At 40.7% G+C, this 288358-nt stretch overlaps 1 protein-coding gene and 1 long non-coding RNA gene across 6 annotated transcripts; both read right to left on the bottom strand.

The window, feature by feature from the left end:
* Positions 1-103675: 103675 nt before the first annotated feature.
* On the bottom strand, positions 103676-148163 carry MAP3K7 (mitogen-activated protein kinase kinase kinase 7). 2 transcript variants are annotated; one of them, XM_072141943.1, is made up of 17 exons: positions 147753-148163; positions 134450-134560; positions 131854-131919; positions 130737-130782; positions 129703-129841; positions 128030-128154; positions 127033-127161; positions 126012-126142; positions 124207-124288; positions 122464-122591; positions 121491-121650; positions 117796-117876; positions 113938-114005; positions 111144-111252; positions 105799-105860; positions 105543-105658; positions 103676-104987 (listed from the first exon to the last, which is right to left on the bottom strand). In XM_072141943.1, exons 1-17 carry the CDS (start codon positions 147837-147839, stop codon positions 104807-104809), a joined length of 1821 nt encoding a protein of 606 aa, XP_071998044.1. In that variant the 5' UTR covers positions 147840-148163; the 3' UTR covers positions 103676-104806. The 2 variants fall into 2 exon arrangements, with proteins under 2 accessions (XP_071998044.1, XP_071998046.1); XM_072141945.1 differs by lacking the exon at positions 117796-117876.
* Positions 148164-153242: 5079 nt separating this feature from the next.
* On the bottom strand, positions 153243-247742 carry LOC140120546 (uncharacterized). Of its 4 annotated transcripts, none has more exons than XR_011853860.1 (5): positions 247681-247742; positions 225188-225242; positions 177093-177180; positions 176429-176529; positions 153243-153360 (listed from the first exon to the last, which is right to left on the bottom strand). It is a non-coding gene; the product is annotated as an uncharacterized lncRNA (long non-coding RNA). The 4 variants fall into 4 exon arrangements; XR_011853859.1 differs by lacking the exons at positions 225188-225242; positions 247681-247742 and adding exons at positions 196863-197021; positions 198927-198979; XR_011853862.1 differs by lacking the exon at positions 225188-225242.
* Positions 247743-288358: the final 40616 nt, after the last annotated feature.

Genomic DNA, 288358 nt, shown 5'->3' with positions numbered 1-288358 from the left:
TAATAACTGATGCTGTGAATAGCAACAAAATCAGTGGCTGATGTTTTATATATTAAGGATCCCATTTCCAAGCTATACCTTCTCCCGAAAATCACAAAAATTTGACTAATCCATCTGGAAGACCAATTATTTGTAGACAAGGTAATTGTACTGACAATATTTGCAAATTTATTAATGTTCTGTTACAACCTTTGGTTAAAAGATCTCCCATCTTATTTACTGGACTCCAACGACCTGTTGCGGAAGATGGAGGGGATTCATTTAGAGCACGACCATCTTCTTGTGATATGTGATGTGGAGTCCCTGTATACTTCCATTTGACATGACGATGGGCTCCAAGCAGTCTCATACTTTTTTAACATGTCCAAATATGATGATATGAGGGAGAAAAATATTTTATTCTGTTTGCATTAAAACCTAATTTATTTTACTTTCAATGGGTCCTTCTGCCTATAGCTCCAGGGCACAGCTATAGGGGCAGCTTGCACCCCCTTATATGCTAATTTGTTCCTGGGGCTGTGGGAGAGGGACCTCTTCCTGTCGGATGGTGGGGTCTCAATGTGCTGCATTCTCTTTTGGGTGTGGTGCATTGATGACATGTTCATCATCCAGCAGGGAGATCAAACAGAACTCAAAACTTTTTTTGATAAACTAAATAAGAGTCAGTCAAACATCAAACTGACTTGAAATTATAATTCTAATTTCAAAAATGTATTAGATGTATGGGTCACCAAGGATCATCTTGGTTATCTCCAGACAGATGTGTTTCATGAAGAAACATCAAATACTCTACTTCACGTGACATCTGCACATGTGCTACGAATCATTAATGCAGTTCCTGTAGGTCAGTTCCTATGTATGAAAAGAATCTGTTCTTCCATGGAAGAATTTGAAAAACAAGCTTTAAAACAAAGATTTAAAGAATAGATTCTTAGACCATGGATATAGCCATCGCTGCATCAACAAAGCATATAACAGAGCACGTGCAACTAACAGTAATTCTCTACTGTACCCAAAGAAGTCTCGTAAGAATTTACAGCCTCCGAGATTTATCACTACATACCAAAGTAGATGAAGCAAAATGCAGCAGATTTTACAATACTGACTACTGATCCATTTTTAACAAAATTTTAACTCCTAATCCATCTATTGTGTCTCATAGAGCACACAACTAGAGATATACTCAAGTACATAGTTATTTTGTTCCAGACGAGAATTTTTGGAGCTCAACCACCAGCATGCGGTTCCAACCCCTGTGGTAGCTGCATAGCATATCCCAATGTGAATAAATCAACCCATTTTGTCAACTCGACTGTTCCAAACAGTTTAAGATCACATGGTCTATCAACTGTAGTTTACTAACTCCAAGGAAGGAAGCAGCACTCCATGATAAATAGTGAAGGTTTATTCCACCAGTGGTAAGAGCTACGTTTCGGCCGACTCTATGCAGCCATTCTCAAGCATAGTGAAACAGTGATATGCTTGAGAATGGCTGCATAGAGCTCTTACCACTGGTGAAATAAACATTCACTATTTATCTTGATGTGCTGCTTCCTTCCTTGGAGTTTGTATGCATATGGGATCCTGAGTCAGTTCCTTGAAGCCTGCACCTACAATGGATTTAATCCGGTTATCCACAGTGCTGCTCCTTCTACCTATTTAACATGTCCATTCAATGAAATTTATATTTGGATGACAAAAAGATGAAGATAAGAGTACAAGATGTCACAACATGTCACAGGAATTTTAGCTGTTTCTGATGTCACCTTTGAAGACAACATCCTTAAGCTCCAGTCTATACCTCATCATTTTTGACACATTCATGGTTCAGACCCAAAAGGCATTGAACATATCAACTAATTGCCAATAATCTCCTCCTGTTGTCTATTTCATTTTCACAACAGCATGCGAAATTGATTGTCAATCAGTGTTGATTCCTAAGTGGATAGTTTGATTTCACAGACATTTGATTTATTTGGAGTTATATTGTGTAGTTTAAGTGTTCCATTTATTTTTTGAGCAGTGTAAATACCTTATTCAAAGGTACGATTGGAAAGCATTGCCTAATATGAAAAGCATATCCCTAAATGGTTCCTTTCCATGGGTGCAATGTTAAAAATCTGAGTCTGTATACTTGCAACTCGCCTGAGGTAATTCCAATCATTGTTAGTGAGTCCTACACATTCATTGTTCCCTCCACTGCCCTGCGTTCCTGTTCCTTATCGATATTTCTCACTGCTACCACCATGCTGCTGTACAGAACTAGTACTTAGGGACCGTTGGCCAATATTCTACTACAGACATATACAGATTCCTTTACTTTCCCCTGCCCACTCCTGTGAAGCTGAAGAGAATTCCTCAGGATGGGGAGAGAAGCAGGTGAAAAAGAAACCGTGGCTGTGCTACATTATTAACCACTCCTTCCAACCTTGCTCCTCACCTATCCCTTCAGATTTGTCTTCAGTCAGGCAGTGTCAGTGTCACTGTCAGTGAGGCTGGGTAACTTGACAGTATACTGCAGCTCACTGCATCCAGAACAGATGACATCAGTAAAATAACTTTTTAGAAGAGATAGTGGCTCTAAGTAAAGGCATCAGTGGAACATGTATAAAGACATTTAAAAGGCACTGGGGCACATTTAATAAGGACCTTGTGCCAGTTTTCTGGCTTTGCAAATTCTTTATATGCAAACTGCTTGCACATGTATTTAAGAAGTGTCAAAGCCACATATGGGTCACATTCAACTCATTTGTGTTGTGGCTGTACTATACATTAAGGGGCGTTCTTGTGCACAGTTGGAGCGTGTGCCACATTTATCATGCAGAGTCCGACAGAGTGTGTTCACTCCCTATGTTAAAGGTGCACCAAAAAAAAAGTTGGTGCACTCAGTCAGAGCAGTGCAGGGAGTGCAAGATTCTTGCGCCACAAATGCAGGGAGTGCCAGAATGGAGCACCATAAATCCTGAATCTGGTGCACCCTGCACACTACACAAGAAAACTGCACATAGAGCAGCTTTACTGTTTTAGATAAATGTGCCCCACTGTAAGTGGTTTGTAGGGGTGTTGCTGGAAACATGTTCTCTTTCAGATGGTTCATCCTGGAGAAAATCGAAAGGGAAGATGCTGTCACTATTAAGACTATTACAAAGAGAGGTATATGTGATTACCGTGCTGGAGACTATGGGGATCATTTATCTTATCTCTGTTTCTCCTTGTGTTAAATGTTTTTTTTTCTAGATCTCTTTTTGAGTCATTTGTGACAATTGTCTCAAATATGTTGCACAAATTCCTCAAGTAATTTATTTCCATTTTCAAGTTTGCCTTAATATGGTTTCGTCTGAAGTTTTTTTGTGCCAAAAATGTAGCAAATTTGAGACAATGTTAAATGACATTTGCAACATTTAGCACATCTGGAATAGAAGATAAATGTGTCTTACTGAGGATAAACAAATGTCCGGCAGACATTTAAAAATGTCCCCAATAAGGCGCAAAAATTGAAATGCCAAAAGTTTAAAAAAAATACAGAAATGGGTCCAGTGGGATTAAATGAACAACAAACAATGTAACTTTAAAAATGTCTTTCTTGAATTATTGTTTTTTAAATAAGTTAGGATAACTTAACTTTGCGCTAATGTTTTCGTACTACTATTGACTCAATTTGACTATGGAAGTAGTTGGGGAAATCCCCAGTTCTGACTTATCCAAGAGTTTCCTTATATGTTGGTCAAGGTGCCAACTGCGCATGACTGAGGAAAGAGTAGCTACCTCCGAAATGTAGCAGTTGTGCATCTGTCGGCTTGGTAAACCCACTACATGTGTGTACAGTGTGGACTTTGTTTACTATTGTGGACAAGATTGTTGGACTCGTAAAGTGCCATCTATATCTTCTACTTACATGCATTATAATTTATTGTGTATTTATCAAGAAAAGAAATAATATAAAGAAGTCTATTGTGCATCTACACTGTCACAGGCCTGGAAACCAATTAGAGGGGGTCATTGATTGGTAGAAGTGTAGATGCGCCAATGCTGTGTAGGTGCTGTGTAGGACAGATCATGGTTTTGTCATAAATTATGGATTGGAATGCCCTCAATCTGCCAGTCATGTCTTGAGGGGAAATCAACTTGCCCTTATGACATAATATAACTAGTACCTGGTCAGTAGACTAACTGCCCCCCCCCCCTCTGTGATTCCCCTGTCCCTTAGAAAAGTTAATTGGTTTCCCGTGTCCCTTGAATGGAATTTTTAATTGGTACAGTCTTGGTGTCTCCAAGCCCCTCATGGTTGGTCATGTGTCTTAAAATGGCTACGCTCACCCAGGTCTATGGTCTTTTGCAAGCACAGGGAAACAGGCCCTTTGGTAAAACTTTCGAATGCTGGAAGAGTGATATCCCTGACCTGTCTGATGATGACTGGAGGGTGGTCGAACTCTCTTACTTTGATTCTGTGGTGAGTGCGAGGGACTTCAAAATACAGTCCAAATTTCTGCATCGGGTTTATTTCACCCCTGCAAGATTGTTTTGCATGGGGGTTATGCCTAATGACTTATACTTCTGTTGCCAGGCTGACACTGGGTCCTTCCTGCATTGTGTCTGGGCCTGCTCAAGGGTTGCTGCTTCCTGGTCAGATGTCAATAGGAAATGCCTATGGTCCAGATGGTGCGACAATCCTTATACTGCTCTATAGATATTCTTTAAACCTTGATATGACTAAAACAAGGTGGAATTTTTGTTATTTACACATTCCACATTTGTGATACATTTTTCGGATTTTAGCAGTTTTGGCAAAGGATTTAATTGTTTGGTGTGGTGTTTCTATAGATATTCTGCCAGTGGGTCGATTTCATAATGTAGGAGATTGCATATGGTGGTATGGTTGTATGTTTGTTTGAATGTCTTGTGTCAATGTAGTTTCTCTTCTTAATGTTAAGACTGATTACAATTACTCCGGCCCTTGTCCATACTATTTTACGAGGGTGGTTTAATAAGTACCCGTTTTAGAAATTAAGACACCATTTTTTCCACCATTTTTTTCATTCAACACAGTCCCATTAAAAAAAGATACGCTTCTCCCAACCTTCCTGCCATTTTTTAACCCTTCCAAAAAATAGGATTTGTCGAACTCTCTAGACGATGACCCCTCTGTCTCATTTGAGCTAAAAATGTTTCCCGCGAGCCATTTCTTCATTTTCAGGGATCTAGAAAAATTCGCAGGGAGCCAGATCAAGTGAATACAGGTGTGCGGCAGCAATTCATAATGCAATTCATGCAGTTTGGCAGCGACAACTCCGGGTGAATGTGCTGGCGCGTAAACGTGTTAAAACAGGACCTTCTTTTTCGCCAAATGCGGCCGTGTCTCCTTCAATTTTTTTGTCAAAGTGGTCCAATAACTCACTGTAGTAGTGTCCAGTAATCGTTCTTGCTTTTTTAAAAAAAAGTACATGAAGATGACGCCGTTTGTATCCCATAAAATCGTCGCCATGATCTTTCCGGCCGATGGTACTGTCTTTGCCTTCTTTGGAGCAGATTCCTTGGGAGAAATCCATTGTTTTGATTGCTGTTTAGTTTCTGGTGTAAACGGTGACATCAACGGTGATAACTCTACACAAAAACTCCTTCAGATCTCGATTAAATTGCTCCAAACACTGCTTAGAAGTTAACAGCCGCATCCGCTTGTTGTCCTCCGTGAGCAATTGCAGCACCCATTGGGCCAACAATTTTTTCATTGCCAACTTATCATGTAAAATTGCCGTTTCGGTTGACACACCTACTGCCTCTACTACTTTGTGCATTTCGTTCGTCGATCAGCGAGTATAATGTCATGAACTTTTTGAATGATTTCCTCAGTAACCACGTCTGCCGGGCATCCTGGTCGCTTCTCATCAAAAACGGATGTTCGCCCACATTTAAATTCGTTGAACCAATATCTAACTGTGGTCATAGATGGCAAACTGTCCCCTAAACATCATCCAACTTTGCTTTTATCTCCTCACATTTTTTCCCATCCAAAAACAAAAAGCAAATAACCGAACGATACTGCTTTTTCCATCTTAGCGAAAATCACGAAATACATCTTACTCAAATGGCTGCCAAATCCAAACTAACCTATCAATCAGTCTGCAATTTGTTTTGCCATTGTTTGATAGATGGCAGCACATGATGATAACTTGACACCATGACACCAACTTCCCTCAGGAACGCCCTCTGTCGTCAAACACAGGTATTTATTGAACCGCCCTGATATATGTCAATTATCTATATTGTCAATATACTGTATCTATTGATATGTACTTATGATTATTCATATCACTGTGCATGTTTGGAGAATAACATACTGTGCTCAGCTGTCCTTTCAACTTAAAAATGCATAAATAAAAACTTAAAAAAAAAAGAACATAACAAAATTATCCTTCAAAGAAAACCTGGTCATAAATCGAATATTTCAATTTCTGGTCAACAAATCTGTGATCTGCATCATCTGCTTATCCTGGTCGAGCTACAAGGATTTTGGAGTTGGGGAGCCAAGAAAATAGCTATTACGCAATTGGGCCAACCTTTCATAATGGTGTTTGATATTGTTGGATTTGTTAATTCATTCTGGGAAATGTGGTGGGCAGATCTTCTTCTCATTAGGACCGCTCCCCAATAGCTATACAATCCAAACAAAACAAGAAAAAGGTGGGATGTGTACACAAGGCTAGACAGAAATAACAAAAAATGCTTATTGGATAAGTAATCAAGACACAATCAAGACGGGACAACAATAAATATAAAAACAGTTAAAAAGTACACCAGAGGGGTGTTCAAAGCTGCCAAGGGCCAAGTTGCCCTAGAAACCCCCTACTACAGTCTGCGAATAGAAGAACTACAGTAACCATAAGGACCAGAATATGAATAACCATATAGAGCTAAAGTACAAAAAATGATGCATGAAAAGTGCAATTGAACAATGTAACAAAACTCTGATGCATTGAACCCTACATGCCCAACATATACAATACCATGTTGTCATAGAATGAGACAATAAAGCAAGGCAGGCAGGTGTAGGCAGAGAGAGGGGGGGGGGGTAGGCAGACCCAGATCTTCTTCTCAGGAGACGCATGAAGGAAGATATGATATATTTGTGAAATATATCCTCAACTTTCCAGGTTGATTCAGGTGTTGCCACTCCCGTCTAACATGACCAAGGGGGCGGATTAGGTGGTAAATTAAAAGTAACATGCCACCATTCAATTCTTGTTAGTCTATGGAGATGCATTAAGCTTGCAGGACTTTCCAGGGTTTTTAAGGTTTCTCCACCGCGGATCCAATTAGTAAGAGGTCTGTCTTTGCTTTATTTTATCCCTTTTTATTTTACTGTTTGCTTTTATGTATGTCTGTTACTTCACCATTTTTGTAACTATTTTTGTAACAATTTTTTGTAAATTAGGCATTGTAAATTTTGTAAATTAGATATTCCTTTAACCCCTTAAGGACGCAAGGTTTTTCGGCTCATTTCTCGCTCTCCAACTTCAAAAATCCATAACTTTTTCATTTTTATGTGTACAGACCTGTGTGAGGGCTTATTTTGTGCATAACAAATTTTACTTTCCCGTAATGTTATTTATTTTAACATGCCGTGTACTGCGAAGCTGAAAAAAAATTCCAAATAAGGAAAAATTCTTGTGGGCTCAGTTTTTACGACTTTTACTCTTTGCTCCAAATAACACACCTACTTTATTCTTTGGTTCGGTGCAATCGCGGTGATACCAAGTTTATATAGGTTTTATTGTGTTTTAATACATTTTCAAAAATTAAACGAATGTGTACAAAAAAGAAAAAATTTTTTTTGCCATCTTCTGATGCTAATAACTTTTTCATACTTTGGCGCACGGAGATGTGTGAGGGGTCATTTTTTGCGAAATGAGGCAACGTTTTCATTGCTACCATTTTGAGGTCTGTGCGACATTTTGATCATTTTTATTTAATTTTTTATGTTATGTAAAAAGGTGTAAAAGTCGCATTTCGGACATTTGGGCGCCATTTCCCGCCTCGGAGGTCACCGCCGCACGTAACAGTTTTTATATTTTGATAGATTGGCCATTTTGGGACACGGCGATACCTAATATGTTTGTGATTTTTACTGTTTATTATGTTTTATATCCGTTCTAGGGAAAGGGGGGTGATTTGAACTTTTAATATTTTATTAATTTTTTTTCTTTTTTTTCACTATTTTTTAGACCATCTAGGGTACATTAACCCTAGATGGTCAGATCGCTCCTACCATATACTGCAATACTACAGTATTGCAATATATGGAACTTTTGCACACTATACATTACAATGAGCCACAGTGTAGTGTATGCCAGTCACGGAGCACCAGTGTATGATAAATTACCCTCATTCACTCTGGTAATGTGACATTCTCTCTATATATAGTAAGAAGGTGCAATAAGGAGATATCAGCTCACCAGTCCTCAGGACAAGTTGGGGCATCTCTAGAGGGAAAAGAAAGGCTGGCCGAGTCATCAGGTTGATATATCTGAGGCAAAAATCTCCAGCACCCACTATTTCTTCCGAAAATCCAAAAATGTACATAAATGGTATATAAACAGGTGCATAAAGCCCCATTACCAAAGCATTTTAGACAGAAAACATCATAACAGTCTGTAATTATGGCTAGGAAACACTAGAAAACGTGCCATGTAAAAACAGAAAATGGTGCATAAAACTCCCTGACCAACACCTTTTGGACAAAAAACATCACATCCGTTTTTAATTATGGCTGGGAAATAATAGAAAATAACCAACATAAAAATATGTTGATAGAAAAAATTCATGTTGCATATTTCTTGATAAAGGACTCATATCCAAAATGTCGAAATGTGCATGGCTTGGTGGACCACTTTTTGTTCTGTCTACGTGTTCGAACATATTCACCCTTCCAGCAAAGCTGTGGGTTTTGTCCAGTGGGCTGTTAATGACCATATCATGTCTGTTACCAAAGGTTCTACCTACTCCATCGGTGCTATACAATTTTTACCCAGTTGGCGGCTCAAGTACCTCAAAGGGGAAGGAGGATAGAATGTTGGTAGGGTAACATGCTATCTCTTTATTAATATTCCATGTTCTCTTGATGACAAGCTGAAGGAGCCAATTCTCTTTCTGTGATGTGGCTCTGCCTTGTGCATCAAAAGTTAGGTCTTGAGCTTCTATCACAGATTACAGAAGCAACTCTGGAGAGCAATATCCCTTGGCTTACCAGTTTGCTTACCACCCTCTTGCCCCTCATTCCCAGCATCATTCATGTCCATGATTGAGTCAACCCATTGATGAAATGGTACTATTATTATTTACAGGGCTAATTCTAGCCTTTTTGCTGCTTGAGACGAAAACTGAAATAGACAGGCGTGGAGAAGCTTTGCTTACACCTTTGGACGCTTCTCCTAAGAACCCTAGGTGCTGGCGTTTCCCGGACGCTGGACCACCTCGGGAGGTGGTACTAGTCGACACCTGGGTCGGCATCTAAGTGGCACCTGCTCTTCACCAGAGCCGCAAAGTGGGATGGTCTTGCTGTGGCGGCAGTGGTGTACCGATCGCGGTCGGGGGGTCGCGACTGAGACCGGGCCCATTGCCAGTCAGAGGCCCGCACCTGACCCCTGCGCAGTGCTGATAACTCGGCGCAGCACAGCAGGCAGATGTTTTAAATTGTGACAGCCACGTTTCTACAGCGCATGGACTGTTCTGCATCTGGTCCATGCCAATTAATGTCTGGGACATTAATTATGGCTACTGGTGGGGGGGGACATTAATTATGGCTACTGGTGGGGGGACATTAATTATGGATACTGGGGGGGCATTAATTATGGCTACTGGTGGTGAGAGGGGACATTAATTATGGCTACTGGTAAGGGGGGACATTAATTATGGCTACTGTTGGAAGGGACATTAATTATGGCTACTGCTGGGAGGGACGTTAATTATAGCTACTGGTATGGGGGCGTTAATTATGGCTACTGGTGGTGGGAGGGGACATTAATTATGGCTACTGCTGGGAGGGACATTAATTATGGCTATTGGTGGGGGGGACATTAATTATGGCTACTAGTGGTGAGAGGGGACATTAATTATGGCTACTGGTGAGGAGGGGGGACATTAATTATGGCTACTGGTGAGGGGGGGCATTAATTATGGCTACTGGTGAGGGGGGACATTAATTATGGCTACTGGTGAGGGGGGACATCAATTATGGCTACTGGTGGATGGTGTTCAATGTTTTTATGCATACCGGGGGGGAGGAGTAGTTCCTCTCTGCAGCAGAAAAGGTACTTGAGAAGAAACCACAGGTGAGCGTTTGCCTCTGGGCCCTTTCGTGGTGCTCCTACACAGGAACCGTCAGCCTCCAGCTGGAACAGTTTATCCGTATCAGCCACATGAGAACAGGAGCAGAGGCAAGGGCAGACTTCAACTTAGAAAATGCTTCTTCAGCCACCGGAGGCCAGAACTTAGGATCAGCATTTTTCTTTGTTAACGCCACAATAGGTGATACAAGAGAGGAGAAATTCTTGAAGCACATCAGATGCATTGCAGAGTCCAAAGGGCATGACCAGATGCTCAAAAAGCCCATCTTGAGTGTTAAAGGTAGTCTTCCATTCATCACCTTCACGGATGCGGATGAGGTTATATCCCCCCCAACTTAGCTCAATTGAGGAGGTCAAAGAGTTCTGTGATCAAGGGTAGTGGGTAGCAGTTCTTTACGGTAACTTTATTAAGCGCACGATAGTTTATGCAAGGGCGGAGAGAGAACCATCATTCCTGGCCACAAAAAATAATCCAGCACCGGCAGGAGACGAAGACTTGCAGGTGAATCCTTTCTGTAGATTCTTCTTGATATAGGCTAACATGGTTACGGGTATGGACGATGGATATACCCAATTTTCAACAGATAGAGGGCACTCCGTGAATGAGCGGTGCTCCAGGTACGGCCAATGCCACAGAAAAGGCAAGGACACTAGGGAACACATTTTGGCTCGTATCACAAGCCTTCATCAACCATGTTACACAGCTTCAATATACACATATAAATACAAAGTAACAATGTAAGTCCTGCCCACTAGCATCACATCCTACCGGAATCCTGCCTCCCGTGGTGTGATGTAGTGCCCTCAGGTTTTTTCCTCATTTTGACTTTGTTTCTAGGGAAAAATAGAGAAAGAAATTCAACACAAAATACTCTGAAAAAATGGTAATAAAGTAAAAAGTGTAGCATAATACAATACGAGTACAATATCAAAAATTTAAGTTGGGCAATAGTATGTTTTCTCTCATGAAAGTGATAGGGGATGGGTAATTATCGGTTATTGCATCTATTGATTTATGTTTATTTATTTGCGTTTTTACTGGTTGTATCATCTCACCAATATATAAGTATCCACATGGACATTTGATCGAATAGATTACATTGCACAAATTTTAAGAAAATTAAGGTTTTATAAAATAATGTTTTTTAGAATTTATTTTAAAGAGTGTTACGAATAGAAGATAAATACACCATTCACCAGACCCATCCCCTTTTCCCAACAGAACCCCAAACAGTACAATACAAGTAATAAGTACATATGCAACCTTCAGTCAGAAGGGTAGATAGCAACGAATCTTAACCAAAATACCAAGCACTGTAGCCAGTTGTGCATCCCTGATCCTATGCCAGCATGAGTACCAGAAAAACACCAAAGGCCAGGAGTGCCGGTCTAACCACCTGACGAAGATAGTGTTTGAAAGTGTTCAGGATATGATTTCTCCAGGGCCAACAAAAAAATGCAACTGTCCCAGCACTGCCAATCAGAGGGTAGCCGGATACAGCATGCCATAGGGTACGTATCTGTATATGACGCAGCAAGGTATGCACCATGTTAACATCCCCTTCAGACCCCATAGCAGAAACCGCAGCCGAGAGCCTGAGGAAGGCTCCCATTGTTTAGGGAGGCACTGCAACATCTGGTGCAAGGGCACAAGGATTAGATGACATAAATTCACACTACCCACTGGGTAATAGTACAGTACACTGAGAGGGTATTGTAACTGTGTTGTCACAGCAGGCAGCCCCTTGGTACTTAGTATAGAAAGAATAGCACCAGTCCCATATTAAATAGAAGGCTCTAAGGACCAGCAACAGGCTAGATGGTTTGGAGGCCTGATTATTAGCATTGAAATGTCTCTGACTCACCAGGAGTCAGAAGGAGCATCTGTGGACTGCAATCTTGGGTACAGCAGGCTGCTGCCCAACACCTGGATGCCAGGGCATGTCTCGTTTGGCTGATGCCTGCAGGTCTAAACTGGTGACCGTACACAAACAGCTTGAAAAGCCGAAGTGGACCAGGCAATGTAGGAGTTTGCGGTTGCTGTAACCACCCATCTAGATTGGAGGCAAAGCTGAAGTGGACTGGAGGAGAAAATAATAGTTTATGTCCTTCAGAAACACAAACAAGATAGTAAGTTCTAATACTGACTCTCCCATGAGCCCTACCCGCTAACTCAATCGACCCTAAATAGTGAGCAGTAACTAGGCATCAGTTCCTCGCTACGTCAAAGTGCAAAACACAAACACACGGACAAAAAGTTACAAATAATCAACAGAGCCAGGTCACAACAGATAGGGCTATGCAGTACCAGTTCATTAGTCAGGAGAGAGGTCAGGAAAACAAACACACAAATATCAAAGCAGGAATGAGGCTGATAAGTACTTTAACCAACAGAGAATAAAGGGTAAGTAAGACTGATATGTGCTCTCACAACCCTGGTCTACATGGATATTGGGCCTGAGCTCCGAGTTGCATGCTATGGACCATGGATGTCAGTGACACAGATGTTACACTGGAACTGAAATTTATAAGTGCATGCTTTAAAATCTGTACCTTACCAATTGCTGCTATGGGTTTAGTTCACTATGAATAAGATTTATGTATGTAATAATGATGTAACTTTTTTCCATTCCCAAAGTAGTTGTATTGTTCAAACAGGTTCTAAACACAGGAAACATGCTCCTTATGATACTGCTGAAATTGAGTTACACATTGTTAAAAATACTTTTATTTTATTTTTATGATGTCAGAATTTTTATAGTTGAATAATACTATACAGTATGTATTAAGTGAAAATAACAGCATCTTAATGCAGCAAAATATATGTTTGTTTAGCCTATGTATGTATATGTAGTGTACTGTGTTTCTTATTCATTCTCCCTGTTCCATTCAATCGTTCCTTTGCATAGATGTTCTTTCTTTTATTTTTATTCCAGAACATAAAAACTGAATTCCCAACAGTGGTTTCAGAAACCTGTCCAAAAAACAGCACAACCACAACCAGACTTGGCACAAGCTGTCAGACTGGGTTATCAGTGGTGAACTCACCCTATGATGTCCCTGCAGGCTACCATACTGCCTAAAGCAGATAAGCCATCCTGATAAAAGTAAACCTGCTATAAGGAACCTAACTAACGGACCCTGAGAGACCAAGCAAGGTGACAGGGAAAACTTACTTTGTCTGGCAGCTGCTGGATGGTGGACCAGTCAAGAGAAGAGAAGACAAGAAATCAGAGATAGACCAGTATTCACACCAGGACACAGAGGGATAAACAACAGATATAGACAAACAAACTAAGTCATACACAACTGGGTCAAAACCAAGATGGCGGCGAAGGCACAGAATCGTATAACTAGATAGATGTTGAGTAAACATAGCAGAGGCCGGATACACAAAATAGTAAGTAACATGAGATCATAGGGAACAGTCATAAGGAGACTAATAGAACCAGCAAGGTTCTGGATGCCCTCCACAGCAGCTGACTGGATCAGCCGACTGTCACTCTAGTAACCCTTGCTGCAACACAGCAACAACCTTGGCCACAGTTCACATGCACAAAGCACTTTCTATGAACAGAAGATGATGTTGGCACAGATGTTAAAAAGTGGCTTGTACTGTCTGATAACGGATTGTTGCCTATGATGCATTTTCAACAGGGGCATTTTTTTCATATCTCCGAAACACCACATTGTTATCACAGGAATGTATATATAACAATAGCCGTGTTAAAGCAGCTTGATGATAGTTACACACATTCATTCTGTATGTATTACAGTAATTTTGCTTTATTTGTGTGCTCAAACTAAAGCTTTCCATAAGTATGTTCATGGTACATTATGTCTATTCATTGGAGCAACAAAAGGAAACTACCGGTAGATAGTAAATGACTTGCATCTCAAGATCATAAAAAATACAGTCATAAATTAAACACGCTTCTAAAAAGAAAATATGAACATTACCAGAAGATCAGTGTTACTAGGTCATTGATTTGATGGGGAATTCCAGGAAGATAAGTTGACCAGTTTTCTTTATCATGATGCTTATCAGACCTTAATTTGGTGCCAGCAAAGACAAGTACTAAATCATTTAGGATCAAGAACCGAAGTACATCCTTCATATCAGTCTATCGTCTTACCTATGCTCTTCAGTCTTCTAATATCTTCTATACTCTGAGCCTTGTATTCCTGTCTTCAGTACTACTCCTGAGCTGCGCCAATTCTCTAGAATTACCTGTGCAATATTGATTTATATGTATTTTGCATCATTTCAAAATTGCCCTAAAACACATCCTATCACAGGCTTATCACATTCTCTACCCTTATCTCACATATAAGGGCACATTTACTTACCCGTCCCGTTGACACTGCTGATCTGGAATGTCCGATGAGGATTCGGAGCTGTCACGATTTACATAGATCGTGCGTCCAATTTCCTGCATGTGTTGCTTCCTTGCTGAGGTCCGCCGGAGTTCACCATCTTCTTCCCGTTGCAGGTAAGTGATGATCTTGCGACACAATTTTGAAAGTTAAATTCTCCGGTTTGTCCAAATCCGTCAGGTTGTCCGACGGCCCACCCAACGATTTTCGCTGCATGCAAGCCAGCGCCGATGCGCCACAATCCAATCGCCTGTGGCAAAAACCCGGGGCAATCCAGGGCAAATCGGAAAAATTAGCGAAACCCAACGGAAATGCGTCCGATGGACCCTTAGTAAATGTGCCCCACAGTTTTTTAAAACTAACCTTTACATTTACCCCTCCCCCATATACCACTGTTTTCATATTTCGCAAGTTACCTTACATACCCATGAATTTTAAATTATATATCCAACATCCATTGTACACTTTTGCATGTTGTGTCACCCCTTTTTCCTCACAGTCTGAACTAAATTTTATACTACTATATAATGTCCAATTACATCTTACTCCATGATTAGCAAAGTACTGTAACTGTATGATAAGGTTTATTATTAGAAGTTTTAAAATTGATTTTATAATTTACTAAATAAATAAAAGAATCAAAATAGCTTAGTGAAAAATACAACCGTTAAAGGGAACCTACCACCCGTTCTAACTTTATAGGTAGAATCGTGGTGGTAGGCTCCTTTTAAAGGTAAAATATCTTTGAAACAAAACCTACTCTATATACTGTAATATTATGACTTCAGAACCCTCTCACATTACACAATCTGTTTAGGGTGAAATGGTAATACTCTATTGTTATCCAGTTTTATAAGAAGAACTGCTCCAGAATAGATAAATCTCAGAAAACAAGGGTTTACAGATAACTCAAGGGTGATGGTATGTCCTAACTGATCTAAGAGAACACTGTGAATAGACAATCGAGTCTAAAACATTATTCTTTGGCTAATGCCACATTTGTATAGCATAATAAGATTGACAAGACAATATTAACATTAATATAATGGGAAAAGATATCAAAGTCCTCATGTGATGTCATATGTAATGAAATGCTCATTAAGCACTTAATTCCTGTGTGAAATATGGATATACATTGGACTTTGTAGTAAACTGTATTTTAATACACAAACCTGTGCAATGTAATATGGGTGCATAACACAACAGTTCTAATCATATTTACCAGATAGGTTTTTTTTTCTTTGTTACCATAGGCACAGCTGTGGATGTTTCTGGAAGTCCCACGCTTACTTACTGAAAAAAAGAAATCAGCTGTCAAGCTCACATCAATTTTCACATAATGCACATTTCTAAAAGTACTAAAAGTATTATTGATATTTTTAGCTGAATATGAGTAATTATAGGCCTCTCATTATGCATGCAGGATGCACATTTCTCATGTTCAAGCATTTGTAGTTGTATTTAATAACAGGGGATGGAAGCAACAATCAGAAAAATGTGTTAAGTTACATTCAAAATAAAAGTGATAAAAGTTAACTCTTAAATAAAAAAACTACAGTATGACTGCGTTAAAGTGTTTAAAGGAGCCTGCACACAACTGTCTTGTCCCCGGGTTACGAAAAAGATATGTTCTGCAAGTTTGTTCTTAAGTCGAATTTGTATGCAGGTTGAAACTGTATATTTTATAATTGTAACCCCAGCCAAAAATTTTTTGGTCTCTGTGACAACTGAATTTTAAAATTTTTGGGTTGTCATAAAAACCAGGATTAACAGTAAATCTTAATTGCAGACACCTTTGATAACTGTTACAGCTGATCACTGTAGCCTGGGACTAAAATAAAGTACATTACAAAAATCCAGAGGGCTGTTTGTAACTAGGGGTCATCTGTAAGTCTGGTGTTCTTAAGTAGGGGACCGCCTGTAGTTAGGTTTGTAACTAATTTGTACCGACAACGTTAAATTATTCAGATTTGGGAACAAATTACCATTTAATAACACTCATATCATAATTTTTACCCTAGCAGTGAAATAGTAGCTGCTCAAAATGTATTTAATCATCACAAACTATGACAATCTCTGCAGAGCTACAAGTGTCCACAAACCTTTAATAGTTGTCTGCTAAATGCTTGTTTGGTCAAAGAAATTGCTACTGACCTCCCCATTCACAAATATGTGGAGTAGTATGTTGGCAGTCAACTCTGCGGGTAATTTCTTAAAAGAACAAAGGTATAGGATAGAATTTAACATGTCTAGTCCTCTATCTATATGCACAAAACAGTTCCACTGAAATTTTCTCTTATTTGTATAAGTCATTTAAAGGGAACCTGTCATCAGAGACATCATTGCCACTAAAGGCAGGTTGCAGAAGCCTCCGCCTTTTTGATCCTGTAAAGCTCCTCTCTTCTGCACGACCACACAGAGTGACAGAGCTCACAGTGTGGTGAACTGACATTAGTAGGGGAGTGAGAAGTTGTATAGGAGCAGAGAGGTGGGGGCTGAGAGCTGAGGAGTTATTGAGCAGCACAGACAAGTCACATGTTTTTATTTTAAATGGAGCCACACAAAAGAAAATCTGGGACTCAGAACATGATTCTGTCCGGGTGCAAGGTAAGTTAAAACAATGGAATTTTCCGTCCATCACAGGTAGTGCAAATGTTCTACTTAAAGTCATGTAAAACTAAAATCCAATACAAACTATATTCCTAGAATTCAAAAGGCAGTTAACTTCTAGATGAAGTGAACATCTATTAAAAATGACAACATTAAGGACTAAACTTGCTTTTAAGGGTATATAAACATTGTACAGCTTTGATGCAAACGTTTCTAAAGTTGGTATCAGTTATTTTGGCTGCAAGTGATGTATTTCACATGAATGGGACAGTTAGAAAAAATTCTGCAACAAATCTGCTGGGTGCGAAATCTGACCCCTAAACTTCAGCAGTTTTACACTGCGTTGCTTGATCAGTGTGGTCTGAGGACAAGTCACACCAGGAAAACTGTTAACTTCACCAATGTGCTGAATAAGAGGCTTCATCAGACTATAAACCTCAACTGCCTTTCAGTAATATAGTGTTCTGGTAAATGTGCTAGGAATTTTTCAGTTAATGAGAGAATGGAAAAAAAATCATCAGTAAAATAAAATAAACTATAAATCCTTCCAAAGTTGAAGAAAGCATGCACTGGTCAAAGAATTAGATTACTGCATCGATGATGATTCAGGCTGAAACTATACAGTGTTTGTGGTTTAAAGAGCTAGTGCCAGTGAATGACTCAGACTTGGCTCAAACTCTGAAAAGAGCATTACTAAGTCTGTAAAAATGAGTGAGTATGCAAGAAACGCTTTTGTTTTTCAAGGTGAAAGCTTCCCAATTGTTAACATGGTTAAAACATTTTTTGTGGAACATTGCACTAAGACTTACAATTAAGGCATATTTTACATATTTTACTTTTAAGGGTAGCTGTTATTAAGTTATTTATACTTCTTTAGCTCAATGACATTGAAGACCAAGACCTGATTGCAGAATGGAAATAATGACATAACATTGACACTTGTATCATAGTTTACACGATTGAAAAAAGACACATATCCATCAAGTTCAACCAAGGAAGGGAAGGGATTAGATGAGGAAGGGATTTAGGGAAAACAATTCTATGTAGCATAACCATCAATGTTATTTAGGTGTAAAAAGGCATCTAGACCCTTCTTGAAGCTCTCCGCTGTCCCTGCTGTGACCAGCACCTAAGGCAGGCTATTCCACAGATTGACAGTTCATAGTAAAAAAAAACCTTTTCGCCTGTAATGATTAAACCTTGATTTCTCCAGACGGAGAGACAGTGTCCCCTCATCTTTTAATTTGATTTAATCTGAAACAACCTACCACCATATTTTTTGTATGGACCATTCATATATTTATATAAATTAATCATGTCCCCTCGTCGTCATCTCTTTTCCAGACTAAATATATCTAGTTGTTTTAATCTTTCCTCATAACTGAGACCCTCCATACCCCTTATCATTTTTGTGGCTCTACGTTGAACCCTCTCCCAGAACTGGACAGCATATTCCAGGTGAGGCCGAACCAATGCCTTGTACAGATCCTCCTGGCTTTTGAGGCAGCTGTTTGACATTGCATGCTGTTACTCAATTTACGATCTACTAGTACACCCAGGTCCTTTTTAACAAGGGACTCTCCCAGATCTACCCCCCCATAGGACATATTTTGCCTTTGGATTATTAGCCCCCAGGTGCATAACCTTACACTTATCCACATTAAACCTCATTTGCCAAGTAGCCGACCAAACACTCAGTTTGTCCAAGTCACCCTGCAGCCTATGAACATCCGCCATAGACCGTATTACACTACACAGCTTGGTGTCATCTGCAAAAATAGACACAGTGCTATTAATACCTACCTCTGTATCATGAATAAATATATTAACTAGTAGTGGGCCAAGCACAGTACCCTGGGGTACACCACTCATGACTGGTGACCATTCCAAGTAGGAATCATTGACCACAACTCTCTGGATATGATCCTTCAGGCAGTTTTCAATCCAATTGCAAATGATTCCTGCCAAACCAATAGACATTATTTTACCCATCAGGCGTTTATGAGGGACACTTGTGTATAAACTTTGAATATGATTAGTTCAGTGGTCACATGTACAGTGTACATAACAATATTGACTTAACAATATTGACAATATTGACTTCTGGGGCAATGCTTTTTTCATATTGCAAAATGTAGAATTGTCTATACTTTAATGACAAGAACACATGATGAGGGGATGAATATCAGAAATATTCAGGAATTACTTATTTAGCAATTACTTACCGTACTTATTCTATTTACAATATTAATATATTTGTGGCTGCTAGATAAGGTCATACATACAAATAATGCAGCAACCCTCCTGCTGTTATGATAGAGGAACATTTGTAGCCTAAGCCTCAAGGAGTTTACCACTTATCAATAAATCTGTTCCATTGGACAGGTCTCTGCATGTATATGTACCTGTGTCTTTACCTCTTTTAAGAGTTCCCACCTTTTCCTGTTCTCACCATGCTGCCCACTGCATATATACCAGGCTTCCTGTTTCTCACTCCTTCAGTCCCTCTAGTGGCAGCCTTCACTTTGTCTTTTTTCTCTCACAGTCCATCTCACTGACAAACACAGAGAGAGAGGAGCAGGATGAGTCATCATCTGCTGCTGCAGGTTCCTCCTATGTATAAGTGAAAAGACATGTAACAAAGATCCACAGAGTTTTCAGAAAGCACAAATGTAAGTACCAGGAATGCTGAATCACTTGATGAACATTAAGGGATTACTATTAGGGTTGTTAAGGCAACTTATATAAAAGAGTGGTCAATCTCTTTAAGACTTATGTAGAAACAAAAATATTACAGATTTGCTGAACAATCCTTTGGTTTACAGGGCCAAAATAAAAGTTTTTATGTACAGCAAAAGGGTGCAAGAGTGACATGCTCCATGGGGTTAAGCTGGGGTTAAGCAACAAAAACATTCAGCAGAGTTTACTGAAGCATGTTTGATAAATACTGTAGCAATCACATCTAGTTCTGGCTCTATGTTGTTACTTTGATACTTTGAGAGGATTTCGAACATACCCTTACAAATAAGCACCACCCTGCATATACAGTGGGCTACGTCATCTTCCTCCCCTTCCCCGCTGAAAGCGGGAGGAAGAGTGAACGTCAGCATAAGTCATTGGCTACTGTTGATATTCAGGGTGTTACCTCCAGTGATGTCACTGTACACTTAGCAGAGGGCAGGGGTGGGACACAATACAATACATCCGTCCCCCATTGCCCTCAATGGTCTCCCTCATTGTATACATTGCTTGGTAGGAGGAAGCAGACTGAAAAAACTCTTGCCACGTGTGTCTTTACATTGCGTGTTTTCCACAGTATATGGTATACAGTGCTGGCATTAGGGGGTGGCACACTGGGCATTTGCCTATGGCCCGTTGTCCTAAAGGGGTCCTAAAGGATGTATTGCTACTTAAATACACTTTGGTTGAATACCCGGGTGTTGATACTTATCATCTCTCTCCTGCCTGTCTGTATATCTTTGATCTGTCTAGATATCTATCTTCTACAATTTCTATATTTCCTATCTACACTCACCGGCCACTTTATTAGGTACACCAAGCTAGTAACGGGTTGGACCCCCTTTTGCCTTCAGAACTGCCTCAATTCTTCATGGCATAGATTCAATAAGGTGCTGGAAGCATTCCTCAGAGATTTTGGTCCATATTGACATGATGGCATCACACAGTTGCCGCAGATTTGTCGGCTGCACATCCATGATGCGAATCTCCCGTTCCACCACATCCCAAAGATGCTCTATTGGATTGAGATCTGGTGACTGTGGAGGCCATTTGAGTACAGTGAACTCATTGTCATGTTCAAGAAACCAGTCTGAGATGATTCCAGCTTTATGACATGGCGCATTATCCTGCTGAAAGTAGCCATCAGATGTTGGGTACATTGTGGTCATAAAGGAATGGACATGGTCAGCAACAATACTCAGGTAGGCTGCGGCGTTGCAATGATGCTCAATTGGTACCAAGGGGCCCAAAGATTGCCAAGAAAATATTCCTCACACCATGACACCACAACCACCAGCCTGAACCGTTGATACAAGGCAGGATGGATCCATGCTTTCATGTTGTTGACGCCAAATTCTGACCCTACCATCCGAATGTCGCAGCAGAAATCGAGACTCATCAGACCATGCAACGTTTTTCCAATCTTCTACTTTCCAATTTCGATGAGCTTGTGCAAATTGTAGCCTCAGTTTCCTGTTCTTAGCTGAAAGGAGTGGCACCCGGTGTGGTCTTCTGCTGCTGTAGCCCATCTGCCTCAAAGTTTGACGTACTGTGCATTCAGAGATGCTCTTCTGCCTATCTTGGTTGTAACAGCTGGCGATTTGAGTCACTGTTGCCTTTCTATCAGCTCGAACCAGTCTGCCCATTCTCCTCTGACCTCTGGCATCAACAAGGCATTTCTGCCCACAGAACTGCCGCTCACTGGATGTTTTTTTCTTTTTCGGACCATTCTCTGTAAACCCTAGAGATGGTTGTGCGTGAAAATCCCAGTAAATCAGCAGTTTCTGAAATACTCAGAGCAGCCCTTCTGGCACCAACAACCATGCCACGTTCAAAGGCACTCAAATCACCTTTCTTCCCCATACTGATGCTCGGTTTGAACTGCAGGAGATTGTCTTGACCATGTCTACATGCCTAAATGCACTGAGTTGCCGCCATGTGATTGGCTGATTAGAAATTAAGTGTTAATGAGCAGTTGGACAGGTGTACCTAACAAAGTGGCCGGTGAGTGTATATATCTGTCTATCCATTTATCTTTCTAGCTTTTTGTATATCTAAATATCTATCTATTTTTTATCTACAGTTTATATAATCTACTTTATATTTATGCATCTATAAATCTATCTATCATCTGTCTATAAATCTATATCATCTACCTATCATCTGTCTATCTCCTATAAAATTATTGTGCAGGGCTAAAGGAGCCTCTTATTGAATGTAAGTGTTCATAGAATAGTTTTATTTTCGGGCCCCACTTTATCTAAAACAGGTCCTGATTATGTACTGTATATATGCAGACAGAGACAAAAAGGATCAGTAAAAGTTTCTAAATATTCAATAGTTTTTTTTTACATTCCAGGAAATAATCATTACCAGAATTTACCAGGAAATTACCAGAAAAAAAACAAACCTCAGTTTGAGAAAGATTCAAATCTGATACTTTCCAAATTGATATCTGTCAGTATACAACATATCAGAGTAACCTTCTTAATCATAGTACAAATTATACATATGAATGCTTAGGAGGTGCCGCAATGGTCACATAATTTTTTATAATAATACCCTTTCATGAACTTACTATTAATAATCCTTTGCAGTAAAAACCTTGATCTTTTCTCATGCTTCAAAATTAGTGTCTTTGTGTGATAGTAATCTCTAGACTTGACAATCTTAACCTGTGGTTTGCACATTTCAGGTTGTACAGGCAATGTTTTTAGGAAGAGAGAGATGGATATTTCTACTGTTCTCCAGCCTTGCTTTCATTGTCCAGCAAAAGTTTTCATCAAAGCTTTAGAGAAGTAAATCTGATTGTAGATTCCTCCTGTCCTGCCTAACTCTGCCATAATCTGTAATATAATAATCCTGGAACCTAACCTAACTTGTTATTTTTTAAGTAATATGCAAATTAACTGCAGAGGCTACTGGGGTGTGGAGTAGCCTTAGCTGCCAGTGCCAGGCCAGGCTAGTACACGCCTCAGTAGCCTCTACAGTTAATTAACATGTTACTAAAATAATGTTCTTCACAAATTAGGATTAGGATTATTATACATATTAGGGCAGAGGCAAGAAGGAGGTATCTACCATCAGACATACTTCTGATGGTAGATTCCTTATGGTAGTTTCCTGATTAACAGAATGATCGGAGTCCAGCACTCAGGACCATTAAAATTAGTTGATTTCAGCACTTGTATAACAACAGAGAACAGAACAGATGTTCCACTCAAGACTGTGTTGTAACCTGCTCCTTGACCTGCACTGTAGAACTCAGAACTAACTGCTACTAAGTTGTTGTTATATATATTGTGTTGGGGGTTGCTGGAGTTAGCTGATTGGTTTGGTTCTCAAATGTTGTACCCCCACTTATCTGATAATCCTAACCTATTCCATGGATAGGTCATTAGTATTGTGAACATAACAACCATACACATTAAACCTGTAGTGTTTGTACAACATGGTTGTAGATGTAACTCTGGCGACGGGTTCCGCCTCTAGTTGTAATTACTGTTGCAGACTTAGCTTCAGCCGCTGTGTCCGACTATGCTCTAGCTGCCTTAGGGTGCGGCCGACGTCTCGCTCCTTCTTAAAGTAGCAGGGTTTTCCCAACTAGACTGTCCCAGCCTATCAGCAAGCACCTCGACCCATATATCCCAGCATGCCCTGTATTGCTATTCGGTTTCTGTCTGCCACCCTTGTGTGGCCCCCTGCTTGTTCCTGACTCTGATGTGATCTGTGCTCCCTGGTATACGATCCCGGCTTGTTTCTTGAACTTGAGCTGTCTACCACAAACTTCTGCCTGTCCATGAATTCTGATTGAACACTGCCTGCCTTGTGTACGGTCTAACATTGACTACCCACTATGCCCCTGACCATTTGGTTCCACGGTTCTAGTGTCTCTTTGCCTACTGGGCCAGCTACTATCTATATTTAGGACCACAAGATGCAGTGGCCTTGCGATCTCTCCGCAGCGAAGTCCAGATACCAGTATAGGGGTAAAAGGGTGAATACCGGAGAGGTCCAGGAATAACGCCCTTAGTGTGTGGTCCAATTTAAACCACTTAGATAGCACAGTGGGTTCACAACTAGCTGCTTGTTACAGTATAGTTTTTAACATACACCAATGCAGATTAACATACAAACACTATTGTTTCAGATGTAATGGTCCTGAAATCCAAAGTGTTATCTCTTTGCACCTATGTGTACTTTATCTCATTTTTATCAGTTTTATCATATTTCATAAAGTAACTGAAGGTTGGATGTACCCAAGAAGCGGAATACATCTAAATCACATTTAATAAAAATCTTTATGCCGCTACACACACACCAAGCGGGATGTGTAGGGCTGCTGTCAAGATCACTTACAGAAGCTGTTGTAAGCTTTCATTGCCAGTAGTGAGATCACCTCTGTCAAAGTAAGAAAAGATGGGTTTAAAATATGCTGAGACAAATACAGGAAACCATGCTCTCATTTGCCAGAAGGTTAAAGGTGGTTCTGTAGTAGCAGCTAAACATAGATAACAAGAATGAGGTCAATAGACATTTATCGGATGATGACACTGAATACTTTATACTTGTCATTCTTCAAATAAGTAATAGGTATAATTTAATATCTTTTTCTAATGAATACACAATTATGTTCTGTCACAGATTTTTGCTTCATAGAACAAGTACATTTTTCTGCGATACAACTTAGCAATGTGTAATGGGTATATGCTAAAATGTTCTACCTATAATTGATTTTTTTTACATCATTTTGTATGTATAAGATTAATGATGATAAAAATAATAGTAATAGTTTTGGTTCCTAATCAAGATCCGGTTCAAACAAGCCTGGGTTGATGTGGTTTACATACTTTACGTAATACCAAACCGAAACTTTGTCTTGCAATAGTCTATACGTATATGGCATCCTACTTCATACATTCTCGGACCAGGAGAATGGTGCTGATTCACAGTTCTTACATTCTCCATACACTTTAATGGAGAAGTGACACATTTGCATATCAGCTTTTCCATGGAAGTTTGTGTTTGTACTTTTTGAATGAACTATGCAAAAACACTCATCTCATTCTATACCTCTAATAAGGTTTAATTGAATGCTGTTTTATTGATATATATGGGTCAAAAAGGTGGGTTCCCTGTGGAAATGACATAAATGCCTTACAAGGCAATACCACACCAAGGTGGTGCTGTAAAAATGAGATAGCTCTTATGTCAGTACATTATGAGTGCCCCTGATGATGAATGACGATATTCAGAAATGTGTTGGGCAATGTTTTTGAGGATAGAGTGGATCTATGAAATAAATGAAGGTTTAGAGGGAGTAGTCGTGTTTCACAGGCTTACTGATCCTGTGAATATATAGGCAGTATAAGGCTGAGTTTTAGGCTGCCCCTACCCTCACTGATCAGTGCAGCATCTGCCCTGGCAATCCTTTTCACCAATCATAGGAGACAAATTTATAAGTTCTATTTTATGGGTTACAAAAAGTGGTGCTTGTAAATACAATTTTATCGAAGGCTGAATAAAAGTTATATTTTAGTTCTCTGGATACTTATTCTTTAAGTAAGAGAATCAGTTTAACCCCTTCCTGCTAATGGATATTTTCCATTTCAATGTTTTATGTTTATGACCTTCAAAAGTCCTGTCAGGAAATTGGACTTTCTAGTTGACTGCAATTTATGTTCCATGCCATGCACTGGAAGCTAGAAAAAAATGTGATGAAATTGCCAAAAAATATGCATTTATACTATTTTCTGATGAGCTTTGTTTTTACAGCTTTTACCGTTGGTATCAAATAACACTTCCACCTTATTCTTTGGCTCGGTATCACAAGGATACAAAATTTACTATACTACATGAAAATCAACAGTGCTACTGCATACCACTGTCTTTGTGATGCACAAGCTGTGCAAAAATCTGAGATATAGGGGCAGATTTACTTACCCGGTCCGTTCGCGATCCAGCGGCGCGTTCTCTGCGCTGGATTCGGGTCCGGCCAGGATTCATCAAGGTAGTTCCTCCGCCGTCCACCAGGTGGCGCTGCTGCGCTGAAAAGCATCTGAACGCACTCAAGTTCACCGGGCCGGACCAAGTGAAGGTAAGGGCGTCCCAAGCGACACTTTTATTGTTTTAAATGCAGCGTTTTTTCTGAAGCCGTCGCGTTTTCGCTCGGCCACGCCCCCCGATTTCCGTCGCGTGCATGCCGGCGCCGATGCGACACAATCCGATCGCATGCGCCAAAATCCCGGGGCAATACAGGGAAAATCGGCGCAAATTGGAAATATTCGGGTAACACGTTGGGAAAACGCGAATCAGGCCCTTAGTAAATGACCCCCATTGCCTCAACTGTGCATGGGTGCTCACTTTCTAGACTCCAGAACATGCACAATGTCAATAGAAGATAAAAAATCATCCAGCGTTATTATTCAATCCATTAAAATTGTATAAACATCACAAACCGCATGTTTGGCTAACGCATTTTGAACCCCAAAATAGCTCTTAGTCAGAGCAATATCACAGCATCTGAATACAAAGAGATGTTTACAAGACATGCTTAAGACTATGCTTACTTCTAATAAAATATACATCTTTATTCCATGCAGAATTTTACAGAACAAAATCACTAAGATTAATTTAAAACATAACTGTAAAGTTACTTGACAAAAAATAGTTTTAGCATAGCTGGAAAGAGCCTTTAACAACAATTCCAACAATATCTATATTCTACTTCTGGCTTCTTCCTATCCTGAGATATAGGGCTAATTGATATATGAGGCTATCTGTAAAACAATCTCAGCTTTTCATGAAGCGGACAGGACTTCCTGGATGTGACATCAGCTCTGGGCAATGATGCCTATATCAATGATGCACAAACCGCTCAGCCAATCAGCGCACAGAATCCGTGCTACTGCTTTTACAGAGATCTAGTGCAGGGCAAAGCAGGGGAGACAGAGCAGTGGGTCCATGCATCATACAGTAATCTACTACATCACAAAGAAAAATATATATTAAAACATGCTCATTTACGCCATAGAGCAGGAATAGAGTAAAGAGATTATGCATTCTAGCCGGAGCTCCCAATTCTTATGCTGTTAAGTTTTCTCCAGTATACGACATTAAATAAGCAGATCCTTCTGATAAAAATATGTCTCTGTTCAGACCACGCTATCACCACGCTAATCACTAGACTTCCTCTATCATCCTTATAGAAGAATATTGCTAGAAGGAATATATAGGCACATGGTGTAGTATGTTCAAAAATATGTAAAATTTATTGCACTCATCATACTCACAAAAATACTTTAAAAATGCATATATCTCAAACAATTGCGGAACGCTAGCTCACAGATTCGCCCGACCCAGGGTTTCGCTGTCCAGGCTTCTTCCGGGGCGTTGCTCAGAGTGCTCCGGCTAGCGTGAATAATCTCTTTTCTCTATTCCTGGACTTATACTAAGACGTTGTGGACTAGTCTTGTACCGTGAGTAGTTCCATGTGCACCACCCATAATTGATTTCTACACCATAAAGCACCTACATAAGAATAAGAAGATGAACACATGGCAGCATCACAGTATGTGTACATATATTCACACACATACACTGTGACGACGCATTCACACGTGGGAGTAGCCCATGAATACACACATCAGAACCACTGAGAAGAGGAGATTTGCATGATTACAGAGCTGTTAACATTGTGTTTACAAAAACATGCCATATCACAATTTTAACATATATGTTAACATAATGTTAACAAACACATGCTTGTGCTAACATTGCATTAAAGCATTCGTTTTGTACAAGGGAATGGAAGCATAATGTTAACGCATGTGTTTTGCAAGTGCAATGTGTGATGTTAATTCATGTGTTAACTTGTTGTTAATAAACAAATAGCACTAACAAACACATGTGTTAACATTGTGTTACCGCATGTGTTAACATCGTGTTCACATTGTGTTGACACATGCGTTATGTAAATGCAATGTTAACAAATATAACAAGCAAATCTCTTCTCAGCAGTTTTGATGCGTATGAAAACACATGCGTTACTGCTATGAATTAACCCTGAAACCTCTCCAGAAGAGCACCTCTTTGAGAGGACCCTCTCCCTAAAAGACTGTTGTTTTATTCAATCTTTGATTTTTTGAAAAAAAATTATACTCTATGGAAGCTGCCTCCTATCTTCAGCCACCATTCATTTTCCTGTGCACAAAGATCTGCGCATAAAGATTGCACTGTATCTACACTTTGCTGTGCAGGATCTGATAGGCATTCATTAGAACTGATGGGGAGCCTGAGCTCTGTCTTTATTTGTGCATTCACACCTTCAAACTTTGAAGCAAAAACATCTCTGCACCAATCGCAGGTGTTAACCTCTTCCCTGCCACCAGGAAAGTCGCCGGCGGCACTGAAAACATGACGGCGCATGGGTGCCGCCATCTTTCTTCAGATTGTCGCTCCCCAGTATGTCATCCGGGGGACGGGGATGGGTTGGCATGACAGCCTCGGGCCTTTGCCACAACTGAGGCTGCATGGTTACTGCAGATTCATTACAATGAGCCAGTGGCTCAATCATAAGCAAAAATGTCATATATTGCAATACAGTTGTATATACTGCAATACACGTAAGTATTGTTTTGGACAAAATATAATCTAAAAAACTTTTAGTGTTAAAGGTAACAGAAATTTTATATAATAGATGTCTATTTTTGTTAACCACGTTTCACCTAGTTTAACAAAAGCAATTCATGTTGAGTTTTTATTTACTTTTGAAACTTTTACTTTTTATTTATTTTTATTTAAACTTACTTTTATTGTCTGTTAAGCATGTGACCAGCAGAAACAACCTGCCATTACCTGTATTCTCCCCTCTTCAATCCACTTCTGACGTCCGGCCAGCATCCTCCACAACCATTTACAGCAGGGGACATAACAGTCGGTTGCCTATTTACTTGTATACCATAAATTTAACCAAGCACAGTCTTCTATACAGAAGCCGGTTAAGTACTTTGATAATCCTGTTGGTAAGGCATAAGATAAATGATGTTCTCCAAACATGTGAAGAATATGAAACATATGTGCATGTGTGGCTCTAATAAGCCTGAGTACTCTGTTTGCAAATATAATGCATGTATACTAACCAAGATAACCAGAATCCCTTTTATATTCAAATTGTTACTTATAAACCTAGCTAAATAACTAGTTAAATGTAACACAATTAGGGCTGGAGAAAGAGAAATGCTCTTCTATGTTCCCAATCAAATAGAAACCAATTTCGATCTCTCCACCTTCAAAAATCCATAACTTTTTTCATTTTTCTGTGTACAGAGTTGTGTGAGGGCTTATTTTCTGTGTAACAAATTTTACTTTTCAGTGATGTTATTGTTTATTCCATGCCGTGTAATGGGAAGATGGAAAAAAATTGGTGAATGTGGTGAAATTGGCATAAAAACTTTTTCGTCATTTCCTTGTGGGCTCAGTTTTTACGAATTTCACTGTGTGCTCCAAATAACACCTCTGCTTTATTCTTTGGTTCTGTATAATCGCTGTGATACCAAATTTATGTAAGTTTAGCTGTGTTTTAATACATTTTCAAAAATGAAACAAATGTTTCAAATTTTTTTTTTCGTCAACTTCTGACACTAACAACTTTTTCATACTTTGGTGTTGGTGTTCTAGTATGTCAGGGCCTCTGCAAATGCAACACATGAAAACTTGCACATCAAAATATATGCTCCAATAGCCCACTGGTGCTCTTTTTCTTACAAGCCACACTCAGTTTCCCTATAGCAGTTTCCTGCACCACATGGGGGGACATGTATTATCGTATCTGCACCCAAAAAATCCTGGGATTTTTTTTGGGCGCAGAATTGTTGCGGATCATTTATAATGAGTTTGCGCCAGAAAGAACAGATGTTTCCGACTATCCGGACACCTCCCTTTTATTTTGGCGCTAGTGGGCATGGCCTAACTTTTCCACATTATCCGTCACATTTATGTTTATTTTGCCGGCATTTTTAGGCGCAAATTTAGGCGCACAATAGACTAGGAAAAAATTGATCAGAGAGCAAAATTAAGGCGCAGTGCATGTAAGATTTGGGCGCACACTTCATTACTATCGCCATTTTTCTGGCACTTTAATACATCGGGCTGTGCTTTACGGAGACTGATCTCCGATGCCGACAGTCGTCCTTGGAGAGATGTGTAACAGCCTGTGGGTGCATTTTCTCCATTAAATAAATATTTGGGGTCCAAAGTGACTTTTCTTTTATCTAAATTGAGCCATTGTAAATACATTTGATAAACCTTTTGGTGTGGTTTAAAAAATAGGGACACTATTTGGGATGTTTGGTTTGGTACGTCAGGCGCTATGCATATATGCATATATGAAAACATTTCCATCATTTCCATATTCATGGGAAACTGCACAAGAAAAATTGATATGTATTTTCTCCAAATTCTCTCAAAGTGCAAAAAGTACAGTTAATTTCTTGTAATCTAAAGTTATTGTCAGATTTGAAAAATAGGCAGGGAACCAGTGTATAAGGGTGCCCTTACCTACGTGCATATATTTATGTAAATACATATGAAATGCTCACACCTGCGCCAAAAGGTTGCATATAGAATAAGGAACCCTTAGGTATTCACTTAATTTTGTTTTGAAATGCTACAGCTTTCTTTTCTATAAATCTGATATTATGAAGTTCATGTCACTATCTTACATAAAATCATACTAAAACTTTCTCGTTTTAGGTTAATCAGCATTACTATAATTATATATATTTGCCAAATGCCAGAATATTGAGAAAAAGGGACATTTTTTAAAAGACATTTTTATAACTTTCTGTAAAAGTTTACATACACTAAGATTACATTTCCTTTAAACTATTTTGGACAGCCCATATAATGATGTAATGTCTTGTATGGAAGCCCCCCTTCCCCTATGTATTACAAGACCAGCTCAGGCACAGGCACTTCCTGCCGACAAGCAGCATCATGCAGAGGTTTACTCTACAAGCTACAGACAAATAAGGTCTTTTTCCAGGAAAGAACCATGGCAGAGCTGACTGGGTGTTTTACTGATTAGATGAGGAAGCAAATGATTGATTATGTGAGTTAGCAGAGCTAACAGTGTCATTGTGTTTTATATCCATCTCATGGATTTCCTCATCTCACATCTCTCTTTTTCTGTGTGTCAGATGCTAGTAGAATGTTCAGAAGCTAAATACAAGTGTAGATAAATCCCTCCTCCACTGGAATTTTACCTTCACTGACTTACAGGAGCTAAAACAGCAATAAAAATGAGTGAAATTGTAAATTAAGGGGGTTAAAATGATATTTATTGTGTAAACATTAGAGATGAGCGAACACTAAAATGCTCGGGTACTCGTTATTCGAGACGAACTTTTCCCGATGCTCGAGTGCTCGTCTCGAATAACGAACCCCATTGAAGTCAATGGGAGACTCGAGCATTTTTCAAGGGGACCAAGGCTCTGCACAGGGAAGCTTGGCCAAACACCTGGGAACCTCAGAAAAGGATGGAAACACCACGGAAATGGACAGGAAACAGCAGGGGCAGCATGCATGGATGCCTCTGAGGCTGCTTAATCGCACCATTATGCCGAAATTATGGGCAACAGCATGGCCATGACAGAGTGACAGAATGAAGCTAGATAGCATGTAAAACATCCAATAATTGACCCTGACACTATAGGGGACGGCATGCAGAGGCAGAGGCAGCGGCAGCAGGCTAGAGAGTGGCATGGCGACATACCCTAATTGGACTCAGGCTTCAAACCAATGGGTGTCAGAGAGGAACCAAAGGAGGTGAGCAAGAAGCGCTCAAATAATATCGGTACATGATAAAAGTTTGCCAGTATATTTTGTGGATTACACAGCAGGGTGGCGACAAAGTTAACATGGAAGCCATGAAAACAACCCAAAATTCTGCCTGACACAGCTCGTTTGATAAGGGGACCATGTATGCTTACAGTTCATGCCAGTCGCTGCACTGGCTGCCAGTCTCCTTTCGAATACAGTTTAAAATAATAATAACCCTCATCCATAAAGCTCTGTATAATGCTGCACCCCCCTACCTCTCCTCTCTTATCTCAGTCTATCGCCCAACCCGTGCTCTTAGATCCGCCAGTGATCTTAGATTAACCTCTACCCTAGTGCGGACCTCCCACTCGCGTCTCCAAGACTTCTCTAGAGCTGCACCAATTCTATGGAATGCTCTGCCCTGGACTATCAGACTAATACCTAACCTCCAAAGTTTCAAACGTGCTCTTAAAACCCATTTCTTTAGGCAAGCCTATAACACTCATTAACTGCATGAAGTTTTAACTCTTCTACTAACCCGTCCTGTGTCGTCCTCCCATCTGTTATCCAGCAACCAACAGGCACCAGACTTCTCTGCAGTCCCATTCACCCTGGACCTGGTATATAAGATGACGGCTGAGTGGTTCAAGCGACAGCAATTCCATTTATTATATTTTGTTCTATTCCCTAAGAAGAATGGCTTGACCGTTAAATATTCTTTTACCTCGTGTTACCCCATCATCTTCATAAACCGTAAGCTCTGGCGAGCAGGGACCTCACTCCTGTTGTTCCATACAAATGTTGTGCTCTGTTACAATACATTTGTATTTGTTTCCTATGATTTGTAAAGCGCTACGGAATATGATGGCGCTATATAAATAAAGATTATTATTATTATTATTATGGAGGCAGTGAACTAGTAGTAGATTAAAGGTGCTGCAACTATGTTAGTTGGATCTTGGGATGGAGCTGGCGCTCTGCAGCCAGGCGAGCTTTTGCCAATCCAAGCCCCTGTCTCTAGGCTACTCCCCAAACAGCACTTCTAAGAACCTTTTGTATAAGATCAAGTGTAGTAGCGTTCTTATAAGTTTAGGATATGGCGGGTGAGGGGAATGTAAACAGATGCGCAAGAAGCGCTGAAATAATATCCCTAAATGGTAAAAGTTTGCAAGTATATTTTGTGGATTACACAGCAGGGTGGCGACAAAGTTAACAACTTTGATGTGGAATGCCCTGTAATAGCTCTTGGGCGGTGTGCCTTTTATCGCCTAGGCTCAGCAGTTTCAGCACCGCCTGCTGTCGCTTAGCGACGGCACTGCTGCTGTGCCTAGAGCTACCGACTGATGGCGCCATGCCCACGGATGGTAATTCGGAGGAGGAGGAGGTGGAGGAGGGGTGGGAGGAGGTATAGTAGGCCTTTGAGACCTGGACCGAGGTAGGCCCCGCAATTCTCTGCGTCGGCAGTATATGACCAGCCCCAGGGTCAGACTCGGTCCCAGCCTGCACCAAGTTAAGTGTAGTAGCGTTCTTATAAGTTTGGGATATGGCGGGTGAGGGGAATGTAAACAGATGCGCAAGAAGCGCATGATGCGCATGGAGCTGGCGCTCCGCTGCCAGGCGAGCTTTCGCCAATTCAAGCCCCTGTCTCTAGGCTACTCCCCAAACAGCACTTCTAAGAACCTTTTGTATAAGATCAAGTGTAGTAGCGTTCTTATAAGTTTAGGATATGCCGGGTGAGGGGAATGTAAACAGATGCGCAAGAAGCGCTGAAATAATATCCCTAAATGGTAAAAGTTTGCCAGTATATTTTGTGGATAACACAGCAGGGTGGCGACAAAGTTAACAACTTTGATGTGGAATCCATGAAAACAACCCAAATTTCTGCCTGACACACCTCGTTTGATAAAGGGACGATGTATGGAGGCAGCTATATGGACGACTTTTGGAGGTAGCAATGGAGACAACGTGTGGAGGCTGCTATGGAGACAATTTAATTTGGATAGTGCCTGTATGTGGCAGTCCCAAACATTTTTCAAACCAGAGGAGCAGGTAGGTGGCCCTCCAGTAAAATGGAATAGATTGAGTGCCTGTATGTGGCAGTCCCAAAAATGTTTCAAACCAGAGGAGCAGGTAGGTGGCCCTGCAGTAAAATGGAATAGATTGAGTGCCTGTATGTGGCAGTCCCAAAAATTTTTCAAACCAGAGGAGCAGGTAGGTGGCCCTCCAGTAAAATGGAATAGATTGAGTGCCTGTATGTGGCAGTCCCAAAAATGTTTCAAACCAGAGGAGCAGGTAGGTGGCCCTGCAGTAAAATGGAATAGATTGCGTGCCTGTATGTGGCAGTCCCAAAAATGTTTCAAACCAGAGGAGCAGGTAGGTGGACCTGCAGTAAAATGGAATAGATTGAGTGCCTGTATGTGGCAGTCCCAAAAATTTTTCAAACCAGAGGAGCAGGTAGGTGGCCCTCCAGTAAAATGGAATAGATTGAGTGCCTGTATGTGGCAGTCCCAAAAATGTTTCAAACCAGAGGAGCAGGTAGGTGGCCCTGCAGTAAAATGGAATAGATTGAGTGCCTGTATGTGGCAGTCCCAAAAATTTTTCAAACCAGAGGAGCAGGTAGGTGGCCCTCCAGTAAAATGGAATAGATTGAGTGCCTGTATGTGGCAGTCCCAAAAATGTTTCAAACCAGAGGAGCAGGTAGGTGGCCCTGCAGTAAAATGGAATAGATTGAGTGCCTGTATGTGGCACTCACAAAAATTGTTTCAAACAGAGGACCGGGTAGGTGGCCCTCCAGAAAAATTAAATGCATGAAGTACTATAGCAAGAGCCAGTGGGCCCTGTCAAAAAATAGCCATTTTCCTCTGCTTTACTGTACAAAGAGGAGGAGAAGGAGGAAAATGAGGAGGAGGAGGAGTGGATCAATTATTCAGGTTGAGCTTCCTTCACCTGGTGGAGATTGGAAATTCTGAGAAATCCAGCCTTTATTCATTTTAATAAGCGTCAGCCTGTCAGCGCTGTCAGTCGACAGGCGTGTACGCTTATCGGTGATGATGCCACCAGCTGCACTGAAAACCCGCTCGGACAAGACGCTAGCGGCAGGGCAGGCAAGAACCTCCAAGGCGTACAGCGCCAGTTCGTGCCACATGTCCAGCTTTGAAACCCAGTAGTTGTAGGGAGCTGTGTGATCATTTAGGACGATGGTATGGTCAGCTACGTACTCCCTCACCATCTTTCTGTAAAGATCAGCCCTACTCTGCCGAGACTGGGGACAGGTGACAGTGTCTTGCTGGGGTGACATAAAGCTGGCAAAAGCCTTGTAAAGCGTACCCTTGCCAGTGCTGGACAAGCTGCCTGCTCGCCTACTCTCCCTCGCTACTTGTCCCGCAGAACTACGCACTCTGCCGCTAGCGCTGTCAGAAGGGAAATACTGTTTCATCTTGTGCACCAGGGCCTGCTGGTATTCATGCATTCTCACACTCCTTTCCTCTGCAGGGATGAGAGTGGAAAGATTTTGCTTGTACCGTGGGTCCAGGAGAGTGAACACCCAGTAATCGGTGCTGGAATAAATTCTTTGAACGCGAGGGTCACGGGATAGGCAGCCTAGCATGAAATCTGCCATATGCGCCAGAGTACCAACGCGTAAGAATTCACTCCCCTCACTGGCCTGACTGTCCATTTCCTCCTCCTCCAACTCCTCCAACTCCTCTTCTTCTGCCCATACACGCTGAACAGTAAAGGACTCAACAATGGTCCCCTCTTGTGTCTCACCAACATTCTCCTCCTCTTCCTCCTCATCCTCCTCCACCTCCACCTCCTCCGATATGCGCTGAGAAACAGACCTGAGGGTGCTTTGGCTATCAACAAGGGAATATTCTTCCCCTGTCTCTTGTGACGAGCGCAAAGCTTCCGACTTCATGCTGACCAGAGAGTTTTTCAACAGGCCAAGCAGCGGGATGGTGAGGCTGATGATGGCGGCATCGCCACTGACCATCTGTGTTGACTCCTCAAAGTTACTCAGCAGCTGACAGATATCAGACATCCACGTCCACTCCTCATTGTAGACTTGAGGAAGCTGACTGACCTGACTACCAGTTCTGGTGGAAGTTGACATCTGGCAGTCTACAATCGCTCTGCGCTGCTGGTAAACTCTGGATAACATGGTCAGTGTTGAATTCCACCTCGTGGGCACGTCGCACAACAGTCGGTGAGCGGGCAGTTGGAGGCGGCGCTGCGCTGCCCTGAGAGTGGCAGCATCTGGGCTGGACTTCCTGAAATGCGCACAGATGCGGCGCACCTTCGTGAGCAAATCAGACAGATTGGGGTATGTCTTGAGGAAACGCTGAACTATCAGATTTAACACATGGGCCAGGCATGGCACATGTGTCAGTCTGCCGAGTTGCAGAGCCGCCACCAGGTTACGGCCGTTGTCACACACAACCATTCCCGGCTTGAGGTTCAGCGGTGCCAGCCACAGATCAGTCTGCGCCGTGATGCCCTGTAATAGCTCTTGGGCGGTGTGCCTTTTGTCGCCTAGGCTCAGCAGTTTGAGCACCGCCTGCTGTCGCTTAGCGACGGCACTGCTGCTGTGCCTAGAGCTACCGACTGATGGCGCCGTGCCCACGGATGGTAGTTCGGAGGAGGAGGTGGAGGAGGGGTGGGAGGAGGAGGAGGCATAGTAGGCCTGAAACACCTGGACCGAGGTAGGCCCCGCAATCCTCGGCGTCGGCAGTATATGAGCAGCCCCAGTGTCAGACTCGGTCCCAGCCTCCACCAAGTTAACCCAATGTGCCGTCAGCGATATATAGTGGCCCTGCCCGGCAGCACTCGTCCACGTGTCCGTGGTCAGGTGGACCTTGTCAGAAACGGCGTTGGTCAGGGCACGGATGATGTTGTCTGACACGTGCTGGTGCAGGGCTGGGACGGCACATCGGGAAAAGTAGTGGCGGCTGGGGACCGAATACCGAGGGGCGGCCGCCGCCATGAGGTTGCGAAAGGCCTCGGTCTCTACTAGCCTATAGGGCAGCATCTCCAGGCTAAGCAATCTGGAGATGTGCACATTAAGGGCTTGGGCGTGCGGGTGGGTTGCACTATATTTGCGTTTCCGCTCCAGCGTCTGGGGTATGGAGAGCTGAACGCTGGTGGATGCTGTGGAGGATCGTGGAGGCGACGATGGGGTTTTTGTGGCAGGGTCCTGGGCAGGGGGCTGACTAGCAGCTGACACAGGGGAAGGAGCAGTGGTGTGCACGGCCGGAGGTGAACGGGCTTGTTGCCACTGAGTGGGGTGTTTAGCATTCATATGCCTGCGCATACTGGTGGTAGTTAAGCTAGTAGTGGTGGAACCCCTGCTGAGCCTGGTTTGGCAAATGTTGCACACCACAGTCCGTCGGTCATCCGGTGTTTCCTTAAAGAACCTCCAGACTTCTGAAGATCTAGCCCTCGCCGCAGGAGCCCTCGCCACGGGAGCTTCACTAGTTGACACATTTGGCGCTGATGCACCAGCTCTGGCCCTGCCTCTCCGTCTGGCCCCACCACTGCCTCTTCCAACCTGTTCTGGTCGAGGACTCTCCTCCGTCTCAGAAGCACTGTGTTCACCCGGCCTCTCAACCCAGCTTGGGTCTGTCACCTCATCATCCTCCGATCCCTCAGTCTGCTCCCCCCTCGGACTTCCTGCCCTGACAACAACTTCCCCACTGTCTGACAACCGTGTCTCCTCATCGTCGGACACCTCTTTACACACTTCCACTACGTCAAGAAGGTCATCATCACCCACAGACTGTGACTGTTGGAAAACCTGGGCATCGGAAAATTGCTCAGCAGCAACCGGACAAGTGGTTTGTGACTGTGGGAAGGGTCCAGAAAACAGTTCCTCAGAGTATGCCGGTTCAAATGCCAAATTTTCCTGGGAGGGGGCAGACTGGGGGGGAGGAGGCTGAGGTGCAGGAGCTGGAGGAGTGGCGATTTCGGTGACATGGGTGGACTGCGTGGAAGACTGACTGGTGGTGGACAAATTGCTCGAAGCATTGTCAGCAATCCACGACATCACCTGTTCGCACTGTTCTGGCCTCAACAGTGCTCTACCACGAGTCCCAGTAACTTCAGACATGAACCTAGGGAGTGTAGCTCTGCGGCGTTCCCCTGCTCCCTCATCAGCAGGTGGTGTCTCACCCCGCCCAGGACCACGGCCTCTGACCCCTGCAGTAGTTGGACGCCCACGTCCCCGCCCTCGTCCTCTACCCCTAGCCCTCGGGTTAAACATTTTTAAAATGAGAGTTATAACTTTATTTTTTTTTTTACTTTTTTTTGTTTTTTTTTGTGTTTTTTTTTTTTTTTTGTGTTTTTTGTTTTTTTTTGAGTTTTTAAAACCAAACAATGCTATCCTATTGCTATGGCTATTTTCTAGCCAAGTATCAAAGCACACTACTATGCCAGATGAGATGACACTGAGTTAGTGCCTAATTGAAATCCAACCCCTACTAAATTTTCCCACTTCGGTCTTTGCTATGGATATGTGCGTCACTAAGCGCAGAACACAGCGGTCGCAAGTCTCACTACAAATTGCTCAGAATTGGCTAGTACATGCACTGCAGAAAGTACAGCCACCAGCAGATCAACCAGAAATCAAATATATAGAACGCTACTGTATGCGTAAGTAAGCTCTTTGTATTCTCCTATGGCTATTTTCTAGCCAAGTATCAAAGCACACTACTATGCCAGATGAGATGACACTGAGTTAGTGCCTAATTGAAATCCAACCCCTACTAAATTTTCCCACTTCGGTCTTTGCTATGGATATGTGCGTCACTAAGCGCAGAACACAGCGGTCGCAAGTCTCACTACAAATTGCTCAGAATTGGCTAGTACATGCACTGCAGAAAGTACAGCCACCAGCAGATCAACCAGAAATCAAATATATAGAACGCTACTGTATGCGTAAGTAAGCTCTTTGTATTCTCCTATGGCTATTTTCTAGCCAAGTATCAAAGCACACTACTATGCCAGATGAGATGACACTGAGTTAGTGCCTAATTGAAATCCAACCCCTACTAAATTTTCCCACTTCGGTCTTTGCTATGGATATGTGCGTCACTAAGCGCAGAACACAGCGGTCGCAAGTCTCACTACAAATTGCTCAGAATTGGCTAGTACATGCACTGCAGAAAGTACAGCCACCAGCAGATCAACCAGAAATCAAATATATAGAACGCTACTGTATGCGTAAGTAAGCTCTTTGTATTCTCCTATGGCTATTTTCTAGCCAAGTATCAAAGCACACTACTATGCCAGATGAGATGACACTGAGTTAGTGCCTAATTGAAATCCAACCCCTACTAAATTTTCCCACTTCGGTCTTTGCTATGGATATGTGCGTCACTAAGCGCAGAACACAGCGGTCGCAAGTCTCACTACAAATTGCTCAGAATTGGCTAGTACATGCACTGCAGAAAGTACAGCCACCAGCAGATCAACCAGAAATCAAATATATAGAACGCTACTGTATGCGTAAGTAAGCTCTTTGTATTCTCCTATGGCTATTTTCTAGCCAAGTATCAAAGCACACTACTATGCCAGATGAGATGACACTGAGTTAGTGCCTAATTGAAATCCAACCCCTACTAAATTTTCCCACTTCGGTCTTTGCTATGGATATGTGCGTCACTAAGCGCAGAACACAGCGGTCGCAAGTCTCACTACAAATTGCTCAGAATTGGCTAGTACATGCACTGCAGAAAGTACAGCCACCAGCAGATCAACCAGAAATCAAATATATAGAACCCTACTGTATGCGTAAGTAAGCTCTTTGTATTCTCCTATGGCTATTTTCTAGCCAAGTATCAAAGCACACTACTATGCCAGATGAGATGACACTGAGTTAGTGCCTAATTGAAATCCAACCCCTACTAAATTTTCCCACTTCAGTCTTTGCTATGGATATGTGCGTCACTAAGCGCAGAACACAGCGGTCGCAAGTCTCACTACAAATTGCTCAGAATTGGCTAGTACATGCACTGCAGAAAGTACAGCCACCAGCAGATCAACCAGAAATCAAATATATAGAACGCTACTGTATGCGTAAGTAAGCTCTTTGTATTCTCCTATGGCTATTTTCTAGCCAAGTATCAAAGCACACTACTATGCCAGATGAGATGACACTGAGTTAGTGCCTAATTGAAATCCAACCCCTACTAAATTTTCCCACTTCGGTCTTTGCTATGGATATGTGCGTCACTAAGCGCAGAACACAGCGGTCGCAAGTCTCACTACAAATTGCTCAGAATTGGCTAGTACATGCACTGCAGAAAGTACAGCCACCAGCAGATCAACCAGAAATCAAATATATAGAACGCTACTGTATGCGTAAGTAAGCTCTTTGTATTCTCCTATGGCTATTTTCTAGCCAAGTATCAAAGCACACTACTATGCCAGATGAGATGACACTGAGTTAGTGCCTAATTGAAATCCAACCCCTACTAAATTTTCCCACTTCGGTCTTTGCTATGGATATGTGTGCCACTAAGAGCTAAACACAACGGTAGCAAGTCCCCCTGCTAATTCCTCACAAAATGGTACTAGATGCAAATTAAAATAAAAAAAGTAGAACGTTATTGTAGCCCTAAGAAGGGCTGTTGGGTTCTTTGAGAATCACTCCTGCCTAACAGTAAGCTAATAGAACACCCTAACGCTTTCCCTGACCAGCAGCAGCTCTCTCCCTAGCGGCATCCAGACACAGAATGATCCGAGCAGCGCGGGCAGCGGCTAGTCTATCCCAGGGTCACCTGATCTGGCCAGCCAACCACTGCTATCGATGTGTAAGGGTACCACGTCATGCTGGGTGGAGTGCAGAGTCTCCTGGCTTGTGATTGGCTCTGTTTCTGGCCGCCAAAAAGCAAAACGGCGGGAGCTGCCATTTTCTCGAGCGGGCGAAGTATTCGTCCGAGCAACGAGCAGTTTCGAGTACCCTAATGCTCGACCGAGCATCAAGCTCGGACGAGCATGTTCGCTCATCTCTAGTAAACATCACTAGGGGATTAAAATTTGAGAACATTCTTTCATGGGCAAACCCCTTTAATAAAACCTTTCGATCTATTTGAAGGCACATCTGAAACACACTGCTTCTTTGTGTTATATAATTTGAAAGTCCAAAGAAATCCATCAAGATATTAGAAAGAAAATTGTGGACATGCACAAGACTGGTTCATCCTTTGGTGAAATTTTCATAAACCTGAAGGTGTCTTGTCCATCTGAACAAACAATTATATGCTAGTAGGAACAAGATGGTAATATCATCATACTGCTCTGGGCTCTGTGTCCCAGAGATGAACGTGCTTATATCAACCCAAGAACAAAAGCTAAAGATCTTGTGAAGATGCTGGCTGAAGCTTGTAAGAAGGTGTGATTCTCCAAAGTGAAATGAGTACTGAATCGACATGGGCTGAAAGGAAACTCTGCCATGGAGAAGACATTACTCCAAAAAAAGATTAATGTTTGCAATTGCAAATTAGGGGAAGGATATCCAAAATGTTTGATCCAAGTCATACAGTTTAAGGGCTCATTCACAAGTCCGTCGGGGGAACATATGAACACATGTCCCCCATAGACGGCTATGGCGCATGTGCTCGGTACAGTGAATGCAACAAGCCTGCAATAGAGCCTGCTCCACCCCTGGAGGCATCTATAGCCGTGAGGCTACTATTTTCGATGGAGAGGGGTGGGGGCGAGCAGCGCTCACCAAACTATGGCACTGCGGGCTCATGTTAGTGTGAATGTAGGCTAAAGGAAATCTACCATCAAAATCAAGCATGGATAAACCTGAAAGATTTACTCATAGATCCAGGCCTCCTTTCTTCTGAAATAAAAATAATAACGACATGTATGTAAATCTTTGACTTTGTAAAGCATAATAAAAGTGCCCTAAAAATGATTTCTCTCATTACTCTGGCATTTGGCAAATCTTAAAAGCTAGGCATTTTTAATGGTGTGAATGGTTTCAAACTAAACGATGTCTTAAAGGTTCCAGAGTCTGCAATAATATGGGTAGGATATTATTTCTCATTATTCAATAACATTTTCTCACAAAAAGAATAGAAAGCATTTCCTTTATATCCATAATAAATGTGATATATCAGCATGATGCAAACCCAGATAACATAACAAGATACATTTAAAGCTACTGGAGTCCGATAGCAGTGGTATTTAGAGTAGTGGTTGCTAAGTTGCCTGGCATATCCATGTCGTAGTCAAGACTTAACTCCTTAGTTACTGTAGTAATAGCTTCCACTAGAGAATGAAGAAAACACAGCTTTACCCTCCTTAAGATTTAACTGAAAATAGAAAATAAATACACTGGGTGTTTCTACAGTTAAAGTAGATCTACCACAGGAATGCAGTATTGTATACCAAGCACACTTACACGCCGGTGTATGTGTCCTGAAACATGATCTGTTCTTCCTTTATCTTCTAATAGCCTATTTTTGGACAAAAATATTTATGGAGCCTTTTATGCAAATGAGCCATAGAGGGTCCTATCTAGGTCACAGAAGCCCCGTATGGCTCCGTCTTTAGGTTATTATCTGTTACACATGGTCACGGTGCTGTGAGCACACTGAGCCACATTTATCTCTAGTGATGCAAACTGATTATGTGCTGAGTGCCCCAGATTATTGAGTACTGGCGCACAGTCTTCTATATTCTGGCGCACCTTGCATGCATCACTCGTACTTTTACTGAGTGCAACAGGTTTTTTTTGGTGCACTCAGTTTAATGGGCATGTGCCACATTTCTGTGACGCATGGTCTGACTCTGCACCCGAAGACCCCTTTATGTGCAGAATTTTGTGGTGTGGCAGACACAGTATTTTTGGCCTAAGTTGCAGCTCGACCGCTTAGCTTCATATGAAAAGGGCTTAGAAGCACTCAACCTACCCCACCTTCTCCCCCTGGCCGTGTGCTTTGCCTCGGTTCTGGCCTGGGTGAAGCACACATTCTTGTGCATGAGGCCTTAGAATAGATCTCTGAATATAGATAAACATGTTGAAACAGAGAAAAGAAATCACCCAAACTTGATAATGTTACTAAAATTTTCCAGCCATATGGACTATTTTAGTTATTCTTAATGATATTGAGCTCCATAGGCTCATTACTACAACCGATTTACAATAAAGCTCAGGTCCCTGCCAATGTGAAGCATTGATAGCTATATTTTTAAGCTATAAGCATAAAACAGAGAAGTTTCAACATACAGGTCTACCCATTTAGCAGAATTATTCTAAAAGGTTTTCATGCTATTATATTTATAGCTGAAAATGTATCAGAATTGGGTTCTGAAAAATATATATGTATGAATTCATTTATATTTTATTATATGAAGGAAAAGCTTGATTGAACAGTTTCATGACTGCAACCTCATGATAGGTTGTTTCATGACATGAATGAAGTCATATGTTAGGAGCAGTCTATTTTAAGACCAGCTTGTATTTTCTTCACGGTTTGATAGATGTTGCTGAAACTACTGTTTGAACAGTGTTGCCTAGCAACAGACACTATACATCAACATCTAGGAGAAATCTTGCACAAGTACCTCCATTGTCAGCATTTTTCTATTGATACTGTTAGCAGATTTTTGTATAAAAACTATAAAAAAAAAAACTATTGACACCTTCTATAGCAGTAAGTTGGCTGATTAAAAATAATGTGCTATAAGATTTTATTACTACCGTATATGACAGTCCCGCCACCTGCATTATGCAGACAAACTCCTTCCAATTATTGTAATGTTTGCTTTAAGATTTTAATCAGTCTCTGACAGGTCACCAGGGAAATGCAATGTGACCTTAAACGGATATGAAACTATTAATTGCAGTGCAAAAAAACTAGTTTTCAATAGGTCTTTAGGTAAATTGAATCTACCAGTCATTTTGATTGGTATCAAACATTCAGTCTGCTGCATAGCTCCCAGCTGCATGAATACAGCATTATGTTTATCAGGAGCACTGCACCTCTACTTCAGCTAAAACATGTACTTTTAACTTTATGCATATGAAGCACACGGGATAGATACAAATATACCCTCCTATACACTCCTGCTTATTTCTAGTGTGTTGTCTGTTGAGTTTACAATCTCTTATTTCTGTGACTACTTCTTCACTTCTGGTTCTTGCCTTCTAGGGACATGTTAGTTCACCAATGGCTAAAGTGTTTGTCAAGGGTGGTCGCGGGCTCACCCGTGCCCCGCTCTCCCCGCCAGCGCTTCGCACGTGCAACTCACGGGTCCCGCTCCCGCTCCGTCCTCTTCGGCCATGCGCGTTCCCGACTCCTAGGGTGCGCGCGTCGCCTTTACACCAAACTTGAGAAGTGCCAATTCTATCAGCGGAGTATTCCATTCCTCGGCTATATCATCTCCGACAGAGGTCTCAGGATGGATTCTGCCAAGCTGTCTGTGGCTCTTCAGTGGCCCCGTCGTGTAGGACTACGCCCTATACAGCGGTTTTTGGGCTCCGCGAATTACTACCGGCAGTTCATCCCGCATTCTTCTACTCTCTGGTGTATCGTATTGTGGCGCTCACCGAGAAGGGTTCCAACCCCCGACTCTGGCCTTCAGCAGCTGAGGAGGCCTTCACGAACTTAAAGTCTATGTTTGCTTCAGCTCCTGGTGCGTCTTGACACAGAGAAGCCTCTCCATCTGGAAGTGGATGCCTCCTCAGTAGGGGCCAGTGCAGTGCTCACGCAGAAACTTCCCAAAGGCCGAACCCTCACCTGTGGATTATTCTCCAAGACTTTCTCCTCCGCAGAGAGGAATTATGCTATAGGAGATTGAGAACTGCTTGCTGGCAGTCAGCATTTATATGGACCACAAGAACCTCCTCTATCTCCAGACTGCTCAGTGACTCAATCCGCGTCAAGCTCGCTGGTCACTCTTCTTCGTTCGATTTCCTCATTCATTTCCATCCGGCTGAGAATAACATCAAGGCTGACGCCCTTTCTTGTGCTTTGGATGTCATTGGGAGAAAACCGGCTCCTCAGCATGTCATCCCTCCTGACCGACTGGTGCTGTCCGCGCCTGTGGATCTTCGTCAACTACCTCCTGGTAAGATCTACGTATGATCTGCTCTACGGAGGAAGATTCTGACTTGGGGACATTGCTCACGTGTCGCTGGGCATCCTGGGGTGCAGCACTCTGTTGCCCTCATTTCCTAATTCTACTAGTCGCTAGATCTGGCCAAGGATGTTCAGGTTCATGTGCTTCCTGTGAGCGATTTCCTCATTCATTTCCGTCCAGCTGAGAAGAACATTAAGGCTGACACCCTTTCTCGTGCCTTGGATGTCATTAGGGAAGAACTGGCGCTTCGGCATGTCATCCCTCCTGACCGACTGTTACTGGCCATGTCTGTGGATCTTTGTCAACTACCTCCTGGTAAGACCCACGTACAACCTGTTCTACGGAGAAAGATTCTGACTTGGGGACATTGCTCACGTGTGGCTGGGCATCCTAGGGTGGGCTGTGCTTCCTGTGCCCGGTATAAGCCATCATGTCTCAAGCCTGCTGGTCTTCTTCTGCCGTTGCTGATAACCAGCTGTCCGTGGACTCATGTGGCCATAGACTTCATCATGGACCAGCAGCCTTCATCAGGCAATACCGTCATCTGGGTGGTGACTGACCGTTTTTTGAAGATGTCCCATTTTGTTCCTCTGCCAGGTTTGTCATCTGCTCCACATCTTGCCAGCCAGTTCTTCTGTCACATCTTCCGACTCTTCAGTTTGTCTCTAAACAAACCAACTTCAAGTGAAATTGGACTTCTCTTCCTCCTATCATCCCCAGTCTAATGGGCAGGTGGAAAGAGTTCATCTGAACCTGGACTGCTATCTACGTCATTTTGTTTTTGCCTGTCAGGACGATTGGTCAACTCTGTTGCTATTGGTTTTCTTACATTTCCTTGGACTCTGCATCCGCGGGCTTCGCCCCATTTTTTGTCCTCCAGGCCTCCTCCTGTCTTCGCTCCTGGTGACAAAGTCTGGATGTCCTCCAAGTATGTCCGACTTAAGATCCCTGGCTACAAGCTTGGTCCTCGTTTCCTTGGTCCCTTCGAGGTGCTGAGTCGCATCAATCCGGTCTCCTACAAGCTGCGCCTTTCTCCCACCATGCGCATCCTGAACTCCTTCCATGTCTCCCTGCTCAAGCCTGTCATTCTGAACCGCTTCTCCTGGCAAGTGTCTCCTCCTGCTCCTGGATGTAAGGAATAACTGTAAAAAGAGCTGTATCATTGGATAGGGCTGGTTTAAGTTTTGGTCAATGAAGGGTGATGTTTTTAATACCAAGAATGGGAACTATGTAATTGCTCAGGCTATAGAAAGGTGATACAGGATTAAATGAATTGCCTATAGATTTTAAATGTATGGAATAGATATTTTCAACAGCTATCCTCAATTATATACTCTATGCTCTAAAAACATTACTTTGCTAAAGTGGAGGAGATGTTAAAATGACTTTACTTTCTGTTGATTCAAATGTACAATTTCCAAAAGGGGTAGTAGTGACAATATATAGTATTTATGTTGCCTCATCTCTACATACATCTTAACACCATTTATACATGGTACATAACAATTTTACTGACTTTAATGCTATATTTCAGTATAAAAAAAATCGATTTATAGCTCTTCCAAAAAGGATATCTATATGTTATAATTCCCCACAATCTTTGCGTGCTCTGATATGTTTCCTAACAATTATATTTTGCACAGAGCAAAAATTAACCTTTAAAATACATCTTCAATGAATATTTCAAGCACTTGCTCCCAGAGCTTCAGTTTTAATGCTCATTCATCTTTATGGCACTGACAGTCTGAAAAGTGGCTGGAATGCCTCTGGCGGTTCATGTATTTATAGAAAAGAAGCATCAATGGAAAAACTGATTTGCTACTCTACTGAATGGTTTAAAAGCAGACGAAAATATGTTTTAATTTCTTTTTTTAGAGTTTGACACTTTATAAGAACAGGGCATCTATATGGTATAGAAGCATTAATGGACTTATATGGGTGTTTTAGGTGGTTGTCAAGAGTCAAATAGAGCCTTACTGTAGGAGGTCCATGGCTAGCAATACTACCCACCATGTTTATTACTTCTCTGTAGAAATTATAAAAAGAGTAGCCTCCAGTCCTGTACTCTAAGGCATACTCTCAACACACATGTATATAATAGCCCTTCCATGATATTTACAGATTCCCCAAATGTCATTTAGCTGCATAACTGAAGCCCCCACTTCTTTCCCAAGAAGCTTGATTCTGATGCCATATCCAGGCACTATGCGGGGAATGTGTCTCAGGTTCCCCCAGTTTCTATCTAGAAAACATTATTCTTTTGCTGTTCCAGATTTCTCAGCGTGATGATACATATGGTGCCATATAAGACTGTCAGTTCCTACTGTAGCACTAGTATAATCTGGGTCTGGGAATACACTGTGAGTGAGGAGACTCGACTTATATACAAAAAATAAGTTGAAAGCGCTCCTCCACCTCAAATTAAATTTTATTGCTAAAGCAAGTTTAATCAAATAAAAAGTGGGTTAACTAAATATATATATATATATATATATATATATATATATATATATACACTCACCGGCCACTTTATTAGGTACACCTGTCCAACTGCTCGTTAACACTTAATTTCTAATCAGCCAATCACATGGCGGCAACTCAGTGCATTTAGGCATGTAGACATGGTCAAGACAATCTCCTGCAGTTCAAACCGAGCATCAGTATGGGGAAGAAAGGTGATTTGAGTGCCTTTGAACGTGGCATGGTTGTTGGTGCCAGAAGGGCTGGTCTGAGTATTTCAGAAACTGCTGATCTACTGGGATTTTCCCGCACAACCATCTCTAGGGTTTACAGAGAATGGTCCGAAAAAGAAAAAACATCCAGTGAGCGGCAGTTCTGTGGGCGGAAATGCCTTGTTGATGCCAGAGGTCAGAGGAGAATGGGCAGACTGGTTCGAGCTGATAGAAAGGCAACAGTTACTCAAATCGCCACCCGTTAGTACCAAGGTAGGCAGAAGAGCATCTCTGAATGCACAGTACGTCGAACTTTGAGGCAGATGGGCTACAGCAGCAGAAGACCACACCGGGTGCCACTCCTTTCAGCTAAGAACAGGAAACTGAGGCTACAATTTGCACAAGCTCATCGAAATTGAACAGTAGATGATTGGAAAAACGTTGCCTGGTCTGATGAGTCTCGATTTCTGCTGCGACATTTGGATGGTAGGGTCAGAATTTGGCGTCAACAACATGAAAGCATGGATCCATCCTGCCTTGTATCAACGGTTCAGGCTGGTGATGGTGGTGTCATGGTGTGGGGAATATTTTCTTGCCACTCTTTGGGCCCCTTGGTACCAATTGAGCATCGTTGCAACACCACAGCCTACCTGAGTATTGTTGCTGACCATGTCCATCCCTTTATGACCACAATGTACCCAACATCTGATGGCTACTTTCAGCAGGATAATGCGCCATGTCATAAAGCTGGAATCATCTCAGACTGGTTTCTTGAACATGACAATGAGTTCACTGTACTCAAATGGCCTCCACAGTAACCGGATCTCAATCCAATAGAGCATCTTTGGGATGTGGTGGAACGGGAGATTCGCATCATGGATGTGCAGCCAACAAATCTGCGGCAACTGTGTGATGCCATCATGTTAATATGGACCAAAATCTCTGAGGAATGCTTCCAGCACCTTGTTGAATCTATGCCACGAAGAATTGAGGCAGTTCTGAAGGCAAAAGGGGGTCCAACCCGTTACTAGCATGGTGTACCTAATAAAGTGACCGGTGAGTGTATATATATATATATATATATATATATATATAACCCATGTTAAAATTGACAGTATACAGATGCATTTTGAGCCACTAACATGCTTGTCATTAGTCATCATCGGTCGTGGCATGAAACCCATGTGCCCTATGGTACTTTGCAGCAATTACTGCATATTCTTTAAAACTTGAAAGTTGCAAGTACAGGCGGTCCCCTACTTAAGAACACTCGACTTACATAAGACCCATAGTTACAAACGGACCTCTGAATATTGGTAATTTATTGTACTTTAGTCCTAGGCTACAATGATCAGTTATAACAGTTATCACAGGTGTCTGTAATGAAGCTTTAGTGTTAATCCTGGTTCTTATGACAACCCAACATTTTTAAAATCCAATTGTCACAGAGACCAAAAAAGTTCTGGGTGTGATTACAATGATAAAATATACAGTTCTGACTTACATACAAACTCAACTTAAGAACAAACCTACAGACCCTATCTTGTATGTAACCTGGGGACTGCCTGTATAGACATTCTGTATATAACAGAATAGACTGGACTTTCCACCTGTACCATTAATAGATGGTTGAAAGGAGATCTAAAGAATTTGTAAACTTGTCTTCTTCCCACTGTGCATCATGGTGCTAGATCTATCCAGGTAGGTGACACACATTTGTGCTATATTCTTACTTTTATTGTGTACTGTAGGGCTAAAAGTAGACTTTGCATTTTGCTTTTCTTAAAAAATGTGTACAAAATTGGATTGGTTTACATGAAAGTGTTATTTAAATTAGTATTTAAACATAAGGACATTACACAAAAAATAATGTTATATATTGTATAGAACTTGTAAAAACAACAATGTCATACCACCTTGCAATATGAATTATTAAAACAATTCTTAGGGCCTACCTAGAAACAAAGATTACAAGTAAAATGTAAATCAACATCAGGATCTGCAGAATCTAATTCAGATTACATTTGTGGATGTCATGCTTGTAATACATGTAAATCCAACACAGACACGTAGCCGTCATAGTTATTTTAAAGCTATTGTAATTCACAGAAATTTACAAATCTAGGCATAAAATATGCCTCACCCCGTGTATAGAGGCTCTTAATGTAGAGCCATTGGGGGTCATTTATCATACGCCAGCACGTACGAGGCTTCGGCCTTTTGATGTATCCAGCGGGGTCCTGCACAGCGTTCATCTCTACGACAGGCTCTCATATGTGAAAATTCGCTGGCTGCAGCGAGTGCGCAGGCACAAGAACGCCCTGCGTCACCCCACCTTCCGTCGGCCACACCCACTAGCTGGCCACACCCCCTTCATGCCCCTTCATGTACCCCTGACATGAAGGTGGCAGATGCAGGAAAATATTCACCAGTGCTAGTTATAATCTAGTATTTGCGATTATTTCAGGGCTTCTACAACACTGACATGGCACAGAAGACCTGATAAATATCCCCCATTATGTCTTTGAAACTGTGGTAAATGTGTTGTGATTTAAGACCTTAAAAGGCTTCCATGTATCTACTATACTCTTAACTCTCTGTCACAACATGTTGAACTGTTTCGCACATTGCTAACCTTCAAATGTGACCAGAAAACTCAACTCTGCTCCCACACCTTTCCATCTACCATCCCACATAGATTATGTGAATTTTACTTTGACTTGGTGGTGTTGTTTAATCCCAATAATGTTTAATAGATTATGTTCATTATTGAATATCATTATATGGAAAAATTAAGGGATGATGACATATCCATTTATAAATGATTAGTCAGGTGAATTATAATTTGATTAAAACACAATGACAACATGGTGATATGGAGATATAAAATATTCATGAGCACTGGTAAAATGAAAGCTGAGCTGTGATTGATTGCCATGGGCAACTAGAAATATTCTGACTTTCAGACAGCTTGATAAATCTGCCCCATCATGTAAACTTCATTGTAGACAGTGGGGGATATTTATCAGGACCTCTGCGCACCGCCAGTGGCGCAGGGGCCCTGAAATAATTGCAAATGCTAGCTTTTGCGATTATTTTCCCCAATCCGCCACCTTCACACCTTTGCAGCGGCGGGGATATCATACGCTGGCGCACGAGCGCCAGTGTATGATAAATATCCCCCAATATATTTTGTAGATAACAGTAAATCCATCTATGGGATAGCTCAAAAAGGAAATGAGTGACCACGATAAAGATTATGGGGTTGGGGGGAAGTGAAGCTTTAAAAGTGAATGTGCATGCAATAAATAATTGCAAACCCCACAGTTCCTGCCAAAGGAACTTGGTAAACATTTTGATGTCAAAGAAAATTAGTTTCTATGGAAGGAAATTAAATGTTTTGGAATTTTTTTGTTCAAGTTTGCCAATGATTTTTCTTTTATCTTTATATACTGTCTGGATGGTTTATTTGTACAGTTTTATATAATTAAATTAGGTATAATATGACCATATATAGAGATTTAACATTAGAGTCAACTATAATATTCATGACATTAAGCCCACATCTGTGGGTGGAATTATTTTTACTCCGTTTTAGTCACAAACCCACAGTGGGAGTTAAAACAAATAGACTGCATGAATATTCGCACCTTGAATATTGGTTTCTTGTACTTTAGAAAGTCTAATGAACGTTAGCTACAGTATGACATGTACATGTGTATTATTAGTATTTGGTAACTTGTAAGTAAATGTTACAGAACTTATCATCTCAGATGTTACGCAGAATACCCTTTTAGTGTGGGGACAGACTTCTTGTTCCACACATCAGATTTCCTGTAAATAATCCCAGCTGATGGAAACAGTAACCAAGCTCTTCTAGCCTAGGTTGGAAACAAATGCCTAAAACAGCCAAAATAGCTGATAGTTATGACTGCATTGTAGTTATAAACTCAAGTTAAACCATTTCAGCTTCTTTTAGGACATTTTTTGTGTATAACCATTCATGAAACAGTTTTAAAAGAGTTTGTTCACAAAATATACTTATCTCAGCCATTGTTTACTTTTGCTCCCCATCAAACATTAAGGATAGGAAATCCACCAAACAATAAAGAGAAGGGGTAAAAGAGCCTTAAAGCTTTGGGGGGAGAAACCCACAAAGAGACCTATTGGATGAGATGGCTAATGAGATGGCTAATGAGACAATACCCTCAGAGTTTGGCCCCATCAAAGTCAATGTCCCCCCAGTCGTATTGTCTACAGCATTATGTCCTCTTTAACTGAGTAGTAATTGACCAAATTAGATGATGTCCAAAGGTTTATTGGGGTCTGCAGATATAGCCTTGAATGCCTTGGGTGCCTTATCTATTTCAATATGAGTTTCTTTCAAACACTTAAGTAGCATGTTGAATATGTCCGTCAGTGCTGGAAGCAGATGAGGTATATGGGTAGCCTCATGGAGACCCTTAAACCTGCTATTATTTCTTGTATTTCTATTTTCTAATTATGGAATTGGCTCAAAATAAGATTGTGGGCAAGAACAGCATTAGAGGAGACAGACTGCTGTGAGAGATATCCTAGTTCTCTCCAGACGCCATCTTGTTCACCCAGACACCATCTTGTTTATCCAGACGCCATATTGTACCCTGTCAGCCATCTCATGAAATACTTTGTCCTCACTGTTGTTTTCCTTGTCATTTTCTGCAGCTCCTTTGCTTTAAGGTCATGTATTGACGAGTGGGAGCCTTTACAAGTACATTTAGTGATAAGACCTTGTTTCCCTCAAATCTAGTGTTTTTCCAGAAAAACAATACATAAAGTTAATTCGGGAAAATAGCTTAAATGGGAGGTTCTGGTATATTCAAGCTAACCAATAGCATTTCAGTATTTTATCACCTATTCACACCCACTGCAAAGCATTTTTTGCTCTTTATATACACGACTGCCTGGTTGGAATAAAGGGTGATTTGAGTGCAGCTTATGACCAGGTGTCTCTGTCTATTCTGTGCTATGTATCACAGCTCTGGGAAGAAAGACCTATTAATTTGGCAATCAACTTAAAACTTAAGTAAGGTTTTGTTGGAGCCCTGGATAAAAATCTCTAACACTGGAGATCCAGGGGAATATAAGAAACCGAGTTCTTGAGCAATTCCAATTCTGTCACCCTATCTTGAAGGTCAGAGTCCTCTTTTGTTACTTGTTTGAGATCCTATAATCAAGCACTTTTAAGGTTTATAGACAAGACATCCATGTCTTACTTGCATCTCTTATGGAGGAGGTATGTCTGTTGGAGAGTCAAATTGATGGTCTGATTTATGAGAAGACAATTAGTGGAAGCAATTCGAATTCTTTGTAGGAGGAGAAAACCCTAACTCATCTGAAGAAGAGTATGGTGAGGCACCCTGTTCCTGAGAGGTGCGGGTTGCAGGGGTAGATGGAAGAGGGATCTTTTGGAGAGAGGGCTGGCGCCCCCAACAGAATCAGTTTCAGGGCCTTTGTCTGGAGATTGTCTCAGAGATTGTCTTTTAAGGACTGCTGTCCTCCACTTAGAGGGGGTTCCTGGTTTTCTGTCGCATTCATGAATAAAGGCTTTGATAACTGATATTGACGAAGTAAGAGCATGTGGACATGACACCCTTCTTCTCCTTCCCCGAAGGAGTCTGTGATGGGAGCAGAAAAGCTGCAATATCTTCATCCAGCATCGGTGGTAGCAAAGAAGACTGTTGTGAGACATAAAAATTAAAAGAAGTTGCCTCAGGGATATCTTTGTGGGATGGATGTTGTTGAAGGAGGCTTTGCTCACTATCAGAGAACTGTATTAGGTCTTGGAGTGCCTGAAAGAAGTTCTGAATAGTCAAAACTGAGGCTGAAGTCTTTCTAGGATTTCTAGTGGATTTTTTGTGGTTATATTTACCCCTGTGAGCAGCGTGGAACCCAGTGAGAGAGCAGAGGCCATTGCGGAACACTTGCTACATGTGACCAGTTAGCAGAGTGCTCCAAGATAAAAGGGTGCAAGCGGCCACAATCCTGGGGTGCAGAGGGTAGGAGTACTTCCAGGTCCCATGGGCTCATTGACCTGATTTGTTGTATCAGCAGCCCAGATGAAAAGCACTGGGAGATTTCAGAAAACAGCTGGCCCAAGGTAAGGCTGCATTCACACACATGTATGGGGGACGTATATAGGGCCGGAGTATGTGTGGCCAATATACACCCCCCATACACTTCTATGGGCTCACGGCACCGTACAGGAGCAGTAGGGAGCAGCACACGTGCGGCACCATACCGCTCCGTAGCCTGGGAAAAGATAGTACATGTCCTATCTTTTCCTGTGTTACGGCGCTGTGCGCAATATGTTTTTATGAAGAGGGGCGGGGGTGTAGACATAACAGAGCACCAAGGGACACACCTATGTAACGGTAAGTCCAAGGTAATGGAGGTGGAGATGATGCCGCATACTCTCAAGGTTCCCTTTACAGCAGAAAATAAGGCTAATGTCATTGTAGCGATTGGCTATATGAAACCCAAGATTGGGGAGAGTGACTGCAGGCTCCAAAAGCAGGGGAATATGAGGTTAAAGGAACAATAGCATCTACAGACATGATCCAGACCAGGGTCGATTGTAGCTTTTTTGCTGCCTGAGGCAAAAACTGAAAGGCTGCCCCCCCCCCCCCCGGCAAAAAAAAGCCTAGCCCTGATCTCCTCCTGTATTCAGCCCAATGGAGCTAATGGAGATCAGTGAGCGCGGTGCACAGCAATTTCCATCAGCTCCATAGAGATTAATGGAGCAAAATGGATAAGCGGCCGTCAGCTCCATTACTCTGACGGAGCGACGAGGGGTTCGCGATCTGCGGGATCTCAGCACTGAGATCCCATTGATCAGCAAGTTAGGCCCTATCCCGTGGATAGGGACTAACCTGTCTTTGTGGGAAAACCACTTTAATTATATACACTATCCTTTAACAGCCCTCCCCTTTTATTTAAAATTTGACTCCCATATACAATCCACCCCAGTAAAGCTATATACAGCAACCCATCAGCCCAACCCTATTTACATTAATATTCATCCCCCATAAAAAGTCCCCTCCACCCCAGTTTAGTTATATATAGTACTCATTTTACCATAGTGAATCATCCCTTCCCTTCCCCCAGGTTTTATCTCCTTCTCTACGCTGCTGCCCTGTACTGCGCAGTTGCCCTTTTCTCCGTGTCTATAGACAGGATAGAGATATTGATTTTGTAGTATGGACTGTCAGCGGCAGGTCCATACTGCTAGTAGGTGATTCGGACGAGCGCCCAAATCACCACAGCTGTTCTCGCCGCTTCTTTCAGGGCTCCGCATCCACCGCCTGAGGCGGAATTTTCATCCTGCCTCATGGCATATGTGGCCCTGATCCAGACTGCTGTTCGTCTCAGTGGGGATAGCAGGCAGAGTAGAAGGTAAGAGCCAGGTACTTCTGAGATAGTACAGGGCTGGCGGCTTGGTAATGGATGCTGTTATTAAACCAATGCTGGTGTCTTTTTATTAGTGGTTGATTAGTGGTTAGCCACACCCCTAAACCACAATTTTGCTATGGAGCCCAGCCTTTGCTAGTTACTCCCCTGGAAAGCAACAGTTTCTGATAAAAATGAAATTTGTGTCGGAGAACATCCTAAACATCTCTAATAATGTACTATGGTAAGTGAGATAATGGAAATATTCCTTGTTGTACAAAATGCACTATTTGTATGATAAATAAGAGATAGGCCGTTCTTTAGTTTCTGGGGTTAAGTAGTTTGATAAAAAAAATTTTTTGCTGATAAGAAAGTGAGAAAATACTTGCGCTTATTTACTAAGGGTCCCGCGGCCGTATTTTCGTCAGGTTTCCCAACTTTTCGGGGATTGCACCAGGGATTGTGCCGCACGTGATCGTATTGTGTCGCAATTGCGCCGGCTTTCACGTGACACAAATTGGGGTGCGGGACGCCGGATGTTCCGACGGATTCGGACTTCACGCGGGATTTAACAATTCAATTTGTGTCGCAAGCCACGCACTTACATACACCGGGAGGAAGATGGTGAACTCTGGGGGACCTGATCAGGGAAGCGACACATGCAGGAAATCGGGCACACGATCTTCATGAATTGCGGCAGATGGGCATTCCAGTGGACATTCCAGATCAGGGATCGCGCAGGGACCGGGTAAGTAAATGTGCCCCACTATGTGGCTCTAATCCATGTTAGACTAAAATTAAATAACTTACTTAAAATATCAGAACTAAAAGTAAAACTTAGTAAAACTCAACTTAGTAACAAATGTGCATTTGTGTATTTTTTGATTCATATAAGATTATACTGCCACTGTGTGGACAAAATGGGTTTAACAAGGATATAGGCACCAGATAACTATGGTTACACGTGGCCTGATTGTTATTAAGAGATGCAGCACTTGTCAATGAGCTGCCTACTACAACCTATAATACACCCGGCTGCATGAGAAGTGCAGTGTATTATACTACCAATTAAATGATGATTGCATGTTTAAGTCTCCATATGTTACTAATTAAACTTGAAAAAAGTTACATTTTCAAGTTAAAAAATGATTTTTTTTTTTTAAACAAAATGATTCATAGTGGGAATGATCATTTCTGTTAAAAATGACCATATATTAGGTGCCAGGATCCCTTAACACTGTTTTCATTTGCCTTTGTACTTGATAATTTCCAGAACTGGTTTATATACATTACTTTTCTGTGACAAATGCATTGTAACTAGAGATGTGGCCCGATTCGGCAAATTTTTTGACGAATCACGTTAAAAAACAGGTATTTCCTGGCTGCAGAGAGCCTGTAGGGTGTTGTAGAATGTTGTGCCTTGCTTAAATATGTATAGGGAGCGTGGTTTGGTCTTCAAACAATGCTGTGTTTTAGTAACGAGGTAACTTCTGTGCCAGCTCGACAGGACTGAGCTGAGGGCCAACATCCTACTATAGCATCAAAGAGATCACTCTTTACACTGACATCAGATGATGCCATAAATTACGACAGAACCTGGTCTGTTAAACACCGATACATGTAGAAACCCCCCAAAAGAGTGCAGAGGGTGTCTGCAGTAATTCTGCCTTAACGTCACTGATCATTTTGGCCTTCATTTCAACCGTCAGTGTCCGCTTTCAATCGGTTAATAATCCATCATCAACATTGCTAAAGCCGAAAACAAACAGGAGTGAGTCCAAAACAGAGATGACCAGTAAATGGGATATTTGCATGTCCTCTGTGTTCTGTATCCACTCATGCTTTTGGTTATCAATCCTGCGGCTTTTCATTCCTTCTGACAGATGAAATGAAGGTGAAAACTAAACATAGTGGCAACATCACAGAGCGGTGGAGGGTGAAATAAGCATTATGGAAATCACAGGGTATTCCAGGGAGACAGCGGTCAGTTGGCAGCAGCATGAGTAGGCTTCACAGTGGCACAATGACAAATTGTGTAGGTGGCGAAAACATGGTAGACCACAGAGTGGCACAATGACAGAGTGTGGAGGTGGCGGCAACCTGGTAAGCCACAGAGTGGCACAAGGATAGAGTGTGGAGGCAGCCTCAGCAGCAAGAGCTCACAGGTGGCAGCAACATGGAAAGCCACAGAGTGGCACAATGATAGAGCGTAGAGGTGGCGTCAGCAGCAGCAGCAGGAACCCACAGAGTGGCACAATGATAGAGTGTGGAGGTGGCGCCGGCAGCAGAAGCAGCAGCAGCAGGAGCCCACAGAGTGGCACAATGATAGATTGTGGAGGTGGCGGCAGCAAAAACAGCATCCGGAGCCCACAGGTGGCAGCAACATGGAAAGCCAAAGAGTGGCAAAATGATAGAGTGTAGAGGTGGCGTCAGCAGCAGCAGCAGGAGCCCACAGAGTGGCACAATGATAGAGTGTGGAGGTGGCATCGGCAGCAGAAGCAGCAGCAGCAGGAGCCCACAGAGTGGCACAATGACAGAGTGTGGAAGCATCCTGAGCAGCAGGAGCCGACAGGTGGCAGCAATATGGAAAGCCACAGAGTGGCACAATGATAGAGCATAGAGGTGGTGTCAGCAGGAGCCCACAGAGTGGTACAATGATAGAGTGTGGAGGTGGCGGCAGCAGAAGCAGCAGCAGGAGCGCACAGGTGGCAGCAACATGGAAAGCCACAGAGTGGCACAATGATAGAGTGTGGAGGTGGCGGCAGCAGCAGGAGGCTTCTGCTGCTGCCACCTCCACACTCTATCGTTGTGCCACTCAGTGGGCTCCTGCTGCTGCTGCTGCCAACACCTCCACACTCTATCATTGTCTATATCACTGAGCCCAGATCATCTATATCACTGAGCCCTAGTAGTTCTCTGGCTGAGGGAACAGGACAGAGGCTGGTTGAGGACAGGTGACCGCTGACCTGCTCCTGGGCCTTGCCAATTAAGGGTTGTAGCTGATGAACCCACAGATTCTTGGCTGGGGTAGTCAGATGTAATTTGGGAGGAAGTGGATAACCTACTCAACCAATCAAGTACCTTTGGGTTGTTAATCAACACACTGCCGCTAGATGACACCGGCAGTTCTGGACTTTGAGAAAAAATCACTCCAGCAACTATGTGGTATGAACTTGATATCTACTTTATCAACAAAAAACACTTGAAATTTGGAGAATACAGAACCCCAAAAACGGACACCCTGGACTTTGAGCCCAACTATGTGGATATGTCACGGATTTCTTGCTATCAACTTTAGCAACAAAAAGTATTGAAATTTGGGGTATACAGATCCCCCAAAATGGACACACTGGACTTTGAGCAAAAATCATTCCACCAACTATGTGGATTTGACACAGATTTCTTACTACACAACTTTAGCAACAAAAAAGTATTGAAATTTGGGTTATACAAATCCCCCAAAACGGATACCCTGGACTTTGAACAAAAATCACAGTACAAGCAGCTAGACGCTAGAGACAGCACATGCAGTGTGAAATGACTGAATTGGAAATGGCCGTCTGTTTTTATAGGGCTGTAACATCACATAAGCCTGCCAGTGGCTGATTGGCTAATATGCCTACACAAGGGTGTTCCTTCCTTCTTCCCAGAATTTTCTGCCCCATGTAACATGTTGTGCTTATGGCCATTTTGCTAATAAAGAGGAAAAAAAAGTTTCACTGAAATTTGGAACGAATTCATATTCGTTAGAATCGATTTACCCATCTCTAACAATAACCTTTATTTGCTGAAATGGGAAAACTCCTTTACCTCTCTGCCTTCATGAGTTTATACAACCATTTTACATCCCACTTCAAAGTTGATTTTATGGATGATGTCATCATAATGGGTCATGAAATAAACCTGATCTGGAAAGTGTTAATCTGCTTGAAAACATATTGAAAGTGGTTTATTAGGTCACTTTCTGCTGACAGGTCTCCTTTAAAGTTAACTTGTCACATGAAAAATGAAGTCTAATCTGCAGGCAGCATATTATAGAGCAAGACGTTTAGTTTTATCCTTCCTCTTATTCTGTTAAGTAATTAAAAGACTCCTCCAAATGACTGCTTACAATATGTGCCAGAACTCTGGCATAATTTGAGCCCCCCAAAAATCCTGCATCCTTTACAACACATTTTCTAACTATTATAGATAATTTTAAAGCACTTTATTGCCTTGCAGCTTGACTTTGCATAATTTCCTTTCTTTCTAACTTTTAGACAATTTTAGTTTATCTCCCCCTATTTTGTAGATCAGCTGACTTCCGCTGCCGGGCCATGTCGCAAAACCAGGCTGTGGAACACCTGGTCCCGGGCCGCGGTCCAGCAGTTGAAGACCCCTGATATATGGACACTTGGAAAAAAAATTAATCGACACTCACCTACTGTGCTCCTTTTCAACTACGACCCTGGCTTCTTCTCATCTCAGATTCCTGGGAATCTGAGGAGAGATGAAGTTGTAGCCGTGGGGTGAAGAGGAGTGCTATAGGTGAGTGTTTTCTTTATTATTTTCATTGGGCTTCTGCTGTGGACATTTCATCAGTGGGGAGGGGGGCAGTTAATTGGAGAAGGACTGCTGGGGGCATTTCATTGGGGGGAGCATTGCTGGGGCCATTTCATTGGGAGAGCATTTCTGGGAACATTTCATTCGCGGGAGCCCTACTGGAGGCATTTAATTGGGGGAGCACTGTTGTGAACATTTCATTGGGCGACTCTGCTGCAGACATTTAATTAATGGTGGGGAAGTTGCTGCGTTATTATTAAAGGTGGGCTGCTGCTGTACATGGTATTAGTCAGGGGAGGCCGCTGATATTATTAGTGAGGGGAGCCACTGCTGGAACATGTTATTATTGAGGGGAGGCCCCTTATGGACATGTTATTACTGAGGAGAGGCCGCTGCTGGACAAGTCATTAGTAAGGGGAGGCCGCTGCTGGACATGTTATTAGTGAGGGGGGCCACTGCTGGACATGTTATTAGTGAGGGGAAGCCACTGCTGGACATGTTACTAGTGAGTGGGGGCAGCTGCTGGACATGTTATTAGTGAGGGGGGCCACTGCTGGACATGTTATTAATGAGGGGTGGGCTGCTGCTGGACATATTATTAGTGAGGGGGGCTGCTGTTGGACATGTTATAAGTGGGGGGCTCCTGCTGGACATCTTATAACTGAGGAAGGCTCCTGCTGGACATGTTGTTAGTGGGGGAGGCTGCTGCTATACATTTTATTAGTGCGGGGAGGCTGCTGGACATTTTATTAAAGAGTAGCAGCTGCATTTCCCAACTTAGGCCTATACTCCAGGCAAAGCTTTTCCCTATTTTGGTGGTAAAATTAGTTACCTCAGTTTACACTCAGGTTGGCCTTTTTCCTCACATTGAAAAGCCCAAAGACAAGGGGACAGTGTGGGGGTTGCTATAGAAAAGTGTGTATTATAATGTCCCTTTTTCTGTAATCATTTTATTATTAAAGGGGTTGTCCGAGTTTTGCAAAAAAACTATAGGTGGCCGGGAGCGGGCTGCTTAAAACAATAAAGATGTACTTACCTTCCGGTGCCCTCCGGTATCCAGCGCTGCTGTCGCATTCATCTTCCGGCTGGACCCGACAACCTTCCGGCCTCCAAACACAATGCTGTGTATAGGGACGGATAGGCGTACCTGGCCACGGCCCGCCGGAAGCTGAATGCAGCGCTGCTCCGGCGGCCATGTTTGTTTACAGCGCTGGATACCGGAGGGCACCGGAAGGTAAGTACATCTTTATTGTTTTAAGCAGCCCGCTCCTGGCCACCTATAGTTTTTTTTCGGAACTCTCGGACAACCCCTTTAAGACATTAAAGGGGGCTACAGAATAAGGGGCACTATAGAGTGAGGGCTACAAAAAAAAGGGCAGCTTCAGGAAAAGGGGCATTTTAGAACATGGGCTGCAGGAAATGGCACATTATTTGGGTTGGGGCTAGATATTGTCTATTTGTGGAGCACACAATTTTACTTTCCAGGGACCATGGTAAAAGGGTTACCTGGCCCGGTCCCTGGTAAAGAAAATTGAGGTGTGGCCGGTCACCTGATACAAAAAGGTTTGGGGAACACTGGTGTAGATCATGTTAACACATAGTGGGGCTCATTTACTAAGGGTGCGTGGACCGCACAAACGTCGGATATTCCGCCGATTACCATTTTGCATTTAGAAGGGAATTGTGGCGCACGGGATCGGATTTTGGCGCACCGGGGCCGGCTTTCACACAATACAAATCAGGGGGCGGGCCGACGGACGATCCGATGTTTTCGGACTGAGCGTGGGATTTAACATTTAAATTGTGTCGCAAGACAATGCACTTTCATACACTGGGAAGAAGAAGGTAAACTCAGGCGGACCTCAGTGGGGAAGCGACACATGCAGGAAATCGGGTTCACGATCTCTGTGAATCGCGGCGGACTTCATCTTCGTCGGACCGTCCAGATCGGGGATCGCGACAGGACCCGGTAAGTAAATGTGCCCCATTGCCTTACTGCACAACTGACTGACATCAAAAGAAAATTAAATTGAAAGTCAGCAGGTCTTTCTGTTTTCCAGTTAGCGCCTCCTAGCCTGAGATTCAGTAGCTGTTTACAGATAATCATCAACTAAACAGTGTGGTAAATAACATATCACATGCATAGACTGCATTCTCATCGCTAGGAAGCTATATTTTAACAAGGAATATTCTGCCATCTAGTGGCCTTTTTTGAGACGGCCTTACAAATTTTGTAAAGGCAGAAGAACTTTCATAAATAAACAATGGGGAAAATCTATTGTTGTAGTTTCATCACTTTTCTGTCTCAATTGACAACTTGCACTAGTTTTTTTTTTGGACATTTTCCAACCTACACTTTTTTACTTTAGTTTGCTTATTGTAGCACGGATATACTTGCGCAAATATAAGTTGTAGACACGCGTCATGACTTGCTTGTTTATACAAACAGAAGCTGCTAGTGACATCCATCGCCACTGCTGAACCACATTGGGGAGAGAGGTAAGCATAAATATATAACACAAGCAATTTTAACAATGAAGAACAGTCAGTCCGAAAAAAGTGTGGCGCAAAAGGGCGATAGACGCGCCCATTGGTCAGCAATGTATACAAAAAGAGCAAGAGATGTGTCATCTGACAATATACAAAATCACTTTATTGAAGTATTGAAGCCCTGTTCACTCCACATAATTTGGGATCCTTATAGTCCCCCTACTGCTTTTTCATTCTCTGCTTTTTTGATCACTTACTTTTTTCTTCCCCTCTCCCATACAGCACCATTTATTATACTACCTCCCTGACCCATATTTACGTTATTTGATATATTTAAATGCTAAAATCGATAATTTAGTCCACAGATAGGACAGTTCACAAGAAAATCTTACATAACTGACCTCCTTTGCGATCTCCAGCAATTTTCCCAGCACCGCCGATCTGTGCATCTGCCAGAATGAATAGAAGAATATACCATACTTGGACCCATATGGAACTTATATGCGGGAATGTGATGTCTCCCCAATCCACATCTACCATGTTCCCGCCGCTCTCTTGCTAACCTCAGGATGTACATATACATCCAGTCTTTATTTATTGTACCTTTAAATAAGTGCCGCATTGTATATAGTACAATGAATTAAAAGGTCGACCATGATTTGATATATCCGGCGCTTAGTAATAATATTGAATTGGGATTCGCTACCGTTCTAGCGCCGCACTATTTACAGTGTATTTAATTGTAAGGACAACTTGTCTCTGATGTACCTAGCTCCTAGCAACATTGTATAGAGGGATTCTGATACCTTCTTGTATATTCGGCGCCTAGCAACCAATCGTGATATCTGATCAGTTCCCAGACCGGAGCACGTCACTTCCGGTTTCGGCACTTCCGGTTTTGGCGCACGAACGACTGCCTCGCTGATTGGGCACATAACTTATTCATAGGTACGATGGGGGGTATTTATGGGAGCCGAGCTCTGCAGTGGGCACTTCTACCCCCGAGGAAGTACCACATTTAGGGGACGGAACGCGTGGGAAGCCCTCGACCTCCTTCACACCAATCATAGCACCCTAAGTCTATCTGACATGGGATGCCGACTGAGACTTCCCTGACGTACACTTGGACATGTAAAGTATTGAGACCAGTTCACACTTAGGACTTATCTCTGTTGACCTTAATTTTTTTTTTACATCAGGTTCTGTGTATTGTTCAGGTTTCGCCTCTGATTACTAGGGATTATGGGTGCTTTTGGAGTACTGCTATAGTGCAGGAGGTTTTTTGCCAGTTATCCTCAGAGGGAATTCTGGCCAATGAGTTTACTAATGTACTTGGTACAATTTTAATTGTTTTTAATCTGTCTTTCTTGTCTATGTCGGGATACAAATAAATTTCATGTATGCCTTTTTGTTACTTCAATAAAGGGATTTTGTATATTGTCAGATGAAACATCTTGCTCTTTTTGTATGTATTGATTCTAGTTTTGATGTGTAGACAGATACCGCTTGTGACAGAATTTGATATGTAACTGGTGGTTGTGCACGGTCCATTTTTTGAATTTCATACATTGGTCAGCAATGATCGCTTCTGTGTGTCCTCAATTTATTATTAATTTTTTTTAATCAGAACTTTTTATTGAACATTTTTAACAGTTTTTACAGACATTTCCCTCCAACCCCCCCCCCCCCCCCCTTTGGACCATCCGGACAGTATGCTAATCAGACATTACCCCTCCAGGATTTAGTACATATACAGGTACCGCTTATACATGTCAGATCTGCTGGAAGGGACACCGCGTCTGCTGGTCCTTCTACCTTCCATGCTTCTCCGCGCTGGCTCCGCCCCCGGTCCGCAGCGAGTTAATCCTGCTGCACGCGCAGGGCAGCGGGCATCCAGGACGCGTGCTCTTTAAGGAAATTAAAGCTGTCTGTCTTCTGAATCAGCCTGGATTCCTGCTCCTATGGGATTCTGGGGGTGGATCTCAGGCTGCATAAATTGGATCTGGATCTTCCACCTGTGCCAGTGTTTGTCCTTCTGGAACTTACAGCCTAGCGGGATTCCTGGTCTCCTGTAGCATTGTTTGCTTCACCCTGGTATTGTATTCACCAGTTAGGTTACGCTCCCTTGTCTAGTGGTTTGACCTTGACGTACCCTCTGGTGTGACCCGGCGGTTTTGCTTACCTTTCTATGTTCAGTGTCTGTACATCTTTAGTTCTCTTTCCTCATGTCTGCTTTGGTTTCTTATGCTGTCCTGAACCCTGCTTGTTTCATCCTTGTTCGTCCTGTTTTTTTCCCTGTCTGAATACTGTCCTAATGCCCACACTGCAGCTTTTCTGTCTGTATCACCTCACTGCAGCTGACAGGCCTATTTGGGTTCCTCTCACCACCCAGGGCCTTGCAGGGTAGTTAGGAGGTTCCTGTGGCAGAGGCTCCCTACCTTCAAGGGGGTTTCTGCCTTGGTAGGGTCTAGTTGGTAGATCAGCGCAGGGTTAGTTCACTCTCTTGCTCTGTTCTGTCAGCCTGCACTCAGACTGTGTGGTAGTTTTATGTACAGTATTCTAGACGTAAGTTTTCCTAGCAAACACTGGCCCATAACTGGTCTGCATCTTGGATTCGACCAGCGACTTTTACTCCTCCTATGGAGCCTTTGTCTCCCAGGTTCAGACCTTGACTCAGCTGGTGCAGGATCTGGCTGCCCGGCTCCAGGTACAGGAATCTAAACGGGCTTAGGCCCCGGTTCCTGCACCTGCGGTTTCGTCTCCGGTTTTAGAGCCTAAGGTTCCCCTTCCTGAGTTTTTTTCCGGTGACCGTAAAAAATTCTTTTCATGTCGGGAGGGGTGTAAACTTTATTTTTCTTTACGGCCTCACTCCTCTGGCACTGAGACACAGAGGGTGGGTGTAGTCATTTCTCTTCTGCGTGATAACCCGCAAACTTGGGCTTTTTCTTTACTTTCTGACTCTCCTTTTCGCTCATCTGTTGACACTTTTATTTATGCTCTTGGACAGATCTATGACGAACCAGACTCTCGCGCTCTTGCTGTCTCTAGTATCAGTTTTTGACTGGTGTCTCTGGCCGTGTTAGCGACCTGTTTCTAGCCCATGCAGAACTAGGGACTCTGAATGAGGCTATGACTCTTGTCGTTAGGGCTAACCGATGTTTAAGGTTCAGACGATCACCACAACGTTCTCCAATCCGACCATCGACCCCCAGACTATCCTCTAGTCCAACCACGCCGGAACCCATGGAGGTCGACAATGTCGCTGCAGGTCAGAGGAGGACGCAACCTTGGGGGCTATGACTATGTTTCTATTGCGGCAGTTCCGAACATCTGCTTAACGCTTTTCCGAAGAAGCCACAGCAGGAAAACTTCCGCTCCTAGGCTGTGATCGGGAAAACAGCCTAGGAGCTCAGGTACTCCCTGTAAAATCTAGATTGCTATTGCTTTGTATAGTTAAGTCCCAAGTGGCTGCAGTTCTTCGTCAGGCCCTTTTGGATTGTGGTTCTGCTGCAAACTTCATTGATTTTGATTTTGTGTCTCAACTGTTTCCTTCTTTGCTTCCGTTTTCTGTTCCTATACAGGTGTCTGGTGTGGATTTGACCCCCCTACAAACGGGACTGGTCAAATTCCGCACTCCGCAGCTCAAACTATTAATTGGTACTATTCATGAAGAAATGTGTTAATTTTTTGTAACTGTAAACGTGGTTCTGGGTTTGCCCTGGTTACAGACTCACAACCCAGAAATAAACTGGGAAACATTAGAATTGGTCAGATGTCCCCGGTATAAGGACCATTTGACTAAAGTTAAATTACAGTCTGTGGAGACAAAGAGCCCTAAACTCCCAGACTTTTTCTCTGATTTCTCTGATGTATTCTCCAAACCCCTGTCACAGGTTCTCCTTCCTCACATGGACTTTGATCGTAAGATTGACCTTCTCCCTGATGCTAAGTTGCCTAAGGGACGAATTTATAACCTGTCTGTACCTGAGCGTGAGTCTTTGAAAAACTACATTGATGAGAGTCTAGCCATTGGCCATATCCGTCCTTCTGAGTCACCCACTGGAGCTGGTTTCTTTTTTGTAGAAAAGAAAGATGGCCTTGTATAGACTACCGGGAGTTAAACAAGATAACGGTGAAAAACTCTGGACCCCTTCCCCTGATTCCTGATCTACTCAATCAGATCTCTGGGGCTCAGGTCTTTTCCAAGTAAGATCTCCGGGGAGCTTACAATTTGGTCCGAATCCGGGAGGGGGACGAGTAGAAAACCACTTTTAATACACCCTTAGGGCATTTTGACCTGGTCATCCCTTTTGGTCTGAGTAATGCCCCAGCGGTTTTTCAAGGGTTTATGAATTCTATTTTTTATGACTTGATTGGTGTTTTCATGGTGGTGTATCTTGATGATATATTTTTTTTTTTCTCAGATCTGGCCGCACAACAGGAGCACCTTCGTCTGGTACTGTCCCGCTTACGTAAAAATAACCTTTTTGCTAAGTTGGAAAAATGTATTTTTTGTGCGCAAAGAGTTTCCTTTCTGGGCTATGTGGTTACTCCCTCAGATGTTCAGATGGATCCAAATAAGGTTCAGGCACTCACGGATTGGGTTCGACCCACCAACCTTAAGGCCCTACAACAGTTCCTAGGTTTTGCTAATTATTATAGGAACTTTATTAAAGACTTTTCCGTGATTGCCAAACCGTTGACGGATCTTACTCGTAAGGGGGCTGACCCAAGTGATTGGTCACCCGCAGCCTACTCTGCATTTGAAAGGCTAAAGGAAGCTTTCTCTACAGATCCGGTCTTAGTGCAACCAGACCTTACTCAACCCTTTATTGTAGAAGTAGATGCCTCTGAGGTTGGCGTGGGAGCAGTATTGTCTCAAGGACCTGCTACCCTCACCACACTCCGACCTTGTGCGTTCTTCTCCAGGAAGTTCTCCTCCTGTGAGAGAAATGATGATATTGGCAACTGTGAGCTACTTGCCATAAAGTGGGCATTTGAAGCTTGGCGACACTTTCTGGAGGGAGCCCGTAATCCAATCACCGTGGTCACGGACTATAAAAACCTGGTCTATCTTGACACAGCGAAATGCCTGAATGCTCGTCGGCCAGATGGGCCCTTTTCTTCTCACGTTTTGATTTTGTGGTCTCCTACCGGCCTGGGTCTAAAAATGTGAAGGCAGATGCCTTGTCCCATAGTTTTGGTACCCCCGGGCCCCCTGAGCCCAGGACTGAAAACATCCTTCCACCAGGGATTGTATTGGCAGCTGTCTCCTCCCACCTCTCCTCCCAAATTCTTGCTGGTCAAAATTCTGCTCCTGAAGACCTTCTGGAAGGAAAATTATTTGTACCACTTACCTGTCGATTGAGAGTGTTGGAGGAGATGCACTGCTCTGTGCTGGCAGGACATTCTGGTATTCGGGGTACACAGGAGCTTCTTAAGAGGAGTTACTGGTGGCATCGGATGTCCGATGACATTAAAGCATTTGTTCAAGCCTGCCAGGTCTGTGCGCTGGGAAAGACTCCCAGGAGACGTCCTGAGGGTCCTCTTCTCCCGCTCCCAGTGCCAACTAGACCATGGACTAATATCTCAATGGATTTTATTACGGATTTACCAGCCTCTCAGGAAAATACTGTCATTTGGGTGGTGGTAGACTGTTTTTCTAAAATGGGACATTTTATCGCGTTGAAAAAGTTGCCTACAGAAGAGGGGTTAGCTGAACTCTTCATCCAAAATATTGTATGTCTTCATTGTATGCCCGAGGACATTGCAGGGGCGTACAATTTGTATCCAAATTCTGGTAAGCTTTTTGTGCCAGGTTAAAGGTAAACTTGTCTTTTTCCTCAGCTTTTCACCCTGAGACTAACAGGCAGTCCGAGAGAATGAATCAAGAGTTAATTCAATATCTTCAACTCTTCGTCTCGGACTGCCAGGCCAAGTGGGTGGAATTCCTTCCTTTAGCTGAGTTCGCTTTTAATAACCACTCTAGTTCCTCTACTCATGTGTCTCCTTTCTATTGTAATTATGGTTTTCATCCTCGGTTTTCTTTTTCCTCTGTCCTGGCATCTGATGTACCCCGTGCTGAGTCATCTAGTTTGCGCAAGCTATAGTTACAGGTCCAGCAGTGTTTACTAAGGGCACAAACTCAGATGGTCAACCAGACCAGGTCTTACTTTCTACAAGAAACCTAAAACTGAAAGTTCCTTCTTTAAAATTTGCTCCCAGGTTTGTTGGCCCTTTCGTTGTTTCTCGGGTCATTAATCCAGTTTCTTTTAAGATTTCTCTTTCTACAGGGTGGCGGGTACACAACACATTTCACAAAAGCCTTCTTAAACGTTATTTTGAGACAATTATACCTCTTCCCGATCCTCCTTCTCCGTTGGTTGTGGACGGTAACCAGGAGTTTGAAGTAGAAAGGATCGTCAATTCCAGATTTGCTGGTAATTCCCTGCAGTATCTGGTACATTGGAAGGGTTTTGGTCGGGAGGATAGGTCCTGGGTTTCAGCTAAAGATGTGCATGCTCCTCGGTTGGTCAGAATGTTTCAACAGACCTATCCTCAGGAACCGTATTTTCGTTCTAGGGGTCCGAAGGCCCCCCGTCAGGGGGGGTACTGTCAGATCCGCTGGAAGGGACACCGTGTCTGCTGGTCCTTCTACCCTCCATGCTGACAATGCCAGCGGTCCTCCCCGAGTTTCTACACGTCTCCGCGCTGGCTCCGCCCCCGGTCCGCAGCGAGTTAATCCTGCTGCACGTGCAGAGCAGCGGGCATCCAGGGCGCGTGCGCTTTAAGGAAATTAAAGCTGTTTGTCTTCTGAATCAGCCTGGATTCCTTCTCCTATGGTATTATGGGGGTGGATCTCGGGCTGCATAAATTGGATCTGGATCTTCCACCTGTGCCAGTGTTTGTCCTTCTGGAACTTACAGCCTAACGGGATTCCTGGTCTCCTGTAGCATTGCTTGCTTCACCCTGGTATTGTATTCACCAGTTAGGTTACGCTCCCTTGTCTAGTGGTTTGACCTTGACGTACCCTCTGGTGTGACCCGGCGGTTTTGCTTACCTTTCTATGTTCAGTGTCTGTACATCTTTAGTTCTCTTTCCTCGTGTCTGCTTTGGTTTCTTATGCTGTCCTGAACCCTGCTTGTTTCATCTTTGTTCATCCTGTTTTTTTCCCTCTGTCTGAATACTGTCCTAACGCCCACACTGCAGCTTTTCTGTCTGTCTGTATCACCTCACTGCAGCTGACAGGCCTATTTGGGTTCCTCTCACCTCCCAGGGACTTGCAGGGTACTTAGGAGTTTCCTGCAACAAAGGCTCCCTACCAGGGTCAGACTGGGGTGCAAGGGCCCACCAGTGAAATTATTTCTGGGGGCCCACCAGCTGCTTCATGGATACATGCGAGCCACCCCCTTGTATATTTTCATTGGAAATTCAAGGTGTGAATGCCGCCTGTGGCCATGTTTACACATTGCACTTTTTGTTGCATATTCAACGCTTTGGAAAGACGATCTGTTCATCTTCCATTTGAATTCATGTCTTTTTGCCATTCAGCAGACAAACTTTAAGTTTCTGCAACAAAAAAAACGTAATGTGTGAACGCAGCCTCAGGCTTTCTGCACATTACACTTTTACAGTTCTTGGTATGCAAACAATGGTCCCATGGGTTGCTTGTCATCAGGATGCAAGTACATAATAATAGCCTGAACCACAAACATGGTTAGGACCTGCTCTGTCATTTGCAGCTCAGGCAGTCGGCTCACAAACAGGGCTGTAAAATTCACAGCCATGTGCAGGAGCCCATAGAAGTGAATGAGGACGTGTACAACAATCCTGCAGAAAACAAGCCTCACGCCGTGGTCACACCTACTGCTAGGCGTCCGTTCATAACGCGATGCTAGGGCAGAGGGGGCGGTCCTCAGCCCGAACGCACATGCGTTTTACAGAGAAACGCCTGCGATCGGCTTCCCCCTGTGCGCTAGCGTCGCATTATGAAGCAGTACGCGTGACCACGGCCTCAGGCCCCATGCACACTTTTTGTTTTTTGATGAGTTTTAACTGCATTGGAAACCACAAAAGGGAAGGGCTTTGTCAGAAACACATATGTCTTTCTACTGAAACACTTTTGTTCTGGAATGAGCCCCTCGCTGTTGCATTTTTAAAACAGATCAAGAACTGCAACGTGTAAATGGGGCCTGATGCTTGTTATCTGCCTGTGGATAGGGCCTAACTTGTCTTCGTGGGAAAACCCCTTTAAGACATTTTTTTTTTGTACCAAAGATTTTCATTTTTCATATATAAAAACTGAATAAAAGCTTTATGAATTTGGTGTCCTCGTGATCACACTTACCCAAGGAATTAAGGGGAGGTATGATTTGGGGCACACAGTGAAAGCCGTACATACGTAGCCCACAAGAAAATGGCAGAAGTACGTTTTTTTTTTTGGCAATTTTACATCATTGGGATTTTTTTCCCGCTTTCCAGTACACAATATAGAATATTAAATACCATCACTAGGAAGTACAATTTGTTATGCAGAAAACAAGCCTCATACAGCTCTGTACGTGGAAATAACACAGTTATGGATTTATAAAGACGGGGAGGTAAGAATGGAAAATAAAAGATGAAAATGGTCTGGCCTTTAACCCTTTAAGGGCGCGTTCACACGTTGCGTTTTGGTTGCATTTTCATTGCGTTTGAAACGCATATACAACAGCTGATGTGAGGTAATTTGCCTAATTACATTACCGTTTACGTTTGTAAACGCAATATTAACGCATGCATTAACAAAATGCATGTGTTAACGCTTTGTTAACGCATGCGTTACCATTGCGTTTACGATGCGTTTTGTAAACGGAAACGTTAACAATGATGTAATTAGGCAAATCACCTCTCCTCAGCTGTTGGATATGCGTTTCAAACGCAATGAAAATGCAGGTCAAAACGCAACGCGCCCTCAGGGTTAATATTCTGTGCAGTGCACTAGGATGCTGGAGAAAAATTCCAAATGTGGTATAAATGACAAAATAAGTTCCATTATTTTTATTACAGGCTCGGTTTTACAACTTTCACACACCTCTTACTTTTTGAAACTTTGATGTACAGAGCTGGAGAAGCTGACGTTTTTAGTGATTTCCGTTTGTGAAGTGAAGAAGTTTTTTCATCACTTTTTATTCAAATGTTTGTGCATTGAAATGGTGATGAATCTGCAATTTGGACACCATGACGGGGGGGGGGGGGGGGGGTAATACTGAGGCTGCGGTCACACGTAACGTGGGGTATACTGGTAATACTGAGGGCGCTGTCCCACGGTGCGTTTGCAAACGCAGACGCAGACCAAACCACGCCCACCGGGGCGGTCCGCGGTCCGATCGCATCGGCGTTTTCCATAGAAACATAGAGAAACGCCGATGCGATCGGACAGCGGACCGCCCCGGTGGGCGTGGTTTGGTCTGCGTCTGCAAACGCAACGTGTGACCGCGCCCTGAGGCTGCGGTCACATGTAACGCAGGGTATACTGGTAATACTGAGGCTGCGGTCACACGTAATGCGGGGTATGCTGGTAATACTGAGTCTGCAGTCACATGGTATTACTTCATGATACAAAGTTTAAAAACATTTAAAAAGCACAATCAAGTGCATTTTACACAACAATGGCCCCAGAAGCATTAAGGATATCTTCTCTTTCTAATTACTTTATTTGTGATTTAAAGTAGACGTAGAATAGAGTATATACATGAATGTGAAAAAATGGAGCTATGCTTACATCTAAATGAAACATCATGAGATAGGTATTTCTTGAATAAAACGTTACCGTAGGGCAGTGATGGCAAACCTTTTAGAGACCGAGTGCCCAAACTTCAACAAAGACCCACTTATTTATCGCAAAGTGCCAACACAAAAATGTAATTTGTGATTTATACTTCCTTCTCTGTCATAGTTTTCATTGATACAAGCACCTGAGGACACCAATAAAGCAGAAAATAGTCCCAGGTAGCACTGTCACTTTAAAATACCTCTTTGCACAGCAAGTCCTGGGCTGTCTGGGACTGCAGGAAGATACCTGGAGTCATCTCTAATGATGGCCTGGGTGCCCACAGAAAGGGCTCCGAGTGCCACCTCTGGCACCAGTGCCATAGGTTAGCCATCACTGCCGTAGGGCATTGTGACTAATAGGCCACACGGTCAAAGAAATATGTATATGAGCAAGTAATGCTGCTGTGATAAATGAAGTAGGGTAATGTTGAACTCCCTGGGACAAGGGAGGCTGTCCCTACTATACCCTAGATGATATAGTTCCTGTTGGACCCTGTGTGCCTCACCTCACAGCCCTAATTAGCTGCCACCCTGACAGGAACCTATCCCTGCATAAAAATCACCCCATTAGAGACCTAACCTGGTCTTTGGCGGTTTGAAACACACAGACCTGGATACTGAGCAAGCACTGCTGTACTGGATCTGGGTCCATGTTTGAGAAAAGGCCCACTCAACACTATAAGACACCACTAACTTAGCCTTACTTGAGAATGGATTGTGTAGGAAGCAGCACTTTGGACTTTCTATCTGACTCTCTACACTCTGCTCTCTACACTCCAGTCCCCACTATTGCATTACAGGATGAGTGCACACAGGGACTTCCTACCGGCAAGCAACACATTGTGAGGAGAGTAAAGCTAAAAGCTAAAGGCAGATAAGGTCTTTATCCAGGGGATGGTGAGGGATCACTGATCTCTTTCTATGTGTCAGATACTAGTGAATGTTCAGAGGCTAAATTAACCTGGACAACAAAAACCCCTATATTTTATCGTACATCACGTACAGCCCTTGAATAGCAATCTACTCATAAACCAAAAGAAAGGAGCTGCATAATTATATATGCTTTATTCCAGTATCAATACATCAATATGTACAACATTTATCATTCAAAAAATTACCAAAAAGGAGGGGAAAAACAAGTGGCCCCAGGAGGAAAATGGGCAACTACAGAGTACAAAAGCCACCCTCCTCCGAAAGCCCAGTGACCAGTAGTATCCAATGACTCAAAATCCAGAGTGCAAATAAAAAAAGTACAAAAATCACCTAAGCAATATACCTAAAATGAAGACCAGAGGTACCTTCTGGCTTTAACAGGTCCATGTAAACAAAGTACACTCACCCATAAGCATTGTTATGTTCAGTCAGCGGGTGATCCTAGGAGGGGGGCCAATAGCTTACACCCTGACGCACGTTTCGCTGAAGCTTCGTCAGGAGGTGAATTGTCTGTGTCGCGTCCACTGCTAAAACTCACTGACGGCAATCCCACTTGAAAACGCGCCCACCACTTCCAATTTTGTAGGGACACTCAAGATTTCAAGGAGGGTAATATCTTCAATTTCACCAACCCCACCAATATTGAGGCCGAATCGGAATTAGAACCCTCGTCCTCAGACTGTGAGAACTCAGATAGTGATTCACAACGAAAAACTACACTACCCCCTAGCAAACAATATAATCAGCAAGCTAAAGGGGGATCTGAGTATACGTCCCACAGGGGGGGACATAGAGGCAGAGGCTACACCCCTAAAAAAACGGGAAGAAGGGGTGGTTTTTTAGCCAGAGATCCACCGATCTCAGACTACATGGTCAGACGAAAACCACCAAAACAGTGATTACTGACAAATCTAGGGATACCAAGCATCCATCTCTGGGGAGCAACAAATTACAGGTCATCAATCTCTCTAAGAGAGTACTCACTGAGATGGATGAAAAAGTCTTAGGCCTTGGTTTATCTTTTATTCCCACACCGAGATTTGATATGTTTAATTGGGTGAAGGATGTCCAACTTTTCATCAGGAAGCTTAAATGGAAAAAGTTTTTTGCCCAGCATAGTAGAAGGCAATGCCAGGAGCTGGGTCTGGAAGAAAGTGACCTGGAATGTCTAGACACAATGACAGCCCTGGCAAATGAAAATGAACGGGGCATAGGTGAAGGTCCTTTTACCAACCTCAAAAGACCTTCTAAGAAATTCCCCCCGGTCAACAATGATTCACCCTTGGATGTCTTTCTGAATCTGGTAACTGATGAGCTGAGAATTTTGAATCAGGCAGATTGTGGAAGCCATCAGAATATCAGTAAAGAAGAGAATGACAGTATCCGGGGCTTGATGAACGATGATTCTATCGTCATCAAGCCCTCGGACAAAGGGGGAAACGTGGTCATCCTCGACCGTGCGCAATACATTAAAATGTGTAAAAACATCCTAGGAGATGGGGAGTGTTATAGAGTACTAGACGCAAACCCCATGAACACCTTTAAGGACGCTTTGATAAACATCTTGGAGAGAGGGAGAGATAAGAATCTGATTAGTGAAGCGGAGCTGGGGTTTTTGAAGCCAACTTACCCCAAAATAGCCACATTTTATGGGCTCCCCAAGATCCACAAGGGGTGTAATCCCCTCAAGGGTCGCCCTATTGTATCGGGCATAGACAGTGTGACCCAAAACGCGAGTCTTTATGTGGATCAGATTCTAAGGCCCTACGTTTTAACATTACCATCCTATGTGAGAGACACAATGGATGTTCTCAAGCGCATTGAGGGGATACATGTGGATACAGAGACCCATCTAGCAAGCTTGGATGTGGAAGCTCTGTATAATTCGATCCCACATGAAGCAGGATATCATGCCGTGGGTACCTTTCTTAGATCTAGAGGTACCCAATATAATGACCACAATGAATTTACCTTACAACTACTCAAATTTGTGCTTGAGCATAATTTTTTCACCTACGATGGCAAGTTCTACCACCAGCTCAGGGGGGTTGCAATGGGGAGCCCTTGTGCTCCCACATATGCAAACCTCTTCCTGGGCTGGTGGGAGAAAGAACATGTCTTTAAAGAGGACCTGGAAATCTACACGTCACATATCTTGCTTTGGATAAGATTTATAGACGATGTCTTGATTTTATGGAAGGGACCACAAGAGTTATTTAAGGAATTTGTGACCATCCTTAACTCTAACCAGATTGGCCTCTTCTTGACATCTGAGATTCATCAAGATACAATCTCTTTCTTGGACCTGACAATTACTAAATCTGACTCAGGAAGATTGACCAGTAAGATATATAGAAAAACAACAGCTACTAACTCTCTACTTATGTGGAAAAGCTGGCATCCAAAGTCCCTCAAGAAAGGGATACCTAAGGGGCAATATCTCCGGGCTAGGAGAAATTGCTCGGATATGGCAGAATATCTGTCGGCAGCATCTGAATTGAGGTCGAGGTTCCACGATAGAGGCTATCCCGATACTATTCTGAAAACAGCGCATCATCATGCGATAGAGAGTAACAGGGATACCCTCCTGACCCCCAAACCGAAAGTGGAGTCAGAAACCCAAACACGTATTATAGGGACCTACGACTCCCACTTCAAACAAGTCAGGGACATTCTGGCAGCACACTGGAAAATTTTGAAGTTGGACCCGGATGTGGGTGATCAGATTGGTGATTTCCCGCAAATCACATATAGAAGAGGTCAGAATATCCGAGACAAACTGATTCATAGCCATCTACTACCACGCAAGCAGGAAACCTGGCTCCCAAAACCCCCACTGGGCACGCATAAATGTGGATTCTGTAAAGCATGTAATTTCATCACCTTAAGTGCTTCAGTAACAAGCTCTGTGACTCACCAGACATTTAGAAATCGTCAATTTATTAACTGTAGGAGCACGGGAGTCATATATCTGATGACATGCAAATGTGGAACCCAATATGTGGGAAAAACATACAGGGAGTTTCGGGTACGGATCAGAGAACATGTCAGGGATATAAAAAATGGAAATGATACTACCATCGCCCGTCATGTCTGGGAAGAACATGAGGGAGACCTGCAAAGTATTAAATTTCAAGGAGTGGAATTGGTGACACCACCTATACGTGGAGGGGATTTTGATCGTATCCTCCTCCAACGGGAGGCCAGATGGATTTGTATTCTTTCCACAGAAAAACCTCTGGGTCTTAATGATCAGATCATCTATTCGTGCTTTTTATAAAGCACATTTCCAGTGACCCCTACACATTCGCCATTCCACCCACCATTCCAATGAAGGGAAGATTGTTTTTATTCAATTTTCATTGACTACCTACATATACCAGCCCAACTAAATTGTGCATGCCTCTGTATCACATCTAGATGAGCATCGTCCTATATCTTACAACTTTTCCTATCCTATATTACATCTTATATTGTACATTAAAGAATACTTGACTGTATCTAAAGTATGTAATTTCCTTCCATTCTGGCCTCTGGCCTGAATCTGACTATGTATGTGTCCATACCAGATGGTTAATGCCGCAATACGATCCCCCACATACATTTTATTTATTTTTGAATAACTAACGGGAGAGATAATACGATGTCACGGACCACTTGATCGGATACTTGATATGTACCTTATGTGGGAGATGACACTGTCCTGTTTTATGGTTATTCTCGCTGACATGCTGAAGTACTCGCAGCCTGTCGCCGATTTTGGGCCCATGTGATTGGTTGCCCAGATCCAGCCCTAGACAGCGTGATTGGCTGCTAAGGACGAGCCCTCTTATGAAGGGAACGCCCACTGCCCTCTGATTGGTGGACCATCGAATGGGACCGCCCAATACAGGAGAGGGGGTGGAACGGTCCCTTTATATACCGCGCGTACTTTCGCGCGCGCACAATTTTTAAAGACATATGACTCATTAAATTAGTTTTTAAGACATTACTTTAGCAGGCCCAATATTAAATCAGCATAACCAACAGAATGTGTGTATTGTCAGTTCTACCCACCCAGGATCCCAAAGAAGTTGCATTGTCTTTTTTTATGTATTACTATATTGTATATAGTCTGCAACATGTAATAATGAAGGATTTATTAAAACTTTAAAAATTATTTTTTATTTTTATCAAACCTCATAAGCAATGGAAACACATCCTTTAATTTTCCTCTATTTCTAAAGTGAGTTCAGATACAGTTCAGTTCCAATACAAAATTCATGCTAAAACTCACCATAGTAGGTAGGAACACTTTGTTTTGTCATGATCTAAAACGCCTTTGAGGATTGATTATTATCTATTCCCGTACTGCTAGGTCCTGTAGGCATTGTATGTAGACCATTACAGATATAGTTATTAGTCTCTAAACTAATGTGAAGAGACATTAAAATGCACTTACTATAAATTGACTGTGCTGTAAATAAGGTTTGTAGAATATTACATAGTACACCAACAAAAGAGTAAATGTAATCTCCCACTGTAATGTGTAGCATTTTACTCCCATTGCAAAAATAAAGTGATTTTATAAGATTTTTTTTTTAGCAATAATCTTCCGCAAATATGCTGATTAGTCCCTGTTATATTGCTTATAACTCATAATGCATTCTGGTTAATTATTGTCTTTACATATGCTTATCCAATAATAACATACATATAGCAAGAGATTAGACAGTGCTTAGACAAAAAGCACTCAGAGGGAATGGGTCATGTTTGGTCAGTATGTCCAACTCCAGGGTAGTGTTCTTTTTATATGTCCGAGATCTACCAGTAATGCAATAGCTCAGTTTTATGCTAGAAACATATACAGTAAAATTAAAGGCCCCCCCAGTATATTCATTTACCTATAATTTCTGCTCAACATATGGAATACTTAGGGAGTAATAAGAATTATGGAGGTACCTTTCATGAACTTCTTAAAGTTCTGTTTTTACACTGTTGCTATAGAAACTTTTTACACATGGACCAATGAATATTGTGCAGTGCAGTGTATCACATATATATTGTGATTCCACAATTCTTGTCCTCCTAAACATTCAATGATTAGCCCACTGTGGAATCGGGAAATTTATTAATGTGCTTAAATTTGCATCTGTTTGCTCAGTATGAGACTGAAATACAGTGCTTAAAATTAATTAGGTAATGTAAAGTTTATTCCCTCTGAGTGCTAATGTTCAAAGAGAGATGTTAAAAACCTCAACCACTGCTGCTTCTTAATAGAGTAATTGTTTTAGTGAACTTGGTGCAGAGAATAAATTGGGTGGATAAATTAAAGGATCCCTTTCAATATCTGCACACACTGTCACCCGATGTGACACAAAATTCTGCACTGAAATGGGCATTCCAGTGCTCAGACCGCATGCCATATTTATTACCGTAATCAATGATTCATGAAGAAGGTGAATGTATATATGGGCACAGTACTACTACTTCTATTCTGTATATATGGGTACAGGACAGTACTACTACTCCTATCCTGTATATATGAGCACAGCACAATACTACAACTCCTATCCTGTATATATGGGCACAGCACAGTACTACTACTCATATCCTGTATATATGGGCACAGCACAGTATTACTACTCCTATCCTGTATATATTGTCACACCACACTAATACTCCAATCCTTTATATATTGGCACAGCACAGTAGTGCTACTCCTATCCTGTATATGTGGGCACAGCACAGTAATACTACTCATAACGCGATCAGATTTTGGCGGGGGGAGGTGGGGAGGCGGGCCGTCTGATGATCCGACTGATTCAGACTGAGTGCGGGATTTAACAATTGTCACAAGATCAAGCTCTTACATACACGGGGAAGAAGATGGTGAACTCTGGCGGACCTGAGCAGGGGAGCCTCACATGCAGGATATTGGGTGCACGATCTTAGTGAATTGTGGCACAGTGCATTCCGGTTGGGCAATGCACTTCGGGTGAACTCGGCAGGGTAGGTTAATGTGCCCCACAATGTCAATGTCCGTGCAACTATCTCTGTTACATCAGAGATAGTACTCGCGTGCCCGATTATGGCAACATCAAGTACCAATGCGCTCAATGGCAGGGGCCTCAAATGAGGATCCATTGGTCTTCTGGTGAGCAAGTCCAAAAATGTGTAAAACTATTTCTCGCGAGTGTAGAAGTACCCCACATGTGTATAAAATGTTGTATGGGTGCACAGTAGAAGGAAAGAGGGATGTTTGCCTTTTAGAAGCCAGATTTGAAAAAATCTGGTATAAAACAGAGGAGAACCCGAAAAGTGACCCTAATTTTTGAACGACCCCCCCCCCCCCCGCAGAATTTAGCAAGGTGTATTAGGTAACTTTTACCTCTAATTTTTATAAGCCACAAGGGATAAAAGATTAAATAACCCCCAAACTAAAACTATTTCTCCTGAGTGTGGCAGTACCCCAAAGGTGTATATAAAAATCTGTATGGGCGCACAGTGGAGGGAAAGAGGGGCATTGGCCAAATTTGACAGAAATCCATTACATGTGTCAGGATTCATTTGGAAAGCCCTACTGGTATAAAACAGAGGAGAACCCGAATTTAGCATGGTGTAATATGTGTTGGAGTGCAATACAAGTGATGAAGTTGGAAATTGCAATTATTTCTGGAAAGTTCGGTGCTCATTATGTGATGCCCAGTTTGTGCAACTGTGAAATGTCAGCTCTCTGTGATCACCGTGTCTATAGACATGGTGATTGATATTACTGATAACAAAAGTAAAATCGCTGCCATTGGCTGGTATGCATTGTCCAGCCAATAGTAGCAATCATGAACTGGGGCGGGGGGGGGGGGGGGGTCGCACGAAACCTCTCTGGTTCAAGTGGCAAGATGGATGACCATCAGAAACCGCTGTCATCACTGTGTCTGAAACGTGCTAGCAAGTCACTTCCTGCCGCACCGTTCTATTATGGCACGCGTCGGGAAGGGGTTTATAGGCTAAACAATCTTTAGTTTTAGTGGGTTTTTGGTTATTGATGTTATTTTGATAACTCTTTACTGTGTGGAATAAATTAAATCATCAATTCTTGTTTTGGATTTTTAGCATTTTTTTTTTTACGGTATCATAAAAATAATATTATGGTGATATTATATACATTTATATAGTTTTATTTCTATTTGTCTAATTATATTGAAGAAAAACTAGAATAGAAAAAATTGCATTTGTTTTAGTATTGCCATTTTTGCAGTGGCATAACTTAAGTATTTTTTTGACAGCTGGTTGTGGGCTTATTTTTTTTTAAGTTGTTCTTTTCAGCAATATTTTGGCAAGCTTTTCGTTTTTTGTTTTTTTTAACAGCGTTCACCGAGCAGGTCCAATCATAATAATGTTTTATTGTACAGATTGTTACGGACGTGGCAATACCAAACATGTCAGGTTTTTTTAGTGATTTTTTTTTTTCTTTTTTTTACAGGCAGTTTGTTCTTAAAGTTTGTTCTTAAGTTGAATTTGTATGTAAGGCCGATCTGTATATTTCATAATTGTAACTCCAGACAAATTTTTTTTTAAATGTAGGGTTGTCATAAGAACCAGGATTAACATTAAAGCTTAATTGCAGGCAGCTTTGATAACTGTTATAGCTGTTTATTGCAGCCTAGGGCTGAAATACAATAAATTTCCAATTTCCAGAGGTCCGTTTGTAACTAGGGGTTGTCTGTAAGTTGGGTGTTTTTAAGTAGGAGACTGCTTGCAGTTTTTTAGATGTGTATAGTGAATGGTCGTGTTTGGGGACTTTTACTTTATTTCATTATGTATTTTATTTTTACAAACTTTATTTATGGTTTTAAAACCATAAAGTCATTTTAATGACAGTTTGGCTTGAAGAAGTGAGTATTGCACAGCCCAGTAGCACTGGGCAGACCAGCGGCTGCTAGCGGAACATCGGACCTCCCCAGTAAGTGCCGCGGTGAGAAGGGGATGTCTGATCCACATCAGAGAAGAATCTCCAGTCGCAGGTGTTACAGCAATATGCAGCTGACACCCAGTCTGTATGGTGTTCCAGATGTGAGTTGGCACCTACCTCGTACTGTGATAGTACGCTGTGCGTTGTTAATTACCTTCCCGATGCGCTCTGTAAAGCGGGTTAAAGTGAAGACCATCATGAAGACCAAGGAACACACCAGGCAAGTCTGTGATACTATTGTGAGAAGTTTAAAGCCGGATTTGGATACAAACAGATTTTTCAAACTTTAAACATCCCAAGAAGCACTGTGCAGGTGAATATCTTGAAGTAGGAGTATCACTGAAAATCTACCAATACCTTCTAAACTTTCTTCTTAAACAAGGAGAAGACTGATCACAGATACAGCCAAGATGATGCAGATATGTACAGCTGAGGTGGGAGAGTCTGTCTATAGGACAACAATCAGTCCTACACTGCACAAATCGTGGCCATTTCTCAAAGATGTCCATAAAAGGTCTTGTGTAAAGTTTGCCACAGGCCACCTGGGAGACACCAAACATGTGGAAGAAGGTGCTCTGGTCAGATGAAACCAAAATTGAACTTTTTGGCCACAATGCCAAATGATATGTTTGGCGTAAAATCAACACTGCTCATCACCCTGAACAGACCATCCCGACTGTCAAAAATGGTGGCAGCATCATGGCTTGGGCCTGAAGAAAACCTGTTGGAGTCTGCAGAAGACCTGAGATTGGGACGGAAATTTATCTTACAACAAGACAATGATCTCAATTATAAAGCAAAATCTACAATGGAATGGTTCACAAATAAACGTATCCATGTGTTAGAATGGCCAAGTCAACATCCAGACCTGAATCCAATTGAGAATCTGTGGAAAGAGCTGAAAACTGCTGTTCACAAATGCTCTCCATCCTACCTCAGAGAACTCAAGCTGTTTTCCAAGGAAAATGGGCAAGAATTGTGCAAAACTGCTAGAGACATACCCCAAGCAACTTGCAGCTGTAATGGCAGCAAAAGGTGCTACTACAAAGTATTAACTTAAGGCAGCCGAATAATATTGCACATCCACTTTTTAGTTTATTATTTTATACAAAAGTTTAAAAGAAACAATAAATTTTGTTCCACTTCACAATTGTGTCCCACTTGTTGTTGATTCTTCACCCCAAAAAAATTATAACTTTATATTTTTATGTTTGAAGTCTGAAATGTGGCAAAAGGTAGAAACATTCAAGCAGGGTGAATACAAGGCACTGTATACTAGAAATTACAAAACTAAGCCTTTTTTCCACTTTTAACCCCAAATAAAACTAAAAATAAATGTAATTTATTTTTATTATGCTTAACTAACCCTATGGGGTTTATTTACTAAGGGTCCGTGGATCGTATTCCCATCGGATTTCCCAAAGTTTTCAGGATTTGCGCTGCTGGGACAGGTATTTAGAAGGGGATTGTGTCACATGGGATCGGATTTTGGCTCAGCGGCTCTGGCTTTCATGCAACAGAAATAGGCGGGGGGGGGGGGGGGGGAGCAAGCCGACGAACGATCCGACTGATTTAGACTGAGCAAGGGATTTAAGATTAATATTGTGTCGCTACCAATGCACTTACATACACCGGGAAGAAGATGGTGAACTCCTGTCACTCTGGACCTGATCGTGGAAGCGACACATAGAGGATGTTAGTGAATTCGGTCGGGCAATGCACATCAGGGAACGCGCCAGAGATGGTTAAGTAAATGTGCCCCTATGAGTCTTGAAAAAAAATGGCCAACATTTTTTTTAAAGTAGTACGCAAGAAAAGAAGTTACACCCCTTTAACCTCATGTTTGAATATTCTCTAAAAATGCCCCAATCTTTAAAGCCTTTTCAGGCTGCATCAATAAAGGGTTAAGTACTTATTTCACAAACTGAAAATGCATATATATGTAGTATATATTTTTCCCAGCATAATAATACTCTATTGATAAGTGGTGATGGCCTTAGCTTCTCTCCTACTTCCTGATAAATACTTGTGCACAGGCTACAGTGTACTCTCAGAACACTTTATAGTAAGTCTTCAATTTTCTAAATCAATTAGGTTAAAGGAAAGAAAAACTTGCTGTTAATCAGATCATAGCATTAAGCATTACTAGAAAATAGAGAGAAAAATAGACTCCTAATGAGCACAAACCTGGTGAACCACGTAGAACAAAGTAATTAACATGACATAGGAAACCATGATGTAGTTATATTAAAATCAACATGACCTTTTTAGTTAATTCTTTTTCCTGTCCGCAATTTTTAACAAAATAACTGCATATATTAAAAAAACCCAATATAATTCTTGTAATGTCAAATGAGAACTAAATGTTATCATAACAACTAAGTGAATTGATGCTGAGTGCTTTATTACAGTATTTTCAAATCCTTCTCTACAGTTATCAGAAGTGTGTGTGTGTGGCAGTCCTACAGCCTGGCAGGTCTCCAGCAGGGTGGTGTTGGCAAGAAATGATGAGGGAGAGGCTGCTATAGCGGTTCTCCCTGGGGCAACCCTTTGGTGTCTGGAGTATGAGTCTCTGTGTGGTGGATAGGGTGCCGGTGATGGTGACAGCCATAGTAGCAGGGACCAGACGGAGGCAGACTTTGAACAAAAATAACTTACAGTTCTTTAGTGGAACGTAGCAACATGCCTTGACAAATGGTAGAATGCTGGAGATGCAGTTGGAGGGAGCCACAGGAAATCACCAGCCTGGATGCAATGGCAGGCTGGGGAGATAGCTGTGTCCTAGCAGGATGCTTCAGCTTGTCCTGGGTTGCTTCAGATATCACCCTTAAAGGTAGGATGATACCCCTTTCCTTTCACTAACTAACTCACTCCACTCAGGCAGGGAGCGGAGCTCTAATGCTCTGGTCTGTATTCCTGTCTAACTAGACTAGACTGCTCTCTAGTACTTTCCTGACCAGGGGTTTTATTACTCCCACTGGTCAGGTGGTGGTTACTCCTCCAATTGCATCCCAGCTTACAGATACAAGGTATAACACATGTGATTGGCTTACACATATTACCTCACATTCTACACTTAACTCCTGCCTTACCAGGCAGACTCTACCGCTGCAGTGTTCCCCTGTGCTATGTAGTGACCTGCTGTGAGGTTGATCAGACCCTACACAGGCTGCAAGGTACATGGTGGGACGTATTCGCAACAACCCCTCTGCCTTGCATCGGCAGGGGTGTTGCACATGATCATGTTGATATGCAGATGAATCAGATCTCAGTAATATAAAGAAATGGCTGGTGCATGATAAATGGTGGTAGGTCTCATTGAAGTAAGGGCAAAGTTTATTTTTCTTTCATTTCAGTTCCAGGCAAATCAGCCAGTAAGAACAAGGCATTCATTGCTTAGTGCCAGGAAGAAAAAACATCCACAAATGATAATCTGTATTTGTGTCTTCAAAATTGTGCTCCTAGTATAGGATGTTTACAAGAGCACAGCACCTTTCAAAGGAGTCGACACCACCAACCCTGCTAAACCAACTTCATGGCCACATCACTGAACATTCAGGCTTATTGTCTCTACTCGATCCACTCAAGAGCCTTCTCTTTCAATAGTGTAGGGGTTCTGGAGGGATGCTGTCTTGAAGATTTATCAGAATGTCTCTAAACGGCCAAGTGGATGTGCAGAGGAGACAAAAGACAAAAAAGAGACAGGTGTGCTGACCTCGTGAGGTAGTCTTACTAGCGTGCTGTAATAATAAAGAAGGTGAACTGCTCACCTTAAAGCATGAGTATATGCGCATATAAGGTAAAAAGATGTGTACACTGGCAGCCGATGGTCCCTTGGGGTCTGCAGGTCCGTTGCAGTCAACAGGGTTGCAGAGGTACAATGGAGGCACCCAACATGTAGGATAAGGGATATTCCGGTGCACAGTAGATCCTCGAGAACACTACACTTGTGTAGTATGAATCAAAGGATTTTTATTGGAAGTATAAAACATGTACGTTTCGGCTCGGTACATGAGCCTTCATCAGGCATATTGTTACATGGCTAACATCCTACTTATATACAGGTGTAATGGTATACAAAACAGGATTAACCCGGGAAGAACAACTTAATTATGTCACATTGGGAATACATTGAAACTATATTTCTGTTTAGAATTGACTAAGAACATATAAGGCAGAATGTACAGAATACAGTAATATAATTAAGGTTTAAAAATGTAAAAAATACATAATAAACCGTTATTTGGTGACCATTGTTTATGAAATGAAAGCGTATTTTGGTGTATCTGAGCGACGGGTCGGTAGGTGACCACCAAGGTGTTACGCGAGGCTGCGGAATTAAGGAAGCCTGGTAGAGAGAAAATACTATTCAGGGCGGGGCTGATGCAGTGCAGAGATAAAATGTCATAATACTAGCTGTTAGATGATTTTAAGTATGTACTTGCAGGAAATATGGCGATAGAGAAGAAAAATAAATGAATGTAAATGATGGATACATGGTTTTAGTGGAAAAATCCCACTAAGGACCACGGGATAGGAGCGTCTCTTAGTGTATCCAGCTAACGGGTTGCTAGATGACCAGTGGAGCATCATGTGAGTTTACAGGGCTACACAAGCCAGGAGGAAGCAAAATACTGTTCTGGGCGAAGCTGATGCAATAAGGAGACGGACTGTCCTAATGTTAGCTGTGTATTGATGCTGTACACCGGGGCTAGGTGATGAAGGTAAGATAAATACTTGTGTATTTAAGTGAGAGAAACTACTCCAGAAACTACTGGGTTAGCATGAAAACCAATCAAATCCACCTGAGAATGTCTCACAGACGAGACAAATGACTGATTTATTGTTAAATTTTGAGGATTCATCTAAGAAGGAATTACTCCATGGGCTAGATGTAATGTTTTTAGAATTGTATATGAAAAAAGATTTTATTCCTAAAGGTCTGTCCCTTAGAATCCTCTCAGCATTTCCAGAAGATGGGCAATACACTGAGGAGTGGGACCACTTCCTACATGATTGTTCTCTAGGTCTCATGACAAGAAATATAAATAAACGATCTGCGTAATGTGACAAATTAACATGCCGCATTAATAACATCAGAGAGATTATTTGCATTCAAAGACCACCATGATTTTGTAACGATTAATGAGAATATCCACGTGTGACTCAAAGAGTCTATTGCCTCTAAAAAAAAAAGTCAATACGTTCACATCAAGCTACCCCTCTACCAAAAAGCAGTCTGTAAGTTTAGGAAATCCCTCTCAACCACAGAAGAAGGACCCCAGACAAAATATAAACACTCATCACATCAATTGAGCTACAAAACCTTATTTACATAACACCCCTCGCTCATAGAAAAAATTACTGAAAGGGGAATACAGGAAACAATCATAATGGACGGGTAATACACAATTCCAAATTTAAAAAGGGTGGGTCCACACTGAAAACAATCTTTCTCCAATAGAACCACCAAAGGACTTCTGAACCAGATAAGCAACCCCCACCTAACAATACAAAAGCCTGTGATCGCCCAATTGATATACCAGCTCTGATGTGCACTCCCATCCATTGTAGGGGCACACCAGTTCTTACTGTCCCAGCTGTGACACCTCAAGCCCGGTCACTCAGCCTTATCCAATCGACATCACTCAGTCCTAATGCCACATGGCTAACGACGCATGACACCTTTTTCCCATAGCCAAGACAGTCATAGCCCAAAACCCGACCCTCCTAAATACTATATCTGGGTCATGCCCATCCCTGAATATAGCTAACAACTCGACCGAGACACTACCACTTATATTGCCAGCTAGTATCTTTTTTAGAGATTGGCCTTACACGGCCCCCCACACCAGCACAGAGTCCACTCACACGGAAAGAATATACACACAAAGCGAAAACAAGGTTCCTGGAATACTTCCTACCACCCAACACACCACAATCAGAGAGAAAAAGAAAAAAAGAATCAGAGGAAATACTAGAAAACATACAACAAAGGGGAAACAAGATCAGAAGATTCTAAACCCACAAATACCACCAGTTCAGTTAAAATTTTCAACTTATCTAAACATACTCTCAACCCAGAAGAGGAATCTTTGCTATAAAAGGGCATAACGTCTGTCCTAGCAAGGTTACAGACGATTTTCAACTATTCATAGACGTTAACCTCTTCACCAAAAAACTCACACAGCAGAGATATTTCAAATTGCAAAACAACAAAACAAATACTGCAATACTTGAACTTAATCCCGAACCAGATATAGTGACCCACCAGGATGTCAAATCTAAATTGTCCTATCAACCATAGAGGCCACTACCTTGAGACTTTCCAGGCAATGGTCACTCAACATGTAAAAATTTAAATAACACTGAACTTACTGCGCTCAAGAACCTGAAAGATAACAAGTCTATAGTAATAAGGGCAGCGGACAAGGGAGGGGGTGTTGTCATCCAGGAATGGACGGATTATCTAAAGGAAGCATTTAAGATTTTGGGAGACAAAGAGTACTATGCCAAACTAACTGATAACCCAATAAAAACACATCTTGATTGCTATAATGTCCTCATCAAAGAGGCATACAAGAACCTCACTGATCCACCTGGCCGCCCTATCATATCTGGCATTGACGCATTAACTTGCAATCTGTCTCACTTTGTAGATTTGTACCTACAGCCCATCTTTACTAAATTACAGTCCAATCTACAGGAATTGTCCACATTCATTAAAGACCTATACAGGTTCCAATGGAAAGAAAACCTATAATTCCTTACCATGGACATAACGTCCCTACACTCCAATATTCAGCATACCATGGGGCTTGAAGCAACACACTGGTACCTAAATAATTATGTGTCACTCCCCAACAAGCAAATCTCCTTTTAAGTTGAAAGCTTGAAATTCATCCTTGAACACAACTTGTTCACATTTGAAGACTCCTTTTACATCCAAAAAAAAGTCGAATCCCTGTTCATTTATGCACAGCACAACTGGTCTCCGAACATTTTATACTATAAAAGATACATAGATGACCTGTTCCTCTTATGGGGTGGACAGGAACAGGATGCCCATGATTTTTTTAGCCACCTTAATTATAACAACTGGGGCATTAAATTCACTATGAATCTTGATAAAAAAATAAATTGTGTTTCTAGACCTTTTACTTTCACACGATACTTGCGACCAAATAACCACCAGACACATTTCAAATTCCTAGACAGCAACAGCTTCTTGGAATTTCACTGTGCCCAAGTGGCTAAAAAACATCCCCTTCAGCCAGTTTTACCGTATAAGAAGAAAATTGCACTTATACTAATGATTATAAAGAAACCTATCCTAAAGAAACGTTTCCATGATAAAAAAAATACACGAAAGCCCTAATTGAGGAAGCGTGTATGAGAAATCTGGGGCTCCAGCAAGAAGATTGCCTAAAGGAGAAAAAAGTGGAGACTTGTGAGAGATCGTCCTCCAAAAAGACCTTTACCCTCAGCTTTATTGCCACCTTTGACAAAGGTAATAGAGAAATTCGAAGAATCCTTAATAAACACTTGAAGGATATTATTCCAAGCAAACCCAGAATTATCTTTCGAAAAGCTATCACTCTTAAAAATATACTAACCCCTAGCAAGCTTAGATCAATTGTTCCTAAGAAAAATAGGCTCCCAAAAAGGTGTAAAAGAATGTGGCCACAAGAAGAGCTTTTGCTGTGAAATGATAAATTCTGGGTTCAGTTCTTTTAATTCTCTATGCACAGGGGAAGTCTTTCAGATCAAGCAAGAACTCTCTAGTGCCTCTGACTTTGTCATCTATGTCATTAATTGTACATGTGGCCTACAATATATAGGTTGCACGATTCAGACTCTGCAAGTAAGATTGAACAGCCATAGGCATAAAGCCAAAATAGGGTACCTAAAACAGAGTCTTTCAAAACATCTAGCATCAGAAAATGATTGCTCTTTTGGAAACCTCACTTTAACTCCTATTGAACTAATACCAGAAGATTGCAAGAACAGAATAAAAACCCTGAACACACGAGAGCCCTATTGGATCTATAAATTGGGCACTTTACATCCAAATGACCTCAATGCTGTAATCAAATCCATATAAATATCCTGCTCGACTCCCTATTCTCTTCCCTTGAGCCCCCCACAAATTCCTTGTTGCCAATTCATCCATTGTTTACATCCATTTACCTAATTTCTGGGAAAACCCCTTTTAGTCTTAAAGGCGATGGAGTTCATGGTGTCATCATCATATCTGCTGGCTCTCTCCCTCATGCAGGGCCGCCGATAGGGCAGTACAACTGGTACTGCCCTATGGGGCCCGGACTCTAAGACACTAGGGGGGGGCCCGCAGGGCCGCATCTGCCATGAGCAGAGCCGGATCATCATTGGCGCTATTGGAGCGCTAGCGCCGGGCCCCCGGATCCGGATTTATTGGTTGGGGGCCCCCGTCCTGGCGCTCCAATAGCGCCGATATTCATGCTCCTGCTGGGGCCCCGGCAGGCCCCGACACTCTCCACGGTAGACGGGCAGGGACCTCCGTCCGTCCGGACCGGAAGCTCCTGCCCGTCACTGTATAGTGCTCGATGCGGCCGGAAACGGCCGCTCGACCACTATTACTGGAGCGATGTGCGCCGGGGTTGTCTTCCGGCCACATCGCTCCATGAATTAGGATGCGCGGCCGCGCGATGACGTCATCACGCGGCCGCGCACCCTTTCCTGCCTGGCCGCGGGCTGAAGAAAGAAGATGTGGGAGCCTGAGGTGAGTACGAGTTTTTTTTTTTTTAAATCAAATAGCAGTAAAAACATGGTGGGGGCTTATTAAAATATGGGGGCAGAACATTATATAATTCATGGTGGGGGAGGAGGCAGCATATTAAATAATTCAGTGTGGAGGGGCAGCACATCATTTAATTCCTTGTGGGGGGGCAGCACATCATTTATTCCATTGTGGGGGGGCAGCACATCATTTTATTCCATTGGGGGGGGGGGCAGCATATCATTTATTCTATTGTGGGGGGGGGGCAGCATATCATTTATTCCATTGTGGGGGGGCAGCATATCATTTAATTCATTGTGGGGGGGGCAGCATATCATTTAATCCATTGTGGGGGGGGGCAGCATATCATTTAATCCATTGTGGGGGGCGGCATATCATTTAATTCATTGTGGGGGGGCAGCATATCATTTAATCCATTGTGGGGGGGGCAGCATATCATTTAATTCATTGTGGGGGGGGCAGCATATCATTTAATTCATTGTGGGGGGGGGCAGCATATCATTTAATTCATTGTGGGGGGCAGCATATCATTTAATCCATTGTGGGGGGGGGCAGCATATTATTTAATCCATTGTGGGGGGGGGCAGCATATTATTTAATCCATTGTGGGGGGGGGGCGGCATATCATTTATTCCATTGTGGGGGGGCAGCACATCATTTAATCCATTGTGGGGGGCAGCATATTATTTAATCCATTGTGGGGGGGGGCAGCATATTATTTAATCCATTGTGGGGGGGGGCGGCATATCATTTAATTCATTGTGGGGGGCAGCATATTTATTCCATTGTGGGGGGGCAGCATATCATTTATTCCATTGTGGGGGGGCAGCATATCATTTAATCCATTGTGGGGGGGGGACGGCATATCAATTAATTCATTGTGGGGGGTGGCATATCATTTAATTTATTGTGGGGGGCGGCATATCATTTCATTCCTTGTGGGGGAGGGGGCGGCATATCATTTTATTCATTGTGGGGGGGCAGCATATCATTTCATTCCTTGTGGGGGGCAGCATATCAAATAAATCATTGTGGGGGGGGGGGGCAGCATATCAATAATGAGGGGATGTGTTCTATGTGGGGTAGCGTGCGGTCACTTGTGTTGTGAGGGTTATTTAGGAGCGCAGTGTTGTTATCCAGGAGACTTTATACTGTAAGTGACTGTGGTATTTTTAGGGACGCCGGGTGGAGATGCTGCACGGAGCTGAAGATATCCAGCTGTGAATTCACCTGTGATACGTCATGGATTGGAGAACCCGGAATAAAGTCCTCCTGATGGAAGAGATTGTCATCTATAAGGTACTAGATGCCACTAATGACTCCCAGATCCTGTAGTCAGTCACACAGTGTCAGGGAGCTGTCTGTAGGGATGTTAATTGTTAGTAAAGTTTTCAGCATTTTCTGAACAGGTAGCGGAATTTGATAAAAGATTTTGCAAATCTGAAAGTAAGAAGACTGATTGCTCCGTGAATCTGAATTTGCGGTTACTTTGCCAAGATCTAGCTGATGTGGCTTCAGGCCAGAGTATAGTTTGTAGAACATGGTCCTTGCTGACCGCGTCACAAGGACTGCACCCTAAGCCAGTTATAATGCAAGGAATTCCACAGTGCTTGGAGTGGCAGTGCACTGTAAAGACAAACGATGTCATTACAGTTCACTGCAGCTCCAAGTGCTCAGAGCTCCCTGCATCATATATGGGTTATGATGTGAGAAGTGCAGTCCTTGTGATGCAGTCAGCACAAGGACCATGTTGCACCAACTGTACACTTTTTTGGAGCTGCTGGGACCAACTGTTTGTTGCAATAGAGGCTCAAAGTGATTTGAGTTGGTTTAATTTTTTGTTTACACCTATGGTGAAGTTTACATATATTTATAAACATTGTTGCATTTACTTTATCCATTGAATGCTGATGCTTATTTATTGGCATTCTTGTGACTACACACTTATAGATGCATGCATCTAATAAAGTTATTTTTATAGTGTGGTACATGAGTATTTTGTCTTTATATATATCCCTTGTTTAAAGGGAATCGAGCACCAGGTGCACAGCATAGTACCTGAAGGTATCATGCTATGCACCTGATGACCCTGACTTCAGCACTGTAAGTTCCATCAAAATGGCCTCTATGGTTATCCTTTAATGCTTTTATAAAGAATTATGTTAATTACCAGCTTAGGAGCAGTGGGAGTGCTCCAGTGCACCTAAGGGCTCCTTATGTCACCCAGCGGCCAGTCCTGCGGACTGCGGTGATCCGAAATCCCGATACCTGTGCCTGCTCAGCAGCCTCTGTGAATCAGTGTGCAGGTGCAGGGACTTTAGGTTTCCTTGGGGCATGCAATGAACGCTCCTTCTTTTCCTTCCCATTGGTTCTGAGGAAATATGAAGTCCTGACCCTTATGCAGTGATTCACAGAGGTTGCTGAGCAGGCACAGGTACCAGGACTTCAGATTACCTCAGGACTGGTGGCAGGGTGACGTAAAGAGCCCTTAGGTGCACTGGAGCACCCCCACTGGTAATTAACACAATTCTTTATTAAAACATTAAAAGATAGTGGCGGCCCTAGCAATTGCACTTTATAATGTTATATTTGTTATATGTTGTCTGTTAAACACTTTTATATGTTTACTGTTCACCATGCTTTAGTTTTTGATGCCATATTTGCACTATAATAAATATACTTGACCAAAAGTATGACTCCTATTGGCAATCTACCAGAAGAGTGTGCCTTGTCGTAGCAACAGGCCTCAAACCCTGTTTGTGAAAGGTCACTGCGGGGGGCAGGAGGCTTGTTCGGTTTTGGGGTGTGTTGGGGCCCAGACACTTTTGCTGTATGGGGCCCCGAATTTCCTGATGGCTGCCCTGCCCTCATGCAACCATGATCTAAAAGGGTCAACTTAAGGTTGCAGGGAGGAGGGGAGGGAGGAGGAAGGTGAGAGCTAGCAGAGCAGAGATGATGATGTAAGAGGCAAATTTGTGACTCAACGCAGTTTGCTCGAAGGAAGCCAGGTAAACTTTCAACTTTTAAACTTTAGTTTTAAACTATAATTAATGTTAATTATAAAAGCAGATTGAGAATTCATATTAAAAAGGCTTAAAACTTGTGTTCTGATAACAGGTTCCCTTTAAGAAAGAGTATTCAGGGCTCTTTCACACTTTTAACATCCACACTTCTGTGACTTTCACTGATGCCTTAATGAACCATACTTTTATGTGTTCTTTTCAGTGATACATGGAAAAAATGTAGAGCCCATCCAATTTTTTTTTACTTAATGGGTCAGAAAAAAAAGCTGACTTTTTGTGTTCACATTCACTATTTTGGATGCTGTGGAACCAGGTGCCTTCTAACCAACTGTCACGGAAAGCAAAGTATTCTTTTTTTCACATCTGTAGTTTTCATTGCTCCATTTTTTCATGTCCGTAAAAAATACTGACCACAGATCAATTGTTTTTGCTGACCCATAAACTACTATTGTTGCTCGGCTCCTGCGACCCCTGCCTCGGGTCACAGGCACACCGGTGTTCCTCTCTGTGCCCCTCCACACCAGCAGCTGCCCAGCTTACCTTCCCTGGCTTCAGTGGTGGCCCCCTCGCTCTGGCACGCATGTCCCCTGCCTCCTGAGGCACATGCCGGCTTTCTGAGATTTAAAGGGCCAGCGCGCTGGTGATTGGCATTGGCTGGCCACCTTAAATAATTAAATACCCCATTAAATACCCGGCCCTTCCTGTGTCCCCTGACGTTTTTTGTGCTTCGTGCCTTAGTGAAAAGCTGTATTTGATTCCGTGTGAGTTTATCATAATTTCCCGTTGTGGCCCCAGTTCCATTCCTGACTACGTTTCTCCACTGCCAGCCCTGACCTTCTGCTCTGCCATTGACTTCGATCCCATGCTGCCTCTCCTGACATCCTGGCCACCTTGGTCACCACTTTAAGCAAAGTCACCCCTGTGAAGCGACCTGGTAGTATCCCACTGCAGTAAGTCCAACCCAGTTTGCGGCGGGCTCTGGTCGAAACCAGTTGCCACTTAGACTCCGCTACCAGGTGTTGGCTTACGTCATCGCTTGCAGTGATACAGTGGGTCCACTACCCCTGAATCCTGACAGTAAGATCCGGCCATGGATCCTGCCAAGGTTCTGCTACCTGAGTTTGCTGATCTCTCCATCATTCTGGCCCAGCAGTCCCAGCAGAGTGCCACAGAGGATCAGCACTTTGGACAGGCCACTGCCATGTTGCAGCAATTGTTGGCTACTCAGCAGCCTCAAGTTCCTTCGGCACCACCTGCTGCTCCGGTTAATCTACCATTTGCAGAACCTAGGCGGAGACTATCCGTGGCTTCCAAGTATGATGGGGATGCAAAGTTAGGCAGGGGTTTTATTAACCAGTGCTCCTTGTACTCGGCCACTCGGTTCAACATCCGGTTCTCTGAGCATTTTGAGGAGCAGCACCTTGAACAACCACAAGTCACGACCCGATGACTGCCCCACTTGGCTCCTGTCTTCCAAAGACCACCTCTGCCGCCCCCCCTGTCTGCTGCAGAGGAGCCTATGCAGGTGGATAGAGCTATTCTGTCACCTCAAGAACGTTCCAGATGAAGACAATTGGATCTCTGCCTCTATTGTGCCAGCCCGGAGCACTTTCTTGAGACTTGTCCAGTCTGTTCTCAGTGTTCGGGAAGTTCATGCATTGGGAGAAGCATTCCTAGGTGAGAACAAAGCTTCTCCACGCCTAAATATCACAGTTCTGCTCAGCTTTGGAACAAGTGGTCAGGTTCAAGCTTCAGCTTTCCTGAATTCCAGCCCTGCAGGGAACTTTGTGGAAGCTGCCCTGGTCTCCCAGCATCATTTTCCTCTGGTTCGTCTAGAGAAGCTGCTGTTCATTTCTTCTGTCAGTGAGCAGATCCTCTATGATTCGGTCCAGTACCACACCAAACCCCTGTGCCTGCAAGTTGGAGCTTTATACACAAGTTCTCCTCCCCTGCCAGTGTTGGGTTCTTCTTCTTGGTCAAAAAGGTTGGCACTCTTCATCCATTCATTGTCAGCGGTACTTCAATGGCCTTGCCCAGTAGGACTTTGTGCCATCCAGACATTCCTGGGCTTTATTAATTACTACCGGCAGTTCATACCGCACTTCTCCTCCCTCACATCTCACATTGTGGCTCTGACCAAGAAGAATGCCAATTCTAAACTCTGCCTCCACTCCCGTTCTCACCTGGCCTGATGTTCAGAAACCGTTCCTGTTAAAGGTTGATGCTTTCTCGTTGCTGGAGCCGTTCTCACCCAGAAAGGGACTAATGGTCAAACTCTCACACGTGGCTTTTTCTCTAAAACCTTTTCAGCGAGGAACTACTCTACATTTCAGTCCTGCAGAGAAGAATGTTAAGGCCATTGCCCTCTCTCGTGCCTTAGATTTCATTAGATAAGAACCTGCTCCTTAACATATTGTACTGCATGAACGCCTGGTACAGTGGGTCCACTACCCCTGAATCATGGCCAACAGGTCAGAGGTCATATCAGAAGTCAGGAAGGCTGGTTTAGCCTCAATACCGCTGGAGAGCAATATTATGGATATAGCTCCTTTCTGTAGATTGGGTTTAAGTAGCCATTTCTCTAGCCATGAGGGATCATGGATGAGAGTGTGTTGGGAAAAAGACCTAGGGATCAATATTACGGAAAAGCAGATCAAGGCTATTCATAATAACTTACATAGATTTTCTAGATGCGTAAAGATTCAAGAAAATTCATATAAAATTGTAACTAGATGGCACAACACCCCAGTAGCTATGAAAGAGAAAGGGCTCAGCAAGACACTTGTTGGAGATGTCAATCCTCAAAAGCCTCACTTGCACACATATATTGGTCCTGCCCAACATTGAAGCCATTTTGGAGAGAAGTGGAAAATACTATATATAAAATATCCAAAGAGCGTATATCCCTAACACCAGAATCAGTTCTACTATTCTACTACAATTTTTACCATTTTGGGGTTGGTATCCCCTATTGTTGAAAATTTAGGAATATTTTTTTCTAACATTGTTATTTTTTTTGGCTACAGAGCTGGTTGATGGCATGTTTTTTGTGGGACATGTTGTACTTTGCAACAGTATCATTCTGGAGTACATATGTTTTTTTTATCACTTTTTATTGCTTTTTTTTGTGGGATTCAATAGGTAAAAATCATAATTTTTGGCGGGTTCAATAATTATTTACTTTTATTCTACGGGTTGTTACAGACGCGGTGATGCTATGTAGGAGGAGTTTGTATTATGATTTAGACTTTTTTTTAGCGTTATATGTCTCTTTATACACTCACCGGCCACTTTATTAGGTACACCTGTCCAACTGCTCGTTAACACTTAATTTCTAATCAGCCAATCACATGGCAGCAACTCAGTGCATTTAGGCATGTAGACATGGTCAAGACAATCTCCTGCAGTTCAAACCGAGCATCAGTATGGGGAAGAAAGGTGATTTGAGTGCCTTTGAACGTGGCATGGTTGTTAGTGCCAGAAGGGCTGGTCTGAGTATTTCAGAAACTGCTGATCTACTGGGATTTTCACGCACAACCATCTCTAGGATTTACAGAGAATGGTCCGAAAAAGAAAAAACATCCAGTGAGCAGCAGTTCTGTGGGCGGAAATGCCTTGTTGATGCCAGAGGTCAGAGGAGAATGGACAGACTGGTTCGAGCTGATAGAAAGGCAACAGTGACTCAAATAGCAAATCGTTACAAACAAGGTAGGCAGAAGAGCATCTCTGAACGCACAGTACATCTAACTTTGAAGTAGATGGGCTACAGCAGCAGAAGACCACACCAGGTGCCACTCCTTTCAGCTAAGAACAGGAAACTGAGGCTACAATTTGCACAAGCTCATCGAAATTGGACAGTAGAAGATTGGAAAAACGTTGCCTGGTCTGATGAGTCTCGATTTCTGCTGCGACATTCGGATGGTAGGGTCAGAATTTGGCGTCAACAACATGAAAGCATGGATCCATCCTGCCTTGTATCAACGGTTCAGGCTGGTGGTGGTGGTGTCACGGTGTGGGGAATATTTTCTTGGCACTCTTTGGGCCCCTTGGTACCAATTGAGCATCATTTCAACGCCACAGCCTACCTGAGTATTGTTGCTGACCATGTCCATCCCTTTATGACCACAATGTACCCAACATCTGATCTTTCAGCAGGATAATGCGCCATGTCATAAAGCTGGAATCATCTCAGACTGGTTTCTTGAACATGACAATGAGTTCACTGTATTCAAATGGCCTCCACAGTCACCAGATCTCAATCCAATAGAGCATCTTTGGGATGTGGTGGAACGGGAGATTTGCATCATGGAAGATCGACAAAACACAGCAACTCTAGCTTTTGCGTTTTTAACAATAAAGTTTTACTTTACTTTGCAATGCAGTGGATGGCAAAGTAAATCTTTGCCTTTATTCTACATTTTACTACGACAGTAGTGATAAATACAAATAAGAATCTTTTTAATGTTTTACAACATTTGGACACAACTATTTTTTTAAATGATTTTGTGACACTACTATATAAGGGCTAACACTAGTTAGGTCTATTGGTATGCATGAACATCAAATGCATCCCAAACAAACATGCATGTGTGAACTGGACTCAGTAGTATGCATGTTGACATTTTGTACCTAATAGGGCAAAGTACATCGGAGGAATATGATGTACTAATGTGTGTTTGGATTTATTGTGCAGTTAAATGAGTATGTGAGTCTATACATCTAAAGGGAGCCATACTCTCTAGTGGAAGACATCTATAACTGGAATAACTCATTAGGTTCCCACGACATTAAGAAAAAGAACCGTGGGGATCCTATAAGTGTTTACATGTGCATTGATGCTCTGCTACTAAATTCCTAGAGAGACGAGTGTTGTGTCGGCATCTAGACGCCACTACGTCTCCTTAGTGACCTGCTGTGTATGAGTTACGTATGGGTTGATGGGATATGACTGACATCTAGTGGTGATACAGGGAATCGAGCTGATGTATTCATCCAGTGTTGGTTGTGTAACCAGACAAGACTAACATTATAGTTGACACTCCCAACCAAGTACTCACCAGCATCGGGGCTGAATATGTGCACATTGTTTATGTTCTTTGCCTAACCAAACACATTCCTAGGAGCAGTGGTTGGCTTTATCATCAACTCTGTTATATTGAAAATAAAGGTGTTGTCTCTACACTGTTCTACACCTAGCGTGGATTCCACTAACTCTGTAGAGCCAGGTCAAGAGAATTATGTGACTTTGGCTGAATTTTAAATTGGTTTTGTCCCTTCCAATTTTGTTTTAGACGCCACAATAAAAGTTAAGTTTTATTCATATAACCCATTTTGCTCAGTGAAAAATTGTTCTAAACGGCATTTGACATCGGTTTATTCTGTGACATATATAAGGGCTACAACTTAGCCAAGACTTGTTATCTATATCCTAACTTTTGAGGGGATGATACATTAAACTGACTTTGTTTAGAGGCTGAATAGGTACCGGGCTATTTTTCTCTTGATTGTCATTTTATACATTACCTAGTATTGTGTCATTTAATATGGGAGTCTGTTGGATTTTTTGTACATGACATTCGGTGCATTTTTTTAATTGATTTTAGCTTCTATTGTGTTTAATAAAGTATTTAGTTACCTCATATAGATCCCGTCTTGTGGTTCTATTTGGGTGCCATTTATTGTAATGGTGTTGAATTTCCTAAGGCATCTGGTTTACCAGACTTCCTCTAGGGGACACATTGGGGCAGATTTACTTACCCGGTCCATTCGCGATCCAGCGTGGGTTCTCTGCAGTGGATTCGGGTCTGGCCGGGATTCACTAAGGCAGTTCCTTCGATGTCCACCAGGTGTGAAGACCATCAGAATGCACTGAAGCTCACCGTCCTATCGTGGGTGAAGGTAAGCGCGTTTTGAGCAACACATTTTTTTTTAAATACGGCGTTTTTTTCCAAATCCGTCAAGGTTTTTTTTACGGCCACGCCCCCTGATTTCCGTAGCGTGCATGCCAGCGTCGATGCGCCACAATCCAATCGCGTGTGCCAAAATCCAGGGGCGATTCAGGAAAAATCGGCGCTAATGAGAAATATTAGGGTAACACGTTGGGAAAACGCGAATCGGGCCCTTAGTAAATGACCCCTAGTGTATCCCAAATAACCTTGTTGAGCTAGTTCTTTTCTCTACTGTTTAAGCCTCCTCCTCAACAGACAACTGTGTAGAACAATATACTTGCCATCATTGTTTCGTAAAATATTTTTAATATTTGGGTGGAGATTTGGAATGGCCTCAGCTTCTTCAACAAGCGCCACTTGGTCATCGCCTTGCGACATACCCAGTTGATATTGGTCCTCCATTCAAAATTGTCTATAATGTACAACCCCAGCTACTTGTAGGTGTTGACCCGATCTATTTCTCACCCGTTGATCCTAACTGGTACTGCGGCTGTTTTTTTCCGCTTCGATAACCATCTCCTTTGTTTTTCCGACATTGATCACTAGATTTTTGCTTTCACTCCACTTAACAAAGTCGGCGAGGGTACTACTCATTGTTGCCCACGTTGACGCAACTGACAATTACAATTAAATTTTTTGCAGGTGGCAGAATTTTATCTGAAGTGTAGTGGGTTAAGAAAAAGGGGGGCAGAACCGTCCCTTGTGGTGCTCCGCTGTTGCTGATCACTGTATTGGAGTGGATGTTTCCTATTTGGACCTACTGTGGTCTGTTCCTCAGGTAGTCATAGGTCAAGTTGGTTAGGGTGGTGTCCATTCACAGTGCCCTCATTTCTTCTCTCAGGCCATGCGGCTCAATTGTACTGAAGGCAGGGCTGGGACGAGGGGTAGGCGATCACCTAGGGCGCTACTATCGCCTCCCATACTGAGGCGCCGTGCTGGCCCTCAGTAGGTTTCAACAATATGTGTATCTTTAAGATACACATATCGCTGGTTGCTGTGCGCACCAGGGGGGTGGGGGGTGGGAGGGGTTTGCTCAGGATGCCTATGTATGTGTTTACGTGGGTTTCCTCCCACACTGCAAAACATACTTTTTAGTGAACCCATGGGGGCAAGGACTGATTTGGTGAGCTCTGTGTAGCACTGTGTGTGCTATATAAATACATTATTATTATATACTATGGAACCAGGATGGACCAGGCCAACACAAACAGAAATAAACAGCTGCAGCCTAGCAGATGTCTGTGCCCGAGTGCAGATGTGCCGGTATATAAGTGCTGGATTTTATTATGTGATGTTTATTCATTGCTGGTAATTACTTATACTCTGTGTGTGTGCGCGACCTTGTCATTGGTATTTATGTGTTTGGTATATTCATTCCTGGAATATATTTATGTGTTGGCTACACTCTTGGCAGGTTTATATTTTTGGCAAAAGCATTGCAGATATTTTCACTGGAGGGACACATTTTACGCTATATTTACGACTGGAGATAGATTATGTTTAATGGGGGGGGGGGGGGTATGGGGAGATATGCAGCAAACAACCACATTGTATGGAGAGGGAAGACACCCGCAGCCGACATGTGGCGTACCATTACGTTACATGTCGGTAAGGGGTTAAGAGTTCCGACTCCTATAGACCAGTTACATACTTAATTACTCAGTCAACATGGGCAAGACCAATGAGCTTTCTAAGGTGTCAGGACCAAGATCATAGATCTGCACGCGGCTGGAATGGGCTATAAAACCATAATAGAGATGTTAGGTGAGGAGACAACTGTTGAAGCAATAGTAAGAAAATGGAAGAAATACAAAATGACTGTCAAATCGACATTGATCTGGTGCACCATGAAATATCTCACCATGTGGGGTATCCTTGATCATGAGGAAGATGAGAGTTGAGCTTAAAACTACACAGAGATAACTTGTTAACTGATCTCTAGGCAGTTTGGACAACAGTAATGAAAGGAAAATGATTGGTAACACATTACGCCGTAATGGCTTAAAATCCTGCAATGTCTGCAAGGTCCCCCCCTGCTCAAGAAGGCACATGTGCAGGACCGTCTGAGGTGACAATAGACACCCGAATGATTCTGTGAGTGATTGGGAGAAGGTTTATGTGGTCAGATGAGACAAAAATTTAGCTCTTTGGCATTAACCTGCCGTGTTTGAAGGAAGAGAAATTCTGCCTATGACCTAAAGGACACCATCCCCACTTGCCAATATGGAGGTGGGAATTTAAGAAGTGTCCACGCCACATATTTGTTGCACGCAACTCATTTGTGTCATGGCTACACTATATCCGACAAGACACAAATTTCTGCACATAAAGGGTGGTTTCAGGGGCGTAACTACAGTGGTAGCAGCCATAGCGGTACCAAACATCCGAACTGATAATAAAGAATGGAGGAGGTATATATACATACACATATTTATACAGTACAGACCAAAAGTTTGGACACACCTTCTCATTCAAACTGTTCTTTTTTTTTTTTAGGACTACAAAAATTGTAGATTCACACTGAATGCATCAAAACTATGAATTAACACATTTGGAATTACTGTATATACAAAAAAAAAGTTTGAAACAACTGAAAATATGTCTTATATTCTAGGTTCTTCAAAGTAGCAACTTCTTGCTTTTATTACTGCTTTGCACACTCTTGGCATTCTCTTGATGAGTTTCAAGAGGTCGTCACCTGAAAAGGTTTTCACATAACATTAAAGTTGGATTTCTTGCCTTAGACCCCTTCCACACTAGTGGGATGCGCTGAACTCGCTTCACATTCACAGCGAGTGCTGCCTGGATCGCGCTGCCCGAACGTTGCAAACCAGAACAGAACTCAAGAAGTCATTTCAGTTCCAGTTTGCAGCGTTCGGGCCGGGCGATCCAGGCAGCACTCGCTGCAAGTGTGATGCGAGTTCAGCAAATCACACTCGCAAGTGTGGAAGGGGCCTTATAAATGGGGTTGGGAACATCAGTTGTGTTGTGCAGAAGTCAGGTGGATACACAGCTGATAGTCCTACTGAATAGACTGTAAGAATTTGTATTATGGCTAGAAAAAAAGCAGCTAGTAAAGAAAAATGAATGAAATGAAAGTGAAGTTGCAAAAACCATCAAGCACTACAAAGGAACTGGCACTCATGAGGACCACATCAGGAAAGGAAGACAAAGAGTCACCTATGTTGCAGAGGATAAGTTCATCTGAGTCACCAGCCTCAGAAATTGGAGGTTAACAGCACCTCAGATTAGAGACCAGGTCACTGCCACACAGAGTTCTAGCAGCAGACACATCCCTACAACAACTGTTTAGAGGAGACTATGTGCAGCAGCCTTCATGGTAAAATAGCTGCTAGGACACCACTGCCAAAGATAGACAACAAGCAGAAGAGACTAGTTTGTGCTAAAGAACAAAAGGAATGGACATTGCACCAGTGGAAAGCTTTGGTCCGAGGAGTCCAAATTTGAGATCTTTGATTCCAACCACCGTGTATTTATGTGATGCAGAAAAGGTGGACATTGCTGGTTCCCACCGTGAAGCATGGAGGAGAAGATATGATGGTGTGGGGGGTGCTTTGCTGGTGACACTGTTGGGGATTTATTCAGAATTGAAGGTATACTGAACCAGCATGGTTACCACAGCATCTTGCAGCAGCATGCTATTCCATTCGGTTTGTGTTTAGTAAGACCATCATTTATTTTTCAACAGGACAATGACTCAAACACACCGCTAGGCTGTGTAAGGGCCATTTGACCAAGAAGAGTGAGGAGGTGCTACGCCAGATGACCTGGCCTCCACAGTCACCAGACCAGAACCCAATGGAGATGGTGTGGGGTGAGCTGGACTGCAGAGTAAAGGTAAAACGGCCAACAAGTGCTAAACATCTCTGGGAACTATTTCAAGACTGTTGGAAGATCATTTCAGGTGACTACCTCTTGAAGCTCATCACAAGAATGCTAAGAGCGTGAAAAGCAATAATCAAAGCATTTTCAGTTGTTTCACACATTTTTGTTAAGTATACAATTCCACATGTGTTAATTGATAGTTTTGATACCTTCAGCACATTGTACAGCATAATATGTATATAAAATATGTGATCTATATATGCTGTACGTGTGTATGTATATGCTTTATGTGTGTGTAAGAGTGAAGACATGCATGTTTATGTATAGAAATGTGTGTGCATATAGGAGTGTAATATGTATATTTTAAGTGGGATAAGGGACCCCATTCAGAAGTTTGCTATAGGGCCCTGCCCCTCCAAGTTACGCCCCTGGGGCGTTCCAATACACAGTCAGACCACGCACCACATTTATCATGCAGAGTCTGACAGAAATGTGTTGCACGCCTCTTGTTAAAGGTGCACAAAAAAAAAAGTAGCAATTCCTGAACCGGGTGCACCCTGCACACTTCACAGGCAAACTGCAGTTTGCACTGTTTTTGATAAATGTGGGAAACTATGTTTTGGAGATGTTTCGCTGCTAAGGGCACAGGATTACTTCACCGCATCAATGGGAGAATGGATGGAGCCATGTATTGTAAAAATCCTGTGTGACAACCCTTCCCTCAGCCAGGACATTGAAAATGGGTTGTGGCCGGGTCCTCCATCAAGACAATGACCGAAAACATACAGCCAAGGCAACAAATGAGTGGCTCAAAAAGCAGCACATAAAAAGTCATGGAGTGGCCTAGCCAGACCTTAATCCCATAGAAAACTTACTAGTTGAAGATGCCAAGCTTCAGCCTCAAAATCTTAGTGATTTAGAGATGAACTGCAATGAGGAGTGGAGCAAAATTCCTCCTTCCTCCTCATCAACTACAAGAAATGTCTGACTGCTGTGTTTACCAACAAGGGTTTTGCCACCAAGTATTAAGTCTGGTTTGCGCTCAGTAAAATGCAAAGAAAATCACAGAAATTACATAATGTGATTTTCTGGATTTTATTATTGATGTATGTTTAAAAGAACCTACCCCTAACTTATAGACTGTTCATGTCTTTGTCAGTGGGCAACCTTACATAATCAGCCAGGGATCAAATAATTATTTCCTTCACTGTATATGTAAAGTAGGGGAAAAAAAGTATTTGACCCCAAGTCTTCCTACATACAAAAGAATGGTGAGGTCTGTCATTTTTATTTAAGGTACACTTCAACTGAGAGACAGAATCTAAAAAAAAAAAAATCCAGAAAATCACATTGTGATTTTTTAAATGATTAGCATTGCATGTAATAAATATTTGATACCATAAAAAAAACAGAAGGTAATATTTGATACAGAAACAAAATACAGGTCAGATGCTTCCTGTATTTCTTGATCAAGTTTGCATTTTGGCCTCCATCTCTTTCGGTTTTAGAGGCAGTCTTTGAGTTTCAGCACCTTCCAAAGATTTCTGATTGTGTTCAGGTCTGGAGACTGGTTGGACCACGAGTTGACGTGAGCTTTCAAGTCATTGTCAAGTCATGGAATACCCAACTACGACCCATCTTCAATGCTTTTACTGAGAGAAGGCGTGTTTTTTTGTCCAAAATCTTGTGATACGTGGCTCTATCTTTCCTTCAGTACGGTGCAGTCGCCTTGCCTCCTTTGCAGAAAACCCCCTCTTTCTTAAAAAGAAATAGGCCATAGATAACAAATATAAGAAGATTACCACAATCATTCCCATCTTGTTGGATCATGACCATCTTAATAGCATGATGTTCTTTTACCTTTTCCAGGTTGCTGGGAAACCTTGAAAAGTCATTCTCATTCAATGTGTATGCAGCTTTTTTCTTAAACAAACCTGGTTTTATTTCATTGTTCATCAACCCCACATTGCTCTTCTCTGCACACCAATAGTAAAACATAAATTACTGAACTACAGGAATACAATGAGACTTATGTGAAACGGCCTGAAAGGGTCAACGGGTGGAATTGAAAATCGTATTAGCCAGCAGACTAAAATGCATTTTGTTACCAAAAAATAAATCTTTGAAAAGCAGGATCTTTGTCATTCTTTAAGAAGCAAAGTTCAGCATTACATATAAAAGATTAATCAAACTATTCATATATATAACGTATTAGGACCTTCCACAGGCATGAAACATGCATACACCAATAGTTCACATCAATCCCTTAATGGCTGTATTTTATGCAGCAGCTTTATGTGCTGATCCAATGAATATATCCATTTCATGCTGAAAGTAAAGGAAAGTTTGTAAAATTGTCTTTAATTGCACATTAGCGAGAGGTCATCTGGTAACGGATCTAAATCAGGACGTTCCTTGCCGTTTCTGTTGCTGGCTTCTTATGACATCCAGCTGTTTTTTACATTGCTGATAGTACGTTGAAAGACTTTTGTTTTCATCTAAAAGCTTTTTATGCTCCTGTACCAGACGAGATGTATTTTGTTGGTCTTTTTCATCCTGGTCAAGCTCTGCAATCAGTTCTTGCCTACAAAAATAAAATAAATAAAAATGATACATTTTGTATACGACTCCAATGACAATACAAAAAATTAAGCATCAGCTCACCAATTGTTTTCTACCTAGAGTGAACACAAAAATGAGCATAACTAAAAGGCATCCCCAAATTTAACAGGAAATAGGGGAATAGATATTTATAGCTATTAAAACTTCCAATCAAATGGAGGAGGTGTTAATATCACTAAAAGTGGTCGTCATCCAAAGATTGTTCATCACTAATAGGGACATTAACCTCATAATGATTGGTATGAGGATGGAGGGGGGACTCGCATGTCCGCTGTCACCTTCACCTACTGTTTGATCACTTGTTTGACTGGAGCTAGGATGTACAATTAAAGGTGGAAGTGACAGATTTTGACACTACCCTGCAATTCTACCACATTTACATTCTCATCTGCTAGTGGTCAGACAATTTACTTACCTTGTCACAATTCTGGAATCTACACAATATCATATGAAAGAAATCTGGCACTCACACCACTATATGCCTTTCCCTTTCTGGAAACCAGACACATGCACTTACTTGCGCTGTAGTAATAATGCAATCTCTGTTTGAACTTTCATATATTCCTGTGCCATTTTGCAGTGCTGCTCAAACACAGCCATAGATTCTTTGGAGTTTGGACATGGCGCCAGAGGCTAAAAGTAAAAAGAGGGATTGAATTTCAATTGGCATTAAAGATCAGATCAGAAATTTCAGAATATGTACTTATATAATCTGTGTGTATAAAGATACACGTGTTTTAGATGATATATAAACCAAGAAGTAATATACAAACTTGTAACTGATGATCCAGGGTAAGGTATGCCATTGGTATGGAGTTATCGGAACCATTGGTATCTGAAACACAAAAGTGAATCATATGGTTTACTTAATCATTTACTTAAATCAAAATACCAATAATTCAGAGGAGCTGCAGTGTAATGCCAACTGTTGCAGCATAGACTTCAGTTACACCTTTACAAGTGTATGGTGATCTAAAACATGGTGTAATTATCCAGCAATACTTTTATATCTATATCCCTCCAATGTAAGAGCATCAGGTAAAGTTTTTAATTTTCCACCATTTTAAATTACCATCATCAATTTCCCTTCTCCACTAGCCAGTCAAATTATTTAGCAAGGTAGATCATTCCAAAAAGGGGGTCAATGGATAGACGCGCTACATCCAAATAGGGGTAATAAGGGTTTTTTAATTAGTATTATGACAACGCGTTTCGACACTGTAAAGGTGTCTTCATCAGGTCTAAAGACTGTATAGGTAGGTTACAAAAAGACAAAAGCTCCTTCTCCTTTGAAGACAACATCTACCACCAGATCAAAGGCTCCGCCATGGGCACGAGGTTCGCACCCTCCTACGTGAATCTGTACATGGGCAACTTCGAAAAAGAATACATCCTTGGCCCCAATCCCTTCCAGAATAACATCATTTTCTTCCGTCGCTACATAGATGACCTGTTCTTCATCTGGGAGGGCAACAAAAACACTGCCACTGAATTCATCGCCCATTTCAACAACAACAGGATGGGCCTGAGTTTCACCTATAACTATTCCACTACACAAATTGACTTCTTGGACCTCTCAATTCATATCAATAATACAGGGACCTTCTCCACCAGCACACATTTCAAATCCGTAGAGGTCAACAGTTACTTGGACTTCCGCAGCGCACACCACACTCCATGGCTCCGCAATATCCCGTATGGTCAATTCAAACAAATCAGAAAGAACTGCTTAGACACCACCACCTTCATCACTCAAGCCAAGGTCCTGAAACAAAACTTCAAAGACAAACTCTACCCGAAAAAAACTGGTTCAAGACGCTTTCACCAAAACACTATCCCTCACCCAGAACCAATGCCTCCAACCAAGTAAACCAACATCGCAACAATAAAAAAAAAACCCCACTCAACTTCATAACTACATACAATACCAGCCATAGCAACATAAAACAAATCATGACAAAACACTGGCCTATTCTACTAAGTGACCCTCACTTCAAACTTTCCCTGCCCAACCGACCATCCGTCACCTTCAGGAGAGCCAGAACCCTCCGCAACATACTTGCCCCCAGCAAACTTAAAACCACACACAGATCTCAACCATCCACTTTTCTAACCCTGAAGGGATCTTTCAAATGCGGCTCCACTAGATGCCTCTGTTGTGTAAACATCCAACATAGAAGAAAATCCTTCAGCTCAACTACTACCGGCGAGAATTTCGAGATTCTCTCCTTCCTCAACTGCCATTCATCTTTCACCATCTATCTTTTAGAATGCCCGCGCAACCTCCAATACATAGGCAGAACAACCCAAGAACTCCACATTAGAATGAACAACCATAGATCCAACATTACCAACGGCTTTCTCAAACACAGTGCCTCGAGCCATTTTGCACTAAAACATGATAAAGACTTCAGTAACATCAGGATCACCCCGATCGAACAAATACCCACCACTACCAACAACAGGTTCCAGAAACTACTCCAACGAGAGTCCTATTGGATTTACAAACTGGACACCCTTTCACCTGCAGGATTGAACGAGACATCATTTTAACTTCTACCCTCAACCCCCCGACTACAGTGGGAACCCACCCCATTTTCCGGGCGGCAGACCCTGCGACTTTGTACATCATTTGTATATTTTGGTACAGGCATATGGTCCATTTCTAATTTTATATTTATTTTATTTCGTATGTTTTATTCCATATGTTGACACACTATCTCTGCATGCTATGTCGTTAGCCCACACACGATCCATTTCATGATCATCCAACCAATTAATTTATTATTTTTTACTTCATTCATTTTATACTTCATTTTATATTTCATTTCACTCCATTTCATTCAATAAAAATAAAGATTCTTTTACTCCATCCATTCATTCTCTAATCCCTGATCAGATATGCATATTAAGCCACATCCTGCTCAATTTATCTTGCCATCCCATTGCCACCAACCCCCAACATACACACCAATACCCAAACGGTCCGTCCGTTCCATTGGATTTTGCCGTCCCATTCTATCCCACTACCACAAATCATAACCCTAATATTCCAATACTACACCATACCACCACCTATCCTGCTCTTTCTACCATTCTCCCATTTATTTTTCCCCCTCTTCCAATCCCCCTTGCATCCATCCCTCCAACCACATTAAATTCATTTACACATTTATATCATCATTTATTCTCCATCTCTTCCCTCTCCCCTCTACATAATGAACCTGTCATGTACCCACGTTTTTAATGCATCATCCTGCTTTATCCACCTAGCAATATTATGTCACAGCATCTCCCATGTACTGTTGTTGAGGCCAGTGCCTGTGCACTGCCTCCTACACATCCTACTGTCAATAAATACCGCGTGTCTCCCTGGCGCGCGCTCTGTCCTCCCGCACCTATGTCAGCATGCAACTCTTCATCTCACACGCGCCTCTACCCTCCCGAGCCTGGGTTACCACACAGCGCTCCCGATCTGCGGCACCTGGACGTCACAGTAAGTTACCCCCCGTTCCTACATGCTACTTCGTCCCTCTCATCATCCCCTTTACATTCCTAGATCTTTTCTATTTTTATTTTCCCCAGGCTGGACAATAGGCAGCATAGCTCTGCCACTTACCCAGAGCCCCCCCCCCCCTCCCCTGCAGGTAATCCCCAATTACATAATATGACAATATAGATTATACCATAGCACCTCCCCATTAACAATCTCTCTATATACAGTCTATTCAATCATGCAATTTATTTACTTAAATAATTTAAAGAATCAATGAGATTACATGATTATCTACCTATCTATTCACTTTGTCATCCATCTATTTGTGCCCTCAGTCCTACTCATATATGTTTATTCATTTTATTTATTTATTATATTACAACTATATCTATGTATACATTTGTGCACTCTGTAAATACTATGCATCCTATAATAATAAGCAACACGCAGAAGAGAGTAACGGCACTCACCCACTTGTTAGAAAAGTGTAATGTCCTTTATTCAGGTGAAGAAGCGTAAAATCACATGCAGGGAGAAGCAAGCCTTGGCAACGGGGCCGTTTCACGCTCAGTGCCGCTTTCTCAATAATGTTATTATTTTGTAAATACTATGCATCATATATTATATTTTTAGATTATATTCCTTATATTTTAGTCATTTTATTTAATCTATCCATACTAATCATACTAACCAAGCCATTCATACTAATTTTGTTATGTTATGCTTTTGTCTTTTGTTTTAGTCTTCGTAACCTACCTATACAGTCTTTAGACCTGATGAAGACACCGTTACAGTGTCGAAACGCGTTGTCATAATACTAATTAAAAAAACCCTTCTTACCCCTATTTGGATGTAGCGCGTCTATCCATTGACCCGTTTTTTTTCTTTCCCTGACCTCCATATCTCATCTGGACCACGGTTCAGCTCCGGGGCCTGACGCTGCAACTCCACCCCAATACTTTCAAAAAGACACCCTTTCCCTACCTGTGCACACACTCTTTTGGCACCTGGCTCAAGATAATCCCCTAACTTTTACCCTAAATTCACGTTGAACTCCAAAGGATATAAAAGGTGGGAGGGTTTCAAACAATTACCATATTTTTAGGACCAAGATGCAAAAAGGCGCCTGCGTCTTATAGTCCAAAGGTCAGGAGGATCCAGCACTGCCAGACCCTCCTGACTACTGTAATAGAGATCGGGTGAAGTGCTGATAAAGCATTTCAGACGATTTCCATGAGAGAAGTGCCTCTGCACTTTTCTCTCCTTACCTTCCCGACTTGTAAGTCATCGAATAAGCAATCGGGTCACGCGACTCAAGTCACATGACCTTGAAGCAGGTCTAGTTCTTTGCTCTGCAGCTACAGATCAAGTAGCTGGTAGGGTGCAGGAGAAGTTGAGGCCAGTGTTTGAAGGGGATTTAAAAAAAGGAAAAAAAAGGAGTAAGTGGAGTTCTTAAGTAGGGGACCGCCTGTATAGCAACAACTCTCAAACCCCTATATTTAATAAGACACGACTTGCATAAGACCCCTAGTTACAAACTGACCTCTGGATGTTGGTAATTTAATGTACTTTTGCCTTGGGCTACAATAAACAGCTGTAAGGGTTCCTCTAAGGCTATATTCACACTGCCGTTGCCCGCCTGTACCGTACCATAGCGGGCAACGGCAGTGTACGGGGAGAGGAGGAGGAGGTGAGCGTAGCTCACCCTCAACCCTCTCCATAGCAACCTATGGCGCACGGCGCCGTATTACGGGAAAAGATAGGACAGGTCCTATCTTTTTCCCGGGTACCGCTCCCGTAGGGTGCCGTGCGCCCATTGCTGCCTATGGGGGACGTATATCGGCCGTATAGGAGTCCCCCATACGTTAGTGTGAATGTAGCCTAACAGTTATCGAAGCCGTCTGCAATTAAGCTTTATTGTTAATTCTGGTTCTTATGACAATCCAACCGTTTTAAAATCCAATAGTTACAGAGACCAGAAAAAATTTGTCTGGGGCTAGAATTATAAAATATACAGTTCCGACTTGCATACAAATTCAACTTAAGAACAAACCTACAGAACATATCTTGTATGTAACCCGGGGACTACCTGTACATGTGTGTGCGTTTGATTGGGTAGGTGTGGGGTAAACTAAGGGTATGTGGAGCTGAGGGTATGTAGAGGGTATAGTAATTATAAGTGGATGAGAGCTAATAGTATGTGTGGGGTATTAATAAAACTTGAATTCTTTGGACCATAAAACTCTGTGTGCTTTTGGTTTTGATAGTATGTGTGGGGGTAGGGAGTTTTAATGTAGCAGAGATGTGAGCACACAAAGCTTTGCAGATATAACAGAGCCATCTGTGTGCATGATACAGAGAAGTTTGTGTGGGAACTATTGCAGAGGTGTATGTGATAAATCAGAAAATTTAAATTGGTGGGACATATGATTATTTAATTGATGTCTAAATCTGGGGTGCCTAATAGTCCAAAAAATACGGTACTCCAATGTAATTTCTAATTTCAGAGATTTCTCATTTTGAACTGTAATTTCTAACAACATTAGTGAATATTCTGTTCGGTTTATTCCCTTAGATAAATAGTTAAAGAAAATACAATTCAAATTATGGCTTTGTTTTTACCTGAATCATCAGGGACCCATGGGATACCACGTGATGGCTTATCGGTTGGTCCTGAGGTAGTAATCATCCTCACACTAGGACTTGAGGATCTGCTGCTACTTCTACTTTCCTGAAAGGTTTTACGAAATAAAGGAACATAGTCACCAAACTAAAAAAAAATTTTTCTTTCCATTAAGACTTGCATTTTATATCTTCACCTGTTGTATGCAGGAATCATATTGGGCTATTCAGGCATTTATGTTTGGTGCCAAAAACTGAAATTCACTGCTGGAAGAAGCTACAGTGCTATATAAAAGTGGCCTTAATTGGCAGTCTCTGTAAGGAGGACTCTTACTTCCCGACAGTGCTATATACACACAATGGTGATCAAAACTATCAGAGCACTTGATCATTTTCAGAAATACAGTAATCTCCATTAATCCACATTTGAATGATTTTTTGTAAGGGGTACAACATGCCACTAGGTTAATGTTTTACAAAATAACCTTTTTTTCCCCTAAAAAATAGGCGATGATCCTTAGTTTGAGGGAAACATACAGTAGTTATTATGGTTACAGTGGGGTATGGGAAATGTAAAATTATATACTGTACATACTCGGGTATAGGCCAATTCACCCAATTTTACACCCCAAAACTGGTAAAACATTGACTCGAGTATAAGCCTCCCCCACTAATAAAACGCTCCAATGCTGCTTCGCCCAATAACAAATTGCCCAAATGCAGTTTCTCCCAGGAATAAAATGCCCCATAACAAAAAAACAAAACAAAAAACACCTTATATATACTTACCCTCCGCCGCTCATCTTTACTCATTCTTTATAATGCAGGGACTCCCATCCACAGCATAGTGGTCAAGATGCAGCCCAATTCCATGGGCTTCACATCTTCGCGTGCATTAGCAAGAAACAGTGGGGAAAAGAGGAGCTGCGTGGAGCCCCGGTGGGAAAGCATACAAGTTTATTTTTTTTCATACATTAGTGTATGAGGGTCAGTGTAAATTGGCTTTTTCAGCACAAAAATTGACATATGAGATAGGATTGAAACTTCTCACATCTTTGCATAAAGAGTCTGGATTTTTATCTGAAATTTTCAAACAAAGGAATTGTTTTAATCTTATACTAAATTTGCTTCTAATGACTATTGAAAAATTGCATGAGGTGGTTGTATGCATTAAAGGAAACCTACCACTTCTGAAGGTAGGTATGAGATACAAACACCGGGCACCAGCTCAGGGTGAGCTGGTGCCGGTGCTTAGTCTCGTTAGTGTTAAAACCGCGGTATCGCGGTTTTAACACTTTTGAAACTTTCTAGCAGGCACTGCTTCGGCGCTTCGTGCACACGATCGTGCGCGCGCCTACATTGGAAACGCCACAGGCGTTGCGCGCGCACGGTCGCGCGCAGCGCCGAAGCAGTTTCTGCTAGAAAGTTTCAAAAGTGTTAAAACCGCGATACCGCGGTTTTAACACTAACGAGACTAAGCACCGGCACCAGCTCACCCTGAGCTGGTGCCCGGTGTTTGTATCTCATACCTACCTTCAGAAGTGGTAGGTTTCCTTTAATGATTTTCTATTTTTCTTAATTTCTATACCATGTAGGATGTGCTACCTAAAAAAAATACGGATAGCAGCCTTTTATGTTGAGCGATAATCTTTTTTTTCCCACATATTGTACTTGTGGATTGAAACTAATTGTTCCATGTAATTTTTTATACATTAAAAATGGAAACAGTTGCAGACGTTGAGGATCATAAGATATATAAACCTATGCTAGTGTGATAATTTTAGTTCCGGTTGTATTAAAGTTGCGTGATGGTGCCTAGGTCTATAAACTGCGGAGTGGAATTTTGCCAATTTGATATGTGCCCATTTTAAGAAAATATCGGTTAAGTGGGGTGTAGAAAGATTCTTTATTGGTTCGTCAAAAATGTAAAAATTGCTGTCTACTGAATGTGCAAAATGTCCATCAGATATGTTTACTGCCCTGGCACTGTGTTACATACACAAGTTGTGTATCCTTGAACTCAAAAGGAATTAATGTATTAAAACGCTGGTGCTTTTTCTCACTAACTTGCAGATTCTATGCTATCGTTTTACATAAACCCAAAACAAAGTGGGAAAAAAGCCATTTACATTTTTGTGGTATGTTTTATATTTAATGTCTATTTGTGAGGTATGCAATTTTTTTGCTTTGTATGGGGATTGTAAAGACAATGTGGCAATGTCTAAAGGTTTATAGCATAACTGCCACTTGAAAATAGAATTTCACTACCCAGGCAGGTAAGATGCAAAATTTGGATATCCTCTTGATCTGGTCATTCATGTACCAGTCACGAAAGGGTTAAAGTTCTGAAGACCTAGTAGCCTAACTCTTCATATGGTCCAAGAACAGGAATCGCTGCTCTCTATGGTTGCAGTATTTTGCATGAGTAGTTTTATTCTAAAACAAATAGTAATACACAATTCAATATTTGTAACTCATCTGTGTTTTGAACAGATTTTTGGTTTACAAAAAAGTACACACAATACAGTACTGTAAAAAAAATATTACAGAGGTCTAGGAAAGAGACAAACTAACAATTTCATACATCCTCTAGATTCAGTACCAAGTGTTATACTACCTAAAATCATTTCCCCCAAGCAAATACTATGGTTTCTACAAACCAAATAAACAACAACAACATGGAAAAGAGTTTAGATTTTTTTCTGTTACAGCAAAGCTTTGAAGATCTTTAGATATGCCAAGACTTTACTAGCAGTGTGGCAAGTAACAAATCCCCCAATCGGAGGCTCCTTACCTGATTAGATTCTGTTCCAACAATACTGAGGTCCTGAACAGATCTGCGCCTCGGCTGCCCATTTCCTGCTGAATATCAAGCAAGAATAAATTTATCAATCGCTGCTTCTATGAGTAACTGAAGGGACGACAAGTGTGGAAGCCTGGTATTTGTTCATAGGAAGAAAGGAAGGGGTCCACACAAAGAATGAGAGACAGCTGCAATATTTTAACTCGAGAAGCTCTGGCCAGCAGAAAGTATATACAAAGACAATGACCACTCCTATGACACAAATAGCAGTTCTTGTCCACCACCATCTTCTCCAACTTTTTTAATAAGCTTGCCTCCAACACCGATGACAGCATCTATTTCCAGGGCCTTACATAATACAATTTCTACAGCAGAAATGCTGACCCAATAAGTCAGCTGGGAACTTCAGCACCTTTATTATGCTTTCCAATGCCAATCTCACTGGATACATGACAAATGCAGCTCTCATTTCTTTTCTTTCATTCTCAGATCTCCAAAATAAAAGCCAGGAATTTATTCAGCGGCAAAAAAAAAAAAAAATTAAAAATTAAAAACAGCTCTCTGCAGCTTCCGCATTTAAATCCCCATGTTCCAGCTCTGCCATCAATATTTTACAGAGAACATTGCAATAACGCTCTTCTGCCCAACACATACCTGCTAGTAGATGGTTACCAAGGTCACTTACAATACATAATGTTTGTATTTGCCAAATAACAAAAGTGATGGGATAACCACAGGGAAACCCTGAGATGGCCTGAAGCAAAGCTGAGAAAATGCTTGACATCCCATGTTTGCCATATTAAATTACACCATTAGGGAACTGTTGCTTCAAGGTCTAAGCCACTATGCTAGCAGTTGTAAGCCACCACATTTGTCCCATATGACAAAAAGCAACGCCTAATAGAAAAACTAGACCTATGTAACCAAAATAAAGGAAAAAGTACAAATTACATGGAAAAAAACGTTTTCCCTTTCTCCACACCCAACATCTATTGACTACCTTAACTCCCTGTGATTTGCGCTGTTTTAGGTACTAGTTTAGACTACATTAAGAAATCAGCAGTATGATGAAAAGATGTAGAATACAAAAACAATTAAGCACTAATATCCACCACCACACCAGTGTGATAAAGCCCAAAAGTTTACAAACCATCATGCGGTAAAACAACTTTGTGGAGCAGGCCAACAAAGTGAGCTCGCTTTCTGTCAGAGTATGGATCACTAAACAGGTTGTGATCCCCAAAAACTAAACCTTAGATGGTTAAACCTGGCAAAGGATTATCTAAACCTCTAAAGTGAGCAAGTCAGTATGAAAAGGCAGTGAGATCTACAGGCAGCATGTTATAGAGCAAGAGAAGCTCAGCAGCTATGGAACACTGTTACATAGCCATGTAGGAATTCCAAGATTTATGTTCTTAATTCTTAATCAGTGGGTAGGAGACTTGATATTATCTCTGTATGCACACTTATGCAGGATGGAATGTTAACCAGCAATAAATACCACGCACTGGACTCCAAAAGACCAAAATGTGCAGACCTTTTCAGTAATCTTTTACCACAACTTATCATTCTGATCAATTCTCCAAGCATAATTTATGATAACATTTTTTATTTATGTTATTTCTATCTCTTGGCCATCAAAATATTGGCTTGTTGTGGCCAGTTTACATCAAATGCCTATCCATACTGTTCATCCTGTTTCCAACACCTGCATTGTGCAAATAGTATGTATGTGAGTACGTGTGTGCGTGCGTGATCTTTCTATCCATGGGATTCCTGGAATGCTGAAGTAAATTCATTTTACAATAGATTAATCTAACGTCCACCGTTCCATTTTACTAGCATGTAAGGATGTTGTCATTCTAGATAACTGCTGCAATTAAACCATCATGGCTACTACGTATTTAGCAAATACACCTCATTCTACAACAAGACGGCTGCTAAGATTAGCAAGGATTAAGTATGATGGCAGAAATATCTTTCATTCCTGCATCAATACAGCAGCACTTGTGCACATGCTGGAATGGCATAAGAAATGAGGTAATGGGATGGGGTAAAAGAAAAACATGACAACATGAAGAGCAGACCATGGAAGAGGAGGCGAGGACAATTCATTAGCAGTGTTAGTGGAGGGTGGTTATTTTAGAACCCGGCATGCATGTTATTTTATACACTCCTAAATTCCACTAATGGTAGAAGCTTAAAGAATCAACTTCAAATGCTTGTCACTCCAATTATGTTCCCGTCCTAAATGAAATAAAGTCATAACTACACTAATGTCTTTATGTTATTGCAAGGCAATTTAAAATTTTACATATGAATGTATCAGGGGGTGTAGATTACTCCATTTTTTTCATTTAGCTCTCGAAACTCTTTCTGGTAGTGGATTTCTATCTACAAGGAAGGGGTGTTCATAATGTGTCACTCGAAGAAAAACATCAATGATCAACACAAAACAACAAAATGTTTCCCATACTGCTTCAAGACCAATACTAAATAGGAAGGTACCCTTACTCCCACAACACAAGATATTCCAACCCATACACATTGGCAAAGTATGCATGTTTATGGGATAGGGATTAGGTGAAATGGCTATAAGCCATAAAGGGGAGACCAGTTTAGGGAATGTGGTGCAACTCTTCCTGTACTAACTACTGTCCTCGCAGACTAAGGAATTCGATTTACAGCCTCCTTTCATAAACATAGCAAATTGGCCTGTGGGTATCATGGTAACTGTTACAGCCATGACTGCCAAGGATCTCCTCCCCCAAGATCTGAAACGGGAGGAAAAAGTAGTACTGTATTTACAATATAATATATATATTATAGGGGCTGCTCACCCCTCCTCTCTCCATAGAAAATACAGCCATACAGCCGTTCTTACAGCCATGGCTCGGGATAGTGAGCAATCTTAGTACTTACTATACTCAGTCCGAGTGGCATAGCGGTCTATGGGGGACGTATATATCTGGCCGCAAATTTGGAGCTGGAAATACGTTGCTCGATGGCACTGTGAATAGGGCCATAGACAAATAAGACTCTTGTGCAGTTTACTGTTCCCTTTTCTATTGTACATGCTAATAAAGCATTACTCACACAGTACAACAGTCACTTTTGTACAAAATGGAAACAGATTTGCTTATCAGTAAGATTTATTATACTATTTCTGTGAACACTTCTTGATAATGATAACAAAATGTTCTAAAAAAAAAAAAAAAAAAAAAAAAAAAAAAGGATTCCGGTCACTAGAGTTAAACTGCTGAGGTTTAGCAGTCTATAAAAAAGGCCCTGATCATTTTCTGGTAATTTGTACCATTATAAAATTCTTTTTAAAAACAAATGGCAAAAAAAGTTTCAAAAGGCTAATCCCCAGTAGTATGGCAACATATCTATAATGCCCTATTATGTAATGATATGTGCAGGAAAACACACAAGATGGCTGTGTGTGCTACTGGTTTGCCATAGCAACCCATGAATGGCCCTGGACAATAAAAATTAATACAATCATTGGAGAAGATTTATCAGAAGTGTAGGAGAACAAAAAAAAAAATCCAAAGATGAGATTTGATTGGTTGTAATAAGCAACAAGAACAGTTGCACTCAGGATGGTGGTTAATAAAATAAATAAGGGTACTAGGGCCTAATATAGTGGACAATTGTTTTTAAGTAAAAAGCAACAAAGTAAAAAGCAAAGATTTCTATTAATCTGTAGTCTATTAGTTGCGGGCATAGATTGAATTCTGTGAAATGGAGTTGTTAAAAATTGACAAACAAATTGGAGCAAGAAGCATTCATCTGATTTGACCTTATTGAATTTAACCCCACAAAGTAATCCTTAGCCTGTAGTACCTGTTATGATGATCTCAGGGACATCCAGAATATTGCCAAATGAAGCAGTTTTACGGTGGCCTCGTTTAGGCTTGGTATAGGCTGCAAAAACACATACACAATACACATGCAAACGACTAAAAGTGGTACAGGGCACAATTCACAAAGCATGAAAGTGTATAGCACAATGTTACACAATGGAACTGCATGCAGAAAAACAACCATACATGCTAGGTACATGTGAAATGAACAGGCAAGCGAAAAATAAACATGCAAAAACAAAGACTATGACAACGGTAATCAAGTGTAGCTAAAGGCGAGAAGAGTTTTCCAAACCACTTACTGTCTACTTGGAAGGGTTAACTGGTTACCAACTACTGTAAATGCATGCTATTATTTAACAGTGTAGGTTTACGAGTGGACTGCCTTTATAACTATATCAATCCTCCTAAAGACGCTATGATAAGGAAGAAATATTTGCTTTGGTAGAAATGGGTATTAAAGTTCCAGTAATGACTGTTCATGTTCAAGATGGACAAAGATGTATAACAACTTTTTTTTTTTTTTAATGATGGCACAGTAACTGAGAAGTTATGGATGGAGACAATGATTATGAGTTGACAGATTTGCTAACATGCCTGTTTAAAGGGAGTCTTTCACCTCCCAACTTACCAAAAGGTAAATATAGCATCGTAGAGAGCACTTTAACAGCTTCTAAATGTACCTCCTGTTTTCCAGTGATCTAATATATTCTACAAAAATTCTATTTTTGACAGTGCAAAGGAGTTGCACTAAGGGCAAGAACATCCACCCGTTTTCTTCTTTTTAGGCTTCCCAGCACTAACTCTTTGCATAATGACTTGCATCTTTCAGAAAGAATGTGTAGAAAGGATGAAACAGGTGGACATCAGACCTTGGCATATTTTAGCGCACTTATCACCAGGAATGACTTTTTAGCTGTGATCCGTTCCAATAACCTATGCTATTCTGATTTCACAAATGCCTTTGTCACCATTCTGAATCATTTCAGCACTTTATAAAATTTGACATTTAACATTACCTGGCTCCCTGCCAGCAGTGTGTGGCGAGTCCCAGCAGCAGCTGCAGCCTGTGTGTGCCCGTGTCAGTCTCCTCTTCTCCTCAACCATTAACCTCCCTCCCACTTCCTGTCATTTGCATTGAGCAGGCAGGGCAGGGCGGGGCGGGGGATGGTGTGGAGGAGAGGAAGAATTCATGAGAAAACACAGGCTGCCCTTCCCCCAGGACTCCCCACATATTGTGGACAGGGAGCCAGGCAATGTAAAATAGACTATTCTTAGTTATTATCTAAAATATATATTAGTTCTTATATAAATTCAGTATTATACAAGTACTGACATAATTCATAAAATCAGCGTAGCATAGGTTATTGGAACCTGTCTCCAGCGAAAAATCATATTCCTGGTGACAGGTGCGCTTTAAGATATTATTTTCTCAAAAATGAAAGATTGCTGTGAAACAGGAAAGCTTATAATGTGCACTACTCAATGCTGGTTTTACTGGTCACTAAATAAAATTCTGGGGTCCCTTTTCTAAGAACTTTGCTTTTGATGCAAATATCTTTGGATATCCAATATCTTTGGATATTTTTCCTTGAAGAAGATGAATAAATTATCAACGGGGAGTTAATATTTTGTCAATGTCTAGTCACTGCTCAGTGCAAGATTGTATAGAGAAATAGATACCATATATACTCAAGTATAAGCCTAGTTTTTCAGCACAAAAGAATGTGCCGAAACCCCAAATTCGGCTTATACTCGAGTAAAATAAATATAGGTTTTGCCAGGATTTTGTGGTAAAATTAGGGGCCTCGGTTTATACTTAGGTCGGCTTATGCTCGAGTATATACGGTAATTAAAAAGAAGCATTCCCAGGAAACACACATATGTAATGGATATGACATTAATGTATGATAGATGCAGGTTCTAACCATAGGCCTTTGTTGTAACTCACTGTTCTAGGTGTTTTCTATAACTCCCACTTGTATGGGAATAACAGCTACAGTGCAACTCACATGGAGTGATTTGTTTTAAAAAACCTTACTACTGCTGATGCTTGGCAAGTAAGGGTGGATGAGGTAGAATGCTAGAGGCCAGACAGAACCTAGAGGAGTCATTTAAAAAACAGAAAACTGCAGCATTCCAGTTGAATCTATATCTATAAAGCAAAGTTCCAAGAAAAGGTAATCCAACTTGTTATTTAAAGGGAACCTGTCCCCAGGAATATGATTTTTTTCATCTGGTGACAAGTTCCAATAGCCTATGCCAATTTAAGAAATGTCAGCATGCAGAATAATTTCAGTAGCTTATATAAAATTAATTCACATTAAATGGCTCCCTGCCATGTGGAGAGTTCCTGGGCAGGGGTAGCTGCAGCCTATGTCAGTCTCCTCTTCTCCACACTTATGCATTTAGCAGGCAAAGTAGGGTGAGGGATGGTGTGGAGGAGAGGAAGAAGGCATAGGCAGATAAAGACACACATAAGTTGCAGCTACTCCCCGGGACTCCCCACACACTGCTGGCAGGGAGCCAAGTAATGTAAATCAAACAATTATAAACTACTGAAATGATTCAGAATGCTGACCAGTGCATTATTAAAATAAGCATAGCTTAGACTATTGGAACCCGACACCAGATAAATATCACATTCTTGGTGACAGGTCCACTTCAAAGCAGGCTACCAGTACTTTGTAAAACAGACAAGTCAGAAGGGGTTACAGGTCCTCTTAAAAAAAAAAACCAACTCAATGGGAACATTTACATAACAGCAGTGAAATAGTGTCAGACAGATCAACACATCAGCTTCTTGTGTGAAAACTGCACAGCCTTATGGATTTGGTTGCTGTGAACATGCATTTAGCACATATATAATCAAGAATGTATATGCATGATCTGTAATGTAAGAAATACAGAACTATAACAAGTACAATTGCTTCTATTTAGCATTTTGTTGAAAAATGCATGAAAATTTTGTACAATGCTTATAAAAAAAAAAAAAAAAAAAAAGAATATAAAATCGGTCCTCAGAAAAACTCACAAAAATGTGGCAGCAGAAGAAAGTACTTCCTATTTTAAGCATTATTACACTGTTGCCTTTTTCACCTTTCATTGAACTTTGTAGAATTTATATCATAATATTATGCTTCTATTATACTCAGTGATTCTCTCTGTGGGTTTATCTTTTATGGCAAATTAATGGCACTTAAGTGGTGGTTGTTTGCTAGAATAGCTCTTCAGTATTCTTCTATTATGGGATCTATATGTGTTTTCATTAGATGGGTGTATGTGCTAAACTATGTTTGGTCTCCCACTCCCCTCCTGCCTCAATAGAGACAGTTCCTAAGGGTATATTATGCTTAAATGTTTTTGGAATATGAAGCAAATATGAATGATAAAAATTAATAGCTTAGTAAAGTTAATTACCAGTAATAAAATAATAAGCACTGGGTGCACAAAAGTGCAGCAACCTAAAACCTCCAGGAAAATTATTCTGTGACCATCGAAATCCCAATATGACTAATAAGCGATCACTGATCCATACACCTCTCCTGACTATTGCTATACTATAGTGGTTTGACTAAGACTTCTGTATCAAACGATAACACCATGTGTTCCCTGCCTTGTGTTAAAATTCACTGGGACCAGCAATATTCATATTTTGGCCTTTATCCTCTTTACCTGTACTTGCAGATATCCTCGCCTCCAATTCAGACATGTCTGCACTCATTCGCTTGTTCTCAGATGTGCCCAGTATTGAAGAAGGCTTCCCCCTCGTATCAGACAGGCTTTCTACACTGCTACCTCGAGATGGTGGCAAACTCAAACGGCCTGGTTCACCCTGTGTTAAAAGATTTCATAATCACAGAACTGAATCATCAAGGTAGATATGCTTAGGTATGGAAAGAGTCAATCGGTAGTCTCTTTGTCTGAAGTGGATGGACCTCAGATGTAGACTGCTCAATAAAGGAGAAAGCAGCAGTAAGCATTATCAGAGAAGTGGTTTTATTTAATTAACGAAGTATAATACAAAGTTTACCATGTTCACCATTCTCTGCTGATAAAGTGCATAGTGAATATTCTTAACAGCTAGACTGATCACCTGTACTGCTCTGCTCACATAACAAAAAAATTACACTCATACAACGAACACCACAGATTAAAAAAGTTCTGTCAATTTCTGTAATTTTCATAATCTTAATGAATCTAACAGGGAAGCTTCTAATCTCCTTTAAATCTAGAGTTGTAATTGATAATTCTTTGTTCACATCTTTAAACTGTTTACTGTAAGTTACAGTAAGAAGATGCAAAAACACTTTTTTTGGAAAAAGAAATGTTTGTTTTTTTTCACTTTAAACCATGAAAGGGATTTTAACCCTACCTACAAGATAGATTTGTGGGGTCTGAAATCATTCATCTGAATGTAGCAGGCAATACGCCTTCTCCACCTTTCCCATTGACAGTGAATGGAGAGGACACACAGGTCCTTGTTCTTATGGCTGGTTAAGTCCCTACAGTAAGAAGTTTTCTAAACTTATACTGGAAAATACCTTCAGAGATCAAGCAAAAACATTTCTTTGGTCTGCTTCCTGAACACGGATATTACACATAAAACAGCATATTTCTTACAGAAAGAGCCACCACATCTACTTACTCCCTGCTTGGACTGATTTTTCAGATGTGCGAATTGGGACTCTATTCGTTTAATTGTATCGTCGGCACTGGCTTGAACATCATCACTCTTGTTACTTGTATTTGTAGAAGTAATGTCAATGCAGGACCCTGTAGGAGATACCACAATTAGACCTGAGTGAAGTTGGCCCCCCACCTTGTTCAAATCAAACAAAATTGGTGTTAAACTTTTGTGCTACATTTGTGCAGCAGAAATTTTCATTTGTGCCACTATTAATGATAGTTTCCAGAGGTCATTAGAGATCAACCAGACCCTCCCCCACTGCCCAAACCAAACCAAACTGGTGCCGAACAATTCTGCTACGTTTTTGCTGGTTTGTGCTGCTCAAATTTTTGTTTGTGCTGCTTTGGTTTTGAATAAATGAACAAAAAAAATTAAAGGTCAAAAAGTTAAACCAGCCCCCCCACATTAATCTGGTGTCAAACGTTAGTGCTACGTTTGTGCTGCTATCATTTTTAAGGTATGTTCAGGTGTCTACATAGGCTAAAGGAGTTTAGGATGAACTGGTAAAAAACACCAGGGGGAGCAAGCAGACACATTGTACTTTGGAAGAAATGAACTCTGATGACCTCTGTGCCACTATGATTTTTAATATATTCATACTTTTTTCCAAACGAAAATTTTAGCTGCACAAGCCAGCACAAACGTAGCACTAACGTTTGACACCAGTTTTGTGTGGTTCGGTTAATGTGGGGGGAGCTGCTTGAACTTTTGACCTTTAATTTTATGTTCATATATTCAAAACAAAAGCAGCGCAAACAAAAATTTGAGCAGCACAAACCAGCACAAACATAGCAGAATTATTCGGCACCAGTTTTGTTTGATTTGAACAAGGTGGGTGGGGAAAACTTCACTCTGGTCACAAATAGAGATAATCAGGTATAGCAAATAAAACCTTTATCAACATAGAATAGCAAAATATTCCTGTATGAGAGATTTTAGTGATACAAAGGGTTCTGATCGCAAGTGAGATGCGGATTCACTGGTCTCACTTGTTGCCTTTCATATTTTAGGTCAATCCAATTTACATCCAGAGAGCCAAGTTGCAGCCATTTCCAACCCTGAACATTTAAGAGTTTCTGCCGGTTCCCTTCAAAACTTAAGCCTACAGGCTCAAATTGATAAAATGTGATCAGGCACCGCCAGTGAATTCACGATGGACATCTATATTTATTATGTATGAACATCAATCTATAAAAACATTAAAACCGGCAACATGTTATTGTATAATCAAAGGCTGTTTGACCGAGGGCTCCGCATACCATGTGACGCTTCGGATGTCTGAGAAGAGACGCGTGACCTCCGAAACGTCACACGGTACGCGGGGAGCCCTCTGTGAAACAGCCTGCAGTGTGTCTGGAATGGCGCTTTAACACCAATGGACTTATGGACCAAGATGAGTACCCTAAAGTTTTTGCCATGTTGTGCTGATCGCATAATGAAAATGTTTTATGGAAAGTTTTTTGTGCAAAATTAAAGTATTTACCCTGCGTGAAGCATTGAGTCAGTGGTACTAACCCCTTTTTATACAGCCTCAGTACCTCTGCAGCGTGAAGTACATCCACATATATTAATTATATTCCTATAGAGTCTGCATGCTTATATGTATTGGACAATGTAAATGAATATTAAAAGGAGAGCAGAGTACCGACTATATTGGCGATCACTATTTGTGGAGCATACTCCGATTTAAGAATTACAAACCTGTACTTGTGGCAGAATTGCTTTGTCCTCCATCAGAGTATTGGCATGGATACTGTAACGCTTCATCAGCTCCAGGGAAATACTGCAAAAAAAAAAAATAAAATAAAAAATATTAGGTGAATAAATACAGTACTCTGAAGAAGGGATAAGACCGGCTTTAATGCAACGATGACAGGTAATCAGGTCATTTATTATTAACTTAATTAAAAAGGCATTTTCACAAGTGCATAAAATTGATACTACGGTAATAATGACATCCTAAAACCATGAAGATAAGTTTATCCTAGACATTAGAAACAAGTACAGGCAGGCCCCATGTTACGTTCAGGATAAGTTCTTTTGGTTTGTTCTTAAGTCAAATTTCTAGGCAAGTTGGAACTGGTATATTTTATAATAGTAACTCCAGGCAAAAAAAATAAAAAAATTCAAAGTGACAATTGGATTTTCAGAATTTTGTGCTGTCATGGAAGCAGGGATTAGCAATAAAATTTCATTACAGACACCTTACAGATGATCATTGCAGCTGGGGACTACAGTAAAGCATCCAGAAAACTGCACCAGAGGTCGCAGGGGGCAGAGGCATCCATCTGTAGCTAGGGGTTGCCTGTAAGTTGGGTGACCTTAAAAGGGGTGTTCCTGTTTGAGCAAATTAATGTTATTGTTTGTATGATAAAAAGTTATACCATTTTCCACTATCCCTTCTGTATCAATTCCTCACAGATTTCTATATCTCCGCTTGCTGTCAATCTATAGAAAGCTTCCTTTTACTTCCAGTGGATAGAATCTGACCATGGTCACACAGGTGTGCGGCTCGTTACATCACAGAGAGTAATCAGAGCTGTGTGATATAACGAGCCATGCACCTGTGTGACCATGGTCATAATCTATCCACTGGAAGTAACCAAAGAAGATTTCTATGGGATGACAGCAAGCGGAGATCTTGCAAACCGTGAGGAATTGATACAGAAAGTATATCGGAAACATTACTATTAAACATAAGCATAAAAACATTACTATTAAATTGCTGAAATGGGAATACCCCTTTAAGGAGAACCCGTCAGGCAAATTAACCCCCTAAACTAAATATATTTTCATAAACTTCCACTAGAAAGCATTGCCTCTATCCCTTAATTGTCCCTCTACATGCCTGTAAACTTAAGCAATGAGGTCCTAATGCTGCATGCAAATGACCCGTGAGAGTCATTTGAGTCATCATACTCAGCTGTACAACTTATTCATGAGTGGGAGGTATAGCCAGACCCCCAGTGCTTGACTGACATCCTGTATAATGATGTGAGGTATAATGGTGTAATGGCTCCTCCATGTGCTTCCTGGTGATGGGGGCCACACACCCCTGCAGCCTGTGTGTGTATAGGAGAGATACAACAGCTCCAGGCAGCCATATGTACAGCAGAGCATGTCAGGTACATGTGTAGCTGATGTCTGTGTCTCACAGGGTGCAGCATGCCAGCAGATAAAGCACAGACACTAGCAATGCTTTACTATACTTGCACACAGATATGAGCAGGGGGAGGGGTAACAGGTGTGACACCACTTCCTCTGACATGTGACCAGCCTTATTTACATAAGAAAAGAGGATTTTATAATGATTAATGTATGAATGGACTAGATAAAGGCTGGGATGGGATCCTTGTGAGCTGCTCCAACAGGTAGAGGTGACATAAATAGTGACAGAGACCTGATGACAGGCGTCCTTTAAGTTGGGGACTGCCTTTATACAAATAAGAAACCACATTCCCATGCAGCATAATAAGCAATTTACAAGAAGGTAAAGAACACCTTGCCTGCATAAGATGCGTCATTATCTTGACAATCTCCTCCATTGAAGGTCGTTGAGATGGATCTTTTGACCAGCAGCGAGTCATTAAGCTTTCAATAGGCTTAGGTAAATTTTTAATTAGAGGTGGCCGAGTGCCTGGGAATTCATAAGAGAAGGTAATTAAGTGGATGAATTAAACAATTAGTGAACACAACACTATTAAACATTTTAAGAAAGCAGAAAAAGTAGTATTACTTTTATCAGAATGAATTATGCAGAACTGTAAAACAAATTAAGAACAAAAAAAATAAAAAAAAAGATCCAGATGAAGACCTTCGAGAGCTCAACATAAGGAACGGGACCTTTACAGTCATCAATTCTGATTACATATGAAAGTGTATATCAGTAATTGTTGTTTTATAAAAAGTTTACTAGAAAAAAATTAACTTGCTTAAAAGTACGCATTTATATGTAAAGCCAAACGAAGGATTATTTTAATAAGAAAATTTGACACATCCAAAGGATATGCCACAAATATCAAAATGGCGTTTTATATTATATACATTATAATAGTAGTGGAGAGCCTATGGCACGGGGGCACCTGGGCCACACCAAAGAGGACACAAGGTATCTTCATGGATACGCTGACAGCCCAGGACTTGCTCTTCTCAGTGCCCTCTTAAAGTGACAGTACTGCTTGAGACTACAGGAGGAAAGTGTGGGCAGATCTGGATTATCAATGTAGCTTCAGTTTCAGGCCCTGAAAATTTTTCCTATTCAGGGTAACCCGAATTTGTCACTCTCTCCTTCTACTGTATTGGTATTCTTAGGATACTGATACGATTGAAAGCTATGAGAGAGAAGGAAGCAAGAAGCTACTACTTAAAATTCACTTAAATGTTAGCACTTTGCAATAAGTGGGTTTTGGTTGAAGTTTGGGTGCTCAGTCTCGAAAAGGTTTGCCATCTCTGCATTATACAAGAAAGAAAAATGGTTATTGCTGGGCCATAAGTGTCCCGTACACAAAGAATGTGATATTCACTCACCATTATGGACAGCCCACATTATCCGAAAAGCAGGACCCCCAATTTCATCAAATGGTTTCCGCCTGGTAATTACTTCCCAAAGAATGATACCCCAACTAAAGACGTCACATTTTTCACTGTAGTTGCTACCTGTAAAAGCAAAAATAAAATGATACTTATTTGCTCAGGTTAGAAGATACTCATGAGTAATGAACCGTGTTGGCAGCATACAGGAGCTCAGGTAATGGAGAACCATTGGGGATTCTGTGGACAAAAACTGTGTCTAATTGAGACTCAGGCTTGTCCTTAAGCATGATTTTTAAGAGTTCTTCGGTCAGCATAGTTACAGATAAGTAGAAATGCAATTTTTGAATGAATGACCTCTTGAGCCATCAGTAGTCACTTTACGTACATCAGCTTAGCTTTAACGGATGATGCCTTTTCTCCTTTATCTAATTTTGTTGTTTTGCCCTCACTTTTGCCACTCAACATTATTTTTTCATTGCATATATCCAGTATGTGTAGGTTTTTATTTTGGTCCATACCAAACAATTAAATTGTATTAGCATATGATTAGGTCATTATAAGGAAATATGTGTGCCTTAATCACAAGCTTCAATGATCAACAAGGAAGCAATGAAAAAAGTGAGTTTCTTTATTCCACCATTAGTATGCAACTTGATTGGAGTGCTGCTTCATCGTTGATCATTGAAGTTCACTGTGGTTTTAGTTGGACCCTTTTTGAAGGCCTGCAACCGTCATTGTTTCCTCACAGTGCCGCTCCACATTCTTCCTTCTTGTTGTTTAACCACAGGCTTAGTGTATGGGTGGCCTGTACAAGAGTTCACAAGGCCTTGACCATACCCAACAACCAAAAATATAACCTCGCATTGTGCAATTGTGACTTCAGGAGCTGGTGCTGGACGGTTAGACATTTAATATGCCCGATAACAAATGTATCTACCATTAAGTATACTATGTATTCATCATTCTACTTTACACATTAAAAAATATTTACCTTCAAACACTTCAGGAGCCATCCAAGCAGCGCTCCCTTTGTTGTTTGTCATATGAGTCTGAATATCACAGGCTGTACCAAAGTCACATATCTTCAGAACTGTGCCTCCAGCTACTAAAAGCAGGCTGCAAATCAAAGGGTTTGTATGAATTGTATGCCGAGATATCTGCATTGTATACTTTCTGTCTACAAGACAAACACACACTAGATGCCATGCAATGCTATACTCTAGCTAAAAGGCTTCTAAGCAAGATTTGGAGCAGGTATAGAAAATATAAGGGAATTAATGATTATATTGTAAATGATGCAAGAGATGATACAACAAGGCAGTAGCTTACAATTTTAACTCCTCTCTGCTCGCACCCTGACTTTAGATGTCAGCGGGTGCAGGTCTGGAGTCTACAGTCTTTAGACGTTGCCTCAGTTTTCTACTGCTGAAGACCGGGTCTCCGGGTGTCAGACACCAGTAGACCCTAGGGAGATGCGCTTTATTACCTCTTCTCCCTTTTCCGCTCCTCACAGCATCGCCCTAAAGTAGCGCAATGTATAGTGGAGCAGAGTCGGCGGCGCTACTTGTGGATGAGTACCCACCAGGTCTAAAGGGGTTAACCAGAGCTGCCGGATGTAATCAGACCCAGTACAGCTCTAATCAGCATCAACAGTCACAGGTGGTCGTTTCCACCTGTAACTGGGGAAAACTTGTAAAAAAGAAAAAAAGCGTAAAAGTGAAAATGTCCTTTCACCTTAAGGGGGAAATACAAAGTAAAACACACGCACAAAATATTGATAAATATTCATAAAAATATATTTGCATTTCCCCATATACCGTAATTAAAAAAAAAATAATTATCAAATGACCAACAGAAAATGGGGAATTCATTAATAATGGTAATTTTTTCAACTTTTAACCCCAAATAAAACTAAAAAAAAATCTTTACAAATTTTATTACATTTTAACAAGCTCTGTGTCCCACAAAAAAAAAAAAAACACACTACCAAAAATTTCAAGGCAGCACACAAAAAATCGTGTTGTACAAAAATTTGCTAAAAATGCCCTTTCACCAGAGCTTTCTCAGGCACACATCATTAAAGGGTTAAGTGAAATCTCTATTGTCACCCCAGGTCAGTAAAGATAGGATACTGAGAAACATGAAGATAACTGATCTTCAATTCCATACCATATAAAACAATAGCTCTAGTCTGCTCATGCAGATTATATATACAAATACTGTATGAAAGTAGTGGTCTCTCATTCCAAATTAAATGTGTGATGCCCTTATCTATAAGTCGATGGAGGTGGCAATTATCGGGATGGACTTTCTTAGGAAAGGATCACTCCCCACTTTACATGCAACATTCATTGCTGTGAAATGGGAATATAGGCACTAATCAAGTTTGTCAGTGGCATATACTGCCATTATGGTTAAAAAAGTGAGCAATGGTGGTAGGTTAACCAATACCTGGCAACTTTAATTACCCCAGTGAAAGTTTTATAAACAGGATGAGTACAAGCGTTTGTCGTGGGGGAAAAACATTGACTAGTGGGACTGTAAATGTTACTGTGAGTATCGTTGCCTAGCCCCAGGCTGAAGTGCAGATCTAATCCACCCAGCTGATGTTATTTATCTGAACTAAAATATTTACAGAGCAAGCAACACAGAATATCAACTTACTTTGGAGGTTTAAGGTCCCTGTGAATAAGAGCCTTTGGTTTCATGCTGTGCAAATATGCTACCCCTTGGGAACATTGTAAACACCAACTCATTGCATGAGCAGCTGTGTAGTAAGGCAGGGGCTCAGCACCATGCAGTACTGCAAAATAAAAAGGACACTTATAGAAACTTAACATAATGATTTACATCCAGGCCGTATTGCTTGTGCACTTTGAAATCTTTATTTGCTGTATTGGAACAAGGTTTACTGCAATGGGATTTCCCCTGGCTACACCAGGTACATTGAGTGCAGTCTTATATACAGGTTTTTAGAGCAACAAGTCAGTCTCAAGCTGCTTGTACAAAGATGACCAAAGTATATGGGACATCAAACAATCCCTGAACAACAAGATTCAATATGAACTGTAACTGCTGACAGGCAATGTCATTGAATAGTCTTCTCACTTTGTTGGCTGTCTAAAATGTTTCCCCTTGTAAGTGTTAGCATGAAAGCTGCTTATCTCAGCTTGAGCAGTACTAAAGACCCATCACTCAGTCATGAAGTCTGCACCGACTACTGATAACTGGGTGCGAACATTCACTTTCCCTCTGTTATCTCACAATATATCACCTCTACCCTGTTCTGTTGACAGCTAGTACTTTTTGATTCCGTAATTTATGTTTTTACAGATCAATAAAATATGCTGTGAAGGCACTTGGTGTAATGCTACCTTCCCTTATATAAAAGTTATATTATTATTACTACAATATTATATGATTTTCCTTATATAAGGCCATATGATGGAAGAAACTTCTTCAAGAGGATAATATCCAATAGTATCTTATCAAGTCTTATTTTGGGTCTGATTTATATGGAAGAAAATTCTTTGAAAAGTACCTTCCGAATGTTCTTTTCAAATGAAGACTACATAAACTTATGATTTCCATAAATACATCAGTGAACAAAACAAAGTTGTGGTTAAACTTGTGTAACACATAGGACCCACAAACAATAAGATAAAGATACATATCACAGTGATTTTTTTTTTTATTACCATTATACAAGGAGCCTCCTTCAGCATATTCCATAACCAGACATACCTAAAAAAATTAAAATGATCACATTTAAATTAAGGTTTTTTTTATGCGGAAGTGTTCAGTAGGGTAGGAACAAAATGTTAAGGTAATTGAAATATTTTGATGTCTGTGATGCTATAAGTAAGGAAATTAAAAAAAAAAAATTGTTTTTTGGACTTGTATAGGAAGTCCTTTATAAAACATATAGGCTGTGAGGGTGTATCTTCTGCTTAACAAATTTCACCGTGTTCTTCAAATAACACCTCTGCTGTATTCTTTGGTTCGGTACGACCACGGTGATAACAAATTTATATAGGTTTTAATACATTCTCAAAAATGAAATAAATGTGTATGGGAAAAAATGTTTTCACCATTTTCTGACGCTAATAACTTTTTCATACTTCGGTGTAAAAGAGCTGTGAGGTGTAATTTTTTGCTAAATGAGCTGGCGTTCACATTGCTACCATTTTGAGGACTGCAAATTTTGATCACGTTTTTATTACATTTTTTAGGGGATGTAAAATGGTGTAAAAGTAGCATTTCGGACATTTGGATGCCATTTTCCGTTATGCAGTTCACCGTCCACCATGGGTATTAGCAATAGGTGTTTGTATGAAGAGAGCTTAACCCATAAGCCCTCTTCATACAAACTCCACCTCACATGAAAGAGTTAAACAGTGAGCTACCTGAAAACTTCAGCAGAAAAGATTTGAGGGCATTGGTGGATGGTAAACTTAATTTTAGTTATCATTGTCAGGCAGCTGCTAAAAGGCATTATATATATAAATATATATAGATAGTTTTATATACATACATGTATATTATATCCGAATAGTAGAATTAGATTAGCTACCACAAAACAGCGGCTAACCAACAGCGATTTACAATTTCTTAGTGGAATTTCCATTCTTGTCCACATGCTTCATTAAAGCAATTGGTTCTATAAAGTTTGAATCGGACCCTGGTGTTGCCCATTGCTCCAATGGTTTCATCTAGTGGGGCATAATACAATAACAATACTCTGTTCTGTTGAAAGGTGGAGGGGAAGAGCCCTGTTAATCATTTTGTTATCAATTAAATGCAGTTCAGTCTTACCGGATTTAGGCAAGCTCCATATAGCTTTACAATATTTGGGTGATTCACACGTGACAACTGGCGAAGCTGTAAAAAATGAAATAAAAAGACAATGAAAAGAAAGAATAACCATTTAATATGACATTTTGCTACAATACAGGTTTGTGCTCAAGTTGAATTCATACGGAAGTCGGAACTGTATATTTTATAATTGTAGCTCCAGACAAAAATTTTTTTCTTTTTCCCAGTGACAAATGAATTTTCAAAATGTTGTGCTGTTCTGGGAAGGATTATTAATAAAATAATAATACTACAGACAACTTACAGGCGATCATTGCCAGATGGGACTAAAGAGTTTCACCAGTGGCCACAGTGGGCAGAGAGGTCTGTCTGCAAGTCAGTGTCCTTAAGTTGGTGACCAACTGTTTTCATGTGAAACATAGCCTTACTGGGCAGACAGATTCATGCTTCAATTTTGCATGACTTACAGGACAGCAATACTTTTTTTCTGCACATTATGTATACCAGTACATATACAGGTAGTCCCTGGGTTATGTACAAGATAGGTTCCTTAGGTTTGTTCTCACGTTGAATTTGTATACAAGTTGTAGCGTATTAAGCGGTTCTTTATAGTGACGTTATTGAATATTCTGGGAAGCAAGGGAAAAAATTCCAAATGTGTATAAACAGAGGGAGGGCTCAGTTTATATGGCTTTTATTGTGCACTCCAAATGAAAACTTTTCAAATGAAGAAGAAAAAAAAAAAAAAAAAAGTCCTTGTTTTGCCATATTCTGATGCAAATAACTTTTTTTATACTCTGGCGTACAGAGATGCGTAAGGTATCATTTTTTGTGGGACATGATGTTTAACATTTATTGATCACTTTTAATTTTAATCTTGAGGAGAAAGAGTGGCGATTGGGACATTCCAGCACTATCTTCTGTTATGTAGTTCACCGCTGGGAATAACTGGTTTTATATTTTGATAGACTAACTTTTGGAATGCAGAGATGCCTAACATTCCTATGATACTTTGTTTTAAATCAGTTCTAGGGAAAGGGTTGTGATAAGAATTTATTTATACATTTTTTTTTTTACTGTATTTGCAGACCCCCTAGGGCAGTGATGGATAACCTTTTAGAGCCGGAGTGTCCAAACTTCAACTAAAAGCCACTTACTTATTGCAAAGTGCCAGCACAGCAATTTAAGCAGTAATTTATTTCTCCTTTTTCTTTGACAATTTTCAATCATTCAGCTTCCTAAAGACACCAACGCAGTTGAAAGGAGGAAAGCAAATTTGTCTAATATTGTAGGAAGATTCTTCAGGAAGATTCTTCGAGTCCTGTCTGGTGAACTTCATTCTGGGGTGATGGCCTGGGTGCCCACAGAGAGGGCTCCGAGTGCCGCCTCTGGCACTAGTGCCATAGGTTCGCCACCACTGCCCTAGGGTACTTTAACCGAATGGGTTCCGATTGTTCCTACCATTTTCCACAATACAGCTGTATTCCAGTATAAGGCGATTTTGCTGAAGAACTGTTAAAAAGTGCGTAACAGATCTTCAAAAATGATAAAGCACGGAGTCTTGTACAAACTCCAGGTTGTCATGTAGATGGATTGCCGCTCCCTGATGACATGACAGAAGTAACAAGAGAGAGGAAGAGTGCGTGTGTACTTTTGCAAAGTGTCTTCTGCACGTCTGTCTGCATCCTGCCTTAGCCCACAGGCTGGAGGGGGGCCAACTTCAAACAGTTATATTGAAACAATTCTGATGTCCTACTAAACAATAGATATCCATTGTAAAAGTCAGTCGGGAATCAAGTTCTGTATTTAAAAATCAATTTTTTTTTTTGTTTAACAGGGGATATCTCTGGTTCTGTTTCATCAAGAAATACAACCCTCATTTATATTACAGGGGGATTCTCCCCTTTGACATGACACCAAATATGTGTTTCTAGGTGCTATGGTTCAGGAAATATGACTGTTGAAAGTTTGACATGGTCATGACGTTTATATACGTGCCAACTGCCCGGGCAATTGCATGTAGGACATATACAGCCTTATGGCAGTTGTGAATGGGTTAATGTCATTGTGATGTACTAGTGCTAGTGGCCATATTAACTATAATATAGCAGAGAATGCTGTTGAAATCTCTCCCAGGCAGACCCCTGGGTCCTCTAAGTTAATTGGAGAAAATTATGACATGTCATGCCAGTCTTATTAATTCCCTCACTGTCTCCTGTTTACATGAAATCCCTTTGTGGCAAGTGCCCCCTATAGCCTATCACAGGCCTCTGATCATCTCCAGAGCTCACCTGTCTATTAGGTCACATAAACAAAAGACTAGCAGGTTCACTGGAAATAGAGGAACCAGAAGCAGTGAGAACAACTCGCCCCGCCCCTTTCTGCAGCGAAAAGAATCTTCTAAGAACAACGTTAGACAACTCCTTTCATTTTATTATGTTACAACACTGAAATAAATGCTGGAAGCCACGACTACTCAGGGTCTGCACTAGCAAACAAATGCCTGGATATTCTGCTATGGCTCTAGAGCAGAAGTGGACCAATAACAAAGACGCTTCACAATGCATATGATAGTAATGTTAGGAATGATTGATACCTCGACAATAAAGGCTTTCCTCTCAGATTCACTTTCAATTTGTTTGATGGCCACATCTTTTCCACGCCATTTCGCTTTACAGACAACACCAAAGGTGCCTCTTCCAACAACCTGTTGAGAAAGAAGAAGTATTAATTTCATTTTTAGAATGTAGAAAAAGAAAAAGTGCAACACTGTGCAGTAAACCTGCCCATACTGACTGCAGAAGTTACAGGAATGTGCCTGCAAAGGCCTGTTAGTACCTAACCAGTCACAAAAAGCAATAACAGTGTCCTCATCCCTTTCAGTCTGACGGGGACCCTCAGCATTGTGGCTAAAGCTCCTTTATTAAGTTAGAGGTTTTCATTTTGTGTTTAAAGCAAAGACGCACATCTCCAGGACTTCTCCAGAGCTTCACCAATTCTCTGGAATGCCCTACCCCGGTCTATCAGACTAATACCCAACCCCAACGCTTTAAAAGTTCTCTTAAAACTCATTTATTTAGGTAGGCTAACTGCCTGCTAACTCTTTATTAACCAATTCTGGGTACTCTCCTCTCTGTTATTCAGAAAATGCTTCTCTGCGGTCCCACTGACTATGGACTTTGCATGTAAGATGGTATTGATGGCTGGTTCAAGTAGCATTATTTTATTTATTAAATGATTTTTATTCCATCCCCTTATAAAAATGGCTGGACCATTATAAAGCTTACACTTCTTTTGTCAACCCCTCATCATCATAGACTGTAAGCTCTTGCTTACTGTTGTTACTCAGGTCATACCTTATTTGTATGTTCCCCAGAATCTGTAAGGCACTATGGAATTTAATGGCTCTATACAGATAAAGATTATTATTTATAAAGTTTTCCTACAGCTGGAATAGCTGAAAACGGACACTTTTCCAACATTCATTATCCTATTGCAGCTGTTTCTCTGCGAATTCTTAGTTTACGTCCTCCCTTGTCTCTATCTTTTGCCAAGAAATTTTTTGTTGCTAAGGACTGTCCATAAAGTGAAATTCTATGAACTGGAGGGTCAGTAAAGAGTGAGGGGTGGAGCTATGCACTGTGCTCCACTGTCTCAGCTTAGTGATTACAGGAAGCTGCTCCATCATGTCTGCTCTGTGTACACTCTGCTCTTATTCCCACATAGTGTACCCTCCTTCCACTAGCATCTGCTCAGTTTAACGGGAACGTGACATAACAGGGCTCTTTTTAAAAGGGTACAGCTTACAATAGAAAGAGTAAACAGTACTTAGCAAACATGTTTTTAAATATTCCATACATTACTTGGTTAAAAAAATATAGTATGTTAAAATTTACTTGGCTCCCTGCCCGTTCGCACACTGAAGTCCCGGGGGTTGTGCTTTTCAAAAGGGCAATATCTGCCTGCTAATTATTATTCCCCCAAAATTACCTCCCACATCCTCCTTCTACAGGATGAAGACTATTTACTTCTGTGTGCTTTGTCTCCTCCATTCACTGTATACCCCATCCCCCACTGTCCCAGGATGAGGGAGAGAGAATCTACCGAACAGCCTGGCTGATACATCCATCTTGGCAGGCAGGTTTCCAGTACACAGATTATTAAATGGTGCTACAATGGGTCCCACAGATAAAGGGCTCATAAATCTCTAAACAGAATTAAAAAAAAAAAAAAAAAGTTAAAAAGAGCACTTGTCACCAGATTTTGATCACCCTGACTTACAATGCCTGATGATAAAGGGTTACAAGTCCTCCACTTATCCACCTTAGCTGCCAGTGAGGCTCTGTACCTTAAATACATAAGTTTTTCTGATATGCAAATTAGCTTTTCTGACTCATGTCTGGTATCTTTGAATATTCTCTCTCCCAGGCTGCCAGTAAACCATACCCCATTATTTTGACTGACAGCTTTGTCTCTTCAAATCACTGCCCTGCCTCCTTGTACTTGGGGACTGTGCTTATATACAACTACAGACATATAAAGCTCTTTGTACAAATAGGAAATGGTGTCATTTTTTTTTTTTTTTTTTAAACGTGCATTGTGTTACATTCATGGCATGTGACCAGAGTGATATCACAGGTTTTTTAGGTTTCTAACAATAGCAAACTGAACATCATGTTCGTGATTACCATATATACTCGTTTATAAGCCGAGAGTTTCAGCTTGGCATATACACGAGTCAGTCTTCATATTGGCAGCTGTCTTTGCTGTCGAAAAACACACTTATAACTAGGCAAAGATCAGACAGATCTGACGGGCTGCTGCCCATACATACCATCAGCAGCCCCGGTCAGAGACGTGGTGCCAGGCACCACAGCACTAACCCGGCACACAATATATGCGCTTCGCAGTGCATTTTAACTCTGACCTGGGCCCCTGGGTGTACAGGAGAAGAATGGAGGGAATGTTCTGCGGCTGCATACTGTAGGGAGAAAGTATGCAGCCGCGGCTCCTGGATGGGAGAGAGGTTCAGGAGCTGTCAGTCCCGTGGCTGCATACTGTAGGTATGCTCCGCGGGCTGGGAGGAGGTGGAGACTATGGCGCTTCCTTAATCACACGGCTGCATACTTTAATGTCCTGCTTCTGCATCACTCTGCATAGTAAATATAATCCCCTTTCTCATGTAATAGATCAGCTTTCCTAGACTGTCCCAGACAGAAGTAGGACATTGGCCCACTGCCGCTGCCATAAAAAACCTCCACCAGACACCAGTAGCTGGACATTTCCCACCCTCGGTCAATACGTTTTCCTCGTTTTTTGTGGTAAAAGTGGGTACCTCGGCTTATATTTGGGTCGGCATATACTCCAGTTTATATGGTCCATAAAATCACAGTAGCCTCCACGGAGGATGGAGAGGAGTAGAAGTCCATGGAGGCTGCTGTGACTTCAAGTGGTCAGATACATGCATGGGGTACCAGTAAGGAGGCATAAGGCATAGGGAGGATTAAATGGGAGGGGCCATATGAGCAGAACACGCCCCCTCTGATTCCAGGAAATATAAAAGGTGATTTATGTGGATGTGAGGGAAACAATTTTTAGCTAAAAGAGTGTATTTTAGTTATTAGGGCTCTATAGGAACCTGCCACTGGCAGTATATGTGCAAATGTAGTGACAGGTTCCCTTTAAGGAATGAGGGGAGGAAAAAAAAAATAAAATCTGATGAAACTGTATCCCGAATTCTAATACTTTTGAATCTCTATAAAAAAAACTGAAAAACCTAACCACATCATCACTCCATAAAGAGAAACATCAAAATCAATCATGATAAACCAGGGAAACTAACTTATAGATCCGGGCACAGTGACTGTGGCTGCATATCGGTCCCCATTGAGGTCTATGGCGTCTGGTCACTGTGCAGTGAGCACACATTGGGACAGAATTCTGTCATAGTTTGCACTAAAACTGTCTGCATCACCTATATAAGGGGGTTTTGACAATTTCCTGGCTCTCCTACGATTAGCCTGACAAAAAAGGGGCAAGGCCTGTGAAAAGGGGATGTGGCCTCACGGGAAACAGGTCAGAGAGCCAGAAATACAGCTGACCTGACAGAATTATGTCCTAATTTTTTGGCGTTAAGTAAGCAAACTAACAGGACAGTCTTGCACTGCACCAAATTTATCCCCCAACAACAGACACTTACATGAATCTGGTACAGAATAAGATGGTTTAGTGTAAGGCCCGTTCCACACTTGTGAGTGTGATACGATGAACTCACATCACACTCCCAACGTGTGCTGCCTTCATCTCCCAGCCCGAACGCTGCAAACCAGAACTGAACTGGTTTGCAGCGTTCGTGCCGGAAGATGCAGGCAGTACGAGTGGCGAGCATGATGCGAGTCTATCGCATCACACTCACAAGTGTGGAAGGGGCCTAACTTTGCACTGTCTAACCTTAGGACACTTTATAAGCTGCCCCATTGTCTTACCACACTATGAGTGCACAGCGAAATAGCATAGAATAAAACTTTATTGGTCCCGTTGGGAAATTGTGCATCATTACTCTAAGCAAGGCATGACCAGCGTTTCACATAATAAACAACACAAATAAAATTACAGTTACTACCTTAATTTTGGGGGGCGGGGGAATGAGGGTGTGACTTAAGGTGATATAGGACACTCGTTTCACTATAGAGAGGTAGGGTGGGGCATCCTATTGTCCGGGCAACAATACGTTGTGTGAATGTGCCCCAAGAGGAAGTATCCCTGGTTTATTGTGCTTGATAGATTTCCTTACAATAATATGCATGTATTTACCCCCTAATGACGTGGCCTTTTTTCGTTTTTGCGTTTTCATTTTTCACTCCCCACCTTCAAAAATCGAACTTTTTTGTGATTGCTTATTTTCTGCATAACATACTGCACTTCATAGTGATGGTATTTATTATTCCATGTTGTGTACTGGGAAGCAGGAAAAAAAATTCTGAATGCAGGGAAAATGATGATAAAACGCATTTGTGCCATATTCTTGTGGGCTTGGATTTTACACCTTTCACTGAGCATCCCAAATCACATTTCTACTTTATTCTTTGGATCAGTAAGATCACGAGGACACCAAAATTTGTATACCATATATTCCGGCGTATAAGACGACCTGGTGTATAAGACGACCCCCCTACTTTCCTGTTTAAAATATAGAGCTTAAGATATATTCGCCGTATAAGACTATCCCTTTTCCAACGCATACAAAACACCGGTAAAAATTTAAAAAAAACAGATTTGAATTTAACATGGTCCTTTTTTTAATGTAAATTCTTATGACATGCAGGTATATAGCAGGAACACTGTCGCTCATAAACATAAGGCATACAACAACAACAACATTACCATTACAGCACAGCCCCCAGCAGTATACAGCACAGCCCCCAGCAGTATACAGCACAGCCCCCAGCAGTATGCAATATGCAGCAAAGACTTACCGGCTATGGAGAGGGCTCAGCCCGTGAGCCCTCTCCATGCACCGGGACCCGACGGGCGGGATTACCGGCGTATAAGACGACCCCAGACTAGACAGAAGATTTTTCTGTCTTCAAAAGTCGTCTTATACGCCAGTATATACGGTAGGTTTTATAATATTTTCATACATTTAAAAAAATTAAAACCTTCTGTACAAAAAAAAGATCATCTTCATTTGCCATGTTCTGGCACTAATAACTTTTTCATACTTCAGTGCACGGACCTGTGGGTGGTGTAATTTTTGCGACTTTTGATGACGCTTTTAATGCTATCGTTTTGAGGAATGTACGGCCTTTTGATCACATTTAATAGAATTTTTTATATTTTTCAAAATGACAATAAAATACCATTTTACGTTACGTGGTTAAACGCTGGGAAAAAAAAAATCACTATTATACTTACTGTCTATTTGCTTTAATATGTGATCTAGGGAAAGGGGGGCGATTTAAACTTTTTTTTTTACTATTTTTTTACCATTACTTCAGATCCTCCAAGGTTATTTAACCCTGCAGAGTCTGATTGCTAATACTATATACTGCAATACTAACAACTGTATTCCAGTATATAGCTATTTTACTATGATTTCTAATAGCCTGCCATCTGCTGGCTATTAGAGATCATTACACCTGGCTAGCCTACAAGTCTTATTGAGACTGTAGGCTGCCAATGGCAACCAATCGTGTACCATGTAAAGGTAAGTTAGGTGATGCGGTCGACCACGGCAATTAACAGGTTAACTGCCGCAATCGGTACCAGCACTGACCACGGCAGTTATAGACGGGCTGCAGCTGTATTATACCCGCTGTGTATGGAGAGAGTGTATGGAGATTTTAAAGGGAACTTGTCATCATCATGAGTGCCACTGATACCGCTAATGTCAATAGAAAATGACTTCGAAAACTGAAAAGAAGTGTAGATTAGGATTTATAGTCTGTGGTGTGGGCAGTCAGCTCACCCATGGGCATGAGCACTACAAAAAGTAATGGGGTCTAGCATCTAGCACATGGCTCCATTACTCGTTCATGTGCTCGAGCCCTAATGAGGTATTGGCTACATCAATCTGCTGAGTATGACAATTAATAACTATATATCTGCTTACAGCTGGATTATGAGTTTACCTCCAAAGAACTTGTAAATAAACTGCAGACATATATAGGACACTCAAAATAACTCATGGCACATGAGTCCCAGTAGAAATGACAATGTAAAATTAAAATGAATGATTTTTTTTTTGGGGCCAAAAATGCCCGTGATGTTTTTTTACATGATGTTCCACTGAGACTGGAAACGGCTAGCTGCAATGTAGGATATACTACTACATTCCTAATAGCTATCCGTCCAATGTCCACAATTTGTCTTCAACCTGATTGTTCTAGGATTCAGTCCCTAGGTGCAAAGTCTGTTGCCAGTACAGACAATGTTCTGGAATGTAAATAAGGCATATTTGTCCTATCTCCCCAATGAACTGCCCTGGTAACCCTGTCATAGATATCTACCATTTTCTGACATGATCACTCCACGGGGACCTCCCGATGCCTTGTTTTATGTAGATTACAGGTTACAAGATAATAGATGATTCCCTCCCCGAACTGCATTTCCATTAGTTCATTACTAATTTATAGGTCTTGAATCCGTATAAAGAACACATTGGTCATTTACCAAACGGAATAACAAGCAGACAAGACAGAGAACCAGGGAATCAAAGAAGAAGACAGAACTAGGTGATAATACAGTTGTCACAGGCCCAGTGGAGTGATAGGACAGTGGAGGCAAACCTATGGCACGGGTGCCAGAGGTGGCACTCAGAGCCCTTTCTGTGGGCACCCAGGTCTTCACCCCAACACAGAGTTTTCCAGTTAGGACTCAAGGCTTTCTCCTGTGATCCAATACAGCCCAGGACGCACCAAAGTTAGAGCTATTTTAAAGCAACATCCTTGGCTGCCAGGACTACAGGAGGAGAGTGGGAAGGGCTGGATAGAGATGGATTGTCATTTGAGCTCCTGCTCTGGGTCCCCGATTCTTCCTCTTCAGGGGACCCTGGAGGGAAGCTACAATTCAAATTTCTCCATCTTTCTATTGTATTTGTAAACTCAGGACACCAATAAGATTAAAACCTGTGGTACAGTAGGGATCAATAAGATACTATTTAAATTGTCATGTTGGCACTTTGCGACTTACAAGTAGATTTTTGTTATAGCTTGGGCACTCTGTGTCCAAAAGCTTCGCCATCACTGTGATAGGACATAGAAAACTGGACACTTATGACATGTTTATGTCTTGTAACTCCAGCCTTCTGCAATTTGTATATTTTTTTTTCTTGGGAGGCAGTGCCTATGAAAATCCGAGGACAGCTGGATCCTGCAACTTAAACCAGTACCGGCCAAGAGCTGCAGCTTTAAAGAGAAGTCAACATACACAGATCTCACTAGTAGGCACACAGTCCAGCTGCAAGAATTGTCTGTCTGCAAGACAAAAGTTACAGAACCATGATATCACCAAGCCCATTCCCAGGATGCCCACAAAAACGCAGATGCCAGACCCAACAATCAGAACAGGAAGTCCCTTTTGGTGCCTTCTCAGTTTCTATGCTTGAATGATGAAGTTTGACAGCATCACTAAGACCATACCCGATGGAGGCACTGTAACACGCCTGATAGTAAAAGCACAAATAAAGCACAGCAGGAACTGCTACTTTGTTATGTACAGGAAAGCTCTGGGACTTCTAGGGAAAGCACTGCTATGGTACCTTTGAAACCGAATTCCCAATATTTTACACCAAGCAGTGTGAGGGGGGCAGCAACAACTTCTAAAACATATAGGTTTGCCCTAATAAGGTCATAATACATACTAAACAAAGTAATAAAAAGTTCCATGTAAAGATCTGTTCACAGTGTAGGTGTCATGGTTTTGTTTAACACTGCCATCTTTGACACTCAAAGAACCCATTGATTTACAAGGGTCCTGACTGCAATCCATACAGGGGGGCCTGTTGCAATAACAAGACTGACAATACAGATCCAGTTCTTTGTGCCAGGACAAGCATCATCATTTTAACTCAATGAAGAGTTTCTACCAACTATAAAATGCAATGCCTAGATATGGCCTAGTTATAACAAATCTCGTGTTCTCTTGTGCTGTTAGAGTCAGCAGCAAACTATTTTATCTATTAGGTCTGGGTCATTCATGTTAGCTTATTGTCTCCACTCCCCTCAATCTACCTTCTGTATGCAGACGGATCAGAAACAGCTAAAGGCACAGATCATGCAGCTGCTTATTGCCCTCCTGGACTGCAGATAAGCCATAGTACAGGAGCAGATCATGTCCATTTCTCCATGCACGGCCGCATGCTGTAGTTCATCATGTGAGCAGGCATAGGGTGCAGCCTCTTGTCCCAGTACTTGAAGACTACAATAAAGTGCTGACTGATTCCTCTGCCCTCCTCACCTCCAAACTTCTTGTTATCATGAGGATGTGTCCATCCATTCTTAGATTGGATGCCAAAATCAGAACCAGGAGAGGTCACTTGAGCAGTTAACTAATCAGAACTAAGGTAATGTGTCTTTCATGTAATGTACATGCTCCAACTTAGATTTTTACCTTAAAGACCCTTTTAAATGAAGGAATTTTGCACTACCTACAACATTACGCCACTTCCTATCAGCCCATTATGAGTGTAGCTCGCACACGAATAATAAAAAGAATAAAAGAAGAGTTTCATTACACAAATAATGGGTAAGTTCTACAACTTGACTGCCTCTTACATGGGTAGAAATCCTGAAGTGCCCTGAACTGGAAGCCTAATAAACAAATGACAATCTAGTGATCTGCCTCCACCCTTGGTGCAGTGTCCCTTAACTAATACCTTGTCTATGTCTAAGCCTGTTAGAAATCTTGGTAATCCTGACATACAGAACACACGCCAATCCGCTTAGGACTAAACAAATTCAAATTTGCCAAGCCATGAACAGGGGAGAATGAAGTCAGGATGGCATGGCTGCAGCCGAGTCATTTCATCAATGACACTTTGTGGTGCCGATAGGCTGCCACAACATACAACTCGGAAGCGCAGTATATTGACTTTTGGCTGAATCCTCAGTGCTCCTGAGGAGTCATATTTTCATACAACAAAGTAAAACATAATAGAATAGGTATAATATTGAGGCTTGGTGGGGGCTCAAGCAAAGGCAGAGAAAGCTGAAGGAAAACTAATGGATATGCTGCAGGTATTAATCACAGCGCTCAGTTAAGATATGGGTCACTCAGACATACCTGCTACCAGTCTCATGTGTCCCCAACCTAACAGCCTGTCCAAAGCAGACACGGTTTGTAAATTTGGCGCAGTAATGATGGCACCCAGTTTTTTTGTAGGGATTTGTCCACTTTCTAAAACCCTTACAACGGCTTCCAGCTGTGTTGCCTGTTATAACATCTCTGAAAAGGTATGTTCTGTCACCATGTTATGTATTACTCCAAATACTGCACATAATCTAGATTATAGTCCATTATTCCGTAACTATAGATTCTATACAAACAGGGATCATGCAGTTATAAGATATTCTGGCTGCAAACAAACTTCATGCTTACACTTTAGAAACATCCAGCATAGGGTTGTACGATGTATTGAAATCTCAATACTTGTATGATACGGTTCAATACCAGGTTTCTGTAGCTTGTGGCACTGAAATACTTCTACTGTTCTAAAGACTCCTTGTATCTGTCTGCAGGGGATTCCCATAGAGCAAACATCCGGCAGGGAATCCTTTTAATAGTTGTGTTGGGTTAGTGGCAGAGTAGGGTCCAGGTCATCAGGGAAATATCACCATCTGTCCATATATGGATCTCTACATCTCCCAGGGCTTCCTCAGACAAAAGGTTCTAAATTATGCAATTAAGTAATGTTTTGCCCAGCCAGGATTTGAACCCTAAAATCTCCACACTCCACCTGCCATAGATACAGGACAGAGCCTCTATCCACTATCCATCATCACATTATTTTTGCGATTCTTTTTTTTGTATAAGCATATAATTCAGTAAAATGAGATCAATAAAAATGAATAAGGCAAAAAAATAAGGGCTCACTTGTGTGTGTCTGTTGTGCATCTGCAAAAAAGGTGGACGTGAAGCCTGTGTTTTTATCCGTTTTTTTTCACATCCATACCGCATCAGGTTTTTTTTTCCGCATATGCATTAAAAAAAAATAAATAAATAAATTCTGGTTTTCTAATTTTCGACTTTTTGCCCTGCCCAGTTGGTTGCCGAGCAATATTTGAGTAAAAACAGTCTGCATACGGATGTCATGCATGTGCCATCCATTTTTTTTCGGATCCATTGACTTATGGATATACATACAGGACAAAATAATGCATGCTGCATTTTTTTTTTCACTATCTGCACATTTGTGAAAAAATGTGCCATAGGAAACAATGGGTTCGTTTGCCATCCGCAAAAAAAAAAAGAATAGCACACAGACATCAAAAACGCCTGTCTAAATTAGTCCTTAATTATACTATTTAGTATACTATTTTATATTAACATTACAGGCAGTCCGAGTTACGTACGAGATAGGGACTATAGGTTTGTACTTAAGTTGATTTTGTATGCAAGTCGGAACTATATATCCTGTAAATGTACAGTAACTTCAGACATTTTTTGTTTTGTATGGCTACTGTGGACAGCGTATAGATAGAGAGTAACACTGTGCTAGTTAGATCGCGCACGCGTCCTTGAATACCTGGGATCGCACATAGCAGCGGCTTTCACGAGCATAATGAAGATGCTGCAATGATTAATAGAGGCAGCGTCTTGCAGAGGAATACTGAAGCTTCTGCACTTTAACAAAGAAGTGACATTACTGAGGGGCAATCTTTACAGCTTTTCTTCCATTAGCACAGACAGTGGCTCTTCCTGCAAGCGATTGCGGGTATCCATCATGTATACCCGTGATCGCGTATATCAGCGGCTTGCAGGAGGATACAGTGCTGAAGCCACTGCCTGCGCTACAAGAAAGAAAAGCTATAAAGATTTTGTGGGTACCTTGGATACCTGCAATCTTCCCAGGCAGCCACTTGTAGCCTGTTGCAGCCTGCGGTGGATGAGAGTCAAGCTGCATGAACGGGGATTACACTTGCACAAGATTCCTGCAGACTTTCTGTGCTAGTGAATTCCTCGTTCGTAACTACGAGTTGTTTGCAAGTCAGAACGACGTAAGTCGGGGACTGCCTGTATTAGGACAACCATTACAATACATATACTATGCGGTCATAAAACACTAAAACTTCTCCTGGCAAATCACTGGTTGACAGTTATTGATCGCATGTGTTTCAATGAAAATGCATAGGTGATCAGACTGAGCCCCGTCCCCAGACGTTTGCATTGCATTTCTAAACGTAATGTAAACTCCCCATGTGACCCCACGCTAAACATGTGACCACAACACTAATAATTTTCTCTTTTCTGGGCATCATACTGCACTCAAAATTCTGGTATCGGTGCAACCCTAATCTAGCATCCAAACATAGAAGAAAAATATTCTTAAAATCCACTTTATTAGGAAAGCATTTGTGTGCACTTCTTCCCGCCATCTGCTTATGAGTGCCGACTCACATACACGTATGCATAATTATGTAGCGAGGGAGCGCCAGAGGTTTGTCCAGGGCTTAAGGCTGTAATCAGCCCAAGGTCTGTTTTACACAAACGCGTGCATCCCATGTAAAAGTGCTTTGTGGTGGTCCGATCCCACGGGCTGCACACAGAGCTGAGGATGGAAGAACCTGCATTATGTAGAAATATAATACAAGGACGTTCCATTTGCCGGCAGAACAGCAAAAGTTAATAATGTTCTGGCACAGCTGTTCACCCGGCAGAGGGAACATCCCTGGGTTATAGATCAATATAATGCAGGGACTCCCATCCACTGTACTGTGCGCAGCCTGCGGATTCAGGCCACCATAAGGCACATTTACACATACAGCATCATTCGGGTGAAAAAGCCTTTAGTTTTAGAACAATATTTATCCACTAGGCTGGGAGCACATTAGTGGTGAAAGGGGCCGGGCAGTACAGGCATTTCTGACAAATGGGACAAGCTTTTAAAAATTGGGATACCAACAGTATATGCTACAAATGCCTACAAATTAATCTCATTAACCCCTTAACAGCAGAGCCCTTTTTAGTGTTACCATTTTAACACTGCGCCTATCAAAAGCCAATAGCTGTTATTTGACTGTTTAAAGAGCAGTGTCAGAGGTTGTTATATGCAGGAAAATTACACTACCTACTAGCACAAAAATTCCAACTGGTAAGCTGAAAAAATAAAAAACATTTCAAATGCAGTACAAATAAAAAAGAAAAACAAACAAATGCAACAAGCTTTGTATTTACAGCTTTCACTGTGGGGTCCAAATAACACATCCACTTTATTCCTTGAGTCATAGGTTTGATCATAGACACCATATTTAAATAGTTTTTTGTATTTAGAAAAAAAAAACAGTAACTTTTTAATAACTCATTGTACAGAGCTTTATAAGATTTCCTCCTGGATGAGCTTATGTTCTTAATGATAGAATTCTGGGAACTGTACAAACTTTTAAGCTCTTTTTATTCAAATTGGTTTTGGATATGGTGAAAAAGAGGTGACTTTTTGTCTGTTACAGCATTTACTGTATAATTAGCATTTTATCATTATATATTTTGATACAAGGGGATACTTGAAAAGTTTATGTTTATTTCTGTTCTAGGGAAAGGGGGTTGATTTGAAATTGTATGTATTTTTAATTTATGTTTTACATCCGTCCTGATGAACCGACAGCTTCACTAAAGATACTTTTTGTCTTTTTAATTTTTAATGTTTGCTATTATATGTGTATAGGTCCCCTAGGGGACCTGATTGCAGCTACAACATACTGCTAATCTACTCATTGGATCTGTATTAGACCCCACCTCTTCAAGGGTGCCACAGCTGTCATAGTAACCAGCAGAATAATTTGTGAGGGTACCACTGTTGTATATTTGGACATAGGTTTTGTTAGCACTGTATGAACAGTGACAGGCCAATTCTACAGGATAGGCTGGTGGCTACTGCTCCCGATCCCAGTAATAGTCACTGAGGGCTTCCCATCACAGACTGTATAACCATTCTCCAGGCTGCATGAAGAGTGGATGGGACATAATCAGGAATAGTATTAGAAGGTGCACAGGATATCTCAGGATCATAGCACAAGCCTCTACTATAAAGCAGCTCTAATCACTCTTGTTGCCCCGTGCCTGTCAGGACAGAGTCTGCAGGGGGACAGTGACAGCACTACGTTACCGGGAACTTCACAGGCACAGTGACAGGTCCTGGAAGACACAGTATCCCCCCAGTCTCCGGTTGTCCTCCGCCAACTCACCTCTTCCACCTCGATCTCCTTGAAATCGATCTCCTCAAAGTTGAGCACTGGAGGGGTTTCAATCATGTCAGCGGAAGAGGCAGACATGCCGTTCCCTCAGCAAGTCAAACGGGAGCTCGGATAGATACCGAGACTACAAGCAGCGGTGGTGGCCGGGGCAGCAGAAGGTCCGGGGCCACCATACACTCGGGCTTCACGGGCGGCCCCGGCCCTGCGGTATCCAGGTGACCCCCGGTGGGCAGCCCCCTCGCGGCTGGGTATGTGGCAAAGACCGGGGGGAAGCAGATAGGGAGCTGCGCTGGCACACTCCCGTTACCACTATACATGTAAGAGTCGGAAGCTGCCAAGGCCGGGAGCACAGTAGCGGTGAAAGGGGCGGGGCGCCACTCTACGTCATTCCCGTACAGCAAGACACAGTGCAGGAAGAAGCCTTTTTTTTTTTTAAACTTTATTAAAACTAACATAAAGCAAACCTAGTACAGTACTGTACAGGTGTGACGGAGAACATATGTCTTATAATTGCTGAAATGTGATACACAAAGGGGAAAAGCAACAATGGATCTGTAAATAAAAAGGGTTTCACAATGATGACGATTATCTATTAGACAGGGATCCCAGGAGAAATACCGAGGCCCCATTACAGCTAATTTTTTCTCATACACTAAAAGGTAATTATTGACCGCAAGACTGACATACAGAAGTAGTATCTAACAATTTACACGTGATGTCTCTGCTCAATCCAGTCCAGAACTTCATGGTCACTTACAGTATAGTGTTCCCTGGATAATAATGGTGTCCCACACTTTGCTCCTAAACAATATATACCCCTCAGGCTGGTGTTGCACTTACAAACACATTGAAAATGTATGCATAATTTTTCAAATGTTTGCCTGAGTTGGTGTTTTTAAAAACACAATGCTTGATGTGCATCCATTGCATGCAGCTGTGTCTCTTGGAATTTGTAAAAACACAGTGATCTTCTTCTCCCACAAAACACAGACCACAAACGCATGCGTTTTCAGAAACGCCACCACTTTGAAAAGCTCAATGCAAAAAACGCACCTCAAAAATGCAGACATCCTGTGATGTCAACATATAAAACATAAACCCCATCAGATTATACTATGTACTAAAATTTTTTACTGTATGCTTCTTCCCCTAATCATTTAGAAGACAAATAGTTCTATAATTCTATTATATAATATTCTGCACCCCCACCTGAATTAATAACATACACTTCCCCCTTCATATATTATATGTATATCTATTTATTATAAGCATCCTTTAATTATTTGTTTACAGCACTCACAAATAATATACAGAGAACCCCTAATTCATTCATATCTACCCTACCCTCCAAGGCTCAGTTCACATTACTTATAATAGTGTCTACTTCTCTTCTCCATTCTTCTATATTCCCTATAAACTTGCATGTAAATAAGGTTCAGTGTAAAAGAGTTATACTCAGCCCCTCCTAATGAATTCATTGATAAATAGCAACCTCTTAGGTTGCATTTAACACAATCATTTCAACAGCTGAAGAGAAATTAGCCAAATTGAATTGATGTTAAGATTTCCGTTAACAGCTTTCTGTTAACAGCTATTTAATTAGGAAAAACTCTCTTTAGCTGTTGTTCTATAGCTGTTGCTGTTTTTCAAACGCATGCATTAAACACCACATGTGAATGCACACTTATTAATTAATTTTCTACATAGCATCTGCAAATAATTTGCATACATTGACCCTGTGTTTATTAATTTCTATATAGCCCCAGGCTTAATTATACATACTATACTCACCTTTCCTCGTTACCACGGTGCTGCTCTGCCACCTCCTCCACCACATCTCTGCACATTGTGCACCTGCCAGGCTCTGCTGTATACTCACATGGGAGAGCCCCCGCAGTGATGCAGTGAGCTGATAGCTGAGAATTGTAGTCCTAAGTTACCAGAGCATGCTGTGTTTTGGCACAAACCCTTGGAGATGACTGTATATACTAAAACTAGGAAGGGCTGCTGTATATACTAATTTTAGCACCTAATGATATAATAGTACATTATGGAGCTGATGCCTCTGCTAATACCAGAGGTCAAAGCAACATATGATCAAGGGTCGTAGTGGCGTTTTTCATGCCGCTATATTAGTTCATTGGAAAAGGGCCCCATGAGAGTCTTTCGCCTAGGGGCCTACTGAAGCCTAGATCTGGCCCTGACTGGGGGTGCTGTATATAACTAGATTGCCCCACATTTATTAAAAAGTGTATATATAAAATGTCTGTGCCAGTTTAGACTGCATTCACATGACCATAGAGGGATGCATATACGTCAGCAGTAGAGATGATGCTCGTTCGAGTATTAACATACTCGAAACGGCTCGTTGCTCGGACAAGTATTTCGCCAGCTCGAGATCGAGCATTTACTTAACGAAACACAGTGAAGAACATTGAAGAATACAATGAAAACAGTGAACACAGGTTCATTTAAGTGAAGAACACAGTGGAGAACACATTGCAGATGTTCCGTACATCTGCTAACTTATCCGAAGACACGCGTGCCGAACGGTGTTCTTCACAATAGTATGTGAAGAACAATATGTGTGAAGAACACATTGCAGATGTATGGAAACATCTGCAATGTGTTCTTCACATATTGTTCTTCACATACTATTGTGAAGAACACCATTCGGCACGCGTGTCTTCGGATAAGTTAGCAGATGTTCTGAACATCTGCAATGTGTTCTTCACTGTGTTCTTTCAATGTGTTCTTTCAGTGAAAACATCTGCAAACATCTGCAATGAGTTCTTCTTTAGTGTTCTTTCAATGTGTTCTTTCAGTGAAAAATGCTCGAGTCTCCCATTGACATTAATCGGGTTCGTTACTTGATACGAGCACTCGAGCATCGGGAAAAGTTTGACCCAAGTAATGAGCACTCGAGCATTTTAGTGCTCACTCATCTCTAGTCAGCAGTCTTGCAGCTGTACATACATTCCCCATAGGCCGGCAATCGGCGCATGGAGTGATACAGTGCAGCAAACATGCGGCCTATCTTTTCCCGTGTTAGGGCACCATGTGCCATGCATCACTCTGGAGAGGGGAGGTGTCACTCCAGGGTGCACACTTCCAGAGAAGTGCAGGGGGCGCCAGATTAATGAAGACCGTGCACCAGTTTTGATGAATCTGGCGCACTCTGCAGACTCCACAGACAAACTGCACATAGTGCAGGGCTTTATATAGACTGAGGGCTGTGGGGGCTGTATATAGACTGGAGGCTGTGGGGACTGTATAAAGACTGGGAGCTGTGGGAACTGTATATAGAAGGGAGATTGGACTGGGAGCTGTGGAGAGGGGCTGTATGAAGACTACGGGCTGGGAGGGCTGTATATAAACTATAAAGGCTGTGTTCACATGTTTTAGATTGTTAATCCTTATTATTAATTTTAAAAATTGTTACTTATATAAATGACTTGCCTTGAGTGTTCACACTAGGTTTAAGAACACATTGGGGGTAATTTATCTTACGACTATTCAATAGGATAATTATTAGTTATTTTTCATGGGCTTTTGTGATGTAAACAAGTCTCAAAGTAGTTGAGGTTTTTCAAGACTTTTCACTACTAAAAAGTCTCACAGGACTATATACACCTCTTCATTAATCTGGTGTAAACATAGAACAGCTACTAGTGCAACACCGTGCAAAGCTAGATTCATGACTTGAGACTTTTGCAAAAAGTCCCCTGCTGGTCTATGTGCGGAGACAATTTATGACATAAAATAGACCATAACAACATTTATTAAAAGTGCCAAAGCCAGTTTAATGAATATCATGGCCACGGGAGCTCTAAAAATAGACATAGAACTGTCCCAAGGAGCTAGTCTAATGATAAATAATCCCCTATGCCTGTCTTCCGATTTCTGCTGCCATAGGATTCATTAGAATGGCTTTGGCTCTTGATAAATCTGCTTGCAGCGTTTTATACTATGTGGGTTGTTTGCGACAGTTACTCGAAAAGTCTCAAAAAAAACATCAACAGTTGCAGAACATAGACTTGGGTAGGCACTGGCATCAATTTGCGCCAAAACTTCTGCCTAAACGGAAAGACGCAAATTATGAATACAGTCCTATTGTGAAAACTAATCTATGCAAATACTTAATTTGGTGCAAGCAAGGTCTATGTCAAAGTGACCTTGCACTGTCCTATGTTCACTTGGCACATAGGAAAGTTACTGTATTTGTACCCTCCGCTCTACCGTACTTTACAAGATTAGACGTTCTGTGGAGGTGGTGCAGCTGGGAAATCCCTTACCCACTCCTTTGGCTCTTTCAGCTACGCCCCTGGTCCCCTCCCTCCTTTCCCCACCCCTGCCTACCTGACTATGGTCCTTTCTGTCTTTCTTTTCTCTCTGTACCCCCCCCCCCCATCTCTACTTCTATTTGATATACTCCATGTTTCAAATACATCACAATGTTTGTTAACGTGTAATACCAATGTCTTATCATATGCGCGGTAAACTCGTTTCCTTATTTTTCTTGTCAAACCGAAATGTTTTTTGTTACTTATGCACGCCCTAAAGGCAATCAATGCATAACCCTTTCTTACACTTTATATGTTTCAATTCATTTAATAAAGCATTGAATGATAAAAAAAAAACTGTATTTGTACCACAACTGCGCCAAAACAACACCAAACGTAGACAAAGAAAAAAATGATAAATTACCCCCACTGAATATATATTATTATTAATAATAATAGTAATTAGGGGTTCCTGTATGCAATGTAAGTATTATTATACAGGTGACATAATACTGTAAGTGAAGGTGGTATTTTTATGGGTGCAGTTTGGAGATCTGCTGCTTAAGGCTGAAGACATTTGGCGGTAAATTCAGCAGTGATAAACCACGTCCGGGACGGAGGTAATGAAGTCCTCTCCTTAATGGGGAAGATGATCACCTGTAAGGCACCACATAGGTACAAGTAGGGTTCTAGAAAAAAATAGCAGCACTCCAGTCCCAGTATCAGGTGAAATAAGCTGTGAACTTTATTTCAGATGACAACATTTTGTGGCTTTTTTCCTGCTTGAAACGTTGCAGCTTGTTTCACCTGATACCTGGACTGGAGTGCTGCTAAGTGCAAAGTGCTATTATTGTGCAGGGTTAAAGGGAGCCTCTTACTGAATGTGACGGTTCATAAACCAGATATTTGGGGGCCTCATTTGTCTAAAACTGGACCTACCCATGGCACCTCATATATTTATATACAGTGCTGTGAAGTACTGTGTCTTTTTTATTTTTTATACAGTGCCCTTATTAATAAATATACAGCTGTCTTATAATAAACATAATAAATGACATACCCGTCAGTGTATGAAAGAAGCATAATCTCAGATAAACCCTTGAATTGACTCTACAAGCACCTATATTAACCCACAAGTCAAAACAGATTTGTATAGAACACTTTATAAGCTTTCCAGACAAAAACATTCCATGTTATCTTTATGCAAATGCATTTTTGCAGTAGGGCATGGTCATGCATGCTGGTGACACATTTTCTTCTTTTTATGCTTTCTTTCTATGGTGATGTCAGTCATTATGTAAAGGGAAGGTACTAGGCTGTAAATGAAGAAGAAAGCAGGTACGTCAGGAAGCGCAGGCACATCATTGCTGCACTTACAAGTTCATTTGAATTAAGATAAAAGTGCAGTTATGTCTAAAATGTGAGATCACTGGGCAACTGTAAAGGTATGTAACATACTAATACTGTGCACACAATATTCTAAAGTAGAGCCAATTTACATTCTTCTTCAAAACTAATAGCTATTTAATCATAATCGCCCAAATCCAATTATAATGTTGTTTGCAATTAATAGATAAAAAAAGCATTAATCATTTAAACTCTTGCTCAACAACTTTCTGTTTGTAATATTTGCTGTATGGTAGTCATTCATTAATAGTGGAGTGGGCAGAGTATTGGGTAAACAATGGCATTGTTAATTATTCCTAATAAAGATAACACCTTCTACATCTTCCCTTCTGCCATAGTCAATTATGCTATCTCTTTATTTTGGCTTAAAAGTGGGAAGAGGTGAAACTGCACCAATTAATAAATCCGAGTTATTCTTGTATATTGAGTTATACTATAATAACACACTCAAAGGATATTGTAAAAACGGCATCTCAACTAATGAAGGTCAGCCAAGAACCGAGTGAAATATTGTACTGTCATTTGGGAAACAAAACATTTAAGAAGCCAATTCATCATCCACAATTTCTACACTAAAAGAAAATGTGCAATTCTCTCTCATGCTAAATTAGGAGAAAATGTACTTTGTAGTCACTAAAAAAAAAGCCATAATGGATATTTGATAAAAGTCATTATTATGAATTGGGGTCTCCATGGCAACTAGAAATATAAATGCCTGCACTCAATAATGAATAAGCATTCTTGTTTCGTCTGCGGCACTTGAAATGTCATAAAATGTACATTACTGTTTTTTTTTATCTAGAAATTTCACCTAGTTAGCAATCTACATCATCTTAGAAAACCCATACAATAAATAATCCCAAACATGTAGCACCCTTCTGAAAATCATGCACACAGTGGGATAGATTTAACTATCCTGTCCTCCTTTTAGACTGTGTAAGCTCAGACAACAATTGCACAGAATTCATAATAATGCCATGTGTGGGACAATTTTGTGCATCTTTGGACTGTCTGTTTTTTGTCTGCATGACCTATGATTTATATACTCTGTGCCAGAAGTCTGCTGCAGATCTAGAACACGCAGTCACATCTAATGGGAAAGCCTGCCCTTCCCTTTGCTGGTCAAGGCAGGCAAATAAATAATCTAAAAGCATAATAAATAATACACAGTTTTTTTGGTACAAACATAGCAACAATTAATTTTTTCGTTCATTAACCCCTTAGTGACGTAGCATGAAAAGGCTCCAGTGATCGGGCATTTATAACAAATTTTTGCATGTGTCGGGTTAAGGGCCGTAACCTTTTTTTTCTTTGCGTGCTACCTTAAATTTTTTGCTATGTTTTTTTCGAGACACAAAGAGCTAGCTAAAACGTAATACAATTTGAAATTTTTTTTAATTTTTAGTTTTCTTTGGAAAAAAAGTGGAAAAAAGGCTTTTTTGTAATTTATTTTTAATTTTTAAAAAAATTTCAAATTAAGTCAAAATGAACATTATTGATGAATTCCTTATTTTGTTTTGGTTGTTTTCGTATGTATAGTCTTGGGCATTTTTTATATGGGGAAATGCGTGTGTTTACTATATATGTCCCCCATGAGGTCATAAAAGACCCCTGGGGGACATGTTCACAGCTTTTTTTCTTTTACATGTTTTTTTCTTTTACAAGTTTATCCCTGTAACTAAGGGTACATTCACACAGCTGTATGCTGCTGTGTGCTGGAGAGGAGGAGGAGGTGACCCTTCCCCCCTCAATACAGAAAAGCCCCGCACGGCAGCAAACATGGGGAAAGATAGAGCATGCTCTATCTTTTCCCACCGTGTACAGCACGGAACGGTCATTGCTGTCTATGGGGGCGTATATACGGTTGCAAATTTGGGGCCGCATATACATCCCCCCAGGTGGCCATCTGAATGTATCCTAAGGCAGCTATACAGGGGGAAATCACAACCTGTTACTGCTGATGTTAATCAGAGCTGCACTGGGTCTGATTAGACCAAATAGCTCTGGTTAAACCCTATAGACCTGGCGGTCACAGCACAATGCTGTGAGGAGTGAAGAAGGAAGAAACAGTAATGAACTGCATTTCCCTAGGGTTTCAGGGCGTCCTACTCCCGTCTATGCGTCGGTCCGAAGGGAGTTAAGTCTGCTTGTTATGTGTGCTGCATGTATAGTTAGTTTCCTCTGATGTAAAGGGGTTGGTCAGTTTACTTCATGATTTTTGTAATGTGTGTAACTGACATTAACATATCCCGGTAATTTTCACATTGTTTTCTTGAGACACATTGCACTTTATGTTAGTGAGGTGTTTGTGTTTATCTCTGAGAAAATTGATATTTAAAAAAAATTTGGAAAAATTCTCGACTTTTCGAAATGCTAACATTTCTATTTTTCCAACACATAGCATACCACAACAAAATAACTTGATAACTAACATTTACTGAATGTAATACTTTATTACTAATGATATTTTTTTGGTGACAAGTTGTTTCAGTGGTACTCATTGGTGGTCATTACTTTTATGATCACTTTTTAGAACATTTTTTAAGGGATTTGATGACAAATTTACATTTTTGTACAATTTTAGTTTTTTTTTCATTTATATTTATTACAGATTGTAATGGATGCAGCAGTTTCAAATATGTGTGTGTGGGGGGTGTTTTTTTGTTTTTTAATGTAATGCTGGTGTTTAAGGGACTTTCAGTTTATATATATATACTTGATATAAGCCGAGTTTTTCAGTGCAAAAATGTGCTGAAAAACCTTATACAGGCGGTCCCCTACTTAAGAACACTCGACTTACATATGACCCCTAGTTACAAACGGACCACTGAATATTGATAATTTATTGTACTTTAGTCCTAGACTACAATAAACAGCTATAACAGTTATCAGAGGTGTCTGTAATGAAGCTTTATTGTTAATCTTGATTCTTATGACAACCCAATTGTCCCAGAGACCAAAAAAGTTCTGGCTGGGATTACAATGATAAAATATACAGTTCCGACTTACATACAAATTCAACTTAAGAACAAACCTACAGACATTATCTTGTATGTAACCCGGGGACTGCCTGTACTCGAGTCAAGAAAAAGAAACAAACAGTGTACTCACCTTCTGACGCCCCCCCAGCAGGTCCTCTTCTATACAGCAATGCCCAGGCATGGGCTCCATGTCCCACGCCGTCTGTCACAGGGATTGTGACGTCAGCTGCTTGTTGACGTTCTACTATGTGCGCCGGCATCAGCCCACACTTTGATGTCAGAGAGTGGCTCACGTCTTGGTACCTGCAACGGACAGCGCTGGACACAGAGACGATGCCGGAGCATCGCTGTATAGAAGAAAACCTGCCCGTCTGAAGGTGAGTACCCTGTTTGATTTCTTTCTTAGATGCGTATTAGGGGCAGGCTGCAGGCTATATATCAGGGGGCTTGGCTGTCTATATACTACAGTGGGCTGGCATACTATATACTCCAGGGAGCTGCAGGCTATACACTATAGGGGGCTGGCTGGCTATAAACTACTGGGGGCTTGCAGGCTATATACCCTACTGGGGGCTGGCAGTCTATATGCTACAGGGGCCGATCTCTTTTAATACATGATGGGTGTTTGCTGCATTATGCCCGCAATCGAAGTCGGTGCATGGACAGCTCCATCTCAGCTGGGTTTGTCGCTCCCCGTGACCAAATATGGAAGTGATGGTCCATTTCCATGACAGCGTGTAATCTTTCCAAAACTGAACTTTTTGTCTTTCCATCATCTACTGACTGACCCTAACCACTCCATTTCCATTGGTGGTATCACCATATCCCTGAGGCAGCAGACAGTGGTATATACAACCACTTGCGACCGCACTCATCTCAAAAACATTTCTAGAATTCATATTTTTCTTACAACTGAAACCTGTAAAACACTAATTGTTTCTCTGCTTCACTCTAGTCTAGACTACTGTATTTCGCTTCTAATTTGTCTCCCACTTGCTGTATTCTCTCCTCTACGATCGAGCCTTAGTACAGCAGCCAGGCTTGTCTTTTAGTCCAAAAGCTACACATATTGGGCAAACACCAGATACGAAACTACAGGTTTCTCTGCAGTCCCACTGACCTTGGACTGTGTATATAAATTGGTGTCTTATGACTGCAGCAGCATTTTTATTTATTAATTTTTTTCCGATTACCTCCCAGAGAAAGGCTTGTCTATTGTACGAGCTCTTATACGAGCTCTTATGGATTATTATTATTTATAAGACTCCAGGACGTGTCCTTTGACGAGACCAGTAACAGTGTGCTGGAGGCATTTTGTTATAGGTCCATATATCGTACTACAATATGGTAGTATTGCAATATATGGTAGGAGAAATTGGAACCCACTAAAGTACCCTGAGGGGCCTAAAAAATAGTACAAAAAATTAAAATTAATTTTAAATAATATAAACAAAATCATAAACATATTAGGTATCATTGTGTCCTAAAAGTCCTGATCTGTCAAAATATTAATACAGTTGTTCCTCATGGTAAACCCTATAATGGAAAATAGCCAGTGGCTTAACAAGACTCTACTGTGCCCGGTGGGAACTCTGAATCGGGGCCCCCATACACCTAAACTCTCACTGCCATCCCTGTCCCTTCACATTACACTTGAGAATACACATATATGTGACACAGAATTATACTCATAGAACCTGACTCCTTATACACCTTAGGGTCCATTCACATGCGGTATGCTCGCCGTGCGGCGGCGCACGGCCGCACAAACACCCCGAAAGATAGAGCATGCATGTGTGGCACCGTATCTGCGCCGCTATTGCCATCTATGGGGACGTACATGCGGCCGCAAATTTGCGGCCGCATGTACGTCCCCGCAGAGGGCCATGTGAATAAACCCTTATATTTAGTATTCAGCAGCCTCCCTTATTCCAGCAACAGAGGCCCTCTCATTGAGATGTCTGCAGAGACCCCTTAACAACCTAGCCCTTTTTGTTTTTTCATTTCCATTTTTCACTCCTTACCTTCAAAAATCTATAACTTTTTTATTTTTACATGTAATATGCTCTGTGATTGCTTGTTTTCTGCATAACAAATTGCACTTCATAGTGGCGGTATTTAATATTCCCTGCCGTGTACTGGGAAGCAGGGAAAAAAAACTCCAAATGCAGTGAAAATTTTTGCCATTTTCCTGTGGATTTTACGTCTTTCTCTGTGTGCCCCAAATGACATGTCTAATTTATTCTTTTGGTCGGTACGATCACGGGGATACCAAATTTGTATAGGGGTTGTAATGTTTTCATACATTTACAAAAATTAAAAACTCTTGTACAAATTTTTTTGGGATTTTGCCATATTCTGGTGCTAATACCTTTTTCATACTTTGTTGTATGGATCTGTGTGTGGTGTAATTTTGTGGGAATTTTGATGACGTTTTCAATGTTATCAGTTTTAGGACTGTTTGACCTTTTGATCAATTTTTATTGAATTTTTAAAATATTTTTCAAAATGGCAAAAAAGTTCAGTGTGGGGTTAAGCGCAGTGAAAAACCATTATTATATTTTGATAGATTGGGCATTTTCGGATGCAGCAATACTTAATGTGTTTATGATTTTTAGTGTTTATTTATATTTATATCTGATCTAGGAAAAGGGGGTGATTTGATTTTTTTTAACATTTTTCCTATTTTTATTTTGACTATCTTTCAGACTCCTTAAGGTACTTTAACCTTAGGTTGTCTAATTGATCCTATCATATACTGCCATACTACTGTAAAAAAGAGACAGCCTCGGGTCTGTTGGTGCTACCGTGTGTTACCGTCCATGAGCTCTCTGCATGTACCCACACCCGACGCATGCCGTACTATTATGCCGCGCAACGGAAAGGGGTTAATGAGATGTCAGCAGACATCCCCTTAAGGAAATGGCAGCAGTTGCCCCTTAATGAAATGGCTGCAGATACCCCCTTAATGAGATGTCAGCAGAGGCCCCCTTAATGAGATTTCAGAATAGGCCCCCCTTAAATGAAATGGCAGCAGACTCCCCCCTAAACTCTGTATTCACCTCACCCAGCTATCCCATGATTTCCTCTTCTCTCTGGCAGCAGTGCAGATGCTGCCAATGCTGCAGATGCATGTTCATCCATGCACCTTAGCCTCACATACTGTATGATGTGGTGGTAGTGCCGCTGATGACATCATCAGTGTGCACAGGCACGGTGGATAGACATGCATCTGCCTGTGCAGCTAATGTAATTGATTTTATGCGTGTCTGACATTCATACAATTGACGGGACAAGTGACAGGACCTGCAGACTGATGGCTGAAAATAGTGTCCAAATGTCTGAAATGCCACTGAATAAAACATGATCAAAAGTTTGTACAGATCCTAAAATGATAGCAATGAAAACGTCAACTAATCACACAAAAAATGATACCTTGCATAGGACTGACACCAAAGTATGAAAAAAGTTATTAGTGTCAGAATAGGGCAAAATAACATATTAAAAACTATATGAATTTGGTATCCAGGTGATTATTTTTTTCCAGTTTACCAGGTAAACTAGCCTTCATACAGCTCTGTACACAGAAAAATAAAAAAGTTTTGGATGTTTAAAGACCGGGAGTGAAAAATGGAAATGCAAACAACTAAACTGATCTGAATTGAGCAAGAAAATGGTAAAATAGCTTCATGTCAGCATCTTTTTTCCCCAAAAGCCATATATATTTATGTTATTCTGACATAATTGTGATGTCTTGGGTTAAAGTAACTAGGGCACCTCAGGTGGATATACAATTCTTTTAAAGGAAATCCCAAAAACGGAGCCACCCAGATTCCTGCTTGAAATAATGGGGCACATTTACTTACCTGGAGCGTTCCCCGATGTGCATTATCTGACCGGAATGCACTGTGCCGCAATTCACTAACATTGTGCGCCTGATATCCTGCATCTGTCGCTTCCCTGCTCAGGTTTACTGGAGTTCACCATCTTCTTCCCGGTGTATGTAAGTTCTTGTTCTTGCGGCACAATTTGAAATGTTAAATCCCCGCTCAGTCCTAATCAGACGGATCGTCTGACGGCAAGCCCCTGATTTCTGTTGCATGAAAGCCGGTGTCACTGTTCCAAAATCCGATCGCGTGCAACATAATCCCCTTCTTAATACCTGTCCCAGCACCGCAAATCCCGAAAACGTTGGGAAGTCTGACGGAAATGCGATCCATGGACCCTTAGTAAATAAGCCCCAATGTCTTCAGTAATCCAGACATGCTATTGTTGGTCTGGAGCTGGATCCTGGAGGGGCTCTGTTAACACCTCCCCCCTCCCCCCTTCCCAAAGCATTTTAGAGTCCTTTTTATATTATATGTTGGGAACATAAAATATGAAAAGGACTCTCAAATGCTTTGGTAAGGGGGGGGGGGTGTTAACAGAGCCCCTCTAGGATCCAGCTCCAGGGTATAGTCAAAGCAACTCAAAAAGCAATTAAGATCCACCCATTGCTTCAGATAGACTTCCTACTGTAAACATCACTTCTCTGCCTGGCAAGATAGATGGCCGGCGCAAGCAGGCATAGGGAGCGACAAGATCATTAACATATCTAGATGACTGAAGATATGATCTACAAGAAGGTATCTATAGTTTGAGAAGTTTAAAGGGAACCTACCACCCCGATTCTACCTATAAAGGTAGATGGGGGTAGTAGGTGGATGGATGGGACGTGAGGATAGCCCTTTTTTGGGCTAATCCTCACGTCCCGGGTGTCTTTTAGAAAACTTTATTGCATGTATATGCAAATTTTTTTATGCGGCTACTGGGGCGTGGAGAAGCCGGACAAGAGGCTACTAGCCGCGGCTACTCCACGCCCCAGTAGCCACGTTACTCCGCCTACCAGGTAATCTTCGGCGCACAGCTCCTGGTAGCTGCGCGCCCTCGTCCAATTCCCTTGGCATCTTTGGCCTTCTGCGCATGCGCAGATCGCAGGGGACCTGGACGAGGGCGCGCAGCTCCTGGAAGATTACCTGGTAGGCGGAGTAAGGTGGCCACTGGGGCGTGGAGTAGCCGCGACTAGTAGCCTCATGTCCGGCTACTCCATGCCCCAGTAGCCGCATAAAAAAATTTGCATATACATGCAATAAAGTTTTCTAAAAGACACCCGGGACGTGAGGATTAGCCCAAAAAAGGGCTATCCTCACGTCCCATTCATCCACCTACCACCTCTTCTACCTTTATAGGTAGAATCGGGGTGGTAGGTGCCCTTTAATCTTAGATTTCCTATTGGATCACTATATGGAAAAGTTATTCGGACTGAAGATTTGCTAATCTATTATTATACAGAGAGTATTTATGGTTTGATAAACTATTAATGAATACCTTATTACATATCCAATACTACATTATATATTGGCTACATAAGGATGTAAGCCTGAGGCACTTTCTGTAAATGTAGCCCTAACACTCACAGTTCTTATACTTCTTCGCCTTTACTTGGATATTAAGTTTTTTATCTAACTAATGATGAACAGAGGTAAGGGAAATTCACTGCTGCAAAGAAACCATCAAATTGAGTTTTCATACATGGTAGTGCTGTTATGTTTAAATCATAGTTTCCTGAAGAATGAACAATGATTTGTATTCATTGAACTCTTCTCAGTCTGCACATTGCGTCCTGCTAAATTTCAGGAAGGGTACATGCTTGGATGCTTCTGTTCAGCAATGCTTAAGCTGCTAAGTAGTCGCAGAAGGATAACATTATCATACTTAAGCTTAACAAAGAATATGTACCATTTGCAATGAAAATTAAATGGGATTTTTAGAGCTTGAGGAATAACAGGATCAACTGCAGACACAGTTCAGTGCCTTAATCTGAGTATTGTGAAAGGCCATAAATTAGGGTAATGGGATAAGTAGAAAGAAATCAACATGTTTTAATATCTAAATGTAAGGATATAAAATCAAAAAATGTTAAAGATTTTTGAAGCCACTAAAAAAATAAAATAAATCCTCTTTGAGTCACATACCAAATTGTGCCACATAGTTATTTGTTACAACAAACATATATGCCAAATGGCACATTTCACCCATTGGTCAGAAAAACTAGTTAAAATGATAAATCTTTATTTATAAATGCTTGTTAAAATGTAGCAAGAGTGATACCAATTTGCAACACTGTATGTGTACTGAGCAGTGTTATTAAAGGAAACCTACCACTTAAAAATGATAAATAGTAAAATAGTAAAAATTAAAAAAAAGTTTAGAAAAAAATTATAATAAAAAAACCTAAAAATTCAAATCACCCCCCTTTCCCTAGAACTGATATAAATATACATAAACAGTAAAAATCATAAACACATTAGGTATCGCTGAGTCCGAAAATGCCCGATATATCAAAATATGATAACGGTTTTTCACTGCGTTTAATCCCGTAAATCGCGCCCAAAGTTGAAGATGGCACTTTTTTGCCATTTAAAAAAAATTAAAATTCTATAAAAAGTGATCAAAAGGTCATACAGTCCTAAAAATGATAACATTGTAAATGTCATCAAAATCCGCTAAAAAACGGCACCAATCACACCCACCCGACACCAAAGTATGAAAAAGTTATTAGCGCCAGAAGATTGCAAAATCCCCCCAAAAATTTTTATGCAGGAGGTTTTCATTTTTTTATGTATGTATGAAAACATAATAAAACCTATATAAATTTTTTATCCTTGTAATTGTACCGACCCAAAGAATATAGTAGACATGTCGTTTGGGGCGCACAGTGAAATCCGTAAAAATCCAAGCCCACAAGAATACGGCACAAATGCGTTTTTTTTACCAATTTCACTGCATTTGGAATTTTTTCCCCGCTTCTCAGTACATGGCACAGAATATTAAATACCACCATTTTGAAGTGTAATATGTTACGCAGAAAATAAGCCATCACACAGCTCTGTACATGGAAAAATAAAAAAGTTATAGATTTTTGAATGTGGGGAGTGAAAAATGAAAACGCAAAAACAAAAAAGGGCTGCGGCGGGAAGGGGTTATTTAAAGAAACCCCCCCAATTGCTTTGTTAAAGTGTTTTATACCTTATATTACAACCCCCCTTTGGCGCCCCATATTACGGCTCGGCGCACCATGCGCGCAACCTTGCTTGCGGCTGATTTGGAAGTGGCGGAGAGCCAGTGACGTCACTGAGCTCTGAGGCACACTCGCGCCTGCGCAACTTTGCGTGCAAAGCTGGCCATGCGAAGTTGCGCAGGTGCGAGTGTGTCCAGGAGCTCGGTGACGAGTGAGTGTTTAACCCTATGCGATATCAGTCATTATAACTGTGGAACATTTGGCATTTGTGGTGTAGTTAGCCAGCCTCTGTTAACATCAAGCAATTAATGGCAATAAATCTCGTATTTATGATATTTCTGTATTAGATCGTAATTTATTTGGTAACAACCTTTCTAGAGTAGTAAGTCCCTCTCTGTAAGGATAGATGGATTATATTGCTGAATACTATACCACTAGCCAGTAAATAAGCTGTCTGCTATCTGTCACGGACAAGTAGCATGGCAATCCACTCACTATCTATTGCTGCAAATTAAAATCACTAATGCAGCCACCCCAACATATTTCGCCAACTAGTGGCGTCTTCAGGGGGTATGGGGCTGTATATATGTATATATATCTATGTATATATACACTCACCGGCCACCATGCTAGTAACGGGTTGGACCCCCTTTTGCCTTCAGAACTGCCTCAATTCTTCATGGCATACATTCAACAAGGTGCTGGAAGCATTCCTCAGAGATTTTGGTCCATATTGACATGATGGCATCACACAGTTGCCACAGATTTGTCGGCTGCACATCCATGATGCGAATCTCCCGTTCCATCACATCCCAAAGATGCTCTATTGGATTGAGATCTGGTGACTGTGGAGGCCATTTGAGTACAGTGAACTCATTGTCATGTTCAAGAAACCAGTCTGAGATTATTCTAGCTTTATGACATGGTGCATTATCCTGCTGAAAGTAGCCATCAGATGTTGGGTCATAAAGGGATGGACATGGTCAGCAACAATACTCAGGCAGGCTGTGGCGTTGCAACAATGCTCAATTGGTACTAAGGGGCCCAAAGAGTGCCAAGAAAATATGCCATGACACCACCACCACCAGCCTGAACCGTTGATACAAGGCAGGATGGATCCATGCTTTCATGTTGTTGACGCCAAATTCTGACCCTACCATCCGAATGTCGCAGCAGAAATCGAGACTCATCAGACCAGGCAACGTTTTTCCAATCTTCTACTGTCCAATTTCGATGAGCTTGTGCAAATTGTAGCCTCAGTTTCCTGTTCTTAGCTGAAAGGAGTGGCACCCGGTGTGGTCTTCTGCTGCTGTAGCCCATCTGCCTCAAATTTCGACGTACTGTGCGTTCAGAGATGCTCTTCTGCCTACTTTGGTTGTAACGGGTGGCAATTTGAGTCACTGTTGCCTTTCTATCAGCTTGAACCAGTCTGCCCATTCTCCTCTGACCTCTGGCATCAACAAGGCATTTCCGCCCACAGAACTGCCGCTCACTGGATGTTTTTCTTTTTCGGACCATTCTCTGTAAACCCTAGAGACGGTTGTGTGTGAAAATCCCAGTAGATCAGCAGTTTCTGAAGTACTCAGACCAGCCCTTCTGGCACCAACAACCATGCCACGTTCAGAGGCACTCAAATCACCTTTCTTCCCCATACTGATGCTCGGTTTGAACTGCAGGAGATTGTCTTAACCATGTCTACATGCCTAAATGTTACCGCCATGTGATTGGCTGATTAGAAATTAAGTGTTAACAAGCAGTTGGACAGGTGTACCTAATAAAGTGGCCGGTGATTGTATATTTATATATAGATAGAAGTGTCAGAATATTTCCAGTTGCCCATGGCAACTAAACACAGCTCAGCTTTCATTTTTCCAGTGCTCATGAATATTTTAAAGGGGAGCTGTGATTGGTTGCCATGGGCATCAGACACTTGATAAATCTGCCCCGATGTATCTTGGATATACAATGAATTAAACAGACTTTAATACTAAAGATAACACAAAGTGAACACAAATCTGTTGGATATCATATGAATCACATAAAATTGAGTATACCAGTTGATTAGGACTATAGATAACCAAGCATAAAACCCTTCCTGCACCCGGATGCAACAATACCGGCTGTTGAACCCTGTGATCATGGTGACCACAGCGTCTACAGTGAAGTACCGGGATGATTAGAGTTGCTATGGCAGCCCTGGGGTCTGATGAAGGACCCCGCTGCTGCCTTCAGTAGAAGCCTGTTAGTTTGTGCTTTCAGCACAATCTAACAGTGCTGCTGTCTGGATAGGCTGACTATGTAATATGGTGACATAAATTTGTATTGCAGTATATTACACTGAACAAGTGATCAAATTATACAAAATAAAGAGTCAAAAAGAGTTTAAAAAGAAGTGCAAATTATTAAAAAAAAGAATAAAAGTCCCCTGATGTCACATCCCCAATAAAAATCAAAATACAACAAACTCTGTAAACAAAAAAATAAAAATGGTTATGCCCAATAAAGGGGTTTGCCACAAAAGAAAATTCTCAAATTTCAATCCCCAAGTGATGTCTACACAATAAAAATCATTTTTAACCCCTTACTTTACAATTTTACTCCTATTTTAGCTGCTATCACTCAGTGATGGTCAGTGTAAAATCCCAGAGTATGAGCGACTCTCTAAGCAGACACGTTGCAGCTCATTTACTCAGCACTGCACAGCTACACAGCTTGGACAGATATTTAACAGGTGTCTGCGCTGAGATTGTGTTTTGGGGCGTGCCGTCAGACAATCCGACTGATTTGGACTGAGCGTGGGAGGTATTTACATGTATTAATGAAAATTTCATACTCCTCCTTGACTAAAAATACTCCTCAAAAATGGTAAGAGGAGTATTATTACCATTCAGGAAAAATGTTGCTGCAACCACTGCTGACAACATATTTATTAAGAGCTAAAAGACACTTTTTATACAAAATATTTTATTTGATTTTCAACAATATATAACAGAACAAGGAATTTACATTGCAAGATATCCTCAATGTAATTTATCCAAAAGTCAGCACAGTTATAGTTGGACATGCGTTTGGACTCTTATCTCCCAGTATACTGAATCCTGCAAGCGGCAGAGTAGAGCTCAAAAGATATTTCCATATGTAGTCTTCACCTTGCTCCATGTATGGAGATCTACAAGGTGCGACCATTTATCCTCTCAGTCAAGCAGTGTTATGTATCGAATACTCCCACTTTTATTTCCCCAACCTGCAGATCCCCTTCTGGCTTGTGGTGGCAGACATTTTCGCTCCCTGTGCCTAATCTAGGCATAGTTACATAATAGTTATAAAATCCAACCAACATTATTAGTGGTCGCATAAGAATCATTCCAAAATAGTAAACAAGAATAATGATTGATGAACTCACCCCCCCAAGTGCGTGCATACCATCACCCTCCCCGCACCTCCATTCCCTCCCGCCACCCCAGGCCACCTTTCTCACATTTTCAAACCTCCCAATCTTCACCCAATCTTTTTTTCTGAATCCGTCGGGTTTTCTGACGGCCACTCCCCCCGATTTCCGTCCTGCGCATGCAATCTGATCGCGTGCGCCAAAGACCCGGGGCAATTCAGGGAAAATCGACGCAAAACGGTAATATTCGGGTAACCCGACGGAAATACGCAATTCGGGCCCTTTGTAAATGACTCCCATTGTGTCCAGTTTGTCTACGTTCATCAGCCACTTGGTCTATCAACTGTCCTTTGTAGGTGGTTTTGGACCTAGCCAGTTTTGGAGTATACAGTCCCAGATTCCGTGCCAGAGGTCAGTGTATGGCTGTTTACATTTAGGGCATGCCGTAAGTTGCTCTGTATAGGCTGGTGCATAAGTGCTGGTTCATAAGTTTGAAGTAGGCTTTACCGCCACCTTTCTCTGATGATCACCTTTCTGACTATCTCCCACTCCTTAGTATCTGGAATTTTCAATCTCCTCTCCCATCCCTTGAACATGGAGGCATGTGCTTTCCTCCAAAGGTACTTGTGAAGGAAGCCATATAAGGTCGTAATAGAATAGCAACCCTGGCTAGTGTAACAACATCTTCAAATGCTTGGTCCACCAATTTCCTTCTCACATCACTTACTCTGTGCTTACAGAAAGAAAGGATTTGATGTAAGTCAAATTGTTACCTATAGTTCAGGTTGAGCCTTGCTGTCAATTAAGCATTGGTGGACTATCTCAGATGCTCTATGTCCATTAAATCTCGGGCCGTACAATTTTTACATTATCTCCCTGCCAAGGAAACTCCAGGTGCATTCCCACTGATATTCTTTTTGATAGGGTGTGTGTTAGGCCAAAGCATTTACGTATCTCCTTCCAGGTAACTACTGTATCTCTCTTGAGTATAGATGACCTTGTCAGTTTGGGCATTTTTGCCCATTTAGTATGCAGTAGTGTAACTAAATCCCATGGGGCAGCGAAGTATGCCCCATTTGTATGCCAATTTGTAAGATGAGCCACAGTGTGATCAATCTAGGACATGCCGAAAAAGAAATACCAGGTTTTTGGCACTCACATTCGGAAAGTTCAGGCCCCCCTTCCCCTTCTCTAACATTAGGGTTTTCAGGGAAGTGCAAGGTTTCTTTGCTCTCTACAAACGCCCTATTGATGGTTTGGATATCAGTGTGCTTCACTAGAAGCAGCAATGTCTGCTTTGGGTATAACATTTTTGAAAAACTCATAATGCGGATGAGATGATAACGCCCTCCTAGCGAGAGTGGCGAAGAGCGCAATTTATCCGGCTCCCCCACTATCTTATTAATTAGGCGGGTGGTTTAACATGTACAGTGAGGCTGGAGATCAACCGATTTTTATACCCAATTAGTTTATCTAGTATTGTGTGGGTTTTACAGTTAATCCTAATTGGTCCCATTCCCTTTTAGAGTGGGGTCTCCCTAATTGTAAGATTTCACTCTTGTGGACATGGACTCTATAACCAGAGAACGTTCCAAATCTTGATATTGTACTGAAAACCCTGGTAAGGTCAGACAACGGATTAGCCATAAACAAGATCACGGTGTCCACAAAGAGTGCTATTTTAATTTCTTTTTCTCTAATAACATTGTATATATTTGAATCTTCGTAATATCAAAAACAAGAGGGTACAAGGGGCATCCCTGGCGTGTTCCGCGGCATATTTGGAAGGGATCAGATAGAAAACCAGGGATCCTTATTTGTGTTGTAGGGTGATCATATATTCCCTTCAAGTAGGAGCGAAATTCCCATTCTATCCAGCACCATCCCAAGCCAATCCCAGTGCACATTATCAAATGCCTTTTCGGCATCTAAGGCTATGAGTGCTGGTTGCTCCCCTGACCCAGTAAAAGCCACTTTAATGAATCTGAGGGCAGTGGAGCTCCATAGACAGACACAGAACTGTTACAAGGAGTTGGTCTAATGATTTATTACTCCTATTTATATATACAACTCCTATTTATAATACAACGAGGATGAAACCCCAATATGCCATCCCGGGCAAAGTAAATATTATAGCATATAACAATCTAATAGGATAATCATAAAAAAACAATCACAAGATTATAAAGAGAGGGGAAATTGGGGGGGGGGGGGTGAAGGAGGGGAGAGGGAGGGGGGGCATATAAAGGATGAAGAGCCCATAAATCTAATCTCTTGAGGGTTGGGAGGGGCATATAAGGGATGAAGAGCCCATAAGTCTAATCTCTTGAGGGTTGGGAGGGCTATTACTCCTATTTATTAGTCCTATAATTATATTATATCTAATGATATATTACTCCAGAGGTTGACCATGACCTCCTCTGAATATTAAAGTATCGTCATGGGAGCTCCTGCGACCCATGTCTCAGGTGGCGGGAGCCCTGTGTTCCTCCATGTCACTGTACCTTGTTGCAGCGGCTGCAAGCTTACTCACCCGTCCATGCTCAAGCGCCTGTGGCCCGACTGAAATTTAAAGGGCCAGCATGCCACTAATTAGCTTTGCATAAACCAATGCTCGGAAACTTCTGCAAAGTAAACTACTGTATTGTGGGGCAAAGTTCCTGCAGAACTATGTGAGAAGCTAAAAGTATTATCAATACGTCCTCAGGTTGTCACAAGAATTATCTGCCTGATTAGAACGTTTAAAAGTCTTTAATATCTTTATTCAAAATATCATTAAAAGTGTGCTAGAAATAGCCATACGTATTTATTCAGGCTTTTCAAGGTACACCTTCAGGTGGTAATCCAAACACATATGTGCCAACCGAAGTCCGATAACATGCACCAAGAAACAAGTAGGCGCAATCACAGGAGCACAGGTTAGCTTCCCGCTGTAACACCTATTATCAGTAGTTGTATATAGTAGGTCTGTCTCAATTATGTCCCTGTCTGACAAGTTTCTGTTTCGTCCGCAACAGTGCCGGATGTGTGTGTAGCAAGCTCTAGCTGCAAAGCCAATGCAATATCGGGCCGCTAGGGCAATCGCTAAATAAGTGTTGTATGTCTAAGTGTATCCTGGTACGCCTCTGATGACACATCGATCGGTGGGGTCGATGCAGAAACGCGTCAAGCAGGGACATCATTGAGACAGACCTACTATATACAACTACAGCGGGAAACTAACCTGTGCTCCTATGATTGCACCTACTTGTTTCATGTTATTGGACTTCGGTGGTCACATATGTGTTTGGATTGCCAGCTGAAGGTGTACATTGAAAAGCCTGAATGAATACTTATGGCTATTTCTAGCACACTTTAATTATATTTTGAATAAAGATATTAAAGACTTTTAAATGTTCTAATCAGGCAGATAATTCTTAGAACAATGGGATAGGCTTATAAAGGCATTTAGTAAACATTAAAACCATTTTATTATCATGGGACTTTTTGAAGACAACACAATGTTCAGCCAAACCGACTTCAAAAAGTTCCAAGAGAAAAAAAATGCCCTATTGGTTTCTGTGCAAGTTAACTCCCACATTTTAGAAAAGACCTTTCATACTTTGTCAGAATACGCGTTTTGGACCCGAAAAAAGTCCTTCATCAGTTCAGATGAAGGACTCGGTTCGGATCTGAAGAGCATATCCGTTATTATTTTTCTATTAGGGGCATGGACTGCCAGTCTCTGTTGGTATACAGAGGCGTATTGGTGATGTCATGTTAACAGTGCACACCTACTCTAGCCTATTACTGGTCCTCAGCTGCAGGCTGCCGCATTTTATTAGGTATAGGCTTTTTTCTCTTACAGCAGCCCCTGCCACTATTAAGTCTGTTCAAGACAACAGATCTGTTCATCTACATTAATTTGATTCTCTGCTGACTTTCACTATAGCTTTTTTTCTTGTCAATGTGGATGTGATATCTTAATCTTCTCTGGTGGGACCAGATGCTGATGGTCCCTAGAAAGATGAACATTATTTAAAATGCAGTGCAAACTCATTTCTGGCTCAATTTTCAAACAGAAATATATGTCTTTGATAGATTCCCGAGGCAAGTGAATTCAAACAGTGAGCATGGCTGGCTAAAACATTGAAAACCTAATTGGTAGTTACTCATGGCTTATTGATGAATGGTAGCTGCACAGCACAAGATGTTACATGAATTATAGAGTCCTCACTGGGGAATACCGTATACTCATGTTTCCAAAACAGACAGACACTGACTGTTATGCAGACTTCTTAAAGTATACAGTTGATGCTGAGTAATATGATGAGCATGATTGCAGGGCTCTGGTAAGGGTATTCTTATCATAATAGATTCAGAAACATGAATGCTAAATTAGCATAAACAATAATGGATACATAAATATGTGACAAGTCTGTAGCCGAAGCATCACACTAATTCTAGTTTGCACACCAAGATAATGTTCACTTAAATTAGTTAAATTAGTTCAGTTAAATTAATAATAAATCATTTGCATTATGTTATACATTTATTTAATCAAGAAATATTATAATATGCCCTATATCTTTTCAATTCTATAAGGAGAAGTATGAAGAAAGATAACAAGAACAACAAGGTTTAGATTGCAAAACTATTACTCAGTAGCCAACTGTTTGTAGATATGTATATTATATATATATATATATATATATATATATATATGTACATACATATATATATATATAAACTCAGTCAATATAGGAAAATCCTTGAGGCACAGCGTTTGGCATCAATCTCAATAGACCCAGCAGGTGGCAATGGGAAACACGGCAGTCAGTAGACAACAATATACATAGATCCTCGGTGGTGCTCACCGAGGATGCCGAATACCGCAGGTAACGGGCCGTTTCGCTCAACAATGCGCTTTCTCAAGCCTATGATGCTGCTACTTTTAGATAGCACATAATAAAAGCTCCCGGGTGCAACAGTGCAAAAATGTGATACAAAGATAACAAAACATTAAGCACCAAATACAGGTAAGTTAAAAACAATTATCGCCACATTCTTGAGCATTACCATTAGCATCATTACTTCTGAACAAGTCTGGCAAACGGGTGATGCCGGGTTTTGATTAACCCTTGGTTTGCGTGACACCAAACACTTCTTCAACAGCTATATCATATACTTAAAGGAACACAGAGAGATCATTAAGATCATTCAACCCCATATTTCCTAGCGCATCTTATTTTATAATGTAACGGGCTTCGTTTTGTTTACATGTGTTTCTCTATGCTTCTATATTCTCTGGACACCATAAACGATGATGGAGATCGAGACCAATAGCGCAATCGGCAATCTTGAAGTGGCTATTAATGCAGGGAGGGAGTATGCTGCCACGTTTTTTAACTTTGTAACCACAAGGATGCATTACAATTACTGAGCACAAAAGCGCTGGAGAATTGAGTGATGACTTTGTGCGAAAAAGAGTTGCGTTTATTCTGGACAAACCACTCTCTTAGGTCTTATGAGGATGGGTCTCGAGAGGGTTAAGATTATACAAAGACCCCGCACAATACCAAGATGACCGGAAATTTATGGAAGAGTGGCAGTCCCTGCACCTCCAACATTCCCAAAGCATGATGCGTCTGGTGATGCAACGGACTGAACAGGAATACATCACGATTACATCAGAACTACGCAAAGCTAAGTTAGAACTGAAAACAAGACTGTCTGAAACACAACGGATATCGTTCAAGACTAAGCTGGAGAAAAGATTGATTGTCACAGTCTGAGACAAAAGAGAAAAACCGAGATAAATTCTTGAGAGACAAGAACAATTTTGAATTCAACACAATCTTCTCTTGGAGCACAGCACAAAGACAATATTGACGAATACCGGTTGCCAATAATAAAAAAGATCAAAAAAGACAGAAGAGAAAACAGGTGTCCTGGTGGTAGGAGAGGATCTGCCTTGCACTAATTCCTTTAACTGCGATGAGAAAAAGTCTGGAGATTGTCTTACAAACAATATTAATCTTACTCCCATGACTTTAGACAAAGACTGTCACTCGTTGCTGTCTAAAGGCCTGAGTTATGCCCTGGTCAATCAGTTTGATCCAGTGGTATTTGAAATAGATTTGTATAAAGCCATGCGTAAGCTGCTCTTACATAAATTCTTTCACAACCACCATAGTGTAGCCCCTTAGAGAAAAGATGGCAAAATCCTGGCAGTAATTTGCCCTCTGGGTTTTTCACCACCAGTGTCGCCTGGCTCGTTGACAACCCAAGAAATGGAACTCCTGGCCAACCTCACACATAATCCAGATGGTATAGGCGACACAATGGATGAATCATGTCAGGAGGTTGAGAATTTTAAAGGAGGTCTCAGCTCCACTTTTTGTCCCCCTTTGCCGTCCGGCTCCCCTATCGATGTTTTCTACCACCGGGTGTTAGATGATGTCAAGGCCCTAATTTACCCTAGAGCCTTGGAGAACATCACCATTGGTGAGAAAAGAGCCTTGGACCAACTCCGGTCTAATAAAGAAATAGTAATTAAGCCGGGGTAATGTTGTGTTGATGACCCGTGATTATTATATCACCGAAGCCAGACATCAACTGAGTGACCAATCCACATACCTCCCCCTAAAAAAGAACCGGACACGTAAATTCCAGCCTTGACTCCAGTCATTTATGAGGACAAGCGTGGAGTCAGGTCTCCAAAAGAACGGCCACTATACTCTATCCACTCCACCCCCAATTTCCCTGTTGGTACTTCCTCCCCAAGGTACACAAAACACTCTCCCCCACGCCCCTGGTCGCCCGATCTTTTCGTGTGTCGGGTCCCTCACAGAACCTCTCACCCAGTATCTAGACTGGCTATTACGCCCACTACTTCCCGATATCCCGTCATACCTGAAGGACACTGGCTCATTCCTGTCTGCCATTCAGGATTTTGAAGAGAAAGGGAGGAGTAATTTATCAATTTTGTATGTGATGGACTCACATTTTTTCTTTCCCACGATGTCTTTATGTTTGACGGAGCATGGTTTGTCCAGAGAGTGGGCGTAGCGATGTTTGACCCCAGTGATATTTTCCTGGCGATGTTTGAAAGCCGCTACGTCTTCACTCTGGGCAACTTGTTTGCCAGACACATAAAATTATTTCTTAGATATGTGGACAACATATTTATGGTATGGGATGGCTCCCAACAGGAGTTTTTGGAGTTTGTGGATCATTTAAACCTGACGAATTCAATGAATATGCGATTCGCCTTAGCTCTCGGGGGGGGGGGGGACATTGGAATGTTCGGGTCTATATTAAGAATAACTGCCTTAACACCACTGCTTTTAGAAAGAGTCTGGCCACAAATTCCCTTCTACACTACAACAGTTTCCACCCTATCCATACAAGAGATAGTATACCCAGTGGCGTAACATGAAGCTGCCAGGCCCTAGTGCAAAATGTGTGCCAGGCCCCCAATTATAATTTATGGGACCGGTTGCGACCACACCCCCTGCACCTAATTAAGTTACGCCCCTGAATATACCTTACAGCCAATTTCTACAATTGAAGAGACTAAACAGTGATATGGATGCTTTTGAGGTACAAATACTACATTGGTAAGACAGTTTGGTTTCTATTTACGAGGGTGAGGGAACACTTTCATTCAGTGAGCACGGGCAACGGTTGTCCCTGATTGATAGCTCATATTAGGTAACATCATAGTGGAAATCCCTACATGATGTGGTTTGGAGGGCTAGAAAAGGTTGATATGGCCCCTAATGGTGGAGACCGTGCCCGGCTCCTTTTTCAAAACTAAGCTAGGAAATTTGGGGTTGAATGATCGTAATGATCTCTCTGTGTTCCTTTAAGTATATGATATAGTCGTTGAAGAAGTGTTGTTGTCACGTAGACCAAGGGTTAATCAAAACTCGGCATCACCCGTATGCCAGACTTGTTCAGAAGTAATGATGCTAATGGTAATGCTCAAGAATGTGGTGACGATTGGTTTTAACTTACCTGTATTTAGTGTTTTGTTATCTTTGTATCACATTTTTGTCATTTTTAGTGGAGGACTCCGCTACAGGTTTGGATCATGACGCTCCTGCACCCGGGAGCCTTTATTATGTGCTACCCGGAAGTAGCAGCGTCTTAGGCTTGAGAAAGCACATTGTTGAGCGAAACGGCCTGTTGCCTGCGGTGTTCGCTGTCCTCCCCGCATCCCTGCACTGCCACATGGAACTTTAAAAAGTTTTTTAATCTGACCGGTGAGTGCCACTGCCACTCACTGTACAATATGGGTGACCCTTTATTGGTCTTGTACTTACCTTTGTTAAGTTTCTAATTAGTGCCAACCTCTTTATTACACTTCTATTATGAAAACCATTATAATTATACAAGTTAAAGGGGTTGGCCACTTTACCTCTTTTTTTGTAATATGAGTGTAAGTGTTGGGGGCAGGATATTAGGTAATTTATCAATATAGATTTATTAAAAGTTCTGCACTGCTTTCTTGATATACCGTATATACTCGAGTATAAGCCGACCCGAGTATAAGCCGAGGCACCTAATTTTACCACAAAAAAATGGGAAAATCTATTGACTCAAGTATAAGCCGGGGGTGGGAAATGCATTGGTCACAGCCTCCCCAGTATATAGCCTGCCAGCCCCTGCCCCAGTGTATATAGCCTGCCAGCCCCTGCCCCAGTGTATAACCCCCCCCCCCATTGTGCAGCACAACAATACCATTGCAGCGGATGGATCGCACAGAAGATCTACGGGGGCCGCCGGAAAGGTGAGTTTTGATTTATTTTTATGACTCGAGTATAAGCCGAGTTTGGGTTTTTCAGCACATTTTTTGTGCTGAAAAACTAGGCTTATACTCGAGTATATAAGGTAAGTGAAGACTCCTGTTCTTTTACTTCATCAGCCAGACATTCCTGACCATAAAATGGCCACAGATTGAGGGTCCTGTGGTCTCTATCAGTCCATGAGTAATTGCTCTCCGGGCCCTTATGATAGTATTCATGAATATAAATTAAAACAGGTTATTGGACAAACTTAAGAAGAGTTCAAAAAGGCATTAAATCTGAGATAGATAGTTTTTCCAAGTCTGCAAACAGTTTTGCTTTTGTTTGCTAGATGTTAGAAAATTTACCTATTGGCATCTTCAAACAATCTTTTACACTTTTCCTGAGTACATCACATAAAACAATGGTAGTGCTAGATATACCTGCTAAAGTCAAATTGTTGTAAAGGGTCTTTTTTTTGCCCTTCTGTTTTTCTATGACTTTGCTCTTACATCTGTCTTACATCTGACGGCTTTATGTAATCTTTGCTCTGAACCAGCAATTTTTAAGATTCTTTCACTTTGAGAGCTCTGACCCTCTCACCTGGAGCCTATGATAAAAACCCTGTGAGTACTATCCTCCATTGCTAGTTTTCAATTTGCCTTGCTGGCTTTCTTTTGTATTCATGTGTACTTATGTTTTTTGATATTTGGCTTACATTTTTGACTATTCTTTTGTGTATATGATTCTGTATTTTATATGCTATTTAGTTGTTACCTGAATTGTATACTTTTCCTTTGTGTTATTTGTTGTCAGTCTTGTAACATGTCCACACTGTGGTACAAGGAGGAACTGTCTTTGTAGTTGTCACATTTCCCCTAGGATACACAGAGATTAATTGTTGTCCCGGAGTCCAGTGTCCCCATTAAATCTACATTGTACAAACTTTATAAACTTCAAGATAATTGCAGAATAATAAAATAAAGAACAAATAAATTAAGTTTAGAACAAGTATTGGAAATGTTTTAAAAGACTATTAAATAATCTGGGTTTTCTTTCTGGCTGTCATTTACAATGTGATTGCTAACTTATTAACTGGAATATCTATTTCGACATAAAAGCTAAACAGAATTCAACAGAACTTGTAAAATGTTCCACTAATTGCTTATTTGAGACACAATAGCATCTGTGGTTTGGCATATTTCTTCACAACTGAAAACATATGGATTTATTGCTACTTCAAGCATCATTCTAATCAAGTGGTATAGTTTATTTAAAACTTACAATGTCTTTTTAATGCATGATATATTTTATTAGTTTTCAAAAAGTTTTACAAAGAAAAGTTAAACTAGTGGCATTGCAAAAGGCATCAGAAATCTATGCAAGCATCAAACAGAAATAGCAGTATAACAATGCTAGGTTCTACATGTTTACATTTTACCTATAGATTAGGGGGGGGACTTTGTCCTTATACTTAATGAGCTGATTCATATTGTTTGTTGCGTTTCCTTTTCCAAAATAAGCACAGTCTGCAAAAATAAAAACATTACAAATTTTACATTTTTAATTTAACAATAGTCAGCTGGTAGATATATGGTATTCTATAAATAAGTTTAAGCATTACATCTAATATTCATAGAACAATTGGCTTATGATACTGTATTTACTTTATGGAATAGACAAAGGAGATGTGCACATTAAGGTTGTGCATCTGGATGACTGGGAAGATAAGATAACACAGAAAGGCAGTGAACCCCTATGTCTCAGCTTTCAACATAGCCAAGAAGGGTTGCTCTGGATAGGCGAGATAGTGGGGAGAAGGAAGGATCCCAAATATGCTCATTGTGTGGCAGGGCAGCTGGGAACCATTGATTGGTAGTAGAGACATTGAAGCGAGGGAAGAGTTCGTCAGCATCCTGCCAAAATGCTGGATATGAACCTGTGGATGTGTCACCTATGAATGGGTAGGGACAAAATGACCCCTGCAGACACCAGTAGCAGCAGGAGCCTGTGTCACAGCTAAAAGAAAGTTCCAGTATAAACGATTATAAAGGGTTGTTTAGTTTAGACAGAAAGAGGTAAGGAAACAGCCATACTAACTGGAGGGACCATTTAACAAAAGAAGTGGAAAGAAGAATTCTGAAGTTAGCATCCTAATTGGGGACAGACACAAGGGGTACTGTCGATTACAATCAAAGCAGCCTGCTAAATTATTATTACAGACTTGTTACAAGTTTGATTTGTAAGTGCTATGGAATATAATGGCGCTATATAAATATTATTATTATTATTATCTCACTATTGTTTTATAGATCCACAATGTCCATAAAACCCTTTACTTTGCATGCTGTAATAGTATGGCACAGTAATGTAAAGGATATAGAGAGGGCTCAAGTCTATAAAGGGCATGTGTTTGTTGCATTGCACTGCAGACACCCTCTGCTAAACACCTCACAGCTGTCCGTTTATCAATTATCTTATGCAATGTGGTCATGTGACTCTGCAATATTGGATGAGATCATTGTCCGTCATTGACCTGATCTTGGACTACCAATCTGTCACTCTGACAATTGGAAACCTCCCATAGCTGTCATAGTACAATCTTTAAAAGATCACCTGCAACAAGAGAGGGCATGCCAAATTTGAAGCAGTTTTGTTCCAAGTTGCTCAGCTTCATTACATTTTCCCATTAGCTACCACTGCTAGCCAAGTTTGGAAAGATGAAACATTTCAAAAGAAATTTCAATATAAAGCTGACAAATATTTTATAATTAAACATTTGAAAACAAGAAATAAGCAAGCATTCTCTTTAATAAAAAGCTAAACTGATGTGGCTGATATGATTACTAGGTCTAAAAAAAGTGGAGCAAGTGCCCATGAAAAAGTTTTCTTAAAAATGTATTTCAATTTAGAACAGAAACTACCATAATTACACCCTATTATATGTATACCAGCTGAACTGAACTGACCTGGCACAGTACAGAAAATTTTTCTGGAGCTACAATGATAAAATATTTAGTTCTGACTTACATACAAATTCAACTTAAGTACAAACCCAAGGAACCTATCTTGTATGTAACCCGGGGGCTGTCTGTATTAAAAAACTTTGTATTCAGCTGAAAACACAGCCCTGGGCAAATATATTCTTATTAGCTTTTAGAAAAATAGGAGGGCAGGTAAATACCAAAAGAGCAATTTATAAAAAATATCTTTTCTTACTCTGTAGTAAAGGGTGTTTTTAATACATGTGTCAGCACCTGCGCAACCACAACCAGTTTTGGCGCTAGCTGTCAGACTATGTAAGTTGTGGAAAACTCACCCTGCGACATCCTTGCGGGCTAAGGCCCTGCTTAAAACAGATAAACCGCCCTGATAAGGGCGAACCCACTATCAGGAACCTAACTGATGGTCCCTGAGTTACTCAACAAGATGACAGGAAATCCTACTTCATCTGCCAGCTGCTGGATGGTGGAGCGGACAGGTAACCGGAAAATAGATATAGGTCAGTGTTCACACTGGTAACAGAAACCGACACAAGACAGACAGGAAGGTGGGACGTAGAAACAGTAGTGACCGCACACCATGTATGGGTGGTGCTCAATGTAGGATTCTCAGTCCATCCATAATCCACATTGAGAACATGGCACACACCAAACTGGTTTTCTTTAATTTTTTTATTTTTAGCGTTTTCAATGTATAATTCACACAGTGGAGCCTTCACCGTAGAAATTGAACAAAAGTTATATAATTCTATACAGATCAGAGGTAATATACGACGTTTCGGTCATCACGACCTTTGTCAAGCATGATCTGGCAATGTCTGCAGTAGTAGGTAGGAGAGTGGTGAGGCTGCCTCACCACTCTCAAAACCAAGATGGCGGCAAAGGCACAGATTCGTATAGCAATAGAATGGTCAGTAGGCAAAGCAGAAGTCAATGCACAGAATAGCACGAAACGCAATGGCAAGAGCACTAGATACACAGGTAGACTGCAATAACCAGCACCATATGAAGGGCTGGGCAGAATACAGGGCAGTAATGGACACTACCTCCAGCACTGACTGGCTCAGCAGTCCATCACTCAACTCGCAGGAGCATACAAAACGAGTTCAAAGACACAACCAGCTTTCTTAGGATCAGAAATGGAGCTGTAAATCACAGGCAGCTCTTGGTGTGGTTTTCAGCAAGAAACCTGAAACCAGATCCCATCAGAACAATTTGCGAGTTCTGACAACATGTTTTTTTGTGGAATACAGTAGTTTATTTTTCTATGAAATATTATGTTAAAATTTAAATATCTTTTGCAATTCCATTTCGAGATCCATTTTTCTAAATATTTCAACCAGACAACTAATGTTGTGTTTTTTTAATAGCATTTCCAAGGTGATATTTCTATAAATAGTTCCTGCAACCAAAAATGCAATTGTCTCTGTATTTCAGCATTGCTATGCGCAGGGTTTTATTTAAAAATAGACTGGAAAAGATCGTTCCACATTGGATTGGGTTTTAGTACTTTTTTTTAAAATGGTAAATCTTTTTTTTTAAATGGTAAATCTTTTGTTGTATGAAATTGTCTGTAGTGTGCCTGCGTACAGTATTTAAAAGCTTTCAATCTCAAGGCTCTACAATGCAGCTAAAATGTCACAAATATAAGGGGATGGTATGGGCTCTTTAAATTGTTAAGGAAATGCCTTGTCATGAAGTTTCCAGATGCTGTGTGACATGGAACACATAGGCACAAAATTATCATCCATAAGTTGCAGAGCATCAGTGGGAGGAGTATTAGATGGCAGTAGGAAGTTGGTGAAGATGCCATTTAGAGAATAAATGAGAGCTATTGGTAAGGCTCATAAGGAGCCGATAGTATAAACCCCTGGAAAACCTATATGCATATTTCCTTCCTCTCTGGCTTGTAGTTCTGTAGCCCAGGCAAAGAATCATTGCTATGCTCTCCCTGCGCTCACTCTAAGATGCTGCTGTTGTGTGGCCTGATTACAGTGTTAACAGTGCGGCTTGTGACACTCTCTCATAAAGACACACATACAAATAATTATTTTCCCCTGTCATAGATCTGCAATCTGTCATCTGACAGTTGCGAGCCCCACCATATCTGTTATCCCTTCATGGCTCCACAAAATGCTGCCAGGCACATTGGCACCAGCCCTGGGCATATCTGGGCCAGAGTTCCAGAGCCCAGAGCTGATGGGGCCACATAAGACTGTGCATAAGAAATCTATGAGGGATCCAATGCAAGGTATATAGAAAATTTTTTCTATTTTTCTATATTTTTTTTATAAAATAACCATGATAGGGCTGTTTGGGATGATAAACTAGGGAATATTTAAGAGAACAGAAGACTGTTTTAGTTTCTGAATTGTTAATGCCGCCCTGTGAGGTCACTGCAAAGAGGCTTACTGAGGCTCTGTTGTCCAGGGGCCTACTGGAACCTGTAGACGACCCTGAGTGTATGACACAACCAGATAGGGATGGAGGGACTGATATGGAACAGGGATAATTTGTGTAGGAGACTTAGCTCTGTTACTATTCTCAGCTACACACTGAGAGCACTGTCACATGACCTCCTTCTCCTCTTTTTTTGTGAGCAGGGATAAGCAGCTCCTCCAATATGTGAGCCCGTTTTCTTGTAGACGGAATCAAGGGGGAAATCAGCACAACTAGTGGAGAGCCATTCTAAGCGGTGGAGGGTAATAATGAAACTGCTGGACATAGGTAATTACTATAATATGCAACATTGTTCTACATCCCAGGAGCTATTGATTTGTGGGGAAAAAAGGTTGTGCTTTAAAAAATGCTATCTCTCTCATTATTCTGGCAAATAAAACATGCAAAAGTGTATTATACATAGTGTATGTAAACTTCTGGTTCCAACTGTGTATGTAGATAATATATAGACAGTAATGTGCATATTCAATATACATTTCTGAGGCTCTGTCACTTTTTTGTGTTATGATGTAGATAGGTAATCTTTGTGCTATGAATCTGTTTGTTCTCTAAAATATATGTAGCATGCCACCTGGATATCTGCTGATATTTGTCTAGCAACTTATTAAATCCTAACACTGTGTTTGTATACTAAAAACATTTAGTCTGTTTCTCCCTTTTCCATTTATTTTGTTATTGCACATAGACTTGTATATTCATCACATTTATCTTGCTGACTCCAAATCTAATGGCTTGTCCTTACAGTCATGCAATATGTATATTCCGATTATTTCTTTTCTGTTGTGGCAAAACTTTGTCTTGCAGTGGAATTTGTTAAACTTTAGCTGCAGCTTGCAAGTTTACTTTCCCTAGTTTGTAAGATTTGTGTTATAAATTAATATTCTATATCAAAATAGTTGTGTTTTCCAAAATGCCAAAAGTTCACATTTTTTAATAACTACAGTAATTAACTAGCTATTGGTAGTAAAAGGTCTTTATACATGTGTGAATTATCCTATTCGTTTTTAATTGTTTACTGTAAAGCTAGAAGTATCTTCTCTAACCAGAAAGTGTTACTGTGAATAACAGGAATGACTTTTGGATTGAATTAATTGTTCTTACCTCCTTTTCTCTCACTAGTGCACCTGATACAAGTAAGCAGGAAAAGGTGTAACTTTGTCCGCGGTGGCAGCCAAGGCGAGGTACACAGACGTTAAGCTGAATCGTAGTGGCACACTCAGGGTGCGAGCACAAGTTTAGTTTTTCAAATGAAGTTTTTGATACCCAAACCAGGAGTGGAGTAAAAGCAGGAGGAAGAGCAGCACCTTTCAATTATTTGTCTCAATTCGTTATCATCCACTCCCACTTTTGGCTCCGAAAACTGAATTTGAAAAACTGAACGTGTGAATGCACCATCAGGGCATTGATTCGGCTTTTTGTATGCGTTTTTGACGCATTCCAAAGGCTTTAGCCTTGATCACATGCTAAGATTACATTGCGTTTCCTCTGTATCTGCTAAAATGCTATGTAACATCAGCATGTGATGAAGGCTGAAGCCTTTGGAATGAGTCAAAAATGCATCAAAAAACACAACACATTGGGGCAGATTTACTTACCCGGTCCTGACGCGATCCCGCGGTGCATTGTCCGATGAGGATTCGGGTCCGGTGTGATTCACTAAGATCGTGTGTCTGAGTTCCTGCATCCTTCGATTCCCCTCCGAGGTCCGCCGGAGTTCACCTGCTTCTTCCCGGTGCATGTGAGTGCTTGATCTTGCGACACATTCACGTTTTTAAATTCCGAGGTGTGTCCGAATCCGTCGGGTTGTCCGACGCCCCCCCCTCCTGAATTCTGTCGCGTGCAAGCCGGCGCTGATGTGGCCGAATCCGATAGCATGCACCAAAACGGAAATCGTTGAGAAGCCCAACAAAAATGTGACAGACGGACCCTTAGTAAATGAGCCCCATTGTGTGAACGCATCCTCAGGCCCTCTGGTGGAATAATCATGCATTTAATCAGCATCTTGATATGCCACACCTATGAAGTGGATGGATTATCTCAAAATAGAAGAAATTCACATTAACCCAGATCTAGCCAAATTTGTGAACAATATTTGAGAGAAAAAAAGTGTGTTCCGCTATTGCTAGTTAGAATATACATTTTAAAAAAAGAATCCAAAGCTGGGATGAAGTTGTCCCATCAAATTCTGAATAGTTTTAAGCTACGGTATTGAAAAAAATGGTTTAGTGCTTCTTTGATTTAGATACACATAGTTATAATATTCTGTGAAAAAATTCAGTCATTTTGTGTTCTTGTTTTACATCAATTCTCTTACGTTGGTTGACATTAATTGCTAGGAAATTAAAAATCTAATACTAATAGGAATAATGATAAAACTTTTACATTTCAAGTACTATAGGCATAGAATGAAATAAAAAAATGAATCTTCTTTTAGTAATGACCAAAATAATGTTATTGAAGTTTAGGGTTTTCGAAAAAAAAAAAATAAAATAAAAGCAATAAAACTTAGAGTCTGTTCCTCCGGGAACCATTAAAGAGTTAATGAGAACATAAATTAACCGTACTTTATAAATCAATTGTATAATACCTTTAGGGATACAAATTACATATACACAATGGTAGTTTGTTTCATGAAATGCTGATTAACAAAACCTAGAAGTCATTTAGATTGTCACAGGCTGTTTTTCTGGCAATGCTTACTTATAATGGTGTCTCCTATAATTATGCAGTACAACTTATTCAATCCTCTAATTTCTTCTGTGACATGTTCAAAGGCATTGGGAGTCATGTTTTTATGTCAAAAAGTTGCATGTAAACATTGCCAAAATTGTGCAGTCACAAAACATAAGCCATTATGGCACCAAAAAATGTGTTTTTTTGTGCTAATTCCCCTCATTGTTTCTTTGTTGTGTCATCATTGAAAAACTACATACATGAACCAATGAATTTATGGAGCATTACACAATTGTCTCTGCTACTTTTTAAATAAAATTTCTTTGGAATCTGAGCAAGTGAAGGAACGCATCACAAAATGTCACTATTTGCATCAAAAGTTATGCAGTTTTGCAGCTTATTAATTGGATGTTCAGCAAAGCACCCTGGCATTTACATCATGTAATGATTATAATAATAATATAATTACAAAACATGTAGACAAAGGATGACAAGTTGACAACAGATGACATTTCAGAGCAATAAAGTTACATGTAACAATAGAAATGAGGATGGGGTAGAGGGCCAAGTTTGGTATGAATGGATAGATTTTTGAAAAATATTTGATACATATAGTTTTAGATTTTCAACCGGATGTGTAATTTTTGAGATATTTCACTGTTCTGACTTTTTTGTTATAAACTTTATTAACCCCTTACTGATGCGTGCCATAATAGTATGGCGTGCGTCACGGGCTGAGCCCTCTCCATAGCAGGTAAGTCTTTGCTGTTATCCCGCTGATTGCTGCTGGCAGCTTAAAAAAAAATTATAATAAAAAAACATTAAAAATATAATCGCTCCCTTTCCCTAGAAGTCATATCAATAAAAATAAACAGTAAAAATCATAAACATAAATAATAATCACATTGGGTATCGCATCCGGAAATGGCAATCAAAATATAATAATGTTCTTTCATTGCGTTTAATCCCGTAACGGAAAATAGTGCACAAAGTCGAAAATTGCACTTTTTTGCCATTTTGAAAAACATAAAAAATATAAAAAGTGATCATAAAGACCTAAAAATTATAGCATTAAAAACTTAATCAAAAGTTGCACAAAATGACACCACCCACAGCTCCGTACAACGAATTATGAAAAAGTTATTAGCACCAGAAGATGGCAAAATAAAAAAAAGTTTTTTGTACAGGAGGTTTTAATTTTCGTGAATGTATGAAAAATTATAAAACCTATACAAATTTGGTATCCCTGTGATCACACTAACCCAAAGAATAAAGTAGACATTCATTTGGGGTGCACAGTGAAAGTGGTAAAATCCAAGCCCACAAGAAAACGGCTCAAATGAGTTTTTTCACCATTTTCAATGCATTTGGAATTTTTTCCCCACTTCCTAGTACACAGCGTGGGATATTAAATACCATCACTATGAAGTGCAATTTGTTACGAAAAAAACAAGCCATCACAGAGCTCTTTACGTGAAAATAAAAAAAGTTATAAACGGAATTGAAAAAACACGTCATTAGGGGGTTAAAGAAAATCAAGCACTTGGTACTTACTGTATTTTTCAGTCTATTTCATCGGGTTAAAGGGGGCATGGTGAGCCTGTTAGGGCCAAGGTTTAGGGCCAAGGTTTAGTGAGCCAACAGCTCACTGACGTGAGCCGGTTCAGGTCGTTCATGACCAAGAGCCGACTCTTTGTGCCGACTCGTTCACAGATGACCTATCACTGGAGGGAGAGAGCACCATGTCAGCGTCTCACCCGATCTTGATTACATCGGTAAGGAGGGTTTAGCAGTGTTGGATCCTCCTGAACATTGGTCTATAAGATGCAGACAGTTTTTTAACAAGATTTTTTCTAGGTAAAAATATTATTTTTTTTAAGTGCTGGGCAAACTGGGGGCTTGCTGTATACTAAAAGGGGCTGGCTGTATACTAAAGGGGGCTGGCTACTAAACAGGGCTGGCTACTAAAGGGGGCTTGCTGGATAATAAAGGTGGCTGGCTGGCTACTAAAGGGGGCTGGCTGGTTACTGAAAGGGGCTGGCTGGCTACTAAAGAGTGCTGGCTGGGTGTATACTACAGGGGGTGGCTGTATACTTAAGGGGGCTGGCTGGCTAAATACTAAAGGGGGCTGGCTGTATACTACTGGGGGTTCGCTGGCTGTATACTACTGGGGGTTTGCTGGCTATATACTGGGAGGCTGTGACCAATGCATTTCCCACCCTCAGCTTATATTCGGGTCAATAGCTTTTCCCAGTTTTTGATGTTAAAATAATGGGTCTCGGCTTATACTCGGGTCAGCTTATACTTAAGTATATATGGTAGTTTATCATGCACTTATTACAAAAAGCAAGCACTGTAGTATATGCAGTCCTAAGGTTTTGTACAAGATAGATTCTTTAGAACTGTATGACCTTTCAATCACTTTTTATAGAATTTTTTATATACGTTTTTAAATGGCAAAAAAGTGCCACTTTCCAATTTGGGCGCTATTTTCCATTGGGGTTAAACTGTGTGAAAAACCGTTATTATATTTTGATAGGGCATTTTCGGCGATACCTAATGTGTTTATGATTTTTACTGTTTATTTATATTTATATCAGTTCTAGGGAAAGGGGGGTGATTAGAATTTTCCGTTTTTTTTATTTATATTTTTTTTAATTTTTTTTTATTTTTACTATTTTTTCAGACGTCCTAAGGTACTTTAACCCTAGGTTGTCCGATTGATCCTAACATATACTGCCATACTATAGTATGGCAGTATATGGGTATTTTCCTCCCCATTCATTACAATTTTCAATTAGCACATTGGGGCACATTTACTAAGGGTCCTGCGGCCACGAATCCATCGGGTTTTCCCGAATGGCGATTTGCGCCATTTTGCACTGAATTGCCCCGGGTTTTTGGCACATGCGATCGGATTGTGGCGCATCGGCGGCAGCTTGCATGCGACAGTAATCGGGGGACGTGGCCGTTGGACAACCCGGTGGATTCGGACATACCGCGGAATTTAAAAAAAGAAGATGAGCACTCACATACACAAGGAAGAAGAAGGTGAACTCCGGCGGACTTCAGCGCAGCTGCGACACCTGCTGGATATCGGGCGCATGACCTTAGTGAATATCGGCAGACCCGAGACGGGGTCTGTTGGTGATACAGACCCAAGGTTGTCATGCCGACGGATCGCCACTCCCCGATGACGTCACGGGGAGCGACAATCCTCGGCAAGATGGTGGCGCCCATGCGTTTTGAAGCCGCAACGTTGCTAGCACTGATCGCTGGTGTTACCGGTAAGTCTTTGCTGTATATTGCAGCAAAGACTTACCGGCTATGGAGAGGGCTCAGCCCGTGAGCCGTCTTCATGCAAGGAGGGGGTTAATAAATGTGGCGCACAGCACTTCAGGTACAAATTACTCCAGTATTTTGGCATAAACAAATTAATACGTCTCCCTCAGTGTGTTTTTGGTATAGTGATGTCTGGATTACTCTTCTGTATCTGCATTTTTTGTGCTTCTTTGCTATCTCTGCTGTGACCCGGTACAATGACTATTATTCTCTGTTTGTGTTGTTTGTCTTGTATCGGGTTTGCACTTCGGCGGGGGAGAGACTGTCACCTAGTTACTGGCTACTGTTTGGGGTGGATTGAGTAAACAGGTAGGGTTTGTTTTTGAAGTTCAGTGTCAGAGTTCACTGTTCTGTTTTTCTTCCCTATACCCAGTCCCTTTATTAAAGCAATTACAGTTTGTCCTGGTAAGGTTTATATAAAATGTATATTTCATTTTGTCTTATTCATTATTATTATCTAAATTTAATTATATTAATTATATGCTTTAAATAAAAAAATTAATGGAAAATGCAGTGATATATGGATGTCTTAAAAGATACATCACTATGTACCAGTGCAATGATCTTGTTCAACAGCATAACTCTATGGAAGCCCTAGTGAAGCTCTTAGATAAAATCCTTCCCTTGACAGCAGGTAAGTGTAAAAATTAGTGGTTAAGCTCATGCGATACAGTTGCCTGCAAGAAAGTCAAGGTTGTAAAAACAAATTAATTGGATAACATTAAATAATTTAGAGACCAGTTTTCTATCTGAAGTTGCACTGAAAAGAACATGCACACTGCTTGCACATTTATTTATAAAGTGTCAACAATAGTATTGTGTCACGGGTGCACTGTATCCACTGCACCACAAAATTCTGGGGTCTTCTGGTGGCGATTTGGACATGCCAGAATTGTGCAGTGTGCCAGAATGGTGTTGCATGCTGTATGTTAAAGGTGCACTGAAAAAAATGTGGTGCATACTTCTCAAGCAGTGCAGGGTGCACCAGATTAATGAAGAACGTGCAACAGTATTCAATACTCTTGAAAATAGAGGGAGGTAATATGATAAAAACACACCAAAAATTGTTCACTATTGGACTTAGACAAAGAAGGTGCGTATGCTCAAAAAATCATACAAATCTTTATTAATACACAAAATCACAATACCACATACATGAAGAGCAACATTTAAAAACATGAAAGACATTCACAAAAAGAAGCAAATGAACACTGACAAGTGTAACAGTATTCATATACAGCCACATGTAACAATATATATTCAATTATTTCTCCCTCAAAAAGTATATGTAGCAAGCAGTACGAGTAATGTAATTAAATAGTGACCAAAACCAATAAAGTAGGCATCAAGTAAAAAGGTCCATGGGGTTATGCCTCACATCCCAATCAATCTATCTATACCGGAAATACTTACCATATATACTCGAGTATAAGCCTAGTTTTTCAGCACAAAAAAAGTGCTGAAAACCCAAACTCGGCTTATACTCAAGTAAAAAAAATAAAGGTTTTACCAGTTTTTTTGTGGTAAAATTAGGGGCCTTGGCTTATACTTGGGTCGGCTTATACTCGAGTATATACGGTAGATCACGAGGAAGGAATTGGACACATGTGGCCAGTGGCACCCCACACGTTTCATCTCTCCCAACGCTTCCTCAGGGGTAAATGCCACTCCAAATGGAGCATGTTTATAAGTATATCACAGACTGCTTACCGCCAATAGGCAAAACACCACCAAATTAACCCACCTGTGTGTCAATTGCCCGGTGTAACCCCTTTCATGGACGCAAGTCTCAGCGCCTCCGCACAAGTGAATCACAGAAGTATTGCAAGTGTGGGGAATTGCTCTCGTAGATGCTTTGTAGCAGTGCAGGAAGCAGGGACACACGCAGAGTTAAAGTCCAAAAATCAAGTGTTTTATTCACACTTCCTTGTCAAAACACAAATTCAGCCTTGGCTTAGGCACATACAAAATACAAAATAAACACTGCCCGGCTGGGCACTGCCCAATACAATAACAGCGCCAACTATACATGTACCAGGCTGCCTGGTACACTCTCTTGGCCAGCAGAATATCAGTAGGCACGGTCCAGCTGTGTGAACACGGTCCAGCCTTCAGCTCTCCAGGTAGTGCCTCACCTACTGCTTCTGGCCTGCTAAACAAGGCTCTAACGGGGTCTGTGACCTGCACCTGTGGGCTATACAGAAACCCAGGACTGAAGCCCGGATGGAGTAGAAGTCCCACTACCAGCCGACCCCTACTCCATAATAAGTAGGCCCAGTACGGACATTACAAAGGTGTCTATGCTTGCTAGGCCAACAAAGAACAAACAGACTGCTCCTGCTTTCCACATGTCTGCATTAACCCTTGGGTTACTGCAGACAAAACCAAGTACCTTTTATCTGCCTGTAGGACAGATAGCAGTTCTCCCACACGACGACTCTCACTTTCTCACACAGGATAATCATAAATATGTGCCTGCGTACTGCGCACAAGTAAATTATTGTGAGGTAATACAAGAACATGCACATTGAATAACACTGGTATAGATAGTATGCGCTTGAGTTACCCACTAACCCTCGATGCACCATGAGAGAATATAGATCGCAAAATATAGCAACATCTATAGACGTGGATGCAGATTATAGGCTGTATGGATTGTCATGAATTATCTATAAAGTGGTACAGTTACATATAAAAAGAAGTATCCGCCCACAGCATCAGCAACAATGTCATAACTATTCAAGTATTTAATCAAAACACCAAAAGACTGTGCACACAAGATAAAAGTTATAGAAGACTGTAAACATATAAAAGATTGAACTGGATTTGCAGTTGATATATTCACGTAGCACAAAAGTCAATTGATTAGTTGGAATTGTGATTTCTCTGGTCTCATCAAGTGACATACGGAGAAGTCACCACAAGCAAAGGAACCTCTTAACCCTTTAAGGACCTGGCCCTTTTTTGTTTCTTCATTTCCATTTTTCCCTCCCCACCATTAGAAATCTATAACTTTTTTTTTTACACGTAAAGAAGGCTTCTTTTCTGCGTCACAAATTGCATTTCATAGTGACAGTATTTAATATTCCATGTTGTGTACTGGGAAGCGGGCAAAATATTCCAAATGCTGTGAAATTGGTGAAAAATCGCATTTGCACCATTTCTTGTGGGCTTGGACTTGGACTACGGGCTTTCATATCCACTTTATCCACGGGCTTTCAAATTACATATCCACTTTATACTTTGGATCTGCGCAATCACGTGGATAGCAAATTTGTATAGGTTTTATAATGTTTTCATACATTTTCAAAAATGAAAACCTCCGGTACAAAACATTTTTTGTCATGGGGGCTCCCGCGATCCCTGTCTCAGATCACGGTCGCACCTGTGTCCCTCAGTGTGCCCCCGGTGCCCAGCAGAACTCGCCTCTCCTGGCTCCAGGGGTCGTCTACGCTGCTCCTGTGGTTCGGCGCGCGCGTCCCCATCTCCTAAGGAGGGCTGCAAAAGATTTAAAGGGCCAACACGCCGATAATTTGTGCTTGCCTGACATAAATTCCTGCCCCTTCCTGTGACCCTTGCCAGATCTTCAATCCATGCATGTAAAAATAAATCAATGCAAAATGCATACAGCGTGCCACCATATAGTATAAAATGCATACAGCGTATCGCCATGTAGTATAAAATGCATACAGCGTACCGCCATGTAGTATAAAATGCATACAGTGTACCGCCATGTAGTATAAAATGCATACAGCATACCAATATGTAGTATAAAATGCATACAGCGTATCGCCATGTAGTATAAAATGCATACAGCGTACCGCCATGTAGTATAAAATGGATACAGCGTACCACCATGTAGTATAAAAGGCGTACAGCATACCGCCATGCAGTACCAAATGCATACAGCATATCGCCATGTAGTATAAAATGCATACAGCATACCACCATGTGGTATAAAATGAATACAGCGTACCACCATGTAGTATAAAATGCATACAGCGTACCACCATGTAGTATAAAATGGATACAGCGTACCACCATGTAGTATAAAATGCATACAGCATATTGCCATTAAGTATAAAATGCATAAAGCGTACCGCCATGTGGTATAAAATGCATACAGCATATCGCCATTAAGTATAAAATGCATACAGCATACCACCATGTACTATAAAATAGATACAGCGTACCACCAAGTAGTATACAATGCATACAGAGTACTGCCATGTAGTACAAAATAGAAGCCCTGATAAATATCCCAAATGCTGCATATACAAACAGTAGATACAGCATACACACACACACACACACACATATATACACATACACACAGACACGCACATATATACACACACATAGACACACACACAAATATACACATACATAAACACACACATATACACACACATATATAAACATATACACACATATTTAAACATATACACACACATATATAAACATATATAAAAACATATACACACACACATATAAACATATACACATACACACACATATAAACATATACACACACACATATATATAAACAGATACACACACATATAAACATATACACACACACATATATATAAACAGATACCCACGCACACACACACACACACACATATATAAACATAAACACACACACATATAAACATACAGACACACATATATACACACACTCATACATATATACACACATATACACACATATATACATACAGATAAACACATATATACACAGATTTACAAACACATTTACATATATACTCAGATACACACATAGATACACAGATACACACATACACAGATATATACAGATACACACATACACAGATATATACATACACAGATACATACATGTATACAAATATACACAGATACACACATATATACAGATACATACATACACAGATACACACATATGTACATATATACACAGATACACACATATGTAAATATATACACACATATACACAGATATACACACATATATACACATATATACATATATACACAGATACACACATATATACACATATATATATATACACGTATACACAGAGATACATATACACAGATACACACACATATACACACATATATACACATATATACACACATACACACAGATATACACACATATATACACAGATAGATATACACTCATATACACACATATGCACACATATATACACAGATATGCACACATACACACATATATACACACAGATATACACACACAGAAATACCTCTCTGTTGTGTTCGGCGCTTTGTCCTGCACCGGCGGTGGTACGGTGGGGAAGCCGGGAGTGGGAAGACTTGATAGCCGGTCCAGTGAGGCGGAGCGGGGGTGGGGAGCCCGGAGCTTGAGCGGGGGTGGTCAGAGCAGGGAGTCGAGAGCCTGGAGTGGGGAGAGGTGGGACACCGGAGCGGCCGGCGGCCAGGAGCACGGTGCCCAGCTGGAAAGTGGTGCTGGCCTGCATCAAACTCCCACATGCCAGCCAGAAGCTCAGTGCCAGCGGTGGCGGGGGGCGGGCGCAAGCTGCCGGCGGCGGCTGGGGTTGGGCGAAAGGTGCCACCAGCATCATGGAGCAAGGTGCCGGATGAAGGGCTGCAATGTGGTCCTGTCCGGCGTGCGGAAGCTCAGTGCTGGCCGGTGGGAGCACGATGCCTGAGGCGAGATGCTCTACTCGCCTCATGGCAGGGTTCGCCCCTGCTAGCAAGGACCTGTGTTATCATGTTTCCTAAACAGGCCAAGTTTACATAACGACCAGGTATTTATCTACTATCACCTTCACAATACACTGAGGCCAACAATAGTATAGTGACTTTGTAGATACTTCATCATTCATCATACCCACAGACAGTCATGATATTACATTAAGATCTTGTAGTTGGCTTGCTGGCCAGGAGTTTCAGGATTAACTCTTTCTATACCTGCATGGTTGTGGTGACATATACTTGATACCAGTGGATGTTGTTGTTTTTGTTGTGGTGAATAATTCCATGAGTGTATACTCTTTTGAGGTAGCGCAGGTGTTTACTTTTCTTTTTTGATATAAGGAGGTTCAATTACAGAAAGATACCGCCTATATTTGGGGTGCAGGTCACCCAAATACTCCAGCCATTGCCCTCTGTTTTCACATGACTATTCCTTTTATTGCACCAGTGTTTGTTGTTTTGTTTATTCAAAAACAAGTTGGGGAACTTGTAGCAGAAATGGTGGTTCGCCACAGTTTCATTTAAACAAACTTTTATTAAAGTTATTATTAAAGTTTTTAATCTACAAAACCTTAGTAAACAATATGGAAAGAATACATACCATATATATTCGAGTATAAGCTGAGTTTTTCCAACACAAAGAATATGCTGAAAGACCCTTAATCGGCTTATACTCGATTCTATTGAAAAAAACTCTACTCACCTTTCTAACGCCCCCCGCAGGTTCTCTTCTGTCTTCTGAAGTTCTTGCTCGGTCTTCGGGTCCCCGCTCGCTGGGTTGCACACACCGTAATGTCAGCTGCCTGCCAATATCATAGCGTGTACGCTGCCATCGGGACACACTATGACGTCAGCAAGTGGCTGACCCGGAGCTTTAGAAGACAGAAGAGGACCTGGGGGGCATTGGAAAGGTGTCCCTATCCCTACTGTATGTGCACCCTCTTATCAGTGGTTGGTATGAACAATGATAAGAACATTTATGGGTCAAAAGAGAGGTATTTCTCAAGGCATTAGCCTGCTCCAATCCTGGCTGCAGCATTTCCATTTATTTAAACTAGTCCTGTTCTTTTGATCCTGGTTATTATTGGTTAATGTGTTATTTATCCTAATTATTGGAGATAAAAGACTGTTGGCACACCCTCAAATTTAAGATAGATACATTCTAATAGGCCTTAACCAATAAATGGTAAAAACTATTGGTTAATAACAGAAATCATATTTTCAATATTGGATATTCAAAAACCTTATTTCACTTATTTTACTCCATAAATCTCAAAGTATAGCCTGTAGGATAAACTTGAAGACAGCAGCCTCTGATACTTGCAATGATCAACCAAATAGGGGTGAGCTGGGCAATCTTTAACATAGGCAGGGGCGTAACGATCACGGTTGCATGGTGTGCAACCGCGACCTGGCCCGGTGCTAGGGAGGGCCTGCATCTACCTGAGATAGGTACAAGCCCTTCCCAGCGCTTATGGAGGCAGTGATGCTGATGTCGACGCCATCACTGGAACTGCACCGGTCGCCTCATAAAGGACCCATGTGGAACTCTGCTGGGCCTCTCTCTATGAACCAGGTGCATGTGATGCCATGCATGATGTCGTTATCACGCAAGTCATCATGCATGTATGGTTCATAGAGAGAGAGGACCGTGTATACTGGACAGAGGAGAGGAGCAGCGGGACCAGAAGAGGAAGCAGCTGGGTTTGTATGGATTTTATTATTTAGATAATGAGCACTGATAAGGGGGGGTCCTATTATAAATTTTAAATGAAAAGGGCACTGTTCTAAAATTATCATGAGTGCGGGGCTTTATGATTTTATTATGAGTGGAGGGTTTCCAGTTCCAGCCCCGGCTCCAGTTTTCTGTTGGACTTTGCACATTCATTTAAGAAGTGTCTGCACCACATTTATATTGCACTCAACTGCACAAGTCTTCTTGCAACGCAAATTTCTGCACTGAAGGGGGCGTTCCGGTGCTCAGTCATACCTTCAGACAGAATTGTTTTGCACGCCCCCCCCATGTTAAAGGTGCACCAAAAAAGAGGGTGCCCTCTGTTAGGGAATTGCATATGGCGTCTGATTCATGAAGAATGGGCGCCACAAATTATGAATTTGGCGCCCTGTGCACACTGCACAGGACACTGCACATAGTTTAACTATGATATATTTTTAGTGGCTTAGTGTGGCAAGCAGCTGATTGGCTGGTAAATCCTCCAGAGACACCTGGGAGAAGTCAATGTGAGGTTGTATAGCTTATGGAGAATTGTCACCTGTGAAGAGCCCACAGGATACAGACAAGCATGGACCAGGCCAACACAGAGGGAGAAGTGATGCCTATCTCTGTTCTCAGCCTTATTGTACAGTACATTTATTGCCACTATATATTATATGTTGGTATATACACTCACCGGCCACTTTATTAGGTACACCTGTCCAACTGCCCGTTAACACTTAATTTCTAATCAGCCAATCACATGGCGGCAACTCAGTGCATTTAGGCATGTAGACATGGTCAAGACAATCTCCTGCAGTTCAAATCGAGCATCAGTATGGGGAAGAAAGGTGATTTGAGTGCCTTTGAACGAGGCATGGTTGTTGGTGCCAGAAGGGCTGGTCTGAGTATTTCAGAAACTTCTGATCTACTGGGATTTTCACGCACAACCATCTCTAGGGTTTACAGAGAATGGTCCGAAAAAGAAAAAACATCCAGTGAGCGGCAGTTCTGTGGGCGGAAATGCCTTGTTGATGCCAGAGGTCAGAGGAGAATGGGCAGACTGGTTCGAGCTGATAGAAAGGCAACAGTGACTCAAATCGCCACCCGTTATAATCAAAGTAGGCAGAAGAGCATCTCTGAACGCACAGTACGTCGAACTTTGAGGCAGATTGGCTACAGCAGCAGAAGACCACACCGGGTGCCATTCCTTTCAGCTAAGAACAGGAAACTGAGGCTACAATTTGCACAAGCTCATCGAAATTGGACAGTAGAAGATTGGAAAAACGTTGCCTGGTCTGATGAGTCTCGATTTCTGCTGCGACATTCGGATGGTAGGGTCAGAATTTGGCGTCAACAACATGAAAGCATGGATCCATCCTGCCTTGTATCAACGGTTCAGGCTGGTGGTGGTGGTGTCATGGTGTGGGGAATATTTTCTTGGCACTCTTTGGGCCTCTTGGTACCAATTGAGCATCGTTGCAATGCCACAGCCTACCTGAGTATTGTTGCTGACCATGTCCATCCCTTTATGACCACAATGTACCCAACATCTGATGGCTACTTTCAGCAGGATAATGCGCCATGTCATAAAGCTGGAATCATCTCAGACTGATTTCTTGAACATGACAATGAGTTCACTGTACTCAAATGGCCTCCACAGTCACCAGATCTCAATCCAATAGAGCATCTTTGGGATGTGGTGGAACGGGAGATTCGCATCATGGATGTGCAGCCGACAAATCTGCGGCAATTGTGTGATGCCATCATGTCAATATGGACCAAAATCTCTGAGGAATGCTTCCAGCACCTTGTTGAATCTATGCCACGAAGAATTGAGGCAGTTCTGAAGGCAAAAGGGGGTCCAACCCATTATTAGCATGGTGTACCTAATAAAGTGGCCGGTGAGTGTATTTATGTGTGCAGTACATTAGTTTCTGGTATATTTATATTCATCACAGGTACAGGTACAAGTTTAATGTGTTAGATGCAGACATTGATAAGGGTTTTTGTATACGGGGCACCTACACAAAGTTTGCACCGGGGTCCATTACGGTCTTGTTACACCACTGAATATATGTCTTGCACAGATAAATCGTATATAACAAATCAAAAAAACAATGCTGCTCTTCCTTTAGCCCGATTTGTAATCATTTTCATTTGGATTGAAAAGTATATTGTATTGTCTTTTTTTGAGTCAGTAAAGCATATCATTTCTATCAGGGCCTGCTCCTGAGAACCAGTTGTGCCGTATAAACTAGTCAATGATCTGGGTATTAAACCTTAGTAAACATACCCCAGTGTGTTCTGATTAAGGTTTGTTTGGATGCCGCTGACAACACAGCAGTTTGATGACATGCTGGCATACTAATGAATGCAGAGAGACAGCATTTCATTCTCTAGTCTTTTTTAACAAGTCGTTTTCTGGAGTTATTTCTCAGCATAAGCCTCATTTCTAAAAAAAAAAACATTGTTAAATATCAGAACCAATTTAAAGGGTAGCACATTTGCTATAAACCTGACAAATGCTGTAAAAAATGAGACAAATACGGAATGAATTATGCTTGAATATTCGATTCATTACCCGTGGTGATGGCAGGATGAGATTTTCACTGGTTATTACATTTTCAGTACAATCATGTTTTAAAATTCAGTGCAAGCTCTCTGTGTCAACATTTCATCCTCTGAGCTGATAGTTAAAGGGATTTAGGATTTCAATGGAAAATGGGAAGAAACAAAAGCTATGTAACTTTAATGTTAGTAAGAGAAATAAGAACCCAAAGCACCATGTTAAAGGTGCATGAAAAAATCTGGCACCTCTACACACTACACAGGACACTGCACATGGTACAGACTGTACTGTTCTTAGTAAATGTGCCCCACTATACTCTATTAATTGTGATATATTTTTAGTAGCACAGTGTGGCAAGGAGCGGACTGGCTGGCAAATCCTGCAGAGACAGCTGGGAGAAGTCAATGTGAGGTTGTATGCTTGAATATTCAATTCATTACCCGTGGTGAAGGCAGGAGATTTTCAGTGGTTATTACAATTACGTGTATTAAAATTATTACATATTCATGTATTAAAATTCAGTGCAAGCTCTCTGTGTCAACATTTCATCCTCTGAGCTGATAGTTAAATGGATTTAGGATTTCAATGGAAAAAGGGAAGAAACAAAGGCTATGTAACTTTAATGTTAGTAAAAGAAATAAGGATACAAAGCATTGACCATTCTCCTAACATCTTAAAAGCAGACTCATCTTCACTTGGACTACTTTATGGCATAATGTGATGTAAAAACTTTGTTCTGCAGATGAGAGTCACACTTTTGCTTTGTTCATCATTAGGCACATTCAATTTGATTCAGAAGGGTATTACTATTTCATTTACATTCCGAGGCTTATTGCTAGTTAGCCTAATGAAGCTGATCCAGTAACGTCATTCCTGCTATCTACCTTTTCTAAGTCAGCCAAGTTAAGTTGTGAAGAAGCTGATCATCTCTGTTAGAATGAGCTGTATGGCTCTGCTAGAGAACACATAATGACTTCCTAAGAGACAGCTGAGCAGCTCAGACCTCATAATCTATAATTGAAGGAATCAAATACAGCAATTATCCTACTGCTATTATTGCTCACACAATTTGTGTCCTCTGCATGATTCCTGATTTTCAGATTTATCAAATATTATCTGTAAATTCTTATGGAAGTATTAAAGCCATACTTTAAATGTTTCATTAAATTGTATTTTCATTCATTATCTTCTTAAGGAAAAGTGTTAACTTGCAGAACAGTGAAGAAGTAACTGATATGTATCTGTGTTCTGTAAAAAAAAAACACTAAATGCAACAGTAAAATTTTATAAATCTGAACTGTTTGATCAAGCAATCTCAGCTGCCTGCTAATGATGGCTAAAAGCCACAGCAGAAACCAACTCTCTGCTTGTAACAGGGCAGAATGGAAACAGAAATATTGACATAGTCTGTAAGCCCTAAGACTGAACCCACCAGACAGCCCCTACCTAATTACTCCAAACCACAGTGAAGAACAAGACAAACAAACATGAAAAAGAAAAGTCGGCAGAGCCAAATCAAAACCTAGAGGACAACAAAGTGCCAAACCAATATACTAAAGAAATAGCCAGGAAGACAAGTTAAGGGGTCAGAAGATACCAGATATAAGCAGGCAGAATAGACACAAACACCCCCTGAAAAAGCGTGGGCGAAACGTGCGTTGGGGACTCTGTAGGGTGACCTCACAGTGCAACAAATAGGTAAGACACTGGTCTTCTATACATATACTCAATGCTAATGGGCACACCAGTTACTACTCCTATTGAGATTAATCATGGAGGTTACATTACCTTGTGGGTGTGCTCATTGAGAGCAGGGCTACATACCCTGTACTGCACTTGAGTGCTTTTGCTTGGTTGAACTGTTTTTGGATTCTCTTTATTGCATCGATTGTTACATGATGTCATAATTTTCTGAGTTCTATATATTTAATAAAGTTCATATTTTTGTTTAACTAAAGAACGTCGTAACTCCGGCTGTTTGTGGTAGTATAACTGCTTTGTTGGAGTAGTTCTATATTTTGAGGGTGGAAGGCTACATGCCTAGTCCCTGATTATAGCATAATGAAGATAAGGTATTTAAGAATAGACACAAGCTTGGTCAACTGTGAACTATAACAAGCCCAGACGATTGATTCGAAGAACCTTTTATGTAATGTCAAAATCCTGGTGTAAAAGATAAATAGAGTAAAGGATTTTTGTCCATCGTAGCAGGTAACTTTTAGTGAACCAGAAAGGACACTGCTGGGTGTGGTGCATAATTAATGAAAACTTGTAAGTGTTCACACAGTTTCGCACCTTGTTGAGCAAGGATGTTGCCGAAATAAATAATACAATGCTGTGCACCCAACCCCCGAGTCCCTTTAGAAAATCTGTGAGCAGGATTCATCCCAACAAACAAATCATACTGTTATGTAGGGCTCAATACCCACTCTACAAAAATACCTTTCATAACCCTAAATGGATCTTCATTCCTCCAGATAACACATTTTGTTCATATGCAAATTAACCCACAAGTGCTTTAGTAGCATCTCTAGAGCTCTGCAAGGCTCCTGCTCTATTGCCATTTAACTCACACCCCTCTGCCAGCTTCTAACCTCCACTTCACTATGTCAGTCTGGAGGCGACTGCTTTTCGTGCATGCACAATAGTGAACTTTGCTAAAGAGAAATTGAGCTGGTACATGCACAAATGAGAAGCTACTGCCAGCAACGGCATGCCAATATATCTTGCTGCTCCCATTTTACAATCAATTGTATCTGCCTCCTTAAGATGCTGCAACAATTTATTTGGTCATTGGCAATGAGGACTTGTCAATAGCATTTTGGCAGATCCATACTTTGTTTTAGTTCATTGATGAGAACATATAAAGGACACACACTTTTTTTCATTTTATAACTTGAACGGCCCTTTATGTGTTATAGCAACCCCTACAGTATGGGGATACATTTTAAGAATCTACCAATACATGTTTACAGTACTTACATATTTATTTATTATGTATGTTTGTGTACCTATAACCAGAAAGATGGCTGTAAATAGGTAAAATAGATATAGCAATTCACTACACATGTTCTTTATTGGCAGGTTTACAGAAGCTCTTAATTTATGGTGTCCATGAATCATTTTTTTCCATTTGTTATTCCCACAGCTGTATGTTTTTGTCAGGTTTACTGTATATTTATGAAGGATAATGGGATCTTCCATGCTCATATATTAAGTGAGATCTGTTTGGGGAATTGTTTTAATCTCAGATTGTTTTCTAGGTTTTGCAGCTGGAGATTTCAAAATGCCTTTCCACTAGATGTATTTTAGGTAGTTTGGAGGTTTAGGTTGACCCTTTATGCGGAGAATGTTTTTTTCCTGTCCAGTTCTTATTACAGAGCTGCCAAGCATACATTCTCTAGGGAGGGAGTGGACATTCTCCTACATATTACTTTCTTGTATAATGATACATAAAGGATGGATTTCACAGATTTTAGGAAAGTGATATATTGTCCTTCTGTTGCTATTAAACATTGGCTCTTAACAAAGACATAGAATCATTTCAAAATGATATTGAAGCCTCTATCTGCACCTGAAATTGTGATTTCATATATGGTATATAATAATAATTATAATATATACATATATAGTGTATAGTGTGGATGTAAATATCTATTGAATGCCAACTCCTTAGCCTGGACACATGATGAATTACAGTTGGGCATAGGGTCATACGTGTTTTATATGGTATCCTGTGGCCTAGTTGCTGATCCTGTAGATCCTGCCAACTATAAGACTGCAAAAACCTCTACCGATGCTGACCCGTATTTTTTTTCCCCTCTCTTCTCCGTGCACCTGTACAAAGATGTGAATGTGACCAGACTATCTATTTGAATTGGGTGAGCTGACTAAATAACATTGTTTTTTCTTCAATAGCTATAAATGCATGATTGGTGAGAGATCAATCAAACCTTTACTGTGAGTGGGCAAGCAAGATAGTGTTGAATAATGCCAGGAGGACTCCTTTTCTTTAGAGGCAACACAGTTGGTCGCAGTATGTCCTCCACCTTCTGCTTAACTGTTATTATTCCTTGTATCAATGCTATGGGTGACTGTCATATGTGATGGTGGGATTGAAGGGCTTATTATAAGGCATGCATATGCAAAACTGACAATTGTCAAAACCTAAACCAAACCAGGACTTATCTCTTAAAACTAAATGATTTCTCTATAAACAGATTCAAATATGGCTGGCTTTCAATGGCTGCTAGTTCTCAGACACTAAATTTCATTTAGCTAAGCATGTGGAAATGGTCCAGATATAATAATAATAATATAGCGCCATCTAATTCCGTAGCGCTTTACAAATCATAGGGGACATATACAAATATAATAATAAATTACAGAGTACAAATGGAACAATAGGAGTGAGGGCCCTGCTCGCAAGAGCTTACAGACTTTGAGGACGAATGGGGTGACACAAGAGGTAAAAGAGCTTGTATAATGGTCCAGCCATGTAAAAAATGTAATAAATAATTTATTTAATAAAAATTCTGCTGCTTAAACCAGTCATCAGCCGCATCTTTTTAAGGTCCAAGGTGAAAGTGACTGCAGAGAAGCCTGGAACTCGATATGTATCTGCTGTTACCCGGATAACAGAAAGGAGGAGCACATAGGTTGGATTAGTAATGGGAGAGTTGACATTTCATGCAGTTAGGGCGTGTGATAGACTTGCCTAAAATGATGGGTTTTAAGGGCATGTTTGAAACTTTGGAGGGTGGGTATTAGTCTGAGAGTCTGAGGAAGAGCATTCCAGAGAATTGGTGCAACACAGGAGAAGACCTGTAAACGTGCGTGAGAGGTTTGAATTAAGGTAGAGATTAATCTAATATCACTGGCAGATCAGAGAGCACGGGTAGGGCAATACACTGAGATGGAGAGGAGAGATAGGGAGCTGTAGCATTATTAAAAGCTTTGTGGATGAGGGGTATTATTTTAAAGTGAATATGGAAGGAGACAGGCAACCAGTGCAGTGATTTGGCATCCGTGCAGCATTTGGTCTGAAAAACAAGCCTGGCTGCTGCCAGAGGAGGAGAGGAGAGAGTTTAGCGAGTGGAAGACCGATAAGAAGTTCAACATTGTTTTCCTGAAAGTATCTTCTGAAAGTATTTTTATATGCAGTAGGTAAGCATTTGTATATCCTCTTAAAGCAAGGCTGACTATTTCACATTTACAAATTTGCATGAGACATACCTGCTGAGTTCACCACATCCCCCAACACACAATATAAAAAAGATCTCAAATTTTTTAATCTCCGTTGGGTATCCACGACCATGTTCTAATGCTCTGGTCCTAGATTCCCTGCTTCTAAAACATCATTTTCAAGAACCATGTTCATATGCTCATAAATTATGTGTATCTGTGTAATTGGCAATTATCATGGTATCAAAGTTTTCAATGATCAATACACTTTAGTTGTCAATTACTTTCATAATATGGATGATAAGAATATGTTTCCTTTCCAATTGTGTAATTCCAAAATAAATATTAACTATCTTCTTCTTGGTGTACTGTGGTATAAACATAATTATTTTAGCCATGGCCACTAGATGTCATCACTCATACAGGTCTTACAGTGCTGAGCTCCATTACTTTGACTTAAAGCTATCTTATTTGTGTGGCAGATTTCGATTTGCAAAAGAGTTGACTTTTACAATAAATGGTAAAAAAAATATAAAGACATAATAGTATTTATATTATTCTACTATATATATAGTTAGAATTTATGGTTAAACTTTGTGAAATCTGTTTAGAATATTTGATCATGATCTACAAAACAATTGCTTATGGTACTGTTTTTTACAGTAGAAAACATCTGTAATAACTGCAATACATTTCTTGGTACCCCAGATAAACTCTATTTAGAATCTCAGCAAAGTTCATATAATAATGACAACTGTGAGATTATATTATGTGCTTATGCATATGCAATATTATTTGGCCCCATTACTTTCAGTGCAGCAAACTCACTCCAAAAGTTCAGTGAGGATCTCTGAATGATCCAATGTTGTCCTAAATGACTGATGATGATAGATATAATCCAGCTGTATGTAATCAAGTCTCTGTATAAATACACCTGCTTTGTGATAGTTGCAGGGTTCTACATCATGAAGACCAAGGAACACTCCAACCAGGTCCATGATACAATTGTGGAGAAGTTTAAAGTGGATTTGGATACAAAAATATTTCACAAACTTTAAACATCCCAAGGAGCACTGTGAACCGATCATATTGAAATGGAAAGAATATCAGACCACTGCAAATCTACAAAGACCCAGCCGTCCCTCTAAACTTTCATCTCAAACAAGTAGAAGACTGATCAGAGATGCAGCCAAGAGGCCCATGATCCCTCTGGATGAACTTAAGAGATCTACAGCTGAGGTGGGAGAGTCTGTCCAAAGGACAATTAATTGTACACAAATAATCTGGCCTTTATGAAAGAGTGACAAGAAGAAAGACATTTCTCAAAGGTATTTCTGAAAAGACTTGTTTAAAGTTTGACACAGGTCACTTGGTAGACACACTAAACATGTGGAAAAAGGTGCTCTGGTTAGCTAAAACGAAAATCAAACTTTTTGCCCACAGTGCCGAATGATATGTTTGGTTTAAAAGCAACACAGCTAATCACCCTGAACACACACACCATCCTCACTGTCACACATGGTGGTGGCAGCATCATGGTTTGGGCCTGCTTTTCCTGTTGGAGTCTGCAAAAGACCTTAGACTGGGACAGAGATTTATCTTCCAACAAGACAATGATCCCAAACATAAAACAAAATCTACAATGGAAGGGTTCACAAATAAACATATCCAGGTGCTAGAATGGCCAATTCACAGTCCAGACCTGAATCCAATCGAGAATCTATGGAAAGAGCTGAAAACTGCTGTTCACTAATTCTCTCCATCCAACCTCACAGAGCTCGAGCTGTTTTCCAAGGAAGAATGTGCAATAATTTCAGTCTCTCAATGTGCAAAACTGATAGAGACATACCCCAAGCGACTTGTAAAAGATGTCGCTGCAAAGTATTAACGTAAGGGCGCCAAATAATATTGCTAAAATATATAAATAAAGTCTAAAATATCCACTAAATTTTGTTCCACTTCACAATTGTGTCCCACTTTTATATCTTTAAATTTGAAGCCTGAAATGTGGCAAAAGGTAGAAAAGATCAATGGGGCCAAATACTTTCACAAGGCTCTGTATATAATTGTTGGGTTTCAACTTCTAGAACCCTCCACTGAATAAATAGCTTTATTATATAGTATTGACAGGCTTAACATTTTCAACAGGCTCTCTGTTGGAACAAGTAGTCCGCCCTGCTGTGTGGTGTGAAAACAAAGATACAAACTCTAGCTGTGTGGTGTGAAAACAAAGATACAAACTCTAATGTACAATTACAATATGTAAACTACACTTTATATTAATATAATATTTATAACAATATAATATCAGTGTTTTTGTATCTTGAAGCGATTTAATGTACATTTTTACAGCGTAATAGTCTTTAGCTGACAATGAATTAAATTGTTTACACATTTTCATACATAGACTACTTACCTATGGTTCTTTATGCTCACATATATAAATATTTATAGACCTTTTACCACTCCATATAAACAAAAATGTTGTAATAACTGCATACATTCAACACCATTCAATCACAAACAACACCAGAGCCTTGTTAAATACAGCACCAGATCCAGGATCAAAACATATATACAGCCCCAGAACCAAGCCCAATACAAAGTGTAAGAACAGCTTAGTTCATAATAATAGAACCATGCCCAAAGTATATATTGAGAGCAACATTGTGATCTCACGAGGAAACCAGCACTTACTGTAAATATGGCGAGTTACAGATGATGTCATTGATCTGACGATTCTCTTTCATTTTCTTCTTCTGTCTGGCCACCATGTCACCAAAAAGTTTAGGTTCCACACTTCATTATCTCCTCTACGTTCTTATCAAAACTCAACGCTGTTCTCCATCTCCAATAGAGTTTGATATAGTATCAGTGTCTCCACAGTAGCCAGTATAGTAACCAGGCTCACACAAAGTAGCCAATATAGTCACAGTGCTCCCATAAAGTATCTATTATAGTCACAGTGCCCCCACACAATAGTCAAAGTGCCTGCCCCCTTTAGCCAATAGTCAGAATGCCTTCTCCTCAAAAGCTATTAGTCACAGTGATTGCCCTACAGTAGCCAAAAGTAACAGTGCTAAATATTCAGTGCCTATTCCAGTGGAAAACAGTCAGTGCATTTCCCCAGTAGACAATAATCACAGTGCTTGAATGCAGTGCCAATAGTCACAATTCCTTACCTCAGTAGTCAAAATAATTGCCCCCAAGCAGCCAGTAGACACAATGCCTGACCAACAGTAGCCAGTAGTCACAGTGCCTGACCCCAGTACATAACAGTCACAATGTTTGGCCCCAGTACCCAAAAGTCACAGTGCTTGACTTAGTGCTTGACTTCAGTAGCTAATAGTCTTAATCCCTGACCCATAGTAGCCAATAGTCCCAGTGTCACAATGTCCCAGTTAGTCACAATGTCTTCCCCAGTAGCCAATAGACACAGTGCTTGACACAGTAGGAAATAGTCACCGTGCTTACCTCTAGTAGCCAAAATTCTTAATATCTACCCCAGTAGCCAATATTTACAATCTGGTCCCAGTAGCCAATAGTCATAGTGCTTGCCCTCAGTAGCCAAAAGTCACAGTGCCTGCCCCTAGTAGCCAAAAGTCACAATCTCCGCCCCAGTAGCCCATAAGAAGAGTGCCTACTTCCAGCACTCACAGTAGTCAGTGACAATACCGTAGTAGTCACAGTACTTTCTCCCTGTAGTCATAGTGCTCTGGTGAAGCAAGAATATTGGAACAGAATATTAAATAGTGCCACCAGAAAGTACAATCAGAGTCACAGATAAAAACACCTCCCTAAATTGAAAAATCAAAAGGGAGGGCAATACAAGTTAATTGCAAAAAAAAAGGCGAAAAAACTGGTTCTGGAAAAGAGATTAAAGTGATTTAGTTCAAAATGCTGGAAAAGATATCTCCCAAAATATATTTTTATATGAATTAGTGTATACAATCTACTGGGGTGGTAACCTTTCATATTCTATAGTCATATTCTTAGAGCAAATGAAAGGTGATCATTCTGGGGATATTTTATTAAACTGTTGACAGGTTCATCATTTTGAACTTAGTGAGATAAACTTATATCATTCAAAGAAAACATTGAGTGGTAAAAGCAGATAATCATCTCTTATAAGTACTGACATATTATCTGACATATTTATTGTTGGTTGCTTTAATTTCAAGGAAACAATAAATTTGTGACAGATTTCATACAGTATTGTGGCAATTGTAGCTTTCTACTGAATGGTTGGATATGTCATCATTTTAGGTGGGAAGGTCAAGTTTTTTTTTTAACTAAGATCGCATGAAGATTTTTTTCTAAAGAATTTACAGTACATACCTGAAATTTCTAACAGATACTTTTGAAAGACACTGTGTAGTCAAAGGTATCCACCAGAAATAATAGTATATGAAGGTAAAATTGCAAATGTTTGCCCTAATAAACACAATTGTAAAACTGGCATTAGCCTGTCTGGCCATCATTTGACTGCACTAACAAGCCTGTGCAGGACCTGCTTGCTTGGCCAAAGCTCCGACTATTGGATACATTCAATTTGGTTAATCAGACGTGTAGCCAAGTTGTAAAATGATGTTGATATCTGGCAGAGTCAACAAAAGAGATCTAAATGACGTCTGTACAATGGCCAGTTAATTGTATTCATATTTAAAGTTGGCAAAAGCAAAGACATGGTTTACATGGAACTCTGGGGAAAATGTAGAAAGACATAAATTATACAGCGATAGAACTATTTAACTTCAAAACAAGAGAACTCTTACAGATAGAATTTCATGGCAAGCGATCAAATATTGCACTGTATCTTACTATGTGTTTTCAGAGGGAAGAAGAAACCAATCTCTACATGACTATTGATTCTGAAGTGTTCTCATTTGTATTCTCACATATTCACCTCTACATCTTCCACTTCGAAATGCAAAGTCTCAAGTCAACCACATTTTGATCGGCACTGCATAAATAGCTGCCTGCAGGGGAAATTGAGAGGAATGAACGTAATAACAACATGTATAATACAGATTTTCCTTTTTTTATTTTCAAGTATATTATTTCATTTAATGAATTATTTTGTAAGCCATTTTGTAGAATGGCTTCACTGTTCACTGTATTATAATTATGTTTGGTAGTTTTTAAACTTCAAATTTTGAAAACTTATTCCTGATGGTTGGAAAAAAATTTTTTTTATTTGTTTTCTCTATGATTGTTCATATCCTATTCTGTGCCACACAGGAACAAATGTGGGATGGGCATAGAAGATGCAGTTTTTAGCACAAATCCCATAATGCTTTGCAGGTATCTCTCTCATTGATTTTCCTTCAGCGCTACATCACTGCTTAGAGAGTCTCCTTCCACCTCCTGTGTTCAAATAGTACCTGCACTTACTGAAATTCAGCATAGTAGGTGTAAATGCTGAAAATGCTGTGTCCTAATTTTTCCCTCTTTCAAAACCCTGATACACATTTCCTTTATTGTCTCATCATTGTGACTTTATAGAAGATACATATTTATATAAACTCAATGACAATTGCATCATAAAATATATTTCTTATGGGTGAAACTGTAAAACGGTCCTTAGGACCAATCACAGCTATAAGATTGTTTAATAGGGGCAACATAGGTCATTTTACTGTTAAACAGTTTTTATAAATGAGGCTATTTTTATTTTATAAAATTATTTAGACTAACTTAAATGCTTCATCTGTTGTTTTTTGCCATTTTGCAAAATATAATAAATTCTATAAAAAGCGATTAAAAGTCCTCAAAATGATAGAATTTAAAATGTTATCAAAAGACACCAAGCACAGCTCTGCAAACTAAAGTATGAAAAAGTTATTAGTGCCAGTAGATGGCAAAAAGAAACAGTTATTTTGTACAGAAGGTTTTAATTTTTGTAAATGTAGGAAAACATTATAAAACCTATATAAATGTGGTATCCCCGTGATCGTACTGACCAAAGTATAAAGCATATATACAAAGAGGGTAGAGAGTAAGGCCTAAAAACATTAAGAAAAATTAGCAAACATACAAAATGAGTGATTTAAAACATAACCTTTACTATAATATAAAAGGTAAAACAATGCAAAATAGAATTCTGACAATTCAAATCAATGTTATGCACGTAGTGCCCATCTAGAAATAAATAAAATGTAGACACGTAAAGGCCCTATGACCTCCTATAGGTAAGAAAAGCAATAATAATGCTATAACCAGATTAGTGGAAGGCTCACCTTATGGGCTAGTGGTACACGTCAAAAGCATAACCGTCCGGGTTCCTTCATCTGGATGTATATGGCTAATGGTTGTAGTGGTAAACAGGAAAGAGATTGTCCATATGACAATATGGACAGTCTAGTGATTCATGACACATTACATCCATACAAGGTGCACTGGACAGAGAAAACAGGGTGATAGAAAACTGTTGGTGTAAATAGGGGTCAAGATGACCGGGTCCATTTCCCTAGCACAGCCTAGTTCAGATGTCTATCATTCCCTAAGTGCCTAACTTCGGAGCCGTGGTCCTAGGTGGCCACAGCCCCGACCGGAACCTCACCCTAAATAACTGGCCCTGGTAATGACCTATTATACAAGTGTGGTCCCAATGTTGTAAAAACAGATGTTAAAGACTGTGATGGAACAACCAATCCCAATAGCAATACATAGTAACCATAGTGTTAAGCAACCAAATCCCGACAGGCATGTAATTCTCTAAAGTAGGAGTTCAATGTACAAACACATATTTACCGATTCAACATAGTAATTTCAAATAATATATTTTATTGTGTGTGAGGATCACTGTTGGTAAGGCTGCATATGCTAGCTTGGCACATGTTAGTCCTGTTGGTTATATAAAATACAACTATAAGCCAGCAAATAAAGATACTTGTTATACAACTCTCATAAAAACCTTTATCATGATAGGGGAAGAGTATGTGTAAGATACACCCTATCATTACTTCAGTTTATGTACTAGAGCCTTATCCCTTTCATTGTTATTTTTTATGAACATTGATGCCTGTCATTTTCTACCATTTGATGGCACTCTTGCTAAAGAAAAACCTGACTTAGACACTTTTCCTAAATAGTCTTTATGATTTTCCTATTTTGGTGTGCAAAGGATAGCCAGCATATTGGAGTAGCTGGTTAGGTTCAAAATATAAATGTTTTCCAATTTAGCAGAAATAATGCCATGTTTGTTAGTAAAATCTTCTATTTCTTCGGGTAAAAAAAGATGTGCACTTTCTTCACTACGGGAGACATTTTGTAGCCCGTTTCATTTCGTTTTCTATAATCCATGTAATTTTGTTATATGTATACTTAAAAAGTCTGTGAATGAGAAATAGGACCGACTCTAAAGATTAGCGATTAACATAATGTGGAAAAAGCCGGTGATGTAGCATGAATTTATGAGCTGCATTTATATTCAGATGCATAGTGTGATTGTTATCGCTATGATTTGTTAAACATGAATACTCCCCAGATTATAAGAGTTAGTACAAATCTTCTCAAATATGTTTTATTGCTTCCTTGAGCAGTAGTCTATATTATTTCACCCAGAGTGTCAAAGCAAATTTAATTTTGAGAGTTATAGTCATGTATTACTTTAGGTGCGATCTATAACAACCTACCATGAACTGCTTTGATTTTCATTTTACAATATGAATCTAATTGGCTTTTCTCGATGTTCTTGACTAATTGATTTTCAGTGTTTCATTTATGTCATGGAGCGCAAGTATAATGTAAGATCAATCAAGGTCAATAGTAGAATGAATAACATTTCTATAAGAAATTATGAAGATTACCTTAAATATCAAAGTTTAACTAAATGGAATATGTTATAAAATGTTCTTTCAAGATTTAAATGTCCTTCTTGAAAATGACACTTGCATTGTATATGTAGAATAGAAGCTTAAGGTATTTTAGCTCGATAGCAAGATAAATACTTTGATAATTTATAAATATTATCTTAAAAGGCAGTGGTAACAATTTAATAGTTACATTTTTTCTACTTCTTGTCAAAGTTAGGCCTCATGCACACAGCTGTTTGTAAAAGGAGTGTGGCGGCTAGTGGTTAAAATTGAGGAACAGGTAAGTCAACATCACACCTGACACCAAATGACAGACACAGTTCAATTTTTCCCACCCGCTCATTAATCTCTACACAAGTCACAAGTAATGCCCACATCCATCCAAATTTCTGCCTCTAGTTAAATAAACGATCATGTGCAATCCCTTTAAGAAATAAGTTGGAAAGACATATTTTGCACTGGAATTGTCATTTAGCCATTGTTCTCCCTTTTAATTGAGTATCCTTAAACTTTTGTTTACCGATTAAATAAGTGGAGTTGTGTTTAAATCTTTAGGTTTATGGATATAGTAGGGATTGCTGGTTTAATGTATGTTGGCTATTGCTGAGGCAAGTATAACTGAAAAAAATGCTCTTTACAACTAAGAGGTAAATAACTGCACATAGTCATTCTAAAGCTTACAATTTGGCACTTATTTTAAGAACTGGAATGTCACACAGACACCTGAGCTGAAAGAAAACAAATAGGATTTTCTGGAATACAAAAAACGCAGGTTTAGTAGTAGATGTTCTTATTATTTGATGCCTTGTGGTAAAAGTTTGATTACAACATAATTAATGGATTTAATTAAAAGAACAAGATAACAACCCTCATTGAACCTTTTGTTGAAGAGCCAGGACAGTTAAAGGGGGATTCCAGGAACAAGCATAATTCATATTTAAACGGGTCATTAAAATATAAGCTAATATGTAATAAGTTGTTATTTAAAAATTTGCTTCCCTTATCAGAAAACATTCTGTGGACATACACCATAATTGGGATTAACATGCTACTGGCCCTTTAATAAGTCCTGTGATTTGTCCCTTTGGAGCAGACACAGGACAGAAGATGGATGCTGGTCACATGTCCACATCACATGTCCTGCACATGTCCTGCGTTGTGATCTTCACTGTTTGAGTGTAGTCGGTTGGTTGCTGGAACTGTTAATGAGAACTGAGGCATGATGAGAGATGTAATATCTTGTGGCAGTCATCTTTAGAAAGGCAATACCAATTAATGAAGCAAAAAAACAACTTTTTAATTTCCATTTTGTGACTTTTTTTGTGATTTTAACTATATTGAGTTTTGTTGTATTCATTTATTTATGGCATTAAGCCCCTCCATGCATCAGCTTCACAGGTTGTTACTCTGTGCAGGAGCACCTGCACTGCATCTGTGTCAGATCAAAGCAGGTAGAAGGAGGGCAGAAGTGCTAAGGGAGCAGTAGGGGAGGGGGAGTGTCACAGTCTCTGAAGTTACAACACAGAGGCACCCTGGTAATGCTCCCCAGAGCACTTAAAGCATATTAGCAGAATTTTACAATTTTGATTTTAGTAGGGATGAAGTCATGGATAACAAATATTAGAAGATTTCCACAGTCATATTGCCTATGAGAATGTATCCCTGGCCTTTCATGCTTGATTTTGATGGTAGATTTCCATTACAGTTTTTTTTTAGAAAAGTTTCCCTATTTATTTTGAGCAGTGATGGCCTACACAATTCAAATATACTTGTCCATACTTCTATTAGTCTTCAGTTCCATTGTGTTAGGTGCAGAATGGAGGTCTTCTTGCATCGGAGAAATGCCCCAAGAAAAGAGTAAGAGTAAAGTAGCCCCTCATGACCGACCCTTGTTTTCAGCTCAATGACCAGACTCAATTTTTAGAATCTGACCTTTGGAACACTTTAACATATCCAGGTGATGAAAAAATTCTTAATTTCATAGTTTTAAATGTTCTTCTTTAAAGGAAGATAGTCAGACCACAAAAATAGCTTAATAACTAACATTTCTGGATTGTCTGCTTTATTATGACATGGCTTTTTATGCATCCTCTCATTTTTCTAGGATGTTGTTAGGCTTAGAAATTTAGGTGTGATTTTTCTCATTTTCATGAAAATTGGCAAGACTCACATTTTGAGGACTAAATAGGGGTTAAAACAATATGGACGTGCGATTTAGAAACTTCCAAAAATTTGTTTTGGTAAACACATTCATTTAGGCCAAAAATTACACTTTCAAAATGAATTAAATGATGGGAGAAATTGGGTATCAATCTTTGCAGAGCATTCCGAGTGTATTGTGTAGTGTATTCCATGTGGTGGTGACCTAGTGTATCAGCACATGGCCGGGCATGGAATGAAAGCAGCCCCATTCAGAAAAGACAGATTTGTAAAGGGCTTATTGAACATATGAGGGCTTATCATCAGCTGTTAATGTACTGTAACATAAAAATAATATTTTATCTTTATCCTCTGGTTCACTAATTATGATGATACCTCATTTATATCGTTTTTTTCTTATCTTTGCACAATTTTACTGAGCAAAACTAATATTGGAGAAAATCGCATTTGTTTTAGTATCAACATATTTTAAGAGGCACAACTTCTGTATTTTTTGTTGACAGAGCTGGTTGAGGACTTATTTTTGTGAAAAGGGTTGTTCTTTTCAGTGGTCCCTTTTTGGGACATGAAAGTTTTTTTGACCGCTTTTTAGAACATTTTTGGTGAGGGTATTTGATGAAAAATTATATATTATAGGAAGTTTTCTGTGTATTTTTTATACCGTTCACCATGCTGGTTCAATATTGCTTTATATTTATTGTACAAAATTGATGAGGGCATGGTTATAACAAAATATGTATGTTTTTTTGTGTTTTATATACTATATTTAGTTTTTATGTAATTGGGTTGATTAGGGGACATGTAATGCAATGTATAATGTAAGTAACTGAGCATGCTCAGTTAGTTACAGATGGGTCCTGCCAGGAGGCAGAACTTGGCATGCAAAGGGTCCAGCAGCTTCTGGACCATAGGGCTGCAGCAGTATGCATCAGATCCCTGGTAAGCTCACTTGGGGGGCTCTGATCCAGGAGGAATACACTTACACGCCGTGGTCATGCTCTACCATGTTGTGTAAGAGTGTTGTGATCCTGCGTGTTAGTGCCTAGTCTGGGCTGTGATGACATCGGCATTTACAGAATGTAGAAAGGCAATGCGTCAGAAGAAGCACCCTTACTGGCCACTGTAAAAACCCAATATAGTGGTCATTAAGGTGTTAAGAGACCCCATATGGCAGCACCTACAGCACTTCTAAGCTTTACAATAGAACCACAGAGATCTATCAGAATACCTCTTCTTCCTTTATCCCTTATTTTGTTCCACAAGTTTATCAAAAAAGGATAAACATTACAATCTATTTCTTAAGAAATGCAGATTTAATTCTTGCATCTAGACTTATTTATGCAGTATTCATAATTTTATCTGGTAGAGTTCTAAGTTTTAAAGACTGTGTAAAGTTTCCTCTTTTACACACACTGCTTCTCATTTCCTGAACTCATTTAAAGATAATGAAAATCATGTTTCATTTGCATCAAGTCAATAATTTCCTTTCATCAAGAGCAATTTTTGCTGTTCTTGCACAACTACATGAATATCCACAAGTAAAACCAGATTGTATATGTTATGGAATAGAATTTAGTCTGTTACTGATATACATTTTGTTCCTTTCTATAGTTGAAATGCAATTGGTTGAATTGCAATACATTGCAATACATTAGTACCTATTGGTTCGAAAATATTTCTTAATATATCATTACTTTTAGGAATCTGAATCCTAATGGATAGATACAGGTTAAGTTCAAGTTATTAAGACTGGTATATTGTGCACCAGTCTTAATAATCAGCGAACTTTTTTACTCAAAGATGGATACCAAGGGTTGTCCGGTGCCACCATCTCGCCATACTGTGCCCATGTTTGTTTACAGGGGTATGGATGGTGAGCTGATTTCTGCTTCAGGCCAGCTGAGGTGGCCGGCCTCGCCCCCTATCCTCAAAGTTGAGCATCTGTAACAGATTTCAGCACAGCTTTCGTACCCCTATAAACAAACAGGGGATGGCCGGACGAGACAGTGGCGTGGGACACAGGGAGGGACCACAAAGGCAAGTAAATTTTTTTAAATAGCCACCTCCCGGCCACATATAATTTTTTTCAGGTCTCGGACAATCCATTTAAAATGCAGAAAATGGTTTCTCCAGTATGGATACTCCCCTGGTACACCAAGAAATGTTTTGGTAATTTAGAAGCTGGAAGACTATACTTTTGGGTGGTTTTGCATTGGCGGTTTTTTTCACATCAGTGATTTTTCACTGAACTCATTTTGGCTTTTGGACACATACAGATTGGTTTTCCTTTCCTGGCTTCAGTGGTTATCACTGATGCCTAACTGAACCATTCTTTTTAGGGCACTTTAGTCAAATTTCAATTTTTTTGCACTGATCCAATGTCGGTGAACACAAAAAAGAACAGGTTCTAAACTGACCACTGATCAGTGAAAAAAAAAATCACTGAAGCCAGGAAACAAAAAACAATCTATGTGTGCCCAGAAGCCAAAATGGCTTCAGTGAAAAACCACCAATGGTTTCTCTGTTTAAATTATTTCCTTATACTATTATTCTATTTGTTAGGAAAAATGACAGCAAGAAGATATCTAGAAAAAGGTGAGGAATTGATATAAAAAGTATATTGGAAAATTGTATAACTTTTCCTTACACAAAGCATATTAGTTATTTGCTGAAAGTGAACAGCCCCTTTAACAGTTCTTGTTAACAAAATAACAAGCTGATAATGTATTCTTTTAATACTTCTATATCACACTTCTGAATTTGGACTTAGTTTGATATTAGACAAAAGTGTTTAGGGTTGGACACTCATCTTACATAGGATCCCTGAGTGCTGGCTCAAGTATCTTTATAAGCTTCTAATTAAATATGTTGGAGGACGGACGTAGGTCATGACTAATGTGTTTTTCCAAACAGGGGGCAAACTTTAATTGCTAGATTGATAGTTATTTCTTTTACCTCACATTGCCTGTGCACCTACTTCTTCAGTAATAAGCATTACTGGTTCAAGGACAGAAATTTCATACACAAATGTAAGTTTTGCTTTAACCTTGCTTTGACACTTTTTACATTTTTTAGATATCTCTGAAATCGTTAACATTTTTAACTGTTATTTCATTGATGTCTTTGCTTCTCATCTCTGCTGAGCCTTGGAGGAATGTAAATGTAGAAATGCATATTAAACTCAATATATCATAGTGTTTGCTACAGTGAGTTACATAATTTATTTTATTATGGTCTCCAATCCTTCACTAAAGAAAATAAGAGGAATTGTTACCTTTCACAGACAATGTTCATCTATCATTGATTCATAGACATTATGGGGGTTATTTATCATTGGTTTTCTTGGGATTTTTGACAGAAAAAAAGGTCTCAAAGTAGTCACATTGAGGGTTTTTTAGACTTTGCATTTTTAAAAAGTCTCAATGAACTATATACAACTCTTTATTAATCTGGCCTAAACATAGAACTACTGCTAGTGCAACACAGTGCAGATTCATGACTTAAGACTTTTGCGAAAAGTCTCATAAAAAGTCTCATAGTTTCTCCAGTCCCCTGTCGGTGTATGTGCTGGGACATTTTATATATTTTGAGACTTTTTGAAAAAAAAATCCTAGACAGAAAATAGACCATAAGAAGATTTATTAAAGGGCCAAAGCCACTTTAATGAATCTGATGGGTAGCAGAGCTAAAAAAATTAGACATAGAACTGTCCCAAGGGGCCGACTAATGATAAATAACCCCCAAAAGTTATAATTCCAGAGAACCTCCTATTATTATGCCTAATTCCTTGCAAATCTTCCGTCACTACATGTCACGATTTTCTGCTGTGTAAATTTCATACTTTGCTTAAAAGGGTATTCCCATTTGGGCGTACAAATTTAGTTTAATTCATCTGATATACAGTGGGGCAAAAAAGGTAAGCCACCAATTGTGAAACTTCTCCCAAGACGAGAGAGGCCTAACATGGAGATCAAAGGTAGACCTCAACTATGAGAGACAAAATGTGAAAATAAATCCAGAAAATCACATTGAGGCTCCTCTGTCCTCCACTCATTACCTATAGCAGTGATGGCTAATCTATGGCACTAGTGCCAAAGGTGGCACTCAGAGCCCTTTCTGTGGGCACTCAGGCCATCACCAGAGAGGACTCCATGCATCTTCCTGCATATTTTCTGCTTTATTGGTGTCCTCAGGGTGCTGGTATCAATGAAAACTGTGACAGAGAAGGGAGTATAAATCACAAATTCTGTATTGGCACTTTGCGATAAATAAGCGGGTCTTTGTTGTAGTTTGGGCACTCAGTCTCTAAAAGGTTTGCCATCACTGACCTATAGTAATGGCACTTGTTAGAACTTGTTATCAGTATAAACTACACCTGTCCACAACCTAAAACAGTCGTACTCCATGACTGTGAAGAACAAAGAGCTGTCAAAGGACACAAGAAACAAAAGTGTAGACCTGCACCAGGCTAGGAAGACTGAATATGCAATAGGCAACCAACTTGGTTTGAAGAATTCAACTATGCGAGCAATAATTAAAAAATGGAAGACATATAAGACCACTGATAATCTCCTTCAATCTGGGGCTCCATGCAAGAGCTCATCCTGAGGGGTCAAATAATCATCAGTCAGCAAAAATACCAAACCACACAGGGGGACCAAGTGAATGATAATCTTGATAAGGCTGCGGAAAACCTCACAATCTCAGTACCATATCACATATGGTGCTCACATAGTTATTAAACACTATTCTGGCGGCCCTATGATTAGTTGTCCGCTGAATTAGTCTAGCAAGGACAAAAGTTCTGCAGCCATATATGGTCAAGATATAGTAATGGAGATATTTGGGTATTGGAAGTCCAATACCCAAAATTACTCCTTATAGCATGCCACACATTCTCATACATCTATATCTTTAAACTGCACTAAATTGCACTTTTAGTCCTAGCTAACCTCTTCTCTTATATTGCACACTAGCCCTATCTATGCTTAGCTCCTACACGTTTCACCTTAGCTACATTCTATGGCTCATCAAGAAGACAACTTTTAGCATGACCGGCGGCAAATCATAATATTGTGTAATAACTATGTGAGCACCATATGTCGACTCTGATGCTCAACATAGTGGAAACAAGTGATACATTTTCACAATACCTATCCGCCATTATTTTATGAATTTTTAATAATAGTTATATTTTATTAAATCCCATAACAATCCCTACACCCTGGACCTAGTGAATGACCTGCAGAAAGCTGGGACTAACATAACAAAACTCAGATCCTGCAGTACCAGATGTATCTCCCTTCTTAAGCCAGTACATATCCGGGTCCATCTGAAGTTTGCTAATGAGCATTGGCATGTTCCAGTATTGGGAGAATATCATATGGTCAGATTAAACCAAAGTAAAAACATAACTTGTATTTGGAAAAGAATGAGTGCTGAGTTGCATCCAAACAACACTACACCTACTGTGAAGCATTGGGGTGGCAACAGCATGCTTTGTGGCTGTTTCTCTGCAAAGGGACCAAGACAACTGATCCGTTTACAGGAAATAATGAATGAGGCCATGTATTGTGTGATTTTAATTGCAAACCTCCTTCATCAGCAAGGGTTTTGAAGATAAAACGGCACTGAGTCTTTCAGCATGAGAATGATCCCAAGCACACCACCAGGGCAAAGAAGGAGTGGCTTTAAAAGAAGCACTTCAAGTTCCGGAACTTCTTAAAAGCATAGAAAACCTTTGGACGGAATTGAAAGTCTGTGTTGCCCAGTGGCAGCCCCAAAAACATCACTGTTCTAGAGGAGATCTGCATTTTATCTTGTGAAGACCTAATAAAGAAAACATTTGACCTCAGTCATTTCCAACAAATTATATGTTACAAAGTACAAAAGAAAAAGTGTTTTTGTGATGCACACTATCCCCTATAGGAGCTGCCAAACAGTCACAGATGGATCCCACATCTAGCAATTAGTAAAAATAAAACAGTCTGACCGGAGCTCCTTGTGTGTCCTTTTATATATCCTTTGATAAATCGATGATTTCACTCCTTTCCCAACTATGTTCCAAATTCTTCAGTACACTTCCACACAAACGGTATTTGGATGGGAATAGATCGCTATTCAGGCAGTTTTAAGCTGCATTTTCTTGCATCCTGTAGCCAAATAGTGTACAGCTACTATAGAAGAGATTAAGCAGCAGATAGGGTAGTATGTTCAAATATATGGAGTTTATTTTATTAAAACATACTCACAAAATAGAATAAAAACATGCGCATATAAAATCCACCATGTGTTACAAAGTGTTGAGGATAACTTTTGTTGTTGACCAAATCTTATTTTCCACCATAATTTGGAAATAAATTCTTTCAATATCAGACAATTTGATTTTCTCATTTTGTATCTCATAGTTGAAGTCTACCTAAGATGTGAATTGCAGGCCGCTTTCATATTTTGAAGTAGAAGAACTTGCACAATTGGTAGCTGACTAAATACTTTTTCCCCCACTCTACATATATTCTTTCAGTTGTATGTTATTAAAAGAAACTTGTGTGATGGACAATAATTTCCCACAGACGTAGACATATTGTCCCATATAAACATATTGGGGCACATTTACTTACCCGGTCCTGTGCGTTCCCCGATCCGGAGTGTCGGACACTCATGCCTTCTGCATCTGTCGCTTCCTTGCTCAGGCCAACGTAGTTCACCTTCTTCTTCCCGCTGTATGTAAGTGCATGTCTTGCTACACAATTTTAAAGTTAAATCCGGCACTCTGTCCAAAACGACCCACTCCCGATTTCTGTTGCATGAAAGCCGACGCCGATGCACCAAAATCCAATCGTGTGTGACGCAATCCCCTTCTAATTCCCTGTCCCAGTGGCGCAATCCCCGAAAACATCGGAAAACCCGACCGAAAATGCGTCCGCAGGACCTTTAGTAAATAAACCCCATTGTCCTTAACTATTGCACTGTTGAGGGGCCTGACCACCTGGATTTAGTGTTCATTACCACATTATGTCCATTATGACAGCTTTTTTTATTCCAAAAATATAAAGTCGAAAGTAAAAAAATGAATGGTACATAAAAAGAATAGATTTAATCAGTGCTCAAAACTTTTTTCGTAATATGCATTGTTGTGACATTTTTTTTTCTTTAAAGGGGTATTCCAGGAAGAATCTTAAAGGCACTGCCTTCAGGCTTCTCTGTGGTCCCGATCGGACCCCAGAGGTGCCATAGCAGCGATCAGTCCCCCCGAAAATGGCGCGGGGGGGGGCCGTTCGTGGGGTAAAGACCCCCGGAAGGCATGTTAAATGCCGCGGTCGCGTTGACCACGGCATTTAACGGGTTAAACGCCCGCGATTGGAGCCCACTCCGACCGCGGGTGTTAGCCGGGGATGTCAACGGTAGATTACCGTTGAAATCCTGCGGCTAACGATGCCGGTTCGGCTGCTATTCAGCGCTGAATCGGCATCGTCTCTGCGTAGTAGCTGTACTGTGCTGAGCGCCAATAGTGGGAAGCTGCGCAGTACAGCTACGGCGCAGAGCGCTAAGGGGTTAATTAAAAATCCTTAACTGTTGGTTATAAACTAAGTGTAATATTAAATCTCAAAAATTATATAAAGGAAATTAATTTTAATTAATTTATTACTATTATTTAAACTTAACACCATCTCAACCTGAAAACAATAGTCATGTTGAAGAAAAAGTTACAGTTTTGTATGAAATTAAAAACATTGATCTTCTTGTCCCTATTACGTAAATTTTAAAACCCCTAATTCTACCAGGAAGGTTGAACACAAGCTATTTTCTATTACAGTTATACCAAAACCATTTTGTCAATTGATTTTGTGGCTTATAAATGATTAATTTAAGGTTATGAATGTATGAATACACTTAAGTTTTGCACACTTATGTGTAAAAAAAAATTACCTTGTAGATTACTATAAATTGGTCCCAATGGGAATTCTTGTCTCGCTACTCTTAAAATTTGCATTCAATATATTAAACTGAAGTGTATGCCCTTTAGTTAACATTGTTCTAGGTACTGCATTGTATAAAATACCTGTAGTTTTAGTAAAATAGTCTCTGCTTTCTATAGCTTATAAGCTTCAAGAATTTAGTACAGGTTCCTCCTTAGAGACAAAATTCAATTACACAGCAAATTGAAATAATTAGGAAAAAGCGCTAATTGTAACTTAATGGAGAACAAACTATACAAATAATTTTGTGGCGGTGCTATCAGAAAAAAAGATCCAAACTACCATAATGTTGCTCCTTGCAGATATACTGTGAAGCCCTTCTTAGGATGTCATGTCCACAGTGTATAGCTGGTACGTACTGATACCAGATGAAATTAAGATTGTAATGATTATTTTTATGTCTATTAATGCCCAGTTCTCTTGGGAAAAAATAATGGCTGTTGTATACATTTTGATTTCCTTGAAAATACCCTTGAAAATGATGTAATTTTAATACTGTAAAACAAGTGACTCTTTCAGAAAGTTCTACATGTGATATTGACAGTTTGCTCACAAATTCTATTTTAATAGTAGTTCTTGTATGCGGTATTCTGTGATTTCAGGATAATTGTATGAAGGTTCAGTGAAATGACAGGTCTGCTGACTAGGTCCACTGTTACTCTTCAGAGTGTGTTTTCCTTGTCAGAGAAAGAACTGCCGAATCATTGAAATTATGTTAGAGGCAAAATGAAAAAGGTATAAATCTATTTTTCATTTTCAAATGCTCAATTGTTACATTGATAAATATATTTCCTTATTTTGCTATAAAAATACAATTACATTATTGCAGTCAGTAACTTTAAAAAGTTCACTGCAAAATATCTTGTACAACATATAAAATGTATATATTTATATATCTATATATAATACGTCATGATGCGGTCAACCTATATTGACAGGGCTCAGCTACTAAATAATACAATTTGTCCTTTAGATTAGAAGCCATGCAAACAGAAAAATAAAAAAGTTATTGCTTTTTGAAGGTGGGGAGTAAAAAATTAAAAGGAAAAAATTAAAAAGGCTTTTTAAGGGTTAAAAATGGTAGTTTCTACTATAACATATGAGGAATCGTGAAAGGTCATCTTTAATGGTCTCTTCACACATATCATATACCATCAGATTGTTATCCACAAATTTAAGTATTTAAGTATCAGGTTTACCATTAGATGTGCTTATTTGAGGATACAAAACTAAAGCCAACTGATGGGAATTGATCCCAACTGAACCAATATTTCCCAATTCTTTCAATATGGGGGAACCCCCAAAAATATTTGAGTCTCAGACAACCATTTACTATTTGTAACTAGAGTAATACAGGGTAAATGGTTTCTTATTTCTTTGGTCGAGCATTTTTGAGCAAGCTATATCATGGTTCTATTGCTGCTGTAAAGAAAACTGTGCTTGGTACTGCAGTAATAATAATAATAATAATAATAATAGGAACTTCTAATTGGTAAAAAAAATCCTTTCAAAGAATTGGGAAGTAATATTGTGTGTTATTTTCATTGCTATAATCGATTTTTAGATTTAGATTTTTAGAAATGCTTAACATTTAAACCTTTTCTTACACATTATAAATTTGAATAATTGCACTAAATCGTTTTTTTTTTATAGAAACCTATAGTTCTAATAGGAAATATATGATTTCCTTTCTATTTTGTAATAAGTTTATATTTACACGGTTTTGGAGTCAGTTTCTCACCTGTGCTGTAACCAGAACAGGACAACTGGAGAGAAGGTATGGTCATGTAAAAAGAGGTCCTTGTTAGGTTGACTGTATCATTTATAGTCAGTGGTGAATGTCTTATTATCTGCGTCCAGCTTTCAAGTACGGCGTAACTTTCCAAACTTTGCTTCCCGATAACAATGAGATTTCAACTGAATATAATCCACACAAAGTACTTTTACACAGTACATATAACATGAAAACCTGATTTACATAATAGATCATTTTCAAGCAATAGGTTATTTTCTGTTGCAGTAGAGGCACATTTATACATAATTCTGTCTGGTGTTTAAGAAATGACACTTGGCCCTGAAAACAGATTCTCATTGAATCCACAGTTTTCTTCATCGCATGCATTAAGAAAACTTTTTAATATTATAAGGAAAAATGTACCTTGAAAAAAGAAATCGTAATGAGCTATTTGTGATTTTAATTAAACTTTAGAATGCTGCTTAAATTACAGCAGATAACAGAGTTCTGTCATCTAATTCCTGTTCAATGCAAGAGCAAATATAGCCTTTGGTGTTGTCTTGTTTACTGCATTTCTTGGATTTACATTTATAGCTTCAATGTGAGTTGTTAGGTTGTTAAAACATTATTTTGTAAGAATATACAGCATTTGAAATTAATAGTAACATGGTAAATGATTCTTTTCTATTGTATTTTACCTATCATTATGGTACCTCAATTATATATTTATAATACTTTACAGACAATATGCATGTGTCAAAAAATATGAATTGTATTTTAGCATTTTAATTTTCTTACTTTATTACAGGGATCTTTAATTGCTTTTATGAACTACATTTTCTATTTTATGTTTTAATTATCCATAATTTTTAATTATGGTGATCTTATTATCTGAGCTACTTGGCTACTTATGGCTACTAGCTATAGAGGAAGTATGTAAGTCAGGCTTTAGCTCTGTACATTTATTATATTTTATAGGTTCTGCTGTGATCTTCTTTCCTTTTTAATTTTTCCAACACTGTTAGTGGGTAGCGATGAGCAGATCCATCAGAATTCATGTCAGGTGGGTTCGGTCAAATCAGTGCTTGCACTGGTGTTAACCCTTTAAATAGGCCTGCTTACTCACTGGTAACACCAGCACTGGCACATGTACTGCAAGCAAATCCGAACATTGTGGTTTGGTTCTGCTCATCACTATTAATGGGTAATGGATTAAATAAATAATAAAATACTAAACAATGTCATCATTTTTTCAAGGCTATAACTCATATTCAAAGATAGTGTTAGATGTTACAAATTTGTTTGTAATGCACCCTACCCATGTTTTATCCCTGTTTCCTTATAATTTAATCAAATATAACCTCTGCTTGTAACTGCTATGATACTTGAGCTTAAAACTAAAAATCAAATAATATCCATGAACACAAATAGATAAACATGTAAATTCATAAACATTTTAAGTAGTCTCATCCCAACAGTTATTCCCCTTGATGAACCCTGTAATGAAAAGTAGTGCACAAATGTTCAAATCAACATCAAATATTATCAAAAGGTCAGACAGTTTTCAAAATGGTATCAATGAAAACATCATCCCATTCTGCAAACAATGACATCTTACACAGCTCTGTACACTGAAGTATGAAAGAGTTACCGTTGACAGAAAATGGCAACGCTAAGTTTTTTTTTTAATGAAAGAATTTTGAATTTTTTTTTTAAAGGTATTTAGACACAACTATTTAAATGTTGTATCTCTGCACTGCAAAAATAAAGCCCATAAGTGTATGGTGCAACTTTGTTTTATTTCGAATTTTTTCCCATCTATCCCTGTGCATGGCACAGAATATTAAATGGTGCCACTAGTACTTGCAACTTGTTTTGCAGATAAAAAGTGCTCATATAGCAAAAAAAAAAACTAAAAGTTTTGACTTGTGAAAAATGGAAACGCAAAAAAAAAAACACTTGGTCTTAAATGGGTTAACCTTGGATTCTAAATAGCATTTTGTGATTTATTTTAGTATTGTATCTTATTACACATATGACAAAGAATATTTGGCTTTTCTCATAACTAACTTACATTTCAGGGCCACAACACAACACCGTTATGTGCTGCCTAAACCCATTCCCCTCCTTTACCTCTATAATACTAGTTGTTCCTTATCAGACAGAAGGGCAATGGAATAAACCACACATCAAGGTCTGTGTATGAATGATTTCTCTACTGTGTTTAGTCATTATTTGCAGTGCTCCTGCCACTTTTACATTGTTACTTTTAAATTGTTATTTTAACTTAAAATTCTAACATTCTGTCTGTTGGCATTTAAAAATTTAAAGCTGTCATATTCACTAACCCTATTCAACAGAGAAACTGAACTCAGCTAGGCTTATACGTAGTCTTTGCCATCAATTTGGTGTATCTGTTTTACCTCTTTATTTATCAGTCTATTTTACATTCCTTGGAAATCTATCATTCACCTATGAATGATCTTAGTCTTAATCTCACTGGCCTGCATAATTCAGGAGTCTGGGATATTTCCCAAGTCTGTATTACTCTGCAGTGGATTTTCTGCTGCTTAAACAAGCAGCAACTGAAGGAACAAGAATATATGACCCTTTTTGTAAAATATAAAACCAAAGACATTAACTGCAGTGAAGTTAGAAAGAAATATGAATATAGAGATGTCTTTGTACTTGTGTATAAAATCTATAAAGTATAAATATACATTTTAATTCATAAATTTAGGTGTTATGAAAATACATTTTATAGTATTTTGCTTGATGTATGAATTTATTGTTAACTATATATTAAACAGCTATCTAAAAGAATCATATACCAGTGGATTCCGTACATAAATACAAAGCTTAATAGACATGAAAAAAATAAAACATATACTATATCATACTGCAGTAAGTAGCAAATTTGTAATATTATTACAAATATAGATAAAGAGTTACAAAATAGGCAAATATATCGTAACACAATAGACACACTGGTACAGTACTTACATACCATAGATAATATATTTAATAATTGACAATTTTATGTGCTGAGAAATGGATATAATGCTGGTGGGTAAGTACATGAATGATAGATTAGTAAAACAAGAACCTTTACGGTAAAACTTATGGTTTTACTCATCATAATCATTTCAAAATTACATTTTATTTTAATTTTACCTTATTGGGTGGAAATGTTGGATTTTCAATGGTATTTTGTATGCATGAACAACACCTAGATATGTAAAATATACATTAACAGATAATAATAATAGATAATCATAATAGATTTTGAGAGGAATCAATGACTACATAATGGATATATAGATAAATATGTAAATAACGAAAAGCAAAGGTAAGTGGGTCATAGAAAAAAACATATTATTTCTAGAAAGAAATATATACAAATAACTTATTCATAATTTCGCTGATATATATTTAAGTTTAAAAAAAAAAAGCTGTATTTGTAAACAATTGATAAATACACTAACGGTAGTAGTCTTATTTTTCCACTTGTGCAGACATGGGCTTATTACAATCAGACTGTGCAATTCCTCAGTTTAGACATTTAACCCAGACATTTTACAAGTAATCATAGGTGTATATTAAAACACAAAGGTGTTTATTCGCAGTTATAATCTTTGAAATATATTTGTGAGCATGGGGATTTGAAGAACAAAGTGCTGGCTGCCATCAAAAACCCATTGGGCCTAGTTCTGAGATGTAACATTTTTACTTTATTTTTCTGGGAAACCACACAATTTCAAAGCCGAACGGTTTGTCTCAGTTGTGAGTTTTATTATGCCATGTTTTCTTCTCTTTTTATTCCCATATTTGCTGTTTTGGTGATCTGTAATTTATTCCAATGTGAAGAAAAATAAAGTTGTTGATAGATCTGTATTAAGCATGTGAAAGTCCAGAAGTATAAAAAGGATTAAATCTGTTTCTGTGAAAGGGATTTGGGTTCATTGCTGTACAGTGCATTATAAATCAAATGTAGCTGTTATGGAGATTTGTGTGTTGGCTGCAATCCAGAGAGAGAACTATTGAGCAGAGTGAGTGACTAGTTAAGATGCTTGGTCTGTGAATTGTGTGCCTGTGACAAACCAGGCTGCAATATGATTGTGCTGGACAATGTAAAATTAGCAATGACAGAAATGCAGGTGGCGCTCTTTGACTGGAAAATGCTGTGGCCATGTAAAACTTTCCAGAAAAAAGTACGAAGGAGAAATGTCTTAATAAACTGTGAATATTCTACAAGCAGCAGTGATCACACACAGTCTGTTATCCCAGAAAATGGATTAAAAGTAAAAAACTATGGTTCTACTTGCCTTTTAAATACATTTAGGAAACTACTGCAACTCTGCCTCTAAAGTATAGCAGAACATGTACAACTGGATGTTTTGCTACATTAGTAAATATTGTGCGACTTTTACAAATTACGAATAATTTGTTTTTAAAATTTATATTAGATACCGTATTTTTTGCCCTATAGGGCGCACCGGACTATAAGGCGCATTAGTCCGATGCGCCTTATATATGTAATAATTACATATATAAGGCGCATCGGACTATAAGGCGCGGGGTCCGGGGGCCGGGGGCGTGGCGGAGGCGTGGCGGAGAGCCGACGTGACGTGACGCGGCGACGGGACGCAGCGACGGGACGCGACGCCGAGACGCGACGGGGAACGCGGGGAAGGTGAGCGGGGAAGGTGAGGGGGAGGTGGAGGAGGGCAGCGGACCATACTTACATGGGTCCCCGCTCCAGGTCCCGCTGGAGATCTGCTGTCTTCGTTCTCCGGTAGCGGGGACCTATGTAAGTATGGTCCGCTGCCCTGTGCCCAGCGCCATACATAGGGCGCACCGGACTATAAGGCGCACTTTGGATTTCCACGGAAATCCAATGCTTTTACGTGCGCCTTATAGTCCGGAAAATACGGTAATTTAAAATCAGATTTTGTTAAATAATCAGAAATCAAGTTTATGAATTACGTATACAGACATTCCCTGGGTTACGTACAAGATAAGTTCTTTAGGTTCGTTCTTGAGTTGAAATTGTATGTAAGTCTGAACTGGTATATTTTATAATTGTAACTCCGGACCCAAAAGAAAATTTGTTGGACAATTGGATTTTCAATATTTTGTGCTGTCATGGGAACAAGGATTATCAATAAAACTTAATTACAGACACTTTACAGCTGATCATTGGAGTCTGGGACTAAAGTTAAGCATCCATGGAGCTTTAAAAGTGGTCACAGCGGACAGAGAGGACTGTCTATAACTAGGGGTTTTCTGTAACTTGGGTGTCTGTATATACACTGGAGATTTGACAACACACATTTCTTAACCCCTTAACGCCGAAGCCACTATTCACCTTCCTGACACGGCCCATTTTTTCAAATCTGCCCTGTGTGACTATAAATGGTTATAACTTTGAAACGCTTTAACATATCCAAGTGATTTCAAAATTGTTTTCTCGTGACACATTGTACTTCATGTTATTTAAAAATTTTTGGTGGTATGTTTTGCATTTATTTATGAGAAAATCAGATATTTGGTGAAAATTTGGAAAAATTCTCGATTTTCGAACTTCAAAATGTTCTAGTTTTTCCACACATAGTCTTAACAGCAAAAAAAAAGGTGTATGTGGACACGGTTTTTTATGCATACTCTTATTTTTGTAGGATGTTATGGGCCTTTGAACGTTAGGTGCGATTTTTCACATTTTCATAAAAAACACAAAATAGTGCTATTGAGGGACCTGCTCAGGTTTCAAATCACTTTGAGAGGCCTAAATAAAAGCAAACCCCATAAATTACCCCATTATAGAAACTACGCCCCTCAACGTATGTAAAACAACTTTTATGAAGCTTATTAACCCTTTAATTGTTTTACAGGGGTTAAAACAAAATCGGATACAATTTTGAAAGTACATTTTTTTTGCCTAAATTAATGTGTTTTTCAAAAAATGTACAAAATCTCAGTGGATAAAATACCAAAACGCTCCACAAAATTTGATACCCAATCCCTCCCGCGTATAACAATACCCCATATGTGGTGGTGACCTGCTGTATGGGCACACGTCAGGGCATCGAAGGGAAGCTGCGCTATTCAGAGCAGATTATGCATTGTCACTTTTTATTGGCTATACAATCTGTATTTTTTTGGCAATTTGGACATATAAGGGTTTATTTTTTGGGACATGAGATGCACTTTACAAATACTTTATTTTAGTGGGTCATTAGCTTATTGATGAGATTTTAATAACTCTTGAATTCATGGGTGAAAAGAAAATTGTCAATTTTGGTTTCCTTTCTTTTTGTATTTTTTGGGGTTCATACACCATACACTAAAAATACTATATTATCTTTATTCTACAGATCACTAAGATTACGGTGATACCACATTTATACAATTTTACTGGAAAAAAACGAATATAGAGGAAATCTCATTTGTTTTTGCATCGCCATCTTTTCAGAGTCGTAACTTTAATAGTTTTTGGTTGACAGAGCTAGTTTAGGGCTTATGGTTTACGCAACTCCTGCGATGCAGTACTATTATGTCAAATGTCAGGAAGGGGTTTAATGTCAATGTAATTGCACAGTCCTGTATGAATAAATCCAAACATGAGTATAATAGTGGTATTTTAAGCTTATTTCATAAAATGCATATGTTCTAAAATTCAGAATAAAAATGTAAATGGCATAATTGTAAAAGAACAATGATCAAAATTAGAGAACACTTTTAGATACCCGCAAGTTATTGGTATTAATCTGGTACCTGCTGCTAATTTGCTTATCTGACAAGCCCTGTATAACTGGCAGCCTAACATTCCAGTTTGCACTGAAAAAATGGTGTGCCTTCAAAAGTGACAGAAAACCTCAAGAAGCAGGTTGTCCAGATGAAGGTCATAGGGGTAACCATATCAGCCATAGCAAGAGAAATTGATTTCTAGTATTTTGCATCTTTGCAATATAACAAACTCGTTCAAATCCCCCAAGAAGGCTGGTCACCATCGAAAGACAAATGCAAGAAAGGGCAGGATAATATAAAGATTCTTTATGAGTAACACTGCAGCTGGAAATGCTTGCCAGTTCAGCACAGCACTGAACAGGATATGTCTCATCATATAATGTCACAATGTTTTAAAAGCATTTGGATTAAAAGCCCACTTTACAGTGACCAAACCTCTCATTAGCAGAATAAATCAAAACATTAGACTCCCCTTTTCTGAGGAGCATATTGTGTGGACAGAGGAGAAGTGCTCCACAGTTCATTTTAGTGATGGAATCAATTAATTTATTTGGATCTGATGGGAAACATTGGGGCAGATTTACTTACCTGGTCCTGCCGTGATCCCGTGGTGCGTTGTCCGACGAGGTTCACCTGCTTCTTCCCGGTGCTTGTAAGTGCGTGTCTTGCGGCACAATTCTAAATGTTAAATTCCGTGGTTTGTCCGAATCCGTCAGGTTGTCCGATGTCCCGCCACCTCGATTCCTGTCGCCTGCAAAATGGAAATCGCCGGGAAACCTGACAAAAATGCGTCCGATGGACCCTTAGTAAATGTGCCCCATTATGTTCATCAACAACTGGGGAAAGACTGAACCAAAAGTGTGTAAATAGCTCAGTGGTTGAGGGAGTGTCTGAGGGAGTGTCTTAGTTTGAGGAATGTTTTTTGCTGTAGGAGCTGGGGGTCTCATACATCCACATCTCTTCATCAACAAATAGTTTCTTCCTTGAGTTCTTCATTAAAATCTGCCAGAAATTTTCATGCACAGGTAAAGCAGTTCCTTAAAACAGAAAACATAGATAGTCTAGAGTCCTGATCTAAACCTGAAGGAAAATCTCTGGGAAATCCTTAGGCACAAAGTTATGGCCAAGAACCCCACAAGAGTCACAGAACTTTGGAAGATACTGGAAGATTGGATAAAAATCCCACCAGAGCAGGGTGAGAGACTATTGATGCTCTGTGGCCGCAGATGTGCTGAAGTCATTCAAAGCAAAGGCCTGTACACTTGGTTTTAACCTTCAGAAAATGTAATTAGAATCTTTCTCTGTGCTACATTCATTGGTGTTTATTATGATCATTATATTTGTTGAAAATAAAGGTTTTATGTCGATATACTTTGTTTTGACCATTTTATTAATATATACAGGCGGTCCCCTACTTAAGGAGACTCGACTTACAGATGGACCTCTCTACCCAGCGTGACCTCTGGTGAAGCTCTCTGGATGTTTTTCTTTAGTCTCAGGCTGCAATGATCAGCTGTAAAGTGTCTGTAATGAAGCTTTATTGATAATCCTTGGCCCAATTCCAGCAAAAATTTTTGAAATTCCAATTGTCACTGGGGCAAAAACGAATTTTTGTTTAGATCTATGATTATAAAATATACAGTTTCAACTTGCATACAAATTCAACTTTAGAACAAACCTAAGGAACTTATCTTGTACGTAACCCGGGGAATGCCTGTATGCATATAAATACACAAAATCATGTGCAAATAGTTGGTCCACTTAAAGACTCAGCAAAAACTATTTGACTGCATTTAACCACTTAAGGACCAGGCCCTTTTTCATTTTTGCGTCTTTGTTTTTCATTCTCCACCTTCAAAAATCTATAATTTTTTATTTTTCTGTGTACAGAGCTGTGTGATGGCTTGTTTTCTGCGCAACAAATTGCACTTCATAGTGACGGTATTTAATATTCTATGCCTTATACTGGGAAGCGGGGAAAAAATTCTGAATGCAGTGAAAATTATGAAAAAACACATTTGCGCCGTTTCTTTTGGGCTTGGATTTTACGACTTTCAGTGTGCGCCCTAAATGACATGTCTACTTCATTCATTTTCAAAAATTAAAACCTCCTGTACAAAAAAAGGATTTTTCTTTTTGCCGTCTTCTTGAGCTAATAACTTTTTCATACTTTGGTGTACAGAGCTGTGGGTTGTGTAATTTTTATCCAACTTTTGATGGCGTTTTCAATGCTTTTATTTTTAGGATTGTTTGAACTTTCAATCACTTTTTATTGAATTTTTTATATTTTTAAAAATGGCAAAAAAATGCCGCGGCTTTGGGCGCTATTTTCCGTTACGGGGTTAAGCGCAGTGAAAGAACGTTCTTATATTTTGATATTGGGCTGATAACGGATGTGGTGATACCTAATGTGTTTATTATTTTTACTGTTTATTTATATTTATATGACTTCTAGGGAAAGGGGGGTGATTGGAATTTTGATTTTTTATATGATTTTTTATTGTTTCCTTTTTTTATTTTTTACTATTTTTCAGACTCCCCAGGGTACTTTAACCTTTGGTTCTCTGGTTGATCACGGGGAGCTGCGATCGGAGCCAAGATGGAGGCGCCCATGCGCCGCCGGCACACTAATGCTGCCAGCAGCTTTGCCGGCGGGCGAAGCACTGATCACGGGTGTTAGCGATGGGTGTATGCTTAATTTGAGCCCTCTTCATACTCCCCCATGCGCAATAAAATGTACATGTATGTCTTATTGCGCTATGGGGTTAAAGGGATGGGTTGTTAATTTTCAGTTGTACTTATTTTAACCAGATAACAAAACATTTTACTTTTTAAATTCTAATCTGCTTTTATTTTCTCATTGTAGGTGTTTTGATTTATTTTTTGTTCATTATAATGAGGGTTTCCATTCTGAATATGCTCAGAATATGCCTTTAGTGATCTTCTTTACATGTGCATATTTCCTCCAAAATGTACAACTTTTCCACTAGCAAAGTTAGATGTGCAATAATTTTACGGTGTTGCATCAGATATATCATTTAAATTCAGGTGTGGATGTATAACAAAGTTGCAATTGTGGTCCAAATCGCAGAAAAATGGGGCAGTTGTGGTTGAAATAAACTCCAGTCCTGAGCAGGCATAAGCAAAAGTTTAGAAAAACCAAAAAAAAGCACATATGACCTGACTAAAGATAAATGACCCCCATTCAGGTCTAAGGAGAGTTTTTTAGGTACACACTGTTAAGATAGGGATATTTCACATTGGGCGGATGTATCTTATACTTGCAATTTCTGCCTGCATATATTTTTTTTGTTGTTGTTTAGCTCTTTGTTGATGCTCTTGCACAAATATTTGTGACATTTTTGAAATCTTTGGCAAACACTTTCCTACCCCTGGTGGGAACTGGAGTGTTTTTGCACATTTTTTTGTGATTTTTTAGGCAGTGCAAATGCAAAAGGGAAAGAAAAAAATTGTGACTAAAAAGATACATCTGCCCCATCATCTATTGTCAGTTTATATATTATGTATATATGTATACATTAGGTATTATCTTTTGTTGTAATCCTGTATGTATTATAAATGAGGCAATTACTGTATTAAAAAGCCAATTCTCTATCTTGGCTTAGTGGGCAGACTGCAAATCGGAGGATATTCTACTTTTTAATATATTAAAATAGTGACATTGAAAGAAAAAAAAATCTTATAAATGAATCATACATTAACCGGTTCAGGACCGGGCCCTTTCCTGTTTTTTCATTTTCATTTTTTACCCCACCTTCAAAAATCTATAACTTTTTTTATTTTTACAAGTAAAGAGCTATCTGACAGCTTGTTTTCTGCATAACAAATTGCACTTCATAGTTGTGGCATTGAATATTCCATGCCGTGTACTGGGAAGTGGGAAAAAAAATTCCAAATGCAGTGAAAATGGTGAAAAAACGCATTTGCGCCGTTTTCTTAAGGGCTTGGATTTTATGGCTTTCACTTCACGTCCCAAATGACATGTCTACTTTATTCTTTGGGTCAATTTGATTACTCAGATACCAAATTAGTATAGGTTTTATTATTTTTTCATACATTTACAAAAATTAAAACCTCCTAAAAAAATAGTTTTTTAAAATTTTTGTTGTCTTCTTGCGCTAATAACTTTTTCATACGGAGCTTTGGGTGCTGTCATTTTTTGTGACTTTTGATGATGTTTTCAATGGTATTATTTTTAGGACTTTAGCAGCTTTTGAACACTTTTTATAGAATTTTTTATTTTTTTAAATGGCAAAAAAGTGCCATTTTTGAATTTGGGCGCTATTTTCCGTTACGTGGTTAAGCGCAGTGAACCGGCATTTTCAGATGCGGTGATACCTAATGTGTTTATGATTTTTACTTTTTATTTAGATTTATATCAGTTCTAGGGAAAGGGGGGTGATTTGAATTTTTAGGTTTTTTTATTATATATTTTTTTTACCTTTTTTTTATTATTACTTTTACTATTTTTCAGACTCCCTAGGGTACTTTGACCCTAGGTTGTCTGATCGATCCTACCATATACTGCCATACTACAGTATGGCAGTATATGTGGATTTTGCTCCTCATTCATTACAATGTGCTGATAGCACATTGTAATGAATGGGTTAAAACGAAGTAGCCTCGGGTCTTCAGAACACCCGAGGCTACCATGGCGACGGATCGCCCCTCCCTGATGACGTCATAGGGAGCGACGATCCTCAGAAAGAAAACACCCGGGTGTTACCGGTAAGCCTTTTCTGCAATATGCGCGCTGTCCTGACACCTCCTCTTGGTCTGATCTACATAACACAAAAAAATGGAAAACCTATTGACTCAAGCCAAGGATGGGAAATGCATTGGTAACAGCCTTCCTAGTATATAATCAGCAAGCACATGTTCCCCTGTATATAGCCAACCAGTGGCGGAACTAGGGACAAAATTCCTAATGGGCCCCCCCCCAATTATACCTAAAAAAAACCCTCAAAACCCTTCCTGCTAACCGACATTTCAGTGATTACATATTCTGCCCCCCACAATTAATTATTTAATATTCTCTCCCCCCCCCACAATGAATTATTTAATATTCCCCCCCAAAATGAATTATTTCCTATTCTGTCCCCCCGCCACAATGAATAATTACATATTCTGTCCCCCCGCCACAATGAATAATTACATATTCTGCCCCCCCACAATGAATTATTACATATTCTGCCCCCCCCCACAATGAATTATTTAATATTCTCTCCCCCCACAATGAATTATTAAATATTCCGTCCCTCCACAATGAATTATTACATATTCTACCCCCACAATGAATTATTACATATTCTACTCCCCCCACAATGGATTTTTACATATTCCCCCCCCCACACACAATTAATTTTTACATCAAATTAATTATTATATACAATAAGCCCCTTTTACAACTGATTAAAAAAAAAACCCTGTACACTCACCTCTGGCAGCAGGTCCCGCGTCTTCGTTCTTCAGCCCGCGGCCAGACAGGAAGAGGTGCACGACAGCGTGATGACGTCATCACGCGGCCGCGCATCCTAGTTCATGGAGCAATGTGCGCCGGGGTGGTTTTCCGGCCACATCGCTCCAGTAATAGTGCTCGACCGGCCGGAAACGGCCACATCGAGCACTATAAAGTGACGGGCAGTAGCTCCCTGTCCGGACGACCGGAGGCCCCTGTCCGACTGCCAGTGGCGTACCGACCGTTGTCGTAATTGATACGGTCGCCCGGGCCCCCCCGTCCGATGGGCCCGGTCTCAATGGCGACCGCTGTGACCGCGGTCGGTACGCCACTGTAGCCAACCCCCCTGTCCCCTTGTATATAGCCATGAGTCCCCTTGTATATAGCCAGTGCTTGCCCCTTGTATATAGCTAGCAGCCCCTTGTATATAGTCAGTGCTATATATATATATATATATATATATAATTAAACCTTTCTGATGCCCCCTGCAGGTCCTCTTCTTTTTTTTTATATTCTATAAATGATAACAATTACAAGTAATATCAGATACATAATAACCGTACATCACAAATGCACTTGTCAATAAAGTGACTACCCTTTTTAGTACCATCACCTTACACATTAAACCATTTACTTATCCCACTCTTCCCACCCCACCCAACCCTGGCCGAGTATGCTATAAAAAAAAAAAAGGGGGGGGGGTTTTGTTAATGGGACCCTACCGCCCCTGAGAACAGCCCTCCTCAGACCTTAGCACTCCTTCTATATTTCAGATTCTTTACCATCGATTCTAATAGCAGATTCGTACCTTCTAACTTTTTCCACTAGGTTCCGCCATTTATTTACCTCCGTTTTTTTCACCCTGTTCCATTCTTTAATGATAATCAAATGGCCCAGGAATAGCAATTTTGCTACTAAACTTTTCCGACTTTTAGTAGTGGATAATTCAGAGACATATCCCTGGATTCCCAGTATAGGTTCAAAGCCAAGGATGGGAAATGCATTGGTTACAGCCTCCCCAGTATATAATCAGCAAGCACATGTTCCCCAGTATATAGCCAGCCCATGCCACCTAGTATATAGCCAGCCCCCTGTCCCCTAGTATATAGCCACGAGTCCCCTTGTATATAGCCAGTGCCTGCCCCTTGTATATAGCTAGCATCCCCCTTGTATATAGCCAGTGCTATATATATAATTATACCTTTCCGATGCCCCCCGCCGGTCCTCTTCTGTCTTCAGTTCCAGCTCAGGCTCCGTCTTTTGGCTCCCCGCGCGGTTCCGGCGCATGCACCATGACATCACCATTCACCATGCGGCTGACGTCATGGTGTGTTCCACGGGACTGCGCAGGGAGCTGAAGATGGAGCCGGAGCTGGTGCTGAAGACAGAAGAGGACCTGTGGGGGGCATTAGAAATGTGAGTACAGAGGGTTTTTCTTCAAGTATAAGCTGAGTTAGGGTATTTAAGCACATTTTTGGTGCTGACAAAGTACTGAATGATGACAAGGGCATTTTTAAAATCTGAACAACATAGGCTATGGGATCCTGTCATCAGCCAAAAATTACATTTCTGGTGACAGGTAATTTAAAAAGTTAAAATCATTTTAAGTCAGAAAGCCTCCATTATCTCCAATCATTTACATTCTTACATATGGCGCTCTACTCCTGCAAAGGAGTTATATTTGCATTTTTTGTTTCTTTATTTTCATAGTTTTTACAATATACAGTAATGGATATTATATGTCACAGAGCTTCATATGAAGTATTTATACAGATTTTTAATAAACAGATATCCTATCGGAATAAAATATTTTTGACTGCTGAAATTTTTCTTGTTTCCCATTTTCCATTTATGTCATACATTTACCACTAGTTATAAGATTATATCTTAACTATTCCTAGTTCTCATTGTGGAGATATTGAATCATAATTTTTCCGGTCTGCCCACTTTTCAGCAAATGAGGTTCTATAACCTTTAATGGTTGCGATGAGAAATTCTGTTTTATAGTTATTATGAACAACATTCATTATCTCATGAATGGATGTAGAGAAGATGAGTTCTATTTCATTGCAATCAGATTTGTGGTCAAGTGTGATACAATTGTAAGATGTGGGAGAGGAATGTCTTCTTGACCTTAAGATAACAAACATACGTGGGTCCTACGGTATGGGGTATGGAGATAATTGTTTTAAGTTGTGTGTGGACTACGTCCCAAAGATCTTTGACCAGTTTACATTTAAACCAAATATGTAATAAAGTTTCTATATTACTATTGCATCTCCAACAGAGGTTTGATGTTATATTTGTATTTTAAGCTGTGACAATTTAATATCTTGTGTTCATTTGTGTTTGTGTAGTTTCTGTAGCATTTTTGAAGTTTGACTAAAAGCATTCATAGATTTATCTACCCAGAGATTACTGCACAATATATGGATGACATGATAAAAATGGATTTGTGAAGAAAATGTGTTAAAAAGTGGGGATGGTCACAAAATGTCTTTTGTGAATGATCTCTTTTGTATATTAATGCATTTGATAAAGTTTTTAAGTCCATTTCCTTTACTTTATGACCTACTCTCCCAATTCAATGTAAGGATAATGTGAGAGATATGTTTAGCTAGTATAAAATCGAAACAAGGAATTGAGTTCTGTAACACATGAGTAATCCCACTGTGAAAATACTGTAGTTCCTCAGTTATTCTAGCTGAGCCTATCTCAGCTTTAGAATACCATAGCTTCCTGGTCAGAAAATTGCTGTGTTCATGAAACCCCTGTTTGACCTTGCCTTTAGGCTTTTCAAAGTATTTGTCATGTTTAGTTGACATTTTTACAGACTTTACAGAAATAAAAATGTCTTACCATAATTATAAAATAAATTTTATATAATATGAAATTTCATATGTGCTGAAATAGGGATTTATGTGTCACAAAGTTATATAACTTATACTGTATATTACATTTTTTGTTAAGATAAATAAGATCATAAAGTACAGATAATTTCTGCTCAAAACTTAGTGCACTGTATATATATCAACACCCTAGATCCTATTAATAGCAAGGGAGGAAAGGTTCTCATTAAACATGTGTTTGGTATAAACAGATGAAAATTGAAAACATTTCCACAGTGCATGAAATCCTTATACAGACCATACGCAGTGATGTTATTTTATTTAATGATCTGAAATGTATTAAAATTGTTTCTATAAGTACATTTTGTGAACATATTTTAGGGTGTGTAACATCTGTAGAATTGTATCTTTATATTAAGTTTGCTGTGATGCGCCATTAGCTTTGATGGGCCACTAAGCTACACAGATGGCTCAGTACATAGCAAATTAACAATCGAAGCTAAAAAATAACAGACAGTATAAGATTACAGAATAAAGAGCAGGGGGGTTGTCTGATTTACAGGTGTAATGAGTTACAAATTTGGAATATGCAAAGGTTCCAGCAAGTGTAGAAGTAGATTGCATAGTGGGAGGTATCCGCAAAATGTAAAAGATATATTGAGTAGAGAGGTTGTAGACTGACTTATGTGTCATCCACAAGTACAAAGTAATTTACCAGATAAGAATAATTATAAATAACATTGTATATCTTGTATTGTAATAAAAAATATTTTAAACATTTTGAGGAAAAAAGAATAATTATAGATAATAATTGCACTGCAAGACCAGATACATCATTAGGACTGAAACCATTTTAAAATTGTGCACTGTAATTTATAACTCTTTAACCTGTGGAGGGACATAACCTACAGAGTTTATGAGGATCACACAAACCTTATTGACTTTGAGTCCTAGGGAAAATATTATGATTGGGAAAGTCTGCCTCATTTTATGTTATAACCATAGCTCTGTGGATATGAGACCTTTAGCTGTCTTTAGTGAATCCAATAAAGGCAGCTCTAGGTAGCAATATTTCTTGTTTTTTACATTAGGTCAGTGACCCTGCACAATTAGGCCATGAGACATTCACAGAAACTTATACTTTTATAAATTTGTGTAAATAATGGTTTTTCCCATCAACTGTAAGTTTGTGTTGGAATGTAAAGACATTGCTCTAGTCAATTAAGTTTTTGTCCATAATAAGATAGTGTGTCTGAGGTCTTATTTTTCTCATCAAAAGAAAATCACACAGAAACAACTAAAGTAAATAAAGAACCCTTCCAATCCACTCCCACTTCCTGGATTACTTGGAGCAAGGCTGCACAACTTTTATTGGTTCAGTATTCAACCATTATTGCACTAGAAACCAGCACCCTAAAAGCACCCACTTTCACAAAACATCACACAAATTCCATCAGGAATTATAAATACCCCAGTACAGCACTTAAAGGACATCTACCACCAGATTACTGGTGGTAGAGTATTCTAAATAGGCTGCTCCTTATGTCTAGGGGATGGGGGGACCATGATTTACATATATTTAGGTGTTTTTATTGCTGAAATAATAGCTTTGTAAAAGTGCCGGAGGCTTCCCGGACTTTAATTTATGCATGCCCCCCACTGCCAACCTCCTCCTGCCACCGGCTGGGGAACTAGGCTCCAGCTGGTGACATCAGAGGGCCAGGGCATACCATGTACCTCTGTTCCTATGCATCGAGGAAATGAAACTGTTTGTGCATAAATGAAAGTCTGGGGAAGCCAAGAGGTGTGAGGAAAAAATACCATAGAACTACTTCTGGTATCGGGTAGCAAATTCTAGGTAAGCAAAACGAGCATTTCTCTCCTTACCTCCCGACCAGGTATCATATATTACTCCAATTTCAATAAGATATTTTCTCCAATTAGTCTATTTGGTCATCTCATGTACTCTCAGTAAGTTATTTGGTCATATTATGTTCATTATGTGTTCATTATGTGTTCATTATGTGTTCACTATTAGAGATGAGCGAGCACTAAAATGCTCGGGTACTTTTCCCGATGCTCGAGTGCTCGTCTCGAATAACGAGCCCCATTGAAGTCAATGGGAGACTCGAGCATTTTTCAAGGGGACCAAGGCTCTGCACAGGGAAGCTTGGCCAAACACCTGGGAACCTCAGAAAAGGATGGAAACACCACGGAAATGGACAGGAAACAGCAGGGGCAGCATGCATGGATGCCTCTGAGGCTGCTTAATCGCACCATTATGCCAAAATTATGGGCAACAGCATGGCCATGACAGAGTGACCGAATGAGGCTAGATAGCATCTAAAACATGCAATAATTGACCCTGACACTATAGGGGATGGCATGCAGAGGCAGCGGCAGCAGCGGCAGGCTAGAGAGTGTCATGGCGACATACCCTAAATGGACTCAGGCTTCACCAAAGGAGGTGAGCAAGAAGCGCTGAAATGATTTCCTATGTGAACAAAAGGTTAACGGTATATTTAGTCGATAACACAGCATGGTGGCGACATAGTGACCAAGTTCCATAACGTATCTGGTGAAACACCCGAAAAATGAGCCTGACACAGCTCTTTTGATAAGGGGACGACATGTGGAGGCAGCCATGGAGACGACTTCCATGATTAAGAGCGACAGTATGGGGCATTCATATTGCGCTGCTATGATTGCAACTTCAGGTCTCCAGCATGGCAGCGACAGATGGGCCGAGTTCCACTATGTATCTGGTGAAACATCTGAAAATTCTGCCTGACACAGCTCGTTTGATAAGGGAATGATGTGCTGCATATCCTCTCGTGCTCCAGCGTCTGGGGTATAGAGAGTTGAAATGAGACATTGGTGGACGCTGTGGAGGATCGTGGAGGCAAAATGGACAGGAAACAGCAGTGGCAGCATGCATGGATGCCTCTGAGGCTGCCTAATCTTGGGATGGAGCTGGCGGTCCACTGCCAGGCGAGATTTCGCCTGTCCAAGCCCCTGTCTCTCGGCTCCTCCCCACCCAAAATGGGCCTGGGGGCCAGAAGCATTTACTTTGAAAAAATTATAATTTTCAAAGCAGGCCGGGTCGTTTGAATATTTCACCTAGGAATAATGGAATAGCATTGTGGTTCTATTTTTAATTGTTTTTACGGAAATGGTTCCATGATTAAGAGCGACAGTATGGGGCATCCATATTGCGCTGCTATGATTGCAACTTCAGGTCTCCAGCATGGCGGCGACAGATGGGCCGAGTTCCACTATGTATCTGGTGAAACACCTGACAATTCTGCCTGACACAGTTCGTTTGATAAGGGGACAATGTATGGAGGCAGTGAACTAGTAGTAGATGAAAGGTGCTGCAGTTAAAACTATGTTAGTTGGATCTTGGGATGGAGCTGGTGCTCCGCTGCCAGGCGAGCTTTCGCCTATCCAAGCCCCAGTCTCTCGGCTACTCCCCAAACAGCACTTCTAAGAACCTTTTGTATAAGATCAAGTGTAGTAGCGTTCTTATAAGTTTGGGATATGGCGGGTGAGGGTAATGTAAACAGATGCGCAAGAAGCGCTGAAATAATATCGGTAAATGATAAAAGTTTGCCAGTATATTTTGTGGATTACACAGCAGGGTGGCGACAAAGTTAACAAGTTTGATGTGGAAGCCATGAAAACAACCCAAAATTCTGCCTGACAGCTCGTTTGATAAGGGGACCATGTATGGAGGCAGTGAACTAGTAGTAGATTAAAGGTGCTACAGTTAAAACTATGTTAGTTGGATCTTGAGATGGATCTGGTGCTCCGCTGCCAGGCGAGCTTTCGCCAATCCAAGCCCCTGTCTCTAGGCTACTCCCCAAACAGCACTTCTAAGAACCTTTTGTATAAGATCAAGTGTAGTAGCGTTCTTATAAGTTTGGGTTATGGCGGGTGAGGGGAATGTAAACAGATGTGCAAGAAGCGCTGAAATAATATCGGTAAATGATAAAAGTTTGCCAGTATATTTTGTGGATTACACAGCAGGGTGGCGACAAAGTTAACAAGTTTGATGTGGAATCCATGAAAACAACCCAAAATTCTGCCTGACACAGTTCGTTTGAAAAGGAGACCATGTATGGAGGCAGCTATATGGACGACTTTTGGAGGCAGCTATGGCGATGACGTGTGGAGGTAGCAATGGAGACAACGTGTGGAGCCAGCTAAAAAAACGACATGTGGAGGCTGCTATGGAGACAATTTAATTTGGATAGTGCCTGTATGTGGCAGTCCAAAAAAGTTTTCAAACCAGAGGAGCAGGTAGGTGGTCCTCCAGAAAAATTAATTAAATTGAGTGCCTGTATGTGGCAGTCCAAAAAAGTTTTCAAACCAGAGGAGCAGGTAGGTGGTCCTCCAGAAAAATTAAATAGATTGAGTGCCTGTATGTGGCACTCCCAAAAATTGCTTAAAACAGAGGACCGGGTAGGTGGCCCTCCAGAAAAATTAAATACATAGAGTACTATAGCTAGAGCCAGTTGGCCCTGGCAAAAAATAGCCAGTTTCCTCTGCTTTAGTGTACAAAGAGGAGGAGAAGGAGGACAATGAGGAGGAGGAGTGCATACATTATTCAGGTTGAGCTTCTTTCACCTGGTGGAGAATGAAAATGCGGAGAAATCCAGGCTTTATTCATCTTGATAAGCGTCAGCCTGTCAGCGCTGTCAGTCGACAGGTGTGTATCGCTTATCGGTGATGATGCCACCAGCTTCACTGAAAACCCGCTCGGACAACACGCTAGCGGCAGGGCAGGCAAGAACCTCCAAGGCGTACAGCGCCAGTTCGTGCCACATGTCCAGCTTTGAAACCCAGTAGTTGTAGGGAGCTGTGTGATCATTTAGGACGATGGTATGGTCAGCTACGTACTCCCTCATCATCTTTCTGTAAAGATCAGCCCTACTCTGCCGAGACTGGGGACAGGTGACAGTGTCTTGCTGGGGTGACATAAAACTGGCAAAGGCCTTGTAAAGCGTACCCCTGCCAGTGCTGGAAAAGCTGCCTGCTCGCCTACTCTCCCTCGCTACTTGTCCCGCAGAAGTACGCCCTCTGCCGCTAGCGCTGTCAGAAGGGAAATACTGTTTCAGCTTGTGCACCAGGGCCTGCTGGTATTCATGCATTCTCACACTCCTTTCCTCTCCAGGGATGAGAGTGGAAAGATTTTGCTTGTACCGTGGGTCCAGGAAAGTGAATACCCAGTAATCGGTGCTGGAATAAATTATTTGAACGCGAGGGTCACGGGATAGGCAGCCTAGCATGAAATCTGCCATATGCGCCAGAGTCCCAACGCGCAAGAATTCACTCCCCTCACTGGCCTGACTGCCCATTTCAACTCCTCCAACTCCTCTTCTTCTGCCCATACACGCTCCTCTTCCTCCTCATCCTCCTCCACCTCCTCCGATATGCGCTGAGAAACAGACCTAAGGGTGCTTTGGCTATCAACAAGGGAATCTTCTTCCCCCGTCTCTTGTGACGAACGCAAAGCTTCCGACTTCATGCTGACCAGAGAGTTTTTCAACAGGCCAAGCAGCGGGATGGTGAGGCTGATGATGGCGGCATCGCCACTGACTATCTGTGTTGACTGCTCAAAGTTACTCAGCACCTGACAGATATCAGACATCCACGTCCACTCCTCATTGTAGACTTGAGGAAGCTGACTGACCTGACTACCAGTTCTGGTGGAAGTTGACATCTGGCAGTCTGCAATCGCTCTGCGCTGCTGGTAAACTCTGGATAACATGGTTAATGTTGAATTCCACCTCGTGGGCACGTCGCACAACAGTCGGTGAGCGGGCAGTTGGAGGCGGCGCTGCGCTGCCCTGAGAGTGGCAGCATCTGTGCTGGACTTCCTGAAATGCGCACAGATGCGGCGCACCTGCGTGAGAAAATCAGACAGATTGGGGTATGTCTTGAGGAAACGCTGAACTATGAGATTTAACACATGGGCCAGGCATGGCACATGTGTCAGTCTGCCGAGTTGCAGAGCCGCCACCAGGTTACGGCCGTTGTCACACATAACCATGCCTGGCTTCAGGTTCAGCGGTGCCAGCCACAGATCGGTCTGCGCTGTGATGCCCTGTAATAGCTCTTGGGCGGTGTGCCTTTTATCGCCTAGGCTCAGCAGTTTGAGCACTGCCTGCTGTCGCTTAGCGACGGCACTGCTGCTGTGCCTAGAGCTACCGACTGATGGCGCCATGCCCACGGATGGTAATTCGGAGGAGGTGGAGGAGGGGTGGGAGGAGGAGGAGGCATAGTAGGCCTTTGAGACCTGGACCGAGGTAGGCCCCGCAATCCTCGGCGTCGGCAGTATATGACCAGCCCCAGGGTCAGACTCAGTCCCAGCCTACACCAAGTTAACCCAATGTGCCGTCAGCGATATATAGTGGCCCTGCCCGGCAGCACTCGTCCACGTGTCCGTGGTCAGGTGGACCTTGTAAGAAACGGCGTTGGTCAGGGCACGGATGATGTTCTCTGACACGTGCTTGTGCAGGGCTGGAACGGCACATCGGGAAAAGTAGTGGTGGCTGGGGACCGAATACCGAGGGGCGGCCACCGCCATGAGGTTTCGAAAGGCTTCGGTCTCTACCAGCCTATAGGGCAGCATCTCCAGGCTAAGCAACTTGGAGATGTGGACGTTGAGGGCTTGGGCATGTGGGTGGGTTGCACTATACTTCCTTTTGCGCTCCAGCATCTGGGGTATGGAGAGCTGAACTCTGGTGGTTCTTGTGGAGGATCGTGGAGGCGAAGATGGGGCTTTCGCACGGGAGGTGTTTGGGCCGCGGTCCTGGGCAGGGGGCTGACTAGCAGATGACACAGGGGAAGGAGCAGTGGTGTGCCCGGCCGGAGGTGAACGGGCTTGGTGCCATTGAGTGGGGTGTTTAGCATTCATATGCCTGCGCATACTGGTGGTAGTTAAGCTAGTAGTTGTGGAACCCCTGCTGATCCTGGTTTGGCACAGGTTGCACACCACAGTCCGTCGGTCATCCGGTGTTTCTTTAAAGAAGTGGTTTGTGACTGTGGGAAGGGTCCAGAAAACAGTTCCTCAGAGTATGCCGGTTCAAATGCCAAATTTTGCTGGGAGGTGGCAGACTGGGGGGAAGGAGGCTGAGGTGGAGGAGCTGGAGGAGTGCTGATTTCGGTGACATGGGTGGACTGCGTGGAAGACTTGCTGGTGGACAAATGGCTAGAAGCATTGTCCGCAATCCACAACATCACCTCTTCGCACTGTTCTGGCCTCAACAGTGCTCTACCACGAGTCCCAGTAACTTGAGACCTGATGAACCTAGGGAATGTAGCTCTGCGGCGTTCCCTCATCAGCAGGTGGTGTCTCACCCCACCCAGGACCACAGCCTCTGACCCCTGCAGTAGTTGGACACCCACGTCCACGCCCTTGTCCTCTACCCCTAGCCCTCGGGTTAAACATTTTCCAAATTAAAGTGTAAACTTTAATTTTTTTTTTTTTTTTTAAACAAAACGATGCTATCCTATTGCTATGGCTAGTTTCTAACCTACACTGACAGCACACAACTGGATTTTGTGCTGTGCCTGCTGACTTTGAGTTATAAAAAGAAATAAAGGTAAAAAAAAAATAAATCAGCAGACTCTGCCTAATTCTAATCAAACCCCTAATAAATTGTCCCACTTCGGTGTTTGAGGTGGATATGCATGTCACTAAGAGCTAAACACAAAGGTCGCAAGTCTCCCAGCAAATTCCTCACAATATGGTACTAGCTGCACTACTAATGCCAGCAAGCCCAGCCACAAGCAAACAAAAAAAAGGAAAATATAACGCTATTGTAGGCCTAAGTAAGCCGTTGGGGTTCTCCTATGGCTATTTTCTAGCCTACACTGAAAGCACACTGCTTTGCAAGATGACTTTGAGCTATAAAAAGAAATAAAGGTAAAAAAAAAAAAAATCAGCAGACTCTGCCTAATTCTAATCAAACCCCTAATAAATTGTCCCACTTCGGTGTTTGAGGTGGATATGTGTGTCACTAAGAGCTAAACACAACGGTAGCAAGTCTCCCTGCAAATTACTCACAATATGGTACTAGCTGCACTACTAATGCCAGCAAGCCCAGCCACAAGCAAACAAAAAAAAGGAAAATATAACGCTATTGTAGGCCTAAGTAAGCCGTTGGGGTTCTCCTATGGCTATTTTCTAGCCTACACTGAAAGCACACTGCTTTGCAAGATGACTTTGAGCTATAAAAAGAAATAAAGGTAAAAAAAAAATAAATCAGCAGACTCTGCCTAATTCTAATCAAACCCCTAATAAATTGTCCCACTTCGGTGTTTGAGGTGGATATGCGTGTCACTAAGAGCTAAACACAACGGTTGCAAGTCTCCCAGCAAATTCCTCACAATGTGGTACTAGCTGCACTACTAATGCCAGCAAGCCCAGCCACAAGCAAACAAAAAAAAGGAAAATATAACGCTATTGTAGGCCTAAGTAAGCCGTTGGGGTTCTCCTATAGTTATTTTCTAGCCGACACTGAAAGCACACTGCTTTGCAAGATGACTTTGAGCTATAAAAAGAAATAAAGGTAAAAAAAAAATAAATCAGCAGGCTCTGCCTAATTCTAATCAAACCCCTAATAAATTGTCCCACTTCGGTGTTTAAGGTGGATATGTGTGTCACTAAGAGATAAACACAACGGTAGCAAGTCTCCCTGCAAATTACTCACAATATGATACTAGCTGCACTACTAATGGCAGCAAGCCCAACCATAGGCAAACCAAAAAAAAGTAAAATAAAACGTTATTGTAGCCCTAAGAAGGGCTGTTGGGTTCTTGTAGAATCACTCCTGCCTAACACTATTCTAATAGAACACCCTAACGCTTTCCCTGACCAGCAGCAGCTCTCTCCCTAGCGGCATCCAGACAGAGAATGATACGAGCAGCACGGGCAGAGACTAGTCTATTCCAGGGTCACCTGATCAGGCCAGCCAACCACTGCTATCTACGTGTAAGGGTACCACGTCATGCTGGGTGAAGTGCAGAGTCTCCTGGCTTGTGATTGCGGGAGATGCCATTTTCTCGAGCGGGCAAAGTATTCGTCCGAGCAACAAGCAGTTTCGAGTACGCTAATGCTCGAACGAGCATCAAGCTCGGACGAGTATGTTCGCTCATCTCTATTCACTATATATTTGCTTTGTACCAGAATTTAACACATGTTATATACATGTTCCAAAGTATCTATTATTATTGATTTATTATTTATGTATGTATTGATATATTTATTTTATGGACAGATCTACTTTAATAAATCAATTCAAGTTTTTATACACAATTTCCACCAATGAAATTTTACGATATACAGAATTGTTCTGAAGAACAATTTTACATAGCCTCACAATAATGAGCACACACAAGTATAATATGGTATATATGGTATATATAATAGTATATATTCTTTTACTTCCACTTATTCTCCTATTGACTTATTTATTTATTGTACTAGACCTGATAAAGCACTTTACAAAACACCTTGTCAAATTTTATCCGAATAAAGAAACCCCAGTTTTGAGTACCTGCTCCCCACAAACGTCTGTTTTTTCCATCTGGGGAGTTAAAACCTGTAAGCCACCCCCCTTGCCTACTATTACACACCCTTGATACCCAATACCGGAGTAAAGGTGGAGATGTGAAATCGGTCACTCACCAGTGTTGTGCCTGCATCCAGCACAACCACAGAAGGTGAGTACATATCTTATCCATGTGAGTACTCCCGACCTACCAAGGATAACCTCCCATTAGTTATTTCTCTGTCTGTTTTACCCTTTTTCTTTTCCCAAGCACCATTAGTAAATAAAAAATACAAATAGAGAACCTGACAAAACCAGACAAATATTACTAATGGAGAAACACCAGAGCAGATAAAAATAATAATGAGGATCCCAGATCAGACAACTATAATAATTGAGACCCCAAAGCAGACAATTATATAAATGGAGATTTTAGAGCAGACAATAATAATAATGGAGACCCCCAGAGCAGACAAATTAAACTAATGGAGATACCCCAAAGCAGATAAAAATAATAATAATAAAACTAAAATAATAATAATAATAAATACTAATAATAATATACTAATACTAATAATAATATAATAATAATAATAAAAAAACTAATAATAATAAATAAAATGATAATAAAATAATATTAAAACCCAGATCAGGCATGGAGACCACAGAGCAGATTATTATAATAATGGACACTCTATAGCAGACAAATAATAATGAATACCCAAGATCAGAAAATAATAATAATGGAGACCCGATAGTGGACAATAGAACTAATGAAGCCCACAGAGCAAACAAATGATATTGATATTGATTGGAGATACCCTAAAGTTGATAAAAATAAAAACGGAAACCCTAGAGAAGAAAATAATAATAATGGAGGCCCCAGAACAGGCAAATCAATACTAATGAAGAACACAGAGAAGGTAATAATACCAATGGAGACCCCACAGTGGACATTAGTACTAATGAAAACCTTAGGACAGACATATATAGATATATAAAAGAGGATGCAAAAAAATAAAAAATACTCACTTCGGCTTTGTGTGTCAGACTAGACTTTTCTTCTGTGCTGCTCTTTTCTGGGTCCTGTTGCTGGAGCATAATGTAAAAAAATACTAAATATAAGTTGCAATTACAGCTCACCACACAAAGGTCTTCAAATGGTAAACTACACAGGAGAGGGGAAGCAAGCTGGGTCGGTTCTGGTGTGATGAATAAAAACAAAACAAAACAAAGGGATTTCCCTAGTACTTGAAGATGAATACAATCCAAAAGTCTTTAATATTCCATTAAAAATGTATAACAAACATGAGATGCATGTTAAGGGGCCAATATGCTCCTTAACTCTTAAGAGACATTTTTCTGGATGATAAATTGGGGGTTATTAAACAATAGAGAAAATTGTATACTGTACCAACAAATATGAAGATTCATATTCAAGGATCAATGTACTATTTTATCCCTACAGGAGCTAACAGAGAATACAGTGCAAGAGAACAGAATCTAGGAGGTGGATATTGGAATTCCCAACACTTGTAATTGCAAATATTATCCCTTGAAAATATGATTCGCACTGTACAGAGAAAATTTAAACGTAATAAGGGGGAATTTTGTGCTTTAAAAGATCTTTGTGCTTATCAGAATATTACTGGAAGACCATCTGATAAAGGTGGATTTGTTGTTGTTTTGGACAGTGGTTTGTATGAGAAAGAGATACAATACATGTTGAATGACCCAAACGTTCACAAAATGCTTACCTATGACCCTACGGATCTAATCAAGAAAAAGTTACCGTAATGGACTTATTGAAATGGGGGTAGATTTAAATGTTCTGTCTGATAAACAGGTCACATATTTATTACCTGATTGTCCACAGGATGTGATTTTTCATGCATTGATAAAAACACATAAGGGAATAATCCCCCTGTCTTTTGACCTATTATCTCTGGGGTAGATTACCTCAATGAGTGATTCATTGCATGGCTAGACTCATTTTTGCAGCCTATAGTGTGTTTGACCCCTGTATTTTTAAAAAACACCAAGAAAATCTTAAAAAATATGAAAAAAGTCAAGTAGAATGGAAATTTTATGCGGGTGTCTGGTGATATAGTTGATATATATGGATACGTCATGATAAGGCCATCCTTGCATTGAAACACAACATGAATAAATATACCAATTTTTCAGATGAATTGAAGGAATACATTCTGACTGTTACACATTTTCTTCTTGTTACTTTACTTACATTTTTATGTTTAACAGATGTTTTTATATCCAGCTACACAGATGCCCGATGGGTTCTTGCTTCTCCCCCCTCCTTAGCTAATTTATGACCCAGAGAAGCACAGGACGTGGAGCAGGAGAGGACTTAGGACCAATGAATACTTGTCAGATGTGCTCACTAATACCCAGGCTCTTACACCTATAAGCGCTTCCTTCAGGGACCAGTGATGGAAGCACTCATTGGTTTCTGCCTGGCATGATGGTGTGGGCTGTAATTTGAGACACTGCAGGCTACATGTGGACTGCTGGCTATTGTTTGGGTACCCATGACTTAACCCTGATGCTTGTTTTCAGTTTAATGACTAGGCTTGATTTTTCGAATCTGACATGTGTCACGATAATTGGTTATTACTGTGGAATGCTTTAACATATCCAGGTGATTTTGAGATTGTTTTCTGGAGACACATTGTACTTCAAATTAAGCGATCAGTTTTGCATTTCATTCTGAAAAAAAATTAAAATTTGGAAACATGTTCTGGTTTCCAAGCAGATAGTTAAACTACCCAAAATGTTAGATAACTAGTAAAATTCTATAAATTACCCTCTATAGAAACTACGCCTCTCTAGGTATGTACATTAATTTAGGCCAAAAATGACACTTTCATAATGAATAAAATGATTAAATTCTCTACAAAGTTTGATGCCCAATTTCACATTAGTGCATCGATACCTCATATGTCAGTGATGGCAAACCTTTTAGGGACCGAGTGCCCAAACTGAAACCCCCAAGCCCCCTTATTTATCGCAAGGTGCCGACCAAAAATAAAGCAGTAACTTATTGCTCCCTGTTCTTCAACAACGTTCAATCATACCTCCTGAAGACACCAACATAGTAGAAAAAAGATGGAAAATTTGCATCATTTTAGCTTCTTTCCAGTGTCCCTCTGTACACAGAGAATCATGGGGCCAGCAGGAGGTCCTCCAAAGCTAATTCGGCACTGTCTACACATTCTCCCTCTTCCTACAGTCCCAAGTAGCCAAGTACGTATCACTTTAAAATATCACTGAAAGCAGCATCTTTTAAGTTGTTTGGAACTGCAGGAAAATTTTTTGAGTCCTGTCTGGTGTGCTGGGGTGATGGCCCAGGTGCCCACAGAAAGGGCTCTGAGTGCCGCCTCTGGCACCCGTGCCATAGGTTCGCCACCACTGTCATATGTGGTAATATACTGCTGTACGGGCAGACAGCCAAGCATAGAATGGAAGCAGCGCCATTCAGAGCAGATTTGTATTGTCACTATGTACAGGCTATAAAATTTTAATTTTTTTTGTAATGCAAACATATGAGGGCTTATTATTTGCAGAATGAGATACAATGTATAAATAATTAGTTTGGGGGCTAATTCATGAGATTTTATTAACTATTTTGAGAGGGATACAAACAAAATTATCAATTTTTAGCACTTTTTCCCCTGGCTAGCCATAACATAAAAATAATATATTATCTTTATTCTCTCGTTTACTACCATTATGGTAAAACCTCATTTATATAGTTTTTCTAATCTTTGCTTATCTTTCTTATCAATTTTACTGAGCAACGCCAATATTGGAGAAAATCGTATTTTTTAAAAAACTCGCCTTCGGGGAGTCCCCATGCTCAGGGGTGTTCCCTGATGCTCTCGTCCCTACGGCTCATCTTCTGTCTTCTCTCTGCTGTAACAACCGTCAGAAACAAGGCCATATGCTCTGGCAGCCGACACATACTATGACATCATCAGCAGCCACCTGAAGAAAGAAAAGTAGCCGCGGTGACGGGAGCATCGCGGAGAAGACAGAAGAGGAGCTGCTCCTAACATCGGGGGCAATGTAAGGTGAGTATATCAGTCTACTTTTTGTTGACTCGTGTATTAGCTGAGTTGAGGTTTTTCAGCACATTTTTATGCTGAAAAACTCGGTTTATACATAAGTATATGCTGTAACTTTTTTGATCACTTTTTAGAACATTTTTTTGGAGGGTATTTGATTAATAGTTGTAAAGTACAGGAAGCTATTCGTGTTTTTTATTTTCATTGTTCACTGAGCAGGTTCAATATTTTTTTAGATTTATTGTACAGATTGCTACGGATTTGGTGATACCAAATATGTATGTTTTATTTGTGTTTTTGTGTTTTATATATTTACTTTTATTTTATTTAATTATTATAAAATGATTTTTACATTTAGGCTTGAACAAGTGTTCATCCGATCGTTCAAGCCCTTACACTGCAAGACACCTGTATTGCAGTGTACAATGTAAGTAACTGAGCATGCTGCACATGCTCAGTTACTTACCGCCAGGTCCTGCAGAGAGACGTAACCTGGTGGAACGCGGCGGGAAGAGGAGCTAGCTGCATTGGCAGCTGCAGCAGGAGGGCTGTCCGATCCAAAAGGGACAAACTTACAAGCCGCGGTCATGATTGACAGCAGCGTGTAAAGGGTTAAACACCCAGGATTGCCGTTTTTCTGATCCCGGGGGGTTAGTGTCGGGTCTTGGCTGTAATGTCACTGAGAGACCCAATGTCCCAAAATCTTCTTCTGACTAGCCAACGTAGAAAGGTGGCGCGTCAGAAGAAGTACCCTTAATGACAACCATAGAAAGGCGATAGGGCAGTCATTAAGGGGTTAAAGTGTAAGAAGGGGTTATGAATGTTAGCTGTAATTAAACTACAATTTTGAGACTTAATGTGCCTTAAAATGCAGCAAACAGGATAATGAACATATCACACTTCCCATTGCAGCAGACATTGAAAAAGTTCTCTTTATAGTTTTCCTGATTGTCCCTCTAACTGCATGGTAAATTTTAGACTGCACAAATCGGTGGTGTGCGGAGCCAAAATAGACAAAGGCTGAATAAGTTTGGGGTAAATTATTTTACTGGTGGAAGGATGCAGATTTAAGCTTTTCAACAAAGGCAAATTAGCGGAAGGGGGGTGTTGAGAAAGGTTTATTGTGTCTATTCTTAATGCCAGGTTCCCTTTAACTGTTACACGAAGCTGGAAAGTGTATAAGTTGCTCAAATTATTCTATTAATTTTAAAACACAGATGTAAACGCACACAAAACATTGAAGCAAACATTTTCTTGTATTGCATTCCTCAGTCAGTAAGGATATCCATGTAATTCACAGGTATAATTATTATAATGTGAACAAATTTTTTATAATAATTTATTGGATCAACATAATTAAAAACTATGTTTAATCTAAGGTATAATTCAGCGAGTTTGCATATAAGATTATTTTAGATCAGTTCATGTTTTTTTTGTGAAAGAAATTCAAATATTATGGACCAAGCGTAACATAGCATATTGCTACTTGAAATTCTAATGGTGACACCCAGTGCAGGAATTTCATTAAATTGTGTTTTAATGTCTCACTACCTGCTAGATATTGTAATAACCTCTTCCCTGACCTATAGGACTGTATGATCCCATGTAATTTCAAATTTCTCTTCACTATTTCAGAAAGTGATAGACAGTCGGTGACACTGTCATCAATTCTCAAGTATCCAACTCTTGGCGAGACAGTGTAAAATTAAATAGAGTTATAGATTAATGTTTTGGACATTGCATGTGACAGTGATCCTTAAACTTAGAGATGAGACAGAAGGCAAATTAATAAGAGAAATTGACAGTCATTTATACATGCCAGCATCATCAGACACCTCTGAAACCTGCCAGCAAAAGGTCACATCTCTTCTGCCACCAGGAGATCCAGCGGCTTGGCTAAATGCTGTTTATTTTAAGACATCATCTCATCCGGGAAGAAGGCAAAGTGTATTTTTAAGATACTGAAGAAATACATCTGTGTTTCGGAAGACCTATTTACTATAACTCAACAGAGTTCAATGTCACAGAGAAAGTGATAAGCTGTTGATAGAATTGCAACTACCTGTCAAGGCAAAATCACCATATTTCTGACAGCAACAAAGGGCAAATCTATTACTTTTTAATTTCAGGAAAATATCTACTGCTTAAAGATTATAATGTAAAAGAATGTAGTAACTTACCTCAAATTACTTATATCTGGCAGAAAACACTAATGCTGGCGATTATTATATAATGTATATTTGATTGTACTTATATAAGATTATTGTGTCAAAAAATCTACATTTTAAATTATGTATGGAGGATAAATGGATCTAAATAATATCATAATTGAATAGTTCAGATTCCACAAATGAGCACAATGCAGTGAATGTCGTCTTTGCATCATAATAATTCATAATACAATATTTTTGTGGGATATGTCACCCTCATTGTGGGGGGAGGAATGCTAGTGGTGCTTCCCCAGCAATGTCCTTTTATGGACAGTGACATCACTGATGTCTCCCCTTCGGCAGAGTGATGTATCCAGAGGATGGAAATATGTAACTTGCTATGTCTTTCCATCCTATCTTAGATACGTCATATGCGGAGCAGATGGAGGAAACAACTATACCTCTGTCTGTCAGTACATGTCACTTGTATGCTCAGCGTATACACTGGGAGCTTTCCCGATGTAGATGGTGAGCGTATAACATTAGTGGGATGAGAACATAGCCCTACCCAGTTTTTCTTTTCCCACAAAAGCTGATAGGATTTGAGAAAAGTGCAGAGGGGGTACGAATCTATTATCGCAAGCATTATATGCTACTCCATTTTCTGCTGAGGAGGGTCAATAAAAAAAGGAATATCACAGGCTGGCCGAAATAAATTGAAGGTCACAAATCAGTCTAGGCGATAGCCTCAGCCCAATCAAAAGCATTTGGCAGTGTAGGAGTCGCAGGAGTCACTCATTGCACCAAGTATTACTCCAACAATGGAGAAGGAGAAGTGACCGGTAAAGGCAGATCAGCTGCCAAACATTGAGGTTTCAGAACTCCTTTATACTGAGAGCCATCAATTTTTTTTTTATAATAAATGGACTCAAGGAGCAGCTAAAACAACTTAGTAACCCCCATTTTCCCCACCAATGAAAGTTTCCCCAAGTCATATTGTACCACTATTTCCTGTGTTACGTCTTTGCTCCTGACTATGTCTGTGATTTTTTTTCTGTACTCTAAATGCTGGAGCCATGAACAGTACATCACAATTTCCTCAGGGATCAATAAAGCTTTATTGTGTTGTATTGTTGCACCCATGTCGAGATGTCTTAAGAAGCCAATAGTATATACAGTTGGTACGGAAAGTATTAAGTATTTAATTTTTCACTTTTTTCATTGCAGTCAATTGTCATTGCAGTCATTGTAGTCAAAAAAAGTTCTGCACCTAAACAGAAATATAGATATTTGTGCTAATTTATTAAACAAGACACTAAACTATCATATGGTCATTGGTATTCAGACCCTTTGCACAGTATTGAGCATAAGCACCTTTTGAGCTAGTACAGCCATGAGTCTTCTTGGGAATGATGTAATAAGTTTTTCACACTTGGCTTTGGGGATCCTTTGGCATTCTTCCTTGAAGATCCTCTCCAGTTCACTCAGGTTGGATGGTGAGCCTTGCTCAAAAGCCATTTTCAAGTCTCTCCAAAGATGTTCAATTGGGTTTTGGTCAGGGAACAGGTCAGTCAAGAATGGTCACGGAGTTGTTCTGAAGCCACTGCTTTGTTATTTTTCCTGTGTGCTTAGGGTTATTGTCTTGTTAGAAGGTGAACATTTGGCCCAATCTGAGGTCCAGAGCTCTCTGGAAGAGGTTTTCATCCAGGATATCTCTGTACATGGCCGCATTCATTTTTCCTTCAATTACAACCAGTCATACTGACCCTGCAGCTGAAAAACACCCCCATGCTGCCACCACTATGTTTTACTGTTTACTAGATGATTGTATTTGGCAGGTGATGAGCAGTGCCTAGATTTCTCCACACATGCAGCTTAGAATTAACACCAAAAAGTCAAATTTTCATGTCATTAGACCAGAGAATTTCTCATAGTCTGCAAGTATTTCATGTGTTTTTTTGCAAACTGTATGCAGGCTTCCATATGTCTTGCACTAAGAAGAGGCTTCCATCAGCACACTCTGCCATAAACCCCCAACTGGTAGAGGGTCACAGGCTCAGCCACAGTGATCTCAGGGTTCTTCTTTACCTCTCTCACCAAGGCTCTTCTCCCACAATTGCTTAGTTTGACTGAACTGCCTGATCGAGTAAGAATAGTGGTCGTTCCAAATTTCGTCCATTTAAGAGTTATGGAGGCCACTCTGCTCTTACGAACCTTAAGTGCTGCAGAAATTCTTTTGTAACTTTGGCCAGATCTGTGCCATGCCACAATTCTGTCTCTGAGCTCATTGGGCATTACCTTAAGCCTCATAATTCTCATGTGCTCGGAAATGAGCTTTGAGGTCGTATAGAGACAGGCGTGTGCCTTTCCAAATCAAGTCCTGAATACTTTTGTAGTATGTATTCAGTTTTTCTTGTTTAATCCATTTGTAAAAATATCTACATTTATGTTTTTTCTTTTAAGTTGGGGTGCAGAGTGTACATTATTGAGCAAAAAAAGAACTTTTTTGATCATACCATTGTCTGCTATTTAAAAATGAGTGAAAAAGGGGTCCCATAGAAAGAAAGGGCTTTAAACAATATGCTATAGTCCGAGGCCTAGTACAGACTTTGCACCAGATCAAAGAAGTTTCAACCTAATGAATACTAAAATGATATTGAGATTCCTTTCAGGGAATAAATAATACATATTCACACTTTAGATTAGACTTCGGAATCTGTAATGTAAAATGTAATGTAATATTTTGGAAACCTAAAAACCTTAAAAAGTCACTGTAAATCCCCTCATCCCACTAAATATGCTGCAGCCTGGCAGCTGAACTACATAGTTTTATGTCCTTCTTCTCTACTTAGCTTTTTATATGAAATGTATTATTTCCATATGTCAGTCTGCTTAGATCTCAAGTGAAATTAAATGTTATTATTGGATTTTCCAATTAAAGGCCATTGACCTCAACCACTTCACTTTAAATAATACATGACTATTGCTAAGTCTTTTATCTATTATCTTCCAGTGCTTTTATATGAAAAAGCCTTCTACCATGGATATAATTAAAGTTTTTTTTATACTCTTAGTGCATAAGTTAAAACCTTTTTAACAGAAAAGGAGATATTATCCATTGAACAACATCAAAGCCTGGAAACATCAATTAACTCTATATTTTGGATACACAATGACCTAGAAGATGACAGAAACTCGAATTCATTAATGGAATTGTCAACCAGGATATTTTAAAAAGTGGGATTCTAAATATGATAAGATACTATTAGACATATTTTTACGTTCAAAATAGACAGTCACACTAAGTTAAAATATCAAATAGGATTGTAAAATATTAATATATTGTTAGAAAAAGAAATGTAAAGCTATTTGCTTGTAAAAAGCAATCTAATCTAATGTTACTGTAATACCAACCTGTAAAGTCCTATTATGACATGAAGCTAGGGAACCTTGCAATTTTAGTACATTTTAATTCTTCTAGGTATTTATTTGGTTACATATGAAGTATGTATGTAAGAGGCCAGTCCCCATAGCATAATAATAGTGCTCTTCCGCTGATTGATGGCATACACACAAATTTTGCCTCCTCACCTATTTTCCAATTCCATTCCTTGCATCCAAGATTCTTCAGTTCCATTTCCTCGTAACCATCTTATTGGGAAAACTCCTTCCTTAATTGGTCATCTTAGGGCACATGAACATCACATCACAGTAGGTCATTCATTCATGACGCAATCTATGATTACACCGCTTCTTTGTATCAGAAGCTTTGTCTCCCGCTCCTGTACATATATATTTCATGGACTTTTTATTTCTTAAATGGTAATTATGTGATACTACATTTTCACTTCAGGAAAATGTATTTCAGTGATAGTGGCAAAAGAAAAGCCCTTGCAGAGCCGTTGCTTTTAAGGGAACCGGTCACACTGACTTACACTAACTAACCATTTCTGCAACCATACAGTATTTCCTCCCCATCCCTGTGAAATTCAGTACATTTATAAGGTTGACTCACGATCTATGCAAATTACCCTATGTGAGTCCGATCATTATCTTTCTATTGAGCTGAATGAGGCATATTCAGTTTCTTCCAGCTCAGCTGCACCTCCAGCTTCCTGACTTTTAAGGGCTGTACTTTATGCTTCTGCTCAGCTACCCCATGGCCTTCTCCCTTAGGAATGAGAGAGATTCTGACTGTGTGCGATTTCTTGAAGAGAATTCCCGAGAGAGGGGGGAATGAGGGAGGCATTTTCTCTTCAGTAAGTCATACACAGCCATCTCTGTCACTCCTGAGGGGGGGGGGGGTGAATGAGGTAGATGAGCTGAGTCAGACTTAGGTGAAGTGAAAACATTCCCGTTGACAATCAGAAATCTGGTGGTGTAGCTATGCTGGAAGAACATGAAAATACATAGACAGTGAGTCAACCTTTTGAAAGGACTATGGAACTTTACAGGCATGAGTTAGAAAAAAAATATGTTTAGTTAGCGTGGGTTAGTTTAAAGGGCAGGTTTCCTTTAAGTTAATTTACAGCAAAAAAAGAAATTACAACATTAAAAGAGAAATTAAAAAGAACTGTAAATGTATTCAGTAGATTAAAGCGTATATAAAGATATAGATGTGCAGATGACACATGGAGAAATAGTCTGCATGACACAATAGGCATTATTTTTTCATACTGTGATACATTGGGATTTTTGTCAATACCATCTTGAACACTGCGCTCTGTGAAGATAATTACAGGGTAGAATTTCTCCTGAGATCTGATTAGACAGTCTCTCCTGTGCATTAAATTTGAGCAGGTCATAGTTTGTAAGCGCTCAGCAGAAATGCCGGTGGTCACATTTGTTTGCTTGCAGTCCTTTTGTGAGTGATCATAATCAGGTGAAAATGGAAGGTTAGTCATACCGAGTGAAAAGGAAAGGTCATTTTGCCTCTGAATAGTTTGTTCGACTCTACACTAACTGCAAAGGCTTTTATTCCACAGATGTGTCTTAGAGGTGCCTTGCCATCCCCTGTTGTTAGTGTGCAGTATCACTTATTAGATGAATACAGAGACCCTTTTACTTACTTTACTGAATATAGGGCACCAATCTACTTCCATGAGCTTGCACTGGTTTAAACACATTACCTACTGAAATCACCAAAGGATATAGTGCTTGCTTCAATTGAAACTTTAGCAAAAGAAAATTGTGCTAGCGACTACACAAAGGATTAAAAATAAGCTGCACTTCAGTTGAAGATAACAATTTGTCTCATAGATCATTTGTTTCACTTGAAAATTGTCGATGTATACAACGTTATACTGTGCAATTTAATATGGTCTGTTTCATGAAAGTGTATCCCAATAAATAACCAAACTTAGCACAATAGCAAATTTATCATTAATTGAGGCACAAAAAAAAGTATGTGTAGAAGAAATACTTGTCAATTTATCTTGCTATAAGGGAAAGCTACATCACTAGATTGGATGTTTTACCCTGGCTTATTCCAGGATTAGGTTATAGTTTTAGTAAAGCATACATTTTTTGTAAAATTAATAATTTGTTACAGTTTTGTGCTCATTACTTTGTGGTTATCAATAGCTGCCAAATATATTATACATATATCGGAATAAAGCAATTGCTGCGGTATAGGGAAATCTTCTTAGTAATCTCACTTCCCATTTATTTACTGCTCTACTAGTACTAGTAATACTGTACAGTACTGAGTTTTCACGGCATTAGAAATGATTATATTTAACTATGAAATGTGATGGGTGTCTAACTCAGCAAAACAAGCTTATTTATTGTTGTTTTCCCATATGACAGTGCTCATGTATTGCTGCTTTGTAGAGAACTATAACATAACCAGGTTTACTTGAAAAGATAATAAAGGCCATGTTGTAGGAAGAAGATTCTACCATAAAGCTACTGTAGTAGCAATGAAAAACATGTACCTAGATGCTATGCGTCAGGACCTTGATAAATGGGAAAACAATTTTGTTGCAAGTGTCTCTTAATAATGTAGTGATATGGTCGCTTAGAAACAAGACTGTGTCCTCAGATACGGCCACCTCTGCGGGAGTTACTGCATGTCCCGCAGCCGTCCTTTGGTAATGAACGGTTAATCCATGTATTCAGGTAGGACTCAATAGCGCATGTCTGGCCATTGCTGGCAAAATGTGAGGTGGTCGTATCCGAGGAACATGGGAACATTTTTTTTTATAAACATCCAATTGAAGAAATGTTAACATGTGGCAAATGGATTTAATTATATGTGAATACCCAGATAGTAAACCCCCTTTAAGATACATTGTAATGATTAAGTAGGCCAACTTCAGGAAACTTGAAAAAGTGGTGGCTGAAAAACTATGATATACGTGTCCTATGATCTAGAAACTGCTGTGCATCCTCTAAAGTTATAGTTTGGCTGAATGGTTAAAAACAGATGTGAATGTGTCATTAAATGGATCTAGACTTACAGACCTTTTCTGTTTTAGCATTTTAAATTGTATCCCCCTTCCTTTCAAAATTCCAATTGCACCATTTTGGGATTGGTGTGGGAGGGGGCATAATTTGCCTGCATGTGGTCCTGAAAATCCTGATAGCAGCCCTGATTTTAATCAGTTGATCAGCAGGGGTGCTGGGAATTGGATAACTGGAAATCTGATATTGATCATCTACCCAAAGAACAAATGATACATTTTAAAATCTGTAGTACTTCTTTAAGCATGTCAAAAATACGCACGAAAGATTGAGGCATTGTGATTACAGTATCAATATAGTCAGCATACTTAGAAACTAATAATCCCCTGACCACTGTAAATGTTTGATATTATGTTTTGTGACATTATTTGTCAAGAAAGCTAAAAGGCTTGGCCTGCTAAATTTATCCAGCCTGCCCTATTTTCTTTATCAAGCTTGGAGAATAACAAGGAGGAATAATAGGCAAGGCGCCATGCAGATGAGGCTTTTGTAATGCTCTTGCTTGTTTTTACAGAAAAGCGTAGAATTGTCTTTTGAACAGTCTGTCACAATAAGAAAATAAGATCTGTATGCGTTTAATAAAATTCAGGTGTTATTTAAGGTATGAATATGGTGTATTTTTACTCTATAGGTCATTGTTCCAAAAATCAGGGTGAACATAAAGTACCACAAATGCTTGCTTTAGCACAGAACGATGAGTTTGAAATGTGACACATTTATGTATTGCACAGCTCTCCGGAAAAAATAATTAGGGGAGAAATGGATCTGCAAAAACAATTACCTTTCCTGGCTGCATTATGCAGATTAGTTGTAAGTTGTGAAAACTCTTTTTAGTGACATGTTTCACTTCAAGGGCACTGACTCTGTGGAAAGTTAAAAGAAATGTAACATTAGAATGTGTATGGGTGACTGAAATTCTAATTGGCTATTTTTCAAACAGCTTAGAATTTTAACCTGAATTAATTTATTTGTTATTGTATATAAATATTTACCCTATTCAAAATATTTACCGTATATACTTGTGTATATACCGAGTTTTTCAGCACAAAAAATGTGCTGAAAAACATCCCCTCGGCTTATACACGAGTCAATACACACATACATATACTTAAAAAATATATTAAAAATAATAAACTTATATACTCACCCTCCGATGGCCCCGACGTGCAGCGCTGCTCCCCCGATGTCCGCGCGGGTCCTCTTCTGGCTTCCGTGCCCATCTTCTTTCTTCTCTAACTTCGTGCTGGGCGCCGCCATGTTTTTCTCCCAGGCAGCGCCTAGTGTGATGTCAGCAGTGGCGCGTAATACTATGCGCCCGCCGTCCGGGGGAGAACAATGGCGGCGCCCAGCGCGAAGTTAGAGAAGAAAGAAGACGGGCGCGAAAGCCAGAAGAGGATCCGCGCAGACATCGGGGGTGCAGCGCTGCACGTCGGGGCCACTGGAGGGTGAGTATATAAGTTTTTTTTTTTTTTAATGCTGGGCTATATACTACTGGGGGCAGGCTGTTTATTACTGTGGGCAAGCTGTAAACTCGGCCTATACTCTAGTATATACGGTATATTTATTAAAAGATTTCAGTATAACAAATGATAATCACTCCATTCTAATAATCTATGCAGTGATGATAAAACATTGAACCATAAAGGTCATAAAAGTCTAGGTCAAGGAATGGGCAGTTTGTTTAAGGAACAAATGTTATACTTTTTAACCTCCCGAGGAGCATGTTTTGGCCCTAAATGCGCAATCTTTTCTCTGGTGGCCTTTCTCTGGTGAAAAATGAACTGCTGTCCCCTATTTGACCAAACCAACCTTTAATCTGAATAAGGAAGCAGAAAGCAGCATAGAAGTGAATAAGCTGTTGTTACACCCGTAGTTGTCACATGTTCTCAGGGGACATCTGTGTCTGGAATTCAGTATTAATGGGCAGCAGTAGCAGTTTCTCTCTGATTTGGGAGCAACTGTTCAGGGGCATAACTAGGAGAAACAGGGACCCATAGGAGACTTCTAAAAGGGGCCACACTACACCCTCAGAGAGTATACATATTTGTATACTCACATTTATGCACTTATGCACACTTATCTGTCCCAGTAGTAATCTGTTCCTCGTTTCTGAGTCTGTACCCTAATGCTTTTGGGTCTGCATATTTACCTGCCCTGATAATCTCCTCTTTTTGGCACGCACAAACCGTTTTTCAATTTTAGTATTCTTTCACAATAAAATATGTTTTATGGGAAATAGTAATCTTTGTGTTACTGAATTCTAAAAATTTTTGGAAATTAAATGAGTAGCCATATGAAGAGCTTGTTTGTGTTTCTTTAACAATTAGGGCTACAAAATTTTTCCCATGATTTTTAATGACGTTTGATTTTATTAAAAAAAAAGTATCCACTTTTATTGAAAAAAACACGATTTATCAAAATCCTTTAGCAAGCTATGTTTGCTAAAGGCACCTAGATTTCCTGCACTTTTTACATCTCACTCAGCTTCTTCCCTTTCTGTCTATTAAAAAAAGATGCTACAAGACTTGTGACTTTACCAGTCCCACATTCTGTCTCACATACCCTCCCCCATTGTTTGAACCTGTAGGGGCAGACATACCCTGTTTCCCTGAAAATAAAACTGTGGCTTATATTAGATTTTGCCCCTAAAGAGGCACTAGGTCTTATTTTCAGGGGATGTTGTATTTTTCCATGAACAATAATTCACATTTATTGTTTAACAAAAAACTTTCTTACATCAACTTTTCTTAGATCCTTATATTTCTATAAACTTTAAATTTCATGCTGAATCTCTCGTGACTTCATTTCTATTGGAATCCTTGGCCCCTATCTCTCATGTTTAGTAACAGCACTTTCCTTAAATGAGCCCTTTTTGTAGCTCAAATTTTCAGTGCAACAGTAAGTGATTTTATCCCATGATGAATTCTTCACCCAAGTCACCCAAGTGCAGCATCTAATAAATCTACTAATGCCAATATATGGCATGGGGGGAGCACATTATATTTCTAAGCTTGAACAAAATTGAACTAGGTCTTTTTTCTGGGGATGTCTTATTTTAGGGGAAACAGGGTACTTTAAATCTCACTCAGCATTTCCATGAGATGTATACTTCCTGTCTCTTAAAAGATAGATGTGAGAAATCTTGGAGAAACATAGTGATCTTCTATCACTTAACCAGTCACAGTCTCAAAGAGTATGCAAATTAAAGTGCCTACATGACTAGGCATACAGATGTCCCAAGAATGTACTCATATTCAATAAATCAGTTCTGCACTGTATGAAATGCCTTTTTACGCTCTGTGGTTTTAGGAAGCATCAAACTGCTTTGACACTATGGCATTGTATATCATCTTGAACTTTTTTGTCATTAATGTGGACTTCTCATAAAGTTTAATTCTCACAGGTTCAGTTGATAATACCATTAATATAGCAGATTACTGAGGTACATCATAGGCAGAGTGTAGATACATTACATTATACATTATATCAAGATGTATTCATTAAATTTTGAAGTTAGCTTTGTAACCTCCGCGATTGGCAGTTTGCCACCATAAAGCTCAAGTTCATATAATCTTATTACTGTCTTTCAGTGCAATTTAAATTCTACTGTTTAGTAGAGATTCACCAAACAGCATGCCAATAGTCTGCAGGATTTCACAATGCATCACATGATAAAGTGGCAAAGTGTATAATATTTCTAGAGGCTCTACCAATAATTGTGTATCGGGTTTTCTATTATTTGTTTCTTACTCTTTTCCTTTTTGATTGCATTCCAAGGCAATGGCAATCTTCTCTGCAAGGTATATTTGAAAAAGAATAATGCTACTAAGAAATGGAGAACAGTTCTGCAGACAAGTTTCTAGACTAAAGTATATATTTCACCTAGTGATTGAGATCTTTACTATGTCTTCTTGTAGAGTTTCAACTGGATGTTTTTCTGTTACTTTGTAGCAAATATTCTCTTAGATTCTGGTAGGGATATAGGATACAGATAATAGATATGTAACAGTGATATCATCATGTGCATTTGGCTCTATTCTAAAATAGTATCAGGAAATTGATCTATCCTGCAACTTGTAAGAAGCTACAAAACCTAAAAGTCTCACAAATTTCTAAAATGGTGAACTGGAAAGACGCAGGTAGAAAACTTAATTAGATATTATAGACATATGCTTTACATGTTTTACTTATAGTAAGTTAAGCAACTATTTCCAGACTAGGACAGAAACTGGAAATTAAAGGGATGCTGGCATCCATTGTAGCGTACATGTTTGGAAGTTCTGACATCTGTTGTAGAGTACATGCTTGAAAGCTAAGCTAAGTTTTCTAATTTATTGCAAAACATACATTCCCCCCAAAATATGATGTAGTTTTTTAAACTACACCAATTTGCCATCACTATGATCCTATGGCAAAATATGGTTTAAATCCATTTTGATGCCAATATAACACAATAAAAATGAATTTTCTAGCTTCTTTATTCATTCTGTCAGTAGAAATAAAATGCAGCGTCCATGTTTTTGGGCACACAAATCATGGTATAATTTACACTGGGATGTTAGATTGTGGCACAAGGGGTTAATAAATTGTCGCACAACCAAAAAGGTTAAAGCAAACCCGTTCTCAGAAATTGGCCAAATAAAGCGCTATCAGTTTGTTGTCAAGCAGCTTCTAGATCATATTTCTTTCTTGGCCAAGAATGGTGTAAAATAGCTTTTATGAAGTCAAGGAGGCAGAGAGTTTAACACTGAAGTCAAGCTTTTCCTACCTCAGAATGCCTCCTTCACTGTAATTGATGGTCCTGCACCCGGAAACATCATTGACCATATCTCCTGAAGTCCGGTGCATGAAGAGGTGTTCAGTGGTGAGGAGAGGTTGACTTCAGTGTTAAACTATCCGACTCCCTGACTTTAAACAACCAGTTAACACCTGACTTCAAAGTTGTTGATGTTGCTACCAAGCTGGGCCATGAAAAAAAAAATTATCGAAAAGCTGTTCAGCTCGTTGACTACAACAGGTAATACTTTATTAGGCCAATTTCTTATGACAGATTCCCTTAAATAATGTGAATGTGAAATAGAACTTCATTGACCAGCATTTTGCAGCTCTAAGTGTGCGCTAAATATTGCATCAAAAATGGTGAAGGAAGTGAAGGAAAAGTGTAGAGATGTCAAATTTGTGCCCAAATTGTGTGCCCAAAAAAAGAAAAGGTGTGACTATTGGAAAAGGAGAAATCTTGTAGAGCGGAAATGTCATAAATATGGCGCAAAGGCAATAATAAATGCTCACCAATTTCTCTGGCAAATAAGAAGACCTCATATGGCTTTGTAAACAAAGAGCAGTGGACAGAAGGGAGAAAAGAAAATAGATGGGATGGTTGTTCATTTTCTGATATTATGTAAAATAAAAGTCTGTTAAGGGCAGTTTTACATTGCATCCTCTTGGCTTTGAGATGAGTATAGACATACAAAACCTTTTTGTACACATTTGCATTGTGTTTCGTGGAGATGTTTTAGCTATGTCAACTAAACATGTCAGGGATTGGGGTCATTTGACAGTGACTGGAATAGCTTGAAAACAATAGTTTAAGATTAGAGATGAGCGAACATGCTCGTCCGAGCTTGATGCTCGGTCGAGCATTAGGGTACTCGAAACTGCTCGTTGCTCGGACGAATACTTCGCCCGCTCGAGAAAATGGCAGCTCCCGCCATTTTGCTTTTTGGCGGCCAGAAACAGAGCCAATCACAAGCCAGGAGACTCTGCACTCCACCCAGCATGACGTGGTACCCTTACACGTCGATAGCAGTGGTTGGCTGGCCAGATCAGGTGACCCTGGGATAGACTAGCCGCTGCCCGCGCTGCTCGGATCATTCTGTGTCTGGATGCCGCTAGGGAGAGAGCTGCTGCTGGTCAGGGAAAGCGTTAGGGTGTTCTATTAGCTTACTGTTAGGCAGGAGTGATTCTCAAAGAACCCAACAGCCCTTCTTAGGGCTACAATAACGTTCTACTTTTTTTATTTTAATTTGCATCTAGTACCATTTTGTGAGGAATTAGCAGGGGGACTTGCTACCGTTGTGTTTAGCTCTTAGTGGCACACATATCCATAGCAAAGACCGAAGTGGGAAAATTTAGTAGGGGTTGGATTTCAATTAGGCACTAACTCAGTGTCATCTCATCTGGCATTGTAAAAAAGATGTTGGGTTTTGGGGTGCCAGTTAATATTAAATTAACAACAATATTCAATGGATCTTTATAGGGGATTTATTAAGGGTACAATACAGGGGAATACACATAGAGGGTAAACTAACTAAGGGACAGAGAGATGGTGGGGAGGAAGTGCTCTAACTAAAGATCTATATACCATCTTATATACACACACACATAGCTCACACACATTGCCCATCATCCCACCTCCACCATTGTCTTGGCCAATCCAATGATGAGGTAGAGTCAATACATTCTTATCATACAACCTTGCAGGACAAGTAACTTGAGTCTTTGTTTCCCACAGGATCTGGGAGAATGTCCAGGGGGCAATGGCATGCAGGTGTAATAGCACAGTCCATTGTCATCACATGCAGCTGTCTCTACAATCTTTATTAGGGGCAATGTAGGCATTTATGGCTTAGTTCTTCCTCTGTCCACAAAGACCCTTAAACTGTCTCAAGCCACATCATGTCATATTTCCAACATTATGCCCCTTTGGGCCTGAAAGGCCCACACACCATTAGATCATGTTTAGAACAGAAAATAAAATCCATTTCTCCTCCATTATCTTTTTTGGGTGTGGAAATGATCTTTCTTCTTCTGGCTTTTCCTCAAGACAAAGTAGTTGAAGGTTGTATGGGTAAGGAATAGGGCACCAATGGTCATCACACCATTCACTCACATTCATTCTCATATCCATTTCTTGAATAACATTTTTCATCTATACCATTTATCCAGCAAATATATCTCCATATATGCTAGTAACTGTCATATTTACAATGTACATTTAACTAACACTGTATATCATATACAAAGCAAACTGGAAATCATTATAACGCAGATATGAAATCACATCATAATAAAATAAACAAAAATCATAACAATAGAAACCAATAACTATAGTAAAGCAACAACTGATTACCAAATTTAATGTCTATTTTTACAAAGTTTGATATTTACCCTCCACAAATACTTTTGCATTACATAACATATATGTCTTCTGTTGTTCAGAACTGTATAGATTTACTAAAACATGAATACATATTATGTAAATAAAAAAAATATCCGCAGTCACCATACTTGTGGATTCAGAAAATGTCACTAATCACCCTCTAGGGTAGGTGTCCTTCATCTAATCTTTCTTGTGTACAATAAAATATAATATACAATGTAGTCATGTAGCCGAGACATTAATTACTATATGTTTAGGCATCCATGGAGACAGACACACATAGATTAAGAGAAATTAAAAATTAAATAAAAAAAAAATGCAAACTGAATGCTGCTTTTAATACCCTATGGTTTTCATTTAGATGCTTTACTGGTATAAAGGAGCGTGCAGTTTGTTTTAAAAATAATTTAAATTAAGTTGCCAGTTAGACAAATGTATCAAAGAAAACCTTAAATAGAAAAATATATGCAAACATCTACAGAATGTATCTGAGATGTGTCTTGTTTACAGACAATCACATTCATAACTAGGTGTGACTGTACACCAAGCATTACAGGGACCACTAATATTTGTCTCACACCTGGAACAACTTGTCTTTTATTCGGCTGGTAATGTATGTTATTATTCCGCTACCAGTGCAGGTGTTTAAGCAAAATAAAAACAACCAAAAATTATCACTTTGACATTTATTTCACCTGACGGCACATTATTTAATTTTAAAGGCTTCTCCTTAAAAATACAAAAATTTTGTAAGGTCCTCTGGTAAACGCCTAAATGGAAAAAATAAATATCAAATGATCCTCATCCTCCTTATTTATTTACTTATGCGAATTCACTATAGTCTGCCCCTTTGGTAATGCATTACTCTCTAAAACCATGCCCCTTTGGTACCACAAAATGGTACCAAACACTGTATAAAAAAATAATAATACTTGAATCAAGAAAAAAAATTGCTCAATTAAAAAAAAAAAAATGGGGAAAAAAAAAAATCCAACAAATCCAACATTCCTGAGCATCAGGAACAAAAACAAAAAAATGTGTATTGACACAGTTTACATACTACATTTAACAGAACACAAAACAGACAACATAAAACAATGAGAGCTAATTCAGCTTCTACACATCTTAGGGTGGGACAGCAGGCAGTTTCCAATCCTTCTTCTGTCAATGATTAAGTAAGATCATCTATGGGACAAGATAAAGAACAGACATAGCACAAAAACAACAAATACATTACACACAGGACCTACACATCACAATGGGATGTTACTTCATATTTTTAATTGTTTGCAAACAATTAACCCTCATAAACTTTGAGCTCATTACACCACGTGGTTTTATTTGTAACAACATAAAACTTTAACCATTATTCATGATACAAACAATATCTTTCACATACTACCTTTTCTATGACCTGTAAACAAAAATGTCAATATTAATAACTTGTTTCTTCAGCCAACCACCTTGTTGCCTAAAACAAAAACACAATGACAGTTATCACACAAACAATACTCAAAACAGATATGTAAAACACGAGATCAAAGAATGGAACCTGTAGAAACAAAACAAAGTGTTAGTTTCTTTGTCCTGGAGTCATGTGACAAAAGAAATCCAGTCTACAAGAGAAAGAAAACATTGTTAGAAACCAAACAATTCATACCATTAACACAATTCCAAATCCATTCATTCATAATCTATATCGTTATAGCCACACATTAATAAGCCATGCTGCTGCTGTACTGTGCACTGTTTATTAGAAGGGGGAGGGCGATCTGTGACCAGCTCCAGAATAGCCAGAATGGCAGCCCTGCCCATGGATTGTACACTGGGACATTAGCACCTTCCTTGCGCTCTTTGCCATGAGGGGGAGGCTGTTTTTTCTTATCCCTGTGTGTATTGGGAATCTTATTTGCCTGTAATGTATTCTCCTCACGTGTCCCTGTATGGCTAGTCCCAGGAGGTGTCATGGCCTCCTCACATGTCTCTATGTGGCTACTTCCAGGAGGTGCCATGGCCTCCTCACATGTCTCCGTGATCACCGTGCTCTGGTTGGTCTCAGGCTCAATGGCATCAATTTCTGCATGCAATGAATTATAATGTGTCTCATGGTTTCCATTATTTACATTACAGAAACGTTTAATATGCCCGGGCCTCCCACATCCATAGCAATACCTGACATATCTTGTCCTCCTAGCTCTGTACTCTGTAGACAGATATTCTGATGGTTCATCCTTATTGTCAGACTCATCACACCAGTCCCTGAGTATATTAATAAAGTTCTCTAGGGATGTAGCATTCCTCAGGCCAATTTTTGTGGTGTAATCCACATTACACTGATTTGCCATTGAATAGAGGAAATCAGAGTCATCCTGAGACGTATCCGGGCAGTTGTAAACACTCCTAAATAAGGTCAGGTACTTGTTACAGAAGATAAGGGGGTCATCACCTGTCCTGAACCTATATCTTCTCAGGGTATTCTCACCCCTTACATCTCTCCCTCCCATGATACGCTGCAATTCCTTCCTTCTTAAGTCTGCACCATAATCCTCATCTCCCATGCGTGCAGACGACAATTGTGTGGCCAGAGGCCCAGGAAGCCATGCTTGGAGCAGAGACCAGGCATCCTTATTACACAAGTTGTATTGCTTCACCACAGCTTCAAATTTATTGGATACAATTATTGGTGATTCATTTGTATCCCATTCTCCAATGACCTGACACAGATGTAGTCTATCCTGGATGGTGAGTGTTGGAGACTTTTCTGCAGGTATTAGATTGTGTTCACCACTCCAACCCCCGGGTGTGACAATACAGACATCTGCTGCTTTATGGCACGTCTGGTTTTGTACTTGGAGGGACCTGATCTGCTCTTCTTGTTTACACAGTTGGGCCATTGTTTCAGACAATTGACCCTTTAGTGATGTAATTAACACGTCCCTCTGATGGATCTCCCTTTCTAAGGACTGTGTATGAGTTTCAGTAGACACAGAACTCAATCTACACTCATCGAGCTGCTTATCCAAATCTTCATTTCTTAAAGTCAGCTCATCCACCTTTGCTTGTAGATTATCCATCTCACTAGTTGTTTTAGCAGAAATTTCAATCACAGAGTCACTGATTCTGTCTATACTTTCCTTACATTGGAGCCTTTGTATGGACCAATTTACTTCCTTTACCTCAGCCAATTCTTTCATCTTAATTAACATCATAATTTCATTGCCCAACCTTTCTTTCTTCCCTCTCTTACTGAGCACTTTCCTTTCTAACTTCTTATTATGGGCCTTACACTGCATCATCAGCTCCTTATATTGCTCCTCTAGTGATCCATCTGCACATGAATGGTAGCGAGCAGAGGAATACTTTTTCACAAACTTTTGAACAAGTTCCATCTCTGTTACCACAATACACACTGACAAACACACAAATGACAAACTAAGCAAACACAGTTTGTGTAATTATCTACTATACTAACGTTCCGAAAGGCTACTTTACACACTGCTTACACCTTTATACTCATTCAATCTAGGAAAATGTACAGCTATATCAAGGAACACCCTTTTTCCTACAACTTTACCTCTGTACACTAAAACACAACTGCTCACACTTAACGTTAACTTACAATCTCAACAGGCGACTTCCTATACATTCACATAAAACAACCTGGCTTATCAAAGATAGTAATGTAATATGAAAACTTGTTACTTACCAGGATTTTCTTTGTACCAAAGATCCAAATTCCGTTCACAGATTGAAATAGCGCAGATATTTTGCCGTGGATTCTCTGTAGAATTTAAATTACAGGTCCAGACTGGGGTGCCAAATGTAAAAAAGATGTTGGGTTTTGGGGTGCCAGTTAATATTAAATTAACAACAATATTCAATGGATCTTTATAGGGGATTTATTAAGGGTACAATACAGGGGAATACACATAGAGGGTAAACTAACTAAGGGACAGAGAGATGGTGGGGAGGAAGTGCTCTAACTAAAGATCTATATACCATCTTATATACACACACACATAGCTCACACACATTGCCCATCATCCCACCTCCACCATTGTCTTGGCCAATCCAATGATGAGGTAGAGTCAATACATTCTTATCATACAACCTTGCAGGACAAGTAACTTGAGTCTTTGTTTCCCACAGGATCTGGGAGAATGTCCAGGGGGCAATGGCATGCAGGTGTAATAGCACAGTCCATTGTCATCACATGCAGCTGTCTCTACAATCTTTATTAGGGGCAATGTAGGCATTTATGGCTTAGTTCTTCCTCTGTCCACAAAGACCCTTAAACTGTCTCAAGCCACATCATGTCATATTTCCAACAGGCATAGTAGTGTGCTTTGATACTTGGCTAGAAAATAGCCATAGGAGAATACAAAGAGCTTACTTACGCATACAGTAGCGTTCTATATATTTGATTTCTGGTTGATCTGCTGGTGGCTGTACTTTCTGCAGTGCATGTACTAGCCAATTCTGAGCAATTTGTAGTGAGACTTGCGACCGCTGTGTTCTGCGCTTAGTGACGCACATATCCATAGCAAAGACCGAAGTGGGAAAATTTAGTAGGGGTTGGATTTCAATTAGGCACTAACTCAGTGTCATCTCATCTGGCATAGTAGTGTGCTTTGATACTTGGCTAGAAAATAGCCATAGGAGAATACAAAGAGCTTACTTACGCATACAGTAGCGTTCTATATATTTGATTTCTGGTTGATCTGCTGGTGGCTGTACTTTCTGCAGTGCATGTACTAGCCAATTCTGAGCAATTTGTAGTGAGACTTGTGACCGCTGTGTTCTGCGCTTAGTGACGCACATATCCATAGCAAAGACCGAAGTGGGAAAATTTAGTAGGGGTTGGATTTCAATTAGGCACTAACTCAGTGTCATCTCATCTGGCATAGTAGTGTGCTTTGATACTTGGCTAGAAAATAGCCATAGGAGAATACAAAGAGCTTACTTACGCATACAGTAGCGTTCTATATATTTGATTTCTGGTTGATCTGCTGGTGGCTGTACTTTCTGCAGTGCATGTACTAGCCAATTCTGAGCAATTTGTAGTGAGACTTGCGACCGCTGTGTTCTGCGCTTAGTGACGCACATATCCATAGCAAAGACCGAAGTGGGAAAATTTAGTAGGGGTTGGATTTCAATTAGGCACTAACTCAGTGTCATCTCATCTGGCATAGTAGTGTGCTTTGATACTTGGCTAGAAAATAGCCATAGCAATAGGATAGCATTGTTTGGTTTTAAAAACTCAAAAAAAAACAAAAAACACAAAAAAAAAAAAAAAACACAAAAAAAAACAAAAAAAAGTAAAAAAAAAAATAAAGTTATAACTCTCATTTTAAAAATGTTTAACCCGAGGGCTAGGGGTAGAGGACGAGGGCGGGGACGTGGGCGTCCAACTACTGCAGGGGTCAGAGGCCGTGGTCCTGGGCGGGGTGAGACACCACCTGCTGATGAGGGAGCAGGGGAACGCCGCAGAGCTACACTCCCTAGGTTCATGTCTGAAGTTACTGGGACTCGTGGTAGAGCACTGTTGAGGCCAGAACAGTGCGAACAGGTGATGTCGTGGATTGCTGACAATGCTTCGAGCAATTTGTCCACCACCAGTCAGTCTTCCACGCAGTCCACCCATGTCACCGAAATCGCCACTCCTCCAGCTCCTGCACCTCAGCCTCCTCCCCCCCAGTCTGCCCCCTCCCAGGAAAATTTGGCATTTGAACCGGCATACTCTGAGGAACTGTTTTCTGGACCCTTCCCACAGTCACAAACCACTTGTCCGGTTGCTGCTGAGCAATTTTCCGATGCCCAGGTTTTCCAACAGTCACAGTCTGTGGGTGATGATGACCTTCTTGACGTAGTGGAAGTGTGTAAAGAGGTGTCCGACGATGAGGAGACACGGTTGTCAGACAGTGGGGAAGTTGTTGTCAGGGCAGGAAGTCCGAGGGGGGAGCAGACTGAGGGATCGGAGGATGATGAGGTGACAGACCCAAGCTGGGTTGAGAGGCCAGGTGAACACAGTGCTTCTGAGACGGAGGAGAGTCCTCGACCAGAACAGGTTGGAAGAGGCAGTGGTGGGGCCAGACGGAGAGGCAGGGCCAGAGCTGGTGCATCAGCGCCAAATGTGTCAACTAGTGAAGCTCCCGTGGCGAGGGCTCCTGCGGCGAGGGCTAGATCTTCAGAAGTCTGGAGGTTCTTTAAGGAAACACCGGATGACCGACGGACTGTGGTGTGCAACATTTGCCAAACCAGGCTCAGCAGGGGTTCCACCACTACTAGCTTAACTACCACCAGTATGCGCAGGCATATGAATGCTAAACACCCCACTCAGTGGCAACAAGCCCGTTCACCTCCGGCCGTGCACACCACTGCTCCTTCCCCTGTGTCAGCTGCTAGTCAGCCCCCTGCCCAGGACCCTGCCACAAAAACCCCATCGTCGCCTCCACGATCCTCCACAGCATCCACCAGCGTTCAGCTCTCCATACCCCAGACGCTGGAGCGGAAACGCAAATATAGTGCAACCCACCCGCACGCCCAAGCCCTTAATGTGCACATCTCCAGATTGCTTAGCCTGGAGATGCTGCCCTATAGGCTAGTAGAGACCGAGGCCTTTCGCAACCTCATGGCGGCGGCCGCCCCTCGGTATTCGGTCCCCAGCCGCCACTACTTTTCCCGATGTGCCGTCCCAGCCCTGCACCAGCACGTGTCAGACAACATCATCCGTGCCCTGACCAACGCCGTTTCTGACAAGGTCCACCTGACCACGGACACGTGGACGAGTGCTGCCGGGCAGGGCCACTATATATCGCTGACGGCACATTGGGTTAACTTGGTGGAGGCTGGGACCGAGTCTGACACTGGGGCTGCTCATATACTGCCGACGCCGAGGATTGCGGGGCCTACCTCGGTCCAGGTGTTTCAGGCCTACTATGCCTCCTCCTCCTCCCACCCCTCCTCCACCTCCTCCTCCGAACTACCATCCGTGGGCACGGCGCCATCAGTCGGTAGCTCTAGGCACAGCAGCAGTGCCGTCGCTAAGCGACAGCAGGCGGTGCTCAAACTGCTGAGCCTAGGCGACAAAAGGCACACCGCCCAAGAGCTATTACAGGGCATCACGGCGCAGACTGATCTGTGGCTGGCACCGCTGAACCTCAAGCCGGGAATGGTTGTGTGTGACAACGGCCGTAACCTGGTGGCGGCTCTGCAACTCGGCAGACTGACACATGTGCCATGCCTGGCCCATGTGTTAAATCTGATAGTTCAGCGTTTCCTCAAGACATACCCCAATCTGTCTGATTTGCTCACGAAGGTGCGCCGCATCTGTGCGCATTTCAGGAAGTCCAGCCCAGATGCTGCCACTCTCAGGGCAGCGCAGCGCCGCCTCCAACTGCCCGCTCACCGACTGTTGTGCGACGTGCCCACGAGGTGGAATTCAACACTGACCATGTTATCCAGAGTTTACCAGCAGCGCAGAGCGATTGTAGACTGCCAGATGTCAACTTCCACCAGAACTGGTAGTCAGGTCAGTCAGCTTCCTCAAGTCTACAATGAGGAGTGGACGTGGATGTCTGATATCTGTCAGGTGCTGAGTAACTTTGAGGAGTCAACACAGATGGTCAGTGGCGATGCCGCCATCATCAGCCTCACCATCCCGCTGCTTGGCCTGTTGAAAAACTCTCTGGTCAGCATGAAGTCGGAAGCTTTGCGCTCGTCACAAGAGACAGGGGAAGAATATTCCCTTGTTGATAGCCAAAGCACCCTCAGGTCTGTTTCTCAGCGCATATCGGAGGAGGTGGAGGTGGAGGAGGATGAGGAGGAAGAGGAGGAGAATGTTGGTGAGACACAAGAGGGGACCATTGTTGAGTCCTTTACTGTTCAGCGTGTATGGGCAGAAGAAGAGGAGTTGGAGGAGTTGGAGGAGGAGGAAATGGACAGTCAGGCCAGTGAGGGGAGTGAATTCTTACGCGTTGGTACTCTGGCGCATATGGCAGATTTCATGCTAGGCTGCCTATCCCGTGACCCTCGCGTTCAAAGAATTTATTCCAGCACCGATTACTGGGTGTTCACTCTCCTGGACCCACGGTACAAGCAAAATCTTTCCACTCTCATCCCTGCAGAGGAAAGGAGTGTGAGAATGCATGAATACCAGCAGGCCCTGGTGCACAAGCTGAAACAGTATTTCCCTTCTGACAGCGCTAGCGGCAGAGTGCGTAGTTCTGCGGGACAAGTAGCGAGGGAGAGTAGGCGAGCAGGCAGCTTGTCCAGCACTGGCAAGGGTACGCTTTACAAGGCTTTTGCCAGCTTTATGTCACCCCAGCAAGACACTGTCACCTGTCCCCAGTCTCGGCAGAGTAGGGCTGATCTTTACAGAAAGATGGTGAGGGAGTACGTAGCTGACCATACCATCGTCCTAAATGATCACACAGCTCCCTACAACTACTGGGTTTCAAAGCTGGACATGTGGCACGAAATGGCGCTGTACGCCTTGGAGGTTCTTGCCTGCCCTGCCGCTAGCGTCTTGTCCGAGCGGGTTTTCAGTGCAGCTGGTGGCATCATCACCGATAAGCGTACACGCCTGTCGACTGACAGCGCTGACAGGCTGACGCTTATTAAAATGAATAAAGGCTGGATTTCTCAGAATTTCCAATCTCCACCAGGTGAAGGAAGCTCAACCTGAATAATTGATCCACTCCTCCTCCTCCTCATTTTCCTCCTTCTCCTCCTCTTTGTACAGTAAAGCAGAGGAAAATGGCTATTTTTTGACAGGGCCCACTGGCTCTTGCTATAGTACTTCATGCATTTAATTTTTCTGGAGGGCCACCTACCCGGTCCTCTGTTTGAAACAATTTTTGTGAGTGCCACATACAGGCACTCAATCTATTCCATTTTACTGCAGGGCCACCTACCTGCTCCTCTGGTTTGAAACATTTTTGGGACTGCCACATACAGGCACTCAATATATTCCATTTTACTGGAGGGCCACCTACCTGCTCCTCTGGTTTGAAAAATTTTTGGGACTGCCACATACAGGCACTCAATCTATTCCATTTTACTGCAGGGCTACCTACCTGCTCCTCTGGTTTGAAACATTTTTGGGACTGCCACATACAGGCACTCAATCTATTCCATTTTACTGGAGGGCCACCTACCTGCTCCTCTGGTTTGAAAAATGTTTGGGACTGCCACATACAGGCACTATCCAAATTAAATTGTCTCCATAGCAGCCTCCACACGTTGTCTCCATTGCTACCTCCAAAAGTCGTCCATATAGCTGCCTCCATACATCGTCCCTTTATCAAACGAGGTGTGTCAGGCAGAAATTTGGGTTGTTTTCATGGATTCCACATCAAAGTTGTTAACTTTGTCGCCACCCTGCTGTGTTATCCACAAAATATACTGGCAAACTTTTACCATTTAGGGATATTATTTCAGCGCTTCTTGCGCATCTGTTTACATTCCCCTCACCCGGCATATCCTAAACTTATAAGAACGCTACTACACTTGATCTTATACAAAAGGTTCTTAGAAGTGCTGTTTGGGGAGTAGCCTAGAGACAGGGGCTTGAATTGGCGAAAGCTCGCCTGGCAGCGGAGCGCCAGCTCCATGCGCATCATGCGCTTCTTGCGCATCTGTTTACATTCCCCTCACCCGGCATATCCTAAACTTATAAGAACGCTACTACACTTGATCTTATACAAAAGGTTCTTAGAAGTGCTGTTTGGGGAGTAGCCTAGAGACAGGGGCTTGAATTGGCGAAAGCTCGCCTGGCAGCGGAGCGCCAGCTCCATGCGCATCATGCGCTTCTTGCGCATCTGTTTACATTCCCCTCACCCGGCATATCCTAAACTTATAAGAACGCTACTACACTTGATCTTATACAAAAGGTTCTTAGAAGTGCTGTTTGGGGAGTAGCCTAGAGACAGGGGCTTGAATTGGCGAAAGCTCGCCTGGCAGCGGAGCGCCAGCTCCATGCGCATCATGCGCTTCTTGCGCATCTGTTTACATTCCCCTCACCCGGCATATCCTAAACTTATAAGAACGCTACTACACTTGATCTTATACAAAAGGTTCTTAGAAGTGCTGTTTGGGGAGTAGCCTAGAGACAGGGGCTTGAATTGGCGAAAGCTCGCCTGGCAGCGGAGCGCCAGCTCCATGCGCATCATGCGCTTCTTGCGCATCTGTTTACATTCCCCTCACCCGCCATATCCCAAACTTATAAGAACGCTACTACACTTAACTTGGTGCAGGCTGGGACCGAGTCTGACCCTGGGGCTGGTCATATACTGCCGACGCAGAGAATTGCGGGGCCTACCTCGGTCCAGGTCTCAAAGGCCTACTATACCTCCTCCCACCCCTCCTCCACCTCCTCCTCCTCCGAATTACCATCCGTGGGCATGGCGCCATCAGTCGGTAGCTCTAGGCACAGCAGCAGTGCCGTCGCTAAGCGACAGCAGGCGGTGCTGAAACTGCTGAGCCTAGGCGATAAAAGGCACACCGCCCAAGAGCTATTACAGGGCATTCCACATCAAAGTTGTTAACTTTGTCGCCACCCTGCTGTGTAATCCACAAAATATACTTGCAAACTTTTACCATTTAGGGATATTATTTCAGCGCTTCTTGCGCATCTGTTTACATTCCCCTCACCCGCCATATCCTAAACTTATAAGAACGCTACTACACTTGATCTTATACAAAAGGTTCTTAGAAGTGCTGTTTGGGGAGTAGCCTAGAGACAGGGGCTTGGATTGGCAAAAGCTCGCCTGGCTGCAGAGCGCCAGCTCCATCCCAAGATCCAACTAACATAGTTGCAGCACCTTTAATCTACTACTAGTTCACTGCCTCCATAATAATAATAATAATAATCTTTATTTATATAGCGTCATCATATTCTGTAGCGCTTTACAAATCATAGGAAACAAATACAAATGTAATGTAACAGAGCACAACATTTGTATGGAACAACAGGAGTGAGGTCCCTGCTCGCCAGAGCTTACGGTTTATGAAGATGATGGGGTAACACGAGGTAAAAGAATATTTAATGGTCAAGCCATTCTTCTTAGGGAATAGAAAAAAATATAATAAATGGAATTGCTGTCGCTTGAACCACTCAGCCGTCATCTTATATACCAGGTCCAGGGTGAATGGGACTGCAGAGAAGTCTGGTGCCTGTTGGTTGCTGGATAACAGATGGGAGGACGACACAGGACGGGTTAGTAGAAGAGTTAAAACTTCATGCAGTTAATGAGTGTTATAGGCTTGCCTAAAGAAATGGGTTTTAAGAGCACGTTTGAAACTTTGGAGGTTAGGTATTAGTCTGATAGTCCAGGGCAGAGCATTCCATAGAATTGGTGCAGCTCTAGAGAAGTCTTGGAGACGCGAGTGGGAGGTCCGCACTAGGGTAGAGGTTAATCTAAGATCACTGGCGGATCTAAGAGCACGGGTTGGGCGATAGACTGAGATAAGAGAGGAGAGGTAGGGGGGTGCAGCATTATACAGAGCTTTATGGATGAGGGTTATTATTATTTTAAACTGTATTCGAAAGGAGACTGGCAGCCAGTGCAGCGACTGGCATGAACTGTAAGCATACATGGTCCCCTTATCAAACGAGCTGTGTCAGGCAGAATTTTGGGTTGTTTTCATGGCTTCCATGTTAACTTTGTCACCACCCTGCTGTGTAATCCACAAAATATACTGGCAAACTTTTATCATGTACCGATATTATTTGAGCGCTTCTTGCTCACCTCCTTTGGTTCCTCTCTGACACCCATTGGTTTGAAGCCTGAGTCCAATTAGGGTATGTCGCCATGCCACTCTCTAGCCTGCTGCCGCTGCCTCTGCCTCTGCATGCCGTCCCCTATAGTGTCAGGGTCAATTATTGGATGTTTTACATGCTATCTAGCTTCATTCTGTCACTCTGTCATGGCCATGCTGTTGCCCATAATTTCGGCATAATGGTGCGATTAAGCAGCCTCAGAGGCATCCATGCATGCTGCCCCTGCTGTTTCCTGTCCATTTCCGTGGTGTTTCCATCCTTTTCTGAGGTTCCCAGGTGTTTGGCCAAGCTTCCCTGTGCAGAGCCTTGGTCCCCTTGAAAAATGCTCGAGTCTCCCATTGACTTCAATGGGGTTCGTTATTCGAGACGAGCACTCGAGCATCGGGAAAAGTTCGTCTCGAATAACGAGTACCCGAGCATTTTAGTGTTCGCTCATCTCTATTTAAGATGTATTAGTTCAGCAAACAACCCACATAATTAAATAATTATAATAAAAGGAAGAATCTATTCACATTATTATAAAAATATATAATAACAATCATAACAATCTAAATGTAATAGCATACTTTTTATGTTAGATAATAAAGCACTAGTTTTTGCAATCTTTTGAGGTGTTTTTTTCTTAAATTTGGAATCCCTCAACCAAAAAAAAAAAAAAATTAGGAATATTCTAAGACTTTAAAGCAGATGTGATACAAAGAGCCTTTTAATTTATTTTTCTAAACCAAAAGAATAATGACTCTGCAAGATCGTGCGGTGAAATGAGCAATAATTTGATAAACATTGCTTTTCCATTAGATTAGATCAATTAATCTGATTCTAATTTGGCTAAACATTAACATACCAGAATCCCTAGAGCATTGTGAACAATCTCTAAACACATTGACACTCTCAGTAGACAAACATTATCCCTACTCACACTGTTTGTCCATATGGTCTCATCCCATGGTGACGGAGAGCACCCTGCTGTTTCAATCAAATAAATGTCAATTATCTGAGATGAATTTTTAGCACATGACTATGTTATTCTGATACAGCCAGTTAAATATCATCAAAAGAAGTATTCCTGAAAATTAGCTCCCTTTTTTCCTAATTGTATAGTTTAACCAGGGTTATAATACAGCTATTGGATTTGTGCTGTTTTTGAGTAAAAGTTGTAAATAACTGAGACCTACATCTAGCATTTGCTTTGAATTGCAACTGATTTTAAAGTAAATCTACCACTTGTATGGTAGCCATTTCAACTAAATATACTTACCTGCCAGTGTGTTCTTCCAGATCCTGGTACATATCTTTATTAGTCTTGAAACACCAGGATTCCTGAAAAAATGTTAGGTCCCTTTCACACGAATGTATGATTTCTCCCGTCCTGTGAATCCATATATATTCACTGTATCCTTAACATATCCATATCAAATACAGTGGGCTGGCAAATGCTGGCTGGCTGATCGATGGCTGACAATTGTTTGGCTGATCGAAACCACATCCCGCTGATACTGGTCTCCCTGGATACTGCACATATACACGGCAGCATGCGGTGAACATAGACTTTGATGGGGCCTATAGAACAGAAATACTGGTGAAGATAGGAGATGCTCTATATTCTTTTTATGTCTTGCTCATGGTGCGGTATGGTAAATAGATTGCTGTATTTCCCATTGAATTGAATCTGGACATATGCTTACCATATAAAAAAGGTATGATACATGTAGCATATAGCTGTTTTCACATGTAGGTGTGAAAGGGACCTTAGAAAGACAAAAAGGTTGGATCTCATCAGAATTCTGGGGAAAGCAGGAGTCTGTCCAAGACCAATCCTGAATTATGCCATTGGGCTGTGCTCTGACAATATAAAGACCTTGTGGCTGCAGGTAATTGTTATACCTTACAATGTGCAGGTATTAATCGTAAGCTAATAATAAAAGTTTGTTATTAGCCAACAAACATATTTGACCAGTTAGAGTATAAAACACAGCAACACATAGCAATGAATACAACTAATAATAATACAATAATAATAAGAGGGACTTCATTAAGGGGGGATTAATTGTCCTGATACTAACTGGGAATTAGAATCCCAGCTGTGCTAGAATAAGCTGCATTTTTGTAACGAAACTAAAGACAGTTATTTGTCTCTGGTTGGCAAACAACTGGATAGACAACGTGTTGAATATGGTCTTGTCAAACAAAGCTCTAGTTTCAGTGAGGTATGAGGGCAGTGCCCGTCTGATGGGGAATGCTGCTGGGCCTTGTTGTTTACAAATCAGCTCCTGCCGATAAGTTAACCATCCCAATGGTCCCACATCATACTAAGGCGCTCTATCTCTGATGTCGATCAGCTTACATTAATGGCTAGCGATGGAGTATACTGCTTAAATAAATGGATGGCTGCAGTGGGCGCCACGGCCATGCTGCACGCCAGTTAGTCTAGTCCTTTTATATCTGAAACAGCTAGGAACAAGGCTATGTGTCTGGGGGGACACTGATTGGTGGTCGTACATTCGATGTGATGGGCTTCTTTTTATGAATGACACCTCTGATGAGCTGGTCTGTCTTGAGTATTCACAGATCAGCCGAAACGTGTCAGGTGTAAACGTGTGAATTATTCCTGATATATGTTTCTCCCCCCAGAACTAGGACTCCGATCCATGGGAGGGCAGTATTTTGAGGATAGTTTAGATGTGAACTTAGAGATATTCCTGATAAATGGTTCCTTCTAGGACTAAGATTTAGGTCTATGGGGAGCAGTGCTTTCAGTAAAGTATAATCACAGTAACTATTCAAGTGCATATATGTACAATAGCACTTTGATTAAGTGCACGGTTATCCTAGACAGCTGCTATGCCTTGGCCTATTTTTTATTCAGAAAAAAAGTTATATTTTAATATCCCCGATTGTTTTAACAAAAGAGATAGATATACCTTAGGGATATATTCATATTCATTATAAAGCTTTTGTCAAACAAACCAGATACAGTGGGGCACATTTACTTACCCGGTCCTGTCGCGATCCAGCGGCGTGTTCTCCGACGAGGATTCGGGTCTTACGGCGATTCACTAATGTCGTGTGCCCGATGTCCAGCAGGTGTCGTTGCTGTGCCGAGGTCCGCCGGAGTTCACCTGGTTCTCCACGGTGCATGTAAGTGCCTGATTTTGCGACACATTTCGTTTTTTAAATTCCCGTCGGAATTCGCCGCAAAACGGAAACAGTCGGGAAAGTGCGGCCGCGGAGCCCTTAGTAAATGAGCCCCAAAATGTAGAATGCCCTACCTCAATATGTGATAATTTCAGAAAATTAATTTTATTGATAATTAATTTATGAATGAATGTTGGGCCTTTTTGCAACGATTTATGGGAATTGGACCTCTAAAGGGAAATGCTGATTCGGGATTATTCCGTTCATCTGGGTCAACATAAAAGAAACATAGGTTGGATGTGATGGGCTTTAATGTGATGGGACCGGGTAAGTAAATCTGTCCCATTGTGTTGATGAGATGCACACACACACTAAAATGCTGTCCATAGTTGGGAGTTTGTTTCTTATGGAATAGATATACTGGTTTGAGTTTTATCCCACATCATGTCATCAGGTTTTCTAAAAAAAATCATGCTAAATGTTAAAGGAGGCTGCTTAAAAGATAGGAAACACACAGTGTTGTCTTTATCCCATCCTGTAAAACGTATTTTCGTATTTTCTTGCCAGAATCCCCAGTGGTGCATGCATAACCCTTACACAGCTGCAAGGTGGGCTTTTAATGCCAAATTTTCCTTGAGCAGTTTTTTTTTACTTTCCTGAGCTGTGACTATGCCCTCTTGCTTGGCCAAATCAGCTTTTTATGCCATGTTTTTTTATAAGATGCAAAGACACTGAAGGTGTGTTGTAGACATCTGTGAGTCTGTTCCTTATGGAATCATTATACTGGTTTGCCCTATAAAACTTAGTGGCAAAGTTCACCACACAATTACTTGTTTCCACAAATATATAGGTGAATCCTAAATTTTTGCTAACCTGTCCCCAGGAATGTCATTTTTTAGTTGTCAGCATTTTAAACCATTTTAGTAGTTTATAAAACTTTATTTCATGTAACTAGGCTCTCTGCATGTGTTTTGTTCTGGGGGATGGGGCAGCTGCAGCAACCTGTGTGCCTATGTCTCTGTCCACACTCATCCAGCTCCCTCCCCACTTCCTGTATATTGTGCATTAGAGGAAAAATGCATGAGGAGAATGAGATACAGGCACACAAGCACACAGCACCACACACTGTTGGTAGAGAGCAAGATTATGAATGTGAAATAAAGTTATATAAAGTACTGAAATGATTCAGAATGTTGACAAAAGCATTTTTTGCAATTAGCATAGCATAGACTATTGGAACCTGTCACCAGCTAAAAAAAGATATTCCTGGTGACAGCTTCACTTTAATCTCACATTTTGGTTTTAAAGCAACTTTGCAATCCATACTTTCACTCATCTCTATTATTATTTGTACTTAAATAATAAATAAATGTAGTAAACACTGATATTTACACTTTATAGACCGAAATGTCATTTGAGTTTATTGCTATATCATCAGTCCCATTTTGAATCATTGCTTGGATGAGCAGAACTATAAGCCTTCTCATGTTTAAAATGTCATACAGATAAGAGGATAACCTCTGTTGTGCTGTATTGCCAGAATAATGTTTCCTTGTTGATCTTTTAATTCATATATGAGAATTTATGGCTCCTGCATGAGAAAGATCTTTCTAAATCTTGAACACTGATAGCCTGCTCTTTATCTTCAAACTGAACATTTCATTTTTGATAAAAGCAATCCCAACTAGAATGAACACATCTGTAATATTAATTTTCAAAGAGCATATGAAAATATGAAAAGTCAAATATCAAAGAGTAGAATTTATCAAAAGTCAGCACTATGAATTTGACCCAACAAATACTTTTTATAGCTCTCTATCCATGGACACTGACATGCACTCACACATGATGAACTTGAAGAATTTGAATTCAGTTTTTTTTCCGAATGGCACAGACAAATATAGTACCGGTATATTTTCTGGCTACATTGTATTTTAGGTACTGAATACTATTTTTGGAACCTAATAACAAAAACAAATTTTCTATATTTTTACTGGTCTAAATGCTATAATATAAAAATTTGTAATTAGTAGTAATTTTTATTGTTTTACCAAAGTGCTTCTTTTTTGAAGATACAATGGTCATATCAAAATAAAAAATCAATGCCGCTTTTTCAGTACCAAAGATGGATTTTCAAATGTAAGTTTTATTTTCACATGTAAGAAATCCTTTTAACATCTGTTTTTATTTCCATTGACTTTTGTTAAAAAAAGAATGGAAATATAACAGACGAGTTGAATTTTCCATTAGCTTTGTAAGGCGTTTTTAATAACTTTCATTAGCATTTGATGACACTCTTATATGTCTGTTATTTTAACAAAAATAAATTGCATGCTCTGGCACTATGGTGTCAAATAATTAGCATAAGAAATGGTGGATTTCAGTTTTGTAGCGAATGGAGATTCTTTTTTAATGTTATCAATCATTGTATCAATTATATGAAGTACCGCAGGCATTTTTATGCCAGAAATTATGAAAATATTTGTGTATAGATGTCACATGTGCTCTTACAATCCCTATCTCGGATCGCAGGCACACCCGTGTTCCTTCATGTGCCCCCCCACCGACCCGTGCTGCCGACTAACCTATCCCGCTTCCCCAGCAAAATGCCCTAGGAGGCAGGGACGTGCGCACGCTTGCTGTAGGAAACCGTTGATTGGTGCACTGGCTGAACACCTCCACCATATATTTAAGCCCATTCCCATGTCCTTGCCGGATCTTTGTGTGCCTACGCCATTGTGAAAGCTCCCCTGTGATATTCCTGCATTCCTGTGTGTTCCTGGGTGGTCCTGCATTCCTGTGTGTTCCTGCATTCCCGTGTGTTCCTGTGTACCCTGCGTTCCTGCTTCTGAGTTACCGTGTCCTGCGTTCCTGTGTGCTTGTGTTTCTGTTCCCATCTGCCTGGACCTCCCGTTTTGCTGTTCCCATCTGCCTGGACTTCACCTTGCATCTCTGCCGCCTGCCCTAACTCTGTGCTTGGACCTAACTACGAGACTGTCTCCTGATAAGGTACCTCGACCTCGGCTGCCACCGCGGGCTAGTCGCACCTGTGAAACAACCTGGTGGTACCCTGCCGCAGCAAGTCCATCCTGCTTTGCAGCTTGCTCTAGTGAAGACCAGGTGCTACTAAGACTCCGATCCCAGGGGTCCGCTAGTACCATCTCCCACAGTGTTCCAGAGGATCCACTGTCCCTGAATCCTGACAGTAAGATCCGGCCATGGATGAGGTTCCGCTCCTTGAGCTGGCAGATATCACAATATTTCCGGCTTGACAGTCCCAGCGGATCAATGTACAAGGTCAGCTGCTCGACCAGATCACCGCCATGCTGTAACATCTATGGACTTCCCAGCCACTTCCACCACAGCAAGTGCTAGCAGCTCCTCCTGTTTCTTCTGTTTGCTTGCCTCCCGCAGAACCCAGGTTGAGACTTTCCTTACCGTCCAAATATGATGGGGATCCCAAACTGTGCAGGGGCTTCATCACCCAGTGCTCCTTACATCTTGAATTTATGCCTTCACAGTTTGTCTCTGAGAGGTCCAAGGTGGCATTTATTACCAGTCATCTTTCCAGGAAGGCTGCTTTGCCGCAGGCTCTGGTGAAGACCAGGTGCCACGTAGACTCCGGTCCCAGTTGTCGGCTAGTACCATCTCCCGCGGTAGTCCAGAGGATCCAATGTCCCTGAATCCTGACAATAGATAAATTAGCAGCAAAATATTTAGTCCAGGATGTGGCATAAGATTGATGGGTGTTTATTGTTTCCATTTGTTTCCATTTTAAAAAACTGTCAAATCAGTCCCTATTCACACAGCTGTGCAATTAGGACCATTTGATCACATGCATCAAATCACTATTAGCGTCAGAATCTACTGAACTACTGAGCTGGGATCCGCTACATACATTGAATCTTTCATCAGCTACATTAATGACAACAGCTTTAATATGTGTTTTACTTACAATGTAGAACAAATTAATATGCCTATCCTATCCCTATATAACTGTTAACTGGTTCAACAATAGATCATAATATTAAAACTTCCCTTTATAGAAAACCTGTCGTTGGCAACTTCATTCTTCATGCTACAAGTAATCATCCATGTTATTCAAAATCTGCTATATAGTGGATATATTAGGGCAAGACGGAGTTGCAGCGATGACTTTTCATGATGAATGTGACCTGTTAAGGACTAAGCCATTATACACCTTAATGACCAGGAAAAATTTCACAATTTTACTATATGCTGTTTAAGGGGAAATTTCTCAGCAGTTAATTGCCATATGTCTCTTATATTAATGTAATTTTTAGTTAACAAATAGGGCTGCATTTTGTGATTAGCTGTTCCTTTCAATTATTTTTAGTTTTTTTTTCTAAAGTATGAAAAATGGACAAAAAATGAAAAAAAAAAGGCAAATTTATCATTTTATGTACACAGTATTCACACATAGGGGGTCATTTACTAAGGGCCCCATTCGCGTTTTCCCGACGTGTTACCCGAATATTTCCGATTTGCGCCGCTTGTACATGAATTGCCCCGGGTTTTTGGCGCACGCGATCGGATTGTGGCGCATCGGGGCCGGCATGCGCGCGACAGAAATCGGGGGGGCGTGGCCGAACGAAAACCCGACGTATTCGGAAAAACCGCCGCATTTAAAAACCGAAAATGTGTCGCTTGGTGAGCGCTCACCTTCACCTTCTATGGGATGGTGCATTCCGGGGCGTTAAGATTATTTTCGGCGCTGCAGCGCCACTTGGTGGACGGCGGAGGAACTACCATCTTAAATCCCAGCCGGACCCGAATCCTGTGCAGAGAACTCGCCGCTGGATCGCGAATGGGCCGGGTAAGTAAATGTGCCCCATAGTATGGGATTCTGGCTAAATTAACCTAATCTTATATTCTGCTATTTCTCCTATGAATGAGGATACCCAATGTGTGTGTATTAATTGCTGCATGGGAACGTTCCATGGCCTTGCACAAAAGGAGGTAGTTTGGACTAGGTAGAAGGGGTGGTAGGTGGATGAATGGGACATGAGGATAGCCCTTTTTGGGCTAATCCTCACGTCCCAGGTGTCTTTTAGAAATGTTTATTGCAGGCATATGCAAATTTATTTATGCGGCTACTGGGGCGTGGAGTAGCCGGACATGAGGCTACTAGTCGCGGCTACTCCATGCCCCAGTAGCCACGTTACTCTGCCTACCATTTAATCTTCGGCTCGCAGCTACTCGTAGCTGCACGCCCTCGTAGAATTGGGGTGGTAGGTGCCCTTTAACTAAATTTAGAAGTGCATTCAGCATTTTGGACATCCTTGACTGTAGGGGTATTGCAATCTCCCCATAAATCATGTCACCTCCTAAATTAGACCCCTCAAGCTATTTATTAAGTGGTTTAACATTTTCATGGGCGCTCTGGATTTTTTTAGACTTTTTCTTGAAAAAGACAGAAAAATAAAATATTCATGTTTTTTTAGCAAATGGGTCAATTTAAGCACCCATTTTTCACAAACAGTTCAGGAAGTGGGTAATAGTGACCTCATTTCACATTCTGCTATTTCTCCCGTGCATGAGGATACCCAATATGTGTTTGTGAGTTGCTAAATGGGCATGTGCCACTGCCTTGCACAAAAGGAGGCAATTTTGTCTTTTGTGGGCCAATAAAACTCTTTGCTAATAACTACTCATAGAAAGCAGATCTACAAAGCATTCATCTAGGAGTATAAGGACATTTTTAGAGAAAAAAAAATAATGTGCATGCAGATAAAGGTATCTGCATCATTCAGTTAATGGGAGACAAACTTTATACCTCCTTTACCTTTACTGTTTCCCTTTTGCAAAATAAAATTCTGGAAAAAAAAAATCACATTTGGCTATATTTCGAAATGAATTACTAATAGAGATGAGCGAGCACTAAAATGCTCGGGTACTCGTTATTCGAGACGAACTTTTCCCGATGCTCGAGTGCTCGTCTCGAATAACGAGCCCCATTGAAGTCAATGGGAGACTCGAGCATTTTTCAAGGGGACCAAGGCTCTGCACAGGGAAGCTTGGCCAAACACCTGGGAACCTCAGAAAAGGATGGAAACACCATGGAAATGGACAGGAAACAGCAGGGGCAGCATGCATGGATGCCTCTGAGGCTGCTTAATCGCACCATTATGCCAAAATTATGGGCAACAGCATGGCCATGACAGAGTGACAGAATGAAGCTAGATAGCATCTAAAACATCCAATAATTGACCCTGACACTATAGGGGACTTCATGCAGAGGCAGCAGAGGCAGCGGCAGGCTAGAGAGTGGCATGGCGACATACCCTAAATGGACTCAGGCTTCAAACCAATGGGTGGCAGAGAGGAACCAAAGGAGGTGAGCAAGAAGCGCTCAAATAATATCGGTACATGATAAAAGTTTGCCAGTATATTTTGTGGATTACACAGCAGGGTGGCGACAAAGTTAACATGGAAGCCATGAAAACAACCCAAAATTCTGCCTGACACAGCTCGTTTGATAAGGGGACCATGTATGGAGGCAGTGAACTAGTAGTAGATTAAAGGTGCTGCAGTTAAAACTATGTTAGTTGGATCTTGGCATGGAGCTGGCGCTCCGCTGCCAGGCGAGCTTTCGCCAATCCAAGCCCGTGTCTCTAGGCTACTCCCCAAACAGCACTTCTAAGAACCTTTTGTATAAGATCAAGTGTAGTAGCGTTCTTATAAGTTTAGGATATGGCGGGTGAGGGGAATGTAAACAGAAGCGCAAGAAGCTCTGAAATAATATTGGTAAATGATAAAAGTTTGCCAGTATATTTTGTGGATAACACAGCTGGGTGGCGACAAAGTTAACAACTTTGATGTGGAATCCATGAAAACAACCCAAATTTCTGCCTGACACACCTCGTTTGATAAAGGGACGATGTATGGAGGCAGCTATATGGACGACTTTTGG

The sequence above is a fragment of the Engystomops pustulosus genome, chromosome 3 (assembly GCF_040894005.1).
Source record: "Engystomops pustulosus chromosome 3, aEngPut4.maternal, whole genome shotgun sequence".
Classification (NCBI taxonomy): domain Eukaryota; kingdom Metazoa; phylum Chordata; class Amphibia; order Anura; family Leptodactylidae; genus Engystomops; species Engystomops pustulosus.
The sequence above is the reverse complement of the archived record's forward strand: the minus strand, read 5'-3'. Positions and strand labels throughout refer to the sequence as shown.

Excerpts from the sequence above, each read along its gene's own strand:
- MAP3K7 (XM_072141943.1), bottom strand. The coding sequence starts at position 147,839 with ATGTCTGCCTCTTCCGCTGACATGATTGAAACCCCTCCAGTGCTCAAC. Across the intron at positions 127,162-128,029 it reads GGCTCCTGAAGTGTTTGAAG|GTAGCAACTACAGTGAAAAA; the intron begins GTAAATATTTTT and ends TTGCTTTTACAG. Across the intron at positions 126,143-127,032 it reads AATGTGGGCTGTCCATAATG|GCACTCGGCCACCTCTAATT; the intron begins GTGAGTGAATAT and ends ATGAATTCCCAG.